The sequence below is a fragment of the Prionailurus bengalensis genome, chromosome A2 (genome assembly GCF_016509475.1).
Source record: "Prionailurus bengalensis isolate Pbe53 chromosome A2, Fcat_Pben_1.1_paternal_pri, whole genome shotgun sequence".
Classification (NCBI taxonomy): domain Eukaryota; kingdom Metazoa; phylum Chordata; class Mammalia; order Carnivora; family Felidae; genus Prionailurus; species Prionailurus bengalensis.
In genome coordinates, this window is record NC_057348.1 from 21,038,905 (window position 1) to 21,312,464 (window position 273,560).

The following is a 273,560-nucleotide window of genomic DNA, read 5'->3' on the forward strand; positions in this document are numbered from 1 at the left end:
ATTTTGGTTGTTTCTATGTTTTGGCTGTTGTAAACAATGCTGCAGTGAAAATGGGGTGCAGATATGCTTTTAAGATGTTGATTACACTTTCTTCAGATAGATATCCAGAAATGGAATTGATAGATCATATGATAGTTCTATTTTTAATTTTTTTTTTAATTTTTTTTTCAACGTTTTTTATTTATTTTTCGGACAGAGAGAGACAGAGCATGAATGGGGGAGGGACAGAGAGAGAGGGAGACACAGAATCGGAAACAGGCTCCAGGCTCTGAGCCATCAGCCCAGAGCCTGACGCGGGGCTCGAACCCACGGACGGCGAGATCGTGACCTGGCTGAAGTCGGATGCTTAACCGACTGCGCCACCCAGGCGCCCCTATTTTTAATTTTTTGAGGAACCTCCATACTGTTTTCCATAGTGTCTGCACCCAGTTTACATTCCCACCAACAGTGCACAAGAGTTCCCTTTTCTCCACATCCTTGCCAACACTCATTATTTCTTGTCTTATAGGTAATTTTTTTTTTTTGGCTTGAATTTTCACGGAACACCTGGCACTTCTGGAAGGATTCATAATAAACTAGTAATATTAGATGTCTCCGGGGAGGAGAACTGCATGGCCAGGGGATGGGGTTGTGGGGGAGACTTGTTACTAAATACACTTTACACCTTTTGAATTTTGTGGGTTTTTTAAAAAGTTTTTGTTTTTGTTTTTTTAAATTTTTTCAACGTTTTTATTTATTTTGGGGACAGAGAGAGACAGAGCATGAACGGGGGAGGGGCAGAGAGAGAGGGAGACACAGAATCGGAAACAGGCTCCAGGCTCTGAGCCATCAGCCCAGAGCCTGACGCGGGGCTCGAACTCACGGACGGCGAGATCGTGACCTGGCTGAAGTCGGATGCTTAACCGACTGCGCCACCCAGGCGCCCCTTGTTTTTGTTTTTTAAGTAATCTCTGTGCCCAACATGGGGCTCAAACTCATGACCCCAAGATCAACCATTGAATGTTCCACCAAATGAGCCAGCCAGGAGCCCCACCTTTTGAATTTTAAGTCATGGGACTCAACAAAAACTATTCTCCTTGTGAGTGAAAAAAAAATGTAGCATAAAAATCTTTTTCTTTTTTGCTAAACTTGCTCCTCCCCACCCCAAACTGTCACATGCGGACGGAGTTAGCTGAGGAGAGGTGTCAGGCCAGGAGCAGGGCAAGCTTGCGTTCATTGGAACAGTTAGGAGAAGGGTGTCACTGGGAAGTGGGGGGCTGCATGGCCCCCAGGGAGGGCTCAGCCCAAGAATGAAGAGAGACCCACCTCAAGGAACCTCCCCTACAATTTCAGACACCAGAGACAGAAGAGACTAGAAACTTCTGGAGAAAGAAAAAGGCAAACAACCAATCTAAAGGTCTGGGAATGAGAGGGGCCCTAGACTGCAGCAGAAGCAACAGTCAAAAGACAATGAACAGAGAAGTCAGACTCTGAGCTAAAATATCAGTCAAAAACAAAGGATTTTGCCCCATGTTGGGTGTAGAGCTTATTTAAAAAAAAAAAAATTTTTTTTTTGAGGCAAACCCTTTCAGACTTGGGAGGATCCAGGAAATGACCTTCCAGTCATCCTTTCTTGGAGAGTTGTTAGAGGATGTGCTTCAGCAAAATTAGGTCAAAAACTAAGAAAGTCAGGCTTGGGATCCAAGCCAGAGCAGAGGCTCCCAGAAGCCACCTAGAAGCCAGAGGAGCCTCGGTGGCACTGAAGGGACACTCGGGCCTCCTTGGAACAGGAAGGAAGGGACTGCCATAGGGCTCCACAGCTACACTGAGCAACAGACCACCTATGACATCTCAGGAGCTTCTCTGAATATGCTTCAAAGGACAGGATTCATCCCACCCACGAAGTCCAAGACACTGGCATGGAGAAAAGACTGTGCTTGTGTTGTTTCCTCTCATTTTAGACTAAAAACCTCTGAGCTGTTGGCTGGTAGGGATGAAGAGGTGACCCCACAGACTGAATTGGGCCTGCCCCACCCTGGGTCCCTGGTCCATTTCTGTCCCGGTGATAGACCGTAGCTCAGGTGTCCTTCGGGAAGCTTTCTCTGATTTTGCCCCCACCCCCTTGCCAGCTGGAACAAGCAGGCCTTCGCCATCAGAGCTGGGACTCAACCTCCATCACTGCTGCACCCAGCATGTGAGCATGTGCTAGGCTTGGGAGCCCAGACAAAGGTAGGGACTCCTCCTGAAGCTCTCCCTGGGGACCCTGGGCTATGGGCCTCAGGGGCTTTGAGTTGGCAAGGCTGCCTTTTTGGAGGAGGAAAGGGGAAGAGAAATCCCCTGTGGGGAGTTTGAGTCAGCTGAACTGTCATAATGGAAACAGCAGAGCCCTGGGCATCGGGACACTTCCCCTCTGTGGGCCTCAGAGTCCTCCTCAAGAGACAGAAATAACAGTGCTGCACAGGGAGTTGGGCTTAAGTGACAGAAGGGTGACAAAGCACTCCGTTAACTTGCAGGTGTGAAGGGAGACACTGCTGCTGACCGCACGGTGACAGCTGGTCAGGGGTTAAGAGACTGCAGCATCTTGCCTCCAGCAGGGATGAAATTCTTTCACTTCCCTTAGTTCCAGGTCTGAACTTGGACTGGTTGGAGCTTTCTGGGGACCATGAATTCCTCTTGTCTACCAGTCACGAACATTCTAGTGAGAATCCTGCTGTCTGTCCAGAGACGACATCTTGACTGGAGGGGCAGTGGTTTGGGAGGCTGTCCCTGAAGTGTGGAGAGGAGTCTCAGGTTGAGGAACGCCAGGGTGGCCACCAAGCCTCATGTGGGGGTGGACGGTGACAGGCTGCATGGGCGGGGAATGAAGGGCCACCCGAGGGAACCCTGTGCTCTGAGACTCTTACTCAACGTGTCAGTCTGACACCTCCAGACACATCCTGTTCCCATCTAACCCTTGCGCAAGGTCCGGGCCCAGCGGGAGGAGACCGGAGCCTCCCCCACGGACGCGGACCCAGCCTCCAGGCTACGCTCGGAATGACCCCATCACCTCGCTGGGTGACGAGGAGGACTTTTTCCCTTGCAAAGGCCACCACCCCACGCGTGTGGCGCAGCACTACGCCCGCTCGGGTGGCTGCGTGACGCGGGAAAGCCACTTCGCCTCTGGAGGTCTCAGTGTTCTTGCCTGTGAAGTGGGGTTGCCAACAGCCTTTGCTTCTTGGGGTCGTCAGGGGCCCCGGCAAGCCCGAGGGCGCCCAGGCCGCTCGTGCACTCCCCGCGGGAGGCTGGCGTTTGGGGGCGTCGCCGCCCCGCCCCTCCCCGGCCCGTCCCCGCCCCCGGCCCGCTTCCTCCTCCCGCGCGGCAGCCCCCTGCCTCCGCGCCATGTCCGCCGGCTGGTTCCGGCGCCGCTTCCTGCCCGGGGGTCCGCTGCCCGCGCCGCGGCCGCCCAGGCCGCGCTCCAGCCCCGTGCCCTACCGGCGGCCCCGCTTCCTGCGCGGCTCCGGCTCGGGCCCCGGCACCGCTGACGCTCCGCGCCGCCCCGACGTCCGGCCCGTGCGCAGTCCAGCGCGGGGCCGCTCACTGCCCTGGAACGCAGGCTACGCCGAGTGAGTGCCCCGTCGCGGCCCCCCACCCCCACCCCTCCACCCCGATCCCGGGCCTCCGTGCCGGCCCTGCTGGGCCGTCCTGGAAAACAGCCTAAGCTGAGCCAGTGCTCCCGTCCCCCAACCTTGTGGCTACCTCCCTTCTGCCCTCATCTGGGACTCTTGACACCTTCCCCCGGTCCCACCGCAGCCTTTTCTTGGGGACTCCAGCCTCCCTCAGAGAGGCTCACTAGTTGGGAAGGACCTGCACCTCTGGGGCTTCCAAGATGAGACAGGGACCCTGGGTGGAGTTCCAACACTGCGCGCGGGCTTTGGAGATACCCCTCACACGCACGCAGCATCTCACCCTGGGTTGTGGCCTGTGCTGTATGGGACAGGGAATCTGGCCGAGATGGGGGGGAGGATTGGCAAAGGAGCCCCAGATCTCCTCGGACAGCCGCACCCTCACCTCTCAGCCCAGGTCAGCACAGAGGCGCTGGGCCCTGAGTTTTGGCTTACCCTGAGGTTACTGAACAGTTAGGAAACTTACACTATGTTTGTCCAGGTGTGTGTTAGGGACAGCATAGGGGCTGCTGCTTCAGAGGTAGGGCTCCTCCCTCTATGTACCAGCTTTGGTCTCTGCCCGTGGGGACATGGGTGTGTCCCTGAAGGGTCTCTGATCACTTACTGGCCTCAGGATCATCAATGCGGAGAAATCTGAGTTCAATGAGGATCAGGCAGCCTGTGGGCAGCTGTGCATCCGGAGATGTGAGTTTGGGGCTGAAGAGGACCAGGAGTGGCTGACCTCGTGCCCAGAGGAGGTGAGTGCAACTGGGCCTGAGCCGGTCTTAACAGGCTGGGACCGGGACTGCAGGTTCTTGCTCTAGTTTCCCATGCCAGGTGGGGGGACAACTGGGGAAGCCAGGCAGAGCCTGACACCAAGCCCTTCCTGTACAGTTCCTGACAGGTCATTACTGGGCACTGTTTGATGGGCATGGTGGGCCAGCTGCAGCCATCCTGGCTGCCAACACCCTGCACTCCTGCCTCCGCCGGCAGCTGGAGGCCGTGGTAGAGGGCATGGTGGCCACTCAGCCCCCCATGCACCTCAGCGGCCACAGCATCTGTCCCAGTGATCCCCAGTTTGTGGAAGAGAAGGGCATTAGGGCGGAAGATTTGGTGATCGGGGCTCTGGAGAGTGCCTTCCAGGAATGTGTGAGTGTGGCCTTTGGCTGGGGAAGGGACCGGGCACCTGTGGGACGCTGGGTTGTGGAGCATCCCTGCACACAGTGGTGGTCTCCCTGGATCTTTGCACTGGGAGGACAAGATTGGGTTGGTTGGTTTGTTAGTAATGGTCATCATTGCCATCACTAACCCCTCCCACTTATCCAGTGCCTAGTATGTGCTAGGGGCTTTTACCTGCATCGTACGTTGTGCACCTTGATGGTCCTTGGTGCAGGGGCTGGTTTCCCTTCCTCAGTTTTGAATAGGACTTCCCTCCCTCCCAAGGAATACATCTAGATCTCCTAACCACAGGGATCCTGGAGTCATAGCCAGACTTTGGGTTGGGTGTGACTACCAGGCTTGTTGGTGGGGAAGTGAATGGTAGGGTGGGGATTGGGGACAGAGTGGTATGGTGGCAGTACAAGCAGCAGCTAAAGTGGCCTCGGTTTGCCCCAGGATGAGGTGATCGGACGGGAGCTGGAGGCCTCAGGCCAGGTGGGCGGCTGCACAGCCCTGGTGGCTGTGTCCCTGCAGGGAAAGCTGTATGTGGCCAATGCCGGGGATAGCAGGTGAGTACCTGGAGGGTAGGCAGGGTGGGGTCGGCAGGCGGGCACCAGAGGTGGTGGGACAGTGAAAGGGGGCTGGACGTGGAGGGATGGAAGTAGGGATTGACTGGCTGAGTTGTTTGTGTACCTGGTGTGTCAGGTATGAGTGGACAGCAAATCTGAGGGAGGGCAGACAGCTCAAGCGCCAGGCCCAAGGGCTGAGCTTTTACTTTGCAGGCTGTCGGTAGTCATGGGGGGCTTTGAGCTGGTCCCTGGTGGCTGGGAAAGGCCATGGGTGAGGGTGGAGCCTGCTCCACAGGCCTCTCCCTCTCTTCCCCAACCCCATCCAGGGCCATATTGGTACGGAAAGATGAGGTTCGGCCCCTGAGCTCTGAGTTCACCCCGGAGACTGAGCGGCAGCGGATTCAGCAGCTGGTAGGTGCCTTTGGCAGAGGAAGGTTATGGAGCCCCAACTCCTGAATCTAGGGTCACCAGAAGCCACCAGAGAGAGCCTCATCTGAGCATGCCTTCCTACCCCCAGGCCTTTGTCTACCCTGAGCTTCTGGCTGGTGAGTTCACCCGACTGGAGTTCCCTCGGCGACTGAAGGGGGATGACTTAGGGCAGAAGGTTTTGTTCCGGGATCACCACATGAGAGGCTGGTGAGCGGGGTGGGTTTGGGAGACAGTGGGGAGAGGCCTAGCGTCAGGCCCAGTGTGTGGGCTTGGGGCAGTCCTCTTCCCCGTGGGCAGGGTGGGCTCTGTGTTGCGGGGAGATGAGGGGTGGGTAGGGCCTGGATTGATGCTGGGTCTGCTCCTGGTAGGAGCTACAAGTGTGTGGAGAAGTCGGATCTCAAGTACCCACTGATCCATGGGCAGGGTAGACAGGTCAGTGAATGGCACCCTCTAAGAGCCCCTCTTAAACTGCCCCCTGCAGAAGTGGGAGCTCCTTTGTCCCTTTTGGGGGCTGTGGCTGGGGTCATGGGGTTTGCTCCAAGGCTACAGGATGTTTGTCCCTCAACCCAGGGCACCCAAGGGCCACAGTACACTTCTGTGTGCTTTACTTGCACATTCTCTGGGGCTGTTTGCTGTCACCTCACATCTCCCTTGTCCCCAGGCTCGGTTACTGGGAACACTGGCCGTCTCCCGGGGCCTGGGAGACCATCAGCTCAGAGTCCTGGACACAAACATTCAGCTCAAGCCCTTCTTGCTCTCTGTCCCACAGGTGAGTGGGCAATAGCCCACACCAGCTTCCGTCTGCCCGGAAAGGCAGACGATGAGGCTGGCAGGAGCCCGGGAGGGGAGTGCTAAGGATCCTCAGGCTTAACTTGCAGGTGACTGTCCTGGATGTGGACCAGCTGGAGGTGCAGGAGGAGGATGTGGTTGTCATGGCAACTGATGGGCTCTGGGATGTCCTATCCAATGAGCAGGTGGCACGACTAGTGCGGAGCTTCCTCCCTGGCAACCGAGAGGACCCACACAGGTACTGTAGCTTCTGGGGACCTGCCTGTGCCTGGGTCGGTACCAGCAGCAACACCAGGAAGTAGCTATGGCTGAGGAGACAGCACTGACAATGAACTCATCTCAGGGCAGGTGGTCAGGATCGGGGCTGTCTCAAGCTTCTGCAGGGTGACTGTGGGTCTCCAAAATCTCTGGGTTCAGAAATCCCTGAGACTAAAAATCTCCATGGTCCGACCTGTGGCCCTCCCATGCTTGAGGCTTGCCTGGCCCCACAGCTGGGCCGCATTGTTTGGGTCCCCATGTGTCTGTCCAGCCCTGTACAGCAAGTTCTCCGAGGGCTGGCTTTGCTTCTTTGCTTTGGCCCCGAAGTGCATCTGCAGTTGGTCCCTACAGGTTCTCGGAGCTGGCCCAAATGCTGATACATAGCACACAGGGAAAGGACGACGGTCTCACAGAGGAAGGGCAGGTGTCCTATGATGACATCTCTGTGTTCGTGATTCCCTTGCACAGCCAGGGCCAAAGGAGCAGTGGCCACTGAAGATTCAGACGCCACATCCCAGAACCACTCCAGGGCCGGTGTAGCCTGGGCGTCCCTCCACCATGGTCCACAGCAGGCCTACCTGCCCTGCCGCCAGACACAATGGGTTGACACCCCCCAACCCCACCCATTTCATGGGGAGCATTTATACCAGGCAGTCAAAGCTGGAAGAGTACGGAGAGCCCAGCTCCTCAGGTCCCCTCTTTGGCAGGCAGGAAAGAGCACAGTATCAATGGTAACATCCCTTTACAACGTAGGAAACCCACGTGAGGCTCCTCTGACAGGAGGAGGGCTGTCCTTAGCAGCCCAGTGTTATTCTCAGATGGGGACAGCTGGACTAAGGGCATTGGCTAAGAATGCCAGGAAGGGCAGAAAAGCCTGTTTGGATTCAGGTCTCCTAAACCATAAATGTCAGGGTATCTACTCAGTAACCACCAAAGCCCATGCACGGTGCCTTATGGAAAGCTGTGGGCAGCTTCCTATCTGCTGAACCGGTATCAGCCCCTGGGGAGACCAGCTCAGGTCCTGCCCTGCTTCCCTCTGCCACTGGAGGTGAGACACAGGCCCTGGGACTAAAGTTGGGGCAGAACAGAAAGAAGCAAGAGGATCCCAGAGTTTGCTGAGCAGGGGATGTCCTCTGACCACTCTTCTCTAGCCCTAGCCCTGCCCTCAGCTGATGCCCCAACGCCTTTGGTTTTGTTGCCCCCGCCCCCCCATCACCTTCCTATTGTTAAATGTTTGTGTGGAAGAGCCCTGGTGAATCATGAATTGCTGTAAAGCTTGACATTATAGTATACTTTTTGCTCTTTCTTGTTATTTTCCAAAGAATCAGTCTTTGCTCCACCTTGCAAGTTTGCCTATAGTCAGGACTGCATTTCTCTGCGGGCCTCCCTAGTTCCTGGTATGGGGTGAGCCCCTGTGAGAGAACTGTGGTCCAGGGAACAGAAAGGTCTGTACCACCATCTGTGAGCTCTGGGCTTGATGTACCAGAAGGGGTGCCTTTAACTTGGTTTCGAATGCCAGTTTCTATAAAGCAAGAATTAGCTGGAGACAAGTCACTCGGTGTTTGATGAGCAGCTTGGTTCTTCACCTTCCCCATAAGACTGTTATCACCTAGCACTTGCCAAAGCTCAGGTGCTCAGAAGTATTTGTTGAATTACAAGGTGTCCACCTTTCTGACCTCAGCCTTACCGAACTCCCCTGATACATTCCTACTTTAGTTTACAACTGAGATGAATTCTAACCAGGCAACTCACAACCCTAGCCTGGGGCCAGGAGGGACATGGGCTAGGTGGCAGCACAACTAACCGTAAAACTAGTGTTTAACTTAACTGGGGAGGCTCTCAGACCCCCTTTCCTGTCCACTAACTCATTTATTTTTTTAATGTTTATTTCTGAGAGAGAGGGGGAGCGGGAGTGGCAAAGGGACACACAGAGAGAGAATCTGAAGTTGGCTCTGTGCTGACAGCAGGGAGCCTGATGCAGGGCTCAAACTCACAAACCATGAGATCATGACCTGAGCCAAAGTCAGATGCTTAACCGACTGAGCCACCCAGGCGCCCCTTATTTTTCTTAATTTGCCCATCTTATTTTCTTTAAGCTCCATGCCCAGTGTGGGGCTTGAACTCATGACCCTGAGATCAAGAGTCTCCTCTACTGACAGAGCCAGCCAGGCGCCGCCCAATTAACTCATTTTAGACTCCATTTCCTATATACCTTTTCCAGGGAAGAGAAAGGAAGAAATTTCCCCTTTTTCACAGTCCTGTCCCACAGCCCAGCACTCTTGGGCCTCCGTCTCTCCACAGTGAGGTCCCGACAAACTGGTGGCCCCAGAACCACTGGGCAGCCTCTCTGGGCCTGCTCTAGTTAGGCGGCTAGCAGACGCAGGAGTGTGCTTTAACAGGCCTGCAGTTTTACTTCCTCTGTCTTCAGCAACCACCCTGCCCCCCAGCAGAGTGTGGGCAGCATCCCGCACTTGCCTCACCCACAACTGTTGAGGCAGCTCGCCCCTGCAGCCTGCTGGCTTTGCTTCCGATCCAGCCCACTGCCTGCTCTCACTCCTCACACAGGCTGAGGCCCCCGGAGTGGGCGCGGTGCGTCTCTCACCTGCAAGCACGCACAAATGACAGGAGCGACTGCAGGGTCAGCCATGTGCGTCTCAGCAGAGCCAAATGCTGCAGCAGCCCTCCCACCAGGCCGGGAAAGGGGGGAAGGGGGGGGGGTGTTGGGACGCTTCCTCCTTGACGTTGTGAGCCTATCACTCACAAGCTGGGATGTTCCCTCTGCTGCTCTTCATGATCCTTGGCTGACGACCGTGGGCAAAGTGGCAGGCGGCAGGTCCCGCAGCTCTGAGGATACCGAGCTGGTGCACAGGCTCTAGGAGTTGCCAACTCACCAGCCAAGCAGTGGGTTATCAAGCTACTGGCCAGGCCTTCTGCTAGAACTGGTGCAAAAGCCTCAAAAGAAGAGGCTCCATTACCCTTGCCCCACAGAAGCCGGGACCTAGCAGGACAAACCTTATTCTAGCTACAGGCTGCCAATCTGATCAAGTGTCGAGGTAACAATGAGGGATGAAAGGCAGCCTGAGGTACATGCCAGAGAGTCTGCAGACCAAGACCGGTTGGCCCTTCCCAGTCCCTCATTTCTGGCCCTGTGGCTGCTTATTAGAGCCTGCGGTTGAGGAGACCCAGGCTGCTATGCGTTGAGGTCTGTCTGGGTCTAGGGATTCTTCCCAACAGCTGACAGGCCTTGGTCACCAGGGGCGAGCAGAGGCAGTCCCAGGGAGCCCAACAATCCATCCACACAGCATTACCAGAGTCCCAAAGGGAATCAAGAGGACTAACAGGAGACAACCCATCCCTCCCTCCAACTCTAGGAGCCAGGCAAACAATGCTATGGAAACTCAACAGAAAAGCTACAACCATAAAACTCTGTTTAAGACTGGTAACATGGAAAAAATGTTTATATGTTAAGTACAAAAGGGACATAAAATTGTATATACAGTAGAATAACAACTATGTAAACACACCAAAAATCTATGCACAGAAATTTCTAGAGGAACATTTAACACCAAAAGATTAACAGTGGTAGCATTTGGGTGGCAAACTGATTCACTTTAAAATTCCCCAAATTTCCTCAATAAGCATTAATTATGATTGCAACAGGGAAGTTTTATCTAAAAAAAATAAAATAAAAATTAAAAAATCCCCCACTGGCTGGTGGTTGAGCAGTGCAGTGTCCCACATAAATCGGTGGCTTTGGCCTGGACTCTTCAAGTGTGATGCGCCCCTCCCATCCTAGAGAGCTTAGAACACCACTGGCTCCACCCCTGCAGCCCCAGCCCCTCTGCTCCCTTTATCCTGCCTTATTCTTACCACATCACGTCCAATCACTTCCAGCTGTAGCTTTCCCCTTTCCTTCCCAACTTAGGAGCCAGCTCTGTAGCCACAGGTCCCTAGAAAGAGGGGCAGTGACGGGCCTATTCCAAAGAACGTGGTACCTCAGCTTTGGACACACAAGAACTCTCGAGAGGAATCATCTTCCTTGCTGACAGGCAAGTGGCTGCTCTGGCTGCAGGTATGTTTATTAGGCAGCCCTTCTTATAAACCCAGTCTCTGAACAGTTACTCCTACCATGAATTTTCTACTTTGGAGAGCCAGGAGTGGGCAGTAATAGATCATCTGGTTTCTAGAAGTCTCTCCATTCTGATAAGGCAGAGCTATATACAGTGGGTGGCACTGCAGAAAAGCTGCAGATTCCAGTCGACATTTTGGAAAGATGTATGCCCTTTGCCCTTTGAGAAACAAGTCCAAAGTAATTGCTAACAAAACAGTAATTGCTGGCAATTTACAGCCTATTTCTGCTGCTGAACAAAGGCAGTTAATGGCTTGCTTCCCCCTTAGCAACTATGTACTCTTGGGCAAGTCATAACCTTGTGGAGCCCGTTTCTGTATCTGCAGAGAACCTATGACCTACTTAAATGTTTGAGAACTTCGTGAAATAACATGCCACTGGTACTGCTCTAAGAAGGCCATGCAGGGGAAGGAAAGGCCATGAGCCAGCCGTAGCTCATTTCAACCCTGATCAAGACCTCTCCCTCTTCCAAGAGAAGGCAAGGAAAAGAAAGCAGACATACCAGGTAAACAGGAATGACCTGTAATTGGAAAAGAAGCTTCAGACAAACTGAAAATGCTCTGGTTCCAGCATCTTGTCCCCAGATGCTGGAAGCCAGGCACAAAGGGCATGCAAAAGTGACTGTCACACACGTACAAGCGCAGACAGAGCATCACCGAGCAAAAAGGGGGCTAATACTGCAGAGAGGGCCCCAAAGTGCGGCTTGAGGAATACAAGGGAAGTTATCCCAAGACCCTCAGTTAGCTGCCGTGGGAACAGCAAACACTTGAAGCTTTGCTTCATTCTGTCTCCCAAAGGAAAAAAGGGTAATAGGGAAGACTCACTAACACTTGTGGCAAACACTATTAGCAAGGATGCAGTCTTTCTCTCGGGCTGCAGGACTCGACCTCTTTCTGCTGAACTCTGAGAAATGACAGATATTTTATATACATATATATATATGCATACATACATATACATATATATGTATGCACACACGGATATATTTAAATGAAGGTGTACACACTGTGCTAAAATACAAACAACAGAAACCCCATGTCATATATAAAAAGGCTAAATATAACATATAACACAGGCCTACAGCCAGCTCTTGCTTGGGAGCTGGGGGAAGGGGTGGTATCATCTGGAGACTCTGTACACAATTTGTGGTGGGCAGGGAAGGCATCAGTGTAAACAACTCAGACTCACTCCACAATACTGGCCCACAGGAAAGCGTGATGTATCTCATGTACAAAAATAGACTCCCACCTTGCTTTTGTACAAAACCAAGCTTGGTAGGCACCCAGAAAGACCGCAGGTCTGTCTTCATGATGGGGGATCACACCAGGCTACTGCTAAACCTCCCAGCCATGGAACTCACCTGCAACCCCCACTTCCCTCCCCTTCAGGCTCCTGGGCCATCTCCCATCCAACACTCAGAGCCTTGAGGCGTGCCCAGATCACCCACCCTCACGTGACTAACTCGCTAGGCTTCCTGGCAAGCAAGGTCCTTTTCTGTTTATCTGTCCCTTTCTGACCCCCAGATATATGAAGACTTATTTCTGTAAATGTTTGGCACCTAAGTAACATGATGGGTGTGGAATATTGCCACAATGACACAGGGAGACCCAGTAACAAGACATGCAGGGTGCGGGCAAGGGGTGCTGAGCTTCCCTAGCATCTCAAAACCAGAACTGTGGCTTCCCATGCATTTATGGGGGTGGGAGAAGGGATGTGCAGAATTAACTTCACCGGCTCCTCAGCAGCAAATACATTCAAAATTGAAGGCGTCTCGAGGGCCCCAGTATACCCTAATCATGAATCTGGTCACTCCTCTGGAGGAGCTCAGTGCAGTGACAGCGGGAAAATCTAAGTCCTGACAGAATCTGCCACACCAACAGTCTTTTTTGAAGAAGCTCGGCGAAGTAATTTTTTTCTTCTGAGCAGATGTACAGCACATCCATGGGAAGGCCATGTGGAAGGATGCTCTCCAGCCCAGTCAAACGATCCGATCCATTATCTCAGTCCCCTCTGAGTTTTTTCCTGTTGGCCACCCTCACTGTACAGAAACAGCCGAGCAGCACCAAGGTCAGTCATCGATGGTGGGCAACCAGAAGGCCTGGAAGGAGAAACATAAATCAACTTTTAAAAGCCAAGCCTCTCTCCTCACTCAGGGTTCTTACCACCACCGTGCCCCCAGCATCAAGGTGCCCAACCCCAACAGTGGAGGAATTTTGGCTGGTGGCCTTCCCTCATGACCAACCGATTCTGACAATCTGTGGAAAAACATTCCCCCTCTGTGCAAAAGTAAGCTGGTTCTGTCTCCAACACTGTCTACCTTCGTAGTCCAGTGGTAAGGAAAAACAAAAGAGCTGTCTGGGGAGGTGGGTATCTGGCCTTACTGCCAATCTGCCAGGTGACCTCCAACATGCCCTCTCCTTCTCAAGCTGTAAAAAAGTGACAGGGACTGAGGTGGTTTTGCTGCATTTCTTTCTGACATCGTTTCCTCAGTGTCAAAAACAAAAAAAGAGCGAGGGGGCAATGTGCTCTGGGTAGGCTAGTAGTGAAATCCCTCATCCTCAAATACCCAGATATACTTAAGAGATGCTAAAAAGAAACTTGAGGCTGAGACACACGGACGCTTTGTTCTGCTAGCATTGCCTAGAAACATAAGGAACTTGGAGGAAACGCTAAGTAGTGAGTTATGATCAACCGTAAAAATTTCTCAGGAATTCAGCATAAACTGAAAGAAATGGCAAACAGAGAGGTTGCAGCCACAATAGGCTGGTTCGAAGTATTTTAAGAAGCCAAAAAATTGTTAGGCATAGTCCCAAGTAGTTTGGTCATAAAACCAGGGGCTACAGCAAAAATGGGCCTGAGGTCTCCCAGCAGCTTACAGGTGATCCCAGATCATAGAAATAAGGGTGAAAGTGAAAGCCAAGTCCAACCAGAGATCAAATAATAGGAGGTGAACCAGGGAAGCCACCAGCTGAGAAACATGAACTTGGATGCTTATCAGGAACCTATTTAGGACACAGTTCACTGAAGCACCCACCACCCCAAATGGAAAGGGCCCTTATGTGGAAGACATCTCCTGTGTTCACATACCATGTTGGAACATGCGCTGGCAAAGGTCATGAACTTGGGGTTGAACTGCAAACAGGTAATAGGGCCTGTGTGTTTGCCATCCAACACAGCTACTTTTATACCACTCTCTCCATTCCAGACATGGATCTTGCCATCCTCTGAACCTAAAGAGAATGATAAAGGAAAATACAACAGCTCAAGGCACAATGCAAAGAAAAGTGGGAAAGACAGACTGATATCTGGAGAAAAGTCAAGCTTCAGGACCTGGCCCTCATCTGAAATTGAGGGAGAAGGGGCAGTGAAGAAAGGACACTTTGGAAACTGACCTTAACCCTAGTTATTTGTTCCCATCCAAGTGATTTCCCCTCTAACTTTAGTTTTCTCATTTAAAAAGGGGGCTACGGGGCACCTGGGTGGCTCAGTTGATTAAGTGTCTGACTTTGGCTCAGGTCATGATCTCACAGTTCGTGGGTTTGAGCCCCACATCAGGCTCTGTGCTGACAGTTCAGAGCCTGGAGCCTGCTTCAGATTCTATGTCTCCCTCTCTCTCTGCCCCTTCCCTGCTTGTGCTCTGCCTCTCAAAAATAAACATTAAAGGAAAAATTTTTTTAAAAAAGGAGGGGGCTAAATACCATCACATCCCACCAACACCAAGCCACTGAAAACCGAATGCAGGGTTAAATCAGAAAGCTAGTATTATTAGTAAGACTGTGCTTGTGGAGTTTAACTCTTATGCTGGTCCAACCAACATTAATGCCAGGTCCCAGTAAAGAAGTCAAAATCAAAGACACTGCACCTTTGGCATAAGACTACACATTGCGGTGAGATAGGTGAGAACACCCATCAAGAGGATAATAGATAGTATTTTAATTAGTTAAAACTAACAAAAATACAACCAAAAAAATACACAGTACAGAGAAATAACCCCCCAAGGGGGATAAAGAAAGCTTACCAATCATAATAAACTGGGAGTCTGGAGTAAATGAGGCCTCCAGAGTGACAGCTTTGCTGTTGGCATAACCCTAAAAAAAAGCAGAACAGTTCTCTTATCACAGCCCTATTAATATAAAATAATTGCCTATAAACACTTACCCAGCACACACATCACCTTCCTTTCCATGAAACCCTCTCCTCTTCATGCAAAGTGCCACCAAGGTTCCAAACTCGGCTGCCACCCTTTACAGTTCACCCCCATCCCCAACTCCATATTCAATGCAACTAGAAAATTATTATGGCAAGGAATTACTTTGTATCTAAATTCCAAACTTGGGACACTATGTGAGAGAAGTGAATGTCTCAGAATCCAAGAGAAGTTAGTTCATGTTCAGAATGAAAATGCATGTCCATGCTTCCATCAGTGAGTCAAGGATAACCACTGGTCTCCATCAACCAGCTACCACAATTCTCAGCCCAGGAGGGAGGAGCATGGAAACAGCCATGCTCAAAGGTTGTCAGCTCACCCCAAAGGTGTGCATCACCACTCCCTTGAATGCATCGATGAGACGGATGAAGCTGCCATTGGTGGAGATGAGGATGAGTTTACCATCATTGCTGAACTTAAGTCCTGTCCACTCACAAGTCCGATCGTACTGCATCTTAAAAGTCGCAAATGGCCCCTGAAATGATAAAAACAGCAGCCCCAGCCCAAGGCCCATCAATATTCCTTCTGCCAGAGCCAACTCTCATTCTGTCCCTTTAGATTCCTTTTTGGCTAGGAAAAGCAAGGAAGAACTATTGCTCTGACATTCGCCAGTGTCTACCACATACCTCCTTTATCATGGAAAATGCTCTCATCTTACCCTTCAAAACCTCCATGATATGAAGACAGCTCAAAGATTCAAAGATTTACCTTATCAAAAGAGCGAAGGTCATAAAGTTTGACCATTTCAGAATTGACACCTGCAGCAAAAATTAACCCTTCTGGATCAAAGGAACAAACTGGCTTGCCTTGTAGATGCATGAGGCCCTATGAAAAAATAAGAAAAAAGGTTAATGAACCCAGGATCTTACCACCATGTAATTTACTTTTTCCAATGAAAACTAAGAAAGGACACAAACAGATACCTACCCAGAGAATGGAAAAAGCAAACAAACCTAACTAAAATAAGGCTTTTTACAAACAGGTCTCCATACAACTGGTTTCATCAACCCTAACTGTACAACTCTATAGACACTGAATCCAAATAAAAACAAATTCTTTGAGCATAAAAGCTATAGCTCACAGGTTTCAGGAAAATGGTTTTGAAAGCAAAAATCCACAGAGCATAATGCAATATGCACTGGATTAGGGTATTAGCTTAATTACCAGCCACCTACCAGGAAAACAGATTTTCTCCAAAGTTTAGAAAGACTTTGGGATCTCAGAATGGAACGAGTACTTTCTCCTTTCCTTGAGAGGAAGAGCTGATGATAGTGCCTACCATAGAAAACTTTAACTGTGAGGTACCATTACCTGGCAGTTAGGAGACCGGAGATCCCAGAGTCGAATGGTCTTATCAAGAGACCCAGAAATGAAAGTGTCATCCACAGGTGACATGGACAAGGCCACCACCCTGCAATGCATCAAGATAAATAGGAGTTGAAGCATAATATTTGCAAAAATTGGATGTGAACTCTAAACCACTCTACCTGCCTAGCTACATTATATATACCTGTTCTCCCAACACTGCCGTTTTAAGAAACATACACATATAAACAATCTGGAATAACCAAAAGCAACTAATATAATGAAAAAACAAACTTCGAGCTACAGCATAAAAATGTTAAGCCTCCAATGCAAAGCAAACCACAAGGAGACACGACTACACACCTATTAGAATTAGAAGCCTCATGCATTGCTGGTTGGAATGTAAAATGGTGCAGGTGCTTTGCAAGATTTATAGTTCCTCAAAAAGTGAAAGGTAGTTACTATATGACCCAGAAATTCCACTTCTAGGTATATACCCAAGAAAAATGGAAACCTATGTCCATACAAAAAGGTACACACATGCTCACAACAGCCTTATTCATAATAGCAAAAAAGTGGAAACCCAAATGCCCATCAACTAATGAATGGATAAGCAAAATGTGGTGTCTCTATACAATGAAACATTTGATAATACAAAGAAATGAAGTACTGAGTCATGTTACATGTTATGAACCTTGGAAACATGGTTAAGTGAAAGAAGTGGACATGAAAGGGCACAAACTGTCTCATTCATTTATAAAAAATGTCCAGAATAAACAAAGCTATAGATATAGAAAGAAGATTAGTGGTTGCTGGGAACTTATAGGAGGAGGCATGGGGGGTGACTGCTAATGAATACAGGGTTTCTATTTGGGAGTGATGAAAGTGTTCTGGATTAGTGGTGATGGCTGCCCAATTCTGTGAATATACTAAAAACCTGAACTGTATACTTTAAGAGGGTGAATTTATGGTACTAAACTATATCTCAATTAAAAAACAAAACCTACCAAAAAATCCTTAATTACTTAACTAGAATTTTGTGGACTATACTAACAGTCTTAAACCTGAGTACAATCAGCATTATCTGAGGGTGGATTAAAAACACAGACTACTGAGATCCACTCCCAGAACTTCTAATCCAGTAGGTCTGAGAACCTGCTCCCAGGTGATGGTGAGGCTGTTGGTTTGGGCACTACTTACTAAGCCAAGCCACAGACCTGTGCTAATAGCAACTGTTATTTCTGATATGAGTCCCCTTTTATGGTTATACCACTAAGAGTCACTCACTAGAAAACATTTCTTCCAAGGGCTCCCGAGCTCTCTTGTACCCTTTGCTCATATTCTCACTCTGCCACTCTGATATGAAGACACCAGCCACCTCCCAAGCATTTGGGCCTGGCCTGCAATGAAGGACAGCATGTGGCTCTACCAAAGCCCCAAGTGAAGTTTCATTGAGGGCCACAAGCTATGACCTGTATATATAATGCCTATGAGTCTATATTACCACCTATAGAGAAGGCCCTTGTGGAAACAGACACTTGGATAACTCTTCCTTCTGGACTATGGAAGAGTAGTTCTGAATTTTGGCTTGGCCATAAAACACTTCATAGATATAGAAGCTGGTGTCACAGATGAAGATTATAAAGGAAATGTTGGTGTTGTGCTGTTTCATTTGATAAAAGTTTGAAGTCAAAAAGATGACCAAATTGCACAGCTCATTTGTGAATGGATCTTTTATATAGAAATAGAGTAGGTTCAAGTTTTGGATGACACTGAAAGGGGTTCAGAATGTTTTAGTTCCACTGGAAAGCATTCAAATTTATGCCATGAATAGAAAATGAGAAAATGTACTTTTTTTTTCTTTAAATTTTTACCTAAAGAAAAATTTCTTCCAATATAACTCAATTAACATCCATACTAGTTCCTCAACTTAAACATTTAAAGATACCATAAGCCAAAATTTCCTGGGAATGCTGAGGCGGTAATAAAACAGTGAGCAGAATGCATACGTACATGTAATTTTAGGTCACTGTATTCAGGTCAAAAGCTCAGAGAAAGTCTATCTTGGGCTCTACGCTGAGAAGTGAAGAGAATACAACGAGGAGTAAAACCTCAACTCTAGAAGCACCTGAATGGCTCAGTCGGTCTAACTTTGGCTCAGGTCATGATCTCATGGGTCTAGCCCCGTATTGGTCCCTCTGCGGTCAGCACACAGCCTGCTTTGGATCCTCTGTCCCCCTCCCTCTCTGTTCCTGCCCTGCTTATTCTCTCTCAAAATAAATAAACTTAAAAACAAAAACAGAAACAAACAACAACACGAAAATAGCCCAACTCTAAGAAAGCTTAACTGTCCAGTCCAGGGAACTCCAAGAGAGGGTCAGAGAAGGCTTTCTGGAAGAAGCACCACATGTGGTGGACAGGATTTCAATGAGAGATGTCTTTACAGAAAAAGTGCCAGACAGGAAGGCATGAGGCCCATGTCTAGGAAGCAGCCCAGAATTCACCTCAACTTGAGTGGTGGAAGATAATGTTGGGAAAATGAGTCACAACCAGAGGGAGGAAAGCCTCACTCCAAGGGGAAGGGGCAGACAGATATGGAGAACTATTAAAGTTCTCCACAGAGATATAGATAGACTATGAAGTGGTCGGAACTGTAATACAGGATGCTAAAGAAGGATGATGAGGGATAGGGAGATTAATTAGGATTTGACTGTAATTCACTTTACAGTGCATGAGCCAGGACCGAAGAAAAGGAGAGTGACACACTAGGTTAAACCTAGGTAGAATCAATAGGATTAACAACTTACTAGATGTGAAAGCAAGGGAAAGAAATCGAACAGGGAACAGAGGCTTTGAGTTAGGATAATTAGAAGGGACAGTGATAAAGAAACATGAGGCCGACAGAGAGGATATGGCCCACAGCATGTAACGAGGGATGGTATGCTGGACCTGTCAGGTGGGAGCATGAAAGAGATATCCACGTAGATGTATATAAAACCTGGAGGTGGGAATGGAGTCTGGAAATCAGGGTAGACATGAGCTAAAAATATTGATTTGGGAAGCCATCTGAGTAGAGGTAAATGAAATTAGTGATGAAGATGTGAGAAAATATCAAGACAGGAGAAAAGCTAGGGTGAAATCTTACTTATTTTAGAGTCAAAGGGAGAAAGAAAGGCCAAGGATTGCAAGAGTGAAACCAAAATGGGAAAGTAGACTGCCAAAGGGGAAAAAAAAGTCACTGAGAAGTTGAACACCAAAAAAAGCCAAAAAGCCAAAAACCAAAAACCAACCCCCACCCCCCACCCCCCACCCCCGAAGACAGATTTTAACTGGAGACAGCAGGGAAAGAGAAGTAAAACAGCATGGAAAAAGCCCCATAAATGATCCCGGGACTAGACCAAATGATTTAAACAGTGAATGAGTGAGGAGGTGGAGATGGGAGTATGCAGATTATTCTTTCATGTTTGACAGTTAAAAGGAGTGGGAGATAAGTTCAAGAAATAGATTTAAGATAAGGAAGACCAAGTAAGTTTGTAGGCAGCAAGGAAAAGTCTAGTTAAGAAGATGGAAACAAGTAGAAAGAAGGAGGTTGGTTTTGTCAAGGAAGAAAGGATGCTTCTTTTCAAGGAAAGGGTTCCAAGGAAGTTGAAAAGAACTCATTTTGGATGGCCTTGATTTTCTTAAAAAAAAAAAAAAAGGGCAAAAAGTTATCTCCTGAGAATCAGGACATCAAAAAGCTGGATAATCAGGAAGATTGGAAAGAATTTCAAACAACTACAATCAACTCAAATCATTTGTGAACATTAATTTGACTACAAACAAGCAAAAACATCTACTTATCACAAGCCATCATTTGTTTGTTTGGGACCAGTAACCAATAGCTGTCAGCTCTCACCTTCAGCAACATAGATATGCTCTGCCCAATCAAAAGTGCATCTCCTGTTAAGGTTCTGTACCACTCCAAGTTGTACTGTGTTAATGTATGTTTGTAAACATAAGCAGGAGGAAATACCCTCAGTGATTAAAAAATCATCCAAAGGAAAATGTGTTTAACACTCAACCCAAACTTGAATATTTGAAGAAAAAACACTGGGGGAACTGGGGTACGAGACAGAGGGAAACAAAATGCATTACAAAACAGAATAAGGAAACAAGCTTCTGGACTTTCAAAAGTCACAAAGGACAATTTTATTTATTATTATTTTTTTCATCCTCATTAAGATCTCCACATGGAACATGTTTATGAAGACTAGGGGCCTGCTGTAATGGGGCCACCAGTACTGGAAGAGGCCTCACATATAAATGGTCCTTTCATTAAGGGACATCTAATATTTGGGGTTCCTCAATGATAAATGTAATTTGTACTACATAGGTTTCCACTGAGTGTCTTTAATACACTTTTTCCCCAATTATGTTTTAACTGATATTTCAGTTTATCTATGAAGTCCTACCCCTGCCTCCACAACCTCAGTAAATCAAGTATTGACTGTTTTAGGGACAGTTAACAAGAGAAGACTAAGAGGAATGCCAAACAGCAGTAAGGAACTAGCTTTAGTTCACTAATAAAATCTCTCTACTCTCCTAGTCTCTGGGTAACCTCAGGGGTAAAAGAACTACTTCTGTAACATCTGGGTCTTACCTTTTGCTATGTCCAGGAAAGTATCTGATGTATTTGTTGTCATGCAAGGACAGGTAACGAATAGTATCTGTAAGAAGACAAATAAGGCATGATGATACCCTATTATTTTTAAAGGAATTACTGTACATTTTCATCTTGAAAACAAGGCCAAAAAATTTATTGTTTTCCATAACTCAAGCAAGGTGTGAATAAGTAAGGCTGAGTAATTCCTCTCCACAGCTGAAGAATGGGCACTACAGATTTCACATAATTCAAAAGCAGAGTTCGTTCTTAAGTTGACAGCATATACAGCAATTTTTAAAAATCATTGTTACCACTAATCTTTGGCTTCTGCATAGTTATAATGCAACCCGTCCTGCAAATATACCCTGCCTGCACCACCCCCACAAAGCACAATAGGTTCAGTGCTCACAGAATGGCAAGCCTTAAAGGAAAACATTTAGCTGCTAAGGAAACAGGCTCAAAGAATTAAGTAGCCATGCTAAACTGAGGATCAGGCTGAACTCTGGCATAATATTTTTGTCCAGGGTTCTCCAACAGCGTGTTAGGGACCTAAATTTTAATTGGGTATATAATCTACATCAAAACTAAACAAATGGAAACAGAAGTAATGTCCTACTACTTTTTAAGTTAACCAGCTATCCACTGGTACTTTGTGCATCAGAGAGAAGTCAGTTGATAATAATAATAATAAAGTGTCCAAAAGAACAAATCAGGAAATTGGGTTAAAAAGATCTTAAAACATTTAAAAATTAAACTCATAAATACATCAGTAAGTCACAGCAGCGAGATTCTGTCAATATCAAAGAAAAGAATAATCACAGAGATTTGTGCTTGGGGAGAAAAAGACAAACACTCTTAAAAACCAAGTGATTCTACCTGAAAAAGTAAACAAAAAGATGGCAGTGGAAAGGGAATGAAGTGCCATAAAGAACAGAACTACAAAGTACTATGCCTTGCAAAAGACTAGGAGTAGGAAGCAACTGTTACAAAAAAGGCAATAGGAAATGGTGCCAATATAGATAGGAAAGCATAGAAAGAACATTCTAGAGGCAAACAGAACACAGAAACAAAGAGGCTGAAAGCACCCAGTCATTCCAGTTGTTCACAGGGGTACTTTCTAGTAACAGGGCGTCTAACTCGGGAGAGGGAAAACCGCACTCTTTGTATGTTCCAAAACTGAACTCTATATAGTTTTCCTTGAAAATCTTCAAAGTTCTAGAATGACAACTATGAAGTCTTCCTGGATGTTCTATTGCTAGTAACTACTCACCTGCCCTAAGCAGAAAAAGACTTTCCTCCCCATTACCTGGTTTCCCAGAGATGAGCAGGGAGTCGCCATCCTCTCCGCCCCACTCAGTAGCTGGTGCACTGTTCCTGGCAAGGCAGTGGCCTGTACAGTTATCTCCTGTACCGGGTGGTATCATAGACCCTCAAACTGTACAAACTACTACCTCAGCCTGGAATCAGGCAAAAGGAAACGGAGCGTTGGAGGAACTCTTCAGGATGCACTCGAGACAGGAAAGGCAACATCCTCCCAGCAGAGGCCTGGCAGCAAAGCTGCAAGTGCCACACATTTGCCTCATTTTGCACCATATTTGGAGAATCCTCACATTTAATCACCCCAACAGAAGAAGTATACCAGTCATTCAGGTGATCACATAGATATGTTTCCTCAGGATCCTAATGTTTTATATTCTTGTCCAAAAGCATCAATTGCACTGCTTACTTAGAAAACCACTTCTGAAATAGAGGCATGAAAAGTAGAAATGATATACTTACTAAAAATCAGTACAGGCAGAAAAGTCTCATTTAAAAAAAAAAAAGGACTTCCGCCCATCTGCTCTGAGATAAGCACAGCCAAAACAGCAGTCTAAGTGATCTTTGTGGATGACATTAGAAAAATCTTAACTGCAGGGGCGCCTGGGTGGCTCAGTCGGTTAAGTGGCCGACTTCACCTCAGGTCATGATCTCGCAGGTCATGATCTCACAGTCTGTGGGCTGGGGCCCCGCATCGAGTTCTGTGCCGACAGCTCAGAGCCTGAAGCCTGCTTTGGATTCTGTGTCTCCCTCCCTCTCTCTCTCTCTGCCCCTCCCCTGCTCATGTTCTGTCTCTCTCTCAAAAATAAACATTAAAATTTTAAAAAAAGAAAAAAAACTTACTATAAAAAGCGAGACAATCAATAAATCAGTGAGATAAATGGAAAAAAAAAAAAAAAAAAAAAAAAGAGTCCTAAGGTGAAAGTCCTCAACTACCAAGATGAACTGTCAACTGAGAATGACTTATCCCAGGGGAAATAAATGCAGGTAAAAACAAGATCAAGATCATTTATTAGATAAAGAAATTCACAAATTTAATTTATAAAAATAACTCGTTACTCTTTAAAGCCATTAACTTTATTTAAAAGTTAAAAGGGGAAGGGCCCTCTAGCTGGCTCAGTCTGAAGGGCATGTGACTCTTTTGATTTCAGGGTTGTGAATTTGAGCCCCACATTGGGTATAGAGATTACTTACAAATAAAGTCTTTAAAAATAAATAAAATAAAATGGAAAAGGGACAAAATTCAGATTAAAAATGGTCCCTAAAATTAAACATAATTAAGGTCAATACACTGTCCTTCATGACACAGACCATGAAAGGTAGAGTATACACCAAAAACTCATCTAAGGTCCCTAAACTACCACAGCTCAAACATTCGTGGTTATTTGCCACTTGCTGTATGTCAAATAGTCTTTCCTTTTATTTGTTCAAAAAGTATTCTTTCAAGTTTAAAGAAGTACAAACTATAAATATAATTCATTGCTTCCTATACCCACTCTCCATTCTAATCTAGAGACCTTTCATACTCCATTTCAAGTCCTTCAAAAGTATTGGTGGCTTGTTTCCAGCACCCCTTCAGTCATAACAATTGCTAACATCTTAAGAAAATATGTTTAAATTACAGAAACTCTAAGCAAAGCAGAAATCGTCACAAAGATTCCAAGAACTACTTAACAAAAGAAATCATAACCATTACTTCCTAAAAAGAAGGCTTGCTTACCGTCTATTTTGTTAGAGCTGTAAACAACTGTGTTTGCTGCATGGGTGTATCTGATGAGGTCCACGCCATATTTCTTACTGTACAGGGTTCTCTTTGGTCTGATGAGGAAATGGACAGAGAAAGAAAACCATCAAAATCCTCCATCACCAAAACCTAGGATCTTCATATAAACAGAAGAATCTGAATGATGTGGCAAGGATGAGAATTCTTTGGAAGCTCTAACACTGGAAAGAAACACAATTTCTTCCAAACGAGAGAAAACAAATGGAATCAATCAAGTGCAACAGACTTTCACCTCTGAACAACAAATGCTGAGGTTAGGAAGTGTAAGTAAATCTGAGGGCTCAACTGAGTCTTTACTACAATGTTCAGAAGTAAGTTTTGAGAAAAAGTACATCTTTTTGGAAAAGAAAGGCACACAAAACACAAGTCACAGTTTATAACAAAGCGGGATATGGGAATACGTTAAATTAGTGAGGCCCAAACTTTTCTTGAGCCATTCACTTAGAAACCAGATCTTTTCTCAAGAAGAAACAAATGATTTATCAAAACTGAAACCAGATGTAAAACTGCTTGTCTTTCCTAATATAACCTGCAGTTGCAGAAGCTATCTATCCTTCCTATTCTACAAGTCCAAAGTACTTACTGAGGCTTTTAGAAGGCAAGGCTGATTCTCCCTAGAAAAAAACTGGTCATTGGTTCTTTTCTTTTTAATGTAAAATCACATAATTCTAAGCTAGGAGTTACAAATTCATATGAAGTTCCTTTTCCTTCAATGTCTTCCTCTATAGGACCCTGAAAATCAAAGATCAAACTGAAACTGATCTCAGTAAAATCTTTAACCAAAAGCTCACAATGTTCTACATTTGGGTATAGGAGGATTTTATAAACTGTATACCAATGTTTACAAAGAGTTCCAATTTTGAAAAAGAAAAAAATTCGCCCTCTCAATGAAGCCTAGATGCTAAACAATCAGATTACCCAAGCAGCTTTAAGAACTCAAATATTTGCACTTTCAATTTTTGTTAATGTCAGTGAGGTCAAGGGTTTCCCTACCCAAAACTCATTTCCAAACAAGCTTCTCATTCCAAATGCACTGAATTTTCCACATTCTCACCTTTAACTGAAAGCTTAGTTAAAAAGATCAGCTCAAAGGCTACCCTGTTGAATCCCCTACCCTGGGCTCTGCTGTGGGGTTACTGTGTGGTAAACAGCGAGCACATGTATGCACATACATGTGTTCTTGCTCTCAAAAAATAGTTGACTTTATTTCTACAAGTGGAAAAAGAAGCTTACTTATCCCAACAATTCAGTCTAAAATAGTGAAGACATATCCTGAAGAGCCAATGTTAAAGGGTATGGAATAAGGGAAGTTTTTAGTTCCACTTATGTATGGCCTATTTGTCTCAAACACTAACCTGAGATTTATTTTTAATAACAGAAATCTTTTACCTCATATCACTTCCTAGTTTGAAAACAAGATCCTAATTTTTGCATCCATTTCAGAGGATCTTTACAAAGCCCATGCACAACATTTTTCCATGAATATTTTGGTAAAGCTTCTTTCCATAAACTACGATTCTGGTGATCAGGCATGAATAAAAAATATTATGAAAAATTTTAATCACCTAGCAGATAATATATAAGTCTTTCAAATAGAAAAATCACTCAACGGATGAACAAAAACAATGGACAAAATGAACAAAAAACTGGAAAATATTAAGTATAAAGAATCTTGTTTTGACCATCTTCAAACTCCCAAATTCTAACATTTAGTACCATCTAGTAGAGATACTATGACTTCCAAGGAAACACTACTCTTCTACCAATGTTGGTTTGACTTATACTAGTTGGCACAGTTTTTCCTCACATTACCCCTTAGGATCATGGACTCTTAAAGGCAAAAGAGGTCATCTAATACTCAGAGAAGTGATCTAACCAATGGCACATACCTGGTCACAAAGCCAAACTAGAACCCAGGTCTCCTAACTACCAAGCCACTCCCTTGCCATAGACCACAATGAAATAAGGTCACAATTAATTGATAAGAGAAAATTTAAAAGAGAATGCCCTATAGTATTATATCAATACTAAATTTGCTAATTTGGATAATTGTGCTCTGGTTGTGTAAAAGAATGTCCTTGTGCTGAGGAAATCCATGTTGAAGTGTTTGGAGATCAGGGGCTTGATACCTCCAACTTATTCTCTTAATGGTTCATTAAAAAATGCATACCTAAATACTTAACACAGAGAGCTGTAATGCAAAAGAGGTAAAATGTAACTGATTATTGGGCGATATGGATCTCTGAAATACTGTTTAACTTTCCTGTAAGTTTGTAATTACGTAAAAAGCTACATGAGTGAATAAACTGCATGTCATAAAATTAACATTTTACTTCCAAGTAAACTGTCACTGCTCCCAACAAGTAGAAATTATGCCACACTTAGAGAGAAACTACTAAGAAGGCTATCACAACCTTCATCTCCTTTGAATGAGAACACACATCTCCATCATCAAGGTTCCAGGTAGAGGTTCCAAACTGTGCACAAGCACTCAACATTTCAAGCCAGTCAGCTTCAAATTACTTCTAGTCCCAGGAACCCACAATCCTAATCCCGACTCCAGCTCTATATGTTACTCTCTCTTCCAAGCTGATTCAAATGACCAAACCTGGACAGAAATACATCTACTAAATGAATAACGCTGACTCAAGTCAGCACTGGTCCAGCTAACAATGCTCTCTTCCCTTAGGACCACCACTCTAGGCCACTCGTCTGCATACTGCAGGCAGATCCAGAGCCAGTTACATAATACTTTTCCATAGCCCCCGTGGGAAAAAATTGGGAAGAAGATACAGCTTAGACCAAAACAACATTACTTTAGATAACCGAATTCACAAACGAAGAGACAAGTTCCAAAGAAAGTTTACAGAAGGCATCGGTTTTAAAACAAAACAAAAGGCAAAAAGAACAGTTGGAAAAGACAGAGAAAACCCCAACGATTCAAAAAATAAGATCTGGAATTAGGTAACAAAATGAAATCTGACAAAACCCCTAGCCACCGAATTATACCAAATAGCCACAAGCCTGCTTGGAGAAGGTGGCTGAGGGAAATCGAATCTAGCCTAAGCCACTTTCTGCTCCAAAGGAGTTCACAATTTAGTAACGAGAAAGCAAAGCAGGTTTATAAAGGGTGAGGTGAAGCTGACAAGGTCCCCAGAGAAAAAGGCAAAAATGTGCTTATAAGACTTTAGAGATGCAGTGCGGTGGCAACACAGAAATTTCACGATCAGACCCTGAATTTTGGTAATTCCAGTTGGACCATAAAGTGTAAATTAGAAATATATATAAGAGGAAACATAAAATTGTTTTGGGATGCTATGTTTTCCTAGTAGGTTCCCATTCAGGTCGGGATGGGACAGCCAAGTTAGTTTTTTTTTGGCAAAAAGGAAAAGTTTCTGATGTTGTTAAAAAGTTAACTACAAATGTGGGCAATGGGTCTGAGGGAGTAAAAGAATGATTTGGAACCGAAAGAAAAAGACAGGGGGCCCAAAGAGGCACAACAAATAAATCCTGACAGCTAAGAACTGCAACCCACGCGGCCTTCCGGCAGAAGGCGGCGGGAAGCTAAGGGGCAGGGGATGGGCGGAGTGCCAGGGCTGAATCGAGGTCACCGAGGAGGGCAGAGAGAGCGAGCTGTGACGCTGCTGACTGAGGCAGGAGCGCAGCCTCTGCGGTTCCGCGCGGGGGGCCAGAGCCGACCGGCACCTCTGACAGAGTCGGAGGAGCGGAAAAGCTACCTGCTGGGGCCCAGGTGGGCGGACCGGGCGTTTAAAGGTCAAGGTCAAGGTGGGGTTTGGCAAGCGATACGGAAGCGCTTTTCCAGGAGGCCGAAAGCAAGCAAAATAATAACGATGGTAGTATCACTCTCACTATTCTTATTATTTTTAAAAAGGTCTCCTGGACATCTTCGGAATGGAAGCGGCCCTGGCGGCAGCGAGTGCAAAACAGGCCGGAGAGGGCGGCGGGGCCGGGGGCGGGCGGCGGGGCGAGCGCTGGGCCACGAGAGGGAGAGAGGGAGGGACGGACAGACTCGGGCCCGGGCCCAGGGCCACCGCCGCACTCACTTGCCCTCCTGGCAGTCATAGAGCACGATGGAGTCGTCGTCGCTGCTCGAGATGACCGTCTCGCCGTTGGGGCTAAAGTCAAAGCAGTTAATCTTGTCCGAGTTCTCGCGGAACACCTTGGCGACGCGGAAACTCCGCAGCACGCTGTCGGTCAGCTTCATGGCGGCGGCTGCTGGAGGCGGTGGCGGCGGCGCAGGGCTGGGGCGGGGCCCGGCAGCAGGCGGGCGGGCGGGCTGGCTGCCGAGGGGCCGACCCGGGCGGGGCGGGCGCCGCGCCGGCGGCGAGCGGAAAGGCGGCCGACAGTCGGGCCGCCTCCACCCCTTCCTCCTCCTGCACGTGCGGCGCTCTTCTGCCGGGACTGCGGGATCTCGCGGACCGATCCTCCTCACAGTCGCCTCAAGGCCAACCGGCGCGGCGCCGGCTCATTGTGTCCGCCATCTTGGGACGACAGGCAGAAGCTGAGGGCGAGGAGCCTCACCGCAGCGCACGCCGGGAAAGGGGGCGGGGCGGAACGGCAGCGCGAGAAGGGGCGGTGGGGCGGTGACGTCAGTGCGGCCGCCGAGGAATGGAGTGGCGGGGTGGCCCGAGGCGGCGATTCCCTGACGGGCAGTAGGGCGCGAGGGGCGGGGATGTCCACGGCCTTCCCTTTGGTGGGCCGGAAGGCCGAGGGTGCTCGGAAGCCGTGGGCTTTTGTGCGGGATCGCAGGCCACTGGGAGCAGGTACTGCGAGGGTCGGCTACGCCACTGGAGCGGCGGCCTGGGGGTGAGTTAGTGCGCTAACCGCTGGCGGGCTTTGACTGCTAGTGCACCACAGCGCAAGCATAGTTTCAGTTTCAGGGTCTGGGGGATTTTTTGTTCGTTTTTTTGAGCTGTATTATACGATAGACTGCACAAATTTTAAGTGATTTTTTTTCATTTGGATATACACCCTTGTAACTACTGCCCAGAACTTTCTTTTAAGACTTCTATAAAAACTTTTTAATTGACATATAACGTAAAGTGAATAAGGTGGACTAATTTTAAGTGTATAGCTCCACACATTTTTATAATCACTCACCTTTAAGTTTCAAGATGTATTTACAGCCTCAAAATTAATAGCATCGATTACAAAGAAATTCTTAAAAAGGAAAGTTATCTCTTATTCAACAAATTAAGTTCTCCCAATTTCCTCCTCCTTTATTCATATATCTACATAAACTTTATAAATGCAACCATCACTTCCCCCCAGGTTAGTATTGCATATTGCACATTTTTCCAGGGTAGTAAACCAAATTGTTGGTGGTGTTCTTAATTGAGGTATAACTGATGTACGGTAAAAACTGGCCTTTTAAATGGGTAGTTTTATAAGTTTTGACACCCATGTTCAGTCGTGCAGCCACCACCACGTTCAAGATGTAAAACAGCTGCATTACCCTCTGGTTTGTTTAAAAGATTTTTTTGCCTTAAAAGGAAGGAAAGTTGATCCCTAACAAAGGAAAGTGATATCTGATCACAAAATAGGTACCGGGCAGGCACCTTGGCTTTAACTTTCTGTGCAAGAGGTCAAACTCAGTGCAGCGTATGAGAGTTCATAGATCTCTAAGTTGCATGCAGCAACTCAAAGATTAATTGCCTGAGGTCTCTAACAATGGAGACAGGCCTGTTTATTTTGCTTTGCTAAACTGCAGTGGCTAAAGAGGAAGAAAAAGGAAAAGGAAAGACTTAAACATTAAAATCACTGATATTAAGAAGATGTGAGGGGCGCCTGGGTGGCTCAGTCCGTTGAGCGTCCGACTTCGGCTCAGGTCATGATCTCACGGTTTGTGAGTTCAAGCCCCGCGTCAGGCTCTGTGCTGATGGCTCAGAGCCTGGAGCCTGTTTCAGAAACTGTGTCTCCCTCTCTCTGACCCTCCCCCATTCATGCTCTGTCTCTCTCTGTCTCAAAAATAAATAAACGTTAAAAAAATTAAAAAAAAAAAAAAGAAGAAGAAGATGTGATATCCAGAGATCCAGATATAACCTGGACAATGGTAAAAAGAAAGCAGAAACCCTGGGATTGTTGAATCTTTCTAGAAAGAACTAAGGGACGTCCCTGGGTAAAAGGAAAGCCAGGATCCCTACACATAAAAAGAAGTTGTTCTTTGAAGGGAGAGGGCAAGATCCTGGCTAAGTCTGGGCTGCAATTGCCTTCACACAAAGAGCAGAACTTCTGGCTACAATTTGTTCTGGGATCTGGCAAAAGCCTGTCTGAGTGAAACCTGAATGGATGGCAACTTTCCAAACTGCGAAGCAATAGAAGAAAAGTCCTCTGTGCCCTGGAGCTCTCACTTCCCAGCAATTCCTCCTTTATTTCACAGGCTGGAAAGGCTGATGTAGAGTCTGCTTTGAATGGTTAAATGGCAATAAGGACAGATTTGGTGCCATGTCCTGGAACTTCCAAGAAGTTGAATACACCAAGTGAGATACCATTTGTTTGAATTCTTTTAACCCACGGAAAACAAAAACAACCAGAGATAGAAACAACTGAATGTTGTCAGCTGTAAGAAAATCTTTTCTAGTTTTGTACTCCCTATACCTTTCCCAGATTTCACTGTTAAGACTGAAGTTTCCTCCCAAGACTTGACTCCCTGAATTATTTTTGGGATGGAAAAGTCATTTTTTCATATTTTAAGAGTGTCCTGAAATGGTTCAGCCTGTTTCACATTCCTCGTCTGGCTTCCTGCCCTGTTAGAGTGGGGCTCTCCTAGCTTCCAGTCCAACAGTGCCTTAAAGGCTGGACATTAAGGGGCGCCTGGGTGGCTCAGTCGGTTAGGCGGCCGACTTCGGCTCAGGTCATGATCTCGCCGTCTGTGAGTTCGAGCCCCTCGTCAGGCTCTGTGCTGACAGCTCAGAGCCTGGAGCCTGTTTCAGATTCTGTGTCTCCCTCTCTCTGACCCTCCCCCGTTCATGCTCTGTCTCTCTCTGTCTCAAAAATAAATAAAACGTTAAAAAAAAATTAAAAAAAAAAAGGCTGGACATTAAAAGGTGACCCAGAAAGGCTGGCTCCAGTGGGGGATGGGTAGACGGGACTGCTGCAGTCAGAAGTGCATCAAACTTCTTGAAGAGCGTCAGACTTAATTTTTTATTTTTCCTTTTCTTTTAAATCATTATTTCATTTGGGGCACCTGGCTGGGTCAGTCAGTAGAGCATGTGACTCTCAATCTCAGGGTTGTGAGTTCAAGCCCCACATTGGGCATGGAGCCTACTTAAAAAAAAAGAAATCGGGACACCTGGGTGGCTCAGTCCATTAAGCATCCGACTCTTGACTTCGGCTCAGGTTGTGATCTTGTGGTTTGTGAAGTCAGGCTCTGCGGAACCTGCTTGGGAATTTCCCTCTCTCTCTGCCCTCCCCCCCTTGATCTCCTCCCCCTTTCTTTCCCTCTCCCCCTCCCTCAAAATAAAGAAATAAACTTAAAACAAAATCATTATTTTATTTATTTACTTAGTTTTCACACAAGCAAATACATATTCATTGCAGAGACACTAAAAAATACAAATTAGTAACAAGAAAAACAAACCTAGCATCCAGAAGTAACTGCTGTTACATTGGTTTTTATTAGGGTAAAATATACATGACATAAGTTTTACCATTTTGACGTAGAACTTTTCAGATTTTTCCTTGAAATATATTTTTAATGGGTTCATAATTTAATATTTATAACCTATGCTTTTCATCCAATAGTATGAACATCTATCTTCTAGGTCAATGAGTACAGAACATTTTGAGTGGCTACATATGATTCCATCATGTGTTTGTGAAGTAATTTTGCTTCCCAATTTATCTAGGGTCTGGCCAGGGTCTGACTTAATTTTTTTTCTTTTTTTTTTTTTTTTTTTTGAGAGAGAGAGAGTGAGCAGGGGAGAGGGCCAGCGAGAAGAGAGAGAGAATCCCAAGCAGGCTCCACACCCATCTCGGAATCTAACAAGGGGCTTGATCCCATGACCCTGAGATCATGACCTGAGCTGAAATCAAGAGTCAGACACTCAACCGACTGAGCCACCCAGTACCCCTGGCTCAATTTGTATTTTTAATTGAATAGATGAATTTAGCCAAAGGATTTCAGATATTTGATTGGCCCGTTTACCTTTTTTCCATTTTCTCTCTTTTTCTTCTAACACTTAATTTTTTTTAGAGCAGTTGTAAGTTCACATCAAAAGAGGAAGATACAGAAATGTTGGGTATACTCCCTGTCCCCACACATTCATAGCAGCCCCCATTATCAACAACACCCACTAGAGTGATACATTTGTTACGAAGGATGAACCTACATTGACACATCAAAATCTCCCTAACTGTAATTTACATTAGGGCTCACTCTTGGTTTTATACATTGTATGGGTTTCGACAAACATATAATGACAAGTATCCATCATTATGATATCATACAGAGTATTTTCACAGCCCTAAAAATCCTCTGTGCTCCACCGATTCATCCCTACCACCCCCACCATAACTCCTGGCAAACCCTGATCTTTATAGAGCCTTCATAGTTTTCCTTCTTCCAGAATGTAACATGGTTGGAATCAGTATAAATATATTTTAAAAACCGTAGCCATCCAACACTTGGAAATCAGTCGTAGCTGACAATGTTACATGTGGAGAAAGTAAAGGGTGTGTAGCCATAATAACAATTGCCTTGCATACATATGCAGTTTTATTTATACACGTGATCTCTCACCTAATCCTCACAACTCTATAAGAGATGCAATTATCTATATTTTATAGATGTGAAAATGGAGGCCAAGAGAGGTATTCCAGTAGCAAGTGGCAGAACCTGGATTTGTCTGTAGATACCTATGTATATATGTGAAGCTTGACAATAAATGTGCATAGAGAGGAGTAGGTAGGAGTTGATGGATTAGTAGACATATCTGAACATATGCAGAGACAGATGTGTGGACAAAGAGATGAGGCAAATAGATGAGGATATGCAAACCATTCCCCACAATCATGACCTTTCGTCCAACTTAGGACTCAGGATGTGGCTATGTTTGAACTTGAGCTCAGAATACTGAGTTCTGTCTCAGTAAACTTATTTTATTGTTTAGCAGTAAATCCAAACTCCATGGTCTCTTATTAATCACCTAGTTACCTGGATTCCAGAAAAACCAATCCCAGCCCTAGAAATTAGTGCTACCACTTGGTATCAGTAGCAGATAATGATATGTAAATATTTTGCATTTTGTATAACTGTTCCTACGTGTTGTCTTCAAAATAAAATTGCTTTTGCTGACATCAATAAAGATATTTTAGTGGTCCAATCCAATGGTCACTGTTCAGTGCTTACCTTCCTGTTCCTATCTGTGACATTAATGGTTTTGACCACTCCCTAATCTCTTCTCCATGGCTCCATTGACATCTTCCTGTTCTGACTCTTCACCTGACTGGACACACTCCTTGTCTCTTCCTAGCTGTTCTTTGGCCGCTGTGTGGTTGCCTGCTCAATAGCTTCCTCCTCTTGGCTCTTTTCTTTTTTTTCTTTTTTTTTCTTTTCTTTTTTTTTTTATTTTTGAGACAGGGAGAGACAGAGCATGAACAGGGGAGGGTCAGAGAGAGGGAGACACAGAATCCGAAACGGGCTCCAGGCTCTGAGCTGTCAGCACAGCTCGAACTCACGGGGCTCGAACTCACGGAGCGCTAGATCATGACCTGAGCGGAAGTCGGCCACTCAACCGACTGAGCCACCCAGGTGCCCCTCTTGGCTCTTTTCTGATGGAATCTTGATTTTGTTCAGGTATTCCTCCCTCCTCTGGATAGCAATGCCTCTTCCAAGAGTTGACCCTAGTCCTCTGAGATAAATCCTCAGTCTAAACCACCGGTTCTCAAAGTGTGGTCTTGGGACCAGTAGCCATCAGCCTTGCCTGAGAACTTGTCAAAAAGTCAAATTCTTGGGGCGCCTGGGTGGCTCAGTTGGTTAAGCGGCCGACTTTCGGCTCAGGTCATGATCTCGCGGTCCATGAGTTCGAGCCCCGCGTCGGGCTCTGTGCTGACAGCTCGGTGCCTGGAGCCTGTTTCAGATTCTGTGTCTCCCTCTCTCTGACCCTCCCCTGTTCATGCTCTGTCTCTCCCTGTCTCAAAAATAAATAAAACGTTTAAAAAAATTAAAAAAAAAAGTCAAATTCTTGGGGCACCCAGGTGGTTCAGTCGGTAAAGCATCCGACTCTTGATTTCAGCTCAGGTCATGCTGTCACAGTTTGTGAGCTAGAGCCCCACATCAGGCTCTGAGCTAACCTCACGGAGCCTGCTTCAGATTCTCTGTCTCTTCCTCTTTCTGCCCCTCCCCCACTTGCTCTCTCTCACAAGTAAGCATTAAAAAAAATCAAGGGGCACCGGGGTGGCTCAGTGGGTTTAGCGTCCGACTTCAGCTCAGGTCATGATCTCGTGGTTTGTGAGTTCGAGCCCCGCATCAGGCTCTGTGGTGACAGCTCAGAGCCTGGAGCCTGCTTCAGATTCTGTGTCCCTCTCTCACTCAGCCCCTCCCTCGCTTATGCTCTGTCTCTCTTTCTCAAGGATAAATAAAACATTAAAAAAATTTTATTAAATGTTTTATTTAAAAAAATTTTTAACGTTTATCTTTGAGAGAGAAAAACGTTTATCTTTGAGAAATAAATAAATTTTTTAATAAAAAAAATTTTTTTAACGTTTATTATTGAAAGAGCGAGAGACAGAGCGTGAGCAGGGGAGGGGCAGAGAGAGAGGGAGACACAGAATCCGAAGCAGGCTCCAGGCTCAGAGCTGTCACCACAGAGCCTGACACGGGGCTCGAACTCACAAACCGCGAGACCATGACCTGAGCCAAAGTCGGGTGCTCAACCGACTGAGCCACCCAGGTGCCCCAACATTAAATTTTTAAAAAAATAATAAAAGTTTTTAAAAAGTCAAATTCTCAGATCTTGTGCCACACCTACTGAACTAGAAGCTCTGGGGGTGGAGCCCAGCAATTTGTTTTAACAAGCCCTCTAGGTGATACTGATACATACTGGAATTTGAGAACCCTTGATCCAAACCAATCATGATGGGTGGTCTTGTTTCCCTTCCAGTGATGGGATTAGGCTTGCCAGTGTGATGGTATTTTTGCTAATGAGAAATGAGAGGAAGTCTGCTGGGGAAGGGGTCTTGGAAGATTTCTTTGCCTCTTTTTTTTTTTTAAATGCTTATCTATTTTTTTAATGCTTGTTTATTTTGAGAGAGAGAGAGAGAGAGAGTGCACATTTGTGGGATGGGGGGGGGGGAGAGGGAGTGGGGCAGAGAGAGAATCTCAAGCAGGCCCCCGAGCCCGATGAGGGGCTTGAACCCACGAACCGTGAGATCATGACCTAAGCTGAAACCAAGAGTCAAATGTTTAACCGACTGAGTCACCCAGGCACCTCACAGTTTCTTTGCTTCTAAAAGAAATACAAGGAAGAAATGATCCCTCTTCATCAGTTGGACACTGTTGTGCTGGATGTGATGCCTGTAGCCAAGTCTGATCATGAGGAAAGCAGCCTAAAGGCAAGCCAGCAGGATGAGAATGGCAGAACAGAAAGATGGAAAAGGTCCGTTATGGATTGAATTGTGTCCCCCCCCCCAAAAAGATATATTGAAGTCCCCACCCCCAGCACCCCAAAATGTGACCAAATTTGGAAACAGGGTTGCAGCAGATGTAATTAGTAAAGATGACGTCATACTGGAGTAGGCTGGGCCCTGAATCCAATATGACTGGTGTCCTTATGAGAAGAGGAGAGGGGCTCCTGCGTGGCTCAGTCAGTTAAGCATCTGACTTCAGCTCGGGTCGTGATCTCGCGGTGTGTGAGTTCAAGCCCCACATCAGGCTCTCCACTGTCAACACAGAGTCTGCTTGGGATCCTCTGTATGCACCCCACTCCTCCCCTGCCTGCACTCTCTGTCTCTCTCAAAATAAACTTAAAAAAGAGAGAGAGAAGAGGGGAGAGACAGAAGGTGGCCCTGTGAAGTTGGAAGTAGAGATGGGAGTGTCTCCTATAGGTTTCAGAGAAACATGACCCTGGTGACAAATTGATTTTGGACTACTGGCCTCCAGAACTGAGACAATAAAACCCTATTGTTTTAGGCCACCCACTTTGTGTGAGTGTTAGAGCAGCTCTAGGACACTGACCCAGGGTCTTTGTGACCTGCACACCAACTCTACAGCGTCCTACCTTGAAATCCCTTGTTACGTGAAATAACAATTATTCCTTATTGTTTAAGCTAGTTAGAAAGTTGCCCCCCCAGCTGTATTGAGATATAACTAACATGTAACATTAAGTAACATGTACAACCTGATGACTTGATACACTTACATTTTGTGAAATTAATACCACAATAGGGTTAAGATTGGCCCATTTATTAAATTTTTAAATTTCATGCTATACAGTTTAAAGTGGAACCTCTCCTAAACAATATAGCTTCTAAAACTGAAGGCTCCTTATGAATTCCAATTCTTGGAGATAAATTTCTGAGTTAGAATGACCTATGGAGGGGCACCTGGGTAGCTGCATCAGTTAAGCCTCTGACTTTTGATTTCAGTTCAGGTCATGAGGTCATGGTAGGTGGGTTCAAGCCCCACATGGAGCCCCATGCCAAGCCCCTTGTCATGCTGTTTATTAGCCTGGAGCCTGCTTGGGATTCTCTTTCTCTCTCTCTCAAAAATAAACAAATATACTTAAAAAACGAAGAATTTCAATGAATGGCTCTTAAGTCCTAGAGAAGATGGGGGTAGAAAATTTACAGAGAAAGTATCCATGTTTCCTCTAAGGTGGGTATTTGGAGCATATCAGAGGTGCCATTAAAAGAGCCCTTTTAGCAGCTTGTATTTTATTTTTTTTTTTTTTTAATTTTTTTTTTTCAACGTTTATTTATTTTTGGGACAGAGAGAGACAGAGCATGAACGGGGGAGGGGCAGAGAGAGAGGGAGACACAGAATCGGAAACAGGCTCCAGGCTCTGAGCCATCAGCCCAGAGCCCGACGCGGGGCTCGAACTCCCGGACCGCGAGATCGTGACCTGGCTGAAGTCGGACGCTTAACCGACTGCGCCACCCAGGCGCCCCTAGCAGCTTGTATTTTAAAAGGTCTACTCCCCACCCTCCTTTTTTCCCTTTATTCTTAGGCAGTTGTGGGCTATGTCATTTCAAGGACAGAAGATTAATAACTTTAAGGGGCAGAGAAAGAGCACAAGTTTGTTTGTTGTTGTTGTTGTTTTTCTAAGTATAGGACAATTTTGTTCCAGTAGCTTGATCTTTTATTCATAAACAGGGGTGCCTGGCTGGCTCAGCTGGCAGAGCATGTGACTCTTGATCTCAGGGTTGTTCAAACCCTATGTTGGGTATAGAGCCTACTTAAAAAAAAGTACGATATCCATCAACATTTTAATAGAAATAGGTGAGGTTTGTAAAGATAGGTCGGCTGTGACTTGTTTCTAGGCTGAATTTCGCATTTTATATATATATTTGTAAAACAGAGGCGTTTTTAATTCCCCAAAGAACTGGATTATAGCCTGAATATCAAGGGATTAGCCCACCTTTTAAACTAAATTTGTTTCTTTATATCACAGAGATTTTTAACTAAAATGAGAATCAGAAGATTTATGCCTTTGTAAAGTTTGCATAAAGCATTTTAACAAAAGCCTTCTTTCTGAGTACTGAGTACACAGTTTAACCTAGGCTTCTATTTGACTCTGAATACTGGCCTTTTGCAGATCATTTATAGGAGGGCCTGTGAGAAATGTGGATCACCTGTTTCTTTTGTGGAAGGGGTTTTCTCAGGGGCTAGTCTGGCCTGTCTAATAACCGGTTTAATCTTGGGTCAGAAGAACTCCCCTTAGCAGCCAGTCAAGGTCTCTGTGAGTAGGGTTGTGAATAGCAATTAATCTTTCTAATTCTTCTCTAAATTTGGTAGGATCTTTTGCAAGTGGAGGAAAAAGGGCTTTATAATTCAAAAGATACGCTGCTGTTCAAGGGATATGAATTCTTTGAAGTGGGGGGCATGGTTTGGGGGGGGGGTGTCTAGGATACATCTGCGAAGGTTATTGCATAGAAATGCCTGAAGCTGGCAGACCTGATTACAGCAAAGTGAGCCCTACTGCCTGTCCCAGTTGCTTCTGCTAAATTCACTTTTTGGCCTTCAGCATTTACAAGAGTAGCCTGTATACTTTGAACCTAGAGATGAAGCTGGAATGCTCTCTGCAAATCTTGTAGGGGAAGGGAAGTTAATATAGGCAGATTTGAGATCTGGATTTTAAGAAAGGAAATTTAGTTTAGATGTGGTCATTTGTCTTAAGTCTAATTTTTATCTTGTCAAGGCAGTCCTTAAGCCTAGCTATTATTCCAATAAGACAACTGAGAGTCCTTTATACAGGATTTTTTTTTTTCAAATATAGTCAATTTATATTTTTTCAAATATAGTCAATGTCTGGCCATTGATGAATAGGATCTATTAATAGGGACTCAAACCAATAAGCCTTTTAGTGGTTTAACCAAAGATACAAGGGGTTTCCAGAGAGGGCATATATGATATAACCCCCATGATCCAAAAGTTCACTCCCAAAATTAGTCTTAGAACAAAGACCTCTGTTGCACAGGAGGTAAGGATGTCTCTGGTCTCTCATGAAATGGTGAGATGCCTCCAGTCACAGACCCTCCAATTTGTGACACTGGGTGGGTGCTACTGGGATGGGATTTTTCTAGCACTGCCAAGCAACAAAGCTTGGACAACAAAGGCCCCTCATGGGCTGGGACCTTTTATGACAAATTCCCCTGCAAGCTGGCCTGGCCAGACAGAGTGCAAATTGTAACTATGCGTCTCTATTTGACAGGCCACCAAAGTGGACCTCAGTAAGTGTACTCTCCTGAAGGCAGAAATCAGAGAAAATGTTCTCATGGGTCACAAAGCCAAACTCTTAGGACACAGAACAAAAGGAAAAACCTCATTCTGTTTTTACATAGAGGATCCACAGCAAAGTTTGTTTAAATGGATGGCCAGTCTCTTTAACTCAACAGTCTCTGAGGTCAGCTTGAGAGTTGCCCAAGGAGCTAGTTCCACAATATTTTCTCCTGCTAATCTAAATTTACAGGAAGAAAAAAAGATTCTCACCACTCTATCTCCATTGGACTCTGTAGAGCTTCCAGGAGGCTGACGTGGTAAGAGATCTTACCTTTTGCCAGTTGGATGTTGGATGGTGGATGTCCAGGATCTCTCAGCTGCTACAATGTCTGGAGCAAGCGATGTCCAGTGAATTAAAGTATCCTGCCAACTACACCAACTGAAGAGAAGAAAAAATTCTTCTCTACTCTCAACATCTTCCAACTGGACTAGGAATTAAATTGACATGACACAGATTAACGAACAGGAAAAAATACCAGAGTTTCATTACACGTGTACAGAAGTCCAGTTATGGAATTGAGACTTCAAGAAATGATGAAGGCAGGCAGTTTTCATACTCTTTAGACAAAGAGACAATAAATCTGTGAGGAATTGACGGAACAAAGAAAACTTAACTTTGGGAGCCTCAATTAGTAAGAAATTCTAAACAGAATTTGGGCTGGGGTCATAAATTAGTAAAAAGTAACAAGAGTTATTTATACAGTCTTCTGGGCTCTGAATTTCCCCATCTCTGGTGAGAAGGGTGTCTCTTTAGCTCCTGGTACAGGGAGGGTACCTTTCACCTGGGAGATTTATTTTCTGCTTTCAGGGGGACAGAGGAGGGTCTGAGTGTCCTTCTTGCATAGGCTGTTTCTTCAGTAAATTTTACTTAAAATAATCAATATACCAAAGTGGCACGTTTTGGGGTAGCCTGCCCTTGGCCCCTTCAGGCAGTCAGGCAACTGAGGGGTTTTTTTTTGTTTTTAAGTTTTTACTTATTCATTTAAAGTAATCTCTACACCCAATGTGGGAATCAAACTCACCATCCTGAGATCAAGAGTCATGCTCTTGGGGCACCTGGGTGGCTCAGTAGATTAAGTGTCTGACTCTTGATTTTGGCTCCGGTCATCATCACATGAACCGTGAGATCAAGCCCTGAGTCGTGCTTGGTGCTGACAGCGCAGAATCCCTGCTTAGGATTCTCTCTGTCCCTTTCTGTCTGTCCTTCCCCCACTCACATGGGAGCTTGCTAGCTCTCTCTCAAAATAAATAAATAAACATTAAAAAAAAAAAAAAGAGTCATATGCTCTTCTGACTGAGCCAGCCAGGTGCCCTGGCAATTGAGGTTTGTATACCATATGCTGAGCCATGGAGAAAAGGGTGGGGGGCTAGGGCTTCAATGGGGAGAAAGACAATTCATAAGAAGATGAGAAGAGCAAATGTTTGGTAAACAAATGTTTGTCACGCGAGGCAGATAAGTTTTCTGTTTTTTTAAACAGCATTTTTAAAAAGCTTGTTTGTTTGTTTGTTTGTTTGTTTGGAGAGAGAGAATCCCAAGCAGGGTCTGCACAGTCAACGTGAGGCTCAACACGGGGGCTTACCCCCACGAACTCTGAGATCACGACAGCTGGGATCAAGAGTTGGATGGGCAAGGGACTAAGCCACCCAGGCGCCCCACAGATAAGTCTTTCTGATGTAAACAGTTATCTCTGGTAACAGCTCTCTTCCTGTTACAGGCCCTCTATCTGAATTCCTTGGGCGGTTTTCCTGAGTCAGCTTAATTTCCTTCAGTTCAAAACAATCTACATGCCCAAGTGGCACACTCTGGGGTTGTGTTTTCTACTCCCCCTCAACTTCTTAAACAAGCCCTCACAATAACTACAGTTGTGTGACTCTTCTTTGGGAAGGCTGTGTGTGTGTGGGTGTGTGTGTGTGTGTGTGTGTGTGTGTGTGTGTGAACATAATCACCACAGAGAAAAGCAGAATGTTGGAACACAATTGCAACCCACGGTGACTCCGTATAGCACATTTCAGCTGTCACACTCAGTTCACATAGAACACTTCTCACCTGACAAATTGCCTGCTTTTGCTAAATGAATGCTTCATTTCACGTACCACCAATAGGAAATAATGATGGCTATGCATGGAGGTAACATTCTTTTTCCAAGGAACCCGGGGCTGATTTCATATAATTCACGTGGCTTGTACCACGCCTGAATTACATGCAGTGTTCAGTTTCCCCCAAGGGATCAGCCTGTGGACGACTCCCAAGTGTGGCTTTCAGCTACTGAGTGAGGGAGGGTTTCTAGGTCTCTTGCCTAAAGAGCTCTCCTGGGCCCAGTGGCCAGGACATGCCTGTCATAGCGGGGGAGTTCAGATGTTCTCATTACAGCCTCAGTACTGCCCAGGAACCACAGTGCCACCTCTGCTCCCCCCACCCCGCCCCGCCCCCAGTTTGGACACTGGTCCTCCTAACATGTGACCACCTACTGGAATTCCTCAGAGAGGTCCTGAGCCCTAGGACCAGGGGGTCTGAAAAGAGGAGGTCTGAAATCAACTACATAATTTTCAGGGCCGAGTACAAAATACAAATATGGGCCCCTCCTCAAAAAATCATTAAGAAATGCTAGACAGCAACGGTAGAATATTTGACAATATTCAATCTTCGAGTGCAGGACCCTTCTGACCTTGGTTCCCTGTGTGACTACACAGGTCCCACACCCACAAAGCTGGCCCAGCCACAACTTTGAGCCTTTCTACATGCACTAGAAACATATTGTTTATTTAATGCTCTTAACCCCATTTTAATGATGAAGACTGAGAGGTTAAATAACTTTCCTAAAGTCACACAGCCAATAAGCCTTGAGTCTGGATTCATACCCTGCTTCTGACTGGAAAGTTCCAGCCCAGTTTCTAGGGCAAAGGGTAGGTAGTCATTCACATTTAACAAAGTCCATTGTTGGTAAACAATGCCTTTTTGTTCTGGAAGGAAGGGATGGGTTCTTCCCAGATAAACCTAGACTGCTCAGATCCAGGAAGAATTGCCTAGAGGCCCAGGGCCTCTGCCTCTAAACATACAGAACTATTTCAAAAGGCTTAAAAATCCTTTCTGACAATTCAACCTGCAGTGCTTTGGCAACCCCGGATCTGTCACAGCAGTGCTGCTTCTGGGAGCGTTATTTATACCCCCCAGCCCTCCTTGCAAGAAAAATAGCCTATGGTGTTTCACAGCTTTCACCTAAGAAAGCTCCACTGCTGGGGTGCCTGGGTGGCTCAGTCAGTTAAGCATCGACTCTTGATTTCAGCTCAGGTCATGATCTGAGTTCCTGAGTTTGAACCCCGGGTGGTTCTCCCTCTCTCTCTGCCTCTGTCCGCTCATGCTCTCTCTCTCTCTCAAAATAAATAAAATTTAAAAACTTAAAGAAAAAGAAAACGCCACTCCTTCCGGCCTCAGGACCCTATCCATCCCCACATCGGAGCTCTGGTGTCTCTGGGGTCTCCCAGAGCACCCACCTTGGACCTGACCTGGAGAAGGGTCTAGCGCTGCAGAGACAAAAGCAGGGGTGGAGGGTGGAAGAGGAGGCTCCTGAAAACTCACTGTAGAGCTGGCCCTGGAAGCCCCCAAAAGGGATCTCTTTACCCCTTGGTGCCACCTCCATGAGGCATTAGGGGCTGAATGCTAAGGAAGAGGTCCAGGATGTCAAGGATAAGTGGAAGGGAGGCCATGGAAACCAGGAGTGCCTCCCTGAGAAGGCAGCTACCTCCAGTTTGGAATTGATGATGGAGAGCCTGATTTATCCCAGGTTTTGCATAAATTAAAAAAAAAATCACTGCTTTATTTTCACAGTGGATTTTAAGGTTTCTCTTATGGATGCAGTATAATAATTCACAATAGTTTTTACATTGAATAACCAAGCTGAGTATATCTTATTGGAGAAAAGACGGAACATGTTCATGTTCACTATTTTTATTTTTGGTTCTACATCAATCTTACATTTCTTGCTGGTCCTGAATTCTTGCAATCATTTACCTTTGTCCAGTCACAATTAAAATGCAGTAAAGGAAGAGAACCCCAGAGGCCACATGAACTGATGGAATAAAAATCTGCCCCACCACAGAATCCCAAGACTGATGCAAAGAATTTCTCCTCATGAAAGTTGCTTTCTGCTTTGTGCTCCTGCCTTGTGGTATTGATTAGTGTACAAGACTCTCCTGAATTTGAATATACAGCAAGATGTTCTTGATCTCTTGGTGCATCTAGCAAAATGAATGCCAGTGAGAACCAACATTTTCCAGATGATCTGATATCAAAAGTAGATCAAGATTCCAAAATGCAGGTCTTGATTTCTGAAACTAACTTGCAACAGGATAAAGTGTACGTATCAACCAGCACAGGCTAGGTTATGGTGCAATAACACAAACTCCCACATCTTAGTAGCTTTTTTAAAATAAAAAAATTTTTTTTTAATTTTTTAGACGCAGAGAGCATGAGTCAGGGTGGAACAGAGAGAGAGGGAGACACAGAATCCAAAGAAGGCTTCACCCTGTCAGCACAGAGCCCGACGCGGGGCTCGAACCCACAAACTGTGAGGTCATGACCTGAGCCAATGTCCGATGGTCAAATGACTGAACCATCCAGGTGCCCCAACATCTTAGTAGCTTTAAACATCAAAGGTTCACTTTCTATTTTCTTTTTTTTAAATTTTTTTTTCAACGTTTATTTATTTTTGGGACAGAGAGAGACAGAGCATGAACGGGGGAGGGGCAGAGAGAGAGGGAGACACAGAATCGGAAACAGGCTCCAGGCTCTGAGCCATCAGCCCAGAGCCTGACACGGGGCTCGAACTCACGGACCGCGAGATCGTGACCTGGCTGAAGTCGGACGCTTAACCGACTGCGCCACCCAGGCGCCCCTACTTTCTATTTTCAATACCTGTCCTTTGTGGGTTAGCAGGATGGCTCTTCCCATCTGTCACTCAGGTTTTAGGTTGGCAAAAAAGCCACCATCTTGAAGGTTGTCAGTTGCTAAGCCCAAGGGGAAAATGCTCAGGAAGGTTTCACCTGGGCAGTTAACTGCCCAGAAATGAACCACACCACTTCTACTCGCTATGCCACCGGTTGGCCATAACTAGCTGAATGACTCTTCTCAACCACAAGAAGGCCAGGAAGTGCTGGAAGGGGAGAGAACTGGACTTAGGTGGTAAATAGCACTAGCACACACCACCATGGTTTGAGGTTGGAGGATAACAGGGTGAATGTCGATAGAGGGACAGGGACTTGAGGGGGACGGCTGCTGACTCTGCTGGACTGGCAATGTGCACTAACACTCCAAACCTCCACGGGCATCTGAAACCTCAAACGGCTGCAGTCATTTGTGATCAGCTTTCTCAACAAGCAGGGCTTATTTACAGCAAAGTTCCAAGGTCAGAAAGCCCAAGACTGAGCACTGATCTCACAAATTTGTACCATTCACTACCCTGATGACCTCTTTGAGCTTGTGTGCGGGGAGCGGGGCTGGGGGTGGTGGTGTGCAGATTTCAGAGTTACGGGGACCAAGTACTTCACCCATGTTGAATTCCTGAGATTCAGCACTGTTAGTGGAGATGGGTACCATTACTGCCATCTTCCCCTGGTCAGTGATGACCTAACCTCACCCAGGAACAACCTCTTCCTTTGCTCTAAAAGGGGATGTTTTAGAGCCACCTGGGTGCCTCAGTTGGTTAAGCGTCTGACTTAGGCTCAGGTCATGATCTCACGGTTCGTGAGTTAGAGCCCTGAGTCGGGCACTGTGCTGACAGCCCGGAGCCTGGAGCCTGCTTCAGATTCAGTTTCTCCCCCTCTCTTTCTGCCCTTCCCCCACTCGTGTTCTGTCTGTCTCTCTCTCTCTCTCAAAAATAAATAAACATTAAAAAAAAAAAACTTTAAAAGGGAACATTCAAATTAAAGCTTAATCCAGGGGCACCTGGCTGGTTCAGCTGGTTAATTATCCGACTCTTGATGTTGGCTCAGGTCATGATCTCACAGTTCTTGAGTTCGAGCCCCACGTTGGGCTCTGTACTGACAGTGGGAGCCTACCTGGGATTCTCTCTCTCCTCTCTCTCTCAAGACTAATAAACTTAAAAAATTTTTAATTAAAGCTTAATCTGATGAATAAATTCAGTAAATTCTCCCTCAATAGGGTATAAGTAATGTACCCCAGTACATGCCTTCTTTCCTTCAGCTTGCTCGAATAATGCAGAAGGCTTATATATTTGACTTAAATGGTTGTTTTTCTTTTTTTAAAGTAAGCTCTATGCCTAATGTGGGGCTTAAACTCACAACCCCGAGATCAAAAGTCACATGCTCTACCGACTGAGCCACCCAGTCGGTAAATTATCTTTTCAACAGTTTTTTTTAAACATAGAATAGCATTGCAAAAAGTAACACATATGTAAGCCCTAATAATATTAGAATACCATTTTAAATACCTGTTTAGAAGTACTATAACTTATTTGTATAAATTATCTTCTCAATGGATATTTAGATTGCTCTATACTCACAACAACTCTGGGCGGGATATCTCATGTCCATTTAAAGGGGATCAGAATATGCCATCCCAAAATATGCCACTTTGGCATAAGGATTACTTTGAATTGAAGAAATTTCAGGACAGATGCAGAAAAGGCTCCCTGCCCTCCTCCTTCCTACATAAAAGCAGGATATAAATTTCCAATGAGAAAGAGTCCTCCCTGTACCAGGAGAGGGAGAGCCAATGCCAAAGGTGAATCTGTACAAACAAATCTTACTAACAGCAATCCTTATCTTCTATTAGTTCCATATATATAATATATATATATTTTATATATATATCTTCCATATATATATAATATATATATTATATATATTATATATATATATACACTTTCCCACAATTTATTACCCGCACAAGTCTGAACCCCTTTTGTCTCGTCACATCTTTCAAATTTATTGCTTTTTGTTTAAACTGGTATATATATTTTATATATATATATATATATATATATATATATATATATATACATATATATATATAAGCTCTCAGGCCTATTGGCCTCTTTGTGGTTTTTACTTCATTTCTCTGAGTCCCCTCATATACATATGAAATAAACTTTTCCCTCTGTTGATCTGTCTTCTGTCAATTTAGTTCGTAGGGCCTCAACCACTGAAACTAAGAGAATAGAGGACAAAGTCTTTTTCCTTCCCTACATCATCTTTGTCTACACAACCAGTTATTTCCTCGTACTGAAGTTGCCTGTCACATTTTTTAATTTAAAAAAATTTTTAATGTTTATTTTTGAGAGAGAGAGAGAGCGCGCGCGCGCGCGCGCGCGCGCGCGCGCGCGCGCACCAGTGGGGGAGGGGCAGAAGGAGAGGAAGACACAGAATCCGAAGCAAGCTCCAGGCTCTGTCTGAGCTGTCAGCACAGAGCCGGATGCAGGGCTCACACGTGACCTGAGCCAAAGCCAGACACTTAACCAACTGAGCCACCCAGGTGCCCCCTCATTTTTGACATCGATACTTACTGTCAAAGTGCACTTAAAAAGACTATAGGCATATTCATGCCTACTATCAAGGTATGTGTATGCATTCTGATGAGCCCAATTGTTTTCTTAGATCCAAATCCCACTGCTTCATGAAGGCTTCTACTTGTTATTACCATTATTTCTTTTCCTTTAAAAAAATTTTTTTTTAATGTTTATTTATTTTTGAGAGAGAGAGAGAGACAGAGCGTGAGCGTGGGAGGGGTAGAGAGAGAGGGAGACACAGAACCTGAAGCACGCTCTGGGCTCTGAGCTGTCAGCACAGAGCCCGACGCAGGGCTTGAACTCACGAGCTGTGAGATCATGACCTGAGCCGAAATCAGCCGCCCAACCGACTGAGCCACCCAGGCGCCCCATTTCTTTTCCTTTTGTGAAATATTTTCTACTTTGGGTCTGCAGCACTTTGTAGCTGAGTACTTACTTCACTGTTTTCTTGTTAATTTGTTAAAAAATAAGGAAAGGAAGAAAGAAAGTGGAGGTGGGAGATAAAAAATATAGAAATTCCAGCTTTTATTAGTGCCTGGTCCTATGCAAGGCAGTAGAGATGCAAATATAAATTAGACCAAGTCACCACCTTCCAAGAACTCAGAGTCCAGTGGGCATTTAAACCTTGCTGTTAAATACATCTTGTGAGTAGTGGGGTGGGAGAAGGATATGGGTATAATTAGTCTTCCTGCTTACAGTCTGACAGAACAGCATTGGCATGGTAAATGGTATTTGTTCATGAGTCTCTGGCACTAAATAATGAGAGAGGTGCTCAAATATACATTCCTTCTAGTAATGGGGGTCTGCAATTATGAAAGCAGAGTAAAATTCTCAACTCAAAGTACCATTTCTTACTCATCCCAGTAGCTGTAGCATTTGACCTACATAGAAAGTCAGGGAATGTCTGCTGAATGCTGGAGGAATGAATAAATGCAAGCTGAACCAAGACTACTTACTATCAGCAAGGAAAAACTGAAATTTTAAGTATTGACAATCTCCCCACATCTAAGGAGGGCAGATTCTCCTGAAGGTGCCTTTGTTTTGATGATGGAGAGGGGAAGTTTGGGAGAGGGTGACAGGGAATAAAAGGTCCTCTGTTATAATTGGAAAGAAAAATCCAGGGAGACAGATGGGAAGGGGTTAGGAGGAGTTCATGAGAACAGAGCATGGTTTGGAGACCTATGGAGAGATGTGGCAGCTGCAAAAGGAAACTGGTGGTGGTGGTGGGGATATGTTTTAAGATTTTTAGAAAGTCTGCTGTGTGATTTGTGATGTAACTCCCTCCCCCCATCTCCCCAGGAGAATATCAGTTAAACAACAACAACAACAACAACAACAACTCTTTTGTGTCTTTGGAGTCTGGTCAGGACTTGTCTTTTGAATGCGGGAAGGCATCAAGTCAGGCTCAAGGGTGGACACAGGCTGAGAATGGAGAGAGTAAGGGAGACCCAGGGTCATTCATGTTTACAGGCAGCTTGTGTACTCGAGGTTCATGCAATTGGTTGGCCACGGAGGAGAGGGGTGAACACAAAAGAGTTGTGGGATTACAGAGGTGGAGAGGAGCCGGGATGATTTAATCTGGCTCCAGAAAGGGTGAATTGTGGGGAAATCGTAATTCTCAGTCCCTTTGCTCAGTCTATTACCGGGCACCTAACAGGAGGAAGGAATGCATTTGCTGACTGATGGGATCCTACGGGATAAAGGAGGGGACGCTTACGGCAATTGGGTGAGTCAGAGATTATTGCCCCCGTTGCAGAGATGAAAGCAATACAGCCTGAAGGTGGCTCCACCCAAGCCTCCCAAAAGTCCGAGCGGAGGAAACGCCTTAGTACGCACTCGCACAAACCTCACACCCCCTTCCCACGGCAGCTTGCGCCCCGCAGCACCCCAACCCCGCCCCCTCTCACCCCACACTTCCTGATTCCGCTCCGCCCTACCCGCGAGTACTTCCGGTCTCCGGCACCGGAAGCCGCGACCCAGAGCGGTGGGGCGGTAAGTCCACGGAGCGAGGGCCCACGGAAGAAGTCCTTGGGCCGGGCAGTGGCGGGTCCAGGTGGTGGTGGGCCATTATTTCTCGGGTCACTATCGGACATCACGCGGCAGCGAAGTTCCCTCGGAAAGGTCTAAGGCGCCGGTAGAGGATGACATTACTTCCGGAGCATGTGCGGGCAGGAAAAGGCCGGAAGTGGCTCCAGCCCCACTTGGTGGCGGGGAGGAGTCAAGGAGGGTCTTCTCGTTGTTTCCGGATTTATCTCTGGAGTACCTGGGAGTTTTAGGAGAGAGGGTGTGTGAATAAAGAGTAGCAAGTAAAAATACAGGACGTGCAGTTAAAATTTAATTTCAGATAGGTAACTTTTTTTTAGTGTAGGTGTGCCTCAAATGTTGTATGGAACATACTTGTATTTTAAAAATCCCTAATTGAGGGGCACCTGGGTGACTCCGTCAGTTAAGCGTAGGACTCTTGATTTCAGCTCAGGTCATGATCTCAGGATGGTGAGATTGAGCTCCCTGGTCAGGCTTTGCTGATAGGGCAGAGCCTGCTTGGGATTCTCCATCTCTCTGCCCCTCCCCTGCTCTTTCTCTCTTTTTCTCAAAAAAAAAAAAAAAAAAAAAAAAGAAAGAAAGAAAAGATCTGATTTATTTGAAATTCAAATACATCTTATATTTTAACTGGCAACCTTTGCCTTGAACACCCCTCTCCCCCTCCCTCCCCTGAGCTCTGGTGTACTGTGGCAAGGCCTGTGTCCATCGGGAAAGAGGTACAAAGTTCATGCAGGCTGTCAGGCTATTGCTAGATTCTAAGCCGCTTTTGGTTCCTAGCCTAATGGGCCATCCCCAGGGGCTTCCTGGCAAAAGTTGAGCCCATTTTTCAGAGTCCATATGTCAGCACCCTCTGTGTTCCTTTTAATGCTGGAGTCAGGCAGCATTGGTCTTACGGGAAAGCTGAGAACCATGCTGGCTAAGTGGCTGAGGACTACACATTGTTAGGTTTTTTGAGTGTGGGATAAAGTGGGGCTCAGGGTTTTCTGTGTTAACAGTGGGCAGCTTCAGAGAGACCAAGGATGTCAAGGGGAAAGCGTTAATCTTCTCATCCCACCTCTCATTTTGTATGTGAGGTCCAGTGAGAGAAAAGGAATTGTCTCTTTGGTAGGGCTGAAGCCTGATTCCCAGCCTCCTTCCCCTGCTCTGTGCATACTTGTGCAGTCAGCTGGCAGCATTTATGGTGGGCATTGTTAAAGCAGATGCCTTTTTTTTTTTCCTTTTTATTTATTTATTTATTTATTTATTTATTTATTTATTTTTGGGACAGAGAGAGACAGAGCATGAACGGGGGAGGGGCAGAGAGAGAGGGAGACACAGAATCGGAAACAGGCTCCAGGCTCCGAGCCATCAGCCCACAGCCCGACGCGGGGCTCGAACTCACGGACCGCGAGATCGTGACCTGGCTGAAGTCGGACGCTTAACCGACTGCGCCACCCAGGCGCCCCAAGCAGATGCCTTTTTTAGAGATGAGCTCTTTGGGGCTTTATTGTCCCTGAATTCCTTTACAGCCTCCTGACCTTCACCCTGAGGCTACTTTAGCCTTTACCTTGCCCAGTGGGGAAACTGACTGGCCTCAGTTCTGGAAGCCTGGCTTTTCCTGCTCCAGACACTCGGCTCTCACTCCTGTGGGTGGTGTGACCCAAGACTTGTCTTGTTAGGTCAGAGTGAAAGGCATGTTCTTAGCAGAGGTGGGTCTAGCTAGCCAAGTAGGTGGAAGGGTGTCCTTTTTTGTCCTGCAATGTGGGCCCCAAGGTATATGGCCTTATTGTGGTGTCTAGGGACTTATCTGAGGTTCCATCATGTGCCAGTCTTTGCTGCCATTTCTTGCTTGAACCCAAAACTTTTGCTGGACTGGCCTTGAGCACTGGGATTCCTCAGGCTGTGTGTCCTGAGGATGTGCTCTGGGTCTGCCTGTCAGTGCTCCTGTGAGCCTACAGCCTCCCCACACAGACCTAGGCTTCCCAGACAAGATCCATGAGCTAATGAAATTGAGCAGGCTACAGGTCATCGGGCTCAGGGTCAGTTGGTGGGACAGCCGGCAGCCTCTTGGCAACAGAAGTGGTAAACAGGCAAGGAAGGAGTGCCAGAAAGGGGTGTTGCTCCTGGGCGAGGGCTTAGAAGTGAAGGGGGTGGAAAAGGGGTGGGGCGGGAGCCCAATGAGAGGAATTGCTCCCTCTATGAATGATTAACTCTCAGCCGAAGCGGGTGGCCTAGGGGAGGGCTCGGCTAACAGGACCTTTGGACCCGGGGCAGAGTGTCCAGAGGGCCAGAGTAGAGCCTGCAGAAGAGAAGGACATGGTAGGTGGCAGGCTTGGGCTCCGAGAACTGGAGTTAGATGAGGCAGCTGAGGGCCTCAGAAAGTCTTGGACTGGCAGATGGCCCATTGCAGCAGCCACTGTGGGGTCCAGCGGCCCCAAGCCCTCAGAGAGGTAGCTGTGGTGGTGGTGGTGGGGGTGACTCTGGTCTTGCAGCGGCCTTACTGGTGCTTCTTCCCCCTAGGCAGCCATGAGTGCCAGGTGGTGCTGAGAACAGTGGGGCATGGCTGCAGTCCTGCAGGTCCTGCCCTGCTTGGCCCGAGCCCCCTTGCGCCCACTCCTCTTGGGTGGCGCAGTGGTCCGGCTGGCCAGTGGCATGGCCCTCGCGGAGCAGGCACGGCAGCTGTTTGAGAGCGCTGTGGGTGCCGTGCTTCCAGGCCCCATGCTGCACCGGGCACTGTCCTTGGATCCTGGTGGTGGGCAGCTGAAGGTGCGGGACCGGAGCTTTCAGCTGCGGCAAAACCTCTACCTGGTGGGCTTTGGCAAGGCTGTGCTGGGCATGGCAGCTGCAGCTGAGGAGCTACTGGGCCAGCATCTCGTGCAGGGTGTGATCAGCGTTCCCAAGGGGATCCGTGCTGCCATGGAGCATGCTGGCAAACAGTAAGGAGCCTTGGGGGGCTGCTGCCCACTGTCCATCGGGCGGGGAAGCTAAGCCAAACTCAGGCCCCATCGGGCCTCCCTCCCTCACCAGCATCCCTTTCCTTCTGGGTCTAGATTGGCTCCAGGATGGGTGCCAGTTGGCATCCTTCACCTGTACAGCTGGGAAATCAGGTGGAAGGAGAGGAGCTCACCCCATCTCTTGCTGTCTGTTCTGTCTCTTCAGGGAGATGCTGCTGAAGCCACACAGCTGTGTCCAGGTATTTGAGGGCGCAGAGGACAACCTCCCAGACCGTGATGCACTCCGGGCCGCACTGGCCATCCGGCAGCTGGCTGAAAGCCTCACGGCTGACGATCTACTGCTTGTGCTCATCTCAGGTATGGGTGCCAGATTGGCTCATTCAGGACAGTTTGGGGGATGGTGGTGGTGGTTCCAAATACCAGGTCTGTGAGAGATGGTTGGTCTGAGCCCACGGGGTCAAAAGAGCAAGGGAAGCAGTAAGGAACCTGGATGACTGACCCCCAGGTGGCCCTGGGTATTGTATCTGGCCTCCCCGGAGCTGTGGGGTCCTCCCCTGACTGACCCTGTTGGGTGACCATGAGGGGGTACATAGGGAACATCTAACTCAGGGTGTTGCAGGGAAAACGTCCCTGCTGTTGCTGCTCTCTTGCCAATGTGATCTGGGGCTAGAACCCAGGTCTCTAGCTCCCACGGAGCCCCTCCTTGGTCTCACTGTCTCCTCCTGGATGAGGGGCAGCCCCTATTCCAAGTTCTTACGGAATAGTTCTTTTAGTGCCTGTTGGGACCTAGGCTACCCTAAGGCAGGGCACAGCCTCAGGGGCCCAGGGTGTGGTGACTGTACACACGGTCACTGCATGTCCACACGGGGGCACCCTAACCCCACCTTTCCAGCATCCCCTTCCCTAATGTGGGCACTGCCTGCCTGCTTCCCTGAGTGGGGAGGTTCCTTTGCAGTTCTGTCCCATCTGCCCAACTTCTTCACTGTCTCTGCAGGTGGGGGCTCAGCCTTGCTGCCAGCCCCTATCCCACCCGTCACACTGGAGGAAAAGCAGACACTCACCAAACTGCTGGCGGCCCGTGGAGCCAACATCCAGGAGCTGAACACAATCCGGAAGGCCTTGTCCCAGCTCAAGGGTGGGGGGCTGGCTCGGGCTGCCTACCCTGCCCAGGTACATGGGTTGCTTCTACCCCAGGCAGCCCTGGGCTGGAGGAGCCCACATGCACCAGGGAGATGAAAACCTAGAACAGCAGACAGATTGGCAGGGGCCTGGTGTGGGAGTCCACAGGGCTAGCTGAGAGGGGCCTCAGAGAGGAATGGGGGGGGGGGGTCCAAGTGGCCACATGTTCTACAAACCCCCTTGAGAGAGTGGGTAAGAAAATGCACTGGGCAGTGTGAGGGTGTGTGAATACATGGTAGGGGGCATGTGGTGGTTTATCCTCAGTGGCTGTAGGGTGACGGCCAGGAGGGACTGAGCCTTGCTTCTGCGACCCCACCCCAGGTGGTGAGCCTGATTCTGTCAGACGTGGTGGGGGACCCTGTGGAGGTGATCGCCAGCGGCCCCACTGTGGCTAGCGTCCACAACGTGCAAGATTGCCTGCACATCCTCAATCGCTACGGCCTTCGTGCTGCCCTGCCACGTTCCGTGAAGACTGTGCTGGCTCGGGCTGACTCTGACCCTCATGGGCCACACACCTGTGGTCACGTACTCAACGTGATCATTGGCTCCAACGCGCTGGCGCTGGCCGAGGCCCAGCGGCAGGCTGAGGCGCTGGGGTACCAGGCTGTGGTGCTGAGCGCAGCCATGCAGGGCGATGTGGAAAGTATAGCCCGGTTCTACGGGTTGCTCACCCAGGTGGCTGGAACCCGCCTCACTCTGGCTGGGGCTGGAGCCTCTGCGGAGGAGGCTGAACAACTCTGTGAGCTGGCAGCTGAGCTCCAGCTCCCAGACCTGCAGCTGAAGGAGGCTCTGGAGGCTGTGGTGAGGGCCAGGGGCCCCGTCTGCCTGCTGGCTGGTGGTGAGCCCACAGTGCAATTGCAGGGCTCAGGAAAGGGTGGCCGGAACCAGGAACTGGCCCTGCGTGTTGGAGTAGAGCTGGGACAACGGCCACTGGGGCCTGTAGATGTGCTGTTTTTAAGTGGCGGCACCGATGGGCAGGATGGCCCCACAGAGGCCGCTGGGGCCTGGGTCATGCCTGAGCTGGCCAGCCAGGCTGCCGCTGAGGGCCTGGACGTGGCCACCTTCCTATCTCACAATGACTCACATACCTTCTTCCGTTGCTTTCGTGGTGGGGTGCACCTGCTGCACACAGGGCTGACTGGCACCAATGTCATGGACGCCCACCTCCTGTTCCTGCGGCCACGGTGATGGTGTAGGTTGTGTTTTAGGAGTACAGAGGAGGCCTACAGGACAGCATCCTGGGGCCGACCAGGGTTGGTCCCCAAGGCCTCACCAGGCCTTAGGGTTCCTTCTTTCTTTGGCCCAGGCTGCTTGGTTGGCCCTTATACCTCACACCCATGGCTTCTGCTCTGTGTTCATTCCTCCAACCGGACTGGCAGATGGGGGCTCTCTTCTCCCTACTTTCTGCTGTGGACAGATAGCAGGTATCTCTGAGGACTGGGATGAGCCCCTTAGCCAGTTTGCTGTTCCCAGTCTTCTCCCCGCCCACCCCCAGGCAGCCCCTCTGCTGAGCTCTTGAGTGTCCTTTCTGTGGGGTAAAGCAAGGACTGCAAATAAAAAGAACCACACTATGGGTTCTCCATGTGTTTTCCCTCTGAGCGAAGACTCACCCAGAACTGCTGGGAAGGGGAGTGGGATCAGCCTGCAGCCCCAGCGCTAAGACCCTACAGGAGTTCCCCACACCCCGCTCTGCATGGTATACTCAGCACTTGCTTCACTTAAACAGGAGCCTAGGAAGGTTGAGCCTGGCTTCTGACACATTCAGTGGGGACAAGCAGAGAAGGAGGACAGGCCTAAGGACTGCAGACTGTGGAGTCTGAAAGCAACTGGCCACCTACCCAACTGTGACTCCCCTGTGGCCTCCCTGTTGCAATCTCCAGCTTCTGCTTGCTCTGTGCCTTGCTGGGTGAATGCTTACTACTCACTAAGTCTGTCCTTCCCTTCTGTGTTTGGAAAACCCTTAGGCACAGATCACACCTTCTTTGGCTGATCTGCCCTTTGTTTGCCCACGGGCTACTCTCAGCCACATAGGATTCTGGACCTTGTTTTCTTGTGTCAGGCCCATTTTTCCAGGTGGAACATCCCAGTTCCTTTAGCTGCTCCTCTGGGACACAGTCCAGTTCCCAGTGCCAGCCTTGCAGTGGTGGTCTCCAGCGCTGAGATAGTGGGTCAGAGTACTGATGGGATCCAGCAGCCCACCTGCCCATTCTCCTGTTACAGTTGGCCAGGGAAGAGGTCAGTGGGGGTGGGGGTAGGGAGAGCAACAGAGGAAAGGTTCCCTTGGCTAGGCTAGCAGCTACCTCTCTTTGGGCCCCCTTGCTCAGGATCCGAGTCCTCGCTGGCCGCCCCCGCCGTGCGCCACGGCTCCAATCCCTATATGAGTGAGCAGTAGAATCACATAGGAATAAAAAGCCATAGAGAACAGCGAGGCCTGGGGCTGCTCCTGCTGGCCCCCTCGTCCACCCCAGGTATCCCTTCCTCTCTGAGGGTGTGAGGGGCTCTGGGCCAAGGCTGGCATGCTCTCCCCCTGGGAAGAGCCTCCCTTACCCACTTGGGCTCTGGACAGCCCAGCTTGCAGACTGTTCATGACCTGGGGACAAGGTGAAGTCAACAATGTGAGCCAGGCTCTGGAGGCCAGGGAGGCTTAGGGAAGAGGGAGTTTGCACCCCTCTGTGATGCAGGGCACCGTTTCCTTTCTTTCTGTATTGGCATGGAGTTCCCACTGACGGGGGGGGGGGGGGGGGGGGGGATGTCATAGTCTAGGGAATGTTGCCCCCACGTGGCAATGCCTGTGCCTTGTTGCTCCTCTGGTAACCTCTAGATATGCCCTGTCTGTGTCAATCCTTGCCTATGCGGACATGACTGTTGGTGCTGGGTGTCAAGTTCCAGGCAAGAGCAGGATAGGAGGGCAGGGCCTTGTCTGCCTTGTCTACGGCGTGTGTGTGTGTGTGTGTGTGTGTGTGTGTGTGTGTGTTGGCATGTGAGCACACAGATGTGGGTGGCCGGGGATAGGGATGTGCTGCTTTGTACACTAGGTCTCTTGCATGCCTGCTGAGGGGTTTGGGTGTGGGTGGGGTCTCACCAGAGGTCTCTCCTGTGCTGCCTTGGCCCTTGCCCTACACTTATGTTTGTGGGGGTTGGGAGGCCAGGGGCTGGATTGGGCCTGGCCCATTAGATTTGCTCATTTGGTATCCCCAAGATGAGAAAAGATCTACTTGGCCTCAATCTAGATGCAAATACGAGATAAACGCTGTATGGTGACTGTTCAATAGGACTTAACTATTTGCTCCATAAATTTCACATATGGGTCATAATTGCTCCCATCCTGTGGTTCTTTACTTCTGTCTGTCCTGGCTCAGGTTCTTCTTGCCCTTGTGCCCACCTCATTTCCATTCCCAGCTGGAGGCACTTGCTATGTAGGGTGCCCCCCTCCCCCACTGCTGCCACCTTTATAGGCCCTTTCATTCCCTGTACTTGGCATGAACTGAAAACAGCTGGGCAGTGCACCTGGACAGCCCTTAGGTATCAGCTAGCCCAAATCCCTTTGTTTTATAGCTGGAGAAACAGAGAGGGAAGGTGGCTTGTCTGGGGCTGCACAGCAAGTCTGCCACAGAACCAGAAGGAAAGCCTGGTCAGGACCTGCTTGCCCACTCACAGGGGCTCAGAGACCCTGGGACCCAGAGAGAGCTCAGCCAGAGTCAGGGATCCACTCTTGCTTCCCTGCTGCTTCTCAAGGGCTTGCAGATGGTGACATGACTACCCTTGGGAACCATAAAACAGATTCATCAGTCCCTTCCTGGTGCAGATTCCACATTCCACTGCGGGTACAATTTGGTAGAAAACCACGTGCAGTTGGGGGATGGGCTTCTACACAGGTGTGCGTGTGCATTCATATGCATATCCATATGGGTGTGTGTGGGGGGACACGTGTGGGCACGTGTGTGTCCAGCTCAACCCACAGCCAGTTCCTGAACGGGCCTCTGAGTCATGCTCTGCTCCACCCTAGGGTGAGGACACAGTTTGGTCTGGTTACCTACTGGAGATCTGGTCAAGCAAGGAGGCCATAACGGCTGGCAGAGGCCAATTGGCAAAGGGCCTTGTGTGCCTGGCTGGCTGAAAGGTTGGACTTCACATTGACAGTGGTGGCAAGCCTCATGGGGATTTTGGCAAGGAGCGATGCTGGGAGGCTGTTTCATGACAGATGCTGAGGCCTTCCTTACTGCAGGGGTGGGGGATGCCTGGGGATGTGCAGGGAGGTGGAGGAGTTGCCACAGGTGAGGGAGAGGTGCATCCTCTCAGTAAGGCCTTGGTGCTCACTGACTGAGGCCCTCTGGCACTGGGCTGGCACTCACAGGGGCTGGTATTTGAGTTTTAAATGGCTTCTGGGGTGCACAGTGTCCTGAGAGGTCACAGAACCAATGTATGGTGGCGGGGGGGGGGGGGTGGGGCGGTCAGCTGAGGCTAGAGTAAGCTGACCCAGCCTGGGAGAGAGCCCCCTTGTGTCTCAGAAAAAAAATGGAGAGGGCAGTCTGATCCCTCTGGATCTGGAGCACGTGTGAGGGACATGATGAGGCCCAGATTGCAGTGGGGGAGACCTGGCTTCACTGCAGGCTAGGAGACCCTAGCTGAGTGAGAGAATTTGGGGTGTGCTAGGGGAGAGCAGGGGTGTGTAGGGGTGGGGGGATACTGACAGACCACTCAGGGTAAAGCCAATGGCTTAGGCAGGCCACTGCATGAGAGTGGGGTCACAGAGCTGTGGTGAGCTGAGTCCAGGCCAGGAAGAGTGGCCTTTCTTCCTGAGACAGGGATGACTGCTCTCTGGGTAATCACTGGGACCAGTCCTGGGGCTTTGTTCTCCTACTTCCCCTGGCTTGGGTTGCCCTTGAGACTGTAGAGGCTGGATGGGTTGGGCTATGGAGGACCACCTGGGCCCTTGATACTTGATGGCCATAGTTCTGATTCCACCTCTCTGTACATGTTGGTCCTTCTGGGGTTGTTGCCTGCTCAGATGAGGAGGCTCTGGCTAGGGAAGAGGGCAAGGGAGAGTTAGCTCCTGGAAACAAGTACCCCATCTGACCAGTGCTAGGGGGACAAATACCACTGGCAGCTCTGCCTTATGGGTCACTACCCCCCACAATCTTGTCCACTGCTGACTCCTTGAGGGTTCAGGCAGCTGTAGGACCTGGCTCTGCCCTGGCCAGATAGCCAGAGGCTGGACCCCCAGGATGCATCCCACTGCGGAGATCCACCCCCTGGCCCCTGCATACTCCCAGCCTTTCCTGTCTCTCCTCTGGCAGCCAGCAGAGCCACCCTGCTGGCCTCTCTGGAGAAGTGTGGGCAACACACTCTGTCCCCGTGTAGCTCTGCCTTTCCATCCCTAGCTCCAGCTGAGAAGGGGGCGGGGCCCCGGCAGTGGCTTCTGCCCCCTCCATCCACTCCCACCCACCTGCCCAGCTTCAGGGTCTCTGGATCTCCTGGTAGCCCTGGGTCATCTCCAGTAATTGCACTTGTAGTCTCACGAAAGAGCCAGGGCTCTGTCTCCACCTATTCTCTTCCTCCCCCTGCCCCCCACTTTCCTCCCTGTCCAGTTCAGGAAGCTGACCGCAGGAACATCTCTGGGCTCTGGCCTGAATCCCTACTGTTCGCTACCGTGGGTGAAGCCATCCTGGGGTTCCTGTTTTGAGGGAGTTGGTCAGAGACCCCTAGCAGAGGGAGAAGTGTCCCTCCCCGCATGTACCTCTGTGGGTCTGGTGGTCAGGAGCATGGGGTGAAAACAGCCAGACTGGCAGGGGGCAGATCTCTCCTTCTCTGCCCACACCCCCCACCTGGGCAGTGGGAGCAGCCCAGCACATCCCTGACCAGCAACCAAAACCCAAGCAGGGACAGACACTTCAAGGGTCACAGCCCTGTGGGCAACCTCACAGCCACAGCCCTGCCAGAGGCAGGGTTCAGAGCCCTGACTCCAGGACTGGGCATACATTCGAACCTTCAGGAGTGGCTACTCCGGGCAGACCAGCCCCCGCCCACCCAATCAGGCCCCCCTGCGCATCCCCCTCAGCCCAAGGCCACCGGCAGAAGCCAGGCACCAGGTCAGGGAAAGAGCCTGCCAGCTCCCGAGCAGCTTTGCCCCTGGCAGCCAACTGGCTGCCCCTCTGCCCTCGGGTCCTGCTGACCGCCAGGGCATCAGGCACTCCAACTGCTGTGCCCGCTGCCCCTGGCCGGGAGGCGCCGCACCGGACTGCCAGCGTCCCCACCTGCCCGCCCCCCAAAGCTCTGGCTGCCGCGCCCGGCGTCCCGGCTCCCCGCTCACCTCGGTGGCGGTGGCGCTGTCTCCGCACCAGAGGCACTGCAGTGTGGGAACTGTCCCGAGGAGCCAGTTCTCCGCTGAAACAAAGAGGTGGGGGAGAGAGAGGGGGGCAGCGGGAGAGGGAGAGGGTGAGTGAGCGGGAAGGAGCGGAGGCTGGAGGGGAAGAGAGAAGGGAGAGGGTGAGGGAGGAGTCGGGAGGGAGGGGAACGCAGGGAGATCGCGCCTGACTCCCGGGACTGTAGGGCCGGCGCGGAGGGGAGAGGAAGTGGGGAGGGGACCCGAAGGGGAGAGATTGTTCGAGGGGCCAGCGCAGTGAGGGGCGTGGGCCAGAGAGGGAGCCGGGTGACAGGCAGGACTGCGGGCAGCTGCGGGCTGGGGGCTGGGCCGGGTGGGGTGGGCAGGGGGCCCCACCCGTCCTCTGCCTGCTCTGGCACTTGGGTGGGCAAAGGCCACGAAGAGGAATGGGAGGGAGAGGTGGGCCGACAGGCGAGGGCTAAGGGGCTGGGCTGGTGGGTGGGCTGGCTGGGAGGACGGGGCCTGGGGACAAAGGCGGGAGAAGAACAAAGGTGTCCGAGTGGAGGAATCAGCCCCTGCTGACCTCTGGGTGCCGCAGTCCTGAGCATCCTGGACAGAGTCTCCTGAATGGAGGGCAGGTCCACTCTGGGGCGGTCCAGGCTCTGAAGTGGCAGCCTGAGGTCAAGGGAAGAGGGGATGGGCTATGAGAGTGGGCAGGGCCCCTTCCTTCTGAGAGAGTTCGGAACACAGTGGCTGCAGGGACTGACCACATATCAGGATGACCGCGTTGCTGTCTCTTTGCGGGAGGGGATGGTTGATGGGGTCTGAAGCTTGGCCCGAGAGCCGGGTGGGGCAAGTCCCCTTTTAGGGAAAAGCATTTGGGATTTGGGGATGCAGGGGAGGTGGAGGGGTGGTGGGCACCGTGGGGGAAGGGGAGGGATGGGGATGAAGGGTGTGGGGAGCTGGGGACATTTCGGGGATGAGGCCAGGCAGGTCCAGAGCCCTGCCCCTCAACAGGCCCATCAGCAGCAAAGGCCTCCCTCTGCACACCCCACAGTTCTGCCAGGGATGGGAGAGGATAATGAGCCACTTCCCTTCTAAGCACTGCTGTGACAGCCAAGGGCACCAGGGAGGCTAGTATGGGCTGCTCAGGCACAAGTCTGTGATAGTGCTGCAGCGGGGCAGGGAAGGCCGGCTGGCCTTAACCAGAGCTGTCCCATCCCTCTCTGGTCCTGGGTACGGTGCCCTGGGCTGGCCCAGTCTCCTTTCATGCCCAGAGGCACAGAATGCCCTCCTAAGCCTTCTGACCAAAAGAAGTTCCTCTTCTTGTCCCACTGGAGACTCCTTATAGAAATTCCAGAGCACTTTCATTCTCTGGAGAGCAGGAGAAGGGGAGGGAGCCGTGGGCTGGCCTGATGCTATGAGTGGAAGAGAGGAAGACACTCAGCACCCCCCCATCCCACTCTGCACGGAAAGGGTGAGAGCTACATGCCCCTTAGTCTCTGCATGCCCTACTCCCTACCACCGCCTCAGGGAAGTCCACCTAGCCCCACCAAGCAGGGCCGCATCAACCCAGCTGCCACTGGTCTAGCTACACCTTCCAGTAGCCTGGAATCTAGAGAAAGGAAAGAATCTTCTTCCCCCCTTTTCCTCTCTCCCTCCCTTCCTTCCATCCTTTGTTCCCTCCTTCCACTTTTTATTTAGAAATAATTTCAAACTTACAGAAAAGTTGTCAAAATAAGAATAGTCTAAGACGCGTATACCCTTTTTGGCCATATGCAACTATTGTTAATATTTTGCTTCACTTGCTTTCTGTATGTATTTGCGCTCTCTCTCTCTCTCTCTCTCTCTCTCTCTCTCTCTGTGTGTGTGTGTGTGTGTGTGTGTGTGTGTGTGTGTATAAGAAAGAGAGAGAAAGAGATCATAATTTTTTTCTTGACCATTTGAGAGTAAAGTTACAGGCATGATGGCTGAAAGGATGGTTTCCTATCTATTTCTGGCTCCTGGAGCCAGTCTGAGGAAGCCCAGGCCACGTTGTGCGGAGTGAATGAAGGTCTGGAACAGGCAAGGAATGAGCGGACATCACCTGCTAGGAGCTCGAGGCCTGGAGAACTGGAGGCCCTTGGCCAAGGCCACCTGAGAGTCTGGCTGGTCCAGGGCTAGGCACCACTCATTTTCTGCTCCTTCAGCCTGAGAAGCAGGAAGCCATTGCCCACCAGAGCAAGCCTGTGGTGTCTGCTGGGTGTGGAGCTGCAGCATATGTCTGTGGAGCTGGCAGGAGGCGGGTGGGGTAAAGCTGGGAGAGCAGGGATACCCACGCTGTGGCAGCTGGGCACACTCAGGAGATGGGCTTGAGAAGCCCATCCTGGCTCTCAGGGAGTGGAGAAGCCACTCCCTGGCTTGAGAAGCCTCAGCTGCTGGAGGCCCTAGCCCCAGGCCCAGTGCCACGGCTTTGAATTCTTGCCTTTGGACCCTCTCCACAGCCCCATGAGGGATAGGGCAGGGATAGGGGCCCCCACTTGATAGCTGATCCATGCTAATTGGCTTAGGTAGGGCAGAATGGGGGCCCTGGTCATGCGATGGTCTTTGACACAGGGCTGGCATTCCTTCTGTCCCCCAGTGCCCTTACATGTGTTGGAGTTCCATGTGGAGCTGTCCTTCAGATGACTTCTCTCTTATCCCTCCTAACCCCCATCTGAAGGTTACGGTTAAGTGTGGCATTTAAAAATCACATGGTGAGGGGCGCCTGGGTGGCTCAGTCAGTTAAGCATCTGACAGTTGATTTTGGCTCAGGTCATGATCTTAAGGTTTGGTTCATGAGTTCGAGCCCTGCGTCGGGTTCTATACTCATGGAGCCCGCTTGGGATTGGCTCTCTCCCTCCTTCCCTGCCCCTCCTCCACTTGTTCTCTTGTTCTTTCTCTCTTTCTCTCTCTCTCAAAATAAATAAGTAAACTTAAAAAAAAAAATCACATGGTGAGGGACACCTGGCTGGCTCAGTTGGTGGAGCATGTGACTCTTGATCTCGGGGTCATGAGTTCAAGCCTCATGTTGGGTGTAGAGCTTACTTAAAAAAAAACACACACACACAACAACTAAAACCTCTTGTATCAAGTACAATAAAATGAAACGAAATGAATGTCATAATAATAAACTTATAAATTTGGGGGGTGGAAATCACATGGTGAAAGATGATCTGAGCTCTGAAGCCCTGATTTCCTCTCCCTTATAGGTGAATTCCTCTTCCTCCATGAAGCCCTCCAGACTTCCTTAGATCTTCCCACATCACATGACTTCTGGGGAATGCCAGCCCTGTTTGTTCCTTTACTGGTTCACACTGGTGCTGTATCAGGGCCTACGGCTTTGCTCTGTCATCAGCCTCTCTCCTTCCTGCTGCCCCAGGCCAGGCATATAACTGATGCCCCATAGATGGATGGCAGTGGCATGGTTAGTCCTGCCAGGATATTGATTCTCTCTGATGCCCCTGTGCCCACTGTCTGAGAGTCCACAGGCTCTGGGCTGGCTGAGGTGGTGGTGGGGTTGGGCAAGGGGATCTACCCGAGAGAGGGAAAAGGCTTGTTTAAGGCTAAGCCTGTTAGGGCAACGGCAGGCCTCCGGCTTGGGTCTCCGACCACCTATTTAGCACCTTGTGCTTCTTCCCCTGGAGCACGGGCAAGCCTGTCCGGGGTGGAGGCTAAGGGTGCTCCCCAAACCCTTGGGTGATTGCAGGACCTGTAGAACCAAGGGAAGAAATGCATCCCCTACCTCTGTTACCCCCAGCCCACCCATGTGAAAGCCCAGGGTATACCGGCCTCTTCTCCCCCTGCCCATCCCCCAAAGAGATTTCTGCCAATTAGCACATACACTATTTACTTAATTAGGGTAATGACATAATTAGTGTAAGTTGGGCTCCATCACATGGCTTCAACATGCAATTAGGAGCCGTCAGCGGGAGGCGACATTGTGGAAAAACTCATTCAATTTTGGTTCCAGCATGGAGGCCGGAGCAGCTGCCTCTGCTTGGGAGGCAGGCAGGCAGCAGCCACTGTGTGTGTGGGGTGACTGTAGGCAGCCACAGACAGCATAGGACAGGAGAGTCAGTGGGGGTGGGGGGGCAGAATGGCAGTTGCCAGGGCTGAGGGTGTCCCTGGCCAACCCTGCCTCTCCCATCGCTTACAGATGCTATCACCCCCAGAACCCCAGGGCAGGGCAGGGGCTCTGGCTTGGCTGGGGTGACTGAGACTGGGAGCCTGAGCACTCCAGGCCCCTCTGCTCCTAAGATGCCACCCTTAGCAGGATGTGTCTTCTCTCTTCAGGGCTTTGCTGCTCACAGGAGCCACCGTCTCATATCCACTGGCCTGGTGGCTGCTCATGGTGGCCCTATGAGGCCACAGACTGGAAGGACTGGAATGACTACTATTATCCTCATTGGACTAGTAGGGAAACTGAGGCTCAGAGCAAGAGAGGTGGTAGAGCCAATCATGGCAGCGCTGACCCTAAGAGGCAGCCCAGCATGGCTGGAGACTTCTCAAGCCCAGGCAGATCACCCTCAGCCTCAGGGAGGTCTCCTGCTCCATAGGCTCCTTTTTCTGAGAGGGGGCAGAGAATCATAGGGGTCCCCAGACTGCTGCTCCCTCAGCCTCCCCTCCCTTGCACAAGGCTAGGAGGCAGGGAGACCATCCATGGCTTTCCCTTCCCCTTAATGAGCCTCCCAGCTTTCCTGGGCAGTGGGAGCAGGGAAGTGAGGGAAGATGGGAGGCAGTGCCACCATTTGTGCCAGTAGGGAAACTGAGGCTCTGGGGCCACCAAGAGGAACCTAAATCAGGCCTCAGCAATCCTACTCCCTGCCTGGCTCAGTCACCTGGGCTATCCTCTCCCCCAGGCATCAGTTTCCCTGTGTGAAAGGAGAGAGTCTATGACCCATGGTCTCACACATCCTGGGACGGTCCAGAACCCCCCCGGGAAGGTGGGGCCCACCTTGACATCTGTTTAACCTCCTTCTAAATTATGTCATCATAGCTGTCCCTCCCCTTTATGTCCCACCTGGGCCCTGCCTAGTGGTCGGGGCCCCTGGGGAGACAGCTCTGACTGGCAATTCTGCCTGTTCCAGGCTGGGCTTCCTGCCCTTCTGAACTGGGGAATTCCTGGGCTCTGGGGGCCATCTTAGACTCTCCCAATCAGTGGTGCCCCATCTTATAGGTGATACCCCCAGATGGCTGGATTCTGCTCTTATCTGACCTCCTCCCTAGGTCTACAGCAGTGTGGTCAGAGTGGGGCTGACTTGTTTGCTAATTGCTGACTATGGACCAAACAGCTTGGGCCTGGCTACTGGGGCAGGGATGGGAAGGGATGGGCAGACAGAGGTGAGGGTAACTACCTCCAGGGGATTATGACCTCAGAGTTCAGACAGACTCAGGCCTAAGGAGTGTCCTCCAAAGGGTAGGCAAAGATAAGTGCCAGGAAGAGCCAAGACTAAGGGCCACACTGAGTAGAAATCTGACCCTCTCCTTCTGGTCAGGAAAAGCAGCACCTGCCAGGCCTGGGGGAGGCAAGGCTTTCAGTCCACAGAAGATGTACTTCGGGTACCAGTGTGAGTAGAGGCTGGGAGGCCAGAGTAGGTGAGGGGATGCCATCCTCAGGCATGAGGTATTTGGGTAGGCTCTGGGGAGCTGGAGGAAGGGGCTGGGGACTCTGGCTGTTTGTGGGAGGGTCAAGGAATTCTCTTAACATCCATTCAACAAAAAGTCCCCTTCACGTGTTAGGCATATGGTGTTCTAGGCTGGGAATTCAGTAGGGACCAAGACAGATGCAATCCCTGCCCTCTGGAGCCTATACTTCAGTTGTGAGAGACAGGAACAGTATCATGCAAGTGTGATGCAGAAGATCCTACTGCTCAGAGTGTGGTGCTAGGGCTGGGGGACACGTTAGGCTATAGGGCCAGGGAAGGCTATGGTGACATTTAAGCCAAGATCTTAGGGATCCAGAGATTTGGGGAAGAGCATTCTAGGCAGATGAGCAGCAAGTGCAAAGTCCCTGAGGCACTGAAGAACAATTCACATAACTGGGACAAGGAAAAGAGAAGAAAGGAGGTGGATGAGATCAGGGAGGCAGGCAGGCCCCTACAGCTCAGGCTGAGGCCCATGGACTTATTCTGTGCGTGATGGGAAGTCGTTAAAGGGTTTAAACTGGGAACTGATTTTTAAAAATCACCGTGGCAGCAGTGTGAAGGCTGGAAGACCAGGGCACGGCTGTCCAGATGGTAGAGGATGACGGCCGGGACTGGGGTGCTTGCTGGGAGGGGGCAGGAAGATGGCACCTGGGATGTGGTTTGGAAGCAGGGCCAACAGGACTCCTGATGGTTGGCTGTGGGGTGCCAAGGTTGTCAGGGCAGCTCTTCGGTTCCTGGCTTGAGCACATGATCCAATGGCGTGGCCATTTTCCGAAGAGGGGAATAGTGGGAAGAACTGGTTAGTGAGAGGTAGATCGAGTGCTGGATAGGGCTGGAGGCACCAAGGAGATAGTTGTCAGGTTTAAGTCTGGAGTTCCAGAGACAAAGGGAGCTGACTCATCTTTAGCAGAGACACAAGAACCAAGGTTCCCATTCAGCCCCAGGAGCCCAGAGATTCAAATGAGCCAACCATCTGGAAGCCCCCAGAAGGACCAAAGCAGGGGCCAGCTGGGAAGGACCCTGCTTTCAATGCCTCCTTCATATCTTCCAGGTGAGCCAAGACCATCTCAGCTCACCCCAAGGCTGCAGAAGTAAGCCGATTCCACAAAGTTGGCTTTTCTGAGCCAAGGTCCAAATGGGCTGGATGGTGTTGCCCTGGAAACCCTGGAGGCCAGCTGTCCAGGTGATCCTCTGCCCTCCCCTACCAGGCCTGGTGTGGGAGGGGCTAGAGCCCACCCTTACAGGACCCCACCATGGCTTAAAATGCTCCTTCAGAGTGTCTGGGACTACTCACCTCTATCACCACGAGTTAGCTGTGTCCTCAAGTAAGCCACTGACGTCTCTGGGCATCAGCCTCCCCACTGGAGGCAGTTGGAGGAGTAATTCCCTTCAGCCTCAGCTGAGGCAGGACAGCCAGAATGATGGGGCTGGGGGAGGGGCACTGTCCCTACACATGTGGCCCATGGCCCCTGCCTCACTCCCCTGTCCAGACTCTCAGTTCCTTGGGGCCCACTCATGGCAGACGGGCATTACTCCTGGGTATCCCTTCTGCAGGGAGAGGAGGTGGCTGCTACCACCAAAGCCGTCCTCCAGGTCCCTCGCTCCTCCATGCCAAGCACATTAGAGGATAATTAAGTAAAAATAGGCCTTCCGACCAGTGTAGCTCATTAAGGCCTAATTAAGTTAATTAGTTCCAGGTGTGGATGGCGAGGCTCAAGTGAGGCGACGGCTGTTTGCTGTAATTGCATTTTCGCTGCAGCAGCGGTGGCGGTGGTAACTGTGGTGGCAAAGGCGGTGGCTTCCTCTGAGGCCTGGAAGCCCGCCAGGGAGGTCGGGGAGGGGTCTGGAGCCAAGCAGGCCTGGACCACCCACAGAGAGCTGTATAGCCAGAGGTTCCAGGTCAGCAGGGCCCAGGGAAACCTGCACTCTCTGCAGGGGTGGTGGGAGGCTGGGGGAGCCAGGGGAGGGGGGAGTACAAGGCCACCAACAGGCATCCTCCCCGCTGGCTGAGAGTGGCGGGTGCAGGTGCATCGTGGCTTGTCCTTTGGATTCCCTCACACCCATGGTGGTCCCCAGGAAGACTGGCAAATGGCTTTGCTAAAGGGGAATGTGTGACTCCGAGGCGGTGGTGAGACCTATAGGAATCCACCTAAATCACCCCCTCCATTTGGCTCGAGTCTCTAACTCCTGTTCCTTTCTGGTGCGTGGCTCTGAGACCCTCTCTTTGCGATTCAAGGCAGGAGTGGGGCCACACAAGTCTGGGGTCTCTGCAGGGGACCTGCTGGCCTTATCAGTCTCCTGCCCCAGACGTCTCCCCAAACCCACTTCCTGCCGCAGCTTCAGGACTCACCTGTGTAGGACAGCCCTCCAAGCCTTGGTTGATGAGGGAGCATGGGGCAAGCTGAGGGCAAATACAGGCTGACAGCACCCTGCCCCCAACCCCGGCCCCCTCCACCGGGGGGAATATGTGTGATATTCCTCGGACACTCCTGGCTACCCAAGAACAAAGGAAAGGGGTTTAGGTGTTTGCCATGGTGATGTGGGAAACTAAGGCAAATGAAAAATTAAATTCCCTTATGCCTACAGCCCTTTGACAGGTCCTTGAAACCAGCAGAGTGACCTCCCTCTAGGAGCTCAGCTGCCTCAAGGATGACACTTTGCTGGGGGCAAAAGAGCATCTTAACATTATCCCAACCTCGAGGATCCTGTAAGTCTACTGTATCTCAACTGCCCCAAGATATATGCTGGCAATCATACTCCAAGCTTATGACCCCCAGTATACATCTGAAGGGTCTCATGACTGAGGTTTTATTAAACAGTAATAAATGGTGTTTCCCTAGCGACAGCTAGCCCCTCAAAGTCCCGGAAACCTTGCTTCCAAAATTCCTTGGAGACTTACTCTATCCCTGACTGACCCCCTCCCAACCTGAGGGTATAATGATGAGTTACCCATCATGACCCCAGTGCAGCTCTCCCTGTCCTGTCCCCATGCTTTAATAAAATTATCTTTTTACACCAAGAGTGTTTTCAAGAATTCCAAACCCCATGAATCCCCGATCACCCCAAAACTTCATCATTGGTCACATCCCCTTCACTCATCCGTTTGTCGCTCACTAGGTATCTCCTCTGTGCCAGCCAGCAGAGCCAGGGCTAGAGACACAAGGCTGGGTGGGCTAGATTGGACCCTGCCCCACGGCACCTTTGGTCTCTCTGAGGAGGCAGACATACTAATCGCCCTGGCCACATGGTTTTGTGACGGCTAGTGGAGCACAGGTGTGCTTACTCCCAACCCAGGAGGAAAGATGTTTGAGCTGCAATGAATATGATCCAGGAGAGGCGGGGCTCAGGTACCTGGGGTGTGCCGGAAGCTAAAAGGGCCTCCTTTTGGTGGGAGGGAGTGTAGAGAGTGAGGGGCCAGATCTGGGGGGGCCATGGAAGGGTCTGAGCAGGGCGCCGGGGTAGGAAAGGAACTGGTAACTCTTAGCTGGTGGCTGGGAGGCCAGAGAGGAGTGGCTGGACTTGAGGGATGTTTGGGGATGGAAAGGGTTGGTCGTGGTGCACTGGTTGGCTGTAGGGGTGGGGAAAGAAGAGCCCGGGTCCCCTGAGGAGGGGCTTTGGGAGTGGGCTTGGGTTCTGAGACCCCACAGGGTTGGGACTAGGGTGAGGCAAATGAAGTGCCTAGGATGCAAAATTGGGGGTATTCACTCCCGGCCTTGTGTCCCCATCTGTGCCCCGTCCCTCTGAAATTTCTCACTAAGAATGTGGAAGCCACCTCTAGGGAGGAGCAAGGAGGATAATTCTGGACAGGGTGTCTCCTTTTGTCCTTAATTTTTTTTTTAAAGTATATAAACATTTTTTTAAATGTTTATTTATTTTTGAGAGGGGGAGAGGCAGAGAGAGAGAGAGAGAGGGACAGAGGATAAGAAGCAGGTCCTGTGCTGACAACAGACAGCCTGATGCGGGGCTGGAAACCATGAACCGCAAGAGAGAGATCATGACCTGAGCCTAAGTCGAAGCTTAACCAACTGGGCCACCCAGGCGCCCCTCCCCCCTTTAATCCCTACTTGGGAGATGCTGCCTTCTCTGCACCCTCCAGGGCTGGGGTGGGGCTGGGATTGACCCCTTAGGATATTATATCCTCTGGACAGCTACTCCATTTCCATTCTGATGCAGGATGACAAGTGCCCCATCCGGCTTCTTCCTGCATGCCACTTATGACAGGGAGCTCCCTGCCACCTGGGCACCCAGTCCTCTGGCTCCAGCCATTATAAAAAATGTTTCACCCTGAGCCCCCAAACCTGGAGATTTGCGGTGTCTTCTACCCAGTAGTGGCCTCAGCTCTGCCTCTGACTCTTTCCCACCCCTCTGGTGGGTCTGCTGATCCCCTTTCCCAAGACAGCTTAACATCTCTGAGCTTCAGTATCCCTGTAAAAGGGGAAACAATACTAGTCAGCACCTTCTAGGGCTGGTGTGAGGATTCATGGCCTGATCTGATGTGCATAAACCTCACGACACACACCAATTCCTCAATAATGGGTCACTAACTGATAACAACCGTGAATAACTACATGGGTGGACACTGTCCTCCTCCTGGTGTGGGCTGCCCAGTGATGTAGCCTCAGCCTAGGCCCCAGAACTCACCTGTTGGCCTCAGGTAGCAGGCTCTACTGTGTCCCTCTCACATCCAACACAGACACAGGGCTAATCCCAGAGGACGATGTTCATGGGGAAGAGGGAGTAACACTTTCACGAGATGACCAAGTGGTGCTGAGTTATGGGCCTGCCCTGCTGGTGTGAATTGGTTCTCTGCTCAGTGTTCACTCCAGCTGCAGGAGCAGCCTTGGTGCCTCCTCTCCTGCCCCCTTCTCCTCAAGTCTCTCAGGGGGACGGGTGGTGGCTGAGAAGGAGGGACGCAGACCTACCCTGTCTGCCAATAGGCATCTCTGGGACACATCACTAGACCCTGTCATGTCTTTGGGGCTGTCCTGGTGGAGGGGGTCTCTCCTCAGCCTGAGGCGCCTGCATAGCCCGGGGTCCCACAAAGGGGGCAGTCCCAGCAGAAGCTCATTCCTAATAGGCACAGTTGTGTGGATCATCACCAGACTCCTGCCATGAGACTGCCATGTGGGGAGCCTGGGGCAGGAATCCCTGACTCCCCTGAAGAATCAGAAAAGCCAGCCCGGGACAGAAGGACAAGTGGTGCTGTAGCCTAGTCCCTAAAGCCATCCTGTGACCCTCCTTCTGTGCTGTCTCATTCCAGGAGCTGTGTCCACAGCCGGCTCCTGCCCCCAGGCTCTCTGCTTCTGCTCCAGGGTTGGTTCCGGTTGAAAGTCTGAGCTTGTCAGACCGCAGTGATCGTGCTCACCAGCTCTTGGTGACCCAGGAGCTCTGGATTCCTGTCTGAGGGGCAAGAGCACCACTGAGGAGGAACTAAGGGTGCAAAGGTCCAGAGCAGCGAGGGTGGATGCAGGGATGCCAAGTCCTGGGTAGGCCGGGGGTGATTCTGGGGGAGCAGGGGATGTGGGGTATGTGTGGGGCTGGCGAGGAGCCGGCTTTGTGCTGAGGGGGCCTTGTTCATTTTCACCCCGGCTTCAGGAGGGAGGGTTCGCTGAAGGTTCGTAGACCTCGCTTGTTTTTACAGACTGGGGGCTCAAAGAAAAGAAGGGATGTGCCCAAAGTCACATAGCAGGTGGGACCTGGGCTACCACAGCCTGCTCCCACCCCTGCCAAATCCTGGTGACTAGGTTCCTCTCTATGGGGTATGTCAGAGGAGGGACTGCCTAACCTCTGGGGTTCAATTTTATTTGGTTTAGGGGCCTGCCTTGGGGTCCTGCATCCCCAGGAGGTCTTGCTTATTGTGGCCTGATCTAGGCCAAGGCCCAGGTTTGCTCTGTGCCTTAGTTTCCCAAGTCATACAGGGGAGTTCACAAAGTGAGATTTGGCTTGTACTCTTTGCCTCTTCTCACAGTGCACAGGGGAGACGGGTGGTCCACAGCTCCGGGCAGAGAGGGGACAGGAGTGCCTGGGGCCCAGGTCACCTCCAGGCCTGTAGATCCAGCTCTGAGGGTGTGGTCAGCAGCCAGGAGAGGAGGCTGTAGGGCTGGTGGCCAGAAAAGCCCAGGGTTTCTGGTATCTGGTGTTCTTTAATCTGCCCTCCAGCCCCCTCTGCCTTGGGTTCACAGCTTCACCCCAGCTGAGTGCATCCTGAGGCAAGGCTCTCCCCACCCCTGCTAATTATGGCTGGTCACAAAAGCTGGACCGTGACCAGACAAAGGGATAGGGATGAAAGTGCTGGTTGTCATGGCAACCTGGAGGGTTGCTGAGACCCAGGGGAGGGGCTTGGCTGTGTGCCTGAGCCCAGGCATCTGGATGACCTCTGAGCATAAGCCAGGGTGGCCCAGGGGCTCATAGGGATTCCCCCTCCTGTTCTGAGCCTACCAGAACTGGACGTACAATGGCAACTTCACCCCCTCCATGGCAACACCTGCTCCCTGGGCCTCTCCCAGTGGCCCCATTATCCTGCACCTGCTGCCCCCCGTCCCACACCTGCTCCCCAGTCCAGGCGCCCTTTCCAAGGTCCCCTCTGCCCATCCCCAGGCCCAGCTGCCTGCTCTGAGGGCCAGCCAAAAGGGGCTGTGGAATCAGGAAGGGTCCCAGGGAGGGCCCTGGGCAAGGGCAGAGGGTCCAGCTGCCAAGCCAGCTCTGCCTGATCAGCAGTGCACGTGCTCATGACAAGACCTCCTTCAGGGCCTCAGTCTTCTCACCTGTAAAATGGGAACAGCCATTCCTGCCCTCAGGGCCTACCGAGAGTAAGTTTATTTCTGCTTGGAAGGAGATCTGAGACCAGGATGTCACCAGAGCTGGGTCAGGGTAGACAGTGAGGTTGGAAAGAGAAGAGAGAAAGGGTCGTCTTGGGTCATATTCTCAGGGCCATCTCTGTTAGACCACTTGGAGACCTGAATGTCTTCCTGTCACAGCTTGGAGGGTCACAGCTTGGAGCCGGAGAGGACATTTTCCAGGGGACCCTCAGGGTAGAGTGGATCTGGGCAGGAACCCCATCAGTACCAGGTTCTTGAGTGGCCTGTCAGGAGTACTAAGGGACACCCCTCCGCATCAGGGAGAGTGCATACTCCCAGAGAATGGCCTGAGGGGTCTCTGGTGATCCAGTAGTTCAATTCAGGTCAGGAAACTGAAATCCTAGGAGCTGTAGTTTCTCGTTGTCTGGTATCCCACCACCAGAGAGTGGAATGGAGGGACAAGAGAGCAGGAGGCGTGGCTCGCCAATGCCCCAACTGCTCCTGGAAAGGGATGGGGATTCCCATGGCGACTGGTTTTTGTCCTGTGGCTCACATTCTAGAGGTTCCCTACACCCTATGGGACAGCCCCAGTTTCTCCTCATACTTGGCTGTAACCTTGGGTGAGGCCCTTCCCTTCTTGCCACCTCGGTTTGCCCACCTGGAGTGTGGGAGCAGATTGTCAAGGAGGCGGTCAGCTCCAGCTGCTGCCCCAGCTGTTTGAAGGCTCCCTAGCCATCCTGGCCACTGATGGCCGCCCCATCTCTCTAGTGAGAAATTTCCTCCCTTGAACAAAGTATCCTTACTGACCTGTCTGGAATCTTTCTTTCTTTCTTTCTTTCTTTCTTTCTTTCTTTCTTTCTTTCTTTCTTTCTTTCTTCCTTCCTTCCTTCCTTCCTTCCTTCCTTCCTTCCTTCCTTCCTTCCTTGCTTTTCTTTCTTTCTTTCTTTCTTTCTTTCTTTCTTTCTTTCTTTCTTTCTTTCTTTCTTTCTTTCTTTCTTTCTCTTTCTTTTATTTCCTCCTTCCTTCCTTCCTTCTTTCCTTCCTTTCTCTCTCTCTCCCTCCCTCCCTCCTTCCTGCCTTCCTTTCTCTCTCTCTCTTCTTTCTTTCTTTCTTTCTTTCTTTCTTTCTTTCTTTCTTTCTTTCTTATTATTTTGAGAGAGAGAGCACACGTGCAGGGGAGGGGTAGAGAAAGAGAGAATACAAAGTAGGCTCTGCATGGTCAGTGCAGATCCCGACATGGAGCTTGAACTCTCGAACCATGAAATCAGGAGTCAGATGCTTAACTGCTTAATCGACTAAGCACCAGGCACCCCGACCTGTCTGGGATTTCTTACATATTCCCTCCCAGAGGTGTGGCAGGGACAAAGCTTTTGCCAGGAATGGGGGCATCTGGGGCAGGGCAACAGTCCTGGTGTCCCTCAGACCATTCTGTATAGGTGGTTCTGGTGCAGGCCTCAGCAAGTTTTGTGGACTCCACTGTGCAGATGGAAAAACTGAGGCCTAGCAAGGGAAGAGACTTGCCCAGTGAGTCAGCAGCAGAACCCAGGCCTCCTGCCCTGTTCATAGAACTTTCTAGGGGTGGGTCAGAATGGTTGTCTGGTCCCCAGACTCAATAAACTCAGGCTCCCTGGAGAAGGGAGGTGGGGGCACTTGGTGGGTCATGGAACCATGATGATGAGGCCATCCCCAGTCTGCCAACAGATCATTCAGTCAGTGTTCAGTGCTCAGTGAGTTCCTTGGGGCCAAGGGGAAATCAGAGGCACTCAGAGCCTAATTATGACAAACAGCTTCCTGTGTAGGGGTCTATCACTGGGACCCCCTCTTGGCCCCTGCTCCTGGAGAGTGGAAACTCAACATCCTGGACCCTGTTCTGGGGATGGTTTGGAATTTCAGGTCAGAGGGAGGTAGGCTGGGGAAGAGGGTGTAAAGGTGAGACTGTGTACAGCTGGTCGACGGTCACCATCTCCGGGGTGGTGGCTCTCATGTGTATTATTGTTTCCTAGTTATCTCCCTAAGGGTTCTTCTAGGACTCATTGATCGGCAGGGCTGCTGGGAAAAGCAGCACCCCCACCCCCCACCATTCCTGCTGTTCAAGCCCACCCTCCAGTTGGGTGACACAGCAGTGACCAATGTATGGTTGCCTACCAAGGTGTACTGACCATGGTCCTTTGGGCCCCTGAAGAGAGTATAAGCGTGTTCTGTGGGCTGAGGCAATCAGGGAGGGCTTCCTGAGGAGGTGTGGCCTGAGATGGGATGGGAAGTTGTAGAAAAACTGAGAGGGAGGAAATTCTCACTAGGAAGTTCCACGTGAGTACAGGTGGCAATGGGTTTGGGCTGGGGGCTAGGATGAGGCCTCAGCATTCACGGGCCAGGGGTCTCAATCTTCCAGTCTCCCAGGAACTCCTACTCCTCCCTGAGCGCTGGGCTTTTAAGGTCTTATCTGTCAAGCTGACCTCATGGATCCAAGGAGAATTAATTTGTCTCCATTTTTATTCATCAAAGAAAGTTCTGGTCAGAGCTGCTGAAGCCAGCTGGCCAATGACAGAGAAGGGGGAAGGTCAGAGGCAGCCTAGGGAGAGCGGTGAACCCCAGACCTCGCCTAGCCCTCTGACAGTCCCATGTCTGTGACTCAGTTTCTTTTAGCAGCTCAGAGCCCCTGGCTTAGAAAACCAGAGGGAGATCTTGGGGGCCCAAGAGGCTGGCTGGGGGCTGGTGGGGAGTGGATAGCTCCAGCCATCCTGTCTGGATGCCTGTCGCCCTCTGTTCCGGCTGGCCAGCCACATGAAGGGCTCATTCTGCTGTCTATTCACACGGGACTTTCATCTCCGCCGCCAGTGAAGCATTGCTCCCAGCTTCAGCACTGCCAGCAGGAAGGCACAGGGGAGGGGGAGCCTAGGATTGCCATGCCCTCAGACCTCTTGCCCAAAAGGCATGAGCCTAGGTGCCCTAAACAGTCTGCTTGCCCAAGCTCTAAGTTTCCAGGCTACCAGAGATGGGTACAGGACCCCCACTCACAAGCTCTTGCAGGAACCCAGTCTTTCCTATTTCAACAAGAGCAAGGCTGGCTTCCCTTCCAGCCCCCAGAGAACAGAGCAAAAGACTGCCCTCCCACCGCAGGGTAGGTGGGATCCCTGGGGGGGGGGGGGGAGGTCATGGCTCAGCCCCTTGTTCCTCCCTCAGGGAACAAGTAAGTATGGTGGCCTCCAGGGCAGGGCAGGAAAAGCAAAGCCTAAACCCATGCTCAACCACTGGAGAAGATGGAGGCATTAGAGGGTGGACACTTGAGACCCAAGAGAGCAGGGACTGACCCCAGTGTCCTGCCAGGGAGGGAGGGAGGCAGTCATACCCACTGCCCACACTTACAGAGGGGCAGAGTCAAGGTGGCAGGACTGCTGGGAGAAGCAGACCCCCTGGCCCCCATGCCCCAGGTAAGGGACACAGCAGTGACTATCTCATGGTGGGGAGTGGGGGATCTGTGGGCTGGACCTTCTGAGAGTAGACCCTTCCTGCAGTGGCCTATCCATCTGTCTGGCAGCCATGGCCCCTGTGACATCATCAACCCACTGCGTTGCTTGGCAACTTTCCAGGATTAGCACTCTGCCCCTGTCATCCCTGACGTCCCACCATGGGCTGATGTTGCCCTGGCAACCTGGATGGGTACTGCAGCTTTTTGGACAGCTGTACCCAGTGTGGGAAGTGCCAGGAAAAATCCAGGAAGCAGGTGCCTCTTTCTAGGTCGAACAGGGTACACAGCCTATCCCCAGACCCACAAAGGAACCAGGCTGTCCTAAGCAGGGCTTTGAGGGTTTTTGTCTCCTCAAAGAGCTTTGGTCAGCTTTGCCTCCAATCCCCCTTATACCCTTTCCTTCCTCCCACAATGATCACTAAGCACCTACTGTGTGAATGCCAACAAGAAAAGCAAATAACACTACAGTTTGAGCTTAGGGAAAGTTGCACCAACATTGGATCTTGAAGGATGAATAGGAGTTGGCCAGGGGTAGGAGTTGGTGGAGAGAGGTGTTCTGGACAGAGGAAGCAGAAACCTGTATGAAGGCCAAATCACTGTCTCCAGCCACAGCTTACACTCTGCCTCTGGACTCCTCATGGCCTGGCCTCTCTGGCTCTCTCTTTCAACAGACATTTTAAGGCAGAAACCAGTTTAAATCTGAATGCTCAGTGCCCAGCACTGGCTTGACACTAAGCTAGCATAACTAAAATATCAAATAGAATTGGACATTTGTTTAATGAACCTCGGGTCCTCCTACCTCCCTCTACACCAACCTGCCTCACCAAGCCTCAGTTTCCCCATCTATGAAATGGGGCCAATGCGGAGAAAGCTCTCTGGGTAAGGGTTCTCAGGTTGAGGTGGGATGGTTTTTAAATTTTCTTTTGGTTTGTAACCCACCTCTTACCCTGACCCTCTCCCCCCAAATGTTTAAGACTAATGCAGTGGACATCAGTAAACGTTTATATTTCTCAGTTGTCAGTATTGGACCATTTTTGCTTCATCTCCTAACTATACTTATCTATATATAAATCTAGCCAAACCATTTGAAAGGAAGTCACAGCAGCGGATATCCTGACATTTGTCCTGAAATTCTTCAGCCCACATCAGTTAAGACAGGGACAGTCTCCTATACAACCACAATATCATTTTTCACATCTAAGAAAATTAACAAAAATTCAATATCCAGGACAGACAGGAGGATCAAAGCCTGAACTCATGCCAGGTCCTTGGAGCAGATGGGTGACTGAGGCCAAAGATCGGGGGCAGGAGCACCCACTGCCCACCCTGAGGAGGCTGAGTTGCAGCCTGGTGTGTGTGTGTGTGTGTGTGTGTGTGTGTGTGTGTGTGTTTCTGTACAAGCTGAACCTCCAGAGAACAGAAGTGACCCTTTTCGCAGCGATCTGACCATCTGGCCTACAGCTGTGGCTTAGATATGAACTTCCTCAATTATTACCCCCAAATTATTCACATAACTTTACTTGTTATTTTATTTATTTTCCCCAGGATTCAATCAAAGTCCTTACCCTGCGTTTGGCTGTTTTGTCTCTTTACTCTAGAAGAGTCAGGGAGGGGAGACAGGTAATGGAGCCTGGGTTTGACAGACTAGAGGGCGGCCACTGTCCCCATCCCGCCGAGGAAAGACGGGAGCACAGGGCGGGAGGAACCAAGTCCCAGCCTGTAGGTGGTGTTGGGCGAGGGGACTTGCAGACCCGGGAGCGTTCGGGGGCGGAAGTCCCGCCCGCCGCGCGGATGATCCCGCCCCTTAGCAACAGGCCCAGCGTCCCTCCCTAGAGACGGGCCACTAGACCGCACTCTGCTCGTTGGAGCCGGTAAGTCGGTGGCCACCGAGGGGGATGGTTGGGCCAGCAGGGGCAGGGGCACCTCGATAAGGCACAGAAGGCGACTGGACGGGAAGGAGGACTCCCTTCCGGCCCAGGGTCCACATTCCTGTCTCTGACTGCGCATTCAGTTTCCTGAGCCTCGGCCAGGGGGAAAGGAGTGGGGGGGGGGGGGCACTTTTAAATAACCTTCCAGGTAAGCCCTGTACTTACTAGACTGACTTTTTGCCCTCCCCCCGCCCCACACGCGGAGAATGTAGCCACAACTCCCCGCCCTGTGGAAGGCCCCTGCAGGCAAGGAGCCTAAGTCCTTATCGGCCACACAGTCCGTCTCCTGATGCCAACTGCAGCCTTAGTCCTCCATGTCCCCATCTGCAAATCCTCAGAGCACCGCCGTCCCTATCTCACAGACTCGTTACAGACATCAGCTTTCTTTCCTTACTTTTCTCACTCATGAAGTCATTTGGCAGACACCTTTGAGGCACCTACTCTGTGCCAAGCCTGTGCCAGTCCTGTGCTAGGTGCTGAGGTTCCAGAGACCAACGTCACCCCCAAATTCCTGCATTTGCAGCTCTTAGGATCACCTGGCAGGGAGGATAGATGCGCACATACAATACAGGGAGGTGTTCGCTGGAGGGAAGAGCCTCAGACAGATGTGGGAGCACAGAGGGGCTCACGTTAGGTGAGTACTCCAAAAAGGCGGAGAGAACCCCACGCCTGTCGGGGTTATTGCCATCCACAGTAGTAGTGTTTGCCAGGTAGCCCCCACAAGGGAAGAGACTTCAAAAATCCTTTAAGCCACAGATCTATTAGATGACACCTTACACAGAACCTGGTATGTGAAACAGATACAGGGTCTTTGCTGAATCCAAGGTTGGATGGCTCTGAATTTCTTCTGCTTTGGCCCTCCTCCCCACAAGCACTCACCAAAGAACCTCAGGGCTCTTTGGTGCACAGTTTGAGAACCACTGTGGTGTTGCTTAGGGACATGGATCTTTGGGTCAGCCAGAAGTGAAGACCTCAGTTTCCCTTCTGGTTCTGTCAGTTCTTGGCTGTGTGTCCTTTGCAAGTTTCTTGACTTCTCTGGACCTTCATTTCCTTGTTTGTGGATTGGTGATGGTAGTAGTATGTGTCATGAGGATCAAACCCCCTTGTTCATTTGTGTCCATCCAGCCAGTGCCTGGTGGGTGGTTGGGTCACATGGGGTTGAATGTCACTGAATCCAACCTGAAGCTTCTTCTGACTCAAGCAATTAGGACTCCCAGGTGGTCTGACTGGGGAGAAAGAATGCCTCAGTTTAAATTCCACCTGTGCCTCTTGCTGGCTGGCTGAACTTGCACAGGTCCCTTAACCTCTCTGAGCCTCATTTGCCCTACCTCTGAGAAATGAGGATAGTCTCAGTTCTCACCTCAGAGGTTTGAACGAGATGTTGCACAAACTACATGTAAGCCCCTAATAGCATTCACCATTCCCACACACTGTGTCTGCTGGGGCCACCCCTGCCATCTTACTGGTCAGTTTCCTCATGTAAGAGGAGAGAGTGCCCAGAGTGAGCAGCAGAGGCTTGCTGGTAACCATGTACTCACCCTCTTACCAGCCTCACTCATTCCCACATAGAGGCAGCCATCACTGGTGGGGCTGATAGGAGACAGAGGTGGATCTGTGTATCTGTCACAGGTCCTGTGCACACCAGCAATGCACAGGTGCCTAGAGCTGGGGTGGGATGGGAAGGGAGCCGTGGATCTTTGTAAAGGGCTGAGAGATGGAGGAGAGACAGGATTCTGAGTTTGCAGCTTGCTGTCGTGCCTTCCTTCATGGAACATGTCTGTATGGATCCCCCACTGCCAGACTTCTTGGAGGGAATTGGCTCATGGGAGAAAAAATACCCCCAACACAGTCTCCTTTTGCCTCCAGTAACACTGTGCTTTCCTGGACATTTCTGCATCTGTCATCTTGGCTGAGCCTGATGACACACCAGCTCAGCAGCCCAACATATTCAAGCACATTTGAGAGCTGGGGAAACCAGGGAGTGGGATGCCCTCCTGTGGAGTGGGGACCCCGCCTCTCCAAGAACTGCCCTGTTTGGTGATTTTGTTCAAAGATGAGCAGACATCTTTGGGTTTGCAGCCATGATGGAGCTGAGCCCCAGTGGGTCCTCTGTCCGTTAGGGTGCTCTGGGAAGGGCTGGTGACTGTCAGATGGGTAGGCCAAACTCAACATTGTTTTTAGGGCCTGCCCCAGGAGGTGGCTGACTACCAGGGAATGGGTTCAGGGAGCCGAGTTCTAGTAGTACACTGGTTAGAAACTGGTCAGCCTCTGGGCTCAGAGTTTGGGCCTTCCTGCCAGAGCCCTATCTGGCCTTTCATGGGCCCTAAAGTGGTCTTGCCAACTCACCACCTCCTTCTTAGAAACGGACTCAGCACTTCAGGCTGCTTCAGCACTGCTGGGTAGCTTTGATCCAGACAGTCCTGGCTGCCCAGCCCGCCTTTCAGGTCAGTCCAGACAGGATTACCCTGCAGTGATCCAACAGGAAGCCTACACCAGCCAGGCATGCTTAAAATGGAGACAACAGGGCACGAAACATCCAGCCAACAGAGCGGCTTGTACCGTGAACTCCTGGCTGCTTTGTCACAGTGTGCAGGGGTTGGGAAATGGGATGGGGCCAGAGGAGAGGGTGATGCTTGGGTCAGGGTATTCTTTTGTTAAGATACCCTCTCTTTTTTATTAATTTATTTTTTTAAAGATTTGTTTGTTTGTTTATTTATTTATTTTTAATATAATTTATCGTCAAGTTGGCTAACATACCGTGTATATGGTGTGCTCTTCGTTTTGAGGGTAGATTCCCATGATTCATTGCTTACATACAACACCCAGTGCTCATCCCAACAGGTGCCCCCCTCAATGCCCATCACCCATTTTCTCCTCTTCCCCACCCCTCCCCCATCAACCCTCAGTTTGTTCTCTGTTTGCCTCCCTCCCTCTCTATTTGTAACAAGATACTCTCTCTTTTTAAATGACATTGTTATTGAGATAATTATAGACTCACTCCCTTTTTATTTTTGTACCTGCATTACATGAAAACCTCTTCATCACCATACCCTTGTCCAAATCTCTTATAACCCTGCCCTGACCAAGAATTTCCCCCAGTGATACGTTTTGAGGTAGCCAAAAGCAACAGCGGCTTGGCAAGGGCTTGCTCAGCCTGTAGTAAAAGTTCTGCAAACCCTTGTCCCTGGGATGGTGGATGTGTATGCAGCCCCGTGGTACATGTGCTGTTCCTGCTGGGGAGACGCAAGGGGATGCATTGCATGAGCTGAGCTGACCCTGAGAGCCAGGGCGGCTGAATACCCTTCTGTAACTGGCAGCGGGATCTGTGGGTCACGGGAAGGTCAGGATCCCTCCAGGGAGACCATTTAGTCCTCTGGTTCCTGGGTTATGGTGTGGGGCAGACACAGGTGGGGGAGGCAGCGCGTGGCCCAGCACCCCACAGTAGGGAGAGACAGGGCAGTTCAGTTGGGCTGGGGCACCAGGGTTGCCTCCTGCTGAAAGTCATTTTGGGGAAAACCAAACAGGGCCTTTCACTGAGTGAACTCTGGGCCACCCTCCTCGTCTCCTTTGGGAGTAACTAGGCCTTGCTGTCTAACATGGAGGAGAGGGGGTGAGCAGGTGTAGAAGGACGCACTGCAGTGGGGGCATCTGCAGAGCTTCCCTGACTCCCCTCACTCTGCCCCTGACTCTGGGGGCTCATTTCTCACATGCCACATCCAGGGAAGGCCCTGCTGTCTCCTGGTGGGACCTGCCTGGCACTGCATGTCTGTGTCTATCCAAATTAGGAGACCACTTCCTCCCTCTCCACCCTCTGTGTGGCAAGCCGTGGCCGTTTGCAGGATGCAGATGAGGCATCCCTGTGTCCCGGTGCCCCTGGGGGCTGAACAGAAGCCAGCAAGGGCCCAGTGATGCCAGTATCTTCTCCTAGGAGCGCCTCAAGAAGCAGCATGGAGCAGCCTAACAGAGAAGGCTACAGCCCAGGAAGGACCCCTCAGAGCGCAGAGTGCAGCAGTACTCCTGCGGGCCAAGAGTGTAACCTGAAGAGGACCCAGGCAGACCTAGAGTATAACCTGGGGAAGATGCTTCTGGGACCAGATTTTGGCTCCAAGGCTCTAAGCCCTGACCCCAATACCCTGCCTTTACCCCTGCCCCCACCCACGCTCTCAGTCTTGGGGCAGCCCCGGAAGTTGCCCCTGACAGGCACTGATAAGAAGTACCCCCTGATGAAGCAGCGTGGGTTCTACTCTGACATCCTCAGCCCTGGAAGCTTGGATCAAATGGGGGTGAGTGTGGTAGCTGTCCCCTACCAAGCCCAAACCCTCCTTGTGGGTTCCAGTCACCCTTCCTTCCTTGCTTCCTTCCACCCATCCATCTTGCCATCAGTCCATTTGTTCATTTATCCATCTAGCCATCTGTGTCTAATAATTTGTCCATCCATCCATCCACCCACCATCCACCCACCCATCCATCCTTCTGATCATCTGTCCATCTGTCCCTCCATCCATTTGCCCATTCATTCAACAATTCATTACTGAATATCTCTTATGTGACAGGCCCTGGACTGAGCACTGGTGACAGTGAGGACAAGACATCGGTGTCCCTATTGTCATGGGACAATGACTTTGGTGGGGGAATTGTCCCCCAGCTCTGACTGGGGAGGGGGTCCTTGGACAAAGTGGCATACTATGTGTTTACTGGGTGGCTGGGAGGAGGTGTGTTCCAGGCATGGGGAACAGAAGGTACAGAGGCTTGGGAACCCTGACAAGCTCCATGGCCTGTGTAGAGAAGGAGGAGAGAATGCGAGAGGACAGATGGAGGCTTGGGGTAGGGGGAGTATAGACAGGTGATGACCAGGGGAGAGTTCAAAGAGCCCCGTAGTCCTGGACAGCCTTAGGAAAGTTCTAACTAGGATAGGCCAAGAGGGTTAGGGCAAAGATCCATGGATCCCCACTATGCTGGGGGTGCCAGAGTCACCCTTGGTGGGGGAGACATGCACAGAGACACCTGCTGGACTTGTGGTCCCTCCATCTAGTGGCTCAGCTCCCAGACACAGCAGGAGTGTTCTTAGAGTGAGGAGGGAGCTGTGCAGGATCAGAAGGGGGTGAGGTCAGGGGTGTCCCAAGTGGCTGGAGCTTGTTGCCCACTATGGCCTCTGAATGAGGAATTGTGGAAACTCACTGTTCTGCCCCATTCCCGTGCCCTTGGGTGTTCCCTGGTGGGCTTGGGGGTGACACTTGGCCTTGTGGTCCCTCCCAGGTCCTGCCTGTCCCCAGGATGTTTATACCCCCTTAGAGCTCTGGGATTTGGTTTTAGGAAGTATGCCGTGGTCCCTGCATGAACCAAGATCTCCTGCGGCAGGCCGACCTTGACAAGTTTACTCCAAAAGGTCAGTGCCTAGAAGGGCAGGGTGGATGAGTGGGTGCCATTTAGAAGCAAGACCTCTGGTCTTAGATTGTTTCTTCTTGGCTCAGGATCTCAGTTTCCTCAGCTATAAAATGGGGGTAACAAGATATAAGGTGCTTTGCAAGGGCCAAGCTAACGGTTAGTGCTCAGTGAACCACACCTTATGTTCCTCTTAGCTGAGCTGTGACAAGGGCACCACAGTGGGTGGGGCTGCTGAGGGCCAGGGCATCAGTTCTCTGCCCAGGTGGGGACACTAGGGTTTTCACATGTATAAATTACCTTTTCTACCTCCCCTGGAACATGAGCTTGGAGAAGGCCAGGGCTGTGTCTGAGTTTTCCCTGCTGGGACCCCAGTGTCTAGAATAGGGCCTGGCATGGGAAAGTGCCCAGAAGATCTCTGCTGAATGAGGAGTCTCCTCCCAGGCTCTGCGCTGAGTCCTGTAAGGACTGGGGCAGGACTGCAGAGTGTGGGGCAGTCTCCGGTGGCAGAGGGGAGAATAGGGTGGCTCCAGGAGAAGCAGCAAGGTGGGTGGGGCCCTGAGTGAGGAATCAGGTGGGAGCCCTCCCACCTGGCTGGCAGACAGGATACCCGCTTCGATCAGGCTCAGAGGCCCCAGCTGTCTGCCTCTCCTCCCCAGCCCCAGGAGAGGCCTGGCTCCTTGCTGACACTGCCCAGATTAGTCCTCTCAGTGCCCACGGACCTCATGGGGTCTGTGAAGCCCCAGAAGTGGCTCAGGAAATATCACATGTATGTGCATTTGTGTGGTGAGCTGAGGATCCGGTCTATTGGGCTGTACCGTCTCACAGACATCTGTGGCCCAGAAAATGCTTACAGAGTACAGATCTAAGGGTTGTGGGGTGCTTCTACTATCCACAGTGGGGTGGGGTGGGGATGCTCGGCGGCTCTGCATCCCCATCCACATGAGGAAAAGCAAGACCAAAACACACCCTCTGGAGGCCCTTGTCCCTCCAGACTTGCCCTCCCTTGGGTGCCTGGTGCCAAATCTGGCTTCTTGTCTCCACTGCTAGCCACAGGCAAGCTCTGAGCTTCCCTTGCCCCAGGGCGCTCATACCCAGTACCTAGCGCTTTGTCTTGGGGTGTATTGGGCTCTGGCCTGAGCCCCTGACACTCCTGCCTGTGCCTCTGCCTGCAGTCAGAAGTTTTGAGATTCCTGAAGGCTTCGAGGAACATTTGGAACAGCAGCGCTTCGAGTCCACCACCCGGGTGCTCACCCAGACTGACTTCCCACTGCAGGCCTACGAGCCCAAGGTGCAGGTGCCTTTCCTGGTGCTGCCAGGCCAGTGCCCCCGAAAGATTGAGATTGAGAGGTATGGCCAGGTTGGCAGTGGGAGGGCCCATTCCTTTGGGGGGGCGGCATCCACCCAAGTCAAGGAGCGAGGGACAGCAGGCTACTAGGTGACCGTCTTCATGGCAGAGGTTACTAAAATGGGCCTGTGTGCAAATCTTGTAGCCCTTTGCTTTCTTTTTTGTTTTTGTTTTAAGTTTTATTTATTTATTTTGAGAGACACACAGAGAGACAATCCCAAGCAGGCTCCCTGCTGTCGGTGCAGAGGGCTTGAACTCACAAACCATGAGATCATGACCTGAGCTGAAATCAAGAGTCGGATGCTTAACTGACTGAGCCACCCAGGCGCCTCACCCTTTGGTTTCTTTATAGGAACAAACTACTTTCCTTGCTGTAGGATTGGGGAGGGTGGTATTTAGGTCAATGTAGTGGAACTACCAGACAGACACAGGGCAGCCGGGGCTCAAGACATCAGCCCCAGCTACCACACTACTTCCTTATGAATTCCAGAGGGGTGGGGGGCCCTGGAGGCATCCCTGGGCCACACTCCTATCCACCACGACCCTGTGGACCCTTGCTGGCATCCATGAAGCCATCTCAGATGAGCTGAGCTGTCATGAGATTCCCTTGTCCCCCCTCGGCCAGGAGGAAGCGGCTGTACCTGAGTCTGGACATCGAGCAGTTACTGGCTCATGAGGGCATCGACTCTGACAAGCTCATGCCCAGGCACCCAGACCCCCACCACCCCCAGACCATTGAGCAGGGCCATGACCCGCTCTTTCCCATCTACCTCCCACTGAAGGTGAGCCTAGTTTCCATAGCAAGCTGATGGTCAGCAGTGGGGGGAAGGGTGGGTGGGAGGGGTACAGGACCCCGGCCGAGAGATCAGACCCGAAAGGGGATCTGTGGGAATCATAAGCACTCACTCATCAAGCATAATTGGACCTTCCGGCCAGGGGTTTTGATCATCCTAGGCTGGGACAGAAGGGGCCCCAGAACCCCTGAGATGCTGACTCTGCTTTTTGCTTGGGAGCCTGGGGAACCTGTGTATGCAATCTCTGTCCCCCCAGCTCCCAACCTTGAGGCACCAGAAGCAGCCCAGTTGGACTGTGGAGTAGTATATGGAGCTCCCTGACCACTGCTCCTGGACTCACTGAGATGGGGGGAACTGAGGTGGAGGAGGGCCTCATTGTAGCTCCTTTGGGATGCCGATGGGGAAACTGGGTCCGAGGAGGAGAAAGAGGGAGCATAGCCTGCTCTAGCTTTAACTAGCCTCCCTGCCCTTCCTCTCCCTGACCCTGAGTATGTCTTGCTTGGCAGTCCCTGTGGGGAGGCAGAGCTGAATCCACATCACCCTACTAAGGGTGGCCTCCTGACTACCCTGAATCTCCTTCATTTCTGCATGTAGGTGGAATGCTCAGAAAAATCCAAGGTCCACCTCTTCCCTTGGGCCTGAGCTGGATGATCCTTGGGCAGTGGGAGAGAGAGCTCATATCCTGCTCTGAGTCCCCAAATACCCCTCTGCTTGCATCAGGGTTGCCCGGTTGGGTGGGGATCCAGGGTTTCACAGAGCCAGACCCCACAGGCCCCTGTGAATAGTGGGGGAGACATTCAGCCCCATGGCCCTCAGTCTGTAGCTTCTGCATCTGAAGAAGACTTACTTAGGCACCCTCATCTTCTGCCACACCCAACCCATTTGGCTCCTCTAGGGGAGAGCTGCCTCCTCCTAACCTCTGCCCATTTCTTCCAGGTATTTGACAATGAGGAGTTTGATTGCCGGACTCCCAGTGAATGGATCAACATGGGCTTGGAACCAGGGTCTCAGGACAGGAAACCTGTCCCTGGAAAAGCGCTCCTGCCCACTGATGACATCCTAGGTCATGGTGAGCAGGGCTGGCATGGGTGGGGGGCAGGATCCTGGTCTGTACCATCCCTGTCTGGCAAGCAGCCCAACCATTGACTTCTGGGCTGCCCTAGGGGCTGGCAGCTGTGGGAGGGGAGGGCTCCCACCTTTTGAGGCCTCCCAGCTGGGATACAGACTAAGGGACTGGCCATATAGAGTCAAAAAATACAAGGACCAGGGATGACATTGTGGGAGGGTTGGGGAAGGGACTGCTGGATAGTGTCTAGTGTTTAAAAAAATCTTTGATTTATTGGTAATAAAAAATATGCAAGCTTGTTGGAAATGTTCAAATGTGTACAAGGGGCACAATTCAAGCCTTCCTTCCTGCCACCTAGAAATCACCATTGCTCTAGCTTTACCTATGGCCTCTCAACTTGCACCTCTGCATGGACAACACACATTCTCATGCTTACACACCTGCTTGCAAACACACATTCACAAGCACACTTACCATCATACTCACACACCATCCCCCACATCACACACGTTTTCACCACACATACTCACACACCTCCCATCACCCATTCACAGCCACTATCTCTTCCCGCCCCCAACACACATACCTGCACTGATGTCCCACAGATGAGCTGTATCTCTGCTTTGTCTGTGTCTGTCCCTCCTTTGGCCCCACATCTGCCCTGGGGCTGTGTTTGCTGCTGTAGGGAACTAAGCCAGGTTGACCTTCCTTGCCTGCCTCAGAGTGAGCATCTGAGGAAGATCTGGGTTATGAAGTTGGTGGTTGGAGTTGGCTGCCCCTCTGTGCAGGGCTGAGGGCTGCTCTGTTCCCTGCCCCGTGGTGGACATGCCGCTTTGGGACGGGGAGTGCCCCCCCACCCCCCATGGACTCTGCCCAGGATTGAAAGCCATGCTGGTTGGTTTTAAGACTTCTCAGCCTCCAGGGGGCCCCACAGTAAGTCCATTGAGCAGGCTGTAAGTTTATGTTTTGATTTAAAAACATGTTAATGCTGGAATCAATTTCTCTGAACTAGACAAGAAGCCCAGAATGTTCCCTTTACTTTGGACTTAATTACAAAAATAATTTAACTCAATTGTTCCCAGATCTCCAATTCCTGGCAATAAAACCAGAAGGTGGGGGGGGGGGGCTGCATTAACCTTAAATGTGCCAAGTACCAGCCTCCCGGAAGTGCTTCTGTTTGCCCTCCTTCATGTGGGCCCTGGCCTTGGGCAGTGGCACTGGTGGGAGGGGGGCTGGCAGGGAGCATTTCTGCCAGAGACCTCTGGTTTTCTGCTGGTGCCTTCTTGTGACATCATCTTCTCTAAGTTGAGCCAAGACAGGTCAGCATTTTCCAAAGAGCATTTTCCAAAGAGAAGCATATAGCATCCAGCCAGCACGTTAGCAATTCCTTGGAGTTCCAGCTGTTCTTCCTCAACCCAGGCTGTAGAACCCATCAGCTTATTTTAAGGCACTTCTGCCTTAAAAAGTGTGAGGAGGCTGACCAGAACCAGGACTGGATGCATACATAGTATGACTTCAGGCTCTGTGAGGGACACAAATGGGCTAACAAGTCAGAGGGTGCCTGGGGCAAAGGCACTCTTTGAGGCAGAGATGCTTCCCGGAGGGGAAGCCATTTGAGCAAGGAACAAACCATCAATGAGGTGACCTGAGCAAAGATGGTTCCAGTCAGAAAGCATAGCCAATGCAAAGTCCCTGAGGCAGGAGTAAGCTCCAAAGTCACAGGAATAGCCAGACATGCAGTATGGCTGGAGAAAGAAAAGGGTAGGTGGTGGCAGGAGATGAGCTGGAGAAGCAGTGCAAAGGCTTGCAGTCCAGGAAGTGAGTGGAAGGCCCATCCTGACCAACAGGCCCTGAGGCCCATTTTGGGGCCACTGCAGGGCAGCAATCTTTTACCTTGACCTGACCTGTCCTGATATAAGGGGCCTAAGGGTTCAACTGCCACATGCAGCCCATGGGAAGGGGTTTACTCTGGTCTTGGTCACTTTGAAGGGGTCCAGTTCAGACATGATGAGCTTCACAACTACATCCTCACCAGGTCTCTGTGTGCCTGGGGCTTTCCTGCCTCCCGTTCTAGTTCTGCTGGCCTGTGTCTCTGTCTATCCTGATGGGGTCATGCAGAGCACAGAGACAGAGGGGTGTGGTCCTTCTGGCTCCCCCTGCCACCAGGGGTTCCCCAGAGGCCAGCTCAGCTGGAAGGAAGCAGGATCGCTGCTTTGCTGGAGCTAGAAGGGGTCATCTTGGTGGGAGGGAGGCCAGACCAGTAGCCACTGAGACTCGTCCCCAGCGCCTGCTGCCCACACAGAGTCCCCTACCCACCCTACAGCAGAGAGCACTGGTGGGTTCCCCTCCTGTTTCAGAGGACCCCAAAAGTCGGAAGCTGAAGTATGAATGGTGCGATGTCGGTGTCCTGGACTATGACAAGGAGAAGAAGCTGTACCTGGTACACAAGACAGATGAGAATGGCTTGGTGCGAGATGAGACAGGGAAGCCCATTCTGAATGGAGGGGTCACCGCTGAAGGTACAGGCTCTCTGCCCCACCCCATGCAGACCCCCCACTCAGGACCATGACTGAGGCCACCCCCCCACCCATGGCACAGCCACATCAGGCCTGAATTCTTCCTTGCTCTGTATGTCCTGTGGCTGTCTGTCCCCTGGCCAGTGAAAACCAGAGGACCCATCATTCAGAGAGAGACCCCAGGAAGGGCAAATGGCCATTATTGGGTATGCCTGCCCTGAGCAGCTGACGGTACCACTTGAAACATGATGCAGAGAAGGCATCCAAGGCCCATCAGTTAGTGATGTTTACCTTGAGTGTGGCAGCGAGGAGTGGGCACTTCAGCAGCCGCCCCTGTGTGACTGTTTGTCTGTGCACAGATCTTTATGGTTTACAAAGCACTTTCACATCCATCCATGGCCAACTGTGAGGTGGGCAGGGAGAGGAGTGTTGTCATACCCATTCTGCAGATGTGACAGGGTGTCAGAAGAGAGAACCCACTTGTGCAGGGCCACCATGCATCAGTAGCAGAGTCAGGCTAGAACCCAGTGTTCCAGCCTAGAGAGTCTGACTGTGTTGTGTGTTCCCTTTTCTCTCCCACCTGGCCCCAGGAAAGCACCCCCTCCTCGCCTGCCAGTACTGGGTGCCTCGGATCCAGCTTCTCTTCCGCGCTGAGGACCCACGCATATTCACGCAGCGTGTGGTCCAGGCCAACGCCCTGCGCAAGAACACAGAGGCTCTGCTGCTATACAATCTGTACGTGGACTGCATGCCCTCTGAAGGCCACCAGCTCATCAATGAGCAGAGCCTGAGCAAGATCAAGCAGTGGGCCATGAGCACACCCCGGATGCGCAAAGGGCCCTCGTGAGTCTCCACCAGACCCTTCGTTATGCCCACTTCCTCCAGGAGCCCAGGGGGCAATGCTCCCTCCGTGCTCACCTGTGGGCCACGTTGCCCACTGCACTGTGGAATTCTTGGCCCCAAGTCATGTCTTTTTCATCTCCAGATCTCTCATTATCAGTATCAACTCATAGATTCTTATTCAAAGGGACAGAACCTGTTACTACTATTTTTTTATTTTGGTGCCCAAATTGTCCCAGATTTGGCCAGAGAGAGCCTCCTCAAGCTGATATATTCCTATCGTTCTTTGAGTGTGTCTTTAATTTGGGGCATAGCAAGAAGTGCTGGGCTCATCTTGTACTTCTCCAGACCCAGCCCTGAAATCAGCTATTTCTCCAAGAACCCCTGGTTCCTTTCAGTGGGGGAGTTTAGAAACCAAGATCTGGGTGTTAGATATGCTCATTGCTACTGGGAAATCATTGCTGTGAGGCTCTTAGGCCAGACAAATCTGGGAAATATATATATTATTATACTATGTTATACTATTATTATATTACATTGCATTAAATTGCATATTACACCCCCCCCACACACACACCCATGTCTAATTCTTTCTGTCTGTTAAAAACCATGGATTCCTAATGATACCTTCAAATTGACCCCAACACCACATGGCTCACTCTCACTTATACATATTTCTTACTTCTTTCTCCAGAAGAAAACTAGCTCCCATTGTTCATAGTATATTTATTTGCTCAGTCCTAGAATATACAGAAAGTAATTTCAAACTGCTAATTCATACTCTTTGGAAGAAAAACCTTACTAAGTAGACTTTGATACAGTGTTCTTTGTCTCTTTACCCTGGGGGCATTTAGTATTAATGTCGCTATATTCAAGCGACTTGGTTTAGTTCTCCACCCCCTTCAGTGGGATATGTTTATTTGATGAAATACAATGTGGTGGTGGTCCATTTGTTTTATGTATATAATGTATATATTCTATGTATCTGTTTCTCTCACTGATATGTAGTATTCATAAAGGTATCCTCGGATCTGTCACTCTTCACCCCCATTCATTCTATCCTAGCCACATCTTCCCCTGTCCACCCTGTCCCCACCACATGCCCATAGTTAACCAGTAGCACTAGCTTCTGGCTTATCCTTTCTGCATTTCTTCTTGTACAAATGAGCATGTATATTTTCTTTTTTTTTTTTAATTTTTTTTAACGTTTATTTATTTTTGAGACAGAGAGAGATAGAGCATGAACGGGGGAGGGGCAGAGAGAGAGGGAGACACAGAATCGGAAGCAGGCTCCAGGCTCTGAGCCATCAGTCCAGAGCCCAACGCGGGGCTCGAACTCACGGACCGTGAGATTGTGACCTGAGGTGAAGTCGGACGCTTAACCGACTGAGCCACCCAGGCGCCCCCAAACATGTATATTTTCTTATACGCCATTCCTTCTTACTTGAAGGGCAGTACACTATAGATATCCTTTTGTCCTTTGCCTTTCTCACTTACATACATCCTGGACATCAATCCCTATTAGTTCACTGAGATTTCCTTCATCCCTTTTTTATGGCTACATAGTAGTCTATTGTGTGAATGTGCCCTGTACCATCATTCACTCAACCATTCTCTAATATATAGGCATTTAGGTCATTTCTGACCATTTGCGATTACAAACAGTACTGCAGTGAAAAACCCTGTGCATTTATATGTTCATATTGTCCCGGGGATAGCTTCAGGGTAAATTGCGAGAAGCAGGATTGCTAGGTCAAAAGATAAGAGCAGATGTAGTTTTTCAGCTGTTGCCAAATTTCCCTCCGCAAGCGTTGTGCCATCTCGCTTACCTGCCAGCAGTGTGTGAGCGCCATTCCCCCCACAGCCTTGCCAAGAGTCTGTTGTCATGCTGTGTGATTTTCTGCCAGTCTGGAAGATAAGTAAGGTAAATCAGTCTGAAGTGTTATATGTGAGGCCATACGTGTTTTCCATCTTTTCATGTGATTAAGGGCACCTTTTACATATTTTTGTGACTCGTCTATTCATGTCTTTTGCCCATTTTTTTCTCTCAGGCTTTTGGGCTTTTTCCTCCCTCTGATTTTGAGTTCTTTCTATATTAGGGATATCCTTCATCTGTGATGTATGTTGTAAATATTTTCTCCTGGTTTGTCAGTTGTATTTTGACTTTGCTTGTGGTAATTTTTGTAATATAACTTGTAAAATATTTATCTAATCAATGTTGTTAATCATCTCTTCTATTACATCTGGATTTTGAGTCACAGTTAGATGGCCTTTCCCCACCGTGAGGGTTTCTTCTAGTACTTGCATGGTTTCATATCCTTGTTCCATCCTTATTTTTTAATGTTTATTTATTTATTTTTGAGAGAGAGAGAGAGAGAGAGTGCATGTGAACAATAGTGGGGGAGGGGCAGAGAGAGAGAGAGAAAGAGAGAGAGAGAGAGAGAGAGAGAGAGAGAAAATCCCAAGCAAGCTCCAAGCTTTCAGCCCAGAGCTGCTACAGAGCTCTGTCTCATGAATGTGAAATCATGACCTGAGCCAAAATCAAGAGTTGAACTCTTAGCCAACTGAGCCACCCAGGAGCCCATCCTTATGTATGGTATGTGGTATGGATCCAATTTTATCTTTTTCTAAATGACCAGCATTTATTAAGTGGTTTATTAAACACCCATCCGCATTTATTAAAACCTCCATCTGTGTCCCAGCGATTCAAGATGCTACCTTTTTCATACAGTAATTTTCAGATGCAGTCAGGTCTATTTTTGGACTTTCTGCTCTCTTCCACTGTCCCATTTGTCTATTTGTGCAGTTGGACTGTGGTTTAATTATGGATGTTTTACAGTATTTTTTAATGTCTTGTAGGACCAGCCCCCACTTTTGTAGCTTTGCCCTTTCAGTGTTTTCTTGGCTATTCTGGCATGTTTTATTTGTTTGTTTTAACTGGTTATTTCTTAAAACTATGGCAAAATAGACATAATGTAAAAATTACCATTTTAACCATTTTTAAGTGTGCAGATCAGTGGAATTAAGTGCATTCACATTGTTGTGCAACTATCACCACCATCCATCCACAGAACTTTGCGAAACTCTGTACTCGTTAAACAGTAACTCCCTATTCCCGTTGCCCTCCAGTCCCTGGCAACCACCGTTCTACCTTCTGTCTCTGTGAATCGTACAGGATTTGACCTTTTGTATCTGGCTTATTTCACTGAGCACAGTGTCTTCTCGGTTCATCGCGTTGTAGTGTGCGTCGGAATCTCTTTCCATTCAAAGGAAAAAAATTCCTTTTAATGTTCCATTGTATGCACGTACTGCATGTTAGGTATCCTTTCATCTGTTGATGGGCACTTGGGCTGCTTCCACCTTTTGGTTCTTGTGCATAATGCGAGTATAGGTGTACAAATCTCTCCTTGTGTCCCTACCTTCAGTTCTTGTGGGTGTATGCCCAGAAGTGGACTAGCTATCCATATGATAATTCTATTTGTTGCTGTCGTTTAGTTGTTATTTCGTAATCGTAATGTTAACTCTGCAATCTAACTAGATTTGAAGGGGGGTAAGGAAAACACGGAACCAAAGAGCTGCAGTGAGAGCACTGATTATAGGCTATTATGAGCATATGGGAGAAGGAACAGTCTTGTAGTTAAGAGAAAGCACACGTCAAATTTATTAGGGTTGTCCACACTTGGCAATGGTGAGCTTCTTGCCGGTCTTGCCATCCCTGGGCCCAAAGCACTCCTTGGTTTCCATGGTATTTATGCCCTCTCTCACCTTGCCAAAGGTCACATTCTTGTTGCCACCCAAACATTCAGTCTTGGTAGTGTGAATGAAAAACTGGGAACTGTTTGTGTTGGGTCCAGCAATTGCCGTAGATGAGACACCAGGATCTGTGTGCTTCAGGATGAAATTCTCATCATCAGGTTTCTCCCTCTAGATGGACTCGCTATCAGTGCTGTTATGACATGTGAAGCCACCACCCTGGCGTATAAACCCTGGAATAATTCTGTGAAAGCAGGAACCTTTATAAGCAAATCCATTTTGCTCCAGTCCTCAGAGCACAAAAGTTTTGGGCTATATTTGGAACTTTGCAAATGGCTCAAAGGATACGTGGCCCAAGGGCTCATGGTTGATGGCAAATGTCAAAGACCATCATGGAGTTGACCGTGACGGGGTGGCACAGGGCAGCTCTTGGTGGCGTCAGCAGTATTTGCAAAGCCCTATTTTTAATTTTTGGGACACCATCATCCAGCTGCCTTAGCAGCTGCACTGTTTTATATTCTCACCAGCAGGGCACAAAAGTTCGAATTTCTTCACATCCTCACCCAACGTTTCTTTTCTTGTTGTTTTCTCTGTATAATAGTCATCCAAATGGATGTGAAGTGGTATTCCATTTTGGTTTTAATTTGCATTTCTCTAACAATTAGTGATGTTGGCATCTTTTCATGTGTTTATTGGCCATTTGTAGATCCTTCTTTGGAGAAATGTCTATTAACAATCTTTGCCCATATCTGAATCTAGTTGTTTGGTTTTTGTTGTTGAGTGTTATGAGTTGTCTATATATTCTGGATACCAATCCCTTATCAGATATGTGATACTTTCTCCCATTTCATGGTTTGCCTTTTTATTCTGTCGATCGTGTCCTTTATGTTACCAGGACACAAGGCTTTTCATTTTGATGAATTCTGATTCGTCTTTTTTTCTTTTGTTCCCTTTGTCATAGCCAGGAGATCATTGCCAAGTCCAGTATCATGAAGCTTTTCCCGATGTGTTCTAAGAGTTTTATAGTTTTAGCTCTTACATTAGAGTTTTGATCCATTTTGAGTTAATTTTTGTATATGGTATTACATAAGAGTCCAACTTTCTTCTTTTGCATGTGGATATCCAGTTTTCTCAGCACAATGTGTGGAAAAGACTGTTCTTTCCCCCATTAAATGGTCTTGTCACCTCTGTAAAAAATCATTTGACCCATATATATTCCAGAAGTTATTTCAGAACTATTTATTCTATTCCTTTGGTCTATATGTCTTTATGCCAGCAGTATACTGTTTTGATTACTGCAGCTTTACAGTAAGTTTTGAAATCAGGAAGTGTGAGTCTTCCCACTTTGTTCTTTTTTAAGATCGTTTGGCTATTTGGGTCCCTTGAGATTCCATATGAATTTTAGGATGGATTTTTCTATTTTTGCAAAAAATGTTGTTGGGATTTTGATCGGAATTTGCATGCTTATTTTCCCATGAGCCTTGTATCAAATCCTCTAGGTCCAGTTTAGAAACACTTAGTATTTTTGATGGGGTTTCATTATATTCTTGAACTGTCCTATCCAAGAACAAAGAATGTTCATTCATTTGTTCAAGACTACTTTTGGGAGCACCTGGGTGGCTCAGTTGGTTGAGTGTCTGACTCTTGATTTCAGATCAGGTCATGATATCAGCATTGTGGGATCAAGCCCTGTGTCGGGCTCTACGCTGAGTGTGGAGACTGTTTAAGATTCTCTCTCTCCCTCCAACCCTCTCCCACACTCATGCGCATGCTCTCTCTCTCAAAAAAAAAAAAAAAAGACTACTTTTGTGTCTTTCAGGAATGCTTTACATTTTTCTCATATAGGTTTTGCATATTTCTTATTATTTTGTCTTCTTTGTTGCTATTATAAATGGGATTTTCTCTACTATTGCTCCTACTGATTTTTGTATGCTAATTTTATATCCTATTACAAACAATCCTTACTGAATTGTTTGAATGTGTTTTATTATTGATTCTCCAGGGTTTTCTTATATTTTTCTTTTTTTTTTAAGTTTGCTTATTTATTTTCAGAAAGATAGAGACAGCACGAGCAGAGGAGGGGCAGAGAGAGAGGGAGACAGAGAATCCCAAGCAAGTTCCGCACTGTCAGCGAAGAGCCCAACATGGGGCTTGAACTCAGGGCCTGAACTCACAAAACTGTGAGATCATGACCTGAACTGAAATCAAGAGTTGGGCATTTAACTGGCTGAGCCTCCCAGGCACTCCTCTCCAGGGCTTTCTAAGTATATATTACCTGTAAATAGAGTTTTGCTTTTTCTTCTCCAGTTCTTATTCCTCTAATCACTTTCTCTTGTTTAATTGCATTTTCTAATACTTCCAGTACAATATTGAATAGAAGCGGAGATGGGTAGGCATCCCTACCTGTTCCTAATATTAGTGGAGGTACCTCTAGTAAGTTTCCCCCTTAAGAAAATTCTAACTTTAGGGGTGCCTGGGTGGCTCAGTCAGTTAAGCCTCTGACTTTGGCTCAGGTCATAACCTGTCAGTTTGTGAGTTCAAGACTTGCATTGGGCTTTCTGCTCTCAGCGCAGAGCCTGCTTTGGATCCTCTGTCTCTCTCTGTCTTGGTCTCTCTCTGTCTCTGTCCCTGCCCTGCTCTCATTCTCTCTCTCTCTCAAAAAATAAACATTAAAATAAAAGAAAAAAAAGAAAATGCTAGCTTTGGGACTTTATTTAATGTATCCATTGAAACTTCTATTTTCTTAAGTGTTGATTTATCACAGCCTTTAAAAGTACCTATGGAGAGGGATGCCTGGGTGGCTCAGTTGGTTAAGTGTCTGACTTCGGCTCAGGTCATAATCTCATTGTTCATGGGTTTAAGCCCTGCATCGGACTCTGTGCTGACAGCTCGGAGCCTGGAGCCTGCTTCAGATTCTGTGTCTCTCTCTTCCCCTCCCCTGTTCATGCTCTGTCTCTGTCTCTGTCTCTCTCTCTCTAAAAAAAAAAAAAATGTATATATATATATATATATATATATGTAATAATAAAGTATTTATGGAGATAATCATATAATTTTTCTCCTTAGATCTATTAACATTGTATATTATATTAATTGATTTCCTAATATTGAAACAATCTTGTATTCCTTTAATAAATCCCATCTGGCCATGGCGTATCATTTTTTTAAAATATGGTATTGTTGGGTTCTATTGGTTAGCATGCTTTCTAGAACTTTTACATTGATGGAAGGGATGTTGGCCTATAATTTTTTTCATACTGTCTCTATCAGGTTTGAAGCAACTAAAAATGGGAGGATAAAGGAATGAGGAAAGTAGATTGAAGTCAAGATTGTTATAAAGGAACATGAAGGGAGTTGAAGGATACCATTAAAACTTGACAAAACAGATATTAACAAGTTAAATTAGAAAGCAGGGGGTTTGGGGCTTGCTTCATAAAGAATATTGATGTTTTCCTTCATTTTCCATACTCTGGAGCAATTTTTGGTGTATTGAGGCTATCTGGTTATTCCCTTCTGCAATCATTTGGACATAATGTTTTTGGTGGGATAGTTCTCTAGTAGGAATTGGTCTATTTAAGCTTATATTCCCAATTTGGGGGTCAGTTTTGGCATACTTTCTTCGTCTAAAAAAATCATCCATGTTTTCTAGGTTTTAAAATGCATTTGCATAGAATTTTGCAAAGTGGTCTCATGATTTAACAATTTTTTTGTTTCAATGTTGACTTCCCCTTATCACCTCCTTTTTTTTTTCTTTTCACATTTTATTTAAATTCTAGTTAGTTAACATGCTGTCACTTCTGATTGTGTAGGGTTATGCTCTCTCCCTTTCTTTGCTTTATTGAGTTACTTAGTGATTTGTTTGGTGTGTTAATTTTTTAAAAATAGGAATTTGATTTATTAACTTGACTGTTTTCTACATCTACCTCATTAATTTCTACTTTTATTATTTCCTTTCTTGTCCCTTGCTTTGGCTTGTATTTTGTATTTTGTTATGTTTATAATGTGTGTGTGTGTGTGTGTGTGTGTGTGTGTGTGCACATGCACTAGAAATTTAATTCACTTATTTACATTCTTGCTTATAAATGTGTTTATAAATGTGTCTAATGAACTTTCTTCTGATAAATGCTTAAAAAATAGTCCACAGATTCTGATATGTAGTATTTCATTTTTTTAATTCCAAAAATTTAGTTTGTATTTCCCATTTCATTACATAATTGTCTAGGGGCACCTGGGTGGCTCAATCAGTTAGGCATCTGACTTTGGCTCGGGTCATGATCTTGCAGTTTGTGGGTTCAAGCCTCGCTCTCTGCTGTCAGCACAGAGTCCACTTCAGATCCTCTGTCCCTCTCTGCCCCTGCCCCACTCCCTCTTCCTCTCTGTCTCTCTCTCAAAAATAAATAAACATTAAAAAAAAAAGAATTGTTTAAAATTGTTTAACAGGTTTCACAATTTTGCATGTGGAAAGGACTTGTTAAACTTTGTTAATAATTTTTACTTTAATTGCATTGAGATCAGGGAGTGTTATTTATAATATTTCTACTCTACAGAACTTGCTGGTGTTTTCTCTGTGACCTAATATATAGTCAGTTTTTTGCTGAATGTTCCATTTGCATGTGAGAAGAGGTGTATCCCTCTAGTTAGGGTATAAGAGTTTTTATATATACATATATGCCAGAAAATCTATCTTATTGATTATGTTATTTATGTCTTCTGTATCTTTACTTATTTTTGCCCACAGAGAGTAGTGTGTTACACTATCATTATTAATTGTGGCTTTTAGCATTAAAAAATGTCCTTGAAGACTGTGCCTGGGTGGCTCAGTCAGTTGAGCATCTGACTCTTGGTTTTGGCTCAAGTCATGATCTCACAGTTTGTGAGTTCTAGCTCCGTGTCATCAGGCTCCGTGCTGGCAGTGCAGAGCCTGCTTGAGATTCTCTCCCTGCCCCTCTCCTGCTTGCACACGTGCTCTCTCTCTCTCTCAAAATAAATAAATAAACTTAAAAAAAAAGTGTCCTTGATCAGGTAAAATGCTTTTTGATCAGAATTTTACTTTGTTTGATATCAGAATTGTAACCTGATTTTTTGTTATTTCCATTTTTCTGATACATTTTTTCCCAGCTCTCTGTTTTTAGCCTTTCTGAGTTAGTTGTTTTACATAGGTCTCTTGCTATTAGCATATAGTCAGATCTTACTTTGTGAGTGAGATTAAAAATCTTTTTCTTGTAATAAGTGAGTTAAGCAGGTTCACATTTATTTATAGAGCTGGTATGTTTGATCTCAGTTCTGTATTTCCTTCTTTGCATGATGTACTTTCTTTGTTCTTTCACTTTTTAAATTTCTTTCGGTATTTGGGAATATTTTTGCCTTATTTGAGTGCTTTCTTTTGTATTAAACCTTTTATAGTGCCTCGAATCCCCTGCTTTCTTATTTAACTAGTTAATATCTGTTTTGTCAGGTTTCAATGGTATCCTTCGACTCCCTTCATGTTCCTTTGTAACAATCTTGACTTTAATCTACTTTCCTCATTCCTTTCTCCTCCCATTTTTAGTTGCTTTTTTCTCCTTATTATTTAATATGATATTCTTCCACTCTCATACTTATCTTTGTTTTGTTTTTATTTTTAAAAATAAAATTGATTGATTGATCGATTGATTGTAGGCTCTTTGCCCAATGTGGGGCTCAAGCTCACAGCTTGCTCTATGGACTGAGACAGCCAGCAGCTCTTATCTCTGTTTTAGTCTTAAATCTACAATTAAGTGGATTAAGTGTATCAACCTTTTCTTCTGAAATTTCTCCCATTATCCAGTAGCGGAGGGTAAGGGGGGTGGGGGGTCAATCCTCTTTTTTATATCCTTCTAGGTTCTTGGCTGGGACTCTGTAATACAAGACAGGTTAGCAAAAGAAGAGCTTGCAAATTTACATGTTTCCCTTAACATGGGAGCCTTCTTAAATGCAGACCCGAGGAGGTTAAACCTACACTAGGTTTGATGAAAAGCGAAAAGTTGTGGGGATAGTGGCAAGACAAAAAGATATGAGCTAAGCGTAGTAAACTGAGGAAAACTTAGCAAGGCCTCTTCACTGGGATTCCACTTGGCATCACTCCGTCTTGGAGCTAAGGATGTCCTGTGCTCTGGGTATAAGGAGGGCACTTCTTACATGAGGGTCTTATGACCTGCTTCCAGGGAAGGCCGTTTCTCAAACTGCTCCAGCTTAAAACATTCAAGATGCCAAGGTACCATATTTTGGTACCATATTTTGGGATAGTATGTCTTGAACCTCACCAGTCTCTTGGTTGGATGAAGCTACTTTTCTAGTAGATTCCTCATAAAGGGTTCAAGGGTATAGTGTTCCTAGAGTTCTTGCATGTTTAAAACTTGACAAACGATTGGAATAAAGTTCTTGGTTCACACTTTTATTGCTTCAGTTTTTGGGTTTTTTTTTTTTAATACTGCTCTTTTGTTGCCTTGCTTTGAATGTTGATTTTGAGAGACCCAGTGCCAGTCCCGCTCCCTTTCCCTTGAAAGTTGTTTGATTTTTTGGCTTGGAGGCCTTGGTGTTTTTTGTTTGTTTGTTTGTTTTTGTTTTTTGTTTGTTTTTTCAACAATCTTTAAAGTCTAAGCATTTTACTAGTTTACATCTCAGAGTTGATCATTCTGGGTCAATTTTCCTTAGTACAAAATAGGCCTTTTAAATACATAGATTGAGATATTCTTTATTTCTGGAAATTTCTCTTGGATTATAGTTTTAAATATTAGTTGTGTTCCTTTATCCAGTTTTTCTTTATCAGATTCCGTTATATATCTCTATCTATCTATCTTGCTTTGCTTTTTTACCTATTTCTAATTTAACCACTTTCTGTCCCTTCTAGTTCTTTTTTTTTTTTTTTTTTGGCCTTATTTTAATTTTCTTGGTTATATTCCTTTCTTCAATGTATTTTATTATTTTTTTTTACTTTATTATTTTTTTGACTTTATTCTTCCGTAGGCACCTCATAATTTTGCCTTCCTTCCAGAGATAATTTTGTTTCCTCCATCTTCTTGCTGTTTGCCCATTTCTGTGTTTTAGTTGTGAGTTTCGGATTCAAGGTATTTTTCATATGCCCACATACTTGTGTGAAGATATTTGGTTCAGTTTGAAGTGTTATGTTAGTTTTCCTTTGCTTTGTCTTTGTTTTTTCTTTGAGGGATAGGTGAGAATTTTCATCAGGTAAGGTGCTCTCTCCTTCAGTAGCTTTATGTAAATGTGGTTACTTTCACCTATTCAGTTCAGGGATTTGGGGTGATTTACAAGATTCCTAGTTCCAGGGCGCCCTCTTCTGTTAGGATAGCAAACTATTAAAAATTTTTTTAAAGTTTATTTTATTTTGAGAGAGAGAGAGAGAGAGAGAGAGAGAGAGAACAAGTGGAGGAGGGGCAGAGAGAGAGGGGGAGAGAAAGAGAGAGAGAGAGAGAGAGAGAGAGAGAGAGAGAGAATCCCAAGCAGGCTCTGCACAGTGCAGAGCCTGATGTGGGGCTGGAACCCATGAACTGTGAGATGGTGACCTGAGCCGAAGTTAAAACGCTTAACCGACTGAGTCACCCAGATGCCCCAGTTTGTCTGTTTTTTTAAGTCGATGTGTGTGTGTGTGTGTGTGTGTGTGTGTGTGTGTGTGTGTTGGAGAGAGGGCTTGTCCTCCAAGTTGTTTGTTCTCTCTTATCTTGCAAGACTCTAATTTTTTACTTTTGCTTCCTTTTCTATCACCCTTCAATCTCCAAAGTACTCCTCTTCTTGTCTTTTACTTTCCCCTTTATGTCATGATGCCTTTCAAAGAATGTTATCTTGGGGGCACCTGGGTGGTTTAGTTGGTTAAGCCTCTGACTCTCGATTTTGGCTCAAGTCACGACCTCAGGATTCTTGGGATCGAGCCCCATGTCAGGTTGTGCGCTGTCATTCGGGTTGTGCGCTGACAGCGCAGACTGCTTGTCTCTGCCCCTCTCCCCGCCTCAAAATAAATAAAGAAACTTTAAAAGAAAAATGTTACCTTGAATGCAAGCACAGAGGCCCCTTCCTTGTCCTAAGTGCTCTGCTTCTCCAGAACTCGGTCAGTGTTCTTGCAGTTGGGGTGGACTTTCTGTCTTGCTGGTAGGATCTTAGACCAAGCTTAGGGCTCCCACTGCTCCCCTCTTCTGCACAGTTTTTTTCAGACAGCCTTCGTTTTCCAGGCAGGCTGGCAGCAGGAGGGTGAGTAGTAGCTCACTGGGAACAGATGATTATTCTTCTAAAGATAATGTGAAGTTTGGGCATTTTCTTTATTCTGCTTATGCTAAAGGTGAGGGTTTAGGAAGCGTTATTTGTCCTTTTCTTTTTTCCCCCTTCTTTCTTTCTTTTTTTTTTTTTTAGAGCATGATGGGAAATTGGAATTGACGTAGCCACCATTACCTTGGTGGTCCAGAATTCCATTTCTTGAGTTTGTATCATTGGCAGTGTGTTTGGCTTTCATAACAAATATGCTGGGCTCAGATTGGCCTAGACAGTAGGAGAATCCACTGTTTTGCCTGTAACTAGGAACTGGGTGCAGGATGTGCCAGCTTAGTGTGCCGGGGCTGTCTCCAGAGTGTGCTGGCTTCATCCCCAGGCGGGATGGCAGCAGCAGTTTCAGAAGCACAAAGTCCAGAGTCCACTGAGTCCTGCCGTAGATTGGATTCCCTTGAAGCAGAGCCGGTTTGAGGGATTCTTATACAATTGATTTCTTGATGAAGTCCTCCCAGGAGACATCTCTAAGGGAGTGAAGGCCACAGGATGTAATGGAGGAAGCAGCTGGGCAGAGATGTGATTTTAGGAGAAGTACTGCCTCTGATCTCACAGGGAACTCTGGAGCATGAACAATACCCCAGAATTTGTCTTGAGGAAGATGGGACAAGGGGGCTTGATTTTACAGCTCGGCGTCAGTTGTTGATTATAACTGAGTCACATTCCCACTCCTAAGCCAATTAGCAGGTTGAGCTCCACCATGACCGGCTTAGACAGGTGAGATAACCCAGAGCTAACCCAGACTTGTCATCTTCCTCGAAGTCAAGTGAGAGAGGAGAGAGTTCTAGAGCAGCAGTCAGGTCCAATTAGGAGGAAGTGGATGTCAGGCAGGCAGCCATGTGTGTGGCAAGTGTCTCTCTTGTGCCAGGCACAGGGGCGCAGCAGTGAACACACCCCATGAAGGGCCTGCCCTCCTGGGCTCTCAGTCTGGCCAGGAAGACACACAATAAGAAAATGAGGTGATTCAGGGTTTTGATAGGTACTGTGGAGACCAGGAAAGACAAGGGAACAGAGATATCATGGAGGGGCTCCTTTACATTAGATGGTCAGAGAAGGCCTCGCTGGGGTGGTAACATTTGAGTTGAGTCCTGGAAAAAGTAAGGGGAGAACAGGATGCTGACTGAGGGAACAACAGTGAACGAATGAAAGAAATGCCCTTAGGGGGTCAGGAGCATTAGGACTGGGGAGGCACGTTGGGGGCACAAATGAGGCTGCCCTCATCCAGAGGGGGCAAGGCTCGTCTTAGATAGAAACTCTAAGCGGGGAGCCTGGGCTGGTCAGGCAGAAGTAGGAGTGGGTCAACCAGGGTGTGGCCCCAGAGGAAACAGTGTATGCAAAGGCTATGAGGTGAGAGCTCAGCGCTGCCTGTGGCTGGGGTGGGGTGACCAGAGAGGAGAACAAGGAGGGGCTGGAGCGCCTCTTGGAGCTCAGGAAGAGGTTTGGCTTTATCCTAGGATGTAGGGACCCAGGGACCCAGGGACCCAGGATGGATTTTTAGCAAGAGAAGGAGGTGCTTATACTTGAGTTTTGTGGGGAGTGGATTGGAATGGGCAGGGGTGAAAGTGAGGGGACCAGGCAGGGAGGGTGCCTTGTCGGGATGACATTGAGAAGTGAGAAGCAAAACAGGCAGACTTGAACTGATGTGATGGGGAAGAGGGGGTGGCATGAAAGAGGGAGGGGACAAGGGTGATGGAGGTTAGTGGTGGGGGGCCAGGTGGGAGGTGTGCTCATGAATCCGGAAGGGAAGCCCCAAACTCATACCCACAGGTTAACGCTAGAGGAGAGTAGGCCCCAGCCAGTCCACAGCGTGGGGGTGACAGGGTATATGGAGCCCCCTGACGTCCCTGTCCCCCCTCTCCATTGGCAGCGTTCTGGAGCACCTCAGCAATCTCTCCAGAGAAGTGAACCTGGACTATGAGCGCAGCATGAACAAAATCAACTTTGACCAGATTGTCTCCTCCAAGCCTGACATGTTCTCCTACGTGACCCTGCCTAAGAAGGAGGAGGAGAAGGTGCCCAGGCAAGGTGAGGGGCGTTGGACAAAGACCCCATGGCCACCCCCCTGGCCACAGCCCTCCTGCCCTCCCTTCACAGCACCCACTGTGCTTCTTCTCCAGCTGCCTGGAGGGCTAGGGTCGGGGTGGGGGTCAATGAAGACTCCTTTAAAAACCAGTAGTGTGAGCAGGGCTGAAGGAGCCAGGTAAATGTGTACTAGGACAGCAACTGTTGAGAAATGGATGAAAGGGCTCTGATGGTCTGACTGAGGAACATACTGCCCGCCCTTCCTCCAGTAGCAGGAGCAGGTGGCATTGCTACAGCCCCATTTGACTTGTGGCAGACTGAGTCTCAGAGTAGGACACTAGTTCCCCCAAGTCTTCCTTTCTCTGAGTTCCCTGATGCCCGTGAATTTCATTCCTGTGAAATGCCCAGGAAGCTGGGGCAGTGCATGGGCGGTGGGCACTTCAAGGGTCCTGGTGCCCACATCTCCTTCGCTTGATGCTGGGTTATGTTGCAGCATGGGTGGGAGTGAAGGGGGAGATCGTCTGTGACTCTCCTGCACTTCAAAGGGGTCAGTGACCCAGAGGGGCCTGGAGAGGATTCATTTACTCGCCCAGAGTGGGCAGCTCATTGCGAAGCTGTAGGGCCACTCTGGAAGGTCTTGGGAAAAGAGGGGTTCTGGGGACGTGGGTGTCTCTTTGGGAGGAGACGGGAGTTGCATCTCTCCATCAACACCCCTGATGTTGTCCCAGGCCAATCTGACACTGGCCCTCTACCGCCATCCCTGCAGGGCTGGTGAGTGTTCCCAAGTACCCCTTCCGGGAGCAGAAAGAGGATTTTACCTTTGTGTCCCTGCTTACACGGCCAGAGGTTATCACGGCCCTCAGCAAGGTGCGGGCTGAGTGCAATAAGGTGACTGCCATGTCCCTGTTCCACTCAAACCTCTCCAAGTACAGCCGCCTGGAAGAGTTTGAGCAGATTCAGTCACAGACCTTCTCTCAGGTGCGTGGTCATCAAGGGCATGGAGGGCTGCACACAGGCCAGAGCCTTGGAGCTGACTGGCTAGTGGTGAGGCTGTGGGCTCTTGTTCTCTTTAAAACCTAGACCTTGTGGGAGGATGGGGGGTGGTGCTCCCAGGAAGATGGCTCATCCCAGAGAAGAAAGGAAGCCCAAGGTAGTCACTTTCCAGCCAACCCTGGTGGCCTCTGAAGCAGACCCCTTGTGTTGGAAAGGAGAGCAGGAACCCCACATACCCCCTGAGAATTGGGGTGTGAGGGAAGAAGGGTACAGGCTTGTGGGGGATCATCACCAGATGGTCCAGAGAAAAGCTTCCCTTCTCTGTTTCATTCTGTGTCTCTCTTTCTCTGCTCATTTCCTGTGTCTCAGTCTCTGTCTCTTTCTTAGCTGGAGGAAAAGTCCTGTTTCTGCTCTCCCCTTTCCCCTTCCCCCAGAGCATCCCTGGTCCCCAGGGTCACAGGAGGGTGCTGGTTGGTAGGGGTGGGGGGAAATCCTTCTGTGGTCATCTGGGTCCTGGGACCGCCCCAGCACAGTGGTGCACGTAGCTGTGGGCAGCACGTTCCTGGGGCAGCCGCCTGATGCCACCCATGGCCACTCCAGGTGCAGATGTTCCTAAAGGACAGCTGGATCAGCACGCTCAAGGTGGCCATGCGTAGCAGCTTGCGTGACATGAGCAAGGGCTGGTATAACCTCTACGAAACCAACTGGGAGGTGTACCTCATGTCGAAGTTGCGCAAGCTGATGGAGCTGATCAAGTACATGCTGCAGGACACGCTGCGTTTCCTGGTGCAGGACTCACTGGCCAGCTTCTCGCAGTTCATCAGCGACGCTTGCTGCAGCGTGCTCGACTGCGCTGACGACATGGTCTGGGGCGAGGACTTCATCAACAGCCCCTACAGGTTGGGGGAGGTGCCTGGTGACCCCACTGCCACTCCTTGCTAGGCCCCAGGGGCTAGGCTGATGCAGGGTGGGGGGAGGAGGGCAGCCAAGATGAGGGTGCCCAGCACTGCCAGGTCTCAGACGGCAAGGAGAGCCTGGCCCCTGCCCTGGTGGCCAGGGAATGTCCCACCAGCTCCAGCTTGCATGTCTCTGGTGACCTTAATTTTCTCAGTCGGCAGTTACTCTTTGAGTACTTGCCATGAACCAGGTGGGGTTCTAGGGGCATAAGAGACGTATGACTCCTACTCTCATGGGGGACAGACTGCAAACAAACGAATCAGTAGCTGGTCATGGCCGATCTTGGCAGGGGGTGTGACAGACCCTGGGTGGGGCAGGGGAATTTGCCAGGGGTTCAGGGTCATCTGAATGAAGACCTGAGACCGTGAGGAAACTGGCTGCAGAGATGCTAAGGAGGGGCGCTGGTAGAGGGACCAGAGGCTGGGAGGGGGAGGAAGAACTCGGGGCAGTCGAGGAAGGAAAGGCTAGAGCTATGGCTGGAGCAGGGAGGGCCGGTCAGGATGGCATGGGAGAAGTTGCAGTGGCAGGCCAGATCACAGAGCCTCCTTGGGTCATGGTCCTGGGCTAGATTTATTCTAAGTGTGGTTAGCGGCCACCAGACGGGAGTTATAATCTGATTAAACGATGCTCTGGATTTGTGGGGACAAGTGAGGCAGAAGACAAATGAGACCAAGTCTCCTACCATTGTCTAGACGAGGGAGATGACAGGGGGGGCTGGGGTCTGAGGGCAGCAGATTTGGGGCCATGCATGGGTGGCAGTGCTACAGGCCGGGCTGCAGGAGGATGTGCAGTGGGAGGAGGGGAGGGGAGGAGATGAGCTGACTCCTGGGGTCCGCAGCTAGCACTGAGCCCTGAGGGGAGCTGGCAGGAGTCAGGGGACACAGAATGTTTGAGATGCCCATTAAAGGTCCAGGAGGGTGGTCTAGAGTGAAGCAGGGAAGCCTGGCTGGGATCTAGGCTTGAGGGTTGCTGGTGTGTGGTGGGCATCTGAAGTTAAAGATGGTGGCCTCCCAGGGAGAGCACAGGGGCCACAAGGGCCCATAGTCTGGCCGACCTGCCCTGATGACCTCAGGACCGCATGGGGGGCCCTCCATCTCCCTGGTGCCAGCGGACCTCTGGGCAAGTGGCAGAAACGGAATAGGCTTTGGTAACTAAGTTACCAGTGTTTTTCTGGTAACAGGTTTCTGGGAGGAGGGAGGAGGCACTTCTCATGCATGGAGAAGCTTGAGAGCCATCATGCTGGCAGGAAGGGCAGAGGGCTGGGTCTGCTGCTTGCAGACCTCCTCAGACCCCTGCCCACCGTCAGCCCAATCATTGTCCCACAGGCCCCGGAAGAATCCCCTATTCATTGTGGACCTGGTGCTGGATAGCTCAGGGGTGCACTATAGCACGTCACTGGAGCAGTTCGAGACATCTCTGCTCAACCTCTTCGACAAGGGCATCCTGGCCACGCACACAGTGCCCCAGCTGGAGAAGGTACAGCTGTAGCTCGAGGCCAGGGCCCCTGCTGCCCTGGCTGCTAGCGGCTACTGAGTTGCAGGCTAACCGTATTACAGTGGTTCAGCTTTCGTACGGGCCTCCCACCTGGCCGGCAGTGTGCTCAGCCCTTTAATTCTTGAATGGCTCACTTACTCCTCACTACAAGCTGCCCTGAGAACCATTAGCATCTCCATTTTGTTGTGAGACTTGGAGAGGTCTAGCATAAGGGCACAAAGCGCCTAAGTGTCAAACCTACTGTTCAAACCGGGCTCACTCACCCACCCCTGTCACAGCCGTTCTCGCCCAGATTCCACCCTCTTTATCCCACCCAGCTCCTGGCCTCTCTCTTCAGCTAAGATGTGGGTGCAGACTGACCTCCACAGGCAGGACCCCTTGTCAGAAGTCCCTACTCATCACCACACCTATGTACATCCCACTGCTCCGGGCCCAAGAGCTTCTGGAACTTCGGCCCCCTCTTGTCTCCCCTGCTGGTTAGCCAAAGCCATTGGTGACCTGGTGGCCCTGTCTGCTCCTTTCCTGGGCACTGGACCGAGTCAGGCCCAGGTAGAGGAAGACGCTACCCTTTGGTCGGGCTCATGAGGCTTCCAGCCCTATATTAGTCCACAGCCTGCTCTCAGAGACACCACAGCAAACCCTTTCCCTGACCCCCACCACGCTGTCTGTGATTGGCTGCACTGCTGCCCATTCTGGCTTCGGGTCTCATCTCCAATCCCTCTGCCCACCTGCCTGCCCCATGGCTCACCCCCTGCCTTTGGCTCCACAGCTGGTGATGGAGGACATCTTTATCAGCGGCGACCCCCTGCTGGAGTCCGTGGGGCTCCACGAGCCACTGGTGGAGGAGCTGCGGGCCGTCATTGCCAATGCTGTGCGCAAGGCCATGATCCCACTGCAGGCCTATGCCAGGGAATACCAAAAATATCTGGAGCTGAATAACAATGACATTACCACCTTCCTCAAGTACGTGTATGCATCTGAGGGTGTCTGTGTGTCGGTGTGACACCGGGCCACCCACTTACCACCCTCTGCCCCTCGTGTGTGCCCACTGTCCACAGGGCCTACCAGACACAGTGCCCATCAGCCGAGGAGGTACGGGAAGTGGTGCTTACCCACCTGCGGGAGAAAGAGATCCTGGACAGCTCGCTGCCCAGCAGTATCGTCATTGGGCCCTTCTACGTCAACGTTGACAATGTCAAGCAGAGCCTGTCCAAGAAGCGCAAGGCCTTGGCCACTTCCATGTTGGACATCCTGGCCAAGAACCTGCACAAGGAGGTGGATAATGTAAGTGCCCAGCCACCTGGCCCTGGTGACTGCAACAGCACATGCACTCTTGCATACAGGGTGAGCTCCCAGGAACAAGGTGTCCCTAGGCAGGGCCAGGGTGTCTGCAGATGCCCAGGCTGATGGGAGGATCTGGAAGTCACCCTGCCTTGACCCTGTCTGTGGGGAGGCATCCCATATGGAAGGTCTCAGGGAATGGGTACTATTAGCTCTCTCCATAGACCTGGAAAGACCTGGGAACCCCTCCCAAAGACGGGCCATTTCAGGGAACTGAGGGCATGCAAGTGCAGGCCTCAGGAGTCCCATGCATGTGTTCACTGGACACAGGAGGCTGGGGGGGGGGGGGACCTTGGCTCCCCAGCGAGTCAGCTGCAGGGTATGGCGGGGTGGCGGCAGTTACCTGTTGGGAGACACGGGGGTCCAGGAAGGAGGAGCAGGCCCCAGGAATGGCCAGGGAGGGTGCATGGCCTCCCTAGCCACTCCTCTCACCGCCAGGTCTGTGAGGAGTTTCGCAGCATCAGCCGCAAGATCTATGAGAAGCCCAACAGCATCGAGGAGCTAGCTGAGCTTCGCGAGTGGATGAAGGGCATCCCTGAGAAGCTGGTGGGGCTAGAGGTGAGGCCTGTGTAGGAGGGACCAGAGGCTGGTGTCTGGGAGCTCGGAGATCAGGAGCCGGGAGGCCAGAGGTGAGGTAGACCCAGAAGATGGAGGTTTGGAGGGTTATGAGGCTGGATGCATGGTGGACATTCAGAGCCATGCTGTCTGGGAGGCCAGACAGAAGGTATGGGTTGGGGACTGGGTTGGGGCTCCCCAACTCCAGGCCTCGCCTCTCTGGAAGAGAGCAGCCTTTCTTTAGCACTTGACCACTTTGGGGTCCCACACACGCAGTTCTCATTACCACCTGTCCATGCAGGAGCGGATTGTGAAGGTCATGGACGACTACCAGGTCATGGATGAATTCCTTTACAACCTCAGCACAGAAGACTTCAATGACAAGTGAGTGGGAGCTTGGCTCCCATCCCAGAGGGTAGGGAAAGAGGTGTGGAGACGCATGGCTCTCAAATATCCCTGAGGCCACAGGCTGTGTGGTTATACCAGAAATGCCTGCCAAGTTGTCAGAGACCATGGCTCCACATGGGCCAGGGCCAGGGCCAGGTGGCCAATGGGGCAGAAGGAAATCATTTGAGCCTCTTGGCCTAGGGACCCTGCTGCCCCCTCACCCTGTCTCCATTCTCTATACCATTGTCAGCCTGACACACACATGTTCACATGGGCCTAGGATCCCCTTGTTTGTGGTAGGGACCCTTTGGGATCCTTGGGAGCACTGAGTGAAGACAAAGTCAGACCGGTGGTCAGTCCCTGGGGAGGAATGCTTGTCTCCACCCAACTCAAGAGCCTTGTGGGAGATGGCTTTAGGTTGGAGTTTTACTCCCAGAAACCCCTTGTCTGCCCTGCCTCACAGACTGGGGGTGCCTTCAGAATGTCAGGGCCTGGGAAAGGTTGGCACTATCTCCTGGGAACCCTGCCAAGAGCCCCAAGCATCAACCCTCCAGGGCATCCTGGTGCCCAGGGTGGGCTTCCCGCAAGGTCAGCATTGCTAGGCCAGATTTAGGCAGAATCCTCGAATCCTACAGGGCCCCCACATCAGCCAGGCAAAGGGAATTGGTCTGATATGAAGGAAGTTAGCCTGGTGGCCCTGGTTGGTCACCAAGGAAATAGAGACTAAAGACTGTTGCTTTGTCTCATGGGAGGTAAGGCCCCTCCAGACCCTAGAATGTAAGAGGGAAACTCAGCATCGCCTCTCTCGTTTCCAGCCCCATTCTCCCTCTTGCCCCATCACTGCACTGGGCACCTTGGACCTGCATCTCCCTGGATGCTGAGCATAGCTCCCAGACCACAGTCACAGGGCAGGGACTGCCTCCCCTGCCAGGCAGGCCTGCCCCCAACCCTGATGGTGGCAATGGCTGCCTCCAGCTCACTTCTACTTCCTGGCTGCCTGGCCCTGGCTGGCTCCAGCGGCTGCCTGGATTCCCCCATTCTCCCCTTAACCCTGGGTGTCCCTGTCTGGCCTGGTCACCCTATGATTTCAGCTGTGACCTTCCCCCCCATCTCCATCCCTGCACCATCCAGATGGGCTGCCAGCAACTGGCCTTCTAAGATCCTTGGGCAGATAGAGGTGGTGCAGCAGCAGCATATAGAAGATGAGGAGAAGTTCCGCAAAATCCAGATCATGGATCAGAACAACTTCCAGGAGAAGCTGGAAGGGCTGCAGGTGGGGCCAGTTGAGGGGTCTTCTAGGACTCGCTCCCCACCGCACATGTGCTCCGGGCCCAGGCCTGGCTTTATGTATGCAGGAGGGGCTATGGCAATGTTTTGTGGATGAACTGGTGGGTGGATGAAAGAACGGCTGAAAGAATGAACTGAAAGGCTGGATGGGTGCTTAGGCAGCAAGGTCCAGAGAATTCAAGGTTGCAAAGAGCCCCAGCTCTTCTGTTGTGTCCTCTGAGCCCCGGGCGGCAATGGGCACAGTGTTCAGGGTTCTGGGTCTCCCTCTGACCTTGCCGTGTTACCCTGGGGCGGTTAGCCTGCCTGTGATGGGCCAGGAAGCTGTTCACTCCAGGAGAAGAAAGTGCCCCCAGAACTGGGAAGTGTTGACGCCTAGGAACTTCGGACCTCTGTGTGTGTGTGTTGGGGGGGACGCATGCACATGGTTGGGGCCCCAGAGGCCTCTGACCCCAGCTCCTCGGCCCACAGCTGGTGGTAGCTGGCTTCACCACACATGTGGAGATTGCACGAGCACACGAGATTGCCAACGAGGTGCGGCGGGTCAAAAAGCAGCTGAAGGATTGCCAGCAGCTAGCGATGCTGTACAACAACCGCGAGCGCATCTTCGGCTTGCCCATCACCAATGTAGGACTCCTGTGGCACTCCAGCCAGCAGCCCCCAGGGCTCAAGGAAGAGCCCACAGCGTCTGTGGCCGTATCTGAACCCAGCTGGGCCCTGGGTGGCAGGGCCCTGACATTTGGGGGGTGGGGCTGAGCAGGTTGCAGAGAGGGAATAGCTCAGCCCTGGCCCTCAGGGCAAGGGGACAGTTGGAACCAGGCAGGAGGTTTTGCTGAGCCACTCAGAGCCCAGAACCTGTGCGCATCAGGAAGAGGGGAGGCCAGGCCAAGGCTCATGGGGACAGGATCAGGGACAGCAGCTAGGAGTAAGGAGGGGGAGGGGACCTGGCCCAAGTTTGGACAGAGACCGGGAAGCACCCCAAGACAGCCTTGGTTCGTCTGCCCCTGTAGTACGACAAGCTCTCCAGGATGGTGAAGGAGTTCCAGCCCTTCCTGGATCTCTGGACCACAGCCTCTGACTGGCTGCGCTGGTCTGAGAGCTGGATGAATGACCCCCTGTCAGCCATCGACTCTGAGCAGCTGGAGAAGAATGTCATCGAGTCCTTTAAGACCATGCACAAGTGCGTGAAGCAGTTCAAGGACATCCCAGGTAGGCAGCCAAGCCGGCCTGTCCCCTCTTTCCCTGCCTGTGCTGGCTGTTTGTCACACCTGCCTGTTCTGCCTGGCAGCCTGCCAGGAAGTGGCCTTAGACATCAGGGCCCGCATCGAGGAGTTCAAGCCATACATCCCACTGATCCAGGGGCTACGCAACCCTGGCATGCGGAACCGGCACTGGGAGGTGCTGTCCAATGAGATCAAGATTAATGTCAGGCCCAAGGCCAACCTGACCTTCGCCCGCTGCCTCGAGATGAACCTGCAGGACCACATCGAGAGCATCAGCAAGGTGGCAGAGGTGGCTGGCAAGGAATACGCCATTGAGCAGGTGGGTGGCCACCAGCAGGCCCTGCCTGAAGGCACAGGAGTTTGACAGTACTGGGCCCCATCCCTGGGGTCATTCACTAGGCTCAGGGGTTGAGGTGCATTCTATTTGGTGAGCAATCATGTACATAAAGTGCTTGGTGCGTTGTTATTACTCATTTACTCCTCTCGAATACTTCTTGGCCCAGGAAAGAGCTGATAACAGATGGGTAAATTAAGGCTCAGAAAGGTTCAGCACCTGTCCAGGGTGACATAGCCAGTAAGGGCTAGAACTGGGACCAGAACTTCTTAGTTTCCTCCCAATACATGCGGCACGTGTGTGCATACCAGCTGGCCTTAAATTCGGACTAGGGCCCATGGGGGATTTGTTAACCAGACAAGCAGAGAATATTTACCAGAGGGCCACGATCAAGGCTGGACAGAGCCTGCTCTTCCCTGCCCAGTGCTGGTCATGCGGCATGTGGGCCAGCTCCTTCCTGGGACCCAGCTTCGACTCGCCCCCCACCCCAGGCACTGGACAAGATGGAGAAGGAGTGGTCGACCATCCTGTTCAATGTGCTGCCCTACAAGGAGACGGAGACCTACATCCTCAAGAGCCCAGACGAGGCCTCACAGCTGCTTGATGACCACATTGTCATGACCCAGAGCATGTCCTTCTCACCCTACAAGAAGCCCTTCGAGCAGCGCATCAACTCCTGGGAGAACAAGTTGAAGCTGACCCAGGTTGGCTCTCCCTGTCCTCACTCACCCCTCCCAGCCCTCACAGAGGCAGCCCTTTATGGCGTCTGGGTGGGACTTGAAGCGGCAGAGTGCCTTGCCCAGGTTTGCCCTACTCCTAGAGCTCTGACAGGCTTCTCTCATTCAGAGAACAACTAGTATGAGGCTGTCCATCTCTGAGGTTCAGCTGCCAGAGAAGGCAATTCAGGATGTGAGGGTAGGGCTAGTGTTTGGTCTGCTACTATGGCTGGGGAGAGGCTCGGGAGGCATCTGGTCTTGGGGCTAGCACCTTCAGTCTCAAAACTTTCTGGGCTGGATGCCACAAGGCCCTGAGGCTCCTCAGTGCCCTCTCTTCTCTGCCCTGAGCCTCCCATTTCCATTTCATTTGGAGCTGGCTCAGAGGGAGGGGGCACTGGGGACTGCCCCTCTCCGGGGTTCTCAAGGCCAAGGCAAGAGCTGTCTGCAGAGCCTTGGAGGACTGTCCTGGGGCTAGGCCTACTGGTATGATTCTTACAGTTCCTTACCTGGGACCTTCCTGGGAGCTGTTCAGAAATCTCCAGTGAAGGCCAGGAGTCAAGTGAGGAGGTCTTGTCCGTGTGCTCCTTGGATCACTCAGAGATGCCCAAGTTCGTCGGCATTGTCCCTGGGTCTCCCTGGGTCACACTGTCCCCTCCACCTGAAGTTTCATCCCTTCCTGCCGTCCCCTCCAAGGCTCAGCATCCGGCAGCCCTCACTGACTCCCCCACAACCACCTGTTATATGGCCCCTGGTAGCTCTTACAGAGCCCATCACACTTGCTGGGCCCTTGGTGATTCAGAGGCAGAACTAGCTGTTTCATGGACCATGGACACCTCTAGTGCAAGGACCATATCCTGTCTTCCTCTGTTTCTCACATGGGTGTGGCACAGGCCCAGCACAGAATGGCTGAAACACACACGTCTCTTGAGGAAAGGAATGAATGAATGAATGGAGGAATTTGCACTGATAGGAAAAGAGATAAATCCTTAAAGAAGGATTTGGAGGTAGAAGTAGAAAGTGGCTTGTTTTGAAGGTGTCTTACTCTTGGACTCATGTTTCAGAGAGTATTTTATGGATCTCATGCTCAGGTCTCAAGACACCTCAGAGAATCCTGGGGTCATAAATCCAAAAGTCCTTCTGGGAAAGGAGACTGGTCTGACATTCCATGTGTTGGACTCTTCCCTCTGTTACTTCAGGGTTTACTGGTGTGAGTGTGTTTCTCTCGTAGGGAAGAGAGAAGGCCCCCCTGTTGGAGGCTTGGGTGTCCTGTGGGGCACTTTGACTTTATCTGGAGGGGAGGGCCTCTGTGCAACCTTTGTTCCCTGAGGTCCCATGACTGGCAGTGTCATCTAGAGATTCACCTGTGGATGCTGGCTCTGGTGTCCAGTGGTCTGCTGAGCATTCTGGTGGGGTGAAATCTCTTGGTCATGGAGGACAGGACCCAACTGAGACCCCAGGCCCTGACAGTCCATGCCCTGTCCAGGAGGTGCTGGAGGAGTGGCTGAACTGTCAACGGTCCTGGCTCTACTTGGAGCCCATCTTCAACTCTGAGGACATCAATCGGCAGTTGCCTGTGGAGAGCAAGCGCTACCAGACAATGGAGCGGATCTGGAGGAAGATCATGAAGAATGCCTACGAGAACCGGGAGGCGAGCTCACATGGGGATAGGAGGGGGCAGCTGGGACCACTGAGGGCCCTGGTCACATTGTTGGGAGCCTCCTGGTCTCTTCTCTCCCTGAACAAGTAAGACTGAAGGACAAATCCCAAGTCCTGTGTCTCTCTGATTGGACTCCCCAGTCTCAAGACATACTCCTCAGAAACACAACAGTTGGTTTTCTTCTTGCAGATTTGCAGTCTACATTAGCATTTTAAAGTCTCTGACAAGTCCTGCAACAAATCAAACTCCTTGGCTTTGTTTAACCCTAATGTTTTTGACTATAGACTTTTTTTCTGTGGATTGACAGGGGTGATGAATGTGGGCCCTGGCTCAGGGCCGTTTTCCTGCCCTCTTTCCTTTCCAGTTCCTATTGGTGGTCTCTGGCCAGCATGCATGCCCTCTGAGCCCACCTTGCTGTGTCCCAGTTTGACCATGCTAACTTTTTTTTTTTTAATTTTTAAACATTTATTCATTTTTGAGAGATAGAGACAGAGTGTGAGCCAGGGAGGGCAGAGAGGAGACACAGAATCCAAAGCAGGCTCCAGGCTCTGAGCTGTCAGCACAGCGCCGGACATGGGGCTGTAACTCACAAACCACGAGACCATGACCTGAGCCGAAGTAGAACGCTTAACCGACTGAGCCACCCAGGTGCCCTCTGACCATGCTCGCTTCTACTTTCTCTCTGGCCCGGGCCATGCAGGTGATCAACGTGTGCTCTGACCAGAGGCTGCTGGACAGTCTGCGGGACTGCAACAAGCTGCTGGATATGGTGCAGAAGGGCCTCAGCGAGTACTTGGAGACCAAGCGGGGCGCCTTCCCCAGGTGGGCACCACCTGGCCCGTGTCCACTCAGGCAGTATCTGCCCACGAGGCTGGGGCACAGAGGCTGCCTAACCCGCTCCCTCACCCTGTTCCCCTGGCAGATTCTACTTCCTGTCAGATGACGAATTACTTGAGATTTTGTCCCAGACGAAGGACCCCACGGCCGTGCAGCCCCATCTGCGCAAGTGTTTTGAGAACATTGCCCGGGTGGGTAACTGGGCCTGGGGCTCAGGCCTTGGAGTTCTGGGGCACCTTCCCAAGGAGGACAGCTCTTCTCTGGCCCCAAATCCTTTTAGCAGGAAATGAGGTGATGAGTGCGATTCCTGGCCTTTGGAGACAGCTGGGGCCTGTGGGAGGAAGGGCAGCTGTAGAACCCCCAGCTCAGGGGAGTTCTGTCCCTCTAGTACACTGAGGTGCTGGCTGGGCCAAGAGACCCAGGAAGCCGAGGCTCCTGAATCACCTCATCTCATCTGTGTCTCCAAGGGAGGTCACACAAGCCTGTGCGAAAGGGGGACACACAGCACAGGCTCCGCCTCCTTCCCCAAGTGGGCTGGGCCGCAGCTGGGGACAAGGCAGGCCCATCCCGCACACATGCAGTTGAGGGAGTGGGTGGAGGGGGCAGGGCCAGCCCACCCGGCACACAGTGGGTAAGGCCTCTCTTGCCCCGCCCCTGCCCACAGCTGCTGTTTCAGGAGGACCTGGAGATCACACACATGTACTCAGCAGAGGGTGAAGAGGTAAAGCTGTCCTTCTCCATCTACCCATCCAGCAACGTGGAGGACTGGCTGCGGGAGGTGGAGCGCAGCATGAAGGCCAGCGTGCGGGACATCATCGAGAGGGCCATCAAGGCCTACCCCACAGTGAGCAGTGCCTCCCATGCCGACACAGCCTCTGTGCCCCCCTGCTCCATCATGGGGCTGCCTGCCTGCCGGCCGGCCTCATCCTCAAGCTCTGCCTTGACCACTGCTGCTCGCAGGAGCAGGAGCCAGGGGCTCTCTGGGGGCAGGCAGTCCTTGAGGTTACTGGAGGAGGAGTCTGAAAACGCTCCCAAAATGAGACATGCCCCTGATAATAACCAACCACTGTGGTTGTGTTTCAGGCACTCACTGTGAGCCTGGCCTGGCTGGGGCCCTCCCGCATATTATCTCCCTCAGTCCATGGTCGGCAGCTCGCCTAGGTGTTAAGCCTTATCGTATAGAGTCAGTTCAGAGCCGTTCTCTGCCCAAAGGCATGTGATTTGAAAGTGACAGTCAGGATCTGAACGCAGGACTGTGTGTTCCCTGAACCTAGGCTCCCACCCCTCAACTGCAAGGTCTCCTCTGCTGAGGAAATGATGACTCTGCCCAAATGACTCTGCCAGGAGGCCTAGAGCTTAATGGCTTCTCTGCTTCTGAGGCAGAATTAACTACTTGGGCCTAGAAGCACAGATGAAGTTGAAGCGAACAAGAGGATGCAGGGTTGGGGCTGACAGCCGCCTGGGTCAGCCCTGCCTATGTTATCTTTCTAGATGCCCAGGACCCAATGGGTTCTAAACTGGCCTGGCCAGGTGACCATCGCTGGATGCCAGACCTACTGGACCATGGAGGTGGCAGAGGCCCTGGAGGCCGGTAATCTCAGTAACAAGCTGTTCCCCCGGCTTGCTCAGCAGGTGGGAGATCACTATCTGCTCCCCCCCCGCCCCCCCGTGCACCCCTTACCCTGGGAGAACCCAGTCCCTCGAGGACGTTTTCCTATATTGATCCTGTAAGGGGCCTGGAGTGAGATCTAAAGAGCAATAGGCCAGACACCTCCAGAGATGAGTGTCTCAGAACCAGCCACTGGTGGGAGAGACTGGAGGTCTGAGGAGAGTTCTGAGCCCAAGCAAGTGCCCTTCTCCTGATGGTCAGTGAGAGAGTCACACACCTGGGGCCTTCTTGCACTGTGCCGAGGGCTCTCCTTAGTCTGTACACCGGCTCCTCACCACACCCCTTCCTCAAGCCCCTTGCCAGGCTCCACCAGCTGGCCCTCAGAGGCTCACATGACACTGTATGCTGCAGGGAGGCAGATGCCATGCATGTGCCTCTGCTTTTATCTGCTCTCCTGCCAGACTTCCCAGGTGGCCAATGTCCTGCCTGCCCTCTCCCTGCCTAGTTCTGTGCCCCTTCCCATCCTAGACCATAAGAGGCCACCAGAATAGAGATTATTCCTGGCAGAAGCCCACCATCTGTGCAAGGGAGGGGAAACCTACCTGCAGTGTGATCATGCCAATATCTGACAGTTTCCCCACGCTCCTGCAGCTCAGTGACCTGGTGGCCCTGGTGCGGGGGAAGCTGTCCCGCATGCAACGAGCTGTGCTATCAGCACTAATTGTCATTGAGGTCCACGCCAAGGATGTGGTGAGCAAGCTGATCCAGGAGAATATAGTCAGTGTGAACGACTTTGAGTGGATCTCACAGCTGAGGTGAGGATGCAGGGGCCCCTGGGCCCGGCCGTATCCAGGGCCAGGGCAGGGTGGAGAGGCAGTCTACATTAGGCCCTGGCACAAGCTGGGCAGGGGGCCTTGATGCCCTCATTCCCCACCTTGCCTTGGCCACATACCCAGTGGCCCATGGTCCCCATGACCCGGGAACCCATCTCCCTGAAATGCCAGGTACTACTGGATGAATAACAACCTGTACATCCGGGCTGTGAATGCCGAGTTCATCTATGGCTATGAGTACCTAGGCAACAGCGGGAGGCTTGTGATCACGCCCCTGACCGATAGGTGAGCATCCCCCTCCCCATGTACCCTTCTACCCTGGGAGCCTCCCTCCAGCTCTGGCTGGCCTAAGAGTTTGGGGACCACAAGGTGCTATCAGTCATCAAAACAGTGGAAGGTTAGGAGCAGGGGTTTCAGGTTCAAAACCAGTTCTGCCCATCATAGGCTGAGGGACCTTGAACAGGTGACTCAACCCTACATGCCCCCGTTTCCTCTGCAGTTTCCTCAGGGTGGTTATGAGAATTTCGCCAGCCAAGGTCTAAAGCTTTTAGCCACACATGTGGCACTCAGTAAGCATCTAACGGATGAGCTTTACTAATTTCATCAGTGAAAGCCTTCTTTCAACGTACCAGAAAAATTGATCTTGAGAGAAACAAGATCCTGTCCCTTTTGTACAGTGAACAATTCTCTTCTAAAATAATCAGTCATTTCCTCCGGCCACTTGTACTTAGCAGCAGTTGAATTTTCAAGTTGGGTTTTGAAGAAGGAAAGTGAAGTGTGGTCAGAGGTCAGCCATCCCAGCAGGTCCCTGAGCAAAGCTCTGCAGGGTCATGGGGCCAAGTGGGGGAAGCACTGGGCAGGTGGCCGAGGGCCCCAGTCCTGACCCCAGCAGCCAAGGCTGGGCACACGTGGGGCCCTGACAGGAGGGAGAAGCAAGAGCCACTATCCACGAGGCCCAGCACAGGAAGGCTCTCTCTCCCTATGTCTCTGGGAATCCTGAGGAAGGAGCGTGGCCCATGCCTACCTCCTCTCACTCCTGCAGGTGCTACCTGACTCTGACCGGGGCCCTGCACCTCAAGTTTGGGGGTGCCCCAGCTGGCCCAGCTGGCACAGGGAAAACTGAGACCACTAAAGACCTGGGCAAGGCCTTGGCCATCCAGACAGTGGTGTTCAACTGCTCTGACCAGCTTGACTTCATGGCCATGGGCAAGTTCTTCAAGGGCCTGGCCAGGTGAGGCTGGGCATGAGGTTGGTCCAGGACAGGGCAGGAAGGCTGACCTCTCCCAGGGACACTGCCTGAGACTCCCAGGAGCATCACAGGGTGGAGGAGGGGACAGGATGGAATAATAGCAGTCAAAGACTCAGTCCCTAATGGGCACTGGGCTGAGGTGGTGGGCGTGGGGAATATGTCCAAGCTGGCAGAGATGATCATTGTAAGCTTCCTCTCAGCAGAGTCACAGGGGGCTTTGGAGATGTCAAGTGAGCTCTGAGCTCATATCCCCCCATTGTTCTTACCTCATTCAGTGCTGGGGCCTGGGCCTGCTTTGATGAGTTCAATCGCATTGATATTGAGGTGCTATCTGTGGTAGCCCAGCAGATCACCACCATCCAGAAGGCTCAGCAACAGCGTGTGAGCATCCGGGGTTCCACCACCACCCCATGCCTCCCTCAAGTTACCACCGCATCACTTCAACTATCCCCAGCATGCCCACGCTGCCACGTGGCTCCTCATACCGGCGGCATCAAAAGCCAGGCACTCAGGCCTGCCCTGAGCCCAGCCTGTCTCATCTCACAGGGGACTGGGCAGTCCCACTCCCCCTTGTGGAACTGTCCCTGAGGGGCTTTTGTAGCCAGTCAGAGAGCCCACGCCCTCGCCCCACTCCAGGTGTAACTTTCAGGCCGGCTGTGGTGGAGGAAGGGGTCCCTTATGGACATCCTGACCCTTATGGAAAGCCCCAGCCATTTGTCCCTTCTCTAGCCTCATTCAGAGTGGCCAGAGTTCTCCTCCTGGAGACAAGAACTGGGAGGCTGGCAGGTGCCCAACCCCACCCCAGTAGGGTGCTGGGTCCTAGTCAGAGCTGAGCTTGCCCAAGTCTAGGAGAACCAGTGTCAGGAACTGGGGGTAGGGTGTGGGTAGCAGGAGATATGTGAAGACCTCAGGGAGCCGGGACCTGGGAGGCCACTGGTAGCTACCGGGACCAGAGGTCTTAGGTCAGATCCTGAGGAGCCAATCCTCTCTCCTGGGCTGAGCAGCTATAGCTGGGACAGGGCATCCACAGGGAACAAGGGGTCCATCCAGAGAGGAGGCAGGTGAGTCAACCCCTCCCCTCCCCCCATGTAGGTGGAACGCTTCATGTTTGAAGGTGTCGAGATCCCACTCGTTCCATCCTGTGCTGTGTTTATCACCATGAACCCAGGATATGCTGGTCGCACTGAGCTTCCTGATAACCTGAAGGCGAGTTTGGGCATAGGGCAGACCTAGTGACTTCTCAGGGTACTGGAAAGCCCTGCAGCTGTGGCCTCAGAGGTGCCATCAGGGATGATGACCCCCGTGGCAACCCTCCTGCCCAGTGTCCTGAGACCCACCCCCCAGCCATGGAGAGGAGACCCCGGGCTCGTCCTCAGGTTTGGGAAAAGTCAGGGGGCAGGTTCAGGTCAATACGAAGGACCGATTTCTAATGAGTAGAGTGGTCCAGTAACAGGGGAGGATACACCTCAGCTATGGCAGGCAAGATGCAGAGGGGAATCCAAGCATCAGTGAGGCAGGAGGGTAGTGAGGCTGCCTTCTGAGAACCAGGCAGTCCAGAGAGTGAGTTGTGGTCTGGGAGGGGAGGCCTGCTTCTCCGTTCACGTGTGCACTCCGTGCCCCAGGCGCTCTTCCGGCCTGTGGCCATGATGGTCCCGGATTATGCCATGATCGCGGAGATCTCCCTCTACTCCTTTGGCTTCAACGAGGCCAGTGTGCTGGCCAAGAAGATCACAACCACCTTCAAGCTGTCTTCCGAGCAGCTCAGCTCCCAGGTGAGGAGGCCCTGCCCCAACCAGGTTCCAGGGTGTCAGAGCTGCCATCTGCTCCCGGTGAGCCCCATAGGATGGGAATTACATCCCCACTTCTCAGCTGAGGGCTAGTTCAGATGCAAGGGAGGGCCAAACATTAGGAAACCAAGGGCCACACAACCCAAGGCTGAGGAACAAGTACACTGGGTCTTACGGGAGCCCCGCTTCCCCCCAAGCCCCACACCATGGGCCATCCATTCGGCATGCTGAGCCCAGCTTCTGGGACAGCTGCAGCGGACACCAGTGCGGACACCAGCACTGGTGGGTAAGCTTTCCCGTTTGGCTCCCTTCTCAGGCAGGCTCCCCCTTTGCAGTGGCAGAGATGAGCCAAGCTCTGGGCTTACATGCTGCCTGCTTAGTTTCTCTTTCTTAAGAGTTGTAGAAAAAGTCCCTGGTGTCATCCTAATGGGCCCCTTCTGGGTGATCTGCTCATGCATGAACACCCCCTGGTCACTGTGGCCAGGGGGAAGACGTGTGGCCTTTGGCCAGGGGTGCCCCCCAAAACCCACGTGCTGGAGGAGATGCAGTCTGTTCCCAGGAAAAGCAGCAGCTGCCCGCCACAGTGCGGCCCGGGAGCCAGAACCCCTACACACCTTCTTTGTAACCGTCCACTTCCAAAGATGCTGCCCTCCCGTCAGACTCACTGTACCCACGTGGTTCTGGAAAGGCAGTCAACCCTTCTCAAGTGCCAGTGACTCAAAGTGTAGCCCAGTCTCTTCATCCTGCTCCAAGTCTGAGACTTCTGGGAAGTGCGCTGGTCCATGGGTCAGGTCCAGATGTAGCTCTCATGGTCTGGCCTCATAGACAAAAATGATAAATTTAAGGGGCACCTGGGTGGCTCAGTCGGTTAAGCGTCCGACTTCGGCTCAGGTCATGATCTCGCAGTTCATAGGTTCGAGCCCCGAATCGGGCTCTGTGCTGACAGTTCAGAGCCTCGAGCCTGCTTCAGATTCTGTGTCTTCCTCTCTCTCTGCTTCTCCCCTGCTCATGCTCTCTCATACTCTCAAAAATAAGCATTAAAAAAAAAGATAAATTTAACTATTTCCAACATACCTGCCATATAATGGAGAGAAACAGAACCAGTAAGTAGCAAAGAGAAAAGCCTTGGTCTTCCCGGTGGGTCCTGGTCGTGTGGCTGAAAGGGTGGGTCCAGAGAGACTTAAGAGATAATGTTTGAAGGAAGCTCAAAGGCCCTCAGGGCCAACCCTATTGTGGCACTAATGGGAACTCCTTTTACATTTTTTTCCTCTCTGCCCCTGGTGCAGTGCTGGGACTGCAGGACTCTGCCTGGGTCAGAGTCCTCATCCTCGGGGGCCAAGAGTTGAGCAGGGGATGCAGAATAAGTAAACTTGTGAAGGGAGAGGGCTGCTGGGATGGTAAATAGAAGGTTCCAGAGGAGTGCAAACGAGGGCACCTGGCTCAGGCTGGGGCATGTGGGCAACCACAGATAGCTGTCGGGAGAAGTGACATTGTAGCTTCCAGCTGGGTGAGGGCCAGGTACCAGGTGGGAGACAGAGTGTTCCAGGCAGAAGCCCCCAAAGGGACAATGCCCACCCACCCTTCCTCCTGTGTGGTGGTGACAGGATCACTATGACTTTGGGATGAGAGCTGTGAAGACAGTGATCTCGGCTGCTGGCAACCTCAAGCGAGAAAACCCCAGCATGAATGAGGTGAGCTCCATCCAGCAGCAGGCCCAGGCGGGCCTCCAGGATGACTCAAGAGGGGCCAGAGGCACAACCCACCTGCGTCCCCTGAAGGCCCCACTGGCCTCTGCTGCAGGAGCTGATATGCCTCCGGGCTATCCGAGATGTGAACGTGCCCAAGTTCCTGCAGGAGGACCTCAAGCTCTTCTCTGGGATCGTATCAGACCTGTTCCCCACCATCAAGGAGGAGGAGACTGACTATGGCATCCTGGACAAGGCCATTCGCCAGGTCTGTGAGAAGAGCAACCTCAAGGATGTGGATGGTGAGCCCCTGGCCCCTGCCCTCACAGTGCTGGGGTGGCCATCCCGGGGTTCCAGGGCAGGGGCGCAGAGACAGGGCAATACTGCCTTAGGCCAAGAGTGCCACAGGCTGGGGACTGCCAGCAGTCCCTGCCCCAGCCTTGTCTCCACTAGAAGCTTCAGGTAATAGATGTCTAGGAAAATGTCCTCTGTCCCAATCATGCTTCTGATACCAGATGTGCAAGTTTCCCAATTCTTTAGCACCAGCTGGCTGTCCCACAATTCAATTCAGTTCTGACACTAATCAGAGTCCCAAGTCCCAAGTAGTCACAAGTGGTGAGCCTCCAGGTTACCCACAAATTTTCTCCAGCTTGGCCACAAATCAGAAGTTCCATGACCCCCTCCTTAGGTTTGACCATTCACTAGAACAGCTCACAGAACTCAGGGAAACAAGTTTACTACTTATTATATAATAAAGGATATGAGCAAGGATACAGACAAATAGCCAGATGAAGAGATACATAGGGTGAGGTCTGCCCCCTTGGAGTTGGGGGTGAACCACCCTCCCAGAACATGGATGTGTTCGCCTACTAGAAAGCTCTCTAAACCCCATGCTGTAGGGATTTTTATCGAGTCTTCATCATGTAGGCATGATAAAATTTTAATTATTATCAATTATTCTCCACTTCCAGCCCCTCTCCCTTCTCTGGAGAATAGGGGAGTGAGCCTGAAAGTTCTAGGCATCTAACCATGGTTTGGTCTTTCTGGTGACCAGCCCCCTTCCAGGAGCCCACCACCAAGAGGTGCCTCATTAGAACAAAAGACATTTCTAGCACTCAGGAAATGACAAAGGTTTTAGGAGCTCTGTGTCAGGAACCAGGATCAAAGGCTAAGTATTAGAAAAGAAGATTCTCCTAGCATCCTATTTATAATGGTTTGAGGAGCTCTGCCTCAGGACCCCGGGGCAGAGACCAATGTATATTTTGCTGGTTATTTTACATTGGGGAAGCAAATCCTGTTGTCTCCCCCAGACGTCTTGCTGTGGTCCCTCTCTCCACGTGGGGACTAGTCACAGCACTTGGGCTCCTCTTGGGCCCTGTTCCTCCCTGACAGGAGCTCTCCTCTGCTCTGTCTTCACCTGCCTGGGGTGGGAATCACTGGGGAAATGGTGAGCTGTGGCCTTCCCACACCCACCACCCCACTTCACCCCCACCCCAACTCCCCTCTTTTGGAGCAAAGCATGTCACTCACTCCCTTCTTCAGGACTTGCTCATACTCCTCATGGAACACAGCCCTGTTGTTGTTGGACTAAGGAGCATTTGGGCTTTTCTTGAACTGGATTGTCACAAAAACCACCACACAGTTGGAAGAACTCTATGGGATGCCCTCATCAGTCTCCCTCTCGCCCCAACCCTCTTTCCCAATAGAAGGTGGGGGTCTCAATGCAGCCGCTGCACAGTCATGCAGCTCGAGCTCTGGTCCCACCATCCCCTAGCCCGGCTGACCTTTCCTCTCCTCCTAGACCCTCCCTGTCTGTCCTTTGTGAAGAAGGGGGGTGCTTCCCCAGGAAGTCACACCTGGCTGTTCTGGCCACCCTGGCTACATGGGGCCCTCTCTGGGGCCTGATGTGCTCATGCTGCAAGGCCTGTCCCCCATGCCTTCCACTGTTCATTCCACATGCAGCTCTGATGCCCCTTCCCGCCCACCAGGTCCCAGCAGGCTTGTTGAATGAAGCCTCAAAATCTCTTGCTCATGGCTTTGGCTCAGCTTAGCCATCACTGAATGAGTAGACCATGTCTCATTAACAGGGACCCCTAGGCATGTGGCACCATAGCTCCCTGCCACTCCCCAAGCCGCTCTTGGGCCAAAGTGATATGCTCATTCTCTACCTGTGGGTCTGGCCCTCTGCCCACCACTGGCAGCTATCCCTACAGCTCTGGTCTTGGTCAGTCAAAGCTCCTGACTGACTCTCAGGTTTTGTCCCTGGGATTTTGCCACGTATTGGCCACCATTTACTCAGGGCAGTGCTTTCGGCAGGAGCTGACATTGCTTCTGGGGCCTGTGCCAGCTGGACACCTGACCAATGGATGTTAGGGACTGATGGTCACAGTGGCAATCATGGCTGGCCATTAGCAGAGAGTCCCTACTCTGTGCCAGGCTCTGTGCTCAGGGCTTCACCTGCCCCCTCCTTTGAAGTAGGCACTATTGTCAGCCGCATTTTATAGATGAGGAAACTGAGGCTCAGGGTGACCCACCTGAGGTCAAACAGAGAGCTAGTGGCAGGGCCAGGACCCAAGCCCATGCTCTGCCCCCTGGGTTCCATTTGCATGTCCCTCCAGGCTTCCTGACCAAGTGCATCCAGCTCTACGAGACCACGGTGGTACGGCACGGCCTCATGCTGGTCGGGCCCACAGGCTCTGGCAAGAGTAATGTAAGTGGAGCCAAGCCAGGCGATCCAGCACCCAGACAGTGGGCCTGAGGGTGGTGGGGCTCAGTGGGGTCTTGGCCCCCATTTGTACCTCTGTGGCTTCTAGACTACCCCTCCTGCCCCTGTGATCTGCAACCCACTCCAGCCCTGTTCTCTGGGGAACAAGGAGGCTCACTCTTGGGTGGCTCCCTCCCCAGTGTTACAGAGTCTTGGCAGCCGCCATGACATTGCTGAAAGGGCAGCCATCCATCAGCGGTGGTGTGTACGAGGCTGTCAATTACTACGTGCTTAACCCCAAGTCCATCACGATGGGCCAGCTGTATGGAGAATTTGACCTGCTCACCCATGAGTGGTGAGTGGTCCCAATCCCTCTGCAGTTATCACCCTGTGCCTAGGCTTCTGGAGGCTGTGAGCCATGCGTCCCCCTCCCCACCCTAGCCCAGTGGGAGGTCAGGAGCTCAGGCTCTGGAGCCCAAGTGCCTGGAACCCTATTCACCACTGCACTTCCTTGCTGAGTGACCTTCCTCACTCCCTGGGTCTTGGTGCTGTCGTCTGCAAAGTAGGGATAATAATGGCACCATGATTGCCATAGAAAATGACCTTGACATAAAGAAGATGTTTGGACAGCATGGCACATACCAAGTTTTCAGTAAATGTTGCCTGGTGTCGTGACCCCAGAGGGTTGGCGATTCCTCTCAGGGCCTCCATGCCCTGGCAGACACATGCATGTCAGGGAAAGTGCCTTGAGCTGGAGAGGGCAACTAAGTGGACACCGTCCAAATGTCAGCATGTGGGAGGCTCTTCTCTGGGGGGATTCTGTTTCTCTCAATAAGTTTCCAGTCTCTGCTGGGGACTTTTGCTTGGCTCCAGTGTTCTGGGGCCCAGAGAGGGGCAGTCACTTGTCTTTCTAAATGTGAGTCTGGCCTGCTCCCACATTTCTGGTGAAGGGTCTCAGCTATACCCACTCTAGGCCCCTGCATGGGTAGGTGGGGGGCCTGGGGATCAGACCAAAAACATGTTCCCCTACCCACCAGTTTCCCTGGCATTTGGGGCCTTTGAAACCTGAGCCTTCTTGGGTTCTGTGGCAGGAACTGGATACATCTCGTGACCCATCCCTTGCTTTTTCTGCTAGGTCATTGACCTCTTATCCTTCTCTTTCCATGTCCCAGAACTCTGTGGACCTCCATTTCTGCTGTTGCCTCCTCCCCCGTTTCCTTTCTTTTCCCCAGGATATCACCTTTTTATCCTCTTTTTAATGGAGACTCAGCAGAGAAGGAATATAAGCACACATTTTTATAACCCCATGTTTTACCAAAAAGTCCCATTTCCCCCATTATAGTTTTTCAATGAATGAAGATATTGAAGGGAAAAATACCCCAGCCGAGCAGCCAGATGTCTCTGGGAGTCAGCTGTGCTTGCTGCCCTGTTTCTGGGCACCTACAGCCCTCTCCTCCTGGTAACTGCAGGACAGATGGGATTTTCTCCTCCCTCATCCGGGCGGGGGCCATCGCCTCTGATACCAACAAGAAGTGGTACATGTTCGATGGGCCGGTGGATGCTGTCTGGATAGAGAACATGAACACGGTGCTGGATGACAACAAGAAGCTGTGCCTTAGCTCTGGGGAGATCATCAAGCTCACAGAGGTATGTCTACCTGTCCATTTCCCTGGCTCTCCTCTGCCTCTGGGTGGACCTGATGGCCACAGCATGCTGGCCATCCTCATCCCCCTCCATCTCAGGACCACAGCTGCACCTCAGCCCATCCCCACAACCTTTTGGTGTCCCTCTCCATCCCAAGCTCCCATATTTGGCCACGTCTTGTGCAGCTGCTCAGAGCTGCCTATCTGCAGACCCACAGTCTGTGATGCTCTGGGCCTAGGTCCAGGATGACCACCCACAAGGCTCTGCCTTGTGCCTCCCAGGCCCCCTTGCAGCCATGTCAGCCCAGTCTGAGTCAGGCATCTTAGCAATATGACAGTCATATGGGAGACAGGTGGTCCAGACCTGGCTGTAGGGACACCTGCCTGGTGTGTGAGGTGCAGTTCTCAGAAGAGGAGGTATCACCTGGGTGTAAGAGCAGTTCATGGTATCCACACTGAGCTGATCTCTTGAGCCCTTCTGAGAACACCCAGAGATTCTGGAGCATAGCAGGCAGCTCCCATCAGATTTCTCTATGGCTCCAGGGACCCCAATATGCCCCAGTCCACTATACTGGCCAGAGAGTAATCAGGAATCTCCTGACTTTTGTTCTCCTCAAGACTCCAGGGAGGGATATTTTATCAGCTGAAGACCAAGGGGTTTCTGCATCCCTTCCACCCCAGCACTGCTCCTGGTGCACATCCCTCCCCATGGCCTGCCTACAGTTGCAGGATGGGCAACCCCTCCCCATGGCTCTGTGGCCCTAGGAGCTGGTGACTGGCCCACTCATACAGTTCATGTCCTGCCAGGTAATGACCATGATGTTCGAGGTGCAGGACCTGGCAGTGGCCTCCCCAGCCACAGTGTCCCGCTGTGGTATGGTGTACCTGGAGCCCAGCATCCTGGGGCTCATGCCCTTTGTCGAGTGCTGGCTAAGGAGACTCCCTGACTTATTCAAGCCCTATAAGGAACAGTTCAAGGCCCTCTTTGTTGGCTTCCTGGAGGTAAGCAAGTCCACAGTGTGCCTGGCCCAGGTGGGGCAGCCAGGTGCTGTGGCCGCCAGCCACAAGAGCCGGGTGCTCATCCCCTATAGGGGTCCATAACTTTCATCCGGAACTCGGTAAAGGAGGTGATCGCCTCAACCAACAGCAACCTGATCATGAGTCTCCTCAAGCTGCTGGACTGCTTCTTCAAGCCCTTTCTGCCTAAAGAGGTATGGCTCTGAGCAAGTGGGGCTGGGTGCCTTCTCCTTTATGCCCCCTGCTCTCCTTGCCCGAGTACCAGAGGGCCCTGAACCCCACGCCCAGCTTCCTGGAAGAGAGATTCAGATCGGCTCACATGGGTCACGGGATCACCCCATCAGGTGTGCTGCAGAGACACCAAACTATGCAGCAGAGGCCAAAGGATGCCCCCAACCTCTGCCTCCTAGGGCTACTCAGTACTATTCTTGCCTTGGCCTGATACTGTTCCCACTATCCCCAGGGCCTCAAGAAAATATCCCCAGAAAAGCTGAGTCGCATCCCAGAGCTGATTGAGCCCTGGTTCATCTTCTCCCTGATCTGGAGTGTGGGTGCCACAGGGGACAGTGCCAGCCGCATCAACTTCAGCCACTGGCTCAGGATCAAGATGAAGATAGAAAAAGTGAGAGGCAGCAGTGCCCACCCCCCCCACCCCCCCACCCCCCGCCAGGCTGGGCTCCCAAGTCCAGAATGTGTGTGCTGAATGCCAGGTGTTCTGGGACCATCCATGGGACTCGGGCCCCCAGGGACAAGTAGCCACACAAATTCCTGGGCCTCACAGCCTGGTTTTCCTCTGGTCCCTCGAAGCTGACCATGCCCTTCCCAGAGGAGGGGCTGGTTTTCGATTATAGGCTGGAGGATGCCGGGATCAGCAGCACTAAGGATGATGAGGATGAAGATGAGGAAGGCAAGAAGGTGAATGCAGGCCTGTGCCGAGGGGACAGGACAGGACGGGAGGCGCCCCACTGGGTGGTGGCTAAACTTCTCGGTGAATCCTGACTACAGAGAGGAGGCCATGTTGATGGCCACAGGTCTCAGGTGGCGGTTATTTGCATTATCTCATGTATCCTCACAGATCCACAGTATACCTATTATCGTGCCCATTTTCCAGACAAGGAAATTGAGGCTCAGAACAGTCATCCCCAGCCAGTGGGTGACAGAGCTGGACTTGAACCTGGGACTGGGAGCTGTTCCTAGAGTTCCTCCCCTACCAACCATATGCATTGACTCCTCCGTGTTGATGCCGAGTCCAGGGATGTTCACCTCAATTCTACTAAAAAGTCCCATTTTCCTAGGGGCTGGGCACCCTAAGGGCAGGGCAGCAAGCCCTCAAGGCCTACTTTGGTGTCCCATTCATTCTATCGGCCAGCGAGGGCTCTGTGAGCCTACTCTGCTTCTATGATCAGAATCCTAACCCAGGAGGAAGAGGGGGCAGAGAGGCGTTTGCGGAGATGGCCACTATGCATGGGGCTGGGGATCTCACAGGACACATTTGAGTCTAACAGGACTGTCCCCAGTGTGACCTGTGCTTGACCATAGTGAGGACCCTCATCGGGGGAGGTCTGCAAGCTGGGTCAAAGAATTCATGCAGGTGGGATGGTGTGGGGAGATGAGGCCAGGTGACCTCAGCACCTGTGGTTCTGGTCCCCCCCTCCCCCGCCTTGGGTAGTCTGAAATTAAATAGCGAAGGCCTTTGACTTCTGGGCTGTCCACTTGCTGGAACACTTCCTTGATGCAGAGACCCACAGCTTCCCTAGGAAGCTGCCCACAAGGGCAGCCGTGTGCAGAGAGCTCCCCCACTCGCAGTGGTTTGTTCTGGGGTTCCCCATGGTGTGCAGAGAGTAGGGCACAGGCTTCCTATTTCAGTCAGAAACAGCCCCTTACCCGGGCTCTCTTGCCAAGGCCTAGCAGTGCAGCTCCTTGCCCTCCTGGTGCACTTGGCCAGAGTGGGGTTCTGGGCCCAGCCCTGAGCTACCTGTGGTTCCAGGTTGCCTGGGTCAAGTGGATGGACTCCTCGACTCCGTTCACCATGGTGCCAGATACCAACTACTGCAACATCATCGTGCCTACTATAGACACAGTGCAGATGTCCTACCTGCTGGACATGCTGCTCACCAACCACAGGCCCGTGAGTGCCCCTGCCATGCCCTGTCTCACCCAAACTAAGGCCCAAGTCAGGGGGTGGCTGGCCTCCCATATTGACAGGGTGGCAGCTCCTGCTGTATGCCAGACCCTGGGAGAGTTTTGAATACGTGATCCCGTTCTCCTAGGTGCTGTGCATCGGGCCAACAGGCACAGGGAAGACCCTCACCATCTCCGACAAGCTCCTCAAGAACCTGCCGCTGGAGTACATCAGCCACTTCCTCACCTTCTCAGCCCGAACCTCGGCCAACCAAACCCAGGACCTCATCGACAGCAAGCTGGACAAGAGGTAGGCACCTCATTCCTTTCTATGTCCCGTGTCCTCCCAGCCTGGCTCAACCAGCTGCTTTCTCAGCTCCTCACCAAATTATGCTCTCGGGTTTGCCGAGACCTTCCTGGAGGGCCCTGGGCTCCTTTGCAGACTGTTCTGGAGCCATCATCCATCAGAAATGCCTACTAGGCCCAGCCATGGGTGCTTGCCCTGGGCTGGGTACTCGGGTGGGGCTTGTTATGTGTCTGCATGGGAGGCAAGACTCACCTTGAGGGAGCCCAGACTCAGGGCAGTCAAGTGTGATGTCCTAGGATGTTCAGAATGGGACAAGGGGCTGCTCAAGAGTTCCAACAATTCAGAGGAGGCTGAAGGTAGTTGCCATCCTGCCACCCCTGGGCTCCCAGAGGACCTGGTACCAATGGGTGCTAGGCTCACACAGCCCCTTCCCACAGGCGGAAGGGTGTGTTCGGACCACCTCTGGGGCGCAACTTCATCTTCTTTATCGATGACCTGAACATGCCAGCCTTGGAGACATATGGTGCCCAGCCACCCATCGAGCTGTTGCGCCAGTGGATGGACCACGGTGGCTGGTATGACCGCAAGGTCATTGGTATGTACCCTCTGGCCTGAGCCAGTGGGGTGTGGGCTGGGTGTCCTGGGCAGGACCAGGGCATCTGTTAGGCAGAGTAGGCACAGCGCCCAGTGCCCACAGTACTTTTAGAGGGTCCACAGAAATGTTTTGATTTTAAAAAAATTTTTAATGTTTATTTGTTTTTGAGAGAGAGAGAGAGAGAGAGAGAGAGAGAGAGGCAGAACATGAGCAGGGGAGGGGCAGAAAGAGAGGGAGACAGAATCCGAAGCAGGCTCCAGGCTCCAAGCTGTCAGCACAAACTGTGAGATCATGACCTGAGCTGAAGTTGGACGCTTAATTGACTGAGCCACCCTGGCGCCTTGTTTTGATTTCTTTTAAAATCACCAGGAAGATGAACTTTCAGGTCAAAGAACATTTTTAATGTATAACATAAATATATTTGTCTTTATTCTAATACTGATATAAATTATAGTTTTTAATATTGTTATGGAGGAGAGGAGACCCTTGAAGGCCAAGTGCCTGGGGCCCACAGAAGTCATAATTCAGCCCTGGGCAGGGCTTCCTCCTGACTTCCTGCCTCCACTCCAGGAGCCTTCAAGAACCTGGTGGACATCAACTTTGTCTGTGCCATGGGCCCCCCAGGTGGAGGCAGGAATGCCATCACCCCACGGCTGATGCGCCACTTCAACTACCTGTCCTTTGCTGAGATGGATGAGGTCAGCAAGAAGCGCATCTTCTCCACCATCCTGGGCAGTTGGATGGGTGAGCCTTGGGCAGAAGTGGGGGAGGCCATGGGCAAAGGCAGAAGCCCAAGCAGATAAACTACTCCTAGGACAGCCGGGCAGCTGCTGGAAAGGGGGGAGTGGTTGAGGCACTGACCTCAGCCCTGGATTCATCCTTTACTCAGCTATGTCACCACTGGCAAATTTGTGAACCTCTCTGAGCCTCAGTTTCTCCATCTGTATAATGGATGATGATATTAGAGTCCACCACCCCAAGTTGTGAAGGTTAAATAAGACATTGCATGTAGCATCTAGCATGAAGCCTGGCACATGGAGATTACTGAATATATGATTTATACATTTGTATGCTTGTGACTTCACCTGCATGTGCACACACATACATGTCAGTACTTACCTAGAAAAGCTGGTGGAAGGATGTTACTTTTATAAATCAGGAAAAGCCACCAAGATAGAATGGACAAAGTGGCCCTGATCTTCCATGGGGTTTGGGGAAAAGTCTGCATCAGGATGCAGTTTCCCTCACCAGCCCACCTCCTATCTAACATACATTCTGACCTGTGAACTCCCCTTGGCACTGTGCCAGGTGGTGGGGGATGGGAGTCAGGTCTTCCCTCCTGTGGCCTGGCCTGCCCTGCCCCCAGGGGTGATAGGTCAGAACCTGCCTACAGGCCCAGCTTGTGGGGGGGGGGGCGCACATTGCTCTGAGGAGGGTGGGTAGCAGGTAGCTGCTCTGGGAGCTGCCCAGCTCAGCCCAGCTGGCCAAGGTGGGCAGCAAGGGACCCACCTAAGTTAGACCCCCATGTCTCTCCCTCAACCCTCTAGATGGACTCCTCGGGGAGAGAAGTTACCGGGAGCCCGTGCGTAAGTGCAGGCCCAGACAGGCCCTGGCTGGGGTGAGGTGCTGGTTCCAGGGGGAGCCCTGGGCTCCAGTTGGGTGGGGCTGAGGCTGGGTCGCAGTGGCCACAGTGAACCATCCTCAGGCTCATGTGAGGGCCTTGGGCTATAGCCAATGCCTTTGTAGGCTCATTCAACTATTCGTACAGCAGCCAGTCCTTTGGTGCCTGGGTTATGTCCATCTTGCAGTAGAAGCAAAGTAAATGTGAGTTCAGTGAATGAGCTCCCACCCTGTGTAAAGAAGCAGAGGCTCCAAAGAGGCTGGCCCTCTCCGAGGAGCAGGCATCTCCAGTGTGGCAGCCTCACACAGGACAGATCTGTCAGTCATTGCTGCAGGGCGACTGACTACCTCAGGCCTTCAGACCCACCTCACATCCCACCTCTTCCCCTACCTCAGCTGAAAGAGGCCATCAGAAAACAGCACCCTCCTTAGGCCTCCATGTCCATTGCTCACCTGCACACAGGCGCCCATTGGCCCTGTCTTCTCTCTTGTTGCTGGGAACGGACTGCCCTGCTCCCAGACAAGGTCAAAGAGTCCTGTTCTTAAGCCTGAATCCTACCCCCAGATTGTGTGCCGGAGGACGTGGCTCCACCTCCCAAAACACTGCATAAGTACCCACATATGTGTGTGGCCCTTCTCCACTGGGCCATTCCATCAGCAAGCAGACATGTCCCCCATCGTAACACAAAACCCCAAACAGCCACTCTCGGCCCCTTCCCATCCTGGCCATCACTCTATTTCTCTGCTCACGTTGACAGCACAGCTCAAGAGCATTGTCTCTTCATGCTGGCACCAGCCGCCCCTCCCACTTTCCCTCGTGCCCCACCACTCCCCAGAGAGTGCCCTTGTCACCAGCGGCCTTGTGTGGCCAGACCAAAGGTCAGCTCTCAGTCCTCACATTCCCGGGCTGTCACTGTCAGTGGAGGGTGGCCGCTCCTTCTCTCAGGTCACCACCCTCCACCCCCATTTCCCCACCCCACCCCAACCTCCCACCTGTCCATCTATCCATCTCCATCTGCAGCCAGAGGGACCCATTCAAATGTTCATTCGGATCACACTCCTCCGCTGCCCAATTGCAGACAAGAGCCCAAGTCCCAACAGTGGCGGATGGGGCCATCCCTGCCCCTTGTCACCTCTCTGTTCTCACCCGCTCCTCACTGTCCTGGGCCTGCTTATGCCTCCCTTCCTCAGCTGTCTGCTTCAGTGCCCCTCCTCGCGAGGCCTCTCCCAGCATCGTGCCGAATGCCCCTAGCCCTGGCCACCCCCACCCCCTGCCCCCAACACCTCTCTCCTGCGGCAGGCCTCTCCATAGCTCTTTACTGTCTGCTCTGCTGCACGTCTGTTCGTTCCCTGCCTCCCCACAAGAATGGCAGCTTCAGGGTGATGAGTGTGTCTGTTGGGGCTGCCCTCTGTGCCCAGGACCTAGAACAGTGCAGTGCCTGTGTTAATAGATGAGCCCCTCTGTGGGGCTGATGAGTCCTCCTGCCCCTTCTTTACTTTTTTCCACTTCAGGGGATTGATTCCCTCTGCCCCAAGTTCCCACTGACAGCATTTGGTTCCCAGCAAAGAATTGAGTAGATTTTAAAGAACAATAAAACAGATTATGTTAGTAATGAAAATGCAGGCTGGTGGGTTGCAGCAGCTCCGGGGGGCTGGTAAGCCCTGCAGGTCACGGCTGACTCCAGGCCCTGCACATCCCCTGTGATGCCCTCCTGAAGCTTATGTGGACCATGTGACCCTCCCCTGCTTGGCTCAGAGCCGGCATGTTTCAGGTGTGGGGACAGCCCCACTGGCACTGACTCCCCTTGTTCTGTGTGTGTGTCCCAGTGCCCCAGTGCACAATGGCCTGTGTCAGTAATGAGGATGTACAAGTGAGGAGCTCAGAGCAGGAGATTCCTCACCCCAAGCTAGGGGACATCAAGAAGAACTTGTGGAGGAGGTGGCATCGAAGAGGATCTAAAGGGTGGGTGCAAGTGAGGCCCGCAGGCTGGGGAAAGGGCATCTGGGGGAGAACACGGCATTGGCAAGGGCAGGGGGTTAGGATCCACAGAGGCCGCACTGGAGCCCCCACCTGTGTGACCCAGGTCCACCCTCCTGTTCCCACAGCTGGGGCCCCCACCATCGCTCAGTTTGCGGACCCCCTCGTGGAAGCCACCATCATGGTATACTCCACCATCACCTCCCAGCTGCTGCCCACCCCAGCCAAGTCCCACTATACCTTCAACCTGAGGGACCTTTCCAAGGTCTTCCAGGGAATACTCATGGCCGACCCGGCTAAGGTCGAGGTGAGGATCTGGTAGGATCCCTTCCCAGTGTCCAGCAGAGGAGTACCCACCATGACTTCACAGTCCTCCCCAGCCCCTCAGTTTTAGGCCTTACTGCTCAAACACTGCCCAGCCTTGATCTGACCAGGCCCTGAGTGGGGCTGGAGGCATGGTGGGCTCCAGACCCCCTGCCTTCCTATAGCTGAGTCCAGATCCATGCTGAGAATGGCAGTGGTGTTGGGGCTCACACAAAAGAGGGAGCCAGGGCAAAGAAAGGGAGAGAAAGGTTCCTGTTGGAGGCCCTGTGTGGGAGAAGATTTGGGAGGAAGAATGAGTGGGATGCACTCCAGGAAACAAATACTCCAGTGGAAGGAGCAGGACTGTAGCAGGGAGTGGGCTGTCTGGTGTGCTGGGTGGGCTGGGGCAGACTGTGAGCTGTGGGGGCCGCAGGATCCTGAAGGTGATGGGAACCATGGGTTTGGGTGGGAGACAGATTTACACTTGGAATGGGGGTGGGTTTGGTCAGTGTGTGCAGAGCCTGGTCTGCACAGGGAGACTCAGTGAACAGGACAGATGCCAGACTTGGCCTTGCCAAGCTATAGCCAAAGAGGTAGAGAGAAGGGCCTGGGAGCTTCCTGAAGGTCAGCTACTCACCCAGGGAGAGGCAGGAAAGCTGGGATGGAGGTGGCAGCAGACATAGAAATGGGAGCAGAATCCAAGGGGCTTGCTGAGTGGCTAGATGTGGGGCGTTAGGAAGGAGAATTGGGCATTCCTCCCCAGCCTGGGGTTTGAGGAATCGTGGGGGCCCTAGTGGAGCTGGGTCCCAGTAGGCACTTGGCCTTCTGAGCCTGGATCTGGGGGTGGAGAGGCACAGGTGTGAGGCACAGCCCCATGCAGGACGTGGTCCTTGGCTGGCTGCCCTGTGTGCAGCCCTGCCCGGGACTCCAGGGGAAGAGGCAGGTGCTGATGCCAGGATGGCTGCAGGACAAGGTACAGCTGCTACGACTGTGGTACCACGAGAGCTGCCGCGTGTTCCGCGACCGCCTGGTGAACGAGGAGGACCGTGGCTGGTTCGACAAACTACTGGAGAGCCACATGGAGTACTGGGACGTGGCCTTTGTTGAGGTCTGTCCCTTCCAGCCCATCCTTTATGGGGACTTCATGTCGCCAGGCTCAGATGTCAAGTCCTATGAGCTCATCACCAGCGAGAAGAAGGTGAGGGGCCCGGCTGAGGCCTACTCCTCCTGGGGCCCTTCATGCTGCCCCCCGGGACCCAGGCCCTCTGCAGCACTGCTAACAGACCTGCGTGCTGTGGCTGGAGGGTCAGGACACTGACTTCGAAGGCCAGCACTTGGCTCTCTGGGTCTCATTTCCTTTGTCAAAAGGGTGTAGCAGGCCCTCGTTGGCCCACCTCTGAGGATGAGCCTGTGGTTCATTTGAGACGGGCTCTGTAAACAGGGACATGCTGTACCTGTTGGAGGGGCTATCATCCTGCCCTCAGAGGGGCAGCAGGGCCCCTGGGGTCATAAGTCTGAGTCATGACCCCAGGGAGATATGGAAGAGACCCCGTCAGGGGTCTCAGAGCTGCATGGCTGGCGTGGCCTTCCTGACGGTTTCCCTCCACACACATCCCCTCCTTGTTCCTAGGAGCTCCCACCAGAGTCATGGGTCAGTACACTTGTTAAAACCCAGAGGAAACAGACAGGGCTCTGACCCCACGCCTCAGGCCTTGGTGTATCCAACAGGTCGGGCCTTATGTAGGTGGAACTGGCTTCTGAAGGCACAGCGCCCTTCCAAGCACAGAGGAAGGGGTGTGCTTTCTGTTGGGGGCCCTGGTTCACAGAGACCGAGAGAGGACCCAGATCTCCCCATCCTCCCTGCCCCAGATGATGCAGGTGATTGAGGAGTACATGGAGGACTACAACCAGATCAACACAGCCAAGCTGAAGCTGGTCCTCTTCATGGATGCCATGAGCCACATCTGCCGCATCAGCCGCACCCTGCGCCAGGCGCTGGGCAACGCGCTCCTGCTGGGTGTGGGTGGCAGTGGCCGCAGCTCCCTCACTCGGCTGGCCTCGCACATGTGAGGGCCCCCAGACATGGTGGGGAGTGGTGGCTGGCGGCAGGCAGACTATTGGTTCCATTTATGTTCTTCCACAGATGGGGGAGCCTCGGGCCGCCCTGGGCCAGAACCCCCAGCCATGGGCTTCTGAACACACTGGGAACAGGAACTAGGCCCCAAGGAGAGGCAACAGAAGTACCCTGTGGTGCTGTGGGGAGGGAAATGTGGCTGCAGACATCCAAGAGGGATTCCTAGATGAGACGGCCATAGGCTTTCTCTCAGAATCAGAGCTGGGAGGATGGAAGGAAAGGGCATTCCAGGCCATGGGAACAGCTTAAGCCAAGGTCTGAAGGCAAGAGAGCATGTTCAGGGCCTGGAGAGTCTGCAGATCTGCCCAGGAAGGGGGCCAGACTCCAGATGGCTGGGGTGGGGTGTGGGCACCCACCACTCAGCACTTGGCCTCAAGCTCTGGTAGGCCTCCACCCAAACTCCTGTCTCTAGGGCTGAGTACGAGTGCTTCCAGATTGAGCTATCCAAGAACTACGGCATGACCGAGTGGCGTGAAGATGTCAAGAAGGTCTTGCTCAAGGCTGGCCTGTACAGCCTGCCCATCACCTTCCTGTTCTCCGACACCCAGGTGCCACTGCCATAGGCAATGGGCAGGGTCCAGGGTGGGGTGGCTATAACCCCATCCCAGTGTGGTATCCTATAAGGTGGTCAGTCCTTCAATCCCAGGTCACTGTCATTTGGGGTGGCTGTTTTGAGGGACAGCTGGGACTAGGGGTGAGGGAGCCCATAGTTGGGTGGGTCAGGTGCGTGGGGCCAAACCCAGCCTATCAGGGCTAGGGAGATATAGATCGCTACTAAACCCTAAGGGTAAAGAAGGCCCCTGGCACCATGGCTGACCACAAATGGCACCACACTCACTGGCCAAAGGCTTCCCACCTTAAGGACCACAGGACTTGTGCCCAAAGTGCTGTGCCCGTGGTGCTCTATTTAGGGGCTGCTCCCTCTAGAGCTCCCTAGGCATGAGTACTGTTACTAGGTCTCTTAAGAGAAGGTGAGGTTGTGGCTTTGGGGTCTCAAGACAAATACAGCAGCACTTAAACCTGGCTAGGGGTCAGAACTGGGCCAAGGCTGAAGTCCTGAAATATATCCCACCCTGTGCAGAGTCCTCTCTGTTCCCAGCCCTGCTTCTACCCCAGGGTCCCCTCATGTCAGCTGGTAAGGACCTATTTCTGCCCATGGCCTGGTTTTCTCCTGTAAATAGGAGGACTAAACAGGCATGGAGCGGCCTGAAAAGTGAGGAGTAAGGTGCCACATCTCCTACACAGGACCCAAGGCTCTTTCACAGCCCAGTGGTGATGTTCAGAGTCTCTGCTATAGGGCAGACCCGGATATGAGTCCTAGACTATGACTTATGGGGTCACTTGTATGATCCTGGGCTTCTCTGCCCAGGTTTGTAAAATGGGGCTGCTGTGAAGGTCCAGGGAGACCAACGCCCAGGGGCCATCATCAAGGCTTAGCTTTTGCACTCTCATCTCTCCCCAGATCAAGAATGAGTCTTTCCTGGAGGACATCAACAACATCCTGAACTCGGGTGACATTCCCAACCTCTATACCTCAGAAGAGCAGGACCAGATTGTCAACACCATGCGGCCATATGTCCAGGAGCAGGGCCTGCAGCCCACCAAGGCCAACCTCATGGCCGCCTACACTGGGCGTGTGCGCAGCAACATCCATGTGGTGCTGTGCATGAGGTACAAGCAGTCATCGCAGCCTGCTGTGGGGAGGGTTCTGGGCTCCTGGGGGTGGAAGTCAGCATCTCATTTGGACTCCTGGCCCCCCAGCCCCATAGGAGAGGTCTTCCGAGCCCGCCTGAGGCAATTCCCCTCGCTGGTCAACTGCTGTACCATTGACTGGTTTAACGAATGGCCAGCTGAGGCCCTGGAGTCTGTGGCCACCATGTCCCTGAACGAGATCCCAGAACTGGAAGCCACCTCTGAAGTAATTGGAGGACTGGTAGGTGTCTTGGAGAGGAGCAAGCTGTCGTGGGGGAAATGTTTAGGCTTGGGACTCTCACCCAGGCTCAACACTGATGGGCATTTGGGCAGGTGAGTTACCTGTGCTGAGCCTGTTTCCTCATCTGTATAATGGGGGTGCCACAAGACTGTCTCAGTGACATAGGTGGTTGGACACACACTTCACAGTCACTGTTTGTTTTGTTCCCTGAGATCTTTGTGGCAGCTTTCTTCACAGAGCCCCCTGACACAACCAAAGACCATGGATGGGGGACTAGATCTGTCTGGTCCAAACTGAGAGAGTGGTGGTCACCTGAGGGCCAAGAGCTAGAGTGAGTCCACTTCCCTGTCCAGCTATGCTGAGGCCTTGGGCCCTCTGTTTCCCCTGGCCCAGCCTCCAAGGAAGGGAGGTCCCACCTTAGGATTCTCAGGGAGAGGCACGTCTTGGGAGCTGTGACCAGGGAAAGATCTGGGAGAGACCTGAGTCCATTTAAAGGCAGCTCTGCCCTTGACAGTTGTGTGAACTTAAACAAGCCCCTTGACTTCTCTGGGTTGTGGGATTTTCTGCAGAATAGGTGACCTTGACCCTGGAGGCTATGAGGATCATAGGAGACAGTGAGTGTGAGAGGCATTGAGGTTCTTACATGTGGCCCCCTCCTTGGGACTAGGCTGCAGTGGCTTTGAGGGCACCCTGGTGCCCTTTCTTTGCTGCTGGCATCAGTGGTTTCCCACCCTACAGATTCAGGTTTGCGTATATATCCACCAGTCGGTGGCCAAGAAGTGTGTCGAGTACCTGGCTGAGCTGGCGCGCCACAACTATGTGACCCCCAAGAGCTACCTGGAGCTGCTTAATATTTTCTCCATCCTAATTGGGCAGAAGAAACAGGAGCTGAAAACTGCTAAGAACCGCATGAAGAGTGGCCTTGACAAGGTGGGCCACGGTGGGGCTTTGTGGGCAATGGCTGACAGCCCATGATTCTGCCTGCTCTGGCTTAGCCCAGACCCAGGGAGGCCCAGCCCACCCTCTCATCAGCAGCCTGCAGTGTTGAAATGGGTGGCTTCCTCCCTTACCAAACAAACAAATGAACAGAAGCTGTTGGACAAGGGCAAGGCCAAAGCAGGTTACCCCACAGATATTCAGGGGATGGCTCCCTTCCTCCAGGGTTCACTGGACAACCAGCCACAGCCTCTCACTCATGCATGAGGGCCTGAGGCCCTGCAGGAACCTCTCCCCAGGCCCCTCCAGGCCCAACTCTCTCTTTCTTTTGTCTTTTTTTTTTTTTTTTTCAAGTAGGCCTCATGCCTAGCATGGAGCCCAACAGGGGGCTTGAACTCAACACCCCGGGATCAAGACCAGAACTGAGATCAAGAGTCAGATCCTCAACCAACTGAGCCACACAGACACATACCCCGGCTCTCTTTCTGGTACCCTGTCACACCTAATTTCCTCTCTGCATCCCCCATCTCCTAGCTGCTGCGAACTTCAGAAGATGTGGCCAAGATGCAGGAGGAGCTGGAGATGATGCGCCCTCTGCTGGAAGAGGCTGCCAAGGACACCATGCTCACCATGGAGCAGATCAAGGTCAGGGGTGCTCCTTGGCTCTCTTCCCTGATGTCTGACCGTGTCTGAGGATGTTCAGTGTCCCCATGCAACCACAAGATCGCCAGCTGCCTGACCCTGCAGGTTGTTTAGCCTCTCAGTGCCTGTCTTCCTCAGCCAGTAGTCATTGGTTTATTCAACAAGTGTTTGCTTGGAACCTATTCTATGCTGGGCACTGCCCCGGGGTAGGGGATGTGGTGAAAGCAAGAGAGGCAGCCCAAGCCGTGGTAGTCATGACACAGACTGAGCGGCAGGCCACCACAGGCAGCTGTGCGGACTCTGCCCGAGTCTCCCTCTGAGTCTTCGTGAGATCCCCAAATTCGAGGGCCGTGTCCTCCCAGCCGACATCTCAGATTCGTATGTTCGTTATGACAACTTTCTGGTAGAAGCAGTCACATTCTACTCTGCAATGTCAGTGTTTTGAAAATGTTTGCCAGCAGATGGAAAGAACATGATGGGGGTAGGGGGAGCACCTTTCTCTGTCTTGCATGGCGGTACCCTAAGGACTTAGGGGGTCCTTCCCTGGTAGGCAGTTGTGCTCAAGCACATAAAGCCCAGAGCCCCAATCCAGGCCCACTGTGAATACTCGGAATGGGCTTCTTACATTCCCAGAGCTCCATGGCCTGTCATAGCCAAGAGGGCCCTTGGAGAATGGGGTATCCCAGCCCTCATTTCCCTCTGCCTAGGGAAACTGAGGTGTGTAGGAAGGAGAAAGGGGTGGGGACACGTGTCCCTGGCATGCCACCAGCTGGGTCCTCCCTGCTTTTGGTCTCCAGGTGGACACAGCCATTGCCCAGGAGACCCGAAATTCAGTGCAAGCAGAGGAGATCAAGGCCAATGAGAAGGCCAGGAAGGCACAAGCTATAGCTGATGATGCCCAGAAGGACCTGGATGAGGCCCTGCCTGCCCTGGATGCGGCCCTGGCCAGCCTGCGCAACCTCAACAAGAATGATGTGACTGAGGTGGGTGGTCAGGCAGCCCTGGAATCCCCCCTGGTGTCCAGCCTAGCACCCCTGGCCTCCAGGCCCCCTCTCTCCACATCCCTTGGGGGTCATGTGCTGGGAGGTGTGAGCAGAAATAGGGCTCAAACCCAGCTGCCTGCCCTTACCTCCTTGCACCAGCCCCTAGGCCCTGAGCCAGCACATGGGGAGGGCTTTTGGTCCTAAGAAATCAGCCTCTAGCTTCATGGTCAAGCCTGGGTATATGGGGGAGCAGCAGGAGCCACAGGCCAAGGCAGACCTCAGGGAACATCTCAGAGCACATTTTGTCAACGGTAGTAGGAACTGGGTAGGTGAGGTCCACCTTATCTGACAGCTGTCCCTGCCCTGGGGGAATCCAGGCATTGATGGGTCTCCCCCACTCTTGGCCTGACCTGTAGGTGCGGGCCATGCAGCGGCCACCCCCAGGCGTGAAGCTGGTCATAGAGGCTGTGTGCATCATGAAGGGCATCAAGCCCAAGAAGGTGCCTGGAGAGAAGCCTGGCTCCAAGGTGGATGACTACTGGGAGCCTGGCAAGGGGCTGCTGCAGGATCCTGGCCGCTTCCTTGACAGCCTCTTCAAGTTTGACAAGGTGAGCATGCCAGGTGCAGCCTGGACAGTGGGTAAGGCAGGGAAGCAAGGAGAGGAGCCAACACCCCCACAGTGTAGGATTCTCTGTCCTATCTCCCTCTGCTTGTAACACACACAGCCCTGTGGCCACAGGGGCGACAGGCAGGCTCCTGTCCCCGTAAGATGTCACCCATAGTCACTCCAAAGCTCTGTAGCCTGGAGATCCCCTCTTGTGCCTTTTCCTCCCTGAGACCCCCATGGCCTTGGCCTAGACCTTCACTGTCTGTGCATCCATCGCCTTTCCCTCAGCCTCAGCTGAGGCTCAGCTTCTCCTGTCTGTCTCTGGGTTTCTCTGTCTGCTGTCTATCTGGGGCTCTTAGTGTCCATGCCCGTTTTCTCTCTCAGGAGGTGGCTTCATGGTTAGATCAGCCTGGAGCCCACTACTCTCTTGGGGGACCCTCTTCAGCCTAGCAGTTGGATAGGGGACAACTGCCTGTGCACACGGGCCACCCCCCACCACCATGTGTCAGTATCAGGCCCCGGACACTCCAGGCTGCACTGGGAGGGTGGAGACAATGGCCCATAGGCAGCTAGACTCCCTATAGACTTCCCCATCCTTCCTCCTCTTTTTCCATCAGTCTAGAAACCAGGGTCCCCACAGGCCTAATTAGACCCAAATCAGGAGCACTCACAGCCAGTGCTCAGGCTCCCCTGCCTGGTCCCAGGCTCTGAACCCCGGGAGCTCATGAACCATGCAGATTCCTGGGCCCATCCTAAACTACAGAGTTGGACTCTTCCATGGTGGGACAGGAACGTTGGGGGTGTGGTGAGCTCTTAGGATCAGGATTAATACCCTGAACATGACCCTGGTTGGGTGTCGGAATCACTCACTCATGTCCACACCTGTCAGGAAATAGCTCTTCTTGCTAAATGAATTTTAAATGGGGCTTGCATATCATCAGACCTCAAGCCTGCGTGGTTTCTCGAGGACAAAGTCTCTGATTGTATTATCTGAAATCCTGGAACACAGAAGTTCCCCTTCCGACCAGCCTTTCTGGGCCATGATTATTCCCAAAGGAAGACACTTGTGCTGAAGCCTACATGGGACATGGGACTCAGAGCAGGAGCAAGGTGTTCCTTAGCAGGGCCCACCATCACTTCCTCCCTGCAAAGCACCCCCTGATGCCCACAGTTCCCCTCCCCTAGGACAACATTGGGGAGGCGGTGATCAAAGCCATCCAGCCTTACATTGACAACGAGGAGTTCCAGCCAGCCGCCATCGCCAAGGTGTCCAAGGCCTGCACCTCCATCTGCCAGTGGGTGCGCGCCATGCATAAGTACCACTTTGTGGCCAAGGCAGTGGAGCCCAAGCGGGTGAGGGCTGAGTACGCCTGGGGGGCAGGGGAGGAAGAGCCCCCAGTGGGAGAGCCCCTGCCACAAGTTAGCCCTGGGCCCACTGCTGGCAGCAAGCCCTGCGGGAGGCCCAGGACGACCTGGAGGTGACACAGAGGATCCTGGAGGAGGCCAAGCAACGCCTGCGCGAGGTGGAGGATGGCATTGCCACGATGCAGACCAAGTACCGGGAATGCATCACCAAGAAGGAGGAACTGGAGCTGAAGTGCGAGCAGTGTGAGCAGCGGCTGGGCCGCGCAGACAAGGTGCGCACATCCCCGTAGGGAGGGCCTCTGGGCTGGGGGGGCCTGGGTCGGGGGAAGGCCCTGCGCACCCTCCCCAGCCCCTGGCCCGGCCAACCACAGCCCACCCCACGGGGCTGCCCCTGCAGCTCATCAACGGGCTGTCCGACGAGAAGGTACGCTGGCAAGAGACAGTGGAGAACCTGGAGCATACGCTTGATAACATCTCTGGTGACGTGCTGCTGGCTGCTGGCTTCGTGGCCTACCTGGGCCCCTTCACAGTAAGGAACCTTCTGACCCTGCCTGGGGCAGCCTCACCTCCCCAAACAGGCCCCACCTTGAGGCCTCACTCCACAAGGGGCAGCCTGGAGGGCCACTCCTTCTGCACTTACTCGTTCAACGAGCACTCCTCAGGTGCCCCGTCTGAGCCAGGTGCTGTTCCAGGCACAGGGGATAAGGCAGTGCATGAAACAGCCAGAACCCCTCCCTGGCAGGGCTGGTTTTCTAGTGGGAGATAGGAGCTCGCACTTCCATGCTTGCTGGGTGCATCTTTTTCAACCCTCACAGTCTCCCTGACAGGTGGGCGTTCTTGTCATTGCCCCTATTTCACAGAAAAGGGGCCAAGGAAGTCACCCAGAGTGGGACCCAAGTGCGGGTGTCTCACTTCACATCTGAGCTCTGCCTCTGTGTACAATGACTGAGCACTGTTGGGGGGGGGGGAGGTGTGTGCAAAGGGAGGTGGGAGGGCATCACACGGGTCATGGTGGGATGGTCCTGAGTCTGGCATCTCCCCAGGGCCAGTATCGCACAGTGCTCTACGACAACTGGGTCAAGCAGCTCACAAGACACAAGGTCCCACACACTTCTGAGCCCACGCTAATCGGGACACTGGGAAACCCCGTGAAGATCCGCTCATGGCAGGTACCCACCCAGGGGGCTGGCATGACTGGGCTGGGCCAGGGGCCTCCTGCTTCCCTCCCACCCTCTTTCCTGGGACAGCTCAGAGATGCCTCCCCTGAACCTGCCTGGGCCCAGTGAAAGGGTGTGTGTAGGAGAGGAGAGAGCTGAACGCAGTGTGGCACAGATCTAGCTAACTGTGGGCAGAGAATTCAAGGGGTGCTTGTAAGAGTGGGCTGGGGTAGGGGAGCAGCATCCAGAGTGAGGTTAAGGAAGTCTGCAGATCTGAGCTAGAAGAACAGGTAAAGTTGGCCCAGGGAGAAAACCAGGAGGCTATGGGCAGAGGCCAAGGGTGAGCATAGGCCAGGACATCGATGGCATGTGGGCTCTGGGGAGATGGTCTGACTGAGTGAGGACTCCGTAGGCATGAAGACAGAGAGGCCCAGAGAAAGGAGGGTGTTGGGAGCCAGCCTAGAAGCAGGAGAGAGTGTGGGGTCCTGTGGGCTGATGGCTGTGCACACTATCTCCTGTCCCCACCTCGAAGGGGACATAATAAGAAGGAAGAGATCACCAAGCACAAAGCTGGGAGTAGCTGATGCCCCAGCTGACCTTGCTTATGTGAGAGACCTGACCCAGTCTGGCCCCTGGTGCCCCATAGATCGCTGGCCTCCCCAACGACACACTGTCAGTGGAGAATGGGGTCATCAACCAGTATTCCCAGCGCTGGACTCACTTCATTGACCCTCAGAGCCAGGCCAATAAATGGATCAAGAACATGGTGAGCCCATGCATGGTGCCGCTGCCCCACACAGCCGGGCTTAGCAAGTGCAGGGTCAATAGCGGGGGTCAGCCTGGCTCTCAGCCCCCACAGCCCCCACAGCCCCCACTAGCCCCCTGTGCCTACAGGAGAAGGACAGTGGACTGGATGTATTCAAGCTGAGTGACCGAGACTTCCTGCGCAGCATGGAGAATGCCATCCGCTTCGGCAAGCCCTGCCTTCTGGAGAACGTGGGCGAGGAGCTGGACCCGGCCCTGGAGCCTGTGCTGCTCAAGCAGGTGGGCCTGCAGCGGCAAGGGAGTGGGGGCAGACTGTTGGTCTGGACAGGGGAGGGAGCAGCCGCTTCCCTGCCTCACTGGTGAAGCCCTGGCCATGGTGCTTGCCCATCCCACCCACTGTATGTAGACATACAAGCAGCAGGGGAACACAGTGCTGAAGCTGGGGGACACGGTGATCCCCTACCATGAGGACTTCAGGATGTATATTACCACCAAGCTGCCCAACCCACACTACACGCCTGAGATCTCCACTAAACTCACTCTCATCAACTTTACTCTGTCGCCCAGGTAAGCCCCCAGACCCCGGACACCGAGCATCAGCTCTGCCTGGCTGCCTCGCTCCCACCCGCAGGCTGAGACTCAATGGGTCTCTCCCAGAGGCTCCACTGGCTTTTTCCAAGGCACTCTGTCATTCCAGGCCTTCCTGGCACCTCCACCAGCTCCCCTTAATTGCCACCACTCCCAGATAAGAACCCGTGCCCCCAAGATTAAGAGCCCTTGATCCTTGGTTGGGACCCCTCAGCCTCCCTGGTCAGTGCTAGCCCCATCTTGTCCAGGTACCCTTCCCCTGTGGCTCAGCCCTTCCCAGCCCCTTGTGCACTCACCCCCAGAGCTGTCCTGGAGTCCTGACTCAGGCACACTCTGGCTCCCTGCACCCAAGCCCTGCTTCCTGCTTTGCTGCCATGAGCCCAGGCACTGCGGTTTTTGCTGGCCACCTACACAGAGCCCACAGGCCTGCTCCATGCTCAGGCCTCCATGTCAGTGGTTACTACGAACCTCTCCACAGACATGGTTGTGAAAACACCCGTAAGGCAGATCCCTACCAGTCATCCAGCCCCCTCCTGCCCAGGAAGTTTTTCAAAGACCCCTGCTGGGATTCCAGGTTGCCACCCAGGTCTCACTGAGAACTGGTCACTTTGCAGACAGGCTCTGCATTAGCCCTGCAGTGGGAGACAGAGGTTAGGCCTCCCGGGCTGACACTGGCAGGGATGCTGGGCTCTTGGAGCCCTGGGGCCACAGGTAGATAGGTGAGCAGACTCAGGCCTGGCCCTCTGGGGTCTACCAGGTGTTGCTGACATGGTGTCCCCTGCCCCTGGCAGTGGTCTAGAGGACCAGCTTCTGGGCCAAGTAGTGGCTGAGGAGAGGCCGGACCTGGAGGAAGCTAAAAACCAGCTGATTGTCAGTAATGCCAAGATGCGCCAGGAGCTGAAGGACATTGAAGACCAGATCCTATACAGGCTCAGCTCCTCTGAAGGCAACCCTGTGGATGACATGGAGCTCATCAAAGTTCTGGAGGCTTCCAAGATGAAGGCTGCTGAGATTCAGGTCAGCAACTGCCTGCCCCGGCCTACCGACTCCTACCTCTAGCCCTAGGCCCAACCCCTGTCCCCACCCACCTCTGCCTGCCGCTCTTTGCCAGTCTAGCTGGGCCTGACCACCACTCCCCTGCTGTACCTCCAGGCCAAAGTCAGGATCGCAGAGCAGACGGAGAAAGACATTGACCTCACGCGAATGGAGTACATACCCGTGGCCGTCCGCACCCAGATCCTTTTCTTCTGTGTGTCTGACCTGGCCAACGTGGACCCCATGTACCAGTACTCCCTGGAGTGGTTTCTCAACATCTTCCTCTCGGGCATCGCCAACTCAGAGAGGGCAGGTAGTCCTGGCATATGTGCACACGGTGACACAAATGCGAGGCTCCCCACCCTGAAACAGATGTGATACACGTGGCCACATCTCCACAGTGGGCACATACATGTAAAATCATGTCCACGTTCACTTGCACATACTCTCATATCAAACATAACAACACGCACACCCCTCCCGACCCTCCTCAGAGCCCCTCTACGAGGAATTCCACAGGCCCCAAGGGGATGCCCACACCATCCCTCTGGCTGCAGGGCAGACTGGCTGGGCTAGGCTGAACCCCGGGGATCTTGCTTCCCTCACCTCCCCCCATGCACTTGCCATCCCCTCCCTACCCTGCAGACAACCTGAAGAAGCGCATTGCCAACATCAACCGCCACCTGACCTACAACCTCTACAGCAACGTCTGCCGTAGCCTCTTTGAGAAGCACAAGCTGATGTTTGCCTTCCTGCTGTGTGCCCGCATCATGATGAATGAGGCCAAGATAGATCAGGTACATGAGCAGAGAGGGAACTGGGTGGGCCAGTGACTCGGGACAGATGGCCTGAGGAGGGAGCCTGTGGCAGGGCCTGGGAGAACAGGGTGAAAGGAAAGGGAAGGCTGGGCCTCAGGGCACAGCAAGAGCAAGGGGGCAGAGACCTCAGGAAACAGCTCCTTCCTCCCAACAGCCAGGAGACCTTAGGTTCATTATGGCTCAAGCTGCTCTGTGAGCACAGCCTTCTCAGAGCCATGGGTGTGCTGGCGAGCAGGGACCGTCCCGAGCCTCCCCACTCACGCTCTCATGAGCCCCAGAGCATGTCGGAAATCACATCCAAGAGTGTGAGTGTTACAGCCACTCCAGCTTGAGTCCTCACTGTGTGCCAGGTGCCAGGCTAATGGGTACACTCTCAAACCCCCACAAACCCTTTGTGGAGCAGCTATAATTCTAATTCTTCCTACTTCCCAAAGTGAGGAAACTGAAGCTCAGAGGTCACATCTTTTGCCTAAGGACACCCAGACAGGAAAATGTGGAGTGAGGACATTAATCCAGACCTGTCCGACTGCCTCCCCCAGGGAGAACCCCATTTCTCTGGCTGAGGGGTGGCAGGGGAGGCATTGCTGGGTGGGGTGCCAGAGGCTGGTCACAAGGCCCGGGCACTAGTCTCCCCCTGTCCCCTGCCAGAGTGAGTGGCGCTACCTCCTGTCTGGAGGTTCTATCCAGGTCATGACTGAAAACCCAGCACCTGACTGGCTGTCAGACCGGGCCTGGCGAGATATCCTGGCACTCTCAAACCTGCCAGCCTTCTCAGACTTCGCCCATGACTTCACAGAGCACCTCTCAGAATTCCAGGCCATCTTTGACAGCCCCGAGCCTCACCGGTGAGCTGCGCCCCAGGGCCTGGCAGGGTGGGCACAAGGAGGGGTGAGACCCCAGGAACAGACCTGCAAGGAGTTTTCTCTGAGGAGCCACCCAGGGCTGCCCTGCAGCTGTGGCCACATCTTTTCTGTGCTCCCAGCCATGTACCCTCCAGGCACTCCACTCTCCCTGGCCATCCAGCCGGCAGAGTCCCTGGGGCCAGTGCCCCCTCACAGGTCAGCTCTCAGGGAGACATGGGCGCTGTTGCAGGGAGCCCTTGCCTGGCATCTGGGATGAGTACCTGGACCAGTTCCAGAAGCTGCTGGTTCTCCGCTGCCTGCGTGGGGACAAGGTTACCAATGCCATGCAGGATTTCGTGGCCACCAACCTGGAACCACGCTTCATTGAGCCCCAGGCAAGTGCCACCAGCCAGTGCCCTGGACCTATCCCCACTTATGGGTCCCAGGGGACTGGCTACACCTTCACAGACCATTTTGCAGCCATGGTCAGGGTGGAACTCATAGTCATGCCCTCCAAAGACTCTGGGAGGCTCCAGGCCCCACCAGGAAGCTTCTCTTGAGAGCTCTCTAGAAGTCCTAGGACCCCCTGCCTTGCCCTGGTCCCTGCCCTTCCTCAGCCCCAGGTGACTCAGCGTCTCTCCCTGACTTGCAGACAGCTAACCTGTCAGTGGTGTTCAAAGACTCCAGCTCCACCACACCCCTCATCTTTGTGCTGTCTCCTGGCACTGACCCCGCGGCTGACCTCTACAAGTTTGCTGAAGAGATGAAGTTCTCCAAGAAGCTCTCTGCCATTTCTCTGGGCCAGGGCCAGGTAAGGACAGGGTGGGCAGGGGTGGGGCCCTGGGGGTTGGGCCAGTTGGCGCCTCACCGCTCAGCACTTCTGCCCCACAGGGCCCTCGGGCAGAAGCCATGATGCGCAGCTCCATAGAGAGGGGCAAGTGGGTCTTCTTCCAGAACTGCCACCTGGCACCCAGCTGGATGCCAGCCCTGGAGCGCCTCATTGAGCACATTAATCCTGATAAGGTGCACTGCCCTGCCTGCCACAGGTCCAAAGACCTCCTTTGCTGAAGGGACTACTAACACATCCATCCAGGACTGACGAGGCTTAATGAGATTGTCCCACAGAGCACTCAGCCCAGCTGGGCACACAGTGAGCACTCAGGAAGTGACATATGAAACAGGCCTCAGCTAGATTCATCTTCTAAGTGGCTCCCCTAATTACCGTTACCACTGGTGAAGTGACATGCCCAAGTTCACCCACGACTGATGATCCTGGGACTTGCCAAAGCCCATATTCTTAATCAGTGGTCTGAGCAGCCGGGTCAGACTACAGGTGGCCCAGGTTCCTGGTGGGGGGGAACCTGGTGTGGGGCAGTCTCGGTGCTCACATGGAGCGTGGCCGCCAGGTGCACCGGGACTTCCGCCTGTGGCTCACCAGCCTGCCCAGCAACAAGTTCCCAGTGTCCATCCTGCAAAACGGCTCCAAGATGACCATTGAGCCACCACGCGGTGTCAAGGCCAACCTGCTCAAGTCCTACAGCAGCCTCAGCGACGACTTCCTCAACTCCTGCCGCAAGGTGAAGGGCACTGGGTGCGTGCCCACCCCACGTGCTCCAGACCCAGCCCCGCCCCTCACTCCCCTGCCCCCACTGCCTCTCGCAGGTGATGGAGTTCAAGTCCCTGCTGCTGTCCCTGTGCCTGTTCCATGGGAATGCGCTGGAGCGCCGCAAGTTTGGGCCCCTGGGCTTCAACATCCCCTATGAGTTCACAGATGGGGACCTGCGCATCTGTATCAGCCAACTCAAGATGTTCCTGGACGAGTATGATGACATCCCATACAAGGTGGGCCGAGGACAGGCTGGGGCCAGGGAGGGTGGCGCTGGGTGCTTGTGGGGGCCCTCACCCACCCACCCTGTAGGTCCTCAAGTACACGGCCGGGGAGATCAACTACGGAGGCCGCGTCACCGACGACTGGGACCGTCGCTGCGTCATGAACATCCTGGAAGACTACTACAGCCCATCTGTGCTCTTCCATGAGCACAGCTACAGTGCCTCGGGCATCTACCACCAGATCCAGCCTACCTACGACCTCAACGTGAGCATACCCCAAGGGCTGGCAGCTTGCCAGGCTGGGCTTCTGGGGTGCCATGAACACCTGGGCAGCAAGCTCCTTTTCATGGATTACTCCACCCCACAAAGACAGCACGGTGAGGGGGGTGGACCCAGTCCCTGCCCCCTGGAGCTCGGGCTGTGTGGGGAGAGGTGAACTGTGGCCTCTCAGCCACTGCCTGAGTGTAATTACCCAGTGGAGGCAGGGGCAGCTCCTCCAAGGTCATAGGCTGGCCCAGGTTCTGCAGGCAGGGAGGGCCCCCAGAGGAAATGGTGCTTCAGCTAAGAGGTGTGAGGAGCCGGCCTGGGCTGGGCTGGGTGTTCAGAGTACAGGTCATCATATAAGGAGGGAGGCACGACTGATTTGAGCAGCTGAATGAAGGAGCAGGGAGCAGACGGCTGCAAGAAGAGGGCTGGGAGGGAAGCAAAGGCCACCCACACAGTGCCTCAGAAGCCACGCGGCCCTAAGGAGAGGGAAATGCGTAAGGATTACAACGAGGGGAGACAGGTGGGAGCTGTGACCCACTGGAGCGCCCTCCACCGGCTGCAGCGGCGGCTCTCCCACCCTCCAGGGTTATGTCTCCTACATCAAGGGCCTCCCTCTCAATGACATGCCTGAGATCTTTGGCCTGCATGACAATGCCAACATCACCTTCGCCCAGAATGAGACCTATGCCCTGCTCGGTGCCATCATCCAGCTGCAGCCCAAATCGTCCTCCATGGGTGGCCAGGGCCGGGAGGAGGTAGGTGGCAGCAGGGGAAAGGAGCCACGGGTTGGGCAGGGCCAGTCTCCCACTCACTATCCTGACTGCTCCCCTGTCAGCAAGGAAGGGACTCCTTGCATATAGAATCCTGCAAGAATTAAGGGGCTGGCCCTGACTTCCTGTGTCCCTTTGCCCCCACAGATAGTGGAGGATGTGGCCAACAATATTCTGCTCCAGACTCCTGAGCCCATCAACTTGCAGTTGGTGATAGCCAAGTACCCGGTGCTGTATGAGGAGTCAATGAACACAGTGCTAGTACAGGAGGTCATTCGGTAATCCCCCTGCCACCCCCAGTCCTGGGTTATGATGCCACTGGGCTGTAGAAAAATGACAGCACAGCTACTACGGGCCAGGTGCCATGCCAAGTGCTAGAAGCCCACCCTCTAACTCAGCCACATTGTATCGCTCCCACTTTACAGATGAGTAAACCAAGGCCCAAAAGCATTACACATTTGCTAAGAACCAGAGCTGAGATCGGTACCCAGGCTGCCCGACCCAGCTCTATGCTCTTAGCCCCCATGTTCTGCCATTGTTTTTCAGTCGATGGCTTACAACTGGGGAAATTTCAGATACTGCCACATGGCCCCAGACCACTGTCTGCTTCCTTGCCACTGGTCCTATAGGTATAACCGGCTGCTGCAGGTGATCACACAGACGCTGCGAGACCTGCTCAAGGCACTCAAAGGGCTGGTGGTGATGTCCTCACAGCTGGAGCTGATGGCTACCAGCCTGTACAACAACACTGTGCCTGAGCTCTGGAAAGCTAAGGCCTACCCCTCGCTCAAGCCACTGTCCTCATGGGTCATGGACCTGATGCAACGCTTGGACTTCCTGCAGACCTGGATCCAAGGGGGCATCCCAGCCGTCTTCTGGATCAGTGGCTTCTTCTTCCCCCAGGCCTTCCTGACAGGAACACTGCAGAACTTTGCCCGCAAGTCTGTTATCTCCATCGACACCATCTCGTTTGACTTCAAGGTTTGCACACAGCCAGGGTCAGGCCAGGGTATGGCCCAGGCAGGAAGGGTGCCAAGGCCACAGCTGGCTGCCAGTCGGGAGCCCCAAGTAGGGTTTGGGGAGCAGGAAGAGCCAAGCCAGAAGAGGCCATGAGCCCCACAAAAATTCCTAGGAGTAGGACACCAGCTAAAGTGGTGGGTGATGGGTGGGCAGGCAAGGCTCTCAGGAGGAAGTTCGTGCCTCCTGACCCAAATCCTAACCCAGATTCCAAGTGTTCATGCATGTGGGGGCCTGTGTGCCCACCACAGGTAATGCGCCAGTCGGTGTCGGAGCTCAAGAAAAGGCCCAAAGAGGGGTGCTACATCCATGGACTGTTCCTGGAAGGCGCCCGCTGGGACCCTGAGGCCTTCCAACTGGCCGAATCTCGGCCCAAGGAGCTATACACAGAAATGGCTGTCATCTGGCTCCTGCCTACACCCAACCGCAAGATCCAGGACCAGGACTTCTACCTGTGCCCCATCTACAAGACGCTGACCCGAGCCGGTACGGGCCCGGGGGGGCGGGGGGGGGAGCATACGCCACAGGTGGGGGCCCAGATTTGGGCCACAGAGGCCAGTCAGCACTCCTGACAGTGACCAGGCCAGGACAGAGCTGGACCACCAGCAGGCAGAGGGATACCCAGGGCTTGGGCTCAGTCTGTGGGAAGTGGCCCCTGAGCTCACCATCCTCTTGCCTCCCTCAGCAGACCCACCCGGGTCCTGGGAGCTCCAGCCTGCCAATGAAGTTTTAGGGGGGTAACTAAGGCTTGGGGGAGAGGCGGAGCCAGGGCTGGGTCCAAGAAGGAAAGAGCAGTGCCATCAACTCTCCCACTGCTGTCCTCACTTGGCACAATAACCCTGAGCAGACCTAAGCCTTAGCCAGACCCATTCACCAGGCAGATTTTTCTCTTGGGTCAGGACCCCTGCTTGTCCCCAGCTCAGTCTGCTGAGTCCATTGCCTTTTCCGTTTCTGCTCTTGTGGCAGACAACTTAACCCTCCCCACTTCTTGCCTGCTCTAGGAACACTATCAACCACAGGCCATTCCACCAACTACATCATTGCTGTGGAGATCCCCTCCGACCAGCCCCAGCGACACTGGATAAAGCGTGGGGTGGCCCTCATCTGTGCCCTGGACTACTAGACTCAAGACAAAAGAGTTTGAGCCATTAAAGTTGTTTTCTAAGCAGTCCACCTGAGCCTTAGCTGCTTAGATCAGTGCCCCTCCGCAGGACTGACTGCCAGGGAAACGGTGAGGGTCAGGGGCTGAGGCGGCCTCAAGAGTGAATGTGCTTAGCAGTGGGAAAGTGGCAGAGGTAGCAGCTTTGACCTGCTGGACCTGTCCAAATGCAACAAGCATAGAGCATAGCCCTCCAAGGGGGTCCCTCCAGGGACTTGCCTCCTCAACCCAGGGCCCCAGCATCTGTTCAGGTTGCAAGGCCATCAGAACTGGGTGAAAACCATGGCTCTCTCCTCCTGTAGTGTACCTTGCACACGACTCCTCAGGTTCCGCAGCCCCTACAAAGCCCCTCAACTCAGGTCCTAAATCCTGGGCCTAGGGTCCCAAGAATCTAGGCCCTGAGAATGCATCCTTCTCACCTCTCTGGTCTCAGGGCCTTGGGCCCAGGTTTGGTTGGGTCCTTACTCCCACCAGTCTAGCCTATAAATCTTAGGCCAGCAACCACAGGAGACTTCATTTCTTAGGAGAGTTTTATTCATTCATTGATCCAATATTTACAGGGGCCAGAGAAGTCAGGCTGTGCTCAGCACAGAGAGGCAGCTGCTATACTGGCCAGCCATCCCCTGCCCCAGTCACTATGTACAGATAAGGGGCCTGCTTAGATCACCTTCAAAGCCATCTGGCAAAGACCATGGGGCTATGTGTGGGGCCCAGCTCGAGATAGTGCTGGGCCCATTGCCCCTTGGCACTGGGCTCTCTGGAAACACTAGGCTCTGACTGGGTGTCTCAGTCCTGTTGTCCCCAACCCTGAGTGCCTTGCAGAGGCTGAGGAAGCTGGCGTGGCAGGGACAGACGAGTGGGGTCAGCTTCCTAGAAGCAGCCCAGTCTCTGCTATCCCTAAGAGGAGGGAGACATGGTAATACTGAGGGGCTGGGCAGAGACTCCTCTGAACCCCAGGCTCTAGGGGCAGAGCCCATTGCCAGGGCTACAACACTGAAGGCAAAGCGGCCCAGAGCCCTGCTGCAGAAAGCAGTCTTGACAAGCCCGGCTGAAGCCAGGAAGGGAGTTTAGAGGTCAACAAACAGCTCAAACACCTCTCTCTGCTCAGGCCATGGAACCCCAGCAGGCCTCTCGCCCACCCCAGCTAGGACACCCCACTCCCAATCCAGCCCAGCAGCCGGGTTCCTGAGTTTGGAGCTCTCCCGGGGGGAAGGAAGAGTAGACCTGGCTTCCTCGCAACGACTGGGGGCTGGGGCTAGAGCAGCAGGACCCAATGCCCCCCTACCCCAGGCCTCTGGCTGTGACCCTGCAGGCATGACCCCGGCATGATGCAGGGACCTGGGCCCACCAGGATGACAACTGTTGGAAAGAACACAGTCAGGAAGCTGGCTATGTCAACACAGTGGTGGCAAGATGGGTTAGAGCCCAGAAAAATAGACGTCTCTGTAGGTAAAATATATACTCTGCTGCCGAGGCAGAAAGGCCAGGTCCTGCCACTCCACAGCCGGCTGTGGAGGAAGCTGCAGCAGCGCACTGTGCCCCAGCTCCAGCTCCTGCTTCCGGAGCACTGTGGGGCTGCCCTGCCCTGCCAGGCCCTGGGACACATTGCAGGGAATCCAGCCTACCCATTCCCGGGGTGTGAGCTCTCCGGCTGAAACTATTCAGTAATACTGGGAAGAGGGGGAGTGGGGCAGGAAAGGGGCCCTTGTGAGGGCCATGCGGCAAGAGCGGGCTGCAGAGTACAGGCTGGCAGTCCTCACTGGCGCTTGGCCTTGTAAGGGCGCGAGCGTTTCCGCCGGTCAGGTTTCCGCTGCTTGTGGAGCCGGCCGATGCTGACCCCTTGGCGCCGCCGCACCGAGATGTTCTGTTCCACCAGGTTGGCCAGCATGCCTACAAAGAGGCAGAGGCCCTTAAACAGATGGCCGGATGCCCAGCAGCCACCCTCTTAACGGGCCACAGCCTCAGGGCAAGAGCTGAGGCTCTTCGCTGCGCATCCTGAGCCCCACAGTCTGCTCAAGCCCCAAAAGAGGCCTGACGGACATGGCCCTAAGCAGGGCATGCAGTGAGTCCCCTCACCTTCCTGGGCCAGCATGGAGATGAAGGTACAGATGAACTCATCGTAGTTGTGGGTCCTTCTCTGGTCGTCAATCTGTGGGAGAGAAGGATGAAAACACTGCAGCCCATCTCCCCAGAGCAGCCAGCAGTTGACCTGGGGAAGTCACAGCTCTGGGAAGACCCCAGCAGAGGTCCAGCAGCTGGAGAGATGACCCACCTTGAACTTCTTCCTCTTCTCCACTTCCTCCTTGAGGCAGGCCTCATAGTTTGCGATCTCTGCTTCCACACACTTCAACAGTGCCAGCAGCTCCTGTCAAAACCCCGCAGTGTACTCCTGAGGGGGTGCTGGCCAGCATCAAAGCCCCCCCAACCAGGAGGCAGCTGGAGGCAAGGATGAGCAGCCAGAGTCCACAGAGCCTACCAAGGCCCCTGCCGCTTCCCAACCCAAACAGGCTTCCTGGCGCCTGGCTTCAACCTTCACACCAGAACTCCAACCAAGGCCCCAGCACCTGGGTGGCAGTGCCGCAGACCCTTCCCGCTGACAAGATTAGATGAGAAAGCCGCAGAGGGACTCACCTTGGGTGAGTACTTCTCCCCGCTCAAGGGCTCACCGGGCCTGGCCAACCCAGGCTTCTCTCTGCCGTCTGCAGATTCCACCACCTCCTTCTCTTCTGGGCTGCTGGAGCCCTGGCTGCCTTGGCTTGGTCTGCTGCAGGGCGAGGAACCCTTCCCACACTCTGGGAACAGAAGGCATGAGAAGACTCATGAAAGTGTAGGACACTTAGCGGTCACCTGGCCACCTCCCTCCTCTGGCCAAGTAGTCAGTGCGCCAGTCCCAGGCCCACCTGTCAGTGCCAGAGGACTCAGCACACCATCCTCAGCGAGATGCAGCAGGCCTGTGCTGATGACAGGACCCAGGTCTCGTACAGCACGATTGTAGCGGATGCAGTCAACACGCAGCAAGCTGTCATCCTCTCCAAAAAGCACCTTGGAGATGTGGGAGGTGACAGGGCTGGAGGGCCGCGTCGGGTTAGCTGAGCGAATGGGCGACCGCAGAGGCGAGTTGAAAGCACTGCCGATCTCGGAGGCTGTGTCCGTGCTCTCGTTGCTGGGGGTGGGCGAAGGCTGCGGGTGTGTAGGAACCGCCACGGCTGGGCTCGCAGCCCCGCTGCTGGTCTTGATGGACAGAGGAATTGAGAGGTCTTTCTGGGACTCTTTGAGCTTTTCGGCCAAGACATTGATGGTGTTGGGCTGCAGCACTGACAGCTGCCCGTCCCCAGAGCCGCTCAGTGGTCCTGGCTTCCCTGGCCCCTTTCGCTTGTACCTAGGGGGCCCCAAGGAGAGGTGAGCCAAGGGAAGGGACCAGATGACCCCACCCAGCAGTGCCCAGAATGGCCCTGAACACATCCTGGCCTCCAGGGACTGGCACTGCAGCTCCTCACACTCCACAGCCATAGCCACGTGTCCTCAAAGGACACCTCTATTCCAGCTGCCTGACTGTGGCCTTTTGCCAGTGCCGTGTCTTCTGACAGAGCTGCTCCCCACCCCATCTCCTCTATCCCTGCTCCATCCAATCCCTTGAGGCCTAGCCGAAAGACCACCTCCCAACAGGACATGCCTTGTTGTCTGGTTAAATGTCTTCAGCACTTCCCCAAGCCCTCCTGGAGTCTTGGGGACCTGGGACCTGGAGTCAGGCCCTGCATGCCAGCCTCCCACAGGACCCTGCACTCAGCAGGGTGTACTCAGTGCTGTCTGCTAAAGGGCAACCTCAGATGTGGGCTGGAACGTTCAAGAATAGGATCTGCAGCACTAAGAGTTTGAAGCGTTAACAGAGCTGAGGCTGACCTGATGGCAGAGTTGGTGTTCTGCACATCGTCGTCCTCATCATCCTCGTAGTCGTCCTCATCATCCGAGTACTGCTGGGGCGGGCGGACTGGAGCTCGGCTGCGGCCCACACCTGCTGCCAGGTCTTCTTCCTCCTGGGGCAGAGAGCCAGGGCAGCCATAAGCAGGGGCCAGTTAGCCCAGCCTGGGCACAGCACTCACAGCCAGAAAGAAAGCCAACACGGTTCTCCAGGTCAAGTCCACTGAACCCCAGGTGTTCCACAGCCCAGCCAATTCCTGAGGAGGCTGCTGCCCACCTACACAACCTGCCTATGCAAGGCTTCTAAGACAAACAGAGCTCTCTGAAACACATACCTTTATTCTGCCAACCTAACTCATTGAGTAGTACCCAGGAACATGCCCTAAACATTCTGCCTCACTGCTGTATGGGTGGATTGAGAGTCGGAGTTCTCTCTGCTTCTCTAAGCCCCTATGGAGGCTTCTGGGTAGCAGAGGAATTTGGCCACCTAGGCCTAGGTATAGGGTGAACACCAAGGAACCATGTGAAGAAACTGCCTGTTGCAGCCTCTCAAGAGAATCCTGGAGGGGCTCCTGCAAGGGTGCTCCCAGCTCACCTGCATGGGGGACTTGGCATAGTTGTGATTGTCCAGAAAGGCCGGCAGCCGCTGAACAATGGGAGTGGGGTTGGGAGGAACCCCGTTGAGGCTGCTCCCTGGAGGCTTCACCACCAGCTTAGGTTTGCTGGGAGGGCTGTGGCTTGGGGCCTGGGGGCATGAACCAGCCACGTCCTCCACACCATCTAAGGGGGCAAGGAGCACAGGCAGGACCTTCAGCCAGATCCTCAAGAAAACCTGTCCCCAGCCCACCGTCTCCCCAGTGTCGTGACACAGGACTGCTTCCTCCTCCCTTGCTGGAGGAGAGGGGAGCTAGTTGGTGAGATGAGCCCGCAAGCTCTAGGTCATGGGCCCACAGCAACACGAGAAGGACGAGATGGGAAAAGGGAGGCAGAAAGAAAAACGCCTCTTCAGAAAACCAAAAAAGGGAGTATCTATTATAGAGAAGGCTCAGGGGTTGTGGTGATGTCAGCCATTTCAGGTGCCTTTCTTTAGGGAAGGACTGCTCTCCCTCCGTGTTCCAAAGAAAGAGGGCTGTAGGCACCGAGCTTCATGCCTCCCATACGAGCATCTGAAGCACTGCCCAAGTGCCTCCACACAAAAGACTTGCTCTGCTTGGGTCTCCCAGCTCAAGCTATGATGGGGTTGCTCTGAGGTCAAAAGGAGGCCCCAAGATCGCTGGTACCTGTGTGAGTGCCCTCAGAGGCTGCTGGGGCCCTGCCTGCCTCCAGCGCCAGAGGGGACTTGCTGCTGGCTGGTTTGGACTCCTCAGGCAGCTGTGGCTCTTGAGACTTGTGGGTCTGAATCAGCTCTGGCTGCGTCACCCTAATCAGCTAAGAACAGAACCCAAGCTCAGAGGAGTGAAGGCAGACCCCAGCCACTCCCTTGGACAGCAAAAGGCCTTGGCTCTACCTGTTCGCTCACAAGGAAATACAACAGACAAACACAAATCTCCTTTTAGAACTTATTCTCCCTTCTCACCCCAAGTCCCAGCTTTTCCACAAGGAAAGCAAAGGTCACTTGAAGCTCAACAGACCCACAATAACGAGTGATCTGGGAACTAGAGACACATGCCCCAGTGCGGGGAAGAGGGATGGCATGAGGGGTACCCACCTGCTGCAGGGCCTCCAGTACTGTCTGACGGTTCACCTTTAGCACATGCAGCCTGGCCTCATACTTGATCCTGCGGTCGGGCACCACCGCCATCAGGTTGAAGCGGATGTCATGGTAGGGCTCCCTGCAGTCACAGCCGCAGCCGTGAGAGCAGCTCCCAACCCAGCTCCGCCATCAGGTGGAGGCAAACAATCTGGCAGTCACAACTGCAGCCAGAGGTGCAGGTCCCACCCCAACAGGCGGGCAGGAGCTAGCAATGCACACCAGGCACCTGAGCACCTGGTGCCTTCCAAGGAGCTGTGTGAGGGGCCTGTCAGGAAGTGAGCCAGGACACTGGACCACATAGGGCTCCACAAGGCCTGCCCCTCCCCAGCCTGTCCCAAAGCAGGCCATAGGCAGCCTGGGTGAGAAATTGGGCAAGGAGGTGGAAGCCCAAGATCTAAGCTTGACCTGGCCGGACTCATCATGTGGCCTTGCATGAGTCATTTGGCCTCTCTTTGCCTTCCCTTTTCTGTGGCCCTCCCGATGGGGGCACGGCTCCAGAGGGTAGGGCAAGCACAGAGCCCTTACCCTGCGGTGGCGAGGCCGATACGCTCCATGATGACCCGCCGGGCCTTGTCTGTCCACTCCTCATCCTCCCCCCAGGGCCCTAGGGAAGACCAAGATGAGGAATCAGCAGGTGGTGAGCCCTGAGTCTGGGCCGGCCAGGAGCAGGAAGGAAGATGGAGAGCAGCTGAGCCAGGGAGTCTGGGGTAGTCAGGCAGTGCAGTGCAGGGTGCCATCCAGCCAGAGACAGATGTCCTCAACACCCAGCCCCCTGCCACTGGGTCCCAACACCTGAGGACCCTAAGGCCTAGCTCCCTAGAAGGTAAGCAGAAAATGGGCCCCGAGCCCAGAGTGCCTACCATGGTCAATGGGGTAGACCTTCAGCCCATCCAGCTCAAAAAGCCGGCCTGTGATAGGCACATAGCTGACAAAGTGGAATGCCTCCATGGTCCGCACTGCACTAAGGCCATTCTGCTTCTCAGGGAGGTGGCGTGGCTCAGGCCTAGGGAAGAACACACTCAGGGCCCAGGATGAGACAACCACTCCTCACCCCCACTCCCATCAGCTCCCACAGCTCCCACACACCTGGCATGGCTATTATGTGCTTTGGCCAACTCTGGGGCATTGCCAATCGCATATCCTTTGCTCTAGAGAGAAGAAAATAAGATGACATCAAAACAATTTCTCAGGTGGGCGGGCCTCTGGGTGGGAAGCAAAGCTCAAAAGAACAGGCCTGGAGGCATTTTTAGGAGCCTGAAGAAGCATAGATGGGATCCTGAAAGGTTAGTGTGGACAGGAAAGAACTCTGGAGCCCCAGAAAGATGGGGTTAGTCTTACATGGTAATGAGCGGACACTGGAGAATAACATGGCCTGATAAAGACCTGACAAAGAAAGTCCCAACATAGTGTCACTTAAGGAATGTTCCTTTCTTCTTTCAGTCTTTCTTGGCAATTGGGCCTAAAATTTAAGGGTCAAATGTAATGTACATCACTCAAAAAGGAAATGGCCTCATAGTGTCAAATGCAATGTGGTAGCACTGGGAGTCAGATCTGCCCAGCAAGCTATGAGCCAGGATTGAGGCACTGCAGCTTACCTCAGGGCTGAAGCCTTTGGTGAAATCCTTCATGCGACTCAGGGTGGGACCCAGGTCCACATTGCTGCAGTTCAGGAGCACGCTCAGCAGGGCATGAGTGGCACAAGAGTTGGGGATCAGCTGTGAAACCAAGAACAGTCACTCATACAGAGTCATTCACCCCAAGCCATACTCATTACGAATGGGGACCCAGAGAGGGACAGTCATATCTGGATAACAAAACTCATCAACTTCCCTCATCTCCATCCAACATTTGTTCATTCAACTAAATACCCACCAGGTGTCTGAGGACATACAGAGTGGACTCAGACACCACGCTGCTCTAAAGATACTCCCTTTTTTAATGAATAAGAGCTCAGTACCTTCTGCCAGGGGACTTCTATAACCACCACTCCTGGTATCTGCCTATCTCCTTCTGCTTTCCCCCACTCCCATGTCCCAGGCAAAGACAATAGCAGCATCCCACCCTCCAGTTGGAACACAGAGCTGAGCAGACCTGATGGGCAAAGAACATGTTATTCACAATATCATCATCAATCACAGACGTATCATCCACCAAGGTAGAGACCTTGCGACGGGATCGGCGCTCTTCGATCCATTTGAACAGGAAGATGAATCCATACACTGGGCTGGGGAAAAGTAAGGGGCAGAGCTAGACCAGCCAAGTGGGGGAAAGCAATCAGCATTCTCTTTCTTTTCCCTCCTATTCCCATGCACCGTGTTACCACTCAGGTGCCCTTCCCGTGATCCCACCTCTACCCTGGCTTCTTCCCAACACTGCCTAAAGTGGCCCTGAGCCTTCACACCCCATGAGCCTGCTGCAGGCAGAGTCAAGCCTCAGCTTCTGGCTGTGATGCTCCAGAGGTACATCCTGTGTCCTCATGAAGTCTGTGGTTCTGGGATAAGAGATGAAAAGCTGGAGCCCATGGCCCAGGACAGGGTAGGACAGAAAGTGAGACAAGAAGACAAATTCTGATGGAGGAATTTAAACACTAATTCTCATTGTGAACCCCAAGGCCTGGGCCCCAGTGTAGTCAAGAAAGCAAAGGAACACCCATCAGTCCCTTCTTTTCTGGGAGATAAAAACAGACCTCTCCGTTCATGCATGGTAGTCCCTCCATACCTCTACTCTGTAGGACCACCAAGACAAAGGCCCTGAGTGAGGCTGGTCACCCAGGAGGGGCCTCCTCAGATGCCACACACCAACCAATCAAAACCTTTGTGAAGGGATTAAAGCCACCCGCACACGGGCACGTGAAAGCAGCAATTAATAAATTACAGCAGGCACTGCGTGACCTGAATCAAGAAAAAGGGCTGCCTTCCTGCTCTAAGACCAGAAAAGGCAGCTGAACTGTACTCCAAAGGATGGTTAGATTTGTACTGGGGGGGGGGGGGGGGGGGAGGGGACTACTACATACAGGGAAGTGCTGAAGACTGGGATAAAACAAAAATATCCACTTGTTCAGAAGGGAACCCAAAACCGAGGGGTGCTTCCATGTATGAGATTTTATAACTTGTGATTCCTATACTACCTCCCTTGAGGGTAACTCATCGCCCGGCCCTTCCCTTGCCCTCAGGATGTACGGGAAGGCCCTGGCACCAAGCCACTCACCCCTGGCATTTGCTCTGAAGGTCATAGATCTCTTCCACCTGCACCCCTTTGACACCTGCGATCAGGGAAGGAAAGAAGTCGGGAAAGGCAGCCCCTGGCTGTGGTGCGAGGGCACAGAAGTGGCCCCCCCCCCCCCCCGCCAAAGCCGGATCCGACGGGTAGGAGAGGCTCTTACCGAAATCTTCCACCAGGAGGGTGAAGAGGCCTGGGTGGGGCGACAAGAGGAGCGGGTTGGTGGTCAGGCAGGCGCGTTTCGGGCCCACCCGGCCTCCCCAGCCCCCCGGCCCGCCCGGCACCCTCCTCACCAGGGTCGCTCTCCAGCTCCAGCCAGCCCTTATTCATCTTCCCGCGGGGCGGCCCCTCAGCGCCATGTCCAGGCCCTCCCGACACCCCGCCGCCCGCGCCGGGAGCCCCCGCCGCCCCGGGGCCCCTAGCCCCACACACAGACAACGGGCCCCGTTAGCGTCACCCGTCCGCGCCGGCGACACTACGTCACCACGGCGCGACGCTCTCCGCCCCGCCTCTGGGATTGTCTGCCGCGGGATCAATTCCTGAGGTCCCGGCGCTCGCACGGAAGGGCGGGGCGAGGGGGAAAGGGCGGGGCGAGAGCCGTGCTGGGCGCGGGCAGCGCGAGAGGAAAAGGCGGGGCGAGGTGAGGGGGTGGAGCGAGAGCGGGGTCGGGCGCAGACTGCGCGAGAGGAAGGGGCGGGGCGGGGCGGGGCGGGGCGGGGCGGGCGCGCGGCCGTTAGCGCGCGGCCGTTAGCGGTCCTGCTCCGGCAACGGTTGGTGTTCCGGTAGTCCCCGCGGCCGCAGTCTCCCTAGGTCGCAGTGCGCGTGACCCGGCCCCCGTTTGCGCGCTCGCCCCCTTCGCTGGCGCAGTCACCGCGCGGGGCGGCCGCCCGTGAGGTAGCTCCCACGGCTTGTGACAACGAATAAAGCTCCGGACAGCAGAGCCCTCGGCGACAGCTGGGCGGGCGGCTCCGGCCGGGAGCGGCGGCCTGTGCGCTATCGGGAAGAGCGAGCGGCGGAGGCGACCTCCGGCCCGGGCCCGCACCAGCCGCCCGGCAGGCGCGACATGAACCTGGTCTGGCATTCGCGGGATGCTCCTTGAGCCCCTTCTCTGGCTGTTACCTCCGGGGGACGGTTGTGGCCACACCGACACGTATTTTCCAAATCATTGTTTATTCTTGCGGCGGCGGGGCCGAACACGCTAATTTATTTTTAATTTTCTCAACAAGCCTTTACCCAGCATTCATCCAGTGAAACAGCTTGATAACCGTTTCAAGGGAGCATCTGCTCGGTTAGGAAGTCTCGGACTGAGCAGCTCGTGGAAGCCGGCATTTGCAAAGTCCCTCCTCAAATGCTCTGAAGATTGTTGAGTCTTCCTGTAACTATCAGTGTGCCCAGAATCCCATTCAAGGAACGTCTTGGTCCAGCGATGCAAAGCACTGACGTTTCAAGGTTTTATTTCTATTGTGAGATGGCCGGGATTTCCCCCCAACAACCCGGAGCCGCTCAGTAGCCACTAAAGTGGATCCCCTAGTGCACGCCCTCCTCCCTCCTCTTCCAGCCCGTCCAAGTGCTTTTGTTGAATAAGAAGCCCTCAGATGTCATTACTTCTGCAAGTGCAACCCATGGGTCAGAGGAGGAGATGGAACAAACACAAAGAGAGGAAGAGCAGTCTAGTCTTAGTTTTCTGAACAGCTAGTTGCCTTAGTAGTTGTATCCATGGGGAACAGTTGACAGTCCCTGCAGATGTTCACGCTCCCCCGCTGTGATCTGAGGACATGGGTGCTGGATGGAGTGTCTGTCCCTGGAGTGACCTGATTCACTCAGCTCTCCTTGGAAGAAATGCTGCCGTCCTCTCCCTTCCTTCATGGGAGTGGATTTTATGTCTTTTTCATTTGTCTCTCTTTCAGGGATTTCCCTTTCAGGGATTTCCCCTTTAACCAATGAAAACTAAATTTTCAGTCTGCTGACATTTGTTGTGGGAGGAGTGGCAGGATGTCCTCTCCACTCTGGGACATCTTACTCTTGGCTCAGATCTAGACAAAGATTGGGAACAGACCAAACGTCAATGGCCTGCTGAGCTGGGTGAAAAGGGATGTGATTTGTCAGTGTTCTCTCTTGTCTCCCACTAGGGGGGGTTCTTGCTTCAGGCAGTCAAAATCCCAGGGGCTTTTTTTTTTTTTTTTTTTTTTTTTAACTAGGAAAGAGCTACCTTCTCTAAGCTTTTACTGGGTGGAATTAAGGCACCTATACTTGGAGGCAAAAAGAACCTTTTTTTTTTTCTCCCTGAGCACTCCCTCATGTATTTAGTAGGCACAAAGGAAAAAAAGACCCACTTAGGTCAAGCAATAATTCCAATTCTTACTCTGCTGAGTGATGGCAGTAACTCTGATCTTGGGGAAGTGCCTCTCTGTGACCTCTCTGTGCCTCAGTCTCATCTTGAAAATAGGGATAATGGTGGTACCTCCTGCATGAGAGTCTTTGTGAGTTAACACATGTAAAATGCCTAGAACAGTCCTTAACACAATTTAATATTTAATGGCTAATGCTAGCCTTGATACTGGGTGGGTCCCTTTTATTATGTCACATGAGTTGGGAGTGAAGTACACTATTACTTTGACCCTGTGGAATCAAGTGTAGAATTAAATTGCTGACCAAGCCCTGTTTGTATTTATAGCTGGAAGAGCCGGTATTGTCCTCATAATAGTATAGAAGAATTCAAGTTAGGAGAGAGAGGCAGCAGCGAATGAAGACTATTAAAGAAAAGAAGAAGGAACGTCAAAGACTGAGGTAGAGTAGGTGATGTAAGGGAGTTTGGGAGAAATTGTCCAAAGGCCTGTGGCATATGCTACACTTGTGTGGCCTTGAGGGCTGAGGTTGGGTAGTATGGAAGCACACACCAGTGGTCCCCCGGAAGCTGCCCAGCAACCTGTGCTCCTGGGGCTGTCCCTAATAACAAAGTGCTGGCGCTGGAGCCCTAGATTCATATCCTGGCTCTAACACTTGCTAACACTAGGTGACCTGGGACAGGTTACTTCATTTCATTATGCCTCAGTTTCCTCATCTGAAAAATGTGCATACGAGCAATGCCCATTTTTAGAACCGTCTGTAGATTCTTGCTTACTGGCAATAGTGCTTCGCAATAGGAAATTCACACTCAATTTGAGTATCATTTTTTGATGCTTTATGAGCATGGTACCACCAGAGATTCAGAGTATGTGGCAGAAGAAACAGTAAAAGAGTAAAAGGGGATTTGCTCTTGCATTCATTCAGTCTACACGGGCAGCACAGCCAACGAGAACAGAAAAGCACAATCTTACATAATTCAGATAACTTGGTACGGTTTGTGCTTTCAAAAAATATTCAATAAAAAAAGAAACTGATGCCTTAGCCTTTTGATATTTTGGCCCTTCCTCAGACCCATGGAGGCATTTTGAGGGAAATGTCACATTGGTAGTCGACAGGATCCTCAAAGACCACCTTGTACTTCTTCCTTCTCTTGTATAGAAAATCTGCCAAGACAAGGAGGGTAACCCAAAGGAAGCCGTCTTCAGGGCCTGGTAAGAAAGACTGGAGGTCCTGTTCAACCGCATTCCGACCTCAGCAAAGGCCACCTGTGTAGGGCAACAAACTTGCTTCTCTGTCTGTCCTACTTCCCAGATTCTCTAAGATCCTGAAGAACTCAGGGTCCTTGATTTTTTAAATGTTCCAGAGTTCAAGAAACAAGTTAATTAAAGCCACTTGAGACAAGAGTATATGAAGTGTGCAGTTGTAGCCAATTCCCTAAAAAGTGGCCAAAATGTATAACTGATACCATGTAACACTTCATCCCAACCTCCATCCTTGTCAAAATGTCCTCTTCCCAATACTGGACTCCTCCTTGTATTTAGAGAGATGGTTATACTCCCAAACTGAATTCTTAACATTCTCTCTTCCAGTTTGCCGGCTATGCCTTCGAGAACCTGGGGATCCCGAAAAACTGGGGGAATTTCTCCAGAAAGACAATCTCAGCGTGCATTATTTTTGTCTTGTGAGTATAAGGTTCCTTTTCAATGTTTCATGGCATTTGCTATATAGTCTGTTCTCTGTTTTTCATCCAGCCTCAGATTTATAGCCCTGTTTGTTTTTCTTAATAGCTTTTTTCTTTTTTTTAACGTTTATTATTTATTTATTATTTATTATTTGAGAGAGAGAGAGAGAGAGTGAGTGAGTGGGGGAAGGTTAGAGAGAGGAGGCACAGAATCCAAAGCAGGCACCAGGCTCCATCCGAGCTGTCAGCACAGAGCCTGATGCAGGGCTCGAACCCACAAACCATGAGATCATGACCTGAGCTGAAGTCTGATGCTTAACCAACGGAGCCACCCAAGTGCCCCAGTAGCTTTTTTCTTTTTAAAACATAGTTTTTAGGGGCTCCTGGGTGACCCAGTTGGTTAAACTTCTGACTTCAGCTCAGGTCATGATCTTGTGGTTCTTGAGTTCAAGCCCTGCGTGGAGCTCTTGTGCTGACAGCTCAGAGCCTGGAGCCTCCTTTGGATTCTGTGTCTCCCTCTCTCTCTGCCCCTCCCCCGTTCATGCTTTGTCTCTCTCTGTCCCAAAAATAAATAAACGTTGAAAAAACAAACAAAAAAAAAAAATTTAAGAAAAGTAATACCAGAGGTACCTGCTATAAAATCCTGGCAGTATAAAGTATGTACAATTAAACAGTACATTCTCAAACAGTATTCCCAATACTTCTCAAAACAGCATTCCCAATCTTTCCCCCTCTCCCCAGAAGCACATGCTATCAACTGTCCTTCAAGCTGTTGTTTGCACTATGCTGTTTCTTAATTAACTATAATTTGCATACTATAGAATGTACCCGTTTTAAGTGTACAATTTGATGAATTTTTATAAGCTCTTATATCATGGGGATATAATGTATATCCTCATGTAAACACTGCCCCAATCAAAGTAAATATTTCCATCATTGGAAAGTTCCCTCCTGCACTCTTCTAGTCAGTCCCCTCAGAGATCATCACGTTCTGATCCATAGATTACTTTTGCCTTTTATTATACTTCATATAAATGGAATCATACAGCATTTGCACTCTTGTTTCTGGCTTCTTTTGCTCAATACAGCATTTTGGAGATTAACCCATGTCATTGCATGTACGGGTAGCTTGTACCTTTTTGTCCCCTAGTAGTATTCTGTTCTATGAATATTTTATAATTGGCTTATTTATCCATCTGCTGATGGACATTTGAATTGTTTCCATTTGAGGCCTATTATGAATAAAGTGGCAATGACTATTCCTGTACAAGTGTTTTTGTGAACACGCATTTTCACTTCTCTTGGACAAATGCCTAGGAGTGGAATTACTGGTTGTATGCTAATTGCGTGTTTAACTTTATGTGAAGTTGCCAAATCACTTTTCAAAGAGATTGTACCAGTTTACACTCCCACTAGCAATTTCTGAGAATTCTGGTTGCACAATATTCTTGCAGTTCTTGCAGAACTTGATATGGTCGATCTTTTTCATGTTAGCCATTCTATTAGGTGTGTACTGGGATTTCATTGTAGTTTTAATTTGCATTTCTCTGTTGACTTAAGATGTTGAGCTTCTTTTGTGTGCTTACTGGCCATTCGCTTATGTTCTTTTGTGAAGTGTCTGAACAAATATTTTTCCTTTGTAAAAGTAGAGCTATTTTGTCTTATCAAGTTATAAGAGTTTTTAAATATATTCTGGATATAAATCCTTTTTCAGGCATGTGTATGCTTTGTCACTATTTTCTCCAAGTCTGTGGCTTGCCTTTTCATTTTCTTAATGGTGTCTTTCGAAGAACAAATGTTTTTAATTTTGATGAAGTTCAGCTTATCAGTTTTTTTTTTTTCTTTTATGGTTAGTGCTTTTTGTGTGTGTCCCAAGAAATCTTTGCCTACTCATTGAATTACCTTGGTGCATTTGTCGAAGCCAATTAACCATGTATCTTTGGATCTGGATGATTTATTTTATGTCATTGATCTGTGCATCATCCTTACAACAGTACTGCATTGTCTTGATTATTGTGGCTTTATAGTGTCTTGAACTCAAGATTTATAAGTTCTACAGTCTTTTTAAGATTGTTTTGGCTATCAGGTCCTTTTCCATGAAAATCTATATTTAGCTTGTGAGTTTTTCCTTAAAAAATAAAAAAAGCCTGTTGGGATTGAGATTGGGGTTGCAGTGAATTTATAGGTCAATTTGGGAAGAATTGACGAATAAGATTGAATCTTCCAATCCATGGATGTCATATATTTCCCCATTTATTTGGGCCTTTTAAATTTTGTCTCAGCAATGTTTTTTTTTTAATTTATTTGTTATTTATTTTTTTATTCAGCAATGTTTTTTAGTGAAGTCTTGCACATCTTTTATTAAATGAGTGCCTAAATATTTTGTGACTTTCATGCTATTATAAATAGTATTTAAAAAAATTTTTTTTCAACGTTTTATTTATTTTTGGGACAGAGAGAGACAGAGCATGAACAGGGGAGGGGCAGAGAGAGAGGGAGACACAGGATCGGAAACAGGCTCCAGGCTCTGAGCCATCAGCCCAGATCCTGACGCGGGGCTCGAACTCACGGACCGCGAGATCGTGACCTGGCTGAAGTCGGACGCTTAACCGACTGCGCCACCCAGGCGCCCCATAAATAGTATTTTAAAATTTCAGTTTCAAGTTTGTTGCTGGCATATATAAATGCAGCTTATTTTGTATGTTGATTTTGTATCCTGAAATCTTGTTAAATTCATTTATTTAGTAGTTTTTTTATTTTTAAATTTTTTGGTAAATGCCTTAAGATTTCCTGTGTACACAATCATGTAGTGTGAATAAAGACAGTTCTACTTCTTCGTTTCCAACCTTTACATTTATTTATTTATTTTATTTTTAATTTTTTTAAATTTACATTCAAATTAGTTATCATATAGTACAACAGCGATCTCAGGAGTAGATTCCTTAGTGACCCTTACCCATTTAGCCCATTCCCCCTCCCACACACCCTCCAGTAACCCTCTGTTCTCCATATTTAAGAGTCTCTTATGTTTTGTCCTCCTTCCTGTTTTTATATTATTTGTGCTTCCCTTCTCTTATGTCATGTTTTGTATCTTAAAGTCCTCGTGTGAGTGAAGTCATGTGATATTTGTCTTTCTCTGACTAATTTCGCTTAGCATAATACCCGCTAGTTCCATCCTGATAGTTGCAAATGGCAAGATTTCATTCTTTTTGATTGCTGAGTAATACTCTAGTGTGTGTGTGTGTGTGTGTGTGTGTGTGTGTGTGTGTATACACACATACATATGCACCACATCTTCTTTTCCAATCTTTAAATTCTTTTCATTCTCCTTGCCCTATTATACTAGTTAGGACTTTCAATCTAGTGTTGAATAGGAATTACATGAGTACATATCCTTGTGTTATTCCCAGCATCAGAAGACAGCATCCTATTTTTCAACATCAAAATATGATGTTAACTGTAGGCTTTTAATCATATTGAAGAAGTTTCCTTTTATTTCTAGTTTGCTGAGGATATCATGAATGTGTGTTGAATTTTCTCAAATGCTTTTTTATTTTTACATCTACTGAGATGATCATTTTTCTTCTTTCTTTTGTTAATGTGGTTTGTTACATCAATTGAATTTTTTAATGCATTTGTGGTATAAACCCTACTTGATCATGATGTATTATCCTCTTTATATGGTACTGGATTCAATTTGCTAATATTTGTTTCATTTTTACATCTATACTTTTGAGAAAGATTGGTCTGTGATTTTCCTCTCTTGTAAGTCCTGTGTGGTTTGGGTACCAGGTCTTGGCTAATCTCAATGCCTTTACAAGCATATACATTTTCAACATAAAAATAAACATACTATACACAGTGTTTTGTATTTTGCTTGTTTTTTTTTTATCTCTTAATACTTATGAAGATCTTTCCCCATGGAACATATTGGTCTAGTTTTTTTCTTTTAATAGCTAATTGGTATTCCATGGTATGGGGGATTAAAGTATTAAACTGCTCTTAAATGACATTTAGATTATTTCTGATCTTCCACTGTTGATTTTTCTGTTTATAGAAATAGTAGGTGTTCATTGTAGAAAACATTAATAATAGGAGTATAAAAACAAATCACTCATATAGTCCTAAAGACCTGAGATAATCAGTGTTAAATAGATATGTTTAAGCCTAATTGGGAACATAAATCTGTAATTCAAGCATCCTCAAGTCGTCTAGCCTTGTAGGGTCACCCTTCTATAATGTCAGAATAAAATAACCTGAGCCCCCATTATATATTACATGTAATCACTGCAGCCAGTCCAGTGCCCTCCCCAGTATTTTTGGAAGATTCTTGGGGTGGGGCTGGGGTGCTGGCATTTTTCCAGTGTACATACACATACATAACAGTTTATGGGCACATGAACAGTTTATCTTCTTTTTTCTTGATTTCCCATTCTAGAATCGGCTGTGGGGGCTTTTCAGAAACAAAAAGGCTTTTAAAGTGTGTTTTTAAAGAAAAGTTCAATTCCTTCCCCTCCCCAATAGGGCAGAATGACTACAGTCAGATTTTAAAGCCCTGTTTCCCTTCCTGTAGAGAATACACTCTGAGAAGAGCATATTCTGTACCAAGGGTCAGTACAGTGGGTGGGCGAAGAGTGTGGGTTCTGTGGGCCTGGATGTGAATGTCAGCTCTGCTGCCTCCTTGCTGTGTGGCTCCAGCCGTTTCACTTACCATCCTGTACCTCGATGGGATCCTCTGAAAGAGGAGGACCACAATAGCATCTGTGTCACAGGGTTATAGTGAACATAAAATGAGTCAGTACACATCATTTGTTTCCCCAAAGGGCTCAGCACACAAAAGCAATCCTCAGTAAATGAGAGGCAGTGTAGCACAAAGCTATGTAAGGGCCCAGGTTCTGGAGTCCTGTAACCTATAAAATGGGATGATGACAGTACCTACCTCTTGAAGTTGTTATGAGGATTAAATGAGTTAATATTTGAAAAGCACCTAGAGCACCCAACACATTACACAGTTAATTCTGTGTAAGCCCTTTGTCAAGTAAATTACCTGTAAACGCATATACGCTGTATATCCTGCCCAGCTCTATATACCCTGTCTTCTTCCTCACCCCATTGCACTGTTTCATTGATCATCAGTGTTGACAGCCTGCTTCTGCTGCTCCCCCAGATCCTATCTAGCAAGCTGCCTCAGAGAGGCCAGTCCAACAGAGGTTTCCATGGATTCTTGCCGGAAGACATCAAAAAGGAGGCAGCCCGGGCTTCTAGGAAGGTTAGAATCCCCCAGTACAGGGGCCTGGGCCTTGGGATAGGCCTCTTCTCATACCTCTCTGATCGTCCCTGTTTCTGTTCTTTTCCCTACCTGTTAGTTTAGAGTCAAAGGACTCCTGGATTTCCCAATTGGTCCTCCTCTTAAGTTGCGTGCTTCTCTGGGGTGTAGTACCCTAAGTGAGGAGAGGGAGCAACATCCTGGGAAAACAAATAATCTAGTGCCACTTGAAACGCAGCTTCAGGGTGCTCCCCAGAGCTTTCAGGTCAACCAAGGAAAGGGAATGGCTTTTGCTTCATAGAATTTCCCTTCCATAGAGTGACGTGCCACAGAATGTCTGTTTGTCTTTCTTGGGGCCCTGAGCACTGCCTGGGATCTCATTTGCAGATCTGCTTTGTGTGCAAGAAAAAGGGAGCTGCCATCAACTGCCAGAAGGATCAATGCGTCAGAAACTTCCATCTTCCTTGTGGCCAAGAAAGGGGTTGCCTTTCACAATTTTTTGGAGAGTACAAGTGAGTGACGAAGGGGAAATGTCGGGCCGCCCTTTCGCAAGTTGCTCTGAATTGGCCACTAAGGAAATCAGAGTCCAGTTCTCACGGGCCTGTTTTGATTCACTGGTGAATCTGTCCCACCATTCAATAATGAGAAACAGTGTCTTGGCTTGGTGATTTCACAGGGGTTACTTCTTGCTTCCCATCCCCTTCTTAAATTACAAACAGCTGGGGTTCTTAGACAGCTGCTCAGAGCTAAGCGGGGCTTTCAGGAACAGGAGGCTGTGGAGATAGTCCCCGGAGTTTTGTTCAGTTGGGGAACAGCTGTGAGGAGGCATGTGGGCTGTTCCTCCCCCTGCTCCCCTCCTCCCCACGAGCGAGGAGGTTCACTGCGCAACGGCCTGGGTGGTTGCCCTTCCTAGGCCGGGCAGCTGGAAGACCGCATCAACGACGAGCCAAGTAAGTCTGTTTACTCTGCTACAGATCATTTTGTGGAAAACATCGCCCAACACAGGACATCCAGCAGGGGAAGGCAGGGGAGGAAAGCTGTGTCTTATGTTGTGAAGACTTATCCCAAGCAAGTGTTGAAAACATCCAGAGTCCATGTTGTAGTCAAACTGTCTACCACCGCAAGTGCATACAGGTGGGCCTTTCTCTGCCCTGGGGACCTCCCACATTTTCTCTAGTTCACAGCACCTTGGGAATGCTCAGGCAGTCTCGGCCTCTGTGCTCCATCCTGGAGGCCTGTATGCAGGGGTGGTTCCAGGCAGTCAGAGGAAAAGTCAGTCCAGTCTCTCGTCACTCGTGACTTGTAAGACCTCATTCATGATAACATTTAGACTGAACAAAATCCTTAGGATGGCTAGAGCAAACGAGTTTAACCTAAAATGAGTCAAGCAGCCTCAAAATCAGGCTTATTTCCTGAAATAGAAGGAAAAGGACCCCGAACGGGGTCCCCCTGTGTGCCAAGCCCCACAGCCAGAGATGACAGCTGAGGCACTCCTGGGAGGTTTCTTGAATTGAGCTTGGTCACTGGTCTGATACCTGGATTTGCACCCCTCACACTAGCTTACCCATAGCTCTTCAATGGAAATCTCCAGTCAAGCTCTCTTAGCAACATCCTCTTTGTGAAATGAGGGTTGGGGTGGAGAGGAGGTGATCAAAGATGGTGTTTTTATAAACACAATGCTCTTCCATGTTTCTCTTACAGAAATATGCCCACACATCAGCAAAGCATTTCTTCAAATGTCCACAGTGTAACAATCGAGAAGAGTTTCCTCAAGAAATGCTAAGAATGGGAATTCATATTCCAGACAGGTAGTGGAAACTCTAAGGCAGGGATTGAGCCAGGGAGTGGGTTGCTAGATTTCTAGAGAGGAGGTGAGTGTGAGGGTAGTTCAGAAAATGAAGAAGCAGCCCATGCCTTTGTATATGGGAAAGAGGGAAGGAGTGGAGGGAGGGCTTTTTAGTTATAAAAAGAAAAATTGGGAGGGAATCATGGGGGTTGGGATAGACATGTTCCTGAAAAGGGTACTTGGGTATCAGAATTCCCTGGTGGGTTGGTTCTTGAATTCCAGTGGGGAACTAAGGAACACAACCCCCCACCCCCACCCCCGCCCCATGTTCCACTCATCCTGCCTCAACCCTCTTCCACTGTCAGGCCGCTCAGCCCATCTTGTTTAAAATAGGCAGCCTGTTGCACTCTTTTCCTGTGCTAGTTCTAGTTCTTTCTAGTTCCTCCCAGGTTTCACCACCGATTACATGCCCCTTACTCAGTATTTCTTCTCCCACTGTAGAGATGCTGCCTGGGAACTCGAGCCAGGGGCTTTCTCGGAGTTGTATCAGCGCTACCAACATTGTGATGCCCCCATCTGTCTGTATGAACAAGGCAGAGACAGCTTTGAGGACGAAGGGTAGGGAAAGGCTCCTGGCTAGAAAGATCTCTCATTGGTGCCATCATAGAGTTAGACCTTGGTACAGTTATTAGGAGCAAGAAACTTGCTCTTGTGTGCAGACCTCAGGGTGAATTCAGGTCCCATTCTCACCAGTCCAGGATTCACTCCTGCACAAGTGGACAGGTCCCTGCAGGGCCTGCTCCTCCTTGTGCCCAGGGCAGAAACCCTCAGATCCAATTCTTTCCACATCCACCTTTTGAGTGTCCGTGCCTGACTGCAGGGTCTGGGACTTGGCACTCAGCCACATGTGGGTCACAGGTAAAACGTATGGTGAAAAATGCCTGGGAAGCCCTCGGCAAAGGCCTGGCCTGTAGCTAGCCTCCCGAGAGTGATAGTGTAATATTTGTCTCCATGACCCTTGGCTCTTCCTGCAGGAGATGGCGCCTCATTCTGTGTGCTACATGCGGATCCCACGGAACTCATAGGGACTGCTCTTCTCTTAGAGCCAACAGTAAGAAATGGGAGTGTGAAGAGTGTGCACCTTCTGCTGAAGCCACAGGTGGGACCAGAGGGATGGTCTGATCTAAGAACTGGGGTGGAGGTGGGGGGACTTGTGGTGCCTGGGAAAGGGGGGGGCTTGCTGCCAGATGGGGACTCGTGGTTGGTGCCTTTAGTTTGGGAAGGAAAGCGGCTAGGTAGGGGCTTAAGGACCTGAGCCTGAGAGGCAGAGGGTTGAGTCTTCCTCTCCCACCTTTCTTTCACCACAGACCACACACTTGAAAACTCAGGTGCCGTCCCTTGCTGCAGCAGCACCTTCCACTCCGGGGGGCATTTCTGCAGAGACACCAGCCTGGAAGAGAACCCAGGCCCTTCTTGTACTGATTGGCCAGGACCTTACTTACTAGAAAAACCAGAGTCCTCTGGTGGCAGGAGGGGCCACTCCTGGCAGTCCAAGGGTGTCAAAATCACTAAGAGCGGCAAAAAATCCAAGTAACAGCTTCTGAGTAGTAGCTGCTGAGCACATTTGGGTATGAAGCTGTGCTCCTCCATCGGGTTTGGGAGAGGGGGGCCTTTGGGACTGTGAGACAAGGAAAGGGGGCCAGCAGTGAGAGTAAGAACCTAGGAAAGAGAAATCCCAGGGGAGATGCCAACCTCAGAACGTGTTAGTGGTTACGAGAGCATCTCAGCTCTTTCTGCCTCGTCCCCAGAGAGCCCTCTTCTCTTCTCCCACCCTAGTCTGGTTCTCATATGCCTCTTCTTACTTCACCCACGTTTGTTATTATGCAAATAAAGGTTTTCTCTCCATTGGTGTCTCCTCATAAATTCACTCTGGAATTTATCTAGCATTCGGAGGAATCCAGAGGGCAGAGTGAGGAAATAGAAAACTCATGCTTCTACTCTATAAAATGTGGTGGATAAATGTAGAATTCTTAGCTTAGAACATAGACATGTTGCTTTGGAGGGAAGCAGTTTGCAGGGAAATCAACTTTACAGGTGGGGGCAGAGATTTCATCGTTGCACAAATAAACAGGCTCCCATCAGGGAGGTGAGCCCACAAAGGAGTTTACACTGGACTGAGAATGGGCCACTATTGCAAGGGTTGGGGCCCTGGGCCCCAACCAGGGCAGGGACTGCCATGCTCACACTGGGTGGAAGGACTCCGTTCACTCAGGTGGTGCGGTCGGCAGCGTACCTCCACTGAAAACCTTGCTGCCTGGTGACTCGGGCATTTCTTTCTGTCTCAGGTAAGGGAGCCGTGCCAGGACAGCCACATTAGACAAGGCAGCTAGGAATCTGGCAGAAGGTCTTGGGAGAAATTGAATGGAACCTATCTCACATTTGTTTGTTTTTAATGATTTTGTGGGATTTAGATTAGTGGGGGAAACTCAGGACCTTTGCCAGATACTCAGTTCTCAGGGTCTCACTGAGTCATTGTCACCGATGACGGAGGATAGGGTTCTCCATTCAAATGTTGCTGACCCGTGGGGACTTAACATCCTTGGTGCTTACAGTGATCACTTTCAGATTTGACCAGATTCACTTGGAATCACATGGGGTGTGGGGTGAGGTACTTGTCTTTTTACTATTATTAAAGTGTATAGTAAAGTAATGCAGAATTTTAAAAGCCTTAAATTGAGAAGTACTAAAAGGAGAGTATAATGAAAATAGTCTTTTGAATTACCCTTCCCTACCCTCGTCCCATTCCCTAAAGCCAACCACCTTCCATTTTTTTAGCCATTTCTTGATTTATTAATCTTATATATTACTGACTTCCTATTTTGTTACATAAGGATCTAGCTAGTACCTTTAAAGCCTTCCCATTTTCATTCTCTCCATCTTTTATCATTGCATCACAATCTTTGTTACATTAACCTTCAGTATTTATGTTAGTAACCTTCAGTTTACCTATTATGACTATGTAAATGCTGTGTACTTCTGAGCCAGACAGTACACTAGGGATTATTTTTCCTCTCTTGGACATTGGTTCTTTCCTGAAATGAATTCCTATCTCTTTGTTAATTGCTCAATTTGCTATGTACCTGTGGCTAATTCTCAAATGTTCCACATGACAATTACCTCAAAATACAGTTTCCTTCATAAGCCAGACATCAGGTCACTATCAGCTGCCCTTCTTTTCTGGAAGATCTGCCTCCTCCTAGAGCTCACTGCTCACTGGGCCTACTGCACAGCTAACACCCCAGGGCTACCCACGACTGAGCCTTTTTTCTTCCTTTTCTCTCTGGTGATTTTGATGACTCAGTGTTGTGCTTCCTAGCCTGGCTTCCAAGGACACCTTGTTAGAGCTCTGCAAGAGACAGAAGAGTTTTTAAATTGTGGATTTTCATTTCAAAAATCCATTTTTTACCTATCCTAAAGACTCAATTCTTATAATTCACAACTGAAAGACACTTCCAAGATTAAGACTTTAGTTCTTAATCTAGAATTTCTGTAACTTGGGTCACCAGGCATATTCTCAAGACATCTGGGGTAGTATCTTTGAATCTACTTGTGGGGCACCTGGGTGGCTCAGTCAGTTAAGTGTCTGACTCTTGATTTTGGCTCAGGTCATGATCTCACGTTCGTGAGATCGAGCCCCATGTTGGGTTCTGCACTGAGCATGGGAGCCTGCTTAAGACCCTCTTTCTTCCTCTCCCTCTTCCTCTGACCCTCCCCAGATCTCACGCCCTCAAAAAGTAAAAATTTTTTTAAAAATCCACTTGTATACTACTCAAGTGTGAGAGGCGCCATCTTAACTGAAAGTAGTGGGCCTCTAATAGCGCTTTCTGGGCTCCAGCTGCAGTGGACGGGAGGTAGAGCTTGTGGTGGGGGTGGGGGGTGGGGGTGCCTTTGTCACCCAGACATTTAGCTCCCTGAACATCTTATGAGTACCTAGCATGTTCTTATGGGAACAGCACACGTGCGCATGCACACACTCCCACCCATTAACTTTTTCTTCATCTCTATACCTTTACTCTCCATTTATATTAATAGCCAATACCATTCTTGTAGATTGGAAAGTCCCCAACTTTGAAATGTTCTCTTCTTCATCTGGGCCTAATCAGTCATTCTCCACTAAATAACAGGGCTTTTTTTCTTTCTTTCTTTCTTTCTTCTTTCTTTCTTTCTTTCTTTCTTCTTTCTTTCTTTCTTTCTTTCTTTCTTTCTTTCTTTTTTAAACAGGGCTTTTTTCCTTAAATGAACTCTTAGTTTAGGATAGTTTTAGATTTACAAAAAAAAAAAAAAGTGTGAAGATAGTACAGGGAGTCCCCAAATATCCCAAACCCGGTTTTCCCCGTTATTACTGTCTTAATATGGTACATTGTTACAATTAATGAACAATATATTATTATCAACTAAAACCCAAAGTTTATTTAGATTTCCTTAGTTTTTTACCTAATGTCTCTTTTCTGTTCCAGGATCCCATCCAGGATACCACATTGCATTGAGTCGTCATGTCTCCCTAGGTTCCTCTTGGCTGTAACAGTTTGTCAGATTTTCCTTGTTTTTGATGACCTTGGCAGTTTTGAGGAGTACTGGTCAGGTATTTTGAGAGCCCTCAGTTTGAATTTGCCTGATGTTTTTCTCATGATTAGACCAGGATTATGGGCCTGGGAGAGGGAGAGCACACAGGTAAAGTGCTGTTGTCATCACATCATATCCAAATTACATTCTGTCAACAAGTCTTCCGCTGATGGTGACCTTGATCACCTGGTCAAGGAGTGTTTGTCAGGTTTCTCCAGTGTAAAGTTACTTCTTTTCCCCCCTTTCCAGACTGTGCCTTTTGGAAGAAAGTTACTCTGTGTAGCTCACAATTAATGAGCGGGGATTTATGCCCCCTCCCTCCTTGAGGACAGAATATCTAATTATTTGGAATTCTTCTGCATGGGAGATTTACCTATTCTCTCCCATTTATTTATTCAGTCGTTTGTTTATATCAGTCTAGACTTAGGGATATGTATAGTATACTCTGAGTTATAATCCCGTACTACTTGATTTATTTTGTTGCTCAAATTATTCTAGCTTTGGCCACTGGGAGTTCCTGTGTCCTTTTCACACACCACTATTATTGTGTGGGGGTTTTTTTTTCTGTTGTTTTTCTGAGCACTTCTTTACTTTTTGGAGCTACAAGATGCCCCAGGCTCATCTCGTATGCTTTAAATATATGTTTTCACAAATGGTGTGTCTATTAGAAATAATTAGTGTTTTATGACTTAGGTCCTAAAACGAATAGTTCACTTGAGGAGGGTAGAAATAGATGTTACATAAAAATTCCCAAAGCACCTTCTCTACTTTCTCTAATTCTTACCTTTGTAGGAAGCATAAACTAAGGCCAGAATCCCAGAACTTCCTCCTATTTCCCTTTATCCTCAACCACCCTCTTTCTTATCAATTTGAGTGTTTTACAGACGTTTGCATTCCTCACTATCCCAATCGCCAGGGCTCAGCTCTAGACCCCTGTGCCTCAGAGGACTGCAGGAAAAGCCTTCTGTCTTCATGGGTTCCTATGTCCACTTGCTTTGCTGACACATCCACTCTTTTCCCTTATGCTAATTGCCATAAAACATCTGCTAGCTCTTTACTTAGAATGGCTCTGCTGAGATTGGCATCCAAGCAAGGCCTTCCACAAATACGGCCCTACTCTTCTGCATCTTCCTGGATACCCCACCCACAGGCACTCTGCCCTGGCTACCCTGGAACCCTGGCCCTGAGCATGAAGTCTGCACTCTGGAGAGCCATACATAACCTTCCTCAGCCTGTTGAATCCAGCCTAAGGGCCATTTCTTCACCCTTAGGCACTGCCACTGGTCTCTGTTTATACTCCTATTAGGGCTAGCATCATTCTCTACCTGATCCTACAGTTGTGGATCTATCTCTCCCACTAGATTGGAAGCCCCCTAAAGGCAGGGACCTGTCTGTCTTATTAACGTTTCTCCCCTCATGGTGTCTGACTCTGGACCCCACATTCAGAGACAGTTTGATGTCTACTGCATTGATGGAAGTGCTTATACCTTGTATGCATAAGCCTGTTGTTTTACTGTCAAACACCAGAGGGCACTGTCAGCATATTGAGGAAGAAGGTTATAACCCTTTAGAGCTAGAAGTTTGAAAAGTTTGCTTCTATTCTGGGATTGTATAGGACTTAATTCTCTTCACTTGTTCTAAATACATCCATTTGCGTTTATTCATGAGATATGCTCCTATTGGATTTTGAAACTAGTATAAAAGTTATTAATGACACTTTCATCCCAGGTCAAAGACTCAGACAGGTCTGCCTTCATGATCTATCCAGACCCAAAGTGATTGTCCTAATTGCAGCTGCCCTCCTCCTACCTCCAAAAAATGACTGCCAGTCGCAAAGGACATGGGTGAAACAGTTCTGTTCTTTTGCCCCACCCTCCTTATATACCACACACACACACACACACACACACACACACACACACACTAAGGCCTCCCTCTAGTTAGTGACATCAATGGCTCTAACCTAAGGACCAGGCAGGAGGTTGCTATGAGAAATAGCAAATCCATTGGCCCTGCCCCCAGGGACCCTGTGTTAGCTCCTGTGTGCTCCCAGGCTGGAGGTGAGTTGCAGCATCTTTGGGGTCCCCAGGCATGAGAAGTCTCCCTACTAAGTCAGGGCACCCCATTCCAGAGGCGTCTGAGATTTGGCAGGATCTCATGCCTTGTACATTTTTTTTTTCCAGAAAGCAATGTGGCAATTGGAGGCCATAAACCAAAAAGGTGACATTTTTCAGAAAACAAAAACCCCAAACCTCGTTCTAGCTTCTCTGTGGCAAACCACCTCTAGTATGTGCAACAGCATGAGACCCATATGGAAGGAGAGAGGCCCAGGGCTCCTCCCCCTTGTCTTTGGTATAAACTTGTTCCTTGACCCTGCCCTGAGAGCACCTCTGATAAACAGGAAGGCATCTGCGCCATCAGTGTCCATCCCCCTCAGAGCATCTGAGACCTGACTGGGCCATCAAAGCCATCCCCAGCCCCCAGGAGCATTGTGGAGGGGACTCCAGCCTCACCAAAAACAATTCTCCATTGTGTTCCCCCCTTGGAAATCAGGGATTTGTAAACAGGCCCTACATTTAGACTGGTCCTGCCCTGTCTTTGTGCTGGTGTGTTGTTTTTTCTTCCCTAAACAATGTCCTTTCCAGCAGGCCTAGCAGTTCACACCATTGTCTGAGACCCTTGGACTACAGGAAACAGCACCAGATTCTTATCGGCTGGGGGTGGGGGGCAGCATGAACAGATGAGGTCATGTCCATAAACCAAGCTGCTGGTCTGCCACATCATTCTTCTGTATCTTTATCTGTGAGAGCAGAGCCCCCCTTGTCCTCCTAACAGGCCAATCTGGGCTTTGAGTGTTCCAACTACTATAGTTCCCTCAATCTGATGACAGACAGGCCTCTGTTGATTCATTTTGGAATCCTTGCCAGACCACAACTGTCCCCTTGTCCTGGTCTTCCCTCTCTGTCCAAGGGGATGCTTATGGAAGTGAAACACACCCTGTTGGGATGGATTAAGGTACACTCCAGTCATCTTCCTCCCTGGGGGAAAGAGGTCAAGACTGGTCACCTGAGTCCCCCTCAGCTGAGTCCTTGAGTGCAAGCTACTAGCTGACTGCTAAGGCCTGGTGTGAGGTTAGGGGCTGGCGTCCCTTATGAGGCCTCCCTGGAGTCTGTGCAGCATTTCCCATCCTCGGTGAAGAATGATCTTTTTTTTTTTTTTTTTAAATTAAGTTCTTTCTTATTGTCCTCCACATGGGGAGAATGATCTTTTAAAAGGCTGCATTGAGGAACCAAGAGTTTCCTTAATAAAAATCCAGTGGGGAAAGTGAAAGGCTTCATTAGGACAGGGAATCCAGGGAACGGGCCCACCAGTGGTACCCATGGCAAAAGTGGGCAGGGGCCGGGCAGTGGGAAGTGGGCAGGGGGCCACAGCTGCTGTTGCCTCATCTCCTGTTCATCAGGGGGGGTGGGTGAATCTGGAAGAGAAGCCAGGGCAGGGGCCCAACAATCCTTGAGATCCTAGTCAGGAATTGTATGGAAACCTAGCCCCACCCACTCGCTCTCTCCCTACACCAGGGCCAAGTTTGTAGTCTCAGAAAACCCTGGAGATTTGATCTTAGTGTGTGCTGAAACTTCTCTTTGGGGAGCCCCTGAGAACCAGCACTTGGGGAAGGCTGGGGTGGATCCCTAATTAGGATGGAAATCAGGCTGTTTCTGAGCAACTGTCTCCTAGCTCTAAGAAGGAGATGTGGCTGGCTAGAGAGGCCTCAGTGTGCTGGACTGGCAGAGGGATGTGAGTGAGTTCCCTGCTCACCCCACTTTACCCATCCCCCCCTCTAGCTGCATCTGGGGCCCCTACCAGCCCATGGAGAGGATAGCCTGGATCCTGATGGCTGCTGCCTGACTCCTCCTCCAACTGGAGGATTCAAGGGGGTGTCTAGAAGCTGACCTGGGCTTGGCTGAGTGTAAGGAAGCCATCCGAGAAAGTGAAAAGAGCTGTTTTCCTCCCCTATTCTGCTCCCTCCCTTAGAAGTGAGTGTATTAGACTGCTGGACAGCCACAGGCTTGGGGTGAACCCTAGCCATCAATAGAGGACCTTGCCAGGAAGTGGGCTGCTGAGGCATACTGAGTGTGGGAGGATGGGCAGAGGCCAGGCCCAAGGGCCAGCAGACTGGTGGCTTGGCTGCCCTGGCCCTAGGGTGGCGGGTCCTGCTCCAGTGCCTCCCATAGGAAGCCAAGATGTGGCTATTTGGCTTGGGGGGGTTGGGGCAGGGCCTTCAGTGTTTACAGGCTTAGAAAACAGAGATTAATAAACTAATTTCACATGGCCAAGGAAGGAATGAATTAATCAAATCAGCATTTTCCCAAAGTATGCTTCAAAACATTAGAAACACGAAGTGGTGATGACCTGATGGGAAAAAGGGGATAGAGGACCCAGGTTTAGGAGAATCATGTAGCTCATGACAGACATGCAAATTAACGAGAGATCACTGTGGCTTCTTGGGGATTTCACAGGGCAAACAGGCAGCACACAGCAATTCCATGGGGGCTAAAGGGACAGAAATCCCGTATTTATTTGACCCTTGTCACAGAGGATCTCATGTTCCATAGGACACCATTTTGGAAAATGCTTGTCCTGTGTCTTTCTCCAAGCCCCTTTCCAGCACTAAACCTGTTTGGGAAATCATGACACAGACCCAAAGACTAGGGGAGGTATGAGACTTTGAGGAAAAAGCTGCCAGAAGGAGTGAGAGGGAAGCCCTTGAGGCAGGAAATAGGACTGAAGATGAGAGGCTGAGAGGGAAAAGTCCAGACTCTAGGGGGGGGGGAAGGTAGGAACACAGCTTCTGTGGCCTGGGGGGAGAAGGGACTGTGGAGGTCAAGTTCTCACATCCTTCCCAACCCCACGCTCAGCACCAAATGGGTGCCCATGATGCTTCTCAGGTGGCTTGGGGCAGGACATACCGGTTCAATTCTGTCAGGCCCAGGGGACAAAAGGAGGGGCCCTGCTCCAGCGCTGCGAGAGGGGTCTGGTGACTGACTTGTTAAGCCTCTCTACTCTATAGTATGGATTGAGGGGCCCAGGCAAACAAGGGGTTCGTCTCCCTGGCAAGGTGAGGTGATGTCCCTCCCATCTTCAAACCTTCCCTGCCTTTTCCCATCTCCCTCCAGCACCAGTGAGCTCTGTTCTTCGTGCAGGGGCATGGCATCGCTGGGGGAGTGAGAGCTGTGGTCAGTGGCGGCCTCGGAGGCAGCTCAACCAGACCTCCCGTCCTCCTCAGAAGCTGCAGCCCCCACAGCGCAGCCTAGCACCCCAGGCAAGAGCACAGGGGCCTTAATATATGTTGGTATGTGACTTGCGAGGAAGACAGGCACCAGGCCAAGTATTGCTGTCACGAATGTCAAGTGTTACTGTGGAAAAGGAGCAGGGCTGCCTACGTGCCCAGCTGCCCTTTGCCAGCACTTTTTTCTGACTCAAGGTCTTCCTGAAGCCCAAGAAGGTCAGTCTCAGAAGCCTGAGGGGCAGGAGTTTCCTAACTTAATAAGCAATCTCAGTTTCCTAGACAAAGCCCTTTGACTCCTTCCTTCCCCTCATGCCCATCTCCCTCCCTCCTAGAACATATCTCCTAGGGTGGCCATCCTGGAGTGGATGGAAAGGCTCTTCATTTCCAGCTCACACAGATGGCATCCATCAATTTAGAACAGAAAAATACAGAGATACAATAATGATATAATTATGTGATGTAAATATTAACTCCATCGCTTTCCTTATAGGTCTGTGCGGTAGACTACCTCATATCCTCATCAAAGCACAGAGGCAGTCATGACAATAAAAGTAACAATAGTAATTACAAGAAGTGTGCTCTGAAGACAAAACCACAAGGCTGATCTCAACATACCAATATAAAATAGAATTCACACATAGAAGCATTTCCAGGAGTCAATAACACACAGTACCATGGGGGTGGGAGGTGTGGGGAGTTGGCAGAAACTGTCCATAATTTTCTAAGTGCAGATGTTCGTTGTTCAGGATTTTGAGCTCCTCCTCCATTATCTAGAGTAACTTCCCCAGAGAACCCTGCCTGGAGCCAGCCATGCCTGGGTCCAACCTAGAGGCCACTGAGAGCCTGGCTGGTCATTTCTTCCTGACTTTGCTGGGATAGAGGGGCTGCAGCTCTATACACCCATTCCCAGGGCTCTGTGCTCTTTCCTCTCCCTCTTCCATGGCCTCTACCTCCCCCTCCATGCCCTTCTCCAGCCCCCTACCCCCACAGTCCTCTCCTTTGCTTTTACCTGCTGACTTCCCAGCCACAGCAACCCCAAACCTGAGGCTTCCCAAGGTTAATCTCCATGCCTCTGGTTAACTTACTGTGAAGTCAAAGAGGAAAGGGGGCCTATTTTGGATCCCAGTCCTCTGGGCGTGGTGGGGTGACTCAGGTAAAATCCAAGGTAGATGTACAGTCTGGGTTTGAGTTCAGTGGAGCAGGAAACCCTGTCCTGCTTTTTTATCTGTTTTTCCCCCTCCTTTCTTCATCTTAGTTTTTCTCATGGAGGGAATCTCAAACCTGATGCTCTTGTCCCCTCCTGTCAGTTTTGTGCGTCATTAACTTGCTCATATGCAGTCTGGGAATGACTTTTCATTTAGTCCTCCTTCTCCTCCCCCTCTGTGCTCCCCAGCCCAAGAAACACATCCCTGCTGTTGGCAAAAACACCTCCCTACACACCCAGACAAAATGCATCCTGGCCACCTGAGCCTCACCTCCAAGAACAAGCAGGATTTAGCAGCTTTTTTTCCTTCTATTTTCTTCCCTTAAGAGAGAAAATCTTCATAAATGAAACCATTTATAACCAACCATTATTTAACAGAAACCAACGATCCCAGAGGGGAAACATCTGGTTTCCCCTGTGGCTCCTGAGCTAATTGATGCTATCCTGGGTTCTTGAGAATGCCTGCCTGGGGTCCCATAGCCTATCCTGGGGTGTCTCACCCTCTCCCCACCTCAGAAGTGTCCCAACCCTCTGTGGCCCTGGCAAAGCCCTGGGCCTGTGCCTGCCCACCAGCTGTAGCTTACTCGGGGAGCTGCCACACTCCCTCCCTCCCCAGCTGTGAGCATTCTTGTACCACCCAGTAAGAGACAGCCCCCCCCTCCTGCCCCATACTTCCCCCGCTCCCCTCTCCCCATCTCTAGTCCACAGAACCTAGAATCCTCCTAGAACCTACCCTCTCCCTTCATCAGCTTGCAGCCCCTGATGGTGGGGAGGGGGACTCCCATCAGAGGTCTGGGCATCCCAGGAAATCTGGCCTGGCAGCTTGGGGTCTAGGGAAGAGAAGTCAGGCTGTAGAGACACTGCTCGGTTTATGAAGTAGTGCCTGAGACTCAGACCAGGGGCCCAGGGAGCTCTGGCTGTCAATGCTTCTATGACTCTGTCATGGAGAAGTGGTGGGCAGTGGCAGGGAGCCACCCCAAGTGGGGGGAGGGGCTTGCTGTTGCACCTTCTCTGCCCCTCCCCTTCCCTGCCCCAACTCACAGTAGGTCCTCTTAATGGGTGCTAGCATAGAGGCAACTTCCATCCTCCTCTGGCTGCCTAAGGGCCCCTTGCCCAGACACCTCCTCAGACGCACCCAAACGCCCACTCCAAGGGTCATTCAGGATGGCCATTGTTCTGCTGGCTGGGAAAGAACCACCCAGGCCTCTCACCTCCGGGCACAGCTGGAAATGTGCTCTGGGGACCATGTCTGAAAACAAACAGCAGGCCCACTGGGGTTGGCAGCAGACAGAGGGTGCTGGCTCCAGCCTAGGACTGAGAGCACAGAGGGGCAGGAACAGGCCTTGGACACAGGGCCCTCCATCAAGCCCCAGCTTTTCCTGTGGGCAGCCTGGTAGAAGTATGGGGGGCAGAGACTCCCGCCTCTAAGAGGCAGTCAGGCATGCTGCCCCCCTCCCCTTAGCCCTAGCTGGGTGGGTGGGAGACTCTGGGGGTTGCTGGGCCACCTGGTCCATCCCGACCACCCTCTCCCCCACCCTCTTCTATGTGGCCTCCACCTCCCGGGGCGTCCGATTGCGCTCGGTCTGCCCCCGGCTCTTCACCTTCTTGCCCAGCTCCAGCCCTGCCCAGCTCTTGCCCTTGGCCTGTTTGCCCCGGCTCCTGGAAGGGCACCACACGCGCTCACAGTACTCGTCCACCCGGGGCAGGTTGGCGAAGCCGATGAGCTGCAGGATGTCCTTATACCAGGCCTTGGAGGGGGTGGAGGCCAGGCCTCCCCAGCCTGGGGTCTCCTCTGGCCTTGGATCCCGAGGAAACAGGCCGTTGAGCTGTGTGGCCACAATCACCTCCAGAGCCAGGCGGACCACAGTCTGGGAGAAGCCGTGCTCCAGTGTCTTGCAGGTGTAGATGCCCGCATCCAGGTGGCTGAGTCTGCGGAACAGCAGCCCCTGCTCTGTTTGCAGGACTCTCTCATCTGTCTTTACCTGTGGGGGGTGGGGGAGGGGATGAGGGGGACATGGAGTAGGGCGCACACAACATCAGTTACTCTCCCTGCTTTTCCAACTTCGCATTTCAGGACCTGGTGCTTAAGCATTTCCCCTCCCCATCTCTCCTTCCCAGGCTGGCTCAGCACTGTGAGCCAATTGCAGGCAGGGTCTCACCTTCCTATAACCCAGGACAGGGCCTGCAAAGGAGGCTTTTCAAAGATTTCACTGACTGGTTTCTCCCCTAGTCAGAGCTCTGTGGCACCTACCTTGGCCTTAGGGAGCCCTGCCACATGGTCCCTGGGGATAGAGTGGGCAGAGGGGTATTTATGGGTTTTTATTCAGGGAGGGCTATACCCATAGCCCTAGGACTAGAAGTCCCCTCCACTTTCCTTTCTCTCTCTCTCTCTCTCTCTCTCTCTTTCTTCCCTGTCCTTGTCTGCACTGTTCAGTCCCCCAACCAGGGGTGGGCTGAGTGCCCATCACAGTGCGGGAGGCAGGAGCGCTGCTCTGATCCCACCTGGATGTCTGCACATCTGTACGTTGAGGCGGGACTGCTTGGGCGGTAAGTATTGTGTAACCATCTTGTTGTTCCCTGTGCCTGGCCCCCTGGGGGTGTGCTCCTCGTGCCTAGCCCAACAGCTGGCCCAAAGCTGGCCTCCCCCAGTTCTCAAGCTGGAAGGAGAGCCCCTCCTGTAATCAAGGCACTCCCTCCCCTTCTCTGCCCCTGAGAGAGGCTGGAGAATGGTTCCTCACCCTGCCCCACCCACACCCTCATCAGGCCCCAGACTAAAGCCATTTCTGGGGTTGACAGACTTTTCCGGATGGGGGAGGAGAGGGCCTGGGCAGACAGCTGGACTCCAGGGAGGAAGTGTGGGGCTAGGCAGTGGGTATGTGTGTAGGGGTGTGTGTGTGTATGTGCAAGTTTCAGTGGTTTAGGCACCACCCTGGGGCAGAGGAGAACCAAGAACCCATGGGAAAGAGAGGCCTGCAAAGATGAGCCATATGTGTGAGCCTGGGGGGCTTCTTGACTAGACCAGACTCTCTTCCATCTCTACTACCCACCTCCCAGAGCTCAGTTCAGTGCCTGGGAGTTAGTGGGCTTTCTGTCACAGGAAGGGTTGCAGCCACGTCTGGCCTGGGCATTCCTGGAGGCAGGAAGAGGGGTACCTCCTTCCAGGCACTGCAGGCACTTAATGCACACTTTTCTTCGGTTGACCTTGGCAGGTTCCCCCTAGAGCCCCTTCCTAGAGATCAGGACTTGGGGTCAGGGAGGGATGTGAGATCAGGACATGTGCAGGTTGGAGGCAAGGTCTTTGCTCACCTGGTCGGGTCCCTGACCCCCTGGCCTCTGCAAGAACCAGTGCACAGCAGCCTGGGAAGACTTGGGCAGGCACTCCAGGAAGGTGCTGTTGTGCTCCGTGCCGTAGACTGTGGTGGCCGCCACGGGGCCTGTAGCCTCGTCTGGAGGGAGGTGGAGGGGGGCTCGGCTCAGTACTGTGGGCCCCCAGGGCCCCCACCAGTGTGACAAGGACCTAAGTGTCCATCAATCCCCAAGCCATTCGTTCTGTCCAAAGACCCTTCCTTCCCCAGTATACTGACAGGAGCTGCACATGTAGGAAAACTGAGGGCTGGGTGTTAAAACAGGACCAGCCTGAGACCACACTTTGCAGGGGTTGAGCCCGGGCCAGAGGGGTGAGGAGGGGCCCCCATGCCTGCCACCACTCACCTTCCTGGCTCTCCCCCAGGCACTGCAGGGCAGGGTTGCCATGCCGGATGTCCTGCCTGCGGAACCGGCGCTTGCTGGTGCCAGGCCGGTAGCGGGTACAGGAGGCACCGTCCCAGGCACAGTATGGGTCCCGGGCCAGGCAGCACTCAGCACAGGCACTGCCGTAGGTTTCACAGTGGTGCAGCTGCAGCCGAGCCACGCCCAGCCTCGAGCCCACATACAACATTTGCTGGGGGGGGGACACAAGCAGAGCCAAGGTGAGCCTGGGCCCCACCTAGAAGCAACTAGGCTCTTGGCCCTCTTGGGCTTCCTGAGACCTCCGCCATTTTCAGGCAGTCTTCCAGAACCTCTTGGATGTATCCCCAGAAACCAAAAATGTTGATCACCCACCTTATATGCACCAGATCCTGTTCTAGGACACGGAAGGAAGGCACGGGGCAGACCTGGGGGGCTCTTCTCTAAGGGGTTTCTCCAGGCCCTTCCTGCTGCTGACTTTTGCCCTCAACCTCAATAACCTTTATCCTGACTTGCCTCTGACCTTAGAGGTGCACTCTGCCTCAAGCAATCCTAATACAAAAGTTGGGATTTACCCAAAGATAAACTGGGGCAGAATAACTTGAGGAGATTTTGCCACTTGCAAAAGGACATAGCAGGCCTCTAAAAAGTGGCTCTCCCCTATTTGATTTAAATTATGGGGGTGCCTGGGTGGCTCAGTAGGTTGAGTGGCCAACTTCGGCTCAGGTCATGATCTCAAGGTCTGTGTATTCGAGCCCCGCATCAGGCTCTGTGCTGACAGCCTGGAGCTGCTTTGGATTCGGTGTCTCCTTCTCTCTCTGCCTCTCCCTGACCCATGCTCAGTCTCTCTCTCTCTCTCTCTCTCTCTCTCTCTCTCTCTCTCTCCTCTCTCTCTCAAAAAAAAAAAAAAGAATAAACATTAAAAAATTTTTTTTCAATAAAAAAATTCCGGATTTTGTTTCCAAGCATGTTTCTGTCTCCCCAGAGGGACTGGCCTTTGTGGCTCTCCCCTTATCTGAACACAGTCTCACTTACTCAGGATTCCCACTGCCCACTGGTTTCATGCGTGGGATCTCAGCTCCCCGCCGGACCCTCAAGCCTCGTTGCAAGGCCTAATCAGGCATCCCCAGGGCCTGTTGCAGCACCTTCCGGAAAGCGGCCTTGCTCAGAGCTTCAGGTGAGGGGTTAGAGGGAGAAGGAGGGAGGGATGGCAGCTGCTCTTACCCTTTTGACAGAGATCTCCATCTCAGTGATGGGTGTCGGCACCTGGGGAAGGAGCAGGGTCTCAGGGATGGGTGGGTTGGGGCCAGACCTCCCCTGCATCCCTGCTTTCGGCCTCCTCCAGCCCCTGCATGGGAGCCACCTATCTCCCAGCCTGGGTCAGTGCGCTCCCTGGCAACTAAGGCCAGACGGTCTTTCCCAGACGTCGGGTTATTAGAAAGGTCCCCTCACCCTGGCTGGCCTCCAAGGAGCACAAAGCTCCAGTGTCCCCTCCCACAGCCCTGCTCTCCAGCAATGCGGCAGCTGTCCCACATCACCCATCCCATGTTGGGAGCACAGCAGTCCCCCAGATGCACGTGATGCCCTGCCTCGCTCTGTAGTTGGGGGGCCAACAGAACCCCGTGGGGACTTGGGGTCTCAGCCACCCCCTCACTGTTGCTTGAGCCTGGCAGGGCTTTGTCAAGGGGTGATCACCTTGGACGCCCCTCCCTGGGCCCTCCGACTTTTCTCTGGGCTCCACAGCCAGATAAACGCATGAGCAAGGCCCTGAGGCAGCCAGTGTCTCACTTGCACTTCCCACTGGCTGCAGGTTCAGTAAAGACAGGCCTATCTCCTTGTATTTTGCTCCTCTGTCCCCGTGGCCAGGCCTAGACCCAGCAGTGGAGCTGGAGGGGACCCCTCCCATCAGTTCCCCCTTTCCCAAGACCCCACTCACCTTAAACACCTGGAGTTCCTCCAAAACCACCTCCTCGGACTCAGTGGAGGCCCCACCCTGGAGGGCGATGACCTTGAGCACGGAGCCCGAGTCTGGGGCAGGGCAGGAGGGAGGGATCAGTGGGAGAAGGAGTGGCCTGCCCCACCCCCCAACCAGAGGCACACCTCCCCAGCCCGTCCACCCCACTCAGCCCACCCACCAGTCCCCAGGAAGATGACGTCGTAGGTCCCATCCTCTGCCTCCACACGGTCCACCGCGATCTGGCGCAATTGCTGGGCCAGGTGCGTTTTGACAAGGACAGGGCGCCCCTGCTGTGGCCGCACGGGCCAGAACATAAGTGGGTGGGCTCGGGCAAACTGCAGCACCTCATCTGGGTAGTTCTTGGTGCTGCCAAAGGGTCGTCCTGGCTGCGCTGTCATCTTGCTGGGGCACTGTGAGCGGCAGCAAAGGGAGCACCTGAAACATCCTGGGGCCACACATCCCCCACCCCAGCCTGTTTCCAGGCCCCACTGCTGGGCATGCCCACCTTGGGGGGGACTGCTCTTGCTATAACAGAGACTCCTTAATGTGGCAGGGCTCTGCTCCCCTCCTTACCCCACCTGGCTCCCCTGGAGTCCCAGCTCAACCACAAGGTCATCTCAAGGTACGGTCCCTCTGGTATCAGCTCAGCCCTCTTCCCTGGCCTGGCTTCCAGGCAGATACTCACCACTCCAGGGCGAGGGAAGGGCACCTTGCCCCCATAGGGTCCCCACTGGTGCTGGGGACCATCTTGGTGGGCAAAGGGTCCCCTGAAGACCTCCCAGATATCCTCCATGTGGTACACACAGACGGCAAAGCCCTGGAACACAGCACTGCCAAGGGCGGACAGGGATAGTCAGGCCAGGGTGGCTGTCACAGGTGGGGAGGGGACAACCTATCCATGGACAGGACAGAGGATGATGGTGCCTGAAGTCAACAGAGACTGAAAAACGAGGACACCCAGGCAGAGACAAAGAGAGGGAGATAGACACAGAGTCTCAGAGTTATTGAGTTGGAGACAGAGACAGGGACCCACGGTAAAGTTGGGACACGCAAGTAGAGGCTCAGCAGAGGACGCTAGGAGTGCAGAGACTGGAACCAGGGGTGGGGGTGTGAGGGGAGGCCCATGCGCCCACCTGACTGTGCTGAACAGGGCGTACACCTCAAGGGTCTTCCCTGCGCTGGGCCACAGCAGGAACACATCCTCTGGGAGACAGAGGGCCACAGTCAATGCCCCCCGCTCACTGACTCTGAGCCCTCCGCACCCACACCCAGGCCTGCCTCTGGCCATGCCCTCACCCAGCTGGTCAAAGTGGGTCTCGGCACCACCAGGGCCAGGCACTGAGCACACCAGCCTGGCCTTGAGAAAGGTGCTCCATTTGTTCACCAGCACTCGCTGGCCACCGGCGTCATTCTGGGGGTGGAAGGCCAGAATCAGCCCTGAGCCCCAGGGGGTGGGGCCCCCTCCTGTTCCTCCACCCTCACCCTTGCAGGCAGAGGCTTGGATGTTGGCTTCACACCCTTGCCTCAGTTTCCCTCTGCCGCTGGTGGGGATGGGCGTAGGAAGGGGGTGCGGTGAGGATCTGAACCTCACCGCCTCTTCACAGCTCTCACCACGCAGACACGGCCCACGCGGCTGATCGTGACACGGCCTGGGCCACCATCGGGCGAGGGCACGGTTTCCGAGAAGAAGAAGTACACCTTGTCATCATCCTGGTCAGAGTTGTCAGCAATCCGGGCGGCCATCACAAACCGGGGGTCTGGGAGGTAACAGGGTGCAGCTGGTTGGGGGGGGCGCCTTACGGGGGAGGATGGGGAGGTTGCTGAACCCAGCGTGGAGGGCAAGAGGCACAGGGACCCCACGGGAGGCTGGGGTCCCAGGGAGTAGAGTAGGGTTGGGCCATCCCCACTCCAGTGCCAGCTCTCCTACCTCCCTGCTGGTGCCAGGGGCAGATCCCAGCCAGCCCTGCCCTGGGCAGACCCTGGGCTCACCGTGAAGGAGGTTCTGGTCAGAGTCAGAACGTAAAGCTGGTCGGGGACCCCCAGTCCGGAAGATCATGGCCTCGCGCCCCAGGAAGTCAGCCGTGAGGCCCGTGTACAGCTCCCCACCTGGGTGAGGGTGGGGCAGAATCAAGGGAGGAGGGCCAGGCCCCATAGCTGGCCCCATTGCTTCCCAAGGACATCGGCAGGCTCCCCCCCTCCTTGTGCCCGCCCAGGCCTGGGCATCACCCACCTACAAAGGTGCTGGCGAAGGGACTGCTGGGCTCATGTGGACACCGCCCCCGCCCACTTTGCACACTGCTGGGCTCCAGGTGGAGCACGTGCTGCCCGAGAGGGAGGAAGGGAGGGAAGGGTGTCACCTAGGAAAGCAGCACCAGCCCCCCGCCCGGGTAGTGGCCATCGCGTGCAGTGATGAGAGTGGGGGTGGGCAGAAGGCGCCCTCATTCAGGGCCTCGCCAAAGGGGTCAGCCTGGCACAAAGATGCCTTTCAGGCCCCTGACCCCTCTGCCCCAAGCCAGGCTCAATGAGGAGCGTTCAGACAGCAGGGAGGAAATGTCACTGCTTCCCAGTCCCTTGTGGGGCCTGCCCCAGGCTCACCTCCCCACGATGCCCAACCGTGATGAGGGCACAGGTGGGCTGGAAGGCCCCAGTGCCACATGCCAGCAGGTGGGTCCGGTTGTGGGGCTGTAGGACCCGCACAAAATTGGCGCACTCCACCTAGCAGGGAGAAGGGGCGGGGTGGAGGGGATGAGGGGGTGTTTACCATCTCCTTGGGCCCCAAGGCTCAGCCCTGCCTGGCTGATCAGCTCTGGAGATCTAGGGTGGGGATGACATTCTTCACAGACCTTCAAGAGCCCTCAGGATCTGCTCCAAATGCCCCTAGTGTAAGCACCTGGGGGAGTGGCTACAGGCTATCCTGGGGGTCAAGACCTGGGTGTTGGTCAGGGCTGGGGGTCAGTCACTTCTGACAGCACTCACCAAAGGATCTCTTCCCTTGCGAACACACTCCTCCTTCTGTCCTGGCTGTGGTGGCCACAGGACCTGAAACACAGCCTAATTGACTCCTGACCTCACAGCCTCAGTTTCACCATCTGGCCTCCTAGCTCTCAGACAGACCCTCCCCTCTGTCAGTCCAGCTCACCTCCCGGGGATCCGGCCATGACTGATCCAGCCGCAGAGAGTAGATGGCATCACGGCCCCCCAGAAAAAGGCGGTCCCGGTACTCATCCAGGTACATGGCCCGAAGGTCCAGGGATCCCCGGGGACCCAGAAAGACAGCAGAACGGTTGGCAGACAGGAGATCTAGGAGGGAGCAAGGGTAGTCAGTGCCTACTGCTCAGCCCACTTCTCCAGCTAAGGTGTGGAGGTAGAGGGTCCCAGCTGTGCATTCACCGCCCCTCACCACCGCCTCCCCCACTCACATCTGGAAAATGTTTCCATCCATAGGCTCGCTGGAGGGCTACTGAGAATTGCCTCCTGGGGGTGGGTGGGACAGGGGGGCCCTGAGCCCTGCTTCCTACCACTCCATTCCTTGGTCCCTTAATCCTTCAGTTAACATATCCTTCCCACAGGCCCATCTGTGCCCTACCCAGTCCCCAAGGAAGATGACCCTGCTGGCTCCGCTGTCAGAACTTACGGTAGCAAGCTGAGCAAAGTGGTGGAAGAGCCTGGAGGAAGGGTGGGTTAGTCTGAGCAGTGTGCAAGGCTGACTCAGTGGGACAAGCGGACAGACAGGGGAGAGCATTCCCAGCAGAGAGAACACCTGGCAAAGGCCTGGGTATGGGAAAGGTCAGGTATGGCCAGGCAGAGCTCAAGGCTCTGATCCAGGGATGTGATGAAGGAAGACTTTCTCCTCCATAGACACTGCCTTCCCAGACGCAGGGGGTTGGGGTGGCTGGCTGGGGATGCTGGTCCCAGGAGCCAAGGATCATGAAATAGGTCCTTGGGGGTTGGCTAGGGAGGTGGAAGTAACAGGTGGTCAAGCGGGCAGGCAGAAGGATATGGTGGGAATGAGCACTGGCTACCCTTGGGAAGGCCGGCTATCCTGTGCCTGCTCAAGGTGGCAAGCCCAGCACCCACTCCACCCCCAAACTCATCAACAGCCTCTTCCAGGAAGCCTTCCATGACTGACAGTACTTTAGAGGGGATTTGCCCTATTTGGGCTTTATTTTTTTTACTTTCCCCCCCAAACCATAGCTCCCAGGGCAAGACCACCTTCTGCCCCCAGACCCAGCTACACTCTCCAGAGTGGAGCCACGTCTCCCCCCTCTGTCCCCGGAGCAGGCCTGGGTCTATCCACTTGGATTGGGGTGCCCAGGGGAAGGTGGTCACCCCTCTGGTTTCCCCAAGAAGAAGAATCATGGAGAGTCTATGTCTCAGGGACCTTTCCTGGGGACCCTCTCCACAGACTGTGCCAGCTACTGCACAGCATATCAGGTTAGATCTGCTGAGGACCGCCCCCCGCCCCCCACCGGGCCAGGATGGGCAGAGAGAGGAGGCTGAAATCACTGCTGGGCTGTGAAGAGCCTCTGGGACAGAGAGGGAAGAACAAAGGCCAGCACTGTGAAGTGGGCTGCAAGAGGCAGAGGGGGCAAGGCCGTGGAGATAGGGTGAGGGCCCCCACCACAGGCTGCTGCCCTGCTTCTCACTGCCCACCCCGGGCAAGGAGCCCAGGCTGAGTGCACACCTCAGGATCTTGCAGACCTGTCCTCTCCATCCCTCCCCATCTCTCCCTGCCCATCTCTAAGGAGGCGTCTCAGGGTCTCCATGCCCCTCTCCTTTTCTCAGAAGCCCCCTCAGGTTGTCCCCTGTGTCTCTGTCTCTCCCACCTCCACCCTCCTGGGACCTGCCCCTGCCCCCGGTCCTCCTCCCCAGTTCCTGCCTCTGGTGGCAACTCAGCTGGAGAACCATCTCCATGAAGTCCTTCCCACAGTCTGTGCTGTGTGGAAGTGACCTCCGGCTGGCAGAAGAGATTGCCCGGGGCTAGCTGGGGCCCCCCCCAGCTGGGGATGTCACAGAATCCCAGGGTCCCACAGATGCGCACATGAACAGGGCGCGCACTGCCCCTACCTCGGTAGGAGAGCCGCAGGCGAGGCACGCTGGGGCCAGGGCTGGGGCTGCCCCCGAGGAGCAGGAGTCCCCCCAGCATGCAGCAGATGGCCCAGGCCGAGGGGACCATGCTGGGGAACCAAAGGCACCACGCTGCCCAGCAGAGCCGCCCTCAGTCCGCTGCTGGTTGCAGTTTGCTCCGTTGCCGCCAGGCCTGACACTTATAAGGCAGCGGCTCCACCCCTGTAGGGCCAGGGAGGCGGGAGGAGGCGGGAAGGAGATGGGGGAAGGGCCCCTGCCATCCACCTGCTGCTTCTCTCTCCACCCGGGCTGGCCTGGTTAATGCCTCTGTGTCAGATTGGCAGGCTCCCCATTGGGGAGACTCTTTCCCAGCTGGGGTGTGGGCGGCTTACACAAAATGTTCACAAACCCAAGTCTCCAGAGATAGCCTGGAAGGGAGGTCAGGGGTCAGAGATCAGAGGTTGGTGGGCTGGCTAGAGGTCTAGCTGGGCTCTTCTTTGTTCCCTGTCCTTCCATTGCCCGCGACAGTCTCCATGACAAAGACAAACTGACTCTGGGCCCAGATCCCTGATACCAGGAAGGTCCAGCCCCCTGAAGCACTGGCCTGGCTCCCCAGCTCCCTTGGCAGGGCCCAAGTTGCCTGGGAGGGTCATTCCAGTCCAAGGGACTCCATGCTTTGGGTGGGGGCTGGAAGTCTGGCTACGCTTCATAGATCTGAGGTTGGCAAAAGATGAGCCCAGCCTCCTCCACCCAGGCCTGTCCCTGTCTGGTCTCCAGGCCCCATCCCAGCTCACTGGGGCAGAGGACAGGATCCACTTCATGCTAGGGAACTCTCCCATTGCTGTGTCCCTCAGCCCTCCAGGCCCACCAGAGCTCCAGGGCCCAGAATGTCACCAGGTGAGTGGTGGGTTCTTCCCAGAGTTCCCCTCTGCACTCAGACCCTACACACACACGATCCCTTTGGGGTGAAGGTGGAGGTAGCGTGCTCACACCCTTACTCCCTCTAGCCTGAGCACCGATTCAGGGCAGGAGAGCCACAGAAGCGAGACAAGGGAGACACAAGGCTGAGGGGTTGAGTAGGGGTAAGTAAGGGGACCTCCCTATGCCCCCCATCCCACAGCAGCTCCTGTCTCTGCACCCCCTCACCCACAGTACTCCACCCCAGAGCCCTTTACTCAGATCTGAGGCTCTAGGCACTAAGATTTCAAACTTCAGCTGGAGTTGGAGCTCCAAGGATTCTAGAAACTCCTGCAAATTAGGTCTCCCAGGTGGACGAGCCTGAGCCCTTAGATAGTGGTCAGGAAACTCGGGGGCATTAGAGAGGGAAGGACCTGGCTCAGGCCACACAGCAGGCTGAGAACAGACTCCACTCAGCCCTGGGCCTTCCTGTGACTCTCTTTATCTGCTGGGGCTCCTGGAGTACTGGGGTCCTGTCTCCCCCACCCCCATCTCATCCCTGCAAGGGAAACAGGTTGGCTCCTAGAGTCAGCATGAGAATGACCCAGGGACCTGGAACCCTGTCTCCCTGTCTCCATCTCCCCATAATACATATATGCCTCTTCCCAGGGCATATGCAATGCCTCCTGGCATTGGGCAAGCGATTTCTCAGGGAGGTCAGGGACTAGTGTCAGCCCACCCAGCCTCTGGCTCCTTGGAGAAACTTGGCTAAAGCCTTTCCCTCTTTGGGCCTCAGTCTCCTTCCGTGGGCAGGGAGCAGCCACCTTGGGTGTAACAGGCTCTATACGAGTGAGGTGTGCTTGTTCAGGGCCTGCCATGGTGGTGATTATGTCATGAGCCCTCAGAAGGCTGGAGCCCCTCTGCCTCTATCTCCCTGGGGAGATGTTTCAGCCTGAAAACCGGGCTGGGGGCCAACGTCTGGCTGAAGATTGGTTTGGACATAGCCTCTCATCTAGCATGTGGCCACCAGCTGTGGGCAGGAGGCCCACAGCTCCTCAGTCAGCCAGCTCACCCTGGGGGTCTCAGTTTAGCTAGGCACCCAGCTGCAGCTGCAGGGAGACCCGGGTCTATCGGAGCAGGATGCACAGGGCAGGCCACTCCACACTGCAGAAAAACAGCCTGTGGCGGGGGCTGGGAGCCCCAGGCCTACTGTTAACTTGTTGTATGGCCTCGGGCAGGTCTTCTCCCTCTTTGGGCCTCATTTTCCCAGTCAGGGAAGGGGGTAAGGATCTTCTGTGAAGGCCAATGCTTGCTGGCTGTAAGTTGGAAAACAGACTCCGAGGGTACCCTTGATACCTCAGATCATGGGCCCAGCCACGAGCATCTTGTGCCACCTACTGGACAAAGAGGGAACTGCAGGAGGTCCTAAAGCTGCCCACTGTGTCAAGCCCTGTGCTTTGGCAGTGGGGCCACTCAGCAGAAACCAAAGACCCTGGAGCAGCAGGCAGCAACCAGACAATCATAATATGAAAAGGTAGGGGCAGTAGGAGACTCCGGTAATTGATTCTGATCAAGAAATCAAGGGAGGCTTCATGGAGCAAGCACTATCTAGGCAAAAGATGACACACAGTGCAGAAAAAAGGGAGAGGACTGAATACAGCAAAACAGTCAAATTAGGTGATGCATGTAGGGAGCTTAGTGCCATGTGCTGATGGGAACTTGTGAGCCCGTGGCCATAGACATGTGTGATGTGCGTGCTCACACATCAGGCCCCACCAGGTAGGTATGTGGAGGGCCATAGCCCGGCCTCTCCCAGCTAGAATTCTGGGGTGAGCATGCCTGGAAGGAATGGATGCCTCTGGTTCCTCCCCAACCAACCTCATTCTAGAAGAGACATTGGGACAATCGCACAGGCTCCCCCTGACTCTGGACCTCTCTTTAAGGCACAGCCAGCCACCCCCCTACCCACATGTAACCTCTTGATAGCTGGTCCAGCCATCCTCCTGTTTTGTTCACAGAAAGCTTAACTCTTGGAGTTTCTCTCTTCTTTCCCAATCCCAACAGCATCCCACATCCCCTGGGTGCCCCCCTCTCCCCCCGGTTCTCCTCGCAGACAACCACCTCTCCCTGCCCCCACATCAGCCACCCATCCTCCAGCTCACCACCAATAGGGAGGTAACCTTCGGCATCTCCGTTCAGAACATGTCTTCCCCTGGGCACCCCCTCCTGCACTCAGTAACCCCACTGCCACGGTTCTTTCTTCGTTGCCTCCATTCCAGCCCCTGTCTCCTTGTCCAGCTTGGATCCAGGGGCCCAGCACTTAGAAGCAGACCCTTAAAACACTCCCCAGAGACACGTTGCCACCCACCTTCTATAGGCTTGCCTCTGTGTCTTGCATTACCCTTTGCCAGCTTCACTGGGTTTTTCCCAATCATTCCCTGCCCCACCTCCTTCAATGAGCGTCCCTGGACTCCACATCTCCCTGCAGCGTCGGTGCATTTCCTGTAAGACTTCACCAGTACTGTCCATGCTCACCATCTCCCCTTTGCCTTGCCTCACTCCTTTGATCCTCTCCAGTTGGGCTTCCATCCCATTGCTCCAATGAAACCCTCATGTTCAGGTGGCCAAGGCCTTAGGAGCCTCTAGTTCCCTAACCTCAGGGTCACCAGCCGCTTTCAATGCCTCCATCCCTCCCCCCTGAGCCCCTCACTCACCCAGGGTCTCTCCCATGCCCCTGGCCGCATCTCCTCTCTTGGACAACCTATGCGGGATGTCCAGTGTCCAGTTGTGGGCCACCTCTCTCTATACTCTCTCCCCGGGGCCCTCATCCAGGACCAGGGCATCTCTGTTACCTTCTTACTCCGATGACACCTGAGTTTATAGTCCTCTTTCTGCCCTCTCACTTAGCTCCAGTCCCACTTTGACATCCCCACCATCCTGTCCCAGAGGTATCTCAACTTTGACATGGACAAAGGACTCTTCATCTCTTCTGTGATTGTCCCACCAGAAATGCACTTCCTCCAGGAAGCCTTCCTGGACCACTGGTCATCACATCTCTACAATCCCCATTCCAGCATACACTGCTCTCCTCACTGCACTCATTGCTCTCTTTTGTCTTCCCAAGTTGATGGTAAATTTCATGAAATTAGGGACGAGGCTTCCCTCTGGAGGGTTGCATACAGCCCACGCCAGGCATAAAGTAGGTATGTGCTTAAACTGTGGAATGGCGCACTGGCAGGTGGGCCCACTGTGGCCCCACCTGCTCTCCTGGGATGTTGTCATTCCTAGGTGTACGTGTAGGTCCTTGAGTTCTCCTGCTCCCAAGGGTGGGCCTGAAGGGACCCCTCAGATCTCCCCTCAGGCCTCCCCAGGGACCAGGCAGCTCCTGTGGCTCTGGTCTCCACTGGAGGCATCCCCAGAATTCCAGACCATCTCCGGAATGCTGGGCCTGTCTGGGGAATGCTAAGGCTGGGGCACAGGTGGAGAGGCCTCGGAGCGGTGGGGCGGAGCAAGGACAGCTGCTGGCATTCTGGATGGAGCCTACACACCGTGGCAGCTGTCGCTCCTGCAAGCATCATGCTGATACCTCCATGTCCTTGTGGCCCCCGCTCCAAGGCCAGTGCCACTTGCAGCCACTCAATGTTCTGGCTGCAGCTCTGGCCCCCATTAAGCTGAGAGCCACCAAGTCTCACACTTCCATTCTGTCAGGAAGGGAAAGTGGGTCGCTGGAGCCTCTGAGGCTCAGGAGAACTGGAAATTATACCCGTCTGGACCTGGTTCATCAGACAGAGCCCTGGCCTGGGAGCCAGGCTCTCTGCTCTCTGCCAGGCTCGCTGGATGACCTTGACAGGTCCCTGTGCCTCTCTGGGTGCTGGGGTCCTCACCTGGCAAATGGGTGAGTGGAAAGAGAATAGACAGTGTGTCCCTCAGTGCTAGGGAATCAGTGTTGCCAGCACGAAATGCAAGCGAGCGGGCACATGGACTGGTACTACAGCCTACTGAGCCCATGTGGCATCCTGCTTCTCCACAACCAGAGCCGAGAAGGAGCTGGGCTGCTGTGCCGAGTGGCCTCCAGGGCCTAGAAGGGTGCCCTGTTCTCTCCAAGCACAGGACCTCTCAGCCAACTGGCTGACCAGAGCCACAGCCGCCAGGAGCCTGTTAAATGTGGATTCCCAGGCCACCACCAATTCCAGATGCTGAATCATCTGGACATCAACAGTCATAGAAAGGAGTCAGCGGGCCATGGAACATGGTAATCTCTAATCTAATCTAACCCCTCTGGCAGAAGCCTATGTACAGGGATGGGCAGAACACAGGCTCTGGGATAAAGCAGGAAGTGGTCATCAGAGCATCAGTGGACCCTGGTGGAGCATCCACAGCCCCCCAGGAATGAAAGCCAGACACCAGGCCTCCAGGGAGCAGGGCTTTATTTGAGTTCTCTAGGATAGGGCTGGGGGAGGCAGTCAGTGAGGGCCCACGGTCGGCCAAGGACACACCCAAGCTCACATGCTGGGGACCCTGGTCCCTTACCCCCACCCCAGGGTCCGGCTGGAGTCGCCAGGTAGCACAGGCAGCTCTGGGAGAGGGTTGGTGTCTACTCCACCCCCTTCATGAACTCCAGGAACTCTGTGGAGAGAGAGACAGGTCTCGGTCAGAGAAGGGGGCTAGGCAGGGTGTGGGCAACGGGGACCCAGCACACCCCGCCCCTCACCATCATAGTCAATGCGGCCATCGTTGTTCTTGTCACCATCCTTCATGAGCTCCTCAATGTCATCTTCTGTGATGGTCTCACCTGTAGCTTGAAGCATCACCTTCAGCTCATCCAGGTCGATGTAGCCATCAGCATTTCTGGGGGGTGGGGAGTGGGGTGGAGAGGGTGAAGGGGACCTCGAGAGCTCATGGTGGGGGCTAGATGAAGGGAAGAAGCAGCCCCACCCATGACCCCAAGAGGCAAGGCAGGGCCACTGGGAGGTGGGGCATCCCATTCCCCCATTGCATAGAATGGGAGACTGAGACCTTGACATCACAAACTGTCCCCCTTTCCCCAGCTCTGTTAGGTTCAGGGTCAGAGGTCCAGCGTCATGCACTCACTTGTCAAACATGCGGAAGAGGTCTGACAGCTCCTCCTCAGACTTTCCTTTGCTGTCATCCTTCATGCACCGAACCATCATGACCAGGAACTCATCAAAGTCCACGGTGCCACTGCCTACAAGGTTAGCAGCACAGCCATTAGTGAGGGACGGTTACAATGGTCTCAACATTAGACCCCAGTATTGTTGCTGCATCCTTTTAGCAACGCTGTGAGACGAGTGCGGTCGTTATCCCCATTTCATAGATGAGATTACTGAGGCTCAGGGAGGCAAAATAGTTCCTTCAAGGGCACAGAATAATAAGTGGCGGAGTTAGGACTCAGGTCCTCAGCAACCAGAGGGTGATATGGGTCTGGAGCCTGGGGCGGGGCGGGGGGGGACAGAGGGGCTCACCGTCCTCATCCACCTCATCAATCATCTCCTGCAGCTCCTCAGGTGTGGGGTTCTGTCCCAGCATCCTCATCACCTTGCCCAGCTCCTTGGTACTGATGCAGCCATCCTCAGCGCCCAGCACGAAGATGTCAAAGGCTGCCTTGAACTCTGTGTCCAAGGTAGGGGGGAAGTGCAGAGTGGCCAGGGCTCAGAAGCAAAGACCCCAGAAGGCCAGACCCCTGGGGCCACCTGCCAACTTGCCCATTTCCCCCCAAGACCTCAGTGGGTCACACTGAGAGGGACCCAGCCTCTGGGGTCCTCATGCTCTCCCAGCCCAGCCCTGCTGTCCCCACACATATGTTTGGGCACTCACCATTTTTCTGCTCTTCTGTCAGCTGTTCTACCTAGAGAGGAAAAGAGGTCTCAGGACTCAGACTCAGGCCTTAGTTGCTTTTAAGGAAACCAACCCATTCCACAGATAGGAAGAGTGAAGCCAGGAATAGACAGGCCATTCCCAGGTCACAGTCCTCAGGCCTCCCTCCCTGTCCCTGAAGCCCTGAGGTGACCCAGCTGGCCTCACCAAGACTGGGCTTAGGGCCAGGGTGACAGGTGGGTGCCCCCTCCAGGGCCAAGGTGACCCTGAGTAACAATAGTCAGTGACCACTCACTCAATGCCCTTTTGGCCCCCCTTCTGAAACCCAAGCTGAGTGGCCTGAGGGACAGCTGTCCCTCAGGTTGGGACAATAAAACCAGTGTGGGGATGGGCAAAGCCACCCACAGTAATCTGACCGGGATAGCCACTGGGCTATTTTTAACGGGGGACAAAGTTAAACCTGGTGATTGTTCTGGAGACTCTGGCATGCAGGGGGTGGGGCAGCGTTATCTGGCCCCCTGGCCTGATGGTGCCTCAGAAGCCAAAATTAGTCCCCAGCCCCGCCAGGCCTTGTATGGGCACAGGGTGGAGGGCTACCCGCCCCAGATCCATGGACTCCTGCGGGATAGGCAGGGACGCCCCCAGAGCCAGCTGTAGATCTTCCCTGCCCAGGAGGGGGGCTGCACTACCAGGGTGGAGGGAAGGGTTCCCTTGGGGACAGCTGTCTGTGCCGAATGTCCTTGTCTCTGGGGCAGGGGGAGGTCAGCAACACCCCCCTCCTGGGAGGGACTAGCATCTAATACCCCTCTGTGACCCCAGGATGCTGCAGGGACTTGGGGTGACCACTCTCCAGCCCTCACCCCTGGCTAAACCACCGAGACTTGTGCCTGCCAGGCCTGATGTGGGCTGGGGCCCCAGTTCTCTATTCCCTTTTCCCAGTCTCTCCCCTGTGGCCAGTGCTTCCCTGTCTACCTCAAACTTCAAAGCCCCTTCTCCAGCTTAGGATTCCAGCTCTCCAGCCCCCTCCTCAAACTCTTGTCCCACCCTCCACAGCATCTTCAGCTATCCAAGGAACTGGAGGTAGGTGGGGGATCGTGAGTGTGAGAAGCAGAATGTAAGGGGCAGGAAGGGGTTGGGGGGACAGGGAGACAGCAGCAGAGACTCGGAGGGACAGCTTGGAAGGAACAAAGAGATGGAAAAAGACTAAAAAAGGCAAAGGTCCAGAGACCACAGACACAAGTGAAGGGAGATGTGGCCGGAAGACAGTGACACAGACTACAGACACTTGGAGATGGGGACAGACATGATGCTAAAAGCTGTGATCTCCTCCACCCACCTGACAGCTTCTCTCCAGACCCTGAACCCCTCATTCCTTCCACACCCTAGAACTGGAATGCCAGATCCACCGTCCCCTTGAGGGCTTGGGCTGAAAGTGCAGGGCCCTTTCCTGGGTCTCTACCACCTTTGTGCCCACCCCCATCCTGAGTTGAGTGAGCCCCCAGTGGGCCCACCCACCCCAGCCCTGCCCAGCCCTGCCCAGCCCAGTCCCTCACCGCAGCCTTGTAGATGTCATCCATGCTGGCGGCTCACAGGGCAGGCTGCTGGCGTTGCCAGCCAGTCCTGGGCTTAAATAGCCCTGCCCCACCACATTCCTGCTGGCCCAGCCCACCCCTGCTTGCAGTATCCTCCACCCCCTCCCCCAGCCCTGGTGATCTCAGGCTGGCTTGAGTTCCTGTGTCCTCTGCCCAGTGCAGGGAGCAGAGGAAGGGCTGCAAGGACCACATCTTTCCCTCTCTGTCCCCCATGTCCCCCAAGGGACCCTCTGGAAAGGTTTCTTGAATGAATGAAAACATGAGCCGAAGACAGGACAGATGCTGCAAAGTAGTGGACCCCAATCTAGGCTCCTATACGCAGTTACTCAACTCCTATCTGATTAGAGAGGTGGGCAATATTATTCCCACTTTTCAGATGAGGAAACTGAGGCTCCTGGAGGAACTAGTGACTTGCTCAAGGTATGACCGACTTGGTAGTCCCTGGCTTAAGTTAAACCTGCTGGGGGGGGGGGGGGGCGGTGCTGGCCAGCAGTAAGCAAGGAGAGGCTGTGCCAAGAGAAGCTTTGAAAGCCAAGCTCAGAGTATGGTGCTGTGTAACTGTTGGAGAAGGAAGTTATTATTTTTTTTTTTAGTTTTTTAAAAAGTTTATTTATTTACTTTGGGGGGGTGCATGCACACAGGTGGGGGAAGGGCAAAGAGAGAGAGGTGAGACACAGAATCCAAAGCAGGCTCCAGGCTGTTAGCACAGAGTCTGACAAGGGGCTAGAACCCACAAACCATGAGATCATGACCTGAGCTGAAGTCAGAGGCTTAACCGACTGAGCTACCCAGATACCACTGGAGAAGGAAGTTATTGACCCACCTTAGTACAGAGTGGTCCGGACCCCTTCAGCCAGGAGTGTCAGAGGATCCATGCCCAAGACCTCTCATCTCCCCAAGGAGTGCTCTGGGCTTGAGTAAGCTTCACTTAGTCATTCAATAAACACAGATGCTCTATCTGTGCTACTATCCCCTCCAGCTGGGTTACCATCTCCCTCTTCTGGGTCTGGGGGCTTCCCCAGTTAGGATTCTCTGTACCTGTGCTTCTCCCATTCCAGCACTGTAGTTTCTGTGTCCAGGGCCAGTCTGCCATCCCCTCCTTCTGAGCTCTGGTAGGGCACCATCTGGGGGTCTTGCACTCGATGGCCAGCACATATCCCTCCCACCTACATGCAGAACCCCCACTTGATAACCACACAAGCTCCAGGCCTTGAGTGCTGGGCACTGCATTGATTAACCTCTTATGATAAAACAGCTCTCCAAGTCTTGGAGAGGTTAAGAACCTCTGTCCAGCTCGGGCTCTAAGCACAGCTCATATGTCTCCTTCAACCCTCTCGTGTCCGACAGGGAATGAGCCTGAAAGCCAGGTTTGGCCTGTCTCTTTTCAGGACTGGGAAACTGAGGCCAGGTGGTGCAATGACTTGCTTTGGGTTGCCTGGGAGGTGCGGGATCTTCTGTCCTCCCTTCCAGGGCACCGAGTGGCAATGTACAGGACTGTCCCCGGCCCAGTGCATGTCTTCTCCCAGGCTGCAGGGAGTACCGCAAGACACAGATCGCTAATCATACAAACTCTCAGGCCTCTACGGCTTGCGCACGCGCGCCTTTGGCGGCTGCTGTCAATTACACGCGAGGGGCGGGGCGAGGGCGCGAGGAGGAGGCGGGGCCAAGATGGCGGCACAGCGTGCGACGGGGGCGGGTGGGACGCCGACCCCGCCCCTTGCTCCTGCCAGTCTGCGACCGGCGGCAGCGGCTGCAGCAACGGATCCCGGAATATGGCGGCGGCGGCGCGCTGCTTCGGGCCGGAGCGAGAGGCCGAGCCAGTCAAGGAGGCGCGCGTCGTGGGCTCCGAGCTCGTGGACACGTATACGGTGTGCAGGGGGCGCGAGCGCCATAACTAGGGGTAGCGACTGGAACCCGAAGTCCGAGTCGAGAGGATTGGGGGGTATCTGGGCCCCGCCACCGGTGAGGAGGGGGTAGCGGGGGCCCCGATTTCGAGGAGAGGAATCTGGGGAAGGGGGTTCGGTTCCGCATGTCCGGAAACAGGGTCCCGGGTTGGGTCCAGGGAGGGAGCTTGGGGAATGGGTACATTTTCAGAAAAGGTTAGGGTTGGGGAGGATCTGGGGATAAAGGGGGTCTGCGGAAGACGGGAGTCTAGATGAGGCGGAGGCCCTTGTAGATCCTCTAGGCCTGGAAGGGCGCGGGCCTGGGAGGACGTGACAGGGGCTCCAGGAGGGGAGGGGTCTCAGATGGATGTAATCAGGGGAAAGGTTCGGGGGTCCCTGCAGGCCCTGAAGAAGAGGGAGCGGGGTCTTGATCTTGGGGGGGGGGGGTTGGGGTCGCAATTGAGATTTGCTTTAAAAATGACGGGGGGATCTGGAGCTCCGAGGCCCTAGGGGGTCAGGCAATGACCAGAATGGGGGAGGAGTGGAGCCGTGACACAGGGGAATTGAGATGGTCACTCTGGACAGAAACTGTTAAGACCCAGGAACCTCAGGGGTCTTCATGGTTTGCGGGGGGGGGGGGGGGGGGGGGGCGGGGGGAGGGGGCGGTGGCTGTCGGGGCAGCATGCCGCCCACACACTTCAATCAAAGCTGGGGAGGTGGAGAACAGAAAAGGGAGATGGAGTTCCAGACTGTGATGGAGTTGGGAGGCTTTTCTGGGTCTGGATGGGGTTGATCACCAGGTTGCTGGACCTGGTAGGCTGCCTAGCAGGGACTGGTCTTGGGGTGGGGCGTGTTGAGCATCTCCCAGCCTCTGGTTCTTTGTTCCCTGAGGGTGGGAAGTGGTGGGGGTGGGGGGCTTTGGCCCTGCCTTCACCCCACCACTTTGGGCCTCATCCTAACCCTCCTCCTAAGGGTCATTTCCCTGGCTCTTTTTCCTTTCCTGGGCAGCAGGAGGGAGAGGGAAGCTGCCAGGCTGGAAAGGGGCTGGGGGAGGATCCTGGAGCAACAGGCCGGTCCTAGAGAAATGGCTGCTCTTCCTTGGAGGCTTCAGCTGAGTTGATTATTTCTCCTCCCCCTTCCCTGCATGCTGCAGAGAGGGGCAGGACACTGGGACCAGAGGGCCTCTCCAGGTGAGGGTTAAGATCTCTGAGCAGATGGCTGGCTGTCCATCACCCCTAAGCAGCATTCAGCTGGGACGTCAGTTCCAAAAAGCTCTCATTCGGAGGGGTTGAGGCCTTCCTCTGCATGGGTACTAGGGAAGTGGTGATCCAGGCTGACCCTACGGCTTGTCTCTGGCTGTGCTGAGTTGAATATTATTAACACACCTATGTTTGTTGAACATTTGCTACATGTCACGCCTTGTACGAAGCATTTTACGTGAATTACTTTATTCAATTGTTAAGCCTATCAGATTTTAAGGTGGAAAAACTGAGGCTCAGAGAGAATTTAGGCTCCCAGTCACTTACATAAGCCACAGCCGGGAAATGGCAGAACCTGAGTTTTGAACTCAGGTCCTCCTTGACTCCAGGGCCCATTCCCTTAACCGCTAAGCTATATTGCCTTCTGCTAGGATTTGATTGTTCATCACTGCTCTTCCCCCGCCCTCCCATCAACTTCTTAGTACTTTGACTCCTGGCTCAGCAACAGAAATCATAGCCATGAACCAGCTGAAAGCTTCGGGAAGGGACTTGCTTCTAGGATATAGTTGGGGCACCTGGAAAAATATACAGCAGAGAAGCTAGTCCCTCCAGACCCCACCCTGTTTTGCCTCCCCTGGAAGGGTGGCCTTGCCTGCAGCTCAGGTTGGAGGCTGGAAGTAAAACAAACAAACAAACAAACAAACAAACAAACAAAAAACTAAAGAGATGGCTTGATAGGATGGTCACCTTTTTTGTTCCACACTGTTGGACAGAGCCACAGATCGATTCCATATGCCTGCCAGCCAGTGCTAGGACTGTGGAGGAGGTTGAGAGGGGGTCCTGCTGCTTAGGGTCAGATGCGGAGGCTAACAGGCAAGGGCAGCCTAGCTTTGGCCTGGGTGCTGGGACCGTCTGGGTGGCCTGCAGCTATTGCTGAGGGGAGAACTAGGCTTTCCTTGTTGCTGGCTGGGCAAGGACTATTGGTTTTCGCTTGTAGGTTTACATCATCCAGGTCACTGTTGGCAGCCATGAATGGACAGTCAAGCACCGCTACAGTGATTTCTATGATCTGCACGAAAAGGTAACTCTTGAGAACTGGGGATCTGTGTCTCAGGGCTTGGGGGGGGGGGGGTGCTTTTAGGCCAAATTCCCATTGTGCCACACATTAAATTTAGGGCAGAACCGGCTCCGTGCCTATAATGTTTAGTTTCCTGGAGAGGAAACAGGTTTGAACTTGTTTCACCTGACTGTAGCTATTCCAGAGCCTATACTTTAATATCCAGCTGTGATTCCATTTCTTTCTTTGTTTTTGGGTAGAGCTGCCTTTCTCTGGGTCATTTGCAACATGAGTGTTTTAAAGACAGAGTACCGCCCTGATTCTTTTCCATTCTGGTTTGGAAAAGATGATGGTTTTTAGAGGCCTGGAGGTATCTTCTGAATGTCTCCACAGTCTCCAGATGGAGCTCCTTGTCTGGGATTGTAGTGGTATTTCTAATCCTAGTTGACTCTGATGAGGCCAAGTTCCAGATACACTAGTTTGGTCACTAATTCTGACACTGCTGCCAAGACGGGTTGTGGAAGTTGTGACAGGCTCCTGTCCTCAGGCTGCTTGCCTTGGTCCTGCACCATTGCAGAACCTCTTGGTCTGTGGTTGACCGTGCTTCTGTTTTCTTACAGCTGGTTGCAGAAAGGAAAATTGATAAAAACCTACTTCCGCCCAAAAAGATAATTGGGAAAAACTCGAGAAGCTTGGTGGAGAAGAGAGAGAAGGATCTGGAGATCTACCTGCAGACGCTCCTGGCCACCTTCCCTGGTGTGGCCCCCAGCGTGCTGGCCCACTTCTTACATTTTCATTTCTATGTAAGTTCCTCCTAGTAAGTCCCCTTGCAAGCCTGCAGCCACCACAGCTCAAGGCATAAATCAGTGTTCAGTCTCAGCTTTCAGGAGAGGTGGGCTGGGGTTTGACCCCGAGGTTAGAAAGATGTAGGAACATCACCGGGGTGGGGACGGGATATGGGCAGGACCATGTTTGTTGACAGATTTGCTCTAAATTAGCCTGTAGCCACAGACAGGTTTTCCTTTACCACATGGCATTTTGTTGAGCAAAAACAGCCTGTGGGTGTTGAAGCTAGTTTTCCGTCCAAATGGATGCGGGTAGATTAGAAACAGCTGACACCTGGCACAGACTATCATTTCGTTGTTGGTTTACAGCTCAGGACTAAGGAGTCAGGCTGTGTCAGCAGAATATTGCTATCTGAGGGCATCTTCAGGGTCCAGGGTGCCGAGTGTCCGTAGATAGATAGACTGCAGTATATGCCCTGGAGCGGCTCTGTACTCCCTTTGGATAGAGGAACAACTTTCATGGGCTGCTGGTGACAGGACGAGCTGTCACACTTCACACAGGGAAGTTCAGCTGTGTGAAACTCAAACATTGAAAACAGCTAACAATTCCACTTCTTCGAATTTATTCTAGTGGGGGAAAGTCAGGCCACTGTGAAAAGGATATAGGTATGGGTGGCTCAGTCGGTGGCTAAGTAGGTTGAGAATCTGACTCTAGATTTCGGCTCAGGTCACGTTCTCACTGTTTGTGGATTCACACTCCGCATTGGGCTCTGTGGTGGCAGTGTGGAGCCTGTTTGGGATTCTCTCTCCCTCCCTCCCTCCCTCCCTCCCTCCCTCTCTCCCTCCCTCCCTCTCTCCCTCCCTCTCTCCCTCTCTCCCTCCCTCTCTCCCTCTCTCCCTCTCTCCCTCTCTCCCTCCCTCCCTCCCTCCCTCTCTCCCTCTCTCCCTCCCTCCCTCTCTCCCTCCCTCTCTCCCTCCCTCTCTCCCTCCCTCTCTCCCTCCCTCTCTCCCTCCCTCTCTCCCTCCCTCTCTCCCTCTCTCCCTCCCTCTCCCTCCATCTCCCTCTCTCCCTCCCTCCCTCCCTCTCCCTCTCTTTCTCTCACTGCCCCTCCCCAGCTCGCTCATGCCTGCCCCCCTTCTCTCTCAAAGTAAATTTAAAAAAAAAAGGAAAAGAAAAGAAAAGGATATAGGTACATTCCAGGATAGTAGCAAAATACTGAAGACTATCAAAAGTCCAGTGGAGGCGGTTTTTTAAAAAATCACAGGATTTTTGATCATGTAATTGGATATTCTGCTAGAAAATGATGGTGCAGCTGTGGATTCATTGACAAAGGAAAATAAGTATATTACTATATGAAATGAGAAGGCTATAAAATGGTCCTGTTTTTTTGAAAATAGGTTTATGTGGGAATATTTGTCCAGGAAAATTCTGAAAGATCATATACCACAATACTAAGAGTCATCTCTGGGTGATAGGTTTTTGGATAATTGACATTTAATCGTTTTCTCTCTACGTGATGAAGATATGAAAGAACCCATTCCATTTTCAGGCTTATCTTTTAGGAAGGGACCTGTAGGTTGTGGCCTTAAAGGCTCCAATAATGTTTAAAACACAACTTTCTTGAAGTGCTTTCAGAGTAGGACAGTTGAACCTTTCTTGGAGTGCTAGATAGAGCCTGGAAATTTGGTGATAACGCTAGTATTGGGTCACTAAGCTTGGAGGGGCTGTGAGGAAAAAGGGTGACATTTACAGATGGCATGTATCTATATAAATGCTTTGGATTTTATTCAGCATATACCAGTAGTGTATGTGGCTAGCAGTTTCCTGTTGTAGGTATTTTTTTTTTTACATTTTCTTTCTGTATGTGAGGAAAAATTTCCATTCCTTATGGGAGTTTTTCAGAGAAACTATCGGTTAGTATTTTAGGAAATGCTGTTCTTTAAGAAAGCTTTGATTAGTCATTAAAGGCTAAAACTTGATAAGCAGCCCTTTGAAAGTATAATTCATTAGTTAAGACCTAGGCCTTTGAGGAACAAATCTCCTGGCTACCTCAGGTTTGCCCAGCTCTGAGCATGGAAAGGCCTGGGCTGCTCTTCTGAGATTGGTTTGCCTGAGGTAGGCCTGGGCTGGCCCACATCTGAGGTTCTGGTTTGAGGCATGCTCTACCGTTTGGAACATATCGGACATATTGAAATTACTGTTATCACAAGGGCCCATGGGAGTGCCTGGGTGGCTCAGTCGGTTAAGTGTCCAACTTCAGCTCAGGTCATGTTCTCGCAGTTTGTGAGTTCGAGCCCCTCATCGGGCTCTGTGCTGACAGCTCAGAGTCTGGAGCATGCTTTGGATTCTGTGTCTCCCCCCTCTCTGCTCCTTCCCCAGCTTGCTCTCTGTCTGTCTCTCCAAAAATAAAAAATAATAAAAAATAAAAATAAATAAAAAAAAAGAAGAAGGGCCCTGGGTTGTATACATGCAAGGATTTTAAAAAAGTAATTGACCCATCATTACCTTAAATCCTGGTTTCTCAGCCGTGGCACTGTTGACCTTTAGGGCTGGATGATTGTCATGAGGATTGTCCTGTGCACTGCTGAGCGGCATCTCTGTACTCTGCCCCCTGGACGCCAGTAGCCGCCCCAGGTTGTGACAACCAAAATGGCCTCACGCATTGACAAATATTCCCCTGAGGGACAAAATTGCACCTGGTTGAGAACCACTAGATCTTCAAATGAGTTTGAACAAACAGGACCTGAAAGATTTGTCAGCCTTTTCTGTAGGCTGGATGCTCTAAAGGGAATGTTTCTGCCAACCTTTGTCCCATCAGCATCCTCACTGAAATTGTTCCCAATATGTTCCACTTCTTGTGGGGCTGACGTTGGACAGGTCTGGCTCAGGGAACCCTACTTGTCCTGAGCCTGGTTTTTTGTTTTTTTGTGTTTTTTTTTTTTTCGTTAAAATAGAATTCACATACCATAGAATTCACTCTTGTAAGGCATACAGTTCCTTGGTTTTAGTATATTCACATAGTTGTGTGGATATCACCACTGTCTAATTCCAGAACATTCATCATTCTGAAACGGAACTGTGTACCCATCAGTAATCACTGATGTACTTTCTGTACCCCATGGATTTGCCTATTCTGGACATTTCATATAAATGGAATCATACAAATGTGGCCTTTGTGATGGGCTTCTTTTGCTTAGCATGATGCTTGCAAGGTCCATTTGTATTGTACTCTGGTCCTTTTTTGGCTGAGTAATATTCTGCTGTTTAGATGTACGACATTATCTTTCAGTCGACGGACATTTGGGTTTCCACGTTTTGGCTATTATGCATAATGCTGCTGTGAACATTCACATATAAGTTTTTATATGGACCATATATTTTCCTTTCTGTTGGGGATATATAAAGAGTGGCATTGCTGGGTCCTGTGGGGAGCTGCCAAAATTTTTCCATTTGACATTCCTATCAGTAATATACAGGCTCTCTTCCCCCCACATCCTTGTTGAACTTGGTACTGTCCACTTTTTTTGATAGCCATCCTAGTGGGTGTGAAGTGGTGTCTCCTTGTTTTGATTTGCATTTCCCTAATGAGGCTGCCTCTTTTCGTATGCTTATTTGTCATTTGTACACTGTCAGTGGAGAAATGTATTCAGATATCCTTGGCATTTTATTTTTTCATTTTTAATTAAAAAAATTTTTTTTAACGTTTGTTTATTTTTGAGAGGGGAGAAAGGGAGGGGCAGAGAGAGGGGGGGAACAATACGAAGCAGACTGCAGGCCCTGAGCTGTCAGCACAGAACCCCATGTGGGGCTCAAATCTGACCTGAACCGAAGTCAGACACCCAAACCAACTGAGCCATCCAGGTGCCCCTCCTTGACACTTTAAAAAATTAAGTTACTTGTGTTTTTGTGGTTGAGTTTTAGGAATTTTTTAAATATATTCTGGGTATTAGACCCTTATCAGAAATGTGATATGTAAATATTTTTCCCATTGTGCAAATTGTCTTTTCATTTTCTTGGTACTGTCCTTTGAAACACGAAAGTTTTAGATTTTGATGAAGTTCATTTCATCCATTTTTTTTCCTTTGGTCACTTATGTTATTGACGTCCTTAGAAAGCATGGTCTAATCCAAGATTACAGAATTTTAGAGCTTTGTTTTCTTCTTCTAAGACTTTTATGGTTTTAACTCTTATATTTAGGTCTTTCATCCACGTAGAGTTAGTTTTTGTTTATCATGTGAGGTAAGGGCCCAACTTCATTCCTTTGCGGTGTGGATTTTGATGGCAAGGCAAGAAAGCAGTTCATCTGTCTGTGGCCAGCTCTGAGCCGGAGAATCCAGGGGCTGGGGCAGCCCAGCCGCCTGTGTTGCAGTGAGTGGGTGGGTACACCTCAGCACTGGGCCTGTTGCTGTGCTGTTTCCCTCCAGATAGCTGTGGCTCAGTACTCCTGGAACTCTCAGTGACAAACCTCATCCCAACACCCCCCAAGCAGAGGTTTTCAAATTCAGTGAAATGGAATCCCACAGAAAATTTTAGCACACCATTTTGAGGCAGGATGTCAACCAGTGGACTTAGGAGGCAAGCCGCTTCCTGACTGTTTCTTCTAAGTCAGTCATTTGACCTCTCGGTGTCTCAGTCCTTCCTTTGTAAGCTTGGGGGTGATGTCCCCCAAGCTTGAGAATTGGTGGAGACCGTGCAGTGAAGGTAAAGAGCCTGGAAGAGCAGTGGGCCCATGGGGGCTCACCAAATGCCATCCAGTGCTGGCTGCCCTGGTAAGGAAAGGCATCCAATTTTTGTCAAAGGTGGCATTTCTGTCATTTTCTTATTTTAAAGCCAGTTGTCTAGGACGAAGGTGCTTTATGAAATTTGAAATCAGGAGCTGTGATAGGACTGTTACCACCTTAACATCAGCCTTAGTATCCGCATCCATTCTTTGTCTCAGTGGCAAGGTACTGAGGCTGTGAGTGGTAGCAGATTTCTCTGCAGCATCCTTATGGTCTTGGAGCTCTCCCCAGTAAATATTTAGCCTTGAATGTCTCAGTGGGGAATTTTTACTTAAAGCCGAATTGCACATAACATACCCGTCTCCTGCTAGAATGCCTCATCACAGTCATGAAATAAGAGCTATATAGGGCCCGCCAACCCTTAGCATGTGTGTGAGTGAACCACGTAGTGACATGTGATGGTGTCCCTTGTTTGTGCCCTGCTAACAAGTACTCTGTGCTCTGCCCAAGCAGAAGCGTCAGACTGGTCTGGGGTTATGTCTTGAGCACAGGCACGTGTGCTGTGGGGTGCACTGGGTCTCAGGGTGCCACATGCACAGATGTAGCTTTTGATCTACAGCCTGACTAGTTTGTGGCGCATTTGTGTGCAGCTCACACTGCTGCCTGAGGGCGTACACCAACACGTGGTCCTGGTAGGCGGCTGATTGACTGGTCTAGCACCCATTTAGGGATGGTTGTTAATGGTTTTTTAAACATACCTAATTTTACTGAAAAATGTTTTGAGGTATAAAGAATGTCTTTTTTTAAAACTGCATTTTGGGGTGCCTGAGTGGCTTAGTCAAGTGTCGCGGCTCTTGATCTCGGCTCAGGTCATAATCTCCCATTTTGTGAGTTCAAGCCCTGTGTCAGACCTTACGCTGACAGCACAGAGTCTGCTTCGGATTCTGTCTCTCCCTCTCCCCCACTCACACTCTCTTTCTGTCTCTCTCTCTCAAAATAAAGAACTGTAAAAAAAAAAAAAAAAGCATCTCAATTCAGACATTTGTGGCACCCCAAAGCATTTTGGGTCCCCTTCACCCAGATTGGGTGAGGTGTGTGGGAGTCACCTTTCCCTTCAGGTGACCTAACAATCTGCAGTGGCTTAGATGGGGGTGGGCACTGAACCCCATCCCCACCCTCCCACACCAGGAGAAGGCCTGATTCTGCTCACCTTTGCTCTGCACACAAGGCTACAGCTTAACCAGAATACTCTGAGGAGGCCAGCAAAATGCTTCTGTTAGGAGACTTGAACTCTCAATTCAGGGGCCAAGATGTTCCTTTTTTCCTGTCCCATGAAGTCTCCCCAGATGAAGATGAGCCTGGGAGACAAAGTGTTGCAGCAGTGTGCACTTCCTGTGCCCCAAAGAGTGGGAAAGAAATTGTCACATAGTTTGCTGCTTAGATTGCCCCGAAGTAAAATCCCTGCTCTCTGCTTAGCATGAGCCCTTGGCCCTCACTATCTCTCTCAGATTTCTGTGTTTTCTGGAAATGCCAGCCTTGTCCTATTGGCAGGGTTGGCATTGAAGCCAGCTGCCCAAAGAAATGCAACATTATTAGGTCAGATGGAGGGAAGGGAGCCCTTTCTTGCAGGAGACCTTTGGGATCCCCAGGGTCACTGCTAGCACAGGTCAGAGAGTTGCTGCTCAGGAACCTGCCTGTTTCAGGACTCACCAGGTGATGCTCAGGCAGCGGACTTAACTTAGAGACGGGCTGTGGCTCTCAAAACTATTGGCAGAGAAACGAGCCTTTGGACCATTCCAAGCTCTTCCTAATCTTCAGTTCTTCACAGCAGTCAAGGAAACTATAATGCAGTTTAAGTTGTTGCAAGAGACTGAAGTTGAACTTCACCATGAATGGAGAGCCTCTCTCCTCCCTAGCTGGAGCCCTGTCCTGCTCAGAGCCTGTGTTGTCCTGGTGGCCCCTTTTCATCTGACCTTTCATCTGCTGGGGCCACATTTGCTCATTTTTCTCCCTTGGGCTTTTTGTCCATTTGTGATGCCAAAGGAGCTTATTCTCGTAGAATATGTAAACTGAATTTTAAGCAGCTTAAAGAAATGAACACATTTTAAAAAGCCACTATAAGGTACTGAAAGAAAAATTAGAGGAATATTTATATAATCCTGGGGTTGGGGAAGAGCCCTGAAGTCACGAAGAAAAAGAAGCACAGATTAAACAACTTTTATAAAATGGAAAAATCTCTGTGTCGGGAAAACTGCCACAAACAAAGGTAAAAGGCATGCACAACAGGAAGAAGATACAGCATATAAACAACTTTAACATGTCCATCATGTATGAAAGGTAAGGGCACAGACAAACTACAGAGAAAAATAAGAAAAGGACATTCTGTCTCCAATCTGGTGCCTATTGAGTCCCATAAATATGTGAGTCGCATGTCCCGGTGGCAGAGCTGTTCCCATGAGTTACGAAGGCAACTGTGTGGCCTCCATCTGGGCCTGTTTACCAGAAGGCTGCCATCTGTCAATTTGTTAAAATTCTTACCTGCAGGATTTGCAGCTGGGGGGCCCTACTGTCCCCACAATTATACACAAAAGCACTGAGGCAGTTGGTGACGTACAGAGAGAGCCTTCAAGGCCAAATGACTGTGCTGCTTTTTAGCCAATTTCTATAAAATTGGAGAATACGGCACCTCTCCACCTCAATTTTCTCATCTGTGAAACAGAGTTCAAAATGCCATCTTCCTCACATGGGGCATTGGGGAACCTGAGTGTGCCAGTATGCAGTAACTGCTCAGGGGGTTCAGACCCCAGCATACCAGCTGTTATATGACTGTGGGCTTAGCCTGTCAGGCCTCATTAAAGAAGTCCTTTCCTGCCTCTTCTGTATGAATTTGGGGCCAAGTGGACTGGTGCAGGGCTTGCTGGATAAGCACAGAAAGAGAGCAAGTGCTCACTTGGAATGTGAAAGAAAGTAGAAACGGTCCCTCGTAGAAGAAATAAGACTTTCTCTCTGTCACACCGTCTCCTAGGATCTTCTGGGGCCAGTTTTGGGAGCTGCTGGCTTCCCAGCTGGGTCTCTGCATAACCAGGCTTTGCTGGCCTCCTGGGCCTCGTGTGTGAGCCAGGGCCTGTGTGCTGAGAGTCACAATAGTCTGCTTTCCATTCTGCCTTTGAGGTGACATTCCAAATATCCACAGAACTGGAAATATTCACTTTCCTGGGCACTTTGACTTCTAGTTTACTTTCTCTTTTGTTGTATATCATAATCTCTTTTTGTTACATTAACTTTCTAGAGATCTGGCGTTGCAGCAACAGAGGTGGGTAGATAGCAGGGGATGTGTGCGTCCCAGTGACTGGGGCAGGGGGACTTCCTAACTGTGGGTTCTGTTTTCTCTGCAGGAGATAAATGGCATCACCGCAGCACTGGCTGAAGAGCTCTTTGAAAAAGGTATGTGGCCAGGAGTCCCTGAAATACTGTGTAACTCGCCCAGCCCTGTTAGGCAGCTGGGGACCCAGGGTGGCGCAGAACTCCGCCTACATCTGTTGTGCTGGGCTGATGAGTCCCAGCCAGGGCCCACCTCCCTGGGGTTTTGCCCAAATCCCTGGATCTGGTCCACAGCTGAGCCTGCCTGTCTACTTGCCCTGCGGGCAGCCAGGTCCGAGAAGCTATGGACCTTACCTTAGTACTCTTTTGAGTCTCTGTGTTGGGGGCTAACCCCAGGCTCAGGATCTAGTCTGAAGTCCTGAGGTGGAGTTCTGGAAGGTAGGTGGCAATGCTGCCCTCTTACACCTGGTTTGTCCTTACCTGAAAGAGGTTAGACGTCAAACAGAAGCCAGCCCGGGGTCGTGGCCCTGCCAGAGAGCATAGTAACAGTAGCTGACGTGTAATGAGTGTTTCCCGTAGTTTAGCCCTGTGTTGGGCATCTCACTGCCTTCCTTCCGGGATGTGCAGATGAGGACACTGAGAATGAGAAGGCCGGGAACCTGCTTCAGGGTACATGGCTGGGAGGAGCAGAGCAAGGACCAAGTGCCAGTCTGTCTGGTTGAGAACCCTGCCTCCTCACAGGTGCTGCACTGGGCTAGCACCTTAGGCCTCACCTGACCACAGAGTGTTTGCACAGTAGAGGTTGTAGTGTGAGTCTGCTGCCCGAATGCCGCCTCACATCAGCTTTATCCCAGCTCAGTGCCTCAGATTTTGACTCGGCCTCGCCTCCTGGAGGCTCCCCAGCCGCACATTCTCATGTCCCTTCCTTTGTAATCACGTGTCCTGGGTCTGCCCTGTGCCCACGTGAGCTCAGGACCATAGCTTCGTCCTGAGGGTGCTTGCCAAGTGCTTGTTAACTGTTGGCCAGGTGGGCAGGTGCCCTGGCTGCACAGTGGGGCTGGTGCTGGATGCTCACCCTGTGGGGCGTGGCTGTTGCAGGAGAACAGCTCCTGGGGGCCGGAGAGGTCTTTGCCATCGGGCCCCTACAGCTCTATGCGGTCACCGAGCAGCTACAGCAGGGAAAGCCCACGTGTGCCAGTGGGGACGCCAAGACTGACCTGGGGCACATCCTGGACTTCACCTGTCGCCTTAAGTACCTTAAGGTAAAGCTGTGGCAGCTTGGTAATGGAGAGCCACTCTTGTGGGCACGTAGCCCGTGTGAGGCATAACAGCTCATTGGCTGGCAGCATGTGTGAAGGTGGCTGAATGGGCCCTGGGAGAAGGAAGGCCATCTTGGGTGTTCTTGACACTGTGCTTCTGGCTGTGAGCACCAGGGGGCGTTGTGACCCAGTGCCCCCTCGCATAGAACCTCGGCTTTAGCCTGCTTTGTTGACCATGCATGTGGTGAGTGGAGGTGCGTGCCTGCTGTGAGTCACGTTCGGCAGCTGCTGCAGCACCGCCTCGTGAATGTGGCTGGGGAGCAGTTGCAGCAGCATCCCTAATTCAAGCGCTCTCTCTGGCCACAGGTTTCTGGCACAGAAGGACCTTTTGGGACTAGCAACATTCAAGAGCAGCTCCTGCCTTTTGATCTGTCAATATTCAAGTCTCTTCATCAGGTGGAGGTAAGGCCCAGGAGCCCTGGAGTTTAGGCAGGGCTGAGCCCATGTGGGTGTGGTCTTGCATCTGATCATCTATAGCTGGAGAGTGTCTGGATTTACCCATAAGGCACTGTTTTTGTGTTTGTCCGTATGTGGAAGACTCTGGGGGGAAGTCTGGCCTACCTGAAGGTAGAGAGAGAGGGGCCTCCACTGCCCTCGGCTGGTCTGCGTGTCTCCACTCCGGGCACAGGCAGCATTTGGACAGGACAGAGTACCAGTGCTTTGGCTCCCTCCTTCCATTGCTGGAGCTCAAGTGCTGGGGGTGCACCCTGAGGGTCTGGCAGAGGGCCTCTGCCTCCCAAGTCTGTGCCTCCCAGGGCAGGTTGGCAGAGGGCTTGGAGGGCTCTCTGCTCTCTGGTGTGCCCACGCTTTGTATCACTCCCTACTAAACTCCTGGGCTCACGATGCCATTTTGTTAACATTTTTTTAATGCAAGGGGACCCAGTAACAAATTTAAAAAATGCTTCAAAGCATCTGCTTCTCGAGCATGGGTTTTGCGTTCAGCCCTGTGCCCTTATGTACACTTCTTGATGGAAGCTTCCCAACGGCCCTGTGAAATGGGTACTTTTATTCCTATTTTACAGTTGAGGAAACAGGGTTAGGGAAGTAAGGAGGTTTGTCCAGGACCACGAAGTTAATGAAGCTGGGATCTAAATCCAGCCAAGTCTAACTCCAGAGCCTCTGCTACCCATTGGACTATGCTGCCTGCACATTCCGGGCTAGTCTCAGAGAACTGGAGGCCCACATCCCTTGATGGGAACCTGTGGTGCATGCCTCGACCAGTGCTGGCTGAGGAAGGGCTGGGAAGTGAGAGGAGGGCCCACCCTAGCCTTAGCCCGCACAGGCTGAGGCCCCAGAGTCGGAGTCTCTGTATGGGTAGTACTCACGCACGTGCTCTGGCCTCTGGCCCACCCTCCCTTGCTGCAGGACTGCCGAGGCCAGTGAAGTAGGGCTGGGTGAGCAAGAGGGCCCATCACCAAAGAGCAGAAGCAGAAGGGGCAGAGAGAAGCCCCTTGCTCGCAAGCCCTGCTTTCCAGAGCCTGCACTTCCCATCCACCTGCCAAGCCCCAGCCAGCCCTTACAGAGAAAATGGAACATCGAGCTCGTGGTTTACTGTGCACATCGCTAGATTCTTCGGAGAATGTTTAGTTAGCACTAAAAATTGGGAAAAAGAGAGACTTAGGGTAGAGTTGCCTCCTGCCTCTTAGGATTTGGGTTTATTGATTGTTGTGCTTCTGTTGTGTGTGGGTGGTAGACACCCTTTTCCAAGACTTCTGATGGAGCAATGATGCCATTTCTGAGACGTAGTTGTTCTCTGTTCCAGATAAGTCACTGTGGTGCCAGGCACATACGGGGGCTAGTTGCGTCGAAGCCCACCTTAGCCACAATGAGCGTCCGCTACTCCGCAACCTCTATGAAGGTAAGCTCCACCCATTTCCTGCCTGGGGTGCTGGCTGAGAGACAAGGTCCTCCACAACGGTCCCCTCTGCACTGAGGATGGGTGTGAGCATCACTGCTGCCTGTCAGAGACACCAGATGCTGGACCGTCCCCTGGGCAGCGGCACACTCGTGCGGGTCCTTGTGGTGCTTGACAGTTCCTGGGATGCTTTAGTCTGTGTCTTCATCAAAAATCAACGCTGTTAGGGGTGCCTGGGTGGCTCAGTCAGTTAAGCATCTGACTTCGGCTCAGGTCATGATCTTGCAGTCCGTGGGTTGGGGCCCCGCGTCGGGCTCTGTGCTGATACCTCAGAGCCTGGATCCTGCTTCGGATTCTGTGCCTCCCTCTCTCTCTGCCCCTCCCCCACTCGAACACTTGTGATCTCTCTCTCTCTCTCTCTCTCTCAAAATAAATAAACATTAAAAAAAAGATCAACGCTGTGAAACAAGGCAGTTGGAGGAACTAGGTCTCCCCTACCCCCCAAAAGTCACTGGTTTTGGATGTGAACACATTGCTGGGCAGTGGCAAGTGGCAGAACGTTTATTAGATTGATAAAAATGTTTCTCCAAGGTTAAAAAGCCCTGGCTTAGCACTTGTTCGTATCTTGTTCTGAGTGGACTTTAAGTAGATAGGTCGTGGAAATGCTCGTCCCTGTCATTTGTGTGTGAGCAATAGAAATGCTCAAATTGAGAATGTCAGGGTTTTTTTTCTATTTACCATTTTATGGATTGCATCTTAGTAGTGTTAAAGTCCATCTCAGGGTATAGAACAAACATAGTGGCTACTTTTGTGACTTACAGTGTATGATCCAGATTTGGGTTTGAAGACTCGAGGCCACTGGCTGAAATAGGAGGCTTATGTAATGAGCAAGGGTGTGGGGCAATTTGGCCTCTGTCCAAGGCACTCCCTGCTGCCTGGCTCAAAGGGCCCAAATTGATTCATTGAGGGAGGAGAGGTCTTCTGGGAAAACAAGGCAGACCTGCCTTCCTGCCCTTTGATGGTGCCCCTGCGTCCATGCTGCTACCCTGCAAAGTAATGGCTAAAAGGGCCTACTATCCTCAGTGGGGACCATAGTGCCAGTCTGGAAAGCACAGTTGCCTGGAAACCCCATGAATTCTGAGCTTCAGCTCCTGAGGTTTAAGCCAGAAAAGGCATCACCACAAAGCATAAGGCTCTTCTGGGTTTGAAAAGCATTTGCTAACGAAGCAGGGTCAGAGCATATCCCAAGTGGCTGTTATGTTGCTAAGCTTTTCAGTTATTTCGCAATCATTTAAAGCTGTATGAACTGAAGCCCGTTTTAATGCAAGTTCACTTCCACATACTAAATATGCTGAAGCCCTTCCTGAAATTTTGCAATGATTGTGTTGCGTGAGGGCCAAGTGTGGTGCTCAACAGATGTTCTTACATAGGAAGTCCTTGTTCCCGAAGCCTCGGAATTTGATGAGTGGGAGCCAGAAGGCACGGCCCTGGAAGGCCCTGTGACTGCTGTCATCCCCACATGGCAAGCACTGACTACTCTAGACCTGAGCCACAACAGCATCTCCAACATCGACGAGTCTGTGGTATGCTCTCAGTAGCAGGCACCAGGGGCTTCTCTGGCCTGATCAAATCCTGAGGTTGAGTATTTGACTTGGCCTCTTCTAGAAGGACCATGGAAAACCTGTATCCAGTGCTCTGTGCGTTGCTTGCAGTTTTTAAAGTTAATTTCAAAGTGGGGTTAATTAAAATAGGTGAGGTAGTGGATAGAGCCAAATGAATCCTACTGATTACATGCACATTTGATATAGAAACACAGTACGTGAAGGAATTTATACCCAGGGGGTAGAGTGGAAAAATCCATGTGCCTGTATAAGAGTGACATCCAGATGATATTTGGGCATTAGGAGAGTAATTCCTGTATTTGTGCCTTTTGGTGGGGTTGGGCAGGGTTGTAGAAGAGGGATGGGCTTCCTTCCCTGTCTGGAACCTTGCATTTGTCATTTTTACAAGCCAAGTGTCCTATAAAAACAGTGGGTCATATTCAACACTGGAGGCCCGGTGTACTCCTGGGATGTGCTGCTGGGTGGGCACTGGAAGGGGTCACATCAGCAGCCCTGCAGAAGTGTCCAGCTGAGGGATCCGTGGTCAAGAGGAAGCATCCCACCAGGTGCAAGGGCCACCTAGGATCCCGCCTCCCAGAGTAACCTCGAGTATCTCTTTTGTTTCACAAGAAACTGATTCCAAAGATTGAGTTCCTGGACCTGAGTCACAATGGAGTGCTGGTCGTGGACAACCTGCAGGTAATTCATGTCTTTTAAGGACCACCACCTGTGGGCTTCTCAAGGTCCCATTCTCCTGAGAGTTCAGGAGGCTGATGCAGCCTTGGGAGTTTGGCCATATCCTGGGGTTTTCTCTCATAGGCACCCCAAAGATGTCTGGGTGCACTAGAGGTTTACAGAGCCAGGGGCTGCTAGTGTTTCTTTAGGGTCTCAGTGATGCACTGGGCGATTGTTGCTCTAGTTTCAAAGAATGGGAGAAGGTATGGAAATATAACTCAAGCATGGTGAAGATGATATGCCTCCATCACAGCGATGAACAGCGCCTGCCCTGTGGGCCGTGATGCCTCTTTGGGGGTGCCACTGGGCCATGGTGCGTGCATGAGGGCAGGGGGATTCCCTTGCCAATAACTGTCCAAGGGAAGTGGGCATTTGAGGGTGGAAGGCCTGCTGCACCTTTAGTGGCAGCCTGCTTTCTTGGGAGCCTCGACTTGAACCAGTGTACCCTGTTTTCTATGCTGCTGCAGCACCTGTACAACCTCGTGCACCTGGACCTATCCTACAACAAGCTCTCCTCCTTGGAAGGGGTTCACACCAAACTGGGGAACATCAAGACCCTGAACCTGGCGGGCAATCTCCTGGAGAGTCTGAGTGGCCTGCATAAGCTCTATTCCCTGGTCAACCTGGATCTCCGTGACAACAGGATCGAGCAGGTGAGCCACAGCACAGAAGGATCTCAGGGTTCTGGGATGGCTGTGCCTTGGTATTTGTCACTTTAAAGAAGAGTGGAGGCCGGGCACACCTGGGTGGCTCAGTCGGTTAAGCAACCGACATCGCCTCAGGTCACGATCTCGTGGTTCATGGATTCGAGCCCCACATTGGGCTCTGTGCTGACAGCTCAAAGCCTGGAGCCTGCTTCAGATTCTGTGACTCCCTCTCTCTGCCCTTTCCCTGCTCGTTCTCTCTCTCTCTTTTGCAAAAATAAATAAATATTTAACAAATAAATGAAGAAAGAAGAGCGGGAAGCTGCCTTTCACTGCCAAGAGGCCATCAGACGTGTTGCCCTGTTGGTGAAGCATTCAAAACAGGGATGATGGCAGGGAACTCGTATCTTACAGATGGAGGAGGTCAAGAGCATTGGCAGCCTCCCATGTCTGGAGCACGTGGCTCTACTGAACAACCCTCTGAGCATCATTCCTGACTACCGGACCAAGGTGCTAGCTCAGTTTGGAGAGAGGGCCTCCGAGGTAAGCTGCTGGGGTAGGTCGGCTCTGTCAGAGAGACAGTCTGGATGGAGTCTGGCTTTTCACAGGCAGCACTGGAGGTGATGTCCACCGTTTTATGCCTGCTTGCTTTGGAATGACATCTGGCCCTTAAGGGTCTTTTAGTTCTGGGAATTCTGCTGCCTCCTCAGGAAGAGGCTTTCTTCTTCTATGGGGACGTCAGCTGCCGTGGTTCCCACTAGCTTCCCTCATGTCCTCTCTGTCAGAGCTTCAGGCCAGGAAGACTGCCCGTGAACCAACAAGCACAGAGTGAGGGTGGAAGGACTGTCTTCAACTTGTTAAAAGTCAGACTGTTTTTTGCGGGCTACAAACATAAAGGGTTTGCCCACCTTTGCCAGTATAGTCTAGCACAGTGTCTGCTGCCTGCTGAGTGTAATCTGGCCACCTGCCACCATGCCAACTGGACAGATCCTTAGCCAGATTCACCCGTCTTTCCGGCCTCAAGCAGGCCCCGCCCCCTTCTCCCCAAATCCCGGGCCAGAAGATACCTGGGTGTCTTCATCCTTCCCCCACCACCCTCCTCATCTCTTTTCAGCCCCAGTGCCCCTTTCTTCGCACCGTCACCAAGACCATGTTCACAGGATGTCCTCTTCCTACCCTCCCAGGCTGCATGGTGTGGCGTCAGCTCCTCCCGCAGGTCCTTGGGACCATCCTTCATTCGAGCACACTGCCACCCCTCACTGCTTGCCAGCTACAGTGTCCTCCTCTATTGGCGGATGGGGGTCCTTGCTCTTCTGCCTGTTCCCCCGCCCAGCAGCCCTCCCCTTGCTCTTCACTGATCTGAGTTTTGCCATAACTGGGGGCTTGGTTCAGGTCGCTGCCCCCACGCCCAACCACCCAAGAGGTCTTCACAATGGATCCTGTACCCTCCCCTTCTCAGAGAGGGACTCCAAAAAATGGACCAGGTGGTGTGGGAGCTCCCAGGTCATTTCCATGGGTGGCGAAGGGCTCACCTGCCAGGGGGCAGAGCCTCCCTTGGCCTCCTGTGTCCTGTTGGGACCTGGCCCACACCTCAGCAGGGCCCCTGCCACTCTGCCCCCCTCAGCCCCTATGCTGACTCCATTCTCTGACCTCTGTAGGTCTGTCTGGACAACACGGCAACCACAGAGAAGGAGCTGGACACCGTGGAAGTGCTAAAAGCAATTCAGAAAGCCAAGGAGGTCAAGTCAAAGTTGAACAACCCAGAGAAGAAGGTGGGTCTTTATGTGGGAGGTGACAGGAGTGATGGTGAAGAGCCAGCTGAGGAAGAGGCTGGCTCACTGTGGAACCAGGCTGTAGAGTGCTCAGGTCCACTGCATCTCAGCTGTGCCTCTCCATGTCCTAGCTGCTTGACCTTGGGCAAGCCACACCCCCTCTCCTCACCTGTGCAAGGAGGGTGGTGGCAGCACCTGCCACATCGGGTTGCTGCGGACTAGGCCGGACCGCCTGCACCATCACCATGCTTGTGAGAGCTGGGAGTTCCTCTCTCCTCCCCACTGACTATGCCGGGTTCTGTGCTTTCTGATCTTTCTCTCTTCTCCCGGGCTGACTTGAGCACTCCTCCTCAGATCGGTGAGGATTCCCGGCTCTCAGCTGCCTCCTGTGTCCGGCCCAGTGGCTCCCCTCCCAGCGTGGCTCCCACCTCTGCCTCCCTGCCCCAGCCCATCCTCTCCAATCAAGGTAATTGTGTATGTGTCTTTCCACCTGGCAGAGTCACACAGGTCCTGCTTGGGCCTCCTGGCTGGGGTTGGGGCTGATGCCGGCACCTGCTCCCTGCAGGGTTCAGACACAGGGAGGGCATGGTGCTATCTACAGGCTAGCGCCTCTTGGGGTGGCACAGAGTGGGGGGGGTGCCAGCCTGAGTTCAGTTGTTTGCTTAGCTAGTACCCCCCAGTTGGTCTGAATGCCCACATCGCAGTTCCTGTAGAATCCCATGGGTTTCTGATGGGGCCGGGGGGCTGCTCTTTGAACAGGCTCGGGGCTGCTGCTCATAAGGACCCTAATTCCTGATAGGCATTGCGGGCAGATTGGTTCCTTGTTAACGGGAAGCCGGGCCCAGTGCCTTTCTGGAATCGGGCACCCCGGCCCCTGTGTAGGGAACTTTCTTTTATTGTTTCCTCACCTCTGTGGTTCTCACGGTGTGATTCAGCCCCCAAACACTGCGTGTGTGGGGCCAACATGGGCTGTCCGTGGACCCATGGAAGACCAGTTCCCTTCACCCGCCCACTGTCTTAGCGTTTTCAAAGGGCTTTCACCTCTGAACCCAGGCATCCTCGGAGATGAGTGAGTGAAGCAGGTCCCATGGGAGTGTCTGCTGGCCCGGCCCCCACGGAAGAGGGGAGGGTGTGCCGTCCCGAGTGGAGCCAAGGCTCGGGACACGCAGGAAAGAACGCCGCCCGCCCGGGCTCCTGGAGACGCAGAACTTGGTGTGAGGTCTTGGGAAAACAGTTTGACCCTATGTTTCAAGAGCCAGAAAAACGTTCCCACCCCTTGACCTGGTAACCCCGCTGGTGGGGATTTTATCTTAGCGGGTTAAGTTAATGGGGAAGGGGGAGGCGAAAATTTACGCCAGCAAAACATGGGATGTGACAAGTGTCAGAGGATGCAAGGGAGATTGAGCTGTGGTACAAAATGCTCTGCCACCATGACATCAGAGAGAGGGGACCTGGGTCGGAAGAAAGGGGAAGTGCTCGAGTTAAATCAGAAAGCCCATGGCAGGGCAGCACACCAAGGTCATGACCGTGAGATTAGGGGAGAGAGTTCAGGAGAATGGAGTGGTGGTGTTAGGGGCCAGAGTGATTGTCAATCTGCTTTTGTAACACCCTTGACTGAGAAATTTTGGTTTTATTTTTTTACCTGAAAGGGAAGGGGGATTTGTATCCCAGTGAAGAAGCTTTCCTGCCTCCTTCCCTGCCACTGGGCCAGGGCCCTCTTGGGGACTGCTGCCTCAAGCTGCCGTGTCACAGCACCGGCTGGCCTGCTGGCCTGCAGAGGAGCCGAGCCGTGTGACTAGGCTTTTTGGGGGCAGGGAGACGCAACTGGTCCTTGAGGCTGGGAACCAGCCGGTTCTCAGTCAGTATGTTAAATCGACGAACGAGTGAGTGTGTGAATGAACAAGTGAGCAGAGAACCAGATAGTAAAGTGCAGACTGTGGGCAGGGGGATGTGAGGTGTCTGCCCCCAGAGCCGCAGCTGCAGGCAACCCTTCCCCCACTGCCCCACCCTGGGGACATGCCACAGGGTGGCTCGCTGTAGTCTGCTCCCCCTTTCCCAGCTACCGGACATTTAGATGTTGTCTCCAGATTTGCACCTCTTATAAATAAAACTGCAGTGGATGTCTTTGTGTGCACATCTCTTTCCTTTTTGTGAGAAACCACAGAATTCGGGCCCCATCTAGGCAATCTGATGCCGCTCGTCTCATCCTCTGAGTGACCCTTCCTGACCACTTGTTTGTACAGTCCATGGTCCAGGAAGGAAGCAGAAAGACTGTCCCTGTCCACATTTCCTCAGTTCCAAACAGGGTGTGGGTGGGTAGTGGCAAGAAAATGTTTTTTCTCACTAAGGTGGAGAAATGTTTGTGTTCAGCTATGCGCTGCCCGTCTAGGGTCTTGCCTGGACGGGTCGGGGTTTTCCCCTAAGGGAGCAGTTATGCTCCCAGCCTGCTGCCACCTGTAGAGGTGAATATACTTGTGAATAAACTGGGTGCTCTCCAGTTAACACCAGGCCTCTGGTTATCTCAGGAGCTGTTAGCCAGCTTGTTGGAGCCATGGAGGATTGGGACCAGTAGGGGCTGACGTGTGAAATGCCAGAGTTGATTCTTCAGCCAGGTCTGTAGAGAAGTGGTTAGGAGCAGGCACCTGGGAGGCAGTCGGCTCAGTTTGCATCCTGGCTTCCCTGGCCGTGTTCCTTCAAGCAACTTGCATCCTCTCTGAAGTTCTGTTTTCTCAACTGTAAAGTGGATACACCCTACTTCATCGATTCTAAGATGCCCCGTTTCCACCTTGTGACTTGTCTGAAATTGAGATGCGTCTTTCAATCAGTGGCGTCTCATAGTCGCTGTAAGCCAGCTGGTATTCGTGATGGAGTCGTGTGAAAGCCTTCCGTGGACACCTGCTAAGACCAAGATGGCGCCCCACCCACGCATCTTAGATTTGATGAACTGTGGTAAATAACGAGAGGTGCGCATGAGCTAATGCTGGGGGAGCGCTTAACACTGCTCCTGGCTCACCAGAAATGGTCAGTAAGGGCTTCCCTTCCCTGCATCCTTATCAGAGGTTTCCAGATGACCAGGACAGTGCCCCTGAGGAACGTGGAGTCTCTTGGGGAGGTGAGCTTGTGTACCCAAGGGAGAACAGGGCAGAATGATGTGGGGGCACTTGTAGAAGGGAGAGCCATGTCTAGAGCAGAGGGCTTTGCAGTGGAGGTTAGTATGTGAGGTGAACCTCAGAGGATGGCAGAATCTGAGCGAGTGAGGGAGGGGAGGGTGGACTCCAGGAGAGAACAGTGTGCTTCGTGCATGGCTGTGTGCTGCTGCCTTCCTGCCTGCATAGCGCCTGCTGCTTTGCTTTTGGGGTTGTCTGGGTTTGGGCTGCTGGCCTGGCTAGCTCATGGGCAACGACCTGGGCTGCATGAGTTGTCCTGTCCCTGGGGGGCAGCTGAGCTGGACGAGGGTCCGTGACCTCTGGAGCTCAGTCATTTCATCAAACCATGGTGACTAGTGGCAGAGCCAGGCTGTGGAGGCAAGCCCTAAGCTCCTCCAAACCTCTGCAAAACTGGGGTCGGTGCTCAGTATTGTCCTCACCAGCTGCATTTAGGAAAATGTTTTAAAGAGTCTTTATCCTCCTCCAATGTAGAAGACGTTCGGAGTGAAGGAACAGGCCTGGACATGCTGTGTTCATAAAACAGCCTCAGCAGGGTTTAAGAGCACTGTGTGTTTCTGGGGTGCATGAGTCAGTTTGCTGTCCATGTGGAGGTAGCCTAAGGGAGGGTCAGTGGGGGGTGTCCTGTGGAAAACAGGCCATGGGTGCCAAGCACGGATTGTCCTTGCCAGCCACGGAAGAAAACAGCCTGGAAGAAGGCCTGGCCGAATGAGGGGATCTGAGCCCTTGTGTGTCTGTGAAGCTCAGCGGAGATGTCATGTTACTGGGGGGATGGGGCCAACTTCAGTCATTTCCCTAGAAAGAGGCTCTAGGAGTGAACACGTTTCAGGCTCTTGACGGACATACTGCCAAACTGCTCTCCCAGCGGGCAGGCCAGCTCATGCCCCACTGCCCACCTCTGCCCAGTTAGGCCAAATCCAGGCCATGCAGTCAGTCAGACTCTTGCCAACGTGAGGCGAAACAGAGGTCGTGTTCCAACTTGCCCTTCTGTGGTTCCCTGTGAGAGGGTGCATCGCTTCCTGCGTTCTTTCTGGCGGCCATTCCTTTGTGGGATGTCTCCTCATCCTGTGGTCTCCTAACGGGGTTTCCAGCTTTCCCCTCCCATTTTTGATCTGGAAGAGCCTTTTATAGATTAAAGACACACACCTTTATCAAGTATTGCAAGTACTTTTTTCTCATTTCATTTCATTTCACTTTGTTATATCTTAGTTTTCTTACAGAAGTTTGGTTGTTACATAGTCACACACGTATCAATTTTTTCCTTTGGGTTTAGGTTTAGAAAGTCTGTCCCTGCCCTGAGGTTAGATAAACAGTCATTTGTTCTTTCTTAGGGTTTTTTTAAGATTTCCATTTTTAATGTTTTCTTCTGTGATCCATTCGACTGGGGTAGGGGGTCTGAAAAGGCCCCAGTCAATGCCGATAGCCTGAGGGCCCAGCCCTGTGTGTTGAATGGCTACTTTCCCTGCCTGCCCTGCCCGCCTGCCCCTGGTCTCTCCAGGAATCATGTTCGTGCAAGAGGAGGCCCTGGCCAGCAGCCTCTCATCCACCGACAGTCTGACTCCTGAAGACCGGCCCATTGCCCGGGGATGCTCTGATTCCTTAGAGTCCATCCCTGCAGGACAGGTAACACCCTCCTCCTGCTGCCAGGGCTTGGTTATCTCTGTGGACCACCTCTTCTGCCTGGGGCTGTCCGGAAGTAGGATGTGCCTTGGCTGGAAGTAGGAGGTGGTCTGGCTGGAGTTGGGGCAGATGCTGTCTCTGCTTGGTCCACTGTCCTTTATGATGAACGGTTTATATTCCCTGTCTGTCGTCTGTCGTCTGTCTGTCCGTCTGTCTCTCAGGGCTAATAGGAACGGGCAGTTCTCTCTCACTAGGTCCTGGGGGACAAAGCCAGATGGTCCTTAGCCCCTGTGAGTGCACTCTCCTGCGAAAGGCAGTTCAGAAGGCCCTAAGTGGGGATTGTTTGGGTCCTACACCCATCAGGAAGAGCTTCCCTCTCCCCTGTTGCCTGGTGTCCTGGGCTATTCTGCCTGCTCCTGCCTGTTATCCTAGCAGTCTGGGACACACTGTGACTCCTGCACCTCCTCTGTGGCTATAGCTGAGGGTTCTGGAACTTCTCCCTGAGTCCTGGGAAGAGAGGAGGACGGCAAGTGTGATGTGATAGTCTCGTGTGTGGGGAGTGTGCTTGGTACCTGGGCCTCCATCCAACCCCAGCTGTGTTCAGCAGTCCAGAGTCATGGCCCTGTGACCCTGGGCAGTCTGTGGGGTCCTCGCTCTGTCCCCACACTCCTTGGCACTCTTCCCTTCGCTCTCCCCAGGGTCACACAATAGGAGGTCCTGGGCCCTCGGTCCTCCACACTGCCCAGAGACCATTGGGAGTGCCGTGCCAGGTGCTGCCTAGCCTCTTTTCATCGAGTCCTCTCCTGGCCAGTTGCCAGATTGGTAGACTGACCATGTGGAGCCTCTCGGGTGGCATGAGGAGCACTTAGATGCCAGACCTAGAGGCGCATGCTGAGTTGTGGTATGGGGCGTGGGCTGGGGTCAGAGACATGGGCAGGGATCTCAGCCCTGCTGTACACTGGTGGGGTAACTGGATGAGTCTCTGCCTTTCTGGGCCCCAGAATCCATCCCCGAAGGAAGTGGGATGGTGAGGGGCAGGGGGTGCCTGGCTCAGGGTCAGGCACCCAGTAAATGCCAGGGAATGGCTGTGGCAAGTAGGGGGCTCACTTCATGTCCTTCTCTGTCAGGCACCTTCTGATGATATACGGGACGTGCCAGGAGCTGTTGGTGGTGTGAGGTAAGGAAGAGGTTGAGAAGGCATTCTAGGCCTCCTGCACGTGCCCAGCTGTGGGCTAGTGGGAACCAGTTGGATTTTGTTAAGGATCTGTTCATAGGAGTCCTTCAAAACTGTTTCTTCCTTTAAGTAAGCACCAATGAGGTGGGCTGTGGTCTGTTTCCAAATGCTAATCCCTGAAGTTTGCTTGACACGTTATCCCATACTAGGGGTCAGCAGATTAAGGACGATCTGGTCCACAGCCTATTTTATTTTTTACAGCCTGTGTGAGCTAAGAATGATTGTTCTATTCTTAAGCCACTGTTAAAAAAAGAATATGTAGGTGGGGTGGCCCCCAAAACCTGAAGTGTTTACTTTCTGACCTTTTATAGAAGTTTCCCAATGCGATTCTCTATATGCTTTTGCATAAGGGGAGCAGTGGCCAAGAGGAGCTAGAATTTAAATGTGGAAAGTCCAAAGACCCACCTAGCTTACTGCCTGACTCCCATCCCAGAGGCTCCTGGGTGCCCCTGAAGGGAACTGTTGTCAACCAGTGACTTCATGCCCTTTAGCTCTCGTCTTTGGGGCTCACGGCCAGCGTCTGAATGACTGAGAAGTCTTTGTGGTGCTTCTGTTGGGGGATCCTGCGTGGTGTGGGTAGGACAGTGTTGGTGCCTGTGGGCCGAGTCCTGGGAGTATGGGCTGTCACTGAACTGGCAGTCCCAGCCTTCCAGCACCTTGGCTCCCCACTGGGACGCTTATTGTGGGCTCAGGACAGGTTCAGCTGTTTAGAAGGCTTGGGAGACCCTTGAGGCCAGGGTGCAGCAGAAGGTTGTGTGTGTGGGTGGTAGGGATGGCCCAGCACAACATACCGTTTACCTGGCCTCTCCCCACACAGCCTGGAGCATGCAGAGCCGGAGGTCCAGGTGGTGCCTGGGTCCGGCCAGATCATCTTCCTGCCCTTCACCTGTATTGGCTACACGGCCACCAACCAGGACTTCATCCAGCGCCTGAGCACACTCATCCGGCAGGCCATTGAGCGACAGCTGCCTGCCTGGATTGAGGCTGCCAACCAGCGGGAGGAGGGCCAGGGCGAGCAGGGCGAGGATGAGGACGATGAGGAGGATGTTGCTGAGAACCGCTACTTTGAAATGGGGCCCCCGGATGTGGAGGAAGAGGAAGAAGGTGGCCAGGTGGAGGAAGAGGAGGAGGAGGAGGAGGAGGAGGAGGGCGAGGAGGAGCGCCTGGCTCTGGAGTGGGCCCTGGGTGCAGATGAGGATTTTCTGCTGGAGCACATCCGCATCCTCAAGGTGCTCTGGTGCTTCCTGATCCACGTGCAGGGTAGCATCCGCCAGTTCGCCGCCTGCCTTGTGCTCACCGATTTTGGCATCGCCGTCTTCGAGATCCCACACCAGGAGTCGCGGGGCAGCAGCCAGCATATCCTCTCGTCCCTGCGCTTCGTCTTCTGCTTCCCCCACGGTGATCTCACAGAGTTCGGCTTCCTCATGCCGGAGCTCTGCCTGGTGCTCAAGGTGCGGCACAGCGAGAACACGCTGTTCATCATCTCGGATGCCACCAACCTGCACGAGTTCCACGCTGACCTGCGCTCATGCTTCGCCCCACAGCACATGGCCATGCTGTGCAGCCCCGTGCTCTATGGCAGCCACACCAGCCTGCAGGAGTTCCTCCGCCAGCTGCTCACCTTCTACAAGGTGGCGGGTGGCGGCCAGGAGCACAGCCAGGGCTGCTTCCCCGTCTACCTGGTCTACAGCGACAAGCGCATGGTACAGACGGCCGCCGGGGACTACTCGGGCAACATCGAGTGGGCCAGCTGCACGCTCTGCTCAGCTGTGCGGCGCTCCTGCTGCGCACCCTCCGAGGCCGTCAAATCGGCTGCCATCCCCTACTGGCTGCTGCTCACGCCCCAGCACCTCAACGTCATCAAGGCCGACTTCAACCCCATGCCCAACCGCGGCACCCACAACTGTCGCAACCGCAACAGCTTCAAGCTCAGCCGCGTGCCACTATCCACGGTGCTGCTGGACCCCACACGCAGCTGCACCCAGCCGCGGGGTGCCTTCGCAGATGGCCATGTGCTTGAGCTGCTCGTGGGCTACCGCTTTGTCACTGCCATCTTTGTGCTGCCCCATGAGAAGTTCCACTTCCTGCGTATCTACAACCAGCTGCGGGCCTCGCTGCAGGACCTAAAGACCGTGGTCATCGCCAAGAGCCCTGCGACCGGGGCCCCGTCCCAGAGGCCCCTCGTGGATGGCCAGCCTGCCGAGGGCAGGGCCAGGTGAGACTGAGCACGGGCTCTTGGGGGAAAGTTGTGGGGGGGACCGTTTCTGAGACCGTTCGCCCCAAATCACATCTCTGAGCATCTGCGTGAGTGGGCCCAGGGTGGGCCCGGCTCCTCTGCTCCTCTTTGACTTCTGACCAGCCTCAGAACTGCTCTTGGCTGCCTCTGACACCCAGTACCAAGCCTTACCCTGGTGGTAAGCCATATACCCCTCTCCGGGAGAACTGGTCTGCTGAGGGGCTCTTTCTCTGTGTACCATTCTGTAAATTCCTTCCAGAGGAACTTGTTGGCTAAGAGTGGCAAAGTGCGAAGGTCTGAGTTTGTGACCTGGGTGGTCCCCTCGTTGAAAGCTCCTTTCCTTCTTGCGGCAGGGGAGACAGGGAAGTAGTGGCAGCTTTGTCTCCTGTTCTTCCTCACTTTGCTTCTGTCCCCAAGCCTGACTTCCCCCCCATCTCCCTCCCTGGGTTTCCCTCAGGGCCATCTGGGGCTGAGGCTAGAGAGAAGCCTGTGGGCAGCCGTAATCATATCCTCAGTTCACCCCAACCCAAGCCTCCAGAGGGACCTTGTGCCCTGGAGGGCACACCTGCCCCCCCGGCTTCATACAGGCTGGGGCTTCCCCAGCTTGGGCAAGAAAACCCTTCATCTGTTGGTCCTCCTGTTCTCTGAGATATAGCCTACCCTCATTTTCTCTTCCATCTCTATGAGCAGTGGAGACCCTGTTCTCACCCCAGCAGCTCATACAGCCTGCTTCCAGTCCCAGTCCCCCAACCGGTGTTCCCAAAGGGCTTCCAGCCTCTCTCTGGATGAATCAGGTACCCTTCTTGGGCCCAGCTCAAGTCCTGTGGCCTCCAGAGAGACACTCAATGTCTCCACACACTTCAGGGTCTTCCCCTCCCTGCCCCTGTGCTGCGGCTTCTAGTGGTGATGCCTTGTCTCCATTTCCCTGCTGTCCCCAAGCCTGGCTGAAACCTGCCCATAGTAAGGACCGCGTGCAGAAAACAGGTGCCCTGCTTTTCCCCAGCAGATGTATCTCTGTTGCAGGACAACAAGGAGACAGCCCAGGGATTTCTGCAAGATCAGGGTCCCAGGGATTTCTCTCAACAGATGGACTGTCCCAACAGAGAGGATGATGTCCAAAAGACCCCATCAGCCTGGGGCATGTAAGCCAGTTGCAGGGTCCTCCCAACCTCAGGGGTCCGTTCCTAACCTGAGCTTTAAGGGTTCTGAACATTGTTTGGTCTTGTACTTAGAACAGACCAGCAAAAACCCAGTGTGGCCACGTGTATATGGCTAGATGGGATGAGAGCCTGGGCTACTTCAGGAGGACCCAGAGGCAAACTGAGGAACAGTTTGGTTTTGGTTGTTAACGTCTGTTTGCACTCAGGTCCCAGGCCGTAGAATTCTACGGATTCTAGAGCGGCATTTCTGACACCTCTACCACCTTCTGAAAATGCATTTTTAGTCCTTGGGCCACATATATCTGGCCATCCCAGCCCTAGGGTACCAGATTGTCTGTCTTTCCCCTGTCTACCCATCTCCCTTCTAAGAGAAAGGGCCTGGCACTTTCCCTTTGTTCTGTCTTCCTGTAGGGAACCCAGACATCTCCAGGTGACTTCAGATGTGGCACTTGGTGGACATGAGGTTTTGTGTGTGATGTGACCCTCCGCCTGGGGTCCCTATGTTAACACAGTGTTTCTTGGGGACTGGGGGATGCAGCAATGACCAGCGTTCCCAGGAGGTCCTGGTGGAGGCTCCAGCCCCGGACCCGGTGGAGGCGCCAGCTTTGGCCCTAGCCTCGGTGGAGGTCCCAGCTCCGTCCCCGGCAGAGGCCTCAGACCCTGCGAAGACCCCAGGTCCAGTGGAGGCCTCGCTTCCAGCTGCGGTCCCAGCAGAGGCCTCGGGCTCAGAGGAGTCCCCAGTGGAGACCCCAGCCCCGACCCCAGCTGCCCCGGCCCCAGCAGAGCCTCTGGTACCAGCGGAGGCCCCTGCTCAGTACCCAAGCGAGCAGCTGATCCGGTCCACTTCCGAGGAGAATCAGATCCCGTCCCACCTGCCCGCCTGCCCATCGCTCCGTCACATCGCTAGCCTGCAGGGGAGCGCCATCATCGAGCTCTTTCACAGCAGCATTGCCGAGGTAGTGGCCCCAGAGCCGGGCTCGCTGACTGGTGCTCGTGTGGAGAAAGGTGGTACAGTTGGTCCTGGGAGCTGTGGCAGGGCTTGGCTTGGGGTCAGCTGCAGGCTCTTGGACTTCTGTGCTGGCTTTCCTCCCTAGCTTTAGCTGGTCACAGCTTTAAGGACCTGGGGAGGGAGGTCTTGGGCTGCTCTCCCTGGTCAGTTGTTTTTCCTGTCACCACCTCACCCTGTGGCCACCCCTAGCCTTGGGCCCCAGGCACACCCCACCCCACATCCATCTCCCACCCTTGAATTCTTCTCTGCTTCCAAGTTTATAAATGCATTGACAAGATGCGATGAGGGTCTGGCGTCTCCCCGTCTGGGATTGTGGGCATGTCACCGGTATGTGCAGGTCACCAGAGCAGTGGGGCTGATGGGGGGTTGCCCTGCCCAGAGCTGTTTTCAGGTACAGCCTAGAAGAGAGTTGTGTGCCCCAGCCCTGCTCTGCTGCAGGCCCAGACCCGGCCTTTCTTTATCCAGGTTGAAAACGAGGAGCTGAGGCACCTCATGTGGTGCTCAGTGGTGTTCTACCAGACCCCGGGGCTGGAGGTGACCGCCTGCGTGCTGCTCTCCACCAAGGCTGTGTACTTCGTGCTGCACGATGGCCTCCGCCGCTACTTCTCAGAGCCACTACAGGGTAGGCACCAGGGCCTGCTGGCACCCAGGAGCTCAGAGCAGTGCCTGAGGAGACAGGCTGGGCTCTGTCTCTGTAGCTAGCTGTGTGGCTTCAGGCAGCAGCGATTCAGCAGGGCTGGGCAGAGCGTCCCTTATCTGAGGAAGGGGTTGATAACCACGCTCTTTCCTGGAGCTGTCACAAGAGACCAGAGGCCAGGGCTTGAGTCCAGGCCCAGTGAGTACCCAGGAACTGGCAGTGACGAGGAGGGCTTAGGCAGCCTCTGTCCTGTGGGGCCTCGGTGGGAGCCTTAGCTAGTGGCCTATTACAGGGCTCCTCGTGACTCTGCTGAGCCAGGCAAGACGTTGCCCGTGAGGCGTCGTGTGCATAAGAGGTAGCAGTGGCTCCTTCCCAGGCCTCAGCAGACCGGGCTGGCCAGGGGCACCCCTTCCTGCTGGGCACAGCTGTACACCTGGGACCCTTGGGCTCCCCTGGCACAGCCAGCACCACGCTTGGTTCCTGTATTTCCATCATAGATTTCTGGCATCAGAAGAACACGGACTACAACAACAGTCCCTTCCACATCTCCCAGTGCTTTGTTTTAAAGCTTAGCGACTTGCAGGCAGTCAACGTTGGACTTTTTGACCAGTATTTCCGGCTGACGGGTGAGTGACTGCTATGCTTTTTCCTATTTTGGGTGAAGGCCAGTGTCACCAGTGGGCTTCCACCTTCCACATGTGGGTGCGTTATCACAGGCTGGGTTATCTCTGCTCCCAAGTCGGTTCACCGGAGTGGGAGGAAGCGGCTTCAGAACCCCCCAGGGCTCAAGCGCGAGGCGGGGACCAAGGCAACCAAGTGGCTGACGGGCAGGCAGAGTGGGCCCAGGGCTCACGGGCAGGATGTTTCTGACTCACACTTCCTGAAGAGAGAAAGCTAAGCTTTTTCCCTAATGCCTCTGCATCCCCTTCCAGAAAAATGTCACAGCCCTTCCGGCCTGAGAAATAGCTATCTCTCCAGGCCTCGTGATGCTTTCCCACGTGGGCCCTCATGGCTCTGTGGTCTCGGGGGGCAGGGACAGAGCCCAGGGGTGGCGGCTTGCAACCGTGACCGGCCCCTTCTCCTGCAGGCTCCTCTCCGGTGCAGGTGGTTACATGCTTGACACGGGACAGCTACCTGACACACTGCTTCCTCCAGCACCTCATGGCCGTGCTCTCCTCCCTAGAGCGCACACCCTCCCCTGAACCTGTCGATAAGGACTTCTACTCTGAGTTTGGGAACAAGACCACAGGTACCCCCCACTTGGCTCAGGCTGCAGACAGGCCACCTAGGCCGATGTCACCGACCTCCTCCCTGACCCCAGGGGCTGCAACAGACCCCAGAGCACCTGTCTGTGCCCAGAACCCCTTCTGCCTTCTCACTTTTTGTCTTTCCTGCTTAGCCAGCTAGGGTTTCACATGAGCTTTTTCACTGCAGAGCCTATATCCCAGCAAACCCTCAGCCACTCGGCACATGCATCTCAAGCGTCTGCTCCGCTTTGAGCTGCTGGCCCGTGGGTGTCCTTCCCAAGCGTGGGAGCCTGGAGCACTCCCCCGCTTCTGACAGCCCCTTATGCCGCCATTCTGTGTAGTGTGGGTTTGCTGGTACTCTGGGCCCCACAGCAGGCAAGTTCCAGGCTCTAGCCCCGGTGGCCATCTCTCTCTGCAGGGAAGATGGAAAACTACGAGCTGATCCACTCGAGCCGCGTCAAATTCACCTACCCCAGTGAGGAGGAGATTGGGGACCTGACTTTCACTGTGGCCCAGAAGATGGCTGACCCAGAGAAGGCGCCAGCCCTCAGCATCCTGCTGTATGTGCAGGCGTTCCAGGTGGGCACGCCGCCCCCTGGGCGCTGCAGGGGCATGCTGCGCCCCAAAACGCTCCTGCTCACCAGTGCTGAGATCTTTCTCCTGGACGAGGACTTTGTCCACTACCCATTGCCTGAGTTCGCCAAAGAGCCGCCACAGAGAGACCGGTACCGGCTGGACGACGGCCGCCGTGTCCGAGACCTGGACCGCGTGCTCATGGGCTACCAGACCTACCCACAGGCCCTCACCCTCATCTTTGACGATGTTCAGGGCCGTGACCTCATGGGCAGCGTCACCCCGGACCACTTCGGGGAAGTAGCAGACGGCCCTGCCAGCAGCAGCCAGGGCCGTGAGGTCCAGTGGCAGGTGTTTGTCCCCAGCGCTGAGAGCCGCGAGAAGCTCATCTCGCTGCTGGCTCGCCAGTGGGAGGCCCTGTGTGGCCGTGAGCTGCCCGTCGAGCTCACTGGCTAGCCCGGACCACAGCTGGCTCCTGCTGCCTGCCATGCCCACCCTGGCATCCACTCAGGGCGGGAAGCAGGCTCTCTTTGTCATTTTTAAAGCGTTTTCTCCTCCCTTTTGGGTACCTTCATTTGACTGTCCTCAGAGAATGTGAACATAGGTGTTCAGTTACTTCTTTCCAGTACTGGGAGTGAAAGCGCCGGCACCCTCCAGGACCTCCATGTGCCACCAGCCTCCTGTGGTCTGTTGCCTGCCCTGGTGCGGTGTGGCCAGCATTCTAGTGTCGTGTCTTCTGTCGTGGGACTGTTATTAACATGTGGCACCATGGGTCCGATTTATTCTTCTTTGTGTCCTTTCCTGAAATGTCCAGTCACGTGCTGTCATTGTGCTGTTTGCTGCTAATCGTGAAGCTGGTAGCAAAATACATGTTGGAAGCTCCCGCCCCGTGCAGTTTTCCAAAGTGGAGGCCTCTGCTGGTCCAGACAAGTGGGAAAGCCCCATGGGGGCAGGAGTCCCCAGGCCTTGGGCTGAGAGGGATGGGGACAGGGGACCTAGAGCTACCAGCACCGAGTGTGATTCCTGTTGCCTGTTTTCTCTACTCCAATAAAGCAGAGTTTGACACAGTCTGGGTCTTTTATTTCAAGGGGCACTGGGGTCCCAGCAGGGCACTGGACCAGGGCAGGGCTGGCATGAGGAAGAGGGTACCCTAGAGAAGCAGGAAGGTGAGCTACTGGGGGCAAGGGAAAAGCGGGGGAGGGAGAAGGGCTCGGAGGGCAAAGGAGCTGCTCTTCCAGGGTCATGCTGGGAGGGGAGTGCCGGCACACGGGAGGTGTCAGGGGACCCTTAGGATCGGGCCGTGCTGAGCTGGGGTTAGACCCTGAGCCTCAGGGCACACCTGGTACATGGGCTCACTGGCTTTCTGCTTCCTGCAGGTCTGGGATGTCACACCTGGCCCGGCCCCAGCTGAAGCTGCAGTCTGTTGTGAGGGTAAGGCCTGGAGTCTGGGATTGTGTAGGCTGGGGCCTGGGGGGGGTCTCACCGGGAGCGCTGGCAGGAAGATGGCCTGTGGGAGGTGGCGCCAGGTGGTGGATAGGATGTTCCTGTTCTCAGAGAAGTGGGGGTTGCCTCAGGGAGCCCTGCCAGACAAGGACCTGGGATGTCTTTGGGAGCCAGTCCCATGTCTCACCCTTTCTCACCCCATTCCTACCCCCAGAGTGGGGCCCTGGAGCCCCACTTGTCTCTTCCATCCTGGTCCAGTGAGGAGTCTCAGTTCCCAAGGCCCTGGGGCCATTTGGGTCAGGCAGGACTGGAGAAGAGGTGAGTAGAGGCTGGCCAGCCCAGCTTCCAGCCTACAACTCCTGTTCTTCAGGAGGGTCTGCAGCACTCGTCACCCTCAGGAAGGCTGCCCGGGGCGGTGGGGGGGGGGGGGGGGGGGCGGCCACATTTGGGAAGGTCTCTCTACTCACAACCTCCCCAGCCAGATTTCAAAAGCTAGCCCAGTCGATGGCTCCTCCAGCCAGTGAGGGGAGAGAGGCCTGCTTAGGAGGAGGAGGAGGAGGAGGAGGAGTCAGGTGACAAGGCTTCTCTCCCTACCAGGCTTTTATTGAAGACATTTACGTGGCTACCAGCCTCTATCTGTTGTGTGTAAACAGGGATGGTGCCAACCAGAGGCAGGGTTCATCATGCCCAGGCCTGGCATACACAGGCCTCACCACCTGGGCTACTGTTCCCAGGCCCCATGGACCAGCATGAGAGTCGGCCCTTGCCTGAGTCCGTGAGGACAGAATCTACTGGCAAGGGGCTGCGCTGTGTAGTGCATGGGGCCCTGCAGGCAACAGACCTTAAGCGTTGAGAATGGGACCTTAATACTGATTAGCCAAGCAACCTTAGACAAGTGCCCCAGCACTGAGTCTAGTTTCCCCACCAGTAACAGGGATGATAAAGGTACCTGCCTGCCTGCCTTCATTCGCTCCACAAATCTGTACTAAGCATCAACCGTGAGAAACAGCCAGACACCATCCGTGCTTTCCCATAGCTGACATTCCATCAGAGGACAGAGAATAAATGAAATAAAGTGTCAGCTGGTGGCAAGTGCTAGGAGGTGATGGTAGCTGGTGACCCTTGCTTGACCTGAGGCTGACCTCGGGGTGAGTCCCTGTGAAAGGATCTGGGGGAACAGCAGCAGGTTAGGAAGTGGAAAGGCTCATGGCAGAGCAGGCAAGCTCAGGGGCTGGTAGAGGGGTTTGGGGTGCAGTGGGAAGCCAGGAGGCTCCTTGGGAAGAGGAGGAGGGTGCAAGAACAAGGTGGAGGGTGTGGCTGGGGCAGGTGAGCCAAAGAAGGGTCTGATGCACTGTCTGCTTAGCACGGGCCCTGCACCTGCTCTCAGCAGTTGGCAAGGTCAAGACAGGCAGACCTGATTCAGGGGCTGCCCTACCCACAACCGCCAGAGCCCCCCACCCCCAGAGCCTGTGAATGATACAGGCTGGGCTTGCAGACAGGGGCTGGATGGTTGTTTACATCGGAATTTGCTTCACACCCTCTGATAAGCCCCAGGCTTGTGGCTGCTGGTGGGCTTGGGGGCAGTGATACCAAGAGGAGGGTCCCAGGCCAGGAAGCCCCAAACAGGGCCCAGGCTGACCATGCAGGGGTCAGCGGCCAGCACCTTCCCTTCCGCCTGCAGGCTGCTGATAGCAGAAGGAAATCCTGGCGGGTTCCTGTGGGGGTGAACTGGCGGGGCCTCCAGGCTGCTTTTAAAGCAACTGCCCGCCCCGTCCCACCCGCCTGTCCTGTGCCTGCCTCCTAAAGCTCGTTCCCCACACTGGCTGCCCTGACTGTCCTGGACGGCGTGCCCGCCAGCCGTCACCAGCCATGGCAGGGCCCCGGGGCCTCCTCCTGCTCTGCCTCCTGGCCTTCTGCCTAGCAGGCTCCAGCTTCACCAGGGGGCAGAAGGTGAGTAGGAGCCAGTGTGGGGGACATGGTATCCAGGCCCGCTGGCCAGTGGTGGGAGCAGGGAGGGAAGTGTGCACAGATCGGGCACAGGTCTGGGGGGACACATGGGGCAGCCGATACTTGTCTGACTCCGAGCAAGACCAGAGGGCTGGGCTGTTGTGCCCAGCTCCACAGGCTGAGAGGTCTGTGTCTAGCTGCCTCGGGTGGCAGGGGTGTGTTGGCCTGCCCTCCTGTAACTGCACCCAGCCTGCCAGCCATGTGGTGTGGGCAGCCATCCCAGGGCTCCCCAGCCTGAAGTTGGGGGGTACAGAGCCAGGCCCATCCTCCTGCCCTCCCTGTCCAGACTGGGGCCTGGTCTCTCTGTGACCCTGGGGATCTGGCCTGGGGATTGGAGATAAAATCACCCCCAACCCTGGAGGGTTGTGGAACACACATGTATGTGTGCCTGTATTTGGCCCCAGGGGTAGAATGAGGTCTACTCAACCCTACTCCCTCTGGGTAAGCAGCAGCCAACAGGAATACTCTCAAACCTAAGAGCTGCCCTTTATCAAGTGCACAGCCCTGGGTGCACCTGGCCATTATCCTCTGGAATCTTCATGACCCCTAGACAGTGGGTCCTGTTCTCTGCCTGAGGGAGCTTAAGTTCAAGGATGATGGAGACCGGTCTGTCCAACTCTGGAGCCATACTCCCAATCACTGCCTGTGAGTCCCCAGAGAAGGGGTCCCAGTGTGTGGCTGTCAGGTCCCACGTGTGTCAGCTGCCTCCCGGCTGCCGGGCTGCAGGTTTGCTTGAGCCCCGGAGCAGGGACATTGTCCCCACTGGAGCTTCCGGAAGAGCCTCCCACCCTGAATGTGGAGATAGAGTTGCCTGGCTGGGGCCTGCCTACAGTTGAGGGTTCCCTCCACCATGAGGCCAAGTTCATTTGATTCTTGGGACAACTGCTGCTGTCCCCATTATTATTAGTGGGCAGGCTGGGTTCCAGAGAGGAAGGACTTGTCCAGGATTCCACTGCCAGGCAGGGCCAGATCAGAGCTGGGGATGAGCAGGTTGGAGGCTGCAGGGGCGACCGATGGTTGGAAGAGCCCAGGATTCTAGGCTGCACTGAGCCCTGCAGGTGGGTTCCCGTTCCCTCCCTCCTCCATTTTTCCCACAAGTGAAACACAAGGGCATTTCATAGGCCTTGCCACCTCCCCATGTTCTGGGGACAGGGGTCGATGAGGGGCCTCACGCTGGGAATTTTTCCCTGTCAAAGACCTATGCTCTGACCACCTCTGAGTCGGTATCCTGGGGCTGAGGCTTAGCCAGCCTGGGCCAGGTCTGATGGTCCCCGGGGCTCCTATGAACAGGGAGGTGGCAATACCGGCCTTCTCTTGCATCCTCAGTCACCCGACCCTCCTGGCAATCCCTATAGTGTGAGGCCCTCTCTAAATATTAGGAAACTGAGGCTCCAGGGGGTAAGGATGACCTGTGGGTCACACAGCCAGTGAGAGGCAGAAGCAGGACTCAAACACAGGCAGGTTCAGGCAGTAGAGGCAAGGAAGGCTTCCTGGAAGAGGGGGAGTGTTAGCCCTTGTCCATTCAAAACGCCTTTTGCTTAGTGTCTCCTCTGTGCTGGTGCTGGCGGAGCCTGTAGTCTCAAGCTGGGGGTTGGAGGGAGAAGAGCCCTGATCTAGGGCAGAGAAAGCAGTTGGGGGTTCGGAGGGGGCTGCCCCTCTGAGGCAGTTTGGGTTCTGGGCCCCAGGCCCCATCTTGGGGGAATTTCTCCCACTGGCAACAGGCTTTACACCTCATGTCTCCTCAACTTCCCCAGCAACATCTGTCTCTGTGGGAAGCAGATGTTGCAAAATCAGTTCTGGATCGGAGCAGGGAGCGGGCAGCACCCAGGGCCTGGCTCAGGCGGTTCTGAGGTGCCCGGGAAAGAAGAGAATCTGATTCAGCACTGGGCTGTGACCCAGAGGGACCAGCGGTGACGCTGTGCACTGGGGAGGCTGGTGCCCCTTCCAGGCTGTAGGGCAGAGGGGCCCGGTGCCCACATCTGGTACACTCCCCACGGGAAGTATGATTGAGCCACTGACTTATCCACCCTTCACCATTTCACACACATTTCCCAATGCAGCAGCCTGAGAGTGAGTGTGTCCCCCTTGGGACACCTTCCTCCTGTGCTCACCTCCACACTCCACACCCCACCGTCCTGCCAAGAGCCAAGAAAGCGTGCTGTCTCCCTCCCCTAAACCCTTCCATTCCTCTGAGAGCCAGTCTCCGGGCCAGTGGTGGCCACAATGGCAACTGGGCCCGGCTGGCCAGGTGGCCCTCAGGGGTGCCTTTGCCCTGAGCCAGCAGCTGCCCAGGCTTGGAGTTACCCAACTTCCTAGACATTCCCTGGCTCAGCAAAGGCTGAGCCCCAGGGTGGGGAATGAGACCACAACACTCAGCCCCACGGCTGGGCCTAAGGCCACTCTCAGCAACTTCCTTCTTTGCAGACCGCAGAGGCATGAGCGGAAAGGGCCAAATCACAGCAGCAGAAAGCGGCCCTCGGATCCTCTCAGAAGTGTCATGCTGCTGTTTCTTCTCTCCTCTTGCCTTGAGAGGCCTCACACGTGTAACCTTCTAGGAAAGAGATGTTCTGGGCTCACTCCCTTTGCACCGCAGCATGTTCAGCATTTTTTAGATTAGAATATCTTAGATTCTCTAGTCTGGGCCCTGGAACTCCAAATCCTCTCTTCCATCAACACACACTCTCCTATGGCCCTTTCTCCCACTTACAATGTAGACTTAAACTTCCATCCCTCCAGGGCATGGCACTGTTCTTGGGACTTTGTTGCCATGACGGTGGCCCCAGGGATAGTGGACTGGCAGGGGCTGTGGCAGGCCAGTGAGTGGGACCACAGGGCTGGGCTTTCTCAGCATCCGGCACCCTCAGGGGATGGTCTCTTCTCTTCCCCCCACCCCCTCCCCCACCTTGGCCAGAGGTCCATTTAAAACAAACCAGTTGGCCTGGCCACTGGCCTCTCTCCTTGGCCGCTCTCTGCCTTGTCACACTTTGTTACCTGCTCCTTTCCACTTCCTGGCTTTTGCCTCTCCTGTCCCCTCTACCAGGGGCACTACCCTGGCCAACTCTTATCCATCTTTCAGCCCCAACTCAATTGAGTCACCACCCCTGGGAAGCCGCCTGGGTCCTCACAGCTCCCTTGCGCCAGCATTGCCCACCCGATGATAAGTTGTGGACCTCTGGGTCCGCGTTCTTGTGTGGGGCCAGGGGCCAGGCGCCAGTCCTGGGGTCAGGACTTAGGGAACCCATGCAGACTCCCTGTGCACGTCTGCTCACACAGGCCTACCTCTTGGGTCTGGGGCTGGCTGTTGGGTCTCTGCCCCTGGGGCAGCTGAGCAGGCCCTTGGGCTTGCTGAGAGGGTCATTTAGCAGCACAGTGGAGACATGCTCAGGGCAAAGTGATGACCAAAGGGGTTCTGCCTGGGCCTGGGAATTGAATCGCTGTGCTCTCCCAAGCAGTGTCTGCTGTGGCATTTAGTGTTTACTCTTAAGTGAGAGGTGATAATGGACACTAGGTTGAGAATTCAGGTTCTGGTCCCTGACAGACCCAGTCTCTGGGTGGTTTGGGGCCCAGGGTTCAGTTTTGTCATCTGAATGAACTAAGGTCTAACAAAATGGCTGGGTTCTCATCACGTCAGGAGGTATAGACTCTGAGGCTTCTGGGCATATGTTTGTGGCCGTGGGCAGAAGTCCGTGGCTGTGGTATAGGAACATACCGTGGCAGGGAGGACCTGTGACACGCAGGTTTCCCCATCTCTCACAGCTTCCCCTGTCCTCACTGGAACAGGTGGGAAACCAAGGCCTGGAGAGAAGTGCTAGGCCTTGCCTCAGTCAGAGCAGAACCAGGACTGGGTACAGGGTCCAGGCTGCCTCGCCCCAAATTCCACTTGTTGCCCAGGTGCGGTCCAGACGCTGCGATGTGAAGACCAAGTTTGTCATGCGCATACCCTGCACCATGTGCCCTGCCATTAAGAGGCGGATGTGCCCCCCAGGCTGGCTTCGGGAGTTACCAGAGAAGATCTCACAGGACTGCCGGTGTGGATCCCCACCTCCATCCTTGTCCACTTCCAGGAGCATCCTGTAGGGTGGGGGAGGGCTGGGGGGACGAGGGAGAGCCTGGCAGGCTTGGGTGGTGAGGGCAGGGACTCACTTATTCACATGTCTGTTGCCCTTCCAGTGGGGCAGAGATAGGGAGTAGGGAGGAGGTGGGGGCAGCTGGTATTTATTGAACACCTACTACTTGCCAGCCCTGTGCTCAGCTCCGGACCAGGCAGACAGAGAGGAGGCAGAGCCAGAGCACTAGAACCCAGTGTGGGGAGGCCAGCCTGGGGGCTGCAGAGTGGGAGTCCCTCCTGTCACCCTGCCCACCTTTGTGCCCAGCTACGAGGTGCAGCTGGGGGACTCTTTGATGTCTATGAGCGGCTGCAGCATGGAGTGCTGGAAGGACGTGGTGGAGAAGGCCTGCTGCCCCGGCTACTGGGGATCCCAGTGTTATGGTATTGGTGGGGGCCCAGCCCTGCTCCTCATACTCCAGCCCTGGGTGCCCCCATCTGTAGCTTCTGCCTGCATCACCTTCCACTCGTTCAGTAAATGGACACTGAGTGAGCACCAGCATAGCTTGGCTGCCTGGGGGAGGGGCCGGGGCTGCCCGGAGCTGCTGGGGTCAGGGGTGAATTGTGAGTTCCTAGGGGCACAGCTGAGTTCTGGGGGGGGGGTGGTTCACAGAGTGTCCTGGAGGTGCTGAGACTCCGTGTAACGGCCGTGGGACCTGCCTGGATGGCATAGACGGGAATGGGACCTGTGTGTGCCAGGTAAGGGCCTGGTAGGGCTGGGGTGGGGGCAGTGGAGGGCTGCACTGACTTGCTGCAAATCTCTGCCAGGAAAACTTCAGTGGCTCCTCCTGCCAGGAGTGCCAAGACCCCAGCCGATTTGGGCCCAACTGCCAGTCAGGTGAGTGCTGGCGGGGCAGGGGGCAGGGCCACTGCCCACCTGGGGAACTGTGGAGACCTAATCCATGTACCTGCCCCCCAGCAGGCTCCCTCCCAGTCCCTCAGCCTGACACTTCACCTCCAAGGACATGAGCTTTGCCAGCTCATACCTCCAGCCCTGTACTGTTCCCAGAGGCCTTCACCAGGAAGCCACCCCCTGGGCCCCTAGGCTAGGCCAGGAGCCTCCCTTGGGCTCCCATCTCCCCTGTGGTCCTACATTACAGCCCTGTATTCTTGGGCTGGTGCCAGCTGAAACTGAGTTCTAGAAATGCAGAGGGTAGGGACTCAATGTCCCCGTGTGTCCCTGTGTGTCCCTCCCAGTGTGCAGCTGCGTGCATGGCGTGTGCAGCCATGGGCCACTTGGAGATGGAAGCTGCCTGTGTTTTGCTGGATACACTGGAGCCCGCTGTGACCAAGGTGGGCAGGGATGCTGGGATAGGATGGAATGGCAGCCTCCTGCTCACTGAGCTCAGTGACCAGAGCAAGAGAGGCCAGTAGGTGAGGGATGGGGCCTGAGCCTCAGCAGGACTTCTGCCCAAAGCCTAATTTCTTTCAAAGTAGGAAAGAGACACAGTGGTCTGGGGGAGGGAACGCCATCTGAGACCTATACTGCCCAGAGGCCAAGAGAGGGTAAGGCCCTGGCCAGAGTTACACAGCAAACTGGGCAGAACATCTTCGTTCCTATCTTCCTTCCTCCCCAACCTGGAGCTCTGAGTCACCACAATACTCCCCCCTCTTCACTCAGAGCTGCCAGTCTGCCAGGCCCTGAATTGTCCCCAGAACTCCCAGTGCTCTGCAGAGGCCCCTGCCTGCAGCTGCCTCCCGGGCCACACCCAGCAGGGCAGAGAATGTAGAGGTAAGTCAGCGACCTAGATGCCGGAGGCCCAAGTTCAGAATGACCAGGGGCTGGGAAGACATCCTTTAAACAAAAAAAAAATTTTAAGCTTATTTATTTATTTGGAAAGAAAGAGAGAGAGAGAGAGAGAGAGAGAGTGCACACAAGCGGGGGAGGGGCAGAGAGAGAGGGGGAGAGAGAGAATCCCAAGCAGGTTCTGCACAGGCAGCACAGAGCTGGACTGAGGGCTCAATCTCACAGCTGTGAGATCATGACCTGAGCCAAAATCAAGAGTTGGACACTTAACCGACTGAGCCACCCAGGCGCCCCCTTTTAAACCAGCAAGTACAATCTGGCCATTTACAGCAAGTACAGCCTGCCACCGAGAGAGGCCCAGTCTCCAAGTTCTAGATCAACTTGCTCACCTCATCTTTGGGCCATTCCTGCAGACGTGATGAGGCTCCTGGGTGCTCAGCTCACTTGGGCTCTCTCTCTCTCTGCCCTGGCAGCCCCTAATCCCTGCCAGCCATCGCCCTGTTCCCCACTGGCCCAGTGCTCGGTGAGCCCCACGGGGCAGGCACAGTGTCGCTGCCCCAAGGACTACCACGGTGACGGGACGGTGTGTCTGCCCCATGACCCGTGCACCATCAACCATGGTGGCTGCCCCATCAACTCCACCGTGTGTCTGTACCTGAGATCAGGCAAGGTGAGCCGGGCCCTGGCTCGGGCCTGTCCCGTGGTCCACCCACCCCTATTGGCTACTGGACCCTAGGCCTCTTGGCCCTCACGGGCCTCTTGGGAGCCTCAGTTGCCCCCTTTGTAAAATGGGAAGAAGATGACAGCCCTCTTCTCAGCTGGTGGGTGCACGGGCCGAGCATAGCTTTGTGGGTGCAGCAGATGCCAGTGGTTCTCACAGATGTGATGTCACCCTCCTCCCCCTGCCTGGTGGCCCAGGCCTCCTGCCAGTGTAAGCCAGGCTTGGTCAGCATCAATCACAATGCCTCTGCGGGCTGCTTTGCCTACTGTTTCCCTCATTCCTGCGACCGGTCAGCCACCTGTCAGGTGACCTCCGATGGGAAGACCAGGTAGGCACAAGGGCTTCGGGGTGGGCACCGGAGGCAGAGCAGAGAGGGTGGGCTGGGCAGGGGCAAGTGTGCACACATGCGCACCCTCAGTTCAAAGGCCCTGAGGGGACAGATGCATGAGGGCCAGGAGGCGGGGACTGGCCATACCCCTGCCCTGACCCATTCTACCCGTGTCCCTAGCTGTGTGTGCAAGGAGGGCGAGGTAGGGGATGGGCGTGCCTGCTATGGACACCTGCTCCATGAGATACAGAAGGCCAGCCAACTGGGTGTGGTATTCCTGCGGCTGAGAGTCACCCTGGCCATGTTGGGTGTGTGACCCCTACCGCCTGCCTGTGACCTTGTCCCTCATACTCACATTCTTAGGAGGGAGGGAGGGGTGGACTCTGCAAGGATGCCCTGTCTCTCTGCCCAAGAGCTATGGAAGTAGAGTGCGCCGGGGTGGGGTGTGTAATTGGAGGTGGGAGCTAGTCCCCCAAATCCTGATGCCTCTCATCTACCCTAGACCTAGGCCCAGTGCCCCCCACCCAACTCTCCAAAACATAGGACTGATGCCTGAGGTTTTCCCAGATCTATTCTAATACATCCTCTCCCGGCTCCCAGACCAGGGCTGCCGTGAGATACTCACCACATCGGGCCCATTTACCGTGCTGGTACCGTCCCTCTCGTCTGTCTTCTCCAGGACCATGAACGTGAGCCCTTCCCCTTGAGGAGCTGGCTGCCAGCCCTTGCCTCCTCCCTGGACCTGCCCCAGGCTTGAGGGCCCCAAGAGAGGCCACACTCTGGGGATCTGAGGCCTGGGACGCCCCTTGTCCTCTCCATTGCTTGGGCAGCGTGGCATGACAACTGCCACGGGCCCATTCGGCACCCTCGTCCCCCTTTGCCCACAGGCGTCCGTTGCCCGGCAGCTCTGCAAACAGCACATCATAGCGGGACAGCACATCCTGGAGGAATTGGGGACCCAGCAGACACGCAGGTGGTGGACACTGGATGGGCAGGAGCTCACCGTCACTTTCAACCACTTCATGGTAAGGAGGGCAACCCCAGCCTGGGGACCAGAGGTGTCACAGTTGGGGGACGCTGCCTGAGCAATGGTGTGGAGGTGGAACGGAGCCTTGGGACAGGAGGCTGGCCTGTGCCGTATGAGCCAGAGGTCTCACGTCTCAGCAGAAGTACACATACAAGTACAAAGAGCACCCCCAGCAAACATTCACCATCCAAAAGGCCAACTACCCGGCAGCCAATGGTGTCTTCCACTTGGTCACTGCTCTACAGTGGCAGCCCCCACCAGAGCTCCCTGAGGACCCCAAGGTAAGCCAGTGCCCTCCCCTTTCTCCATCTCGTGCCACTGAGTGACCTCTGACTCCCACAGAGTTCAGAGAGTGGGCAGGGGCAGTTCTGGGCAGGAGTGGAACAGAACTCCTTCCCCTCTGAGGCTGACGCAGCCTCACCCTTTTCTCTGGGGCTCTCATGCTTGTCCCTTGCTACAGAGAACCATCGGCCAGATCCTTGCCTCTACTGAGGCCTTCAGCCGGTTTGAAACCATCCTGGAGGTGAGTTTGGGGGAATGGTCCTAGCCCATCTGATCTTTTGGCTCGGGACCCCTCATTACCCCAGAGGGATCTGGGGATCTGGAGTAGTATGGGTCTTTGCCCATGCCCCCACCCTGTAACCTGCCCATCACCATCCTGAGGTCCTGTGTTAGCATGGACCCAATGCCACTGTCTCCCACTTACTCCTCGTGGGCGTTCCCTGCAGGCTGAGGGTTGTGGGGCCCAGGCAGGCCTCAGAGGTAGAGGCCGAGCCTCGCTGAGCCTCCTTCTCGCTGTCACAGAACTGTGGGCTACCCTCCATCCTGGATGGGCCTGGGCCATTCACAGTGTTTGTCCCAAGCAACGAGGCTGTGGACATGTTGCGTGATGGCCGTCTGATCTACCTCTTCACAGCAGTAAGCTTGGTGGGGAGAAGGGGCTGGGGAGACAGGGTACCTGGGCCTCTACCCTCCCCTACCAAGCCCTCTCTCCCTTGCCAGGGTCTGTCCAAACTACAGGAGCTGGTGAAGTACCACATCTACAGCCATGGGCAGGTGAGAGGCTCTTCTCTGGAAGGGTGACCAGCTTGTACCTGCTGCTGGGCTTTTGGATGCTTGTCTGTAGGTCTTGGCTTCCCTGGGAGTCCCTTTTCCTCTCCCCATCTGTTTGGACTCTATAAGCACAGAAGAGAGTCTGGGGACCAAGGTGGTGGCTGTGAGTCACCTGGGCAGGACTGTTTGGGGCTTTACAGTGTGGCTAATGCCCAGCCTAAGGCCACACTCTCCTCCGCCTCAGCTGACCATTGAGAAGCTCATCTCCAAGGGTCGGGTCCTCACCATGGCAAACCAGGTCCTGGCTGTGAATATCTCTGAGGAGGTGAGCTCCACAAACAAAATCTGGAACAAATGGACTGATGGAGGAGCTGGTGATGACTGGCTGGTTATGTGGTCTCTTTTGGATCTGCCTTTATGCTCTGAGCCCCATGGAGTGCAGGCCCTGGTGGGACTATGTGGGAGGCAGGCACAGATCAAATCCCTCTCCTGGGGCCCAACAGACTGGGGGGGCTCTAAAGACGTGGAGGGTGGGCACAAGGGTGGGGGGGGGCGGTATTCCGTGTGACTTGGGCCGCAGAGGCTGGAAACCACATGAGCAGGCACTACAGGGCTCAGGACACAGAGGCTGGAGCAGCTTTGCCAGAGCAGGAGGCTCTGGAGAGCCAGGGAGAGGGGAGAGGAGAGGGCCGGCAGGCTGGGCTGTGGGGATGAAGGAGGCATGGGCCCAGGGGTCTGCCAGGCCAGACAGGCTGCACACTGGGCTCCACCACAGGGGCGCATCCTGCTGGGACCCGAGGGGGTGCCACTACGGAGAGTGGACGTGCTGGCTGCCAATGGCGTGATCCACATGCTGGAGGGTGTCCTGCTGCCCCCGACCATCCTGCCCATCCTGCCTAAGCACTGCAACGAGGAGCAGTACAAGATCGTGGCGGTGAGCACGTGCCGCACGGTCCCAGCCTTCCTGGGGTCCCTGTTCTCCTCCAGTGGCTTTAGGGCTGGGGCCTGGGCACACACCCCACAGAGGTGCCTGCCTCCCCCACCGCCAGGTCTCAGCAGTGCTGTTGATGGTTCCTTCAAGATCACTCCTGCATCTTCTGGCCCTTTGTCCCAGCCCTCTGCCACAGTTCTCACACTCCCACGCTAAGCTCTTCCTTCTGCCCTGGCCCTCCGACAGTTGACTCTCTCATACCTCGGGGCTTGGCTCCGTGACACTTACTTAGGGTCTTCTGTGTAAATAAACCATGACTAACCACTCTGCCCGCCACCACCCTCCTCCTGTCGGCCCTTCCCTGAACAGGGCTCCTGTGTGGACTGCCAAGCCCTGAACACCAGCATGTGCCCCCCCAACAGCATGAAGCTGGTGAGTGTCCCTTGGCTGGGCCCTTAGGGCTGCCCAGTGAGACTTCCGTCATGGGTCAGGGTGGGGAGAAGGCCCTGTGAGGCTGGACCTGGAGGCTCAGTCCCTCTCGGCCCCACTGAGGGTGGGAATTCTAGACCCAGAGTGCTGAGTGGTCCCTGGATCAGAGCTGCCTGGCAAAAGGGGCCGGCTCAGGCCCCATACCTGCTGATCAGCTTTGCACGGCCCACCCCAGGACATCTTCCCCAAGGAGTGTGTCTACACCCATGACCCTACTGGGCTCAACGTCCTGAAGAAAGGCTGCGCTCACTACTGCAACCAGACTATCCTGGTGAGCCTGGGTGTGGGGTGCTCACTGCTGGTGAGCTGGAGCCTCCCTTCCGGGGCAGAGCAGGCTGCCTTCCTCAGAGAGCTGTGTTGCATCCCAGAGGGGCTTCATGCACCCCCTTGTTCTAGAGATGGGACCAGAGAGCAGCAGTGGCCCCAGATGGACCCTCAGACACGCTTTTGTCTCTTACAGAAACCTGGCTGTTGCAAAGGGTTTTTTGGGCCTGACTGTATACAGTGTCCTGGGGGCTTCTCCAACCCCTGCTATGGCAAAGGCACCGTGAGTCCCCCCACTGCCCTGGGGTGAGGGGTGGGAGTTGGCCAGTGACACCCTGTGTGTCTGAGTCAAGCCTGCCGCTCTGTGGTCTCAGGTTTCCAACATTTTGGCAGAGGGAGTTGGACCATATTGTTTTTAGTATTTTAATTAGAAATAATTAAGTAGATGGACTTGGGCACCTGTTTTCATGAAACCTATTTGTCAGTGCTTTTCTTGTGTGTTCTGATTTGCCACTTGGTAGCATCGAGGGCAGGGAAGACACCCTAGGGGTTGTGTGTTTCTAGGTTGCGCAGAGGTCCCCCCTGAAGCCTCCAGGGCCGGGTGTCTTTTAGGGCCCCAGTTCTTTGGCAGCATCGGTGGCTTGGTCTCTTCCAGGGTGAGGTCTTCCACGGGGAGCAGAAGCTCAGAGCCACCCCATGGAGGAAGAGGGTGTGGGGGAGGGCAAGGACAGCCCCCACCCCATGACTGGTCCCTCTTCCTGTCCACCCCCAGTGCAGCGACGGGGTCCGGGGCAACGGGGCCTGCCTCTGCTTCCCAGACTACAAAGGCATCGCCTGCCACATCTGCTCTAACCCAAACAAGCATGGAGACCAGTGCCAGGAAGGTGGGTGGTCCTGGCCCAGGCTGCCTGCCAGGGAAAAAAGGCTCTGCTTGGAAAGAGGGTTGGGGACTCTCAAGAAGGGGAATAGAGCCCCAGGAGGAAGAGTGAAGGCTAGAGGGAGGAGGGGAGGATTTGGGGACAAAAATAGATGTCTCCTTCACCCACGCCAGGATGACAGCTGTGGTTCAATCTAAAGCATGTGAGATTTAAGTCAGACACACAAAAGAACTTTCTGATGGTGCTGTTGGGGGCAGGGAAGCTAGAATGGGGTGACTGAAAGCAATGAATGGCCCTGCTTGCATTTCTTCTGCCTGTCCACTGAGTCTGGGATGGCCTCTGATATTGTGACCCTGAAGTCAAATCTATGCTGGCTGCCCCATTCCCTGTCCCCAATGCTCCCGTGGCTTCATCCTGGCTCCCGGCCAGCTCTGCCCCTGTCTTAGCTTTCCTGATCCCATCTCCTCCCTGCAGACTGTGGCTGCGTCCACGGTCTCTGTGACAACCGTCCAGGCAGTGGGGGTGTGTGCCAGCGTGGCACGTGTGCCCCAGGCTTCAGCGGCCACTTCTGCAATGAGTCCTCTGTGAACTGTGGGCCCACGGAACGGGCCCAGAGCTGCCACCTGCACGCCCGCTGTGTTAGCCAGGGAGGCGTTACCAGGTGAGGACTCACGTTTCCCCTCTGCTTTGTCCATTACCATCCATGTCAGTTCATTCGGCCTCTGAGCTCTTCCAGAGGCTCACTGGAGGCCTCTTGTTCACTGGCTACAGGTGTGTCTGTCTTGATGGCTTCGAGGGTGATGGCTTCTCCTGTACACCCAGCAACCCCTGCTCCCACCCAGACCGTGGTGGCTGCTCAGAAAATGTCAGTCTCACTGTCTCTCTCCTGAAGCCCTGACCCAGGGGTGGGAGGGTCAGCCCACCATCCTGCAGAGCTGAGTCATTTCATCGTGGCTCTCACAGGCTGAGTGTGTCCCTGGGGCCCTGGGCAACCACCACTGCACGTGCCACAAAGGCTGGAGCGGGGACGGCCGTGTCTGTGTGGCCATCGACGAGTGTGAGCTGGATGTGAGAGGTGGTTGTCACGCCGACGCCCTCTGCAGCTACGTGGGACCTGGGCAGGTGAGGCACAGCAAGCCTAGAGGCAGCAGAGTGGGGCAAGGGGTCTTCATTCTGGGGGTCTCTCACCCCACCCCATCTGGCTCCATGGGCATCCACTCCCAAGAACTCCAGCTGAGGGTCTCAAATCTCAGACACAAGTGAGAATTCAGGTCTGGAATGTTGAGTTGTGTAGTCTAGAAGCAGCAGACGTGTCCTGGAGACAACATGAAGGCCATGACAGTTTTAAAGGAAGGCGCATTCTAGCACCAGTCCAAGGCTGCCTATTCCCCAAATCAGAAGTCCGCGGCTCCCATCCCTCAGGGATGAGGACTCTCGTAACTGAGTCCACGAGTCCTCTGCTCTTTCTGGCCTCAGGGCCACTGTCTTCTGACCATGAGTTCACTCATTCACTCACTGGTTTCCCACATGGCACCAGGAGTGTGTTACATGCTAGTCCCTATTCTAGACTTAGGAATTCAAAGCTGAGCAAAGCAGGGGGAGACTCCTGCCCAAGGAAAGTGGCATCCCCAAATGTTTAGACTCCTGGAAATTCAGCTGTGGAGCTTTGCAGCCTCAGACCCCAGCCACAGGGTCTGAGCATCTGGAGCTTTCCTTGTGAGGCACATCAGACCCGTGAACCTGAGGACTAGGTGGCACTCAAGTGTCTAGTATGCCGATCGGGAGACCAGGCCTGGCTGGCTCTGGGTCAGTGTGTGCAGGGACCTTTCTCATGATGGCTGGGGCCACCCGCCTGTGGGGTGTCCATGGCGAGCACCCAGCTGGCTATGAGGGCTGGCACTCTCCACTCCACAAGAAGCTACACAATGTTAAAGTCCTGAACCGAGGACCAGAATAAGCAGGTTGAGATTCCCCCAACTTGCAGAGGAGGGCAACTGAGATCTGGGGAGTGTCACTACTCAGCTGCAGTGGGGACAAGCCCAAGACACAGGCATTCAGTGGGAAGGATCAGAGCAGGGTGGCAGGGTCAGAGGTGGGTCTGTGCCGCCAGCCCTGGGGCCAGCCTTGCCAACACCTGCCTGCTCACCACACGTTGCTGACCTCTCCCAGGCCTGAGGGCAGAGGGGTACCAAGTCCCCATGGATGCTTCCCTGCCGATGCCATCACTTCTGTTGGCTCATCTGGAGAGCCAGCCTCCCCTCAGGGCCTCAGAAGCCTGATCTGGAGAAGCTCCATGTGTCTGAACAAGGCTCCCCAGGACATAAGGCCCATGGACAGCTGGGGAGTGGAGGAGGAGAGGGGCGTGCCCCTGGTGAGATAAGGCCCTCTGCTTCTAACCTCTCCAGAGCCGGTGCACCTGCAAGCTGGGATTCGCAGGGGATGGCTATGTGTGCAGTCCTATTGACCCCTGCCGGGCAGGCAACGGTGGCTGCCATGACCTGGTGAGGGGGCGAGAGGGCTCGGAGCCTGGGGGAGGCTCTCTGGTTGTCCCTGTCTATGGCCAGGATTGGAATCCAAGCCACAAATCCAAACCATGTCACCCCTTTGTCCACAGTATAGAGCTTTCACTTGTTCTTAAGGCCCCAACCCCTGCCCTGCCTCCCATCTCCTCCCTTGCCCCCTACCCTCTTCTATGCTCTTGTGGCCTTTTTGAGCCCATTGCTGTCTGTCCCGACTTCATTCTGCTCTAACACCACTGCACCTCTGCCCACGTATTCTGGAAGGCCTCCCAGCTAGCTCCTCCTGCTCTCAGTTCAGGTGTCTCCTCCTGGGTGCTCCCTCAACCCTGGGCTTTCCCAACTCATCTGTCATGATGAAGTGGGATAACTCATGTCAAGTGCTCAGTGACCTTGGAGACCTAGGGCCAGGCATACCAAAGGAGCAACATGAATGCAGATTGGCTGGATGGACAGACAGATGGTGGGGCTGAGTAGCAAGACAGGCAGGCAGCAGGAAGATAGATGATAAGGGTGAACAGAGAGATGGGGTGCTGTCCAGCTTGCCATCTGAGTACTGAACGGAGGGCCCTGTCTCTTTGCCCCACCTGCAATTCAGGCCATCTGCCAAGCAGTGGGGGGAGGTCAGCGGGTCTGCACATGCCCCTCTGGCTATGGGGGTGATGGCTTCAACTGCTACGGAGACATCTTCCGGGTGAGTGGGTCCCTGTGTCTGGCAGGGCGGCGGTGGGGGGGGGGGTCCTTTCACACACCTCAGGTGGGAAGAGGCAGTGCTCAGGGTCCTGGTGAGGAGGGGGCTTGGGTTTGTCCCTAGACTGATGACTTCAGCTTTTTCCCTTCCCTTAGGAGCTGGAGGCAAATGCCCACTTCTCTGTCTTCTACCAGTGGATCAAGGTAGGACAGGGCAGAATACTGGGGTTGGGGCTCAAATCCAGGAGGTCTCCCTGGATGCAGAGGTGCCACATAATATCTCCAAGAGCTGGAGGTGGGGGCAGGCCTGCAGGCTGGGAGCAAGCAATCTCAGGTGGCTGCCTTCATTACTCCCCCTGCCCCCCTGTCACCACGCGCACAGAGTGCTGGCATCACTCTTCCTACCGACAGCCGAGTCACAGCCCTGGTGCCCTCTGAGTCTGCCATCCGTAGGCTGAGCCCCGAGGACCAGGCCTTCTGGCTGCAGCCAAGGATGCTACCGCACCTGGTCAGGTGGGCAGCCAGGGCAGGGAGCTGGGTTGGGAAAGGGACTTCTGTGTGAGATCCCGCCCCTCCCCAGAGGTTCTCATTCTGACGACCTATGTCCACCTGTTGGGGTGGAGCCTAGTCCCAGGGTAGGTTACACTAACCTGGTTCCGTGCCCCACAGGGCCCATTTTCTCCAGGGTGCCCTCTCTGAGGAGGAGCTGGCCCGGCTGGCTGGGCAGGATGTGGCCACCCTGAGCCCCACCACACGCTGGGAGATTCACAACATCAGTGGGGTACGTGGTGAACTCTGGGCAGGAGAGGGGGTCGTGCAGAACATGGTGGGGGACTTCCCAGAAGGGGGTCCCCGGTGATGAGATTGAGGTCCCCTCGACCTCCACAGGGCCGGCAGAGGGCATACTCAGGACAGTGTCTTGGGACCAGCAGTGACTGCCCTGCCAGGGGCCGTCTGTTTGTCTTTCTCTGCATGTGCATACCTGTCCCTTTTGTGCATGGGTCCTGGTGTGGGTCTGTGTACCCATCTGGTAGGTTCTCTGGGTGTCTGGGCCAGGCTGGGGGCCACCGGTAGCTACCTGTGTGCCCAGCAGAGTCTCTGTTGGTGCTGTACCCGCTCTTAAGTGTCTACCTGTGACTCCCTGTGGCTGAGCCCTGCTTGCTGTTTTCCAGAGGGTCTGGGTGCAGAATGCCAGCGTGGATGTGGCTGACCTCCTTGCCACCAATGGTGTCCTACATGTCCTCAGCCAGGTATGGCCAGAGGGGTGTGCACAGGGAACATCCTAAGCTGAGGGGCACTGACATACTGACCAGCCCCTATGCTCCACGTCAGGTCTTACTGCCTCCGAGAGGGGACGCACTGCACGGGCAGGGGTTGCTGCAGCAGCTAGACTCGGTGCCTGCCTTCCACCTCTTCCGGGAGCTGCTGCAGGTAAAGAACAGAGGAGAGAGGGGGAGTGCCTGGTCGGGGCGCCCTCCCCTGGGCCTGGAGGGAGGTGGTTGGCCCCGGGGTTGGGACTGAGGGGGATTATGCCCATTGGTGACCCTGGCCTCCTGTCCCCAGCACCACAGCCTGGTGCCCCAGATCGAGGCAGCCACGGCCTACACCATCTTCGTGCCCACAAACCGTTCTCTGGAGGCCCAGGGAAACAGCAGCATACTGGTGAGGTCACTGGGATAGGGCCACTGAAGGGGAAGGTGAAAACCTGGGGGAGCTTCCCATCCTATGACAAAGGGACAGGGCAGGTGGAACATACTGTCCTGGGCACTTGGTGGTCCCCGGGGTCCCTGAGCTTCTTCTCTGCCAGGATGCAGACACAGTGCGACATCACGTGATCCTGGGGGAAGCCCTCTCCACAGAATCCCTGCAGAAAGGGGGACACCGCAACTCTCTCCTGGGCCCTGCCCACTGGCTCGTCTTCTACAACCATAGCGGCCAGGTCTGCGGGGGGTCGGGGGCTGGGAGCCTGCAAGCTCTGCTCCAGAGACCACCCCCCCCTCCCCACGCCTGTAGCCCCAAGGTGAGGGTGGTAAGTGTGGGGGGTGGACTCAGCCTCCTACTGTCCTCCTCAGCCTGAGGTGAACCACATGCCGCTGGAAGGCCCTGTGCTGGAGGCCCCTGGCCGCTCGTTGTTTGGCCTGTCGGGGGTCCTGACTGTGGGCTCAAGCCGCTGCCTGCATAGCCATGCCGAGTCCCTGCGGGTGAGAGGCCGAGGCCAGTGGAGAGGATAGCTGAGGGTTCAGAACTGGGAGGTACTGGCTGGCCTGGCTGGCAGGGCAGGGCAGTTGGTCAGGGATGGGACAGGAAGGAAGGTGAGTTGGGGGGGCCCCCCGTCCCAGGACCACCTGAAAGCTCTGCCCTCCCTCCCTGCAGGAGAAATGCATAAACTGCACCCGGAAATTCCGCTGCACTCAGGGCTTCCAGCTGGAGGTGAGGATGGGCCCAGCACAGCTCTGAGCTTCGCCTGCTCTCTGCTCCCAAGGTGTCTGAGCCCGCAGGGCCCAGTCAGTCGGCTCACCCAAGCCTGGGGAATGGAACAGCAAGGGCCGCTTGACCTCCCTGGTAGAGGCCAGGAGGCCCAGGCCCAGGTCTGCCAGGAGGCCTCACTCACTTGCAGCCCGAGGCCTGGGTCCCGCCTGCCATCTCCTCATCAGGTCTACCTGTCTTGATCCCTCCCTAATTTTCTGCTGTCCTGCTCATCTGTCTTACCCACTGATATCTGTCTGTCCTGATTGTCTGTCTCCCCATTCACTGTCTGCCCCTACTCAAGCGAAGGGCTGAGCCCTCCTTGCCTGCCCCTGTTTCCAGAACACTCCCAGGAAGAGCTGTGTCTACCGATCTGGCTACTCATTCTCCCGGGGCTGTTCTTACACTTGTGCCAAGAAGATCCAGGTTTGCCTTGAGGCACCCCCACCCCCAAGTCTAACCAGAAAGGGGGAAGTGGGAGTGCAGGCCCAGGGGAGAAACCTGGCCTAGATTTCAAAGGCAGAGGCTGCGCTTGGACTAGGGTTGAGGCCAGAGGGGCAAGGGCCCAGAGGGAGGGTAAGGGGGAGAGGTCTGAGGTCAGTGGGGCCAGTGTTGGTCCCCATGGCCACACCCCAGGAAGTAGGGACGGGGAGAGGGGAAAGGGGCTCAGCCCAGACACTGTCAACCAGGCCCCAGGGGCAGCTGCTGGGCCCAGCTCTGTCTCTCACTGTGAGACCCGGCACAGCTGTCGCCTGCCTGAGGCTCCGTTTCCTCGCCCCTGCCACGGGGAGGGTGGTAGAAGGCAGCCGCCATCTCCCTGGTTCCAACTTGCTTCATTTTATGGCTTTGTGGCCTGTCCCCGTCCCACCCCTCCAACATTGCCCCGCCCCCCACTTCCCTCCCCCTACATCTGGCCTGTGCCCGGCCTCTCCCTGCCCCCTCCCTGCAGGTGCCTGACTGCTGCCCTGGCTTCTTCGGCACGCTGTGTGAGCCGTGCCCCGGGGGACTGGGTGGTGTGTGCTCGGGCCACGGGCAGTGCCAGGACCGGCTCCTGGGCAGCGGAGAGTGCCACTGCCACGAGGGCTTCCATGGAACAGCCTGTGAGATGTGCGAGCTGGGCCGCTATGGGCCCACCTGTGCCGGAGGTGACTGGAGAGGGTGGAGGACGGTAGGCACGGGGATGGACCAGCAGGGTCAGGACGGGAGCACTGGGTAACTCCTGTCCCCCCTTGTTCTGCTCCCAGTCTGCAACTGTGCCCATGGGCTGTGCCAGGAGGGGCTCCAAGGGGATGGAAGCTGTGTCTGTCATGCGGGCTGGCAGGGCCCCCGCTGTGACCAGAGTGAGTGGCCTCAAGGGGGAGAGGTGGGTGACTCCTGGGGAGGTGGTTCCTGGGTCCAAATGACCAGAACCATCTTCTCACCCCTCCAGAGATCAGCGGCCCTCAATGCCCAAAGAAGTGCGATCCCAATGCCAAGTGAGTGAGCTCAGCCTGGGGCAGGTGGGCAAGTGGGTAGGGGTGCTGGGGGCAGGGAAGGGCCAGGCAGGCATAGGCTGAGCTCTTGCCACCCCTCCCAGCTGCGTACAGGACTTGGCTACAGCCCCGGCCTGTGTCTGTGCTGCGGGCTACTCAGGCGACGGCGTCCACTGTTCAGGTCCAGTCACACACGGATGCTCCGGGCCCCCACCCTGAAATTTGCAGTGGCTTTCCCTGCAGAGCCCTCTCCAGTCCCTCTGAATCTAGTTTCGATCCCAGTCCCATCTCGGGGCCCGCCCTTCCCTCTGACCTCTTCCTTTCTCCCACATCCTCTTCCCTTGTCCCCACTCTGTCCCTGTGCCAGTTCCTCACAACTCTCTGGGATCATCTGCCCCTAGAGGTGGACCCTTGTGCCCGTGACCACGGGGGCTGTTCCCCTCACGCCAACTGTACCAAGGTGGCGCCTGGGCAGCGGACGTGCACCTGCCAGGATGGCTACACAGGAGATGGGGAGCTGTGCCAGGGTGAGGCTGGGGTCCCTACCCTGGGCGTACGTGGGGCCAGGGGTCTGGCTTCAGTGTCGTGAGTCACACTAGGAGAGGCTGAGGGGCCCACGGGGGGCCCTGAGAGCATGGGGGTGAGTACCTGATCGCATAGATGAAGGGCCGCCTAGGGCCTCCTCTCATCCCCGCGTCTCTTCCCCCAGAAGTTAACAGCTGTCTCATCCACCACGGGGGCTGCCACATGCATGCTGAATGTATCCCTACAGGCCCCCAGCAGGTCAGCACAACAGAGGTGGACACTGGGACTGTGCCATTCCCTCGTAGGGTGGGGCCCCCCTCAGACCAGGCGGGGTGCTCCTTCTGTCAAGGGTGCTGGCCTGCTCTTGGGGCCCAGCAGCCGCACTGATTAGGGTTTGGGACAGGTCTCTTGCAGCTGCCGTGAGGGTTACAGTGGGGATGGCATCCGGACCTGTGAACTCCTGGACCCTTGCTCCCAGGTCAGGGCCCAGCCCCACCTCATTTCATAGGGGAAGGGGACTGAGGCAGGAACCAGCCTTCCTTGCCCCCATCAGGGTCCCAAGGGCCTCCGAAGGGTAAGCCGCCCTCCCACAAGCTCCAGTCTGACTGATCAGTAGCAAACCGAGCTTTGGGGGTTGGACGGGGGTCTTCGTGGCCCCTTACCCAGGGATGGGGCAGAGGAGTCCGAGAGCCACTGATGCCTCTCCCTCTCCTATCCCTGCCTCAGAGTAATGGAGGCTGCAGCCCCTATGCTGTGTGTAAAAGCACAGGGGATGGCCAGAGGACGTGTACCTGTGACGCAGCCCATACCGTGGGTGATGGCTTCACCTGCCGTGCCCGAGTTGGCCTGGTAATGATGCCCAAGTTAGACCCCTGACCCAACCTTGGCTATGCCTCCCCATGGGCCTCACCCATGATATTAAGACCCCAGGTTTGATCCTGATCCTGGCCTTAACCTTGACCCTGACCCCTGACTCTACCTGGGCCTGACCCAGCTATGATCCATGAAACTAATCCTAATCCTAGCTCAGACCCCCGGCTTTCCTTTCCTCATCTCTGCCTTGGCCAGACCTTGGGCTGCAGGTGCTGGGACAGGCACCAGGCCCTGAATGGGGGCCACCCAAAATCTGAGCTGATCCTCGCCCCCCCCAGGAGCTCCTTCGGGACAGGCATGCCTCATTCTTCAGCCTCCACCTCCTGGTGAGTGACCAACTGGCTTCCAATTCCTCAGTCTGGCCTGGGTCTCTCTGATCTGCCAGTCCCACCGGTCTCTGGGCCTTCAGGTTCTCATTTGGTCAGGGGGTTGGCTGTTCTGGTCTCTCAGAGTCCAAGTCTTTCCAGGAGGATCCATGGAAGCCCTGAGTTGGTCGAAAGTTACCCCTCCTGCACTCAAGCTGTTTCCCCCTCCCCGCAGGAATACAAGGAGCTCAAGGGCGATGGGCCTTTCACAGTCTTTGTGCCTCGCGCAGATCTAATGAGCAACCTGTCGCAGGTAACGCAGCCCTCCCCAACCCGCAGCGAGGTTGGGAAGGAAGGGGTGGGTATTCTGGGGCGTGGGCAGAGGCAGCAATCAGGGGCCTCCCTCTACCCTCCCGGACCCCCACTCCAGGATGAGCTGGCCCGGATTCGCGCCCACCGCCAGCTTGTGTTCCGCTACCACGTGGTCGGCTGCCGGCAGCTGAGGAGCCAGGAGCTGCTGGACGAGGGCTACGTCACCACGCTCTCAGGGCACACGCTGCGCATCCACGAGAGGGAGGTGGGTCCGGGCCCCGCCCCCACCCTAAACGACCCAGAGACCCTGCCCCTGACCCCTGTGCTCTGACCCCACGCAGTTAAGACCTCACCTCCCTGGGCCTGGGCGGGCCTTAGTGACGGGGAGACCAGCTCCAGACCGTGCCCACTACCAAAGGCCTGTCCCCCAGGCCCGGGCCTTCCGAGCCTGGCTCCACCCCCACTCCCACCGGCCACACCTGGCTGCCTGCTGCCTTGACCGTGCCCACCTTCTGCCCCAAGACCCACCCAACGCAGGTTCCGCCCCACCTCAGGCCCCACCCACAGCATGAGTACTCCACCAATCGGCTTCATTCAGTCCTGGGCCCCACCCCCAGGGCAGCATCTATCTCAATGACTTCGCCCGTGTGGTGAGCAGTGACCACGAGGCTGTGAATGGCGTGCTGCACTTCATCGACCGAGTCCTGCTGCCGCCGGACGTGTTATACTGGAAGCCTGACGTTGCCCCTATCCTGCGGGTATGACCTGGGCACAGGCCTGGGGGCTTACCGAGCAGGTTGCTGGGGGCCTCAGATGCTCCCTCCCTGCCTGACCTCAAGGCTCACAGGTGCCTTTCCACAGAGAAACGTCACCGCCGCTGCTGAGAGCTTTGGTTACAAGATCTTCAGCGGCCTCGTGAAGGTACTGCTCCCGTGGGTAGGCCTGTCAGTGTGTGCATTTGTGCCTGTGTGTGTGTGTGTGTGTGACAAATGTGTAAGTGTATATTCACCTATCTGCACCCTTACATGTGTAAGCCTGTCCTTTGTGTGCGTACAGGCCGTCTGTGTACGTGAGCCTCCCAGTGTGAGCACAAGGGTATGCTTATGTGTGTCCACGTACCTGAAAGTAGTCCAGGTGTGTGCAAGCTTATCCCTGCACATACGTCCATGTGTATCTGGCTACAGCCAAGAATGTGGCTGGCGGGAAGGCCCCCTGGGTCCCTGGAGCCCCTTCCTGGCCTCTGTGGTCCAGCCCCCTACCTCCGCCCACCGGTCTCTGAGTGTCACACCTCTGCTTCTCCTTGCCAGGTGGCTGGCCTCCTGCCTCTGCTTCAGGATGCAGCCCACAGGCCCCTCACAATGCTGTGGCCCACAGACTCTGCCCTGCAAGCCCTGCCACCTGATCGCCAGGCCTGGCTGTACCATGAAGACCACCGTGACAAGCTGGCAGCCATTCTGCGGGGCCATGTGATTCGCAACATTGAGGTGGGTATACCCCCAGTCCTTGGTCCCCACTGCCTGCCACCCAGCCTACCTGCCTGGCTCCAACCGTAGCCCCTTCTGCTCAGGCCTTGGCATCTGACCTGCCCAACCTGGGCCCACTCCGCACCATGCATGGGACCCCCATCTCCTTCTCCTGCAGCCGTGTCCGGCCGGTGAGTGTGAGGAGAGGACTCAGATGAGGGAAGCAGGAGGCAGGGGCTCTGGCATTGGGGGGCCACAGTGCACCTGTGACCCAGTGTACTCTCCCTTCTCCGCCTGTAGGGTGAGCTCACCGTGGGTGAGGAGGATGCCCGCATCATGCAGCGGCACCTTCCCTTTGAGGGTGGCCTGGCCTATGGCATCGACCAGCTGCTGGAGCCACCTGGCCTTGGTGCCCGCTGTGACCGCTTTGAGACTCGACCTCTGCGGCTGGTGAGGGAGGCCATAGGTCAGAGGAGGAGGGGCAAGGGATCCTAGCCAAGGGACCCGTCTCATCCATCCATCTGATCTTGCCGTGTTGGCCTCTGTTCTTTACAGAAGATCTGTAGCATTTGCGGGCTAGAACCGCCTTGTCCTGAGGGCTCACGGGAGCAGGTAAGGGCCTGGAAGCTGGGTGGGGGTTCAGGCAGGGCCCAGGGACTCCAGGGCTGTTTGACTCCTCTTGGCCCAGGGCAGTCCTGAGACCTGCTGGCGGTACTACTCAAAGTTCTGGACGTCCCCTCCACTGCACTCCTTGGCACTGCGCAGCATTTGGGCCCGGTCTAGCCTCTGGGGTCAGCCCCAAGGCCTGGGCAGGGGCTGCCACCGCAACTGTGTCACCACCACCTGGAAGCCCAGCTGCTGCCCTGGTCACTATGGCAGCGAGTGCCGAGGTGAGTGTCCCAAGGTCGTGAGTGTCGCTGGCTGGCTCTTCTGGCACAGCTCCAGCCACTGCTCCGGATAAAACATGTTGGGGTGGTGGGGCCGGGGCAGGTCTGGGTGGTGAATGGATTTGGCCAGGAGAGAGTGCTCTGAGAGGCTGGGTGGGCATCTGTGGGATTCTCACCTGTGAGGGGACTTGGGTGGATTGTGGCTTCCGGAGGAGGCTCGACTGCCCCGGGTACAGGACGGACGGTGTGGCTGGGCTGGGGCTGCCTGTGGTGGGGGTCCAGTGAGAGCCCTGGCCCCACCTCACTTCTCTCACCTCTCCACTAGCTTGCCCTGGTGGCGCCAGCAGCCCCTGTGGTGGCCACGGCGTGTGCATGGACGGCATGAGTGGCAGCGGGCAGTGCCAGTGCCATTCGAGGTTTACAGGGACAGCGTGTGAACTCTGTGCCTCGGGTGCCTTTGGGCCCCAGTGCCAAGGTGGGCTCCCTGCCCCACCCTGTCCGACCCTGCCCTCTGAGCCCCACGGCCCACACGCCAACCCCATCAGCCTGCTGATCTCTCTCCCCAGCCTGCCGCTGCACCTCCCATGGCCGCTGTGACGAGGGCCTTGGGGGCTCTGGCTCCTGCTTCTGTGATGAGGGCTGGACCGGGCCAAGCTGTGAGGTGCAGCTGAGTGAGTGCTGTCTGTGTTTGTGTCCACCTGAGTGCTTTTATATGCTCGCGTGTAGTGGCATGTGCCCCGACCACACACTCAGGTGGAGCCACTGAGGGTGGGTGGGAGGGGGCCCAGGGGCACCCAGGAGGGCAGCTCCTAACCTGGATATGCGGGGGATGCCTGGGGGACAGAGCTGCAGCCTGTGTGTGCCCCGCCCTGTGCGCCCGAGGCCGTGTGCCGCGCGGGCAACAGCTGTGAGTGCGGCCTGGGCTATGAAGGGGATGGCCGCTCGTGCACAGGTGAGTGGTGGGCAGGTGTGAGGTGGTGAGGCCCCCTCCCCCCCTGCCACCGGGGCCTGCCACTCTCTCCCTGCCCGCAGTGGCGGACCTGTGCCGGGATGGGCATGGCGGCTGCAGCGAGCACGCCACCTGCAGCCAAGCAGGCACAGTGGTCACCTGCACCTGCTTGCCTGCCTACGAGGGCGACGGCTGGAGCTGCCGGGCCCGCGACCCTTGTGCAGACGGCCACCGTGGGGGCTGCAGCGAGCATGCCGACTGCTTGAACACGGGCCCGGTGAGCAGCCGGGGAGTTGAGCGGCAGGGTGGGGAGGCTCCACAGAGCAGCCCCCCACCCTCCCCCCCAGGTCCCTGAAGAGCACCTGCCCACTCTCCCGCCCCAGAACACGAGGCGCTGTGTGTGCCATGCTGGCTACGTGGGTGACGGACTGCAGTGTCTGGAGGAGCCTGAGCCGCCCGTGGACCGCTGCCTGGGCCAGCCACCACCCTGTCACGTGGATGCTGTGTGCACTGACCTCCACTTCCAGGGTGTGCTTCCCTGCCCGCTCCCGGTGCCCCTGCTTTACCTCGGTGCTGCTGGGCTGATCACGCCTCCCTCCCTCTGCAGAGAAACAGGCTGGTGTCTTCCACCTCCAGGCCCCCAGCGGCCCTTACGGCCTAAACTTCTCAGAGGCCGAGGCAGCGTGTGGGGCCCAGGGAGCTGTTCTTGCTTCTCTCCCTCAGCTCTCTGCTGCCCAGAAGGTGTGTGGGGCTTAGGAATCTGGAGCCAAGCCCGTGGGTGCCCCCTCGAGCTGGGCCTTTGGTCTCAGCATCTCCTTCTGCCCCTACAGCTCGGCTTCCACCTGTGCCGTGTGGGCTGGCTGGCCAACGGCTCGGCTGCCCACCCGGTCGTCTTCCCTGCGGCAGACTGTGGTGGTGGGCAGGTGGGCGTCATCAGCCTGGGCCTCCGGAAGAACCACTCAGAGCGCTGGGACACCTACTGCTACCGCGAGCAAGGTACAGCCTCCCCTACCCCCCCAACACATGCCCTGGCTCAGCCCCTTCCCACTGACCCACCCAACTGCTTATCCCGCAGATGTGGCCTGCCGGTGCCGCCAAGGCTTTGTGGGTGATGGGACAAGCATCTGCAATGGGAAGCTGCTCGACGTACTGGCTGCCACGGCCAACTTCTCCACCTTCTATGGGGTGTGCAGGGGCCCAGCCTCAGGGCTGAGGGTGTGGGTAGCTGGGTCCCTGGGGAGGGACCCTGCCCACAGTCCTATTTTCCCTCTTCCAGATGCTGCTTGGCTATGCCAATGCCACCCCTCGGGGTCTGGACTTCCTGGACTTCCTGGACGATGAGCTCACCTATAAGACACTCTTTGTCCCTGTTAATGAAGGCTTCGTGGACAACATGGTAACCAGTGGGGGTCGTGGACAGAGCCAGGCCCAATGCTGATGCCTCCAGCTGGCCTGGGCTAACAGGCCTTGCTTTGCCTACAGACGCTGAGCGGCCCAGACCTGGAGCTGCATGCCTCCAACACCACCTTCCTGAGCACCAATGCCAGCCAGGATACTGTGCTCCCCGCCCACTCGGGCCTCAGCCTCTTCTTCAGTGCTGTGGGCCCTGACAACAGTTCCTGGGCCCCTGTGGTGAGTTTTGCTACTGCACTTCCCCTGCTGGCTCTGGCCCTCACACACTCACCAGGCCTGACTCTGGTCTCCCTACAGGCCCCAGGGGCGGTCGTGGTTAGCCACGTCGTCGTGTGGGACATCATGGCATTCAACGGCATCATCCATGCTCTGGCCAGGCCCCTCCTGGCTCCCCTACAACCTGTGAGTTGGTGAGGGGTGGGGAGGACGACAGGCAGAACAGCAAGGGGTGAGGAGACGGTCCTGGCCTTGACGCTCTCCTTGTTTGCAGCAGGCAGCGGTGGCGCCTGAGGGTCCACCCGTGGTGGCAGGTGTGGGGGCCGTAGTGGCTGCTGGAGCACTGCTTGGCCTAGTGGCTGGGGCCTTCTACCTCCGTGCCCGAGGCCAGGCCACGGGCTTTGGCTTCTCCACCTTCCAGGTAGAGCTGTGTTGGGGGGCAGGGGGGAGGGATGTTGGGGGTGTCTGGGTCCACGGATCTTGCTCGAGGCCCCTCACCACATACCTCTCTTCCAGGCGGAAGATGATGCTGAGGATGACTTCTCTTCATGGCAGGAAGGAACCAGCCCAACCCTGGTCTCTGTTCCCAACCCCGTCTTCGGCAGCCCTGATGCCTTTTGTGAGCCCTTCGATGTGAGTATGAGGGGTGAGCGATGACAGAAGGGGACCCCAGGGCCTGGTGATCAGCCCAGCCACAAGCGGTCCTCCCCCCTACCCAGGACTCACTCCTGGAGGAGGACTTCCCGGACACCCAGCGGATCCTCACGGTCAAGTGATGCATCTAGGACCGAACAGAGGCACGAGCAGGAGGGAGACCACTTTTATTGCCCGCCCTGGAACGACGCCCAGCATAGGCGGGGCAGGAGGGGTGAGGACCTATTCTGGACAATAAAGGTGCCCTCAGCGGATGTGGGCCATGTCGCCAAGGAAGGGTGTCTTCATGCAGCCGGTGCAGAGCTGGTCCATCCAGAGCGGTGCCTCATGCTGCAGGGGTGTGCGGCGTGGGTAGAAGGTGAAGTCTACCCGGTAGTTGAGTAGACAGCTGAGGGAGGCCATGTAGAGGTCAGAGAAGCGCACGAGGCGTCGTGAGAAGTACGTGGGGTTGTGGAAGGTGCGAAAGATGCTCCCAAACTGAGCGTTGAACAGGGCCTTGGTGATGCACCTGAGGAAGAGACATGGGGCACTAGAGCAGGCACAGCAGGAATGAGGCTGGGAGCCCTTCCTGCCCCACCCTGCCCACCTCAGCTCCTGCCGCTCCTTCATCCAGGCAGCCAGCACCTGCTGCGACTCGGCGTCCTGGTACGTCTGGGGGAGACGGGGTGGGTGCTGGGTGTGTGCCTGGGCGGCAGCCCTGCCCTCCCCCCAGGCCGCCCCGTGCCCCCACACCTGCATGCGCTCCAGCAGCCCCGTGAGCGCCTGCTGCCACGTCAGCGAGTGCATGTACTGCTCCGTGTTGATGATGCGGATCTCGCGCTCTAGCTCGGGGATGATGGCACCGGTTCGCCAGCCGTGCCGTAGCATGAGGTCCTGGGGAGTGGAGGACAGGGATCAGCATCAGCCAGCAGGCTCCCTCCCTCCCACCCAGCCTTGCGCCCCTCACCGCCAGATCACTGTACAGATGGTCTCCGAAGTAGAGCACACGGGGTCCACGCCACTCCGTCAGGCGGAGGAAGTCATACAGGTTTCCCTGGGGAGAGGTGGGGGGGCACCGCTGAGCACAGCGTACCACGGGACTACCAGAGCCACGCCATGTTCTCCACCTTCCTCCCAAATCCCCAGGGGCAGCACGGCCCCTCCAGCTGGATGCCGGGCTGCCCTTTCCCGTGGCCTCAGTGTCCCCGGGCTCTGGCCCTGTCTCCTCCCCCTTCACAGTCAGGAAGGGGGTCTGCCTGCCACAGGAAGGTCTGTCAGCCTGGCATGATGCCCTGGGCCTCCCCTCCCTGTGGCCTCACATCCACCCCAGGGATCCCACTCTGTGGGAAACAAACCACAGCAGCGAGCCTGTGGCCCTAAAGCCCTTCCTGTCCTCCCCGGCCTGGGCCCAGAGGGACCCAGCAGACCTCACTGCAAAGCCATGTGCCCCTCCTGCTCCAAAGCCAGAGAAAAGATGAAAGCAGTCAAGCTCAAACACAACAGAGGAAGCTCGCGGGAGAGCAGAAAAATGGGGCAGGGGGCTCAGAGCAGGAAGTGCAGCAGCCAGTGAGGCAGGAGCCCACACCCTAGAAATGAACAGAATTCACACTCAGCGCAAAGGAGCCACTACAGGAGCCTGTGCATGCTAGTGGTAGGGGGAGAAAGCAAGGCGTGGCAGACACAGGGCCGTGAAAGGATTGTTGAAATAAGCTCAAGTGGGGAGGCTGTAGAGTCAAATACAAGTGGGCAGAGCGCTGAGGATGTGCCCTGAACCAAGAGAAAATTTCGAGGTACAGGTGCTGAGTCAGGCAAGATGGAACCTGGGTTCCAGCCTCCCCAGCAAGGGGAGACAGGAAGGGAGCATAAAGAAAGATGAGAACCAAGCAGGATCGGGCACACACACAAAATGAAACTTCAGATCATCAGGCATAAAGAAAAGGCTAAAAGCTGCCAAAGGAGAAAAACTCCCCTTGTTCCCCACGAAGGTACATGACCCTCCTCAGGGTTATTAGCCAAGATGCCAAGACAAAGGAGAGCGTTGCCCTCAGAGCTGAGGGTAAGAGCCTGCGCTTAAGGGGGCCATGGAGAGTTGGGTGCCACCCAGGTAGGAGTACTGTCTACAGGCCGGGCCGCTGCCCTGGATACCCCAGGCTGCTCCCGACCCAACTACTGACTTCCTCCCTCCCCCCAACCCCTGGAACCCCCACCCTCAAGAAGCCCAGCTCAGCCAGGATTTCCGCATTCCATCCAGGGCCAAATGCCTTAATCACCTCCTGCTCCTTAATCACCACACAACCCCCAGCACTGGGCCCCCTTCTCATTTTCCTAGCCACCAGCCAGGAAAGGGGGTCTTCCCCAAGGGCCCGTGAGCTGCTCTGGCCAGCTTGACTGGCTGTAGCAGAGTGGTCAGCCCCAAGTAATGACATTGCTGTTTAGTGGGTATTCAGTAAATGCCTGGCCCATCTAAGGGCTTGTACACCACAATTCAAGTAGAACATACTTTTTTTTTTTTTTTTTTTACATTATACTTCTTTTATAGATGAGAAAAAGCAAAGCACAGAGAGGCCAAGTGACTTGGCCAGACTCCCTCTGCTATCGAGCAGTAAACTTGGAATTCAAATGAAGGCAAATTGACCAGGCCTGTGTCCTGAGAGCCATTCCCTGGTGCCCCTGGAAATGGTGCAAGGGGGCAGAGCCACGGCAGATGTGTGGTGGCTGGGCAGGGCCCAGGAGGCTGTGCTACTGACCCCTCCACAGCCTGGGGCTATGGTTAGGCCACCCAGATAGCACTCACCTGCCGGTAGATTTTGCCCTTCTCCAGGCGGGTGATGCGGTCCCAGTGCAGGGAGCCCTTCTCATCAAGTTTTCTGAAAGGCCTGGAGGCAGAGGGGTAAAGGGCTTGGATTCCAGTCTAGGGCAGGACCAGAGGCAGGCACCTCCTCAGTCTGCAAAGGCCACCTGCTCACATGGGCTGGGTGCTGACAAGGGGGTGTCCCCACCCCAAGCACACAGGGTGGCGAGCAAAGGCCAGTGCCCGCTCCCCACCCTCATCACCCCTGCTAGGCCCATACTTGCGCCGGTCAGTAAAGAAGCTGGGTTTGTCTGCCTGGACGATGACCACATCAAAGAGCTGGCGCCAGTCAGGACCCACCATGTGCCGCATCCCCTTGTCCCTGGGCAGAAGTGGAACAGGCAGCAGGTGGGCTGAGGCAGGCCCCTCCTTGGGCCCTACCCCATTCCCCCCAGGACCCCACCCCCCCCACCTCCCCACCGCAGGCAGCTCACACGAAGCTGAAAGGACTGTTGGTGATGAGGAAGAGCTGCTTCCCATGGGCCACCAGGCGGCTCAAGACGGCGAAGGTCTCGTCCCCTCTCAGGATGTACTTCTCTAACAGGGAGATGGGTCTGTGAGGGCCAGCCCGGCCCCCTGCCCAGAAAGCCGCAGCAGGGCTACTGTCTACCCTTACCCATATCCTGTTCGATCCACTGGTACATGAGGCCCTTCACGTGCACATCTCGAATGGCATCCTGGGGGTAGGAGAAGGACTGTGAGGGTGCAGTGGGGCCAAGAAGGCCTGCCCCGCTGTGGCTGACTTGATCTTCCCTGCCACCCCGAGAGGCAGGCCCAATGTTCTCACTGTCACATCCTTGTAGAGGTGTGCCTGGTCAAACTCCAGGCCGTGACTCAGGAAGTGGTCCACCACGCAGGACAGTAGTGCCATTTCCGGCAGTGAGAAGATGTCCATGAACTGCTTGATGGAGGGACCCTGTGGAGGGAGCAGCCACCTCAGCAGCCCCTCTATCCCTACCGCCCCTCGCCCTGGAGACCAGTGTCCCTTGGGACACTGGTAGAGGGAAACTACCTGCTGGGTGAGCCAGCCCACCAGGGTGAGGGCACCCACAGCGAGATCACTGAGCTGCCTGCCCCGGCCAGTGGCAGTGTTAGACGGAGCAAGTACCTTGCCGTAGAAGCCACTCATCTGGTACAGTGGGATGTGCTGGGTGCCCCCATATAGGTCTATCACCTCCTCGTCAGGCACAGGCTGGAGGCCCCTGGGTGGATGTACAGACATCATGAGTCTGAAGTGGTCCTGAGCTGAGGCCACGGTGTAAGATGCAGGTTGAGGGGGTGGGGGGACAGCAGGGTCAGGCAGGGCAGCCTGCACTGACCTGTAGGCCGTCCCCAGCTGCACATAATGGAAGGCATCAATCTTCATCAGAAGGCTCTGGGAGCACCAGGGGAATGGGATGGGTGGTAAGAAAGGGGCTTGCATTCATCCAAGCCAGCCTCTTCCAGTCCCTGTGCTGAAGCCCCAGCTGGAAGGTACCAAGGGGATTAAGTGCCCGCGAAGCTACAGCTGTGAGGCCAGGGGTAGCCCCTTATAGAGGATGGGGGCTAAGGAAGTAGTGCTGATGCACATCCAGTCAGGAGGGGCCCCGCGGAGAACATGGCCTAGCCACTCACCTTCTGAATGTCGTAGTGGAGGCCTCGGATGGCAAAGCTGGGGTCGTAGTCATATTTCCGGATCCCCTCTGGGTACTGTCGGGGGGAAGTGCGCCACGCCTGAGCCAGTGGCAGTGCCAGACCTCTGGCTGGGCAGCTGCCTCAGGGGACCTCCGTGACTCAGCCTGAGGTTCCCCCGGGGCCTGGGCCATCTGCCCGGCCAGCCTCACCTTGTAGTGCTCAATCAGGATGTCGCGGGCGGCACTGAAGATCTCAGGGTGCAGCGCATCTGCGTACTGGGCCAGTGTGTAGTCGTAGTCGAAGCCATAGACTTCGACATCACGCAGGCTGATCTCGTTGTTGGCATAGATGGCTGCTGGGTTCAGGAGACTGCAGACCTCGGGGGGCAGGAGGTCTGGAGGGAGGAGATGCAGGTATGATGAGATGAACACGGAAGCAGCAAATGGTCACCAAGCACTTTCAGGTGCCCAGCTCTGGGAGCCTCATGAAACCACCCAAGATGGGCAATCTTAGCCCAAGGCTGCATATGGTCAAACTGAGGCTTAGAAATGCCACTTGCCCAGGGTCATGTGGTTGGGGTAAGGCAGAGCTGGCAATGGGACAAGACCACGGCTGGATCTCCCACCTCTGGGTCTTGGGTTACACCTCTGCCTGCAGCCCACCAGGTGAACTGAGCCCACGTCCCCTCCAGGCTCTCATAAGCCCCACTGGACCCATGGCTATGCTTGGGCCCTTTCCACCCTGCCTGAAGCTCAGGCTGGGACTGAGGAACATTATAGGAGTTGGGGGAGGGGGGAGTATGGGGTAGCTCTTCTGTCGCTCATTTTCCCGGGTCTGAGCACCTGCCACGGCCTGTGGAGTGAGGCCCCTCTAATCGGATTTCAGCAGCCCGCCAGTCCACGTAATGACATTTGCTGCTTCTGGCCAGGGAACATTGCTAATTACGACAGGCAGGACGTGTGATGTTGGGCTGCGGGGCAGTACCCAGGTTGCTCCCTTCTGGGGATGTGGTCATGGCCACCCCAAGTCCCTGGCTGCTATGGTCAGGTTGAGTGGGACACCGTGCAGAGTAGGCTCTAGGGTCCTAGGGAGGCAGAGGAGGATGAAGGGGTCTCAGGCTTATCTGCCTCGGTTTCCCCATCTGTACAGTAGGGGAGTTGAATGGGGAAAGGGCCTGGGCTTTGAGGTCAGAGAGACCAAGCCAAATACCCCCTCTTACAACTGGCACCTCAGAAAAGTTACCTCACATTTTGTACCTCAGATTCCCTATTTCTCAAGGCGGAATCAAAATCGTGCCAACCTACAGAATTATGGAGAGGTCATGTTGAATGTGCTCTGTGCGGCATTCCTGCTCTGCACCCGGCAAACGTAGGATTAAATGAACCATGGGCCAACGTAGGATTAAATGAACCACGGGCCTCTGAAGCCTGTCACCTCCCCGTCCCGGATCTCCCTGCATCACTCGAGGAGTAGGGGCTGCGAGAGAGGGGACCAGGTGGGATTAGGTACACAGGACGCCGCCCTGCAGGGGCTCCAGGTGGCCCCATTCCTGAGACCACTAGCTTGTGGCTAAGGCCCGCACCCACAGCCCAAGCCTCCAAGGAATTCCTGTCTCAGCCACAACAAGGCACAATCCTGAAGCAGAAACCCTCAGCCACACAGCTGCCTGTGCACAGAGGCAAACACCGATGAGCTCCCACGCTCTGAGCATTTGCCTTGGAGGCCCCTTTGGAACACGGGTTCCACCCTACCCCCTTTCCTTTGGAGCAAAGTGCAGGGTATGGGTGGGGGAACAAGTGTGGCTGGTTCCTCTAGGGGCCCCAGGCCAACCTAAGCCTGGCACAGAGCAGCTGTTTCACAGACTCGTGGGTGAAGACAGAACACTCCTCACTTGGATGCACATGAGACTCAGCTGCCTTCAGCTCTCTAGGGAAATGCTTGTGAGATGCCCCTCTGATGTCACTAGGCCTCTGATGTCACTGGGCCTTGCTCTCCCCACGGTCCTGAGTTCCTGGGCACCAAGTCCAGTAGCCCCCCAGGGCTACTGGGGGGAGGGGAGGGATCTGCTTGGCAGCGTAGCCCCTTGTTGCCGGCAGAGTTCTAGCCAAGACCAGGCTTCCGCCTCTGTCCTTGAAAATGTTCCCAGGATGGACAATCCTCTGAGGAACAAAGCAGGATGGGGAAGCAGCCCACGGGGTCTGGCCTCCTGATGTGATTTCTGGACGGAGGAAAGCACAGCTCTGGGGGCCACAAGGTCCACTCCTTTCCACGGGAGTATGGTGGCGCACAGGGCCAGGTGAGGAGGATGTACTCCTCACCTGCACTGGCCTCCCAAGTTCACTGGGC

General features: G+C 53.0%; 11 protein-coding genes and 1 long non-coding RNA gene across 38 annotated transcripts in view; 7 read left to right on the plus strand and 5 right to left on the minus strand.

Annotated features, from left to right (window-relative positions):
• The first annotated feature begins 919 nt into the window (after positions 1-919).
• On the plus strand, positions 920-8,128 carry PPM1M (protein phosphatase, Mg2+/Mn2+ dependent 1M). Of its 3 annotated transcripts, XM_043587512.1 has the most exons (10): positions 920-3,581; positions 4,255-4,378; positions 4,515-4,769; positions 5,235-5,347; positions 5,674-5,758; positions 5,865-5,983; positions 6,145-6,208; positions 6,438-6,545; positions 6,655-6,803; positions 7,175-8,128. In XM_043587512.1, the coding sequence occupies exons 1-10, from the start codon at positions 3,358-3,360 to the stop codon at positions 7,317-7,319; spliced, it is 1,386 nt and encodes a 461-aa protein (XP_043443447.1). In that variant the 5' UTR covers positions 920-3,357; the 3' UTR covers positions 7,320-8,128. The 3 variants fall into 3 exon arrangements, with proteins under 3 accessions (XP_043443447.1, XP_043443448.1, XP_043443449.1); XM_043587513.1 differs by lacking the exon at positions 6,438-6,545 and having other exon boundaries at positions 2,394-3,581; XM_043587514.1 differs by lacking the exon at positions 4,515-4,769 and having other exon boundaries at positions 2,404-3,581.
• Positions 8,129-10,252: 2,124 nt separating this feature from the next.
• Positions 10,253-28,766, minus strand: WDR82 (WD repeat domain 82). The gene is made up of 9 exons (XM_043587515.1): positions 28,271-28,766; positions 24,144-24,241; positions 21,104-21,170; positions 16,471-16,570; positions 15,868-15,984; positions 15,479-15,634; positions 14,971-15,040; positions 14,040-14,182; positions 10,253-13,050 (listed from the first exon to the last, which is right to left on the minus strand). Exons 1-9 carry the CDS (start codon positions 28,429-28,431, stop codon positions 13,021-13,023), a joined length of 942 nt encoding a protein of 313 aa, XP_043443450.1. The 5' UTR covers positions 28,432-28,766; the 3' UTR covers positions 10,253-13,020.
• A 48-nt stretch (positions 28,767-28,814) lies between these two features.
• On the plus strand, positions 28,815-41,027 carry LOC122487302. The gene is made up of 3 exons (XR_006298351.1): positions 28,815-29,033; positions 39,098-39,422; positions 40,694-41,027. It is a non-coding gene; the product is annotated as an uncharacterized LOC122487302 (long non-coding RNA).
• A 7,607-nt stretch (positions 41,028-48,634) lies between these two features.
• On the plus strand, positions 48,635-56,157 carry GLYCTK (glycerate kinase). Of its 4 annotated transcripts, none has more exons than XM_043587524.1 (5): positions 48,635-48,680; positions 51,231-51,646; positions 51,870-52,021; positions 52,659-52,834; positions 53,165-56,157. In XM_043587524.1, exons 2-5 carry the CDS (start codon positions 51,270-51,272, stop codon positions 54,029-54,031), a joined length of 1,572 nt encoding a protein of 523 aa, XP_043443459.1. In that variant the 5' UTR covers positions 48,635-48,680; positions 51,231-51,269; the 3' UTR covers positions 54,032-56,157. The 4 variants fall into 4 exon arrangements, with proteins under 4 accessions (XP_043443459.1, XP_043443460.1, XP_043443458.1 ...); XM_043587525.1 differs by lacking the exon at positions 48,635-48,680 and adding an exon at positions 48,856-48,972; XM_043587523.1 differs by lacking the exon at positions 48,635-48,680 and adding an exon at positions 50,883-51,029.
• Positions 56,158-76,857: 20,700 nt separating this feature from the next.
• Positions 76,858-153,121, plus strand: DNAH1 (dynein axonemal heavy chain 1). Its single transcript, XM_043587516.1, has 78 exons — positions 76,858-76,965; positions 80,951-81,305; positions 82,336-82,408; positions 83,580-83,754; positions 84,378-84,534; positions 85,483-85,615; positions 87,970-88,131; positions 88,719-88,971; positions 102,878-103,035; positions 103,799-104,010; positions 104,626-104,924; positions 106,308-106,458; positions 107,246-107,439; positions 107,535-107,760; positions 108,256-108,375; positions 108,674-108,756; positions 109,891-110,032; positions 110,515-110,670; positions 111,054-111,252; positions 111,332-111,585; positions 112,092-112,304; positions 113,800-113,964; positions 114,674-114,795; positions 114,896-115,001; positions 115,475-115,654; positions 116,302-116,442; positions 117,071-117,234; positions 117,424-117,537; positions 118,295-118,483; positions 118,777-118,882; positions 119,594-119,707; positions 120,124-120,273; positions 121,893-121,979; positions 122,089-122,275; positions 124,592-124,683; positions 124,878-125,032; positions 126,147-126,324; positions 127,128-127,322; positions 127,412-127,531; positions 127,801-127,959; positions 128,145-128,252; positions 129,325-129,465; positions 129,608-129,768; positions 130,203-130,360; positions 130,931-131,104; positions 131,908-131,946; positions 134,087-134,265; positions 135,229-135,459; positions 136,131-136,327; positions 136,808-136,943; positions 137,858-138,066; positions 138,157-138,328; positions 139,067-139,258; positions 139,799-139,909; positions 140,704-140,889; positions 141,306-141,497; positions 142,682-142,849; positions 142,942-143,133; positions 143,259-143,390; positions 143,905-144,030; positions 144,665-144,784; positions 144,913-145,062; positions 145,190-145,350; positions 146,163-146,388; positions 146,524-146,719; positions 147,052-147,203; positions 147,873-148,069; positions 148,317-148,461; positions 148,719-148,877; positions 148,958-149,089; positions 149,473-149,643; positions 149,729-149,908; positions 149,985-150,161; positions 150,748-150,918; positions 151,081-151,211; positions 151,563-151,914; positions 152,202-152,436; positions 152,952-153,121. Exons 2-78 carry the CDS (start codon positions 80,970-80,972, stop codon positions 153,071-153,073), a joined length of 12,801 nt encoding a protein of 4,266 aa, XP_043443451.1. The 5' UTR covers positions 76,858-76,965; positions 80,951-80,969; the 3' UTR covers positions 153,074-153,121.
• Positions 153,122-153,621: 500 nt separating this feature from the next.
• BAP1 (BRCA1 associated protein 1) lies at positions 153,622-162,476 on the minus strand. 2 transcript variants are annotated; one of them, XM_043587521.1, is made up of 17 exons: positions 162,293-162,476; positions 162,163-162,192; positions 161,988-162,042; positions 160,872-161,004; positions 160,376-160,495; positions 159,867-159,928; positions 159,641-159,783; positions 159,306-159,384; positions 158,736-158,859; positions 158,308-158,455; positions 157,623-157,807; positions 157,010-157,143; positions 156,010-156,488; positions 155,741-155,901; positions 155,382-155,474; positions 155,186-155,258; positions 153,622-154,999 (listed from the first exon to the last, which is right to left on the minus strand). In XM_043587521.1, exons 1-17 carry the CDS (start codon positions 162,327-162,329, stop codon positions 154,866-154,868), a joined length of 2,190 nt encoding a protein of 729 aa, XP_043443456.1. In that variant the 5' UTR covers positions 162,330-162,476; the 3' UTR covers positions 153,622-154,865. The 2 variants fall into 2 exon arrangements, with proteins under 2 accessions (XP_043443456.1, XP_043443457.1); XM_043587522.1 differs by lacking the exons at positions 160,872-161,004; positions 162,293-162,476 and having other exon boundaries at positions 162,163-162,198.
• A 260-nt stretch (positions 162,477-162,736) lies between these two features.
• On the plus strand, positions 162,737-179,368 carry PHF7 (PHD finger protein 7). Of its 6 annotated transcripts, none has more exons than XM_043587533.1 (11): positions 162,737-163,448; positions 164,674-164,786; positions 165,504-165,556; positions 165,935-166,026; positions 171,194-171,295; positions 171,680-171,804; positions 172,267-172,426; positions 172,994-173,100; positions 173,580-173,696; positions 174,113-174,237; positions 177,596-179,368. In XM_043587533.1, exons 2-11 carry the CDS (start codon positions 164,743-164,745, stop codon positions 177,658-177,660), a joined length of 990 nt encoding a protein of 329 aa, XP_043443468.1. In that variant the 5' UTR covers positions 162,737-163,448; positions 164,674-164,742; the 3' UTR covers positions 177,661-179,368. The 6 variants fall into 6 exon arrangements, with proteins under 6 accessions (XP_043443468.1, XP_043443464.1, XP_043443467.1 ...); XM_043587529.1 differs by lacking the exon at positions 177,596-179,368 and adding an exon at positions 174,446-174,983 and having other exon boundaries at positions 162,740-163,462; XM_043587530.1 differs by lacking the exon at positions 177,596-179,368 and adding an exon at positions 174,446-174,983 and having other exon boundaries at positions 162,772-163,407.
• A 4,043-nt stretch (positions 179,369-183,411) lies between these two features.
• SEMA3G (semaphorin 3G) lies at positions 183,412-195,120 on the minus strand. 3 transcript variants are annotated; one of them, XM_043587518.1, is made up of 16 exons: positions 194,940-195,120; positions 193,012-193,172; positions 192,849-192,911; positions 192,468-192,587; positions 192,103-192,193; positions 191,862-191,978; positions 191,484-191,629; positions 191,169-191,283; positions 191,006-191,075; positions 190,558-190,702; positions 190,051-190,282; positions 189,852-189,943; positions 189,140-189,181; positions 187,901-188,129; positions 187,496-187,635; positions 183,412-186,171 (listed from the first exon to the last, which is right to left on the minus strand). In XM_043587518.1, the coding sequence occupies exons 1-16, from the start codon at positions 195,046-195,048 to the stop codon at positions 185,731-185,733; spliced, it is 2,313 nt and encodes a 770-aa protein (XP_043443453.1). In that variant the 5' UTR covers positions 195,049-195,120; the 3' UTR covers positions 183,412-185,730. The 3 variants fall into 3 exon arrangements, with proteins under 3 accessions (XP_043443453.1, XP_043443454.1, XP_043443455.1); XM_043587519.1 differs by lacking the exon at positions 192,468-192,587; XM_043587520.1 differs by lacking the exons at positions 192,103-192,193; positions 194,940-195,120 and having other exon boundaries at positions 193,012-193,150.
• Positions 195,121-200,246: 5,126 nt separating this feature from the next.
• Positions 200,247-203,328, minus strand: TNNC1 (troponin C1, slow skeletal and cardiac type). Its single transcript, XM_043587534.1, has 6 exons — positions 203,225-203,328; positions 201,672-201,702; positions 201,320-201,466; positions 200,928-201,042; positions 200,548-200,684; positions 200,247-200,462 (listed from the first exon to the last, which is right to left on the minus strand). Exons 1-6 carry the CDS (start codon positions 203,246-203,248, stop codon positions 200,431-200,433), a joined length of 486 nt encoding a protein of 161 aa, XP_043443469.1. The 5' UTR covers positions 203,249-203,328; the 3' UTR covers positions 200,247-200,430.
• Positions 203,329-204,930: 1,602 nt separating this feature from the next.
• NISCH (nischarin) lies at positions 204,931-238,103 on the plus strand. Of its 5 annotated transcripts, none has more exons than XM_043587535.1 (21): positions 204,931-205,225; positions 207,343-207,426; positions 208,023-208,205; positions 216,305-216,353; positions 217,329-217,492; positions 217,856-217,951; positions 219,312-219,407; positions 220,835-220,987; positions 221,636-221,704; positions 222,208-222,393; positions 222,799-222,927; positions 224,043-224,156; positions 224,511-224,622; positions 228,819-228,943; positions 230,068-230,117; positions 230,992-232,389; positions 234,109-234,526; positions 235,045-235,201; positions 235,714-235,842; positions 236,304-236,465; positions 236,882-238,103. In XM_043587535.1, the coding sequence occupies exons 1-21, from the start codon at positions 204,932-204,934 to the stop codon at positions 237,490-237,492; spliced, it is 4,779 nt and encodes a 1,592-aa protein (XP_043443470.1). In that variant the 5' UTR covers position 204,931; the 3' UTR covers positions 237,493-238,103. The 5 variants fall into 5 exon arrangements, with proteins under 5 accessions (XP_043443470.1, XP_043443472.1, XP_043443474.1 ...); XM_043587538.1 differs by having other exon boundaries at positions 204,990-205,131; XM_043587537.1 differs by lacking the exon at positions 236,304-236,465.
• A 2,147-nt stretch (positions 238,104-240,250) lies between these two features.
• STAB1 (stabilin 1) lies at positions 240,251-267,042 on the plus strand. Of its 9 annotated transcripts, none has more exons than XM_043587541.1 (69): positions 240,252-240,429; positions 244,378-244,514; positions 244,860-244,975; positions 245,205-245,290; positions 245,360-245,429; positions 245,789-245,884; positions 246,213-246,323; positions 246,812-247,008; positions 247,257-247,387; positions 247,568-247,695; positions 247,988-248,076; positions 248,275-248,412; positions 248,552-248,695; positions 248,875-248,937; positions 249,219-249,332; positions 249,417-249,470; positions 249,712-249,792; positions 250,243-250,401; positions 250,768-250,830; positions 251,063-251,158; positions 251,348-251,434; positions 251,924-252,035; positions 252,504-252,690; positions 252,801-252,894; positions 252,993-253,151; positions 254,435-254,530; positions 255,144-255,239; positions 255,392-255,439; positions 255,618-255,748; positions 255,905-256,016; positions 256,408-256,485; positions 256,568-256,666; positions 256,799-256,897; positions 257,043-257,174; positions 257,308-257,436; positions 257,609-257,665; positions 258,044-258,127; positions 258,651-258,846; positions 258,946-259,041; positions 259,131-259,176; positions 259,278-259,354; positions 259,575-259,700; positions 259,883-259,956; positions 260,102-260,176; positions 260,425-260,547; positions 260,850-260,897; positions 261,112-261,189; positions 261,307-261,453; positions 261,806-261,946; positions 262,050-262,109; positions 262,496-262,672; positions 262,756-262,842; positions 262,952-263,101; positions 263,207-263,263; positions 263,340-263,541; positions 263,864-264,013; positions 264,105-264,209; positions 264,383-264,490; positions 264,571-264,764; positions 264,871-265,015; positions 265,095-265,228; positions 265,318-265,483; positions 265,563-265,672; positions 265,764-265,883; positions 265,970-266,119; positions 266,198-266,302; positions 266,391-266,537; positions 266,633-266,735; positions 266,816-267,042. In XM_043587541.1, exons 1-69 carry the CDS (start codon positions 240,349-240,351, stop codon positions 266,890-266,892), a joined length of 7,728 nt encoding a protein of 2,575 aa, XP_043443476.1. In that variant the 5' UTR covers positions 240,252-240,348; the 3' UTR covers positions 266,893-267,042. The 9 variants fall into 9 exon arrangements, 8 of the variants coding, with proteins under 8 accessions (XP_043443484.1, XP_043443476.1, XP_043443483.1 ...); XM_043587548.1 differs by having other exon boundaries at positions 266,836-267,042; XM_043587543.1 differs by having other exon boundaries at positions 266,394-266,537.
• Positions 266,921-273,560, minus strand: part of NT5DC2 (5'-nucleotidase domain containing 2) — a 9,092-nt gene continuing 2,452 nt past the window's right edge. Inside the window, exons 2-14 of one of the 2 annotated variants that reach the window (XM_043587550.1) lie at positions 271,424-271,608; positions 271,215-271,289; positions 270,920-270,975; positions 270,709-270,802; positions 270,388-270,516; positions 270,217-270,277; positions 270,035-270,137; positions 269,821-269,922; positions 269,544-269,625; positions 267,717-267,803; positions 267,503-267,643; positions 267,357-267,421; positions 266,921-267,278 (exon numbers count right to left, since the gene is read on the minus strand). In XM_043587550.1, coding sequence (XP_043443485.1) covers positions 267,017-267,278; positions 267,357-267,421; positions 267,503-267,643; positions 267,717-267,803; positions 269,544-269,625; positions 269,821-269,922; positions 270,035-270,137; positions 270,217-270,277; positions 270,388-270,516; positions 270,709-270,802; positions 270,920-270,975; positions 271,215-271,289; positions 271,424-271,608 — 1,442 coding nt within the window. In that variant the 3' untranslated portion in view covers positions 266,921-267,016. The remainder of the gene's footprint in view (positions 267,279-267,356; positions 267,422-267,502; positions 267,644-267,716; positions 267,804-269,543; positions 269,626-269,820; positions 269,923-270,034; positions 270,138-270,216; positions 270,278-270,387; positions 270,517-270,708; positions 270,803-270,919; positions 270,976-271,214; positions 271,290-271,423; positions 271,609-273,560) is intronic. The other variant, XM_043587551.1, reaches the window with a different exon arrangement.

What these genes read in the sequence shown, in the direction of transcription:
- PPM1M (XM_043587512.1), top strand. Translation starts at nt 3,358, where the DNA reads ATGTCCGCCGGCTGGTTCCGGCGCCGCTTCCTGCCCGGGGGTCCGCTG. An exon ending in TGGAACGCAGGCTACGCCGA is followed by an intron (nt 3,582 to 4,254) that starts GTGAGTGCCCCG and finishes TACTGGCCTCAG; the next exon opens with GATCATCAATGCGGAGAAAT. An exon ending in GGCAGCGGATTCAGCAGCTG is followed by an intron (nt 5,759 to 5,864) that starts GTAGGTGCCTTT and finishes TCCTACCCCCAG; the next exon opens with GCCTTTGTCTACCCTGAGCT.
- GLYCTK (XM_043587524.1), top strand. Translation starts at nt 51,270, where the DNA reads ATGGCTGCAGTCCTGCAGGTCCTGCCCTGCTTGGCCCGAGCCCCCTTG. An exon ending in ATGGAGCATGCTGGCAAACA is followed by an intron (nt 51,647 to 51,869) that starts GTAAGGAGCCTT and finishes CTGTCTCTTCAG; the next exon opens with GGAGATGCTGCTGAAGCCAC. An exon ending in ACTGCTTGTGCTCATCTCAG is followed by an intron (nt 52,022 to 52,658) that starts GTATGGGTGCCA and finishes CTGTCTCTGCAG; the next exon opens with GTGGGGGCTCAGCCTTGCTG.
- DNAH1 (XM_043587516.1), top strand. Translation starts at nt 80,970, where the DNA reads ATGGAGCAGCCTAACAGAGAAGGCTACAGCCCAGGAAGGACCCCTCAG. An exon ending in TCGGCTTGCCCATCACCAAT is followed by an intron (nt 110,671 to 111,053) that starts GTAGGACTCCTG and finishes CTGCCCCTGTAG; the next exon opens with TACGACAAGCTCTCCAGGAT. An exon ending in AGCCTACCTACGACCTCAAC is followed by an intron (nt 150,162 to 150,747) that starts GTGAGCATACCC and finishes CCCACCCTCCAG; the next exon opens with GGTTATGTCTCCTACATCAA.
- TNNC1 (XM_043587534.1), bottom strand. Translation starts at nt 203,248, where the DNA reads ATGGATGACATCTACAAGGCTGCG. An exon ending in ATGACATCTACAAGGCTGCG is followed by an intron (nt 201,703 to 203,224) that starts GTGAGGGACTGG and finishes TTTCCTCTCTAG; the next exon opens with GTAGAACAGCTGACAGAAGA. An exon ending in TGGCCGCATTGACTATGATG is followed by an intron (nt 200,463 to 200,547) that starts GTGAGGGGCGGG and finishes CTCTCTCCACAG; the next exon opens with AGTTCCTGGAGTTCATGAAG.
- WDR82 (XM_043587515.1), bottom strand. Translation starts at nt 28,431, where the DNA reads ATGAAGCTGACCGACAGCGTGCTGCGGAGTTTCCGCGTCGCCAAGGTG. An exon ending in TATGACTGCCAGGAGGGCAA is followed by an intron (nt 24,242 to 28,270) that starts GTGAGTGCGGCG and finishes TTTCCTCATCAG; the next exon opens with ACCAAAGAGAACCCTGTACA. An exon ending in CAGCTCTAACAAAATAGACG is followed by an intron (nt 21,171 to 24,143) that starts GTAAGCAAGCCT and finishes GTCTTCTTACAG; the next exon opens with ATACTATTCGTTACCTGTCC.
- NISCH (XM_043587535.1), top strand. Translation starts at nt 204,932, where the DNA reads ATGGCGGCACAGCGTGCGACGGGGGCGGGTGGGACGCCGACCCCGCCC. An exon ending in GTCGCCTTAAGTACCTTAAG is followed by an intron (nt 217,493 to 217,855) that starts GTAAAGCTGTGG and finishes CTCTGGCCACAG; the next exon opens with GTTTCTGGCACAGAAGGACC. An exon ending in CCAGTATTTCCGGCTGACGG is followed by an intron (nt 235,843 to 236,303) that starts GTGAGTGACTGC and finishes CTTCTCCTGCAG; the next exon opens with GCTCCTCTCCGGTGCAGGTG.
- PHF7 (XM_043587529.1), top strand. Translation starts at nt 164,743, where the DNA reads ATGAAGACTATTAAAGAAAAGAAGAAGGAACGTCAAAGACTGAG. An exon ending in GCGTGCATTATTTTTGTCTT is followed by an intron (nt 166,027 to 171,193) that starts GTGAGTATAAGG and finishes CTGCTCCCCCAG; the next exon opens with ATCCTATCTAGCAAGCTGCC. An exon ending in ACCACCGCAAGTGCATACAG is followed by an intron (nt 172,427 to 172,993) that starts GTGGGCCTTTCT and finishes TTTCTCTTACAG; the next exon opens with AAATATGCCCACACATCAGC.
- STAB1 (XM_043587541.1), top strand. Translation starts at nt 240,349, where the DNA reads ATGGCAGGGCCCCGGGGCCTCCTCCTGCTCTGCCTCCTGGCCTTCTGC. An exon ending in AAGATCTCACAGGACTGCCG is followed by an intron (nt 244,515 to 244,859) that starts GTGTGGATCCCC and finishes CTTTGTGCCCAG; the next exon opens with CTACGAGGTGCAGCTGGGGG. An exon ending in GGTTTGAAACCATCCTGGAG is followed by an intron (nt 248,938 to 249,218) that starts GTGAGTTTGGGG and finishes TCGCTGTCACAG; the next exon opens with AACTGTGGGCTACCCTCCAT.
- SEMA3G (XM_043587518.1), bottom strand. Translation starts at nt 195,048, where the DNA reads ATGGTCCCCTCGGCCTGGGCCATCTGCTGCATGCTGGGGGGACTCCTG. An exon ending in GACCCACTTTGACCAGCTGG is followed by an intron (nt 191,076 to 191,168) that starts GTGAGGGCATGG and finishes TCTGTCTCCCAG; the next exon opens with AGGATGTGTTCCTGCTGTGG. An exon ending in CGTCATCTTCCTGGGGACTG is followed by an intron (nt 189,944 to 190,050) that starts GTGGGTGGGCTG and finishes GCCCTGCCCCAG; the next exon opens with ACTCGGGCTCCGTGCTCAAG.
- BAP1 (XM_043587521.1), bottom strand. Translation starts at nt 162,329, where the DNA reads ATGAATAAGGGCTGGCTGGAGCTGGAGAGCGACCCTG. An exon ending in GGAGCTGGAGAGCGACCCTG is followed by an intron (nt 162,193 to 162,292) that starts GTGAGGAGGGTG and finishes CGCCCCACCCAG; the next exon opens with GCCTCTTCACCCTCCTGGTG. An exon ending in AGAAGAGGAAGAAGTTCAAG is followed by an intron (nt 155,259 to 155,381) that starts GTGGGTCATCTC and finishes TCTCTCCCACAG; the next exon opens with ATTGACGACCAGAGAAGGAC.